A 236,405-nucleotide genomic window follows, 5' to 3' on the forward strand; every position below is an offset into this window, starting at 1 on the left:
GAGAGCGAGCCCCCCGGCGGTGGCGGGGCCCGGGACCCGGGTGGAGGGGAGGTGGGGCGGGCGGGGCGGGGCGAGCCAGGCCCCGCCTCCTGCGTCACGACCTCCCCGAGGGCGTCACCCCCCGCCCCGCGCCCCAGGTAGCGGCGGCCGCGGAGTCCGCGGCGGCCCGCGGGCCGGGGCGGGGGCGGGGCGGGGGGCGTTCCCGGGCCCCCGCCCCGTGCGGCCCGCCGCCCGTGATGATGTCACAATCGCGGCGGGCCCCGGCGTTCCCGGGTCGGCTTCGGGCGCAGATCCGAGCGGGCAGCGGGCTCCTGAGTCATGGACTTCCCTTGGCCCCTCCTCTACCACTCCCACCGCCGCGCCGGGCCCCCCCGCAGGGGCTAGCGCTCGCGCGGCGGCTCCGAGGGGGTGGGGCTGCTGGGAATGGCTGTGCCCCCTTCGGCTCCTCTGCCGTGCTCGCCCTTTTACCTGAGGCGGCAGGCGCCGTGCCCGCAGTGCTCATGGGGCATGGAGGAGAAGGCGGCGGCCGGCGCGGGCTGCCGGGAGCCGCCGGGCGCCCCGAGGGCCGCCGCCGTCCCTTGCTTCGGCATATCCGTGGACCAGGACGACATCCTCCCGGGCGCCCTGCGCCTCATCCAGGAGCTGCGGCCACATTGGAAGCCCGAGCAAGTTCGGACTAAGGTAGCCGAGCGGGCGCGGGGCCGGGCTGGGGCCCTGTCGGGGATGCGTGGACGTCTGTCCGTGCATCCTTCCGGGTGGCGCTTCCAGGGGCGCGCGGCTGCTGCGCAGGGCAGGGTTGCAATGGTGGTCCGGGCATGTATTTTGCTCCGTCTGTTCTGGTCCCTAAGCAGAGCCAGGCTCCCACCTCCCTCGGTCCCCACGCACACACACCCCCCCCCCCTCCTCCCGGGGCTCGCGGGCTGCCGGAGGTCCACCTGCCCACCGTCAGCTTGCTGCGCGCGAGGGCCCCACCCCCTGTCGCCGCGCGCGGGTGCCCCTCGCTGCCCAGAGGAACGCGCGCGGCCGGCACTGAAACCTGAGGAGGCAGGAACTTTTAAGGGACACCCCCCCCACATCCCCCCACCCCCCCACCCCACACAAACACACATCCCTGCCCCTTCTCCACCCGGCGGTGGGAGCAAAGTCTCCAGGTTCTGAGCGGTTCCTGCCGGTCCCTGGAGCCACCGTGCAGAATCCGGCTAGCCCGGAGCCCCCAGCGCCCCAGGCTCCGGCTCAGCACCCCCACACAGGGCGCCTCCCCACCCCCAGCTGGGCACATTCTCAGGGACACAGATGTGGGCAGAGCCTCCCACTGAGGAGCCTCAGGCAGACTCCCCAGCTGATCTGCATCCTCTGAAGAGTCTTCACCTGCCCACCCTCCCTCAGGCCCTCTGGGAGCCGCCTGTGGAGGGAGGAAGGCGTCCTGAGCGGGGCACCTGCAGCCAGTGCTGGAGGGGCAGGTCTTCCGGATGGGGAAAGGCCAGGATCCCAGACCAGCTGCAGAGGCTGACACCTCTTGGGGGAAGGGATGGGTGGGTAGCATTTTCAAAATAAAAGGCCCACTTGGGTTGTAAGACCCACAAGCCACCAGGTACGTCCCAGGTGAATTCCAGCACAGATTGAACAGGCTACCAGCCAGTCCCTCTTCTCCCTGCGCCTCACTTTCCCCAGCTAGAATTGGTTCACGTGTCCTCTAAAGCCCCATAAATTCCATGGTTCATTCCTTCTTGTCACCCTACCCCGAGAGTCTGTTCTCCCCAGCCCACGGCCTACCGTCTCTCCTGGTTTGGAGCTCAGAGGCCCCAAGGAGCTCTGACCACCAAAGCCCTGGGGTGGGTGTGGGTGCCAACTTCAGTACCTCCCGTGCCTCCGCTGCTGGATGGGGTGAGAGCAGCAGACAGCCCTCCGCCTGGCAGAGAGGCAGCCGGGTCGGAATGTACTCATCCCGGGCAGCTCCCGACCCTCCCTGGCCACATTCTGGTCCACAGAGGTTTCTTTCAGGGATGGGGGAGTAAATAGGGGGAGGGGGCTTCTACCCACCAAGGAGTGTGGGAGTTCCTCCACTGCCAAATCCCATCCACTAGAGGCAGACCCAGGAGAAGTGAGGCGGCCTGGGTTTTCTTTTTTGGTTTTGTGCTCGAACTCTTAAGTGTACCCCAAGCACCGAGGACAGAGTAAAGCATCAGGAACAGAAGGAACAATGCTGAGCTCTTGCTTAAGTGAGAGGGCTGAAGGATGGGGGCTTCTGTGCAGCTGTGCTCGGCATTCACATCATTCAAATGAGCACCTGGGCTGGGGAGCCTTGGGGCAAGCGCAGAGACCCTGCCCCATGCACCCTTGCGCTCCCCTCTCCCCCTGCTAGCGCTTCACCGATGGCATCACCAACAAGCTGGTGGCCTGCTACGTGGAGGAGGACATGGGGGACTGTGTGCTGGTCCGGGTGTACGGGGAGCGGACGGAGCTGCTGGTGGACCGGGAGAATGAGGTCAGGAACTTCCAGCTGCTGCGAGCACATGGCTGCGCCCCCAAACTCTACTGCACCTTCCAGAACGGGCTGTGCTACGAGTACATGCGGGGCATGGCCCTGGGGCCCGAGCACATCCGGGAGCCTCGGCTCTTCAGGTGAGAAGGTTGCCCCCGTGTACCCTTCATTTCTACTATTCCTCGCGCCTTGGGCTTTGAAATCCTTGGCCAGCTTCCTTGGTGTGGAGGGGAGTCCGTGATTGAGTCATAAGGTCTGTGAACTTCCTGAAACTGCAGAATGTGTGCGCGTTTTTGTGCATTGCTCTGCAGAGAGGGGCGGTAGCTTTGCATGGATTTTCGCGGGTGACTGCTTCTTGGGGGCGGCAAGTGAGAATTTGGTGAACCTGGTTCCCTAAGCGCAGCAGGGCTCTGCTTCCTGACCTCATGCCTCAGCTCTCTGCCCACCCCGTGTCTGACCTGGAAACATCTTGGAGCCTTGGAAATGAAATCTGAGCCAAATCCCCAGAGCGCCCAGGGTTTCCTGCCCCTCCCCTCCTGCCAGGGGCTCAGGCATGCTAGGAGAATGGGCCGTATCCAGGGTGAGCCTGGTTTAGCAGCCCAGAGAGACACCATCCCTCCCCTGTCTGAGCTTCTACCGGGTTCCCTGACAGAGCGGGAACGCAGGTTTGGGAAGCTGCCGAGGTTTCCTTACAGAGGTTCACAAGAACCCTTGACCCCCTGGGAGCCTCTCCCATTAAATGCCTGGATGTGCAGGACCCAGGAAATGGACTTAACCTTCAAGGCCCGTGGATGCCTCTGTAGGGTCTGGAAGGGGAGAGAACCAAGGAGGAGCCCATAGTGCCTTTTCTCTCCTCTAACCATTCTGGGCAGGGATGTGAGGCATCCCTGTGCCTCACAGGGGGGCATCCTCCCCCCTGTGCCACACCCGCGTGCAGAGTGCTCAGACTACGGCAAGGTCCCAGGCAGGGTGAGGTTGACTCCTGATACTGGGGACAGCAGCACATCACAGAGGTCTGCCTGGGATCTCTGAGATTAGTCCCATCCCACCCAAAGGGAAGGAGCCTTCCAAATACCAAGGGGGAAACAATAAAAACCCACCTAGGGACCAGACCAAGAAGTTTCTTTGCTTCCTCACCTTGTTACCCAGTTAACCCCAAGTAAGCGCACCTGGCCCTATTTGCGGAGAACCCCTGGCAGGCCCTCAAGGGACTTAGAAGGGACTCTGAGATGCCTTCCCCTCCAGTGCTCACTGCCTCTGGGGCTGGTCAGGCCCTGGGCTATTTACATCCCGGTGTATGTTTTAAATTTTTTTTTTTCAACGTTTTTTATTTATTTTTGGGACAGAGAGAGACAGAGCATGAACGGGGGAGGGGCAGAGAGAGAGGGAGACACAGAATCGGAAACAGGCTCCAGGCTCCGAGCCATCAGCCCAGAGCCTGACGCGGGTCTCGAACTCCCGGACCGCGAGATCGTGACCTGGCTGAAGTCGGACGCTTAACCGACTGCGCCACCCAGGCGCCCCGTACATCCCGGTGTATGTTTTATCTATATGTGTACGTGTCTGTCTGTCTGTAGGTAGGGGGACATACAGACCTGCACAGTGGTCTTCTCAGGCTCCGGCTGAGCACCCAGCCTGAAGATAGGAGGTCAGAGCAGGGTGAGGGCCTGGGGAATCCTGGCCTGGCTTCTCCCACCCTATCCTCCCAGCTCTCCTTCAGTCTTGTGTCCTCACCAGATCACTCCCAGTCTCGGGCCACCTCTGTGAGTCTGGTGCCGTGACTCATTCTCTCATGGAGACAAAGATCACTGTAGGGAAGATTGAAGGTGGATTTAGGTTCGGTAACAATCTTACATTTGGGAGAGAGCCAGAAATTGGGATAGGTGTAGGAGGTAGGCTCTTCCTTGATGATTTTCCAATCTTTCTAGAGTGAAGGTGGGTATCTGAGGAAGAGGCAAAGAGGGAAAGGCCTTTGGGAGCCACTTCCCCATGTTCTCCTGAACCCCCACCTCCTAACCTCTGCCTGCTGGGGCTTTGCAGCATAAAAATGCTGAGTGTTGAGGTTACTCTCATTGCTTCTCCAGACAACAGCCCTATTGATATTCAAGGAAAGGCTCTGTTCAGGCTCTAGTCGGAATCTTCCTTTGGGAAGGGAAGGCTAGGGTCTCAGGTCTGTTTCCCTGCCTTGCCTAAACCCTGGCCGGCTCCCTCCTGCCCCAGGGCCTCTAGCCTCTGAAAGCACAGCCTTCATCTCTCACCCACCCGGTGGCTGCCACGCCCCCTGCCCCCTCCACCCTTTAGGAGGTGGGAGCCTTGGGGGCTTCCGGAGGAGCCCCTAGACTGCCCTGTTATCCTGTTGGGTGATGGCCTGCCCCTTCCCAGGACCTGGCAAGGGGAGGGGTGCCCCTGGAATAGCTCAGTAACAAGGTTTCAAACAGCCAATGCCTTTGTTGTCTTTCCCAGTGATTATTATTCGAGCAACAGGCAGAGGCGAAGGAAGCTTGAATGTTGGAGGCTTGGCAGCCGGGTGGGGGGTGGGGCTCCAGAAGGGAGAGCTGGCAGAGGACTGGGGGAGCCCAGCTGGGATGCAGGGCCTCAGACGCTGGGGTCCTTATCAAGGCCCTCCCTCTCTGACCGGTCAGTCTTCCATCCACCCCCACCCTCTCCCAGCAGCCTTCCCCACCGCCCCCTCCTTCTTTCCCGGGACCTTGGATAATGTCCACAGGAGAACTTGAAAATAGAACGCTGGTTTGTTTTGCGTCCTTGGCACCCGGCCGCCAGCATCAACTCCCTGCCGCAGAGGAAGGGGCTGCCCTGGGCCGGCCTGCTCCCCTCCCCACCTTGGCCAGGCTGATAAGAGGCAGCCATTTCTTCCCTGCCTGGCATCACCACCCCCTGATCCCTCGGTGCCCTGCATTCACCTCCCCCCCCCCCCCACCAGGGCATGGATCAGAGTCCAAGGAGGGAGGAGGGCCAGTCCCCCCATCCCCAGGTGACCCCTCTGTCCCCAGGGGTTGCTGTGGGTACGTGACCCTGGGGGGGTGGGCAGGGTCATTGACCTGTGGCCAACGGCCCACTGTTTTGTCTTCCTGCTCCCTGAGGCAGCCCCAGCTCTGGTTCTGGAAAGGGTGCTGCCGGGCCAAAGGCCTTATCTCCTTTTCATGCCTTCTGCCCAGACTTGCCTTCTGCGGGAGCAAAAGCCCCTAAAAGATCTGTGATAGTTCCATACTCGGCCCTCTGGCTAGCCCCACCATGGACCCTGGAGGCCCCCTTCTGGTCAGGAGGGGCTGAGCTGGGATGGGCTTGCCCCATGCTGATACTGTACCCCTCCTGTTTTCTGCTGCAGGCTAATCGCCTTAGAAATGGCAAAGATTCACACCATCCACGCCAACGGCAGCCTGCCCAAGCCCACCCTCTGGCACAAGATGCACAATTATTTCACCCTCGTGAAGAACGAGATCAACCCCAGGTACAAAGAGCTGGGAGGGTTCGAGGCTGCTTCTGTCTCTGCCGCCTTAATGCAATCCCGCCTCCGTTCTTTAGGCTCCATCTGACCCCACCAGGAGGTTGAGGGGCTTCAGTCCTGACTGCTCTGTCTGTCTCCAAGCAGAGCTGAGCCGACTGACCAGATCTCAGGAACTCAGATCCCCAGCTTTACACCTAAGTGTTCATTTCTCCTTGAGTCTTCGGGTTGCGGTAGAGACCGGGGTTAGGGACTGTCTTCCCCTTTACTTAAAAGGAAACTGAGGCTCAGAGCTTTACCCAGTGTCAGGCTCGTCCCAGGCAGGGTTCTGTTTCCCAGCCCAGGGCCCTTTCTACCTAAGCAGACTCCTGAGCAACCAGTAGGGAGATCCCAGCCTCTGAGAACGGGGTGAGGCTGAGTTCATGATCAGTCAGAAGAACTCAGCTCATCAGTTGACAAGCCCTTGGGACATCAAGACTCCTGCTACTTGCCTGGATGCCTCTTGTCCCCATGTGCCTCTGGGGACCCTGCTTCCCACCTTATTCAAACTGACAGCTTGTAGTGTCTTCCCTGCTCTTTCCAAGGAAGGGGTGCTCCACTCATCCCCAACATTGCCTTTCCCCAGCTAAGACAGGGTTCCCAGACAGCAAGGGAGGCTCTCTGGCCAGCAACTTGGGAGTCCTTTTAGCCTCCAGGTACCTGGCTCCCCAACATACCCTCGAGTGCTGGAGTAGGCATGGGGAGTTGGAGAGAAGAGTGTCTCCCCTGCCCCCTCCAGGAAAAGGCAGTAGTGAGTCTCTGATCCCTCCATGTTCCCTGCTGGGTTGAACATCACCCTTGTTCCAGAGGTTCATGGGAGTAGGGTACAGAAGAGGTTTGGGGGGAAGGTATCTCCTTCCCTCCTCTAAGATGACAGGACAATAATTAACTCGATCCCGATCATGTGTCACACACACACACACACACACACACGCACGATTTTATCTGGATCCTCCCATTTAATGATTATCAAGCACTGCTTTAGGACTATTTGTTCAGGATGGCCCACATTCAGACCTTCTATGCCAAATGTTATCTCTGGGACAAGAGTCGCCTACCCCCTTAGGACTGAAACAGCACATGGAGAGCAGGATCCTGGGGTGTCTAAGTCAACAGGACCCTCTGGTCACATAACCCACCACTTTCATCTGACAGATGGAAAAACTGAGGTCTGGAGAAGGGGATGGGGCTTGTCCAAGGTCAGTGGCAGCTCAAGGGCTAGAGTCCAGTTGGGTGCTCGGGCATGACCCTTGCCACCTCAGCTTCCTTTGACTGTACTGTCACCGTGTAACCTTCAGGGGTGACCTTGTTCGGAGCAGAGTGGTCCCTGGAGAAAAACTGACCAACTACCTTTGCTCTTGTCGTACCTTTGACCTCGGGCAAATCAAGTTATTTAACTTCTCAGAGCCTCTTTTGGGGATGGTGCCTGCCCTAAACTGCCTGACCTATCCCACACGCGTGGTACTGAGCAGTGACCTGGACAAGACAGAGCTCTTGAGCTCCAGTCACAGGGTAATAACCCAGGTTTAGTCCTGCATTTCCCAAACGTTGACTGGGATTTTAAAACAACGAAAACCATGGCTGTGATATTGGCCCTGCCCTCAAGGAGCTTAGGAACCTTAGGAAGGAGCAAGGGTACATAGGACCTGCCTGTGCATAGCTACCAAAGAAGGCCGGGTGTATAATGCGTGCGGGGGTGGGAGAACCAGGGCAAGTTTTCTCGGCAGAGGTAGCGGGCAGAGCTGGGAAGGGAGGCCACTCGGGCTGGAGGAGATGGAGAAATATGCTTGGCTCATGGGTGACGAGTGGCTGAGGGTGGTTGGAGCAGGCCTTCAGGAGGGATCGGGAAGGGCTACGGGAGGTGGGGCTGCAGAGGTGGGTTGGAGCTAGACTGGAAGGGCCCTTCCATGCCAGGTTCAGGAGCCAGGATTTCATTTAGCAGCGGGAAGTCATTGAGCCAGGGACCACGACTGTGGTTTAGGAAGAAAGCCCTCCTGCGTTGTAAAGGACAGCATCAGGTGGGATTTGGGGAAGCGGGGATAGGGACTTGAGGGGGGCGGCCAGCTCGGGGAGTGTTGAAATTGAATGGGCAAGATCTGGAACTAGGGCTCCCCACGTTTGAGCATAGCATTCCCCTGGGCGCTTGCTAAACGTAGGTTCCCGGCCCTGGCTGACCTTGGTGATTGACTGGGAGGTCTTGCGTTAGACCCTAGAATTCTGCCTTTGCCAGGTTCCTCGGGTGATTCTGAGGCGGGGGATCAAGGAACCACATTTTTAGGAACATTGCCCTGGGGCAGCTTCATGGGGGGGAGGGGGGGATGGAAAATGGGGGGTGAGTCAGAGACTTGGAATAGATTTGATAGCCTTGGTATTTGGTTGGGCATAGAGGTGTCTGGGGTGGCTGGGACAATGGGGGCGGCAATCATTGCTTTGGGGGCATCAGGAGGAGATTTGGATGGGCTGAGTGCTATCAGGGCAAAGGTGATGGGCCAGGAAGCTCCAGCATATAGCCTACTGTGGGTACGTTTCCCCCCCACTGGATCCTGAAAGCTGAGGACACTTGGCAGGGAGCAGTTTTTTCATCAGGAGGAACCCCCAGGCTTCCCTGGGGGCCCTGCAGCCCCTGCGTCCCCCTCCTGCTGCCTCTAGGGGACAGTCTGCCTGAGGTGTGATGGTTTCTGTGATGCTCTGGTCATTACTGTTCTGCCAACCACGCAGCCTTGAAACAGTCTAGTGGTGTCCGGGCTAAAGGTAGCAAGGCTGGGGGAGTTTCAAGTTCTCAGGGGAGGGAAGCGGGGTGGCCAAGGGAGGCTGCCCAGGGAGATAGGAGGCCTGGATTGTTCCCACAGTAACCATCTGCGTGGCCTTGGGGTGGGTAAGGTGGGGGTCAGGCAGAGGTCAGAGCCTGGGCAGCAGGTATCTTAGATGTCAAAGATGTTTTTCAGGCTGAGACCTGGCCAAACCAAAGAAAGCCTCCTAATTCTTATCTTTAGATGGTCTTGGACCAAGGGAAAAAAAATCTTAAAAGGTATCTTCTTAAGGAGAGCCAAGATTGAAACGCATCTTATGCAGACCAGTCAACACAGATAAACTCCAGTGAGGATAAAGGAAGGCCTCCCCCAGATCACCCCCCATTAACAGATTCTTCTGGCCTTTGCCGGGCCTTTGCAGAGCCTCTGACGGGGGCACCGAGGCCCTCACGGTTAGGAGGTTCGACTTGACTTTGGATCCATGGACAGGCTGGGGATTGCCTCTCTTAGGTGAGGAGGAAGAGGGTTCAGCTGTGCAAGAGACTTCTGGAAGCTGGAGAGCCTCTGTCTTTCCATGAGCCTCAGTTTCCCCATAGAGTTGGCCTAGAGGCCTAAGATCCTCTTTAGTTTTGACCTTCTTGAAGCCTGCCATTTGTCCTTCTCCATGGGGACGGGGGGATGCCTGCTAAACACTCTTTGCCATGTTTCAGCCTCTGGACCGGGTGAGGGAGTGACGGGGCCTCCTTTGGGAGGATCAGGAGGACATATCCCATTCTCCTCCTCCTGCACATACTCTGGCCGCTCTGGATGAGAAAGCAAACAGGAGATACATGGAGATAGAACAGGAGATAAAACCCCAGCCTCCTCTCTTCCACCCACTGGTGGTTCTGGGGTTTCAAGGGCTGTGCTAACTATTTGGTTTTTCAGTGTGCACAGACCTGTGTGCTTCCTGGGGACCAAAGTTCAGAGCATCCCAGCACGGTGCGCCCTCACCAGTGAGGGCATGGCCTCTGTTACCAGCCCTGATCGACCCACTGGTTCACTTCTCCACGCGTGTTTCCTTCCGCAGTGGTGCGTCATGTGCTGCGGGTCGGGGCAGGGCACAGAGGAGGGGTGCCCTCCATCATCTCTGTTCCCGCCCTCAAGTTGCCCACGAATGCACAGTGTGGCCTGGGTCGAGGAAGCGCACGCTCGTACTTCCAGGCGGAAGGGACGAGTCACTGGGGAGCTACAGAGCGAGTGCTGGGTTGAAAGGCCCTAATGTTCCCTTGGTCTTATGGGAGTGAGCCCAAGACGCAGTTCGTTTGCTTTCTTAAGTGGGCCTGAGTGGTCTCTCTCTGAGCTGAGTAGCTAGGCTTTATGAGCTCTCTGGTCCTTTCCCCCTGTGACACCAGCCGCGGGAGAGGGAGGGGGACATACCAGGGCATACCTCTGCCTCCTCGAATGCCAGTGGGCCAGCCCCTCCACAGGGCCCTGTGACGCCTCCACAGACTGTCTAGTTTTAGGGAGCTACACCTTCCTCTAGGAATCTTCTAGCACGCTAAGACAGGCCTGTTTGCAGCTCTCCCCTCTGCCCTTGTTGTCTTAGTCTGGAATCATTGAATGCGGACGCTCATTCTCCCCTCCTGTCCTCTCTCTCTGCCTCCCTCCTTACCTTCCTATCCCTTCCACAAAGTAGCAGGGATGCCGTGGGCTCAGGCACTTCTATGCTTTGCGAAATGTTCTTATGCCCATGTTTTAATAAGCTTCTTAGGGTAACTACAGGAAGTCAGGCGATCAGGAAGCCCTAGTGCCATTTTACAGATGACAAAAGTGAGGGTCTGAAGGGTGAGCCATTTGTCCAGGGCCCCTCTGCGGTAAATGGTAGTGGTAAGGCCAGCGCTCAGGGCTCTTGAGGCCAAGTACCTACCTGTCTCCTATCAGCCCTCCCCTCACCGGCCACCTTTCTTACCACTGCCCAGCCTTTCTGCAGATGTCCCCAAGGTGGAGGTGTTGGAACGGGAGCTGGCCTGGCTGAAGGAGCACCTGTCCCAGTTGGATTCCCCTGTGGTGTTTTGTCACAATGACCTGCTCTGCAAGAACATCATCTATGACAGCACCAAAGGTACAGTTCTCTGGGTCTGTTTGGACAGCAGCAGGGCTCAGGCTGATCGAGCAGCTGCCTTCGAGGTTCTGTTCCTCAGACTGGCACTTGGACAAGCAAAAGGAGACCTTCTAGTTTAGATCTTAGGGTGATCTAAGAAAAGGGGGCGCCTGGATGGCTCTGTCGGTTAAGCATCTGACTTCGGCTCAGGTCATTGTCTTGTGGTTCGTGGGTTTGAGCCCCGCATCGGGCTCTCTGCTGTTAGCGAAGAGCCCACTTGGGATCCTCTGTCCCCGCCTCTCTCTACCCCTCCCCCACATGTGCTCTTTCTCCCTCAAAAATAAATGTTTAAAAAAAAAAGGAAAACAAATGTCCTCTTAGAAACCTCTGCCAAAAAAGAACTCAAAATCCTGGTTTGCAGAGGTCCTCAGTGTTAGGACACCTGAGCTATTCCTTCTGACCACATTTTGGGGTTCCAAGGACCTCTTGGATGGCCCAAGCCTTCATGGAGCCAGAACTTTCCTGTGTTCCTAATGAGAGCTCCACCCCTAGGAAGTACTTACCTTTATTTCTGGCCCTTAGCCATGCTGAGGACAGATGCCTTTAGATGAGCAGAGCGTGAGGGTCCCCCTGTGTGAGAGGGACAGCCAGAGGTAGGGGGAGGGCAGATGGACAAAGAAACAGCTTAGAAGATTACCGCCGAGGAGGGTGTGTTAGGCCGGGTTGCTGCAGAGGCCAGCGAGAGTCAGTGGGTGCATTCCAGAGGCCCGTGGAAACGTGCCCTGGCCCTGTTTCCCTGTCTCCTGGGACCAACTTTTATTGCCTCTCTTCTACCTTGTAGGCCATGTACGGTTCATTGACTATGAATACGCCGGCTACAACTACCAAGCTTTTGACATTGGCAACCATTTCAATGAGTTTGCAGGTAAGAAGGGTATTAATTACCATTTGGTCTTTGTCCAAGTTGCCTTCCTTATGAAGGAAGGCCAGGTCCAGGGTGAGCATGAGGGGGGGGGGGTTGTGTACTTGCTGGGTGGAGGCTTAACAGCCCCTGTCCTCCCAAATCTCACAACTCGTCTGGGGGAGGCACAGCCTGCCTGGAGGGAGCTCCAGATCTCATGGTGGGGGCCGGACCCACATACACAGAGCAGACCCCTGCCAGCCCATATGGCAGTTTGGTACAAATCAGGAAAATGTGCCCTCTGTGGGATCCCTGAGGATACTTGGCTTGGCGTGTGAGTTAGAAAAAAACCCCGGGGCACGTTGCTGGCTCAGTCAGTGGAGCGCGTGGCTCTGGATTTCGGGGTTGTGAGTTTGAGCCCCACATCGGGTGTAGAGGATTACTTAAAAATTTTTTTTTTAATCTTAAAAAAAACCACAAAAATAACTCCTTCCTCTGGGCAGACACAGCCCATGCCAGCTGGGCCAGCACAGGACAACCATAGTCTCTGCTTGCCTCCCTGCCCAAGCTTCCTGTTGCACAATTGTGAATAAGGATCCCGCTTGTGGATAAGGAGCAGAATAAGCTAGTGGCCTGATGAGAATAATCTAGGTGGAACTAGTTAAAAGTATACACTCTGCCACTTGACTGTCCAAGTTCAAATCCTAGCTTTGTTGCTTGCCCGCTGTGTGGTCCTTGGGCAGGTTACTTACCTTCTCTGTGCCTCTGTAAGGTGGAGCTATTATTAGTGCCTACTTCGTAGCATCAGTGTGAGATACACACACGAGTGTAGCACATACTAAGCATCATATTGGCATCGGCTGCTGATGTCAGGCAGGGAGGCCTTCCGGCGGCGAGGGGAGACCGGCGCAGGAATGGAGGCCGGGGGCGGGGGGTGTTTCGTAGGGGTGGCCGATTGTTCAGTAAAGGCACAGTGTGTACAATCGCATCATTTGTGTAAAGGGAGCGGGGTAGGTTTTGCCAGCTTGAGGGCTTAATTGTTAAACAGTTTGGGGCTAAAGAGGCAACTCGTGGATGGAGCTTGGGCCCTGGGGCTGGAGGGACATCACCAGGCTGACAGTGTGGGATGCATGGTGTGCTCAGCCCCTGTGGCTTAAGACAGGTGAGGCACACCCAGGCCATCTGTAAAGCTGCCACCTGGCCCAGCCTCAGCCACTCCCGGGCCCAATCCTGGCCCACCGTGCCCCTTCCATAGCCTCAGGTGACCAGGTCTGTCAAGCTCTGATTGCACCTGAGGCTGTGACTCCCTGGGGTGGCCACCAGCTGCATCTGGGAACCCAAGGGACCAGGGGGCCTCAGCTGGGCAGAGGAGCTACGCTGTGGGGTGTGGCACAGAGCAGAGGCTGGCACCGGCAGGGCCCTGGGCCTGTGAGTGTTCGGTTGCCAGACCCACTGGCCTTTCCAGAAGGGCGATCTCTTAAGCATTTTAAGCCCTCCTCACCCACCACACAGAGCAAAGTCCAGCTGGAATTTCTCCAAAGGGACAGATTGCATCCTGCTCCCAAGTTGAGAATGAAGGAGGCAGATCCTAGCATGGGGGAAGGAGGAGGGCGGGGAAGGAGACTGGGAGCCAGGCGGGGAGCTCCTGGGCTCTTGGGAGCAGGGAGACCCAGTACTGAAAGTAGGAGAGAAGAGTTGCAACCCTGAATTCACCTCTAACTGGCTCTGTGACCCGGCGCAGGTTTCTTCTCTCTGGGCCTTAGTTTCTACAACCGTGCAAGGAGCTTCTTTTCCAGCCATACTCTCGGGGCCCCAGAGACTGTGTTTCTCCAGGAATAGGAGAGAAGCTTGGGAAAGACAAGAAGGAAAGGAGAGGAAGAGACCATGGGGAAGGCGGCCGGGTCCTGGTCCTGTCTTAAACGAACCGCTGCTTTCTGTCCCAGCTCTGAAGCCAAGGCCTCTGCCACCGTGCCCAGGATATGGCTGGTGCGGATCGGGCTGGCAGCTTGAGGACTCAAGGAAGGGCAGGACCGGAAGGAATCGAAGCCATCTGGTTCCAAGTCCGGATGCATTTCCGAATCCTCTGGAGATTTGGAGGGGGGGGTGGGTGGGTAGAGATGCCTGGGAATCTGTTTCTACCAAGCTCTCTAGGTGATGTTTGTAGGTGGCCAGCTCAGCACTGGTGTAGGAAGCAGCGTCTGAGACGCCCAAAAGGAAGGGGCCTAGGCCAGTGGGAGGGGAGGTCTCGTGCAAGGTTAGTTAGCAACAGACCGAAGATGAGGATGCAGACGCGGTGCTGTGACCGAGCACCTCCTGTGGGCCCTAGTTCTGTAAAGGGCACCGGGTACAGTGATGCTGTCTTGGGTGGGGGTGGGGATGGGGGGGGGGGGTTCCCCGGCCCACCCAAGACGGTGTCTCTGTGCTTTCCTCCAGCCCACGGAAAGCTGCTCACATTAGCCAAGTTCGGTGGTCGAGAGGCTGTCTTCCTGGGCACAGCCCCTCGGGGCAAAGCACATGGAAGTGCTGAGGGGAGCAGGGAACATCTGAGCTGGAGGACCCCCCCCAGGTGGGCCCATCCCCCAGCAACCGCCTGCGGCACCTTCCCCATCAGGTGTGAATGAGGTCGATTACTGCCGGTACCCTGGGCGGGACACCCAGCTGCAGTGGCTGAGCTACTACCTACAGGCTCAAAAGGGGATGGCCGTGACCCCCAGGGAGGTGGAGAGGCTCTATGTGCAAGTCAACAAGTTTGCCCTGGTGAGTGCCTGAGCCCGGAAGAGGGCAGGGGAGGGCAGGGGAGGGCAGGGGAGGGAGGGGCCCACCCGCGGTTCCCACCCGGTCACAGCCTGTGGCGGAGGAAGCAGAGCCCGGGGTTAGGTGTGAGGTCCTGGGGCCCCAGCATATGATCCCGAACCCCACCTAGACGCCCTCTTGGGCATCCCCATCTTACCGAGATGCCCTGTCCCCCGCTTTTCCCTACCCCATCAGGTCTTTCTCTTCTTCCTAAGGAAAGACTTCCAAGAAAGATCCCAGCTTCCTATTTCAGCAGTTCTCTCTTTTCTTTCATGCTGCAGTTAAATGCTTGTGGTTTTTTTTTTTTTTTTTTCTTTGCCTTTGGAGAAGATAAGGAATGTCAGTTCTAATCCTCCTTGTTAACTACCTCTGCTGACTCAGAACTCTGTGTAAGCCTCTCCCGTCAGGCTCTTCCTGCTCACACGGTACTGAGCTGATGTTGAGTGGCATTTATCCAGGGTACCAGGTCTCCGTGGCGTGTGTCCAGGGGATTGCCAGCTAGGCTTAGTAATGCCAGCCATTGCATAAGCAAGAAGACAAGCCCACTGCTCCGGGTTTCCTAATACCTCAGGGGAGCTTAAGTAGAATCTTACCTGTCATTTTGGATTGCCTCCTGTTTCCCTCGTTGGCACAAAACTGATTCTCCATCAGGTTCTTCCTCTGAACTCTTCCACTTATGCCTTTCTCTTGCTACCATTTTTTAGTAATCATTTGTACTTGGTAATTGGTCTGTACCCACGGAAGGTCCTGCAAAGCGGAGGGAGGGGCTATATAGCCAACCCCAGAGGACATGGGGTGGGGGTAGGGGGCCCTGGCCTGGGATAGTAATGTCACTGCTGTGGCCTGGCCCCGAGGGTGCTTCTGGCCCTGGGGAGAGCAGTTGAATGCTTAGTCAAAGCCCAGACACAGGACCTTCTTGCTCACACATCACTCCTTTTCCAACCCAACCCACCTCCTGACAGAAGAGGGAAAGGGGTGAAGGACAGTTAAGGGGGTCTTTCCTGATGATCACGGGACTGAGCCTGTGATCTGGTGCAGGGGTTCATTTCATCCTGGATACCTTGGCCTTGAAGACCCCAGGAGACTCCCGCGGGCAGGGGAGAAGCCAGGGATGGCGTTGTCCAGGCTGGGGGACAAGCGAGGGCCCTGGAAGCACCACCCTGCCGACCCCTTCCTGGAGCAGTAGAATCGACTCCACCTTTTTCCCAAGGGTGCGAAGCCCCCAAACGCTGTCCAGTGACCTGACCTCCAAGATTTTCCCCTGACCTGTGCTGGGGAGACCCCATCGTGTCTCCGCCAGCAGCCTACTTCCGTGTCTCCCAGAGTGACTTTCCTCTAGCTGCGTGGGGTCCGTTACAGCAGTGGGTGACTGCCCTGCTGACTGACTCTGGTCTGTTTCCAGGCGTCTCACTTCTTCTGGGCACTCTGGGCCCTCATCCAGAACCAGTTCTCCACCATCGACTTTGACTTCCTCAGGTGAGTGCAGGGGCCAAGTTGGGGCGGCAGAGAGTGGGGGGGAAAGGAAAAGCTTGAGCCGAGGGCGTGGGGGCAGAGAACAGGCCAGAGAGAGCATCCAAAGTCCCGTCCTCTGGTCTGCTAACTTGCTCCCATTCCAGCCAGCCCGTAGCCGGTGAGGTCACCACTCTAGGGGAAACACATGAGCCGAGAGTACCACTCTGAAAGTGGAAGTTCTCGAACCCTCCCCTCGTGCCTGGTGGGAGACTGCTTTTCCTACTACATCCTACGACCTCTTCTACTGCCCCTGCTCTCCTGCCAGCGCTCGTAGCCACGGGGCCTGCTGCTGAATGGAACTGTCCATTCCGTAACGGAGGGGACAGAGTTCCAGAGAGTGGAGGTGGCTCAGTGAGGTCACTCAGGGTTTAGCGCTTACTGTGTGGGCTGTTGGACCTCCTTCCGTGATGTATTAGGGTCTGTACTGAAACCATACTTGGATCTTGACCGCTGGCTCTACCCTGTAAGGTACAGATGTCCCTAAGGACCGGGAGTCCTTTTTGTCCTCCATTCTGGTCCAGTCTTCTTGCCCTTTCCTCCCCCCACCTGGCTTCACAGGGTTCACAACAATTAGAGAAATGCAAAGCACAGCCACCGTGAGCTGTCACCTCACGCCCGTCAGGACAGCTGCTATCAAACAGAAAACCAGTGTTGGTGAGAACGCAGAAAATTGGAACCCTTGGGCCCTTCTGGGGGGAACGTAAAACCGTGCAGCTGCTGGAGAAAACCATGCTGTGCTTCCTTAAAACGTTAAAAATAGAGTTCCTGTGCAATCCAGCGTTCTCACCGCTGGGTACGTGGCCAGAATGGAAAGCAGGGTGTCAAAGAGATACCTGCACGCCCATGTTGATAGCATTATTCACAACAGCCAGGAGGCAGCCGTGGCTGGCTGAGTAGATAAACAAAATGTGGTATGCACCGACGATGGAATATTGCTCAGCCTCTTAAAGACAGGAAATCATGTCACGTGCTACAACGTATGACCTTTGAGGACATGGTACTAAGTGAAACAAGCCAGTCCCCAAAAGATCAATACCGTAGGATTCCACTTTCATGAAATAACTAAATTAGTTATTTAATAATAACTTAGGGGGCGCTCAGTCACTAGAGCCTGTGACTCTTGATCTCAGCGTTGTGTGTTCGAGCCCCAACTGTGCGGTGGAGTTTGCTTGAAATTTAAAAAAGAAACGGAGTGGAGGGGTGGTTGCCAGGGGCTGGGAGGAGGGGGATATGGGAAGTTGCTGCTTCATGGGTACAGCGTTTCAGTTTTGCAAAACGAGAAAGTCCCAGAGATCTGTTGCATAACAATATAAATGTACTTAACACTGCTGAACTCTTAAAAAAAAATTGGGGAAGAGCGGCTCCAGTCTAAGAAGAAAAATAAAATAGTTGAAGTAAAAAAAAAACCAAAACATCCGTCTGCCCTGGGGTTGAGCTGGTGAGACTTCCTTGTGGTGTGAGCGCCCCCAGTGGGGCCCGGTGGCTTTTCTTCTCACTCCAGGCTCCCTCTGGTCTCCTGGCAGGTACGCAGTGATCCGATTCCACCAGTACTTCAAGGTGAAGCCCCAGGTGTCAGCCTTGGAGATGCCAAAGTGACCAGCTTCCCCATCTCTCCCCTACCCATGCCTGGCAGGACCTGTGCTCCAGGGTTCACTTCTGCCCTGGGGTCCGCGCCCTCGGACAAGGTGGGAGAGGGGACAGGTGGGTGTCCAGGGCGAAGGCTCCGCCCCTGCCCCTGCCCCCAGTGGAAGCTGCTGGAGACCACATTCTTTTGTTGGGAGGGGCTGAGACGCCCCGGCTCTGGGGGGGTCCCCTTCACCTTGCCAGATTGGGGGGTGGTGGGGTGGGGAGATTGGGGAAGTGCCTGTAGTCGGCGGGGGGCCTGGACCACAACCACCCCTTGGGAAGCCCAGTATTCACGGCCTCGGGCCATGCTGGAATCTGGGCTGCCTTAGATGTGTCTTTGACCTTCCTGGCTTAGGGGAAAGGGGAAGGTGGGAGGGCTCCTTTCTACCTCCAGTGCCCTGAGCCTCCAGCCCATCTCCCCCTGCATGCCCCACGTGGGAGGTGCTGAACCCAAACCAGCATCATGCCATCTCTGACAGATGGATGTACATAGCTTGGGGGGATGGTCTAGAACTGGGTTTGACGGCTCCCCCCCAAGCCGCCTCATCTGAGATCCCTCCCTTTCTCCAAGCCAGATCCAGTCAAACAGCCCCTTCCCAGACCTCAGCCCCAGGACCTGTGCTCCCCTCCCTCACCCTTTTTGCTCCGTTGCTTGTGTTCGGTCCCTCTGCCACCCACCAGGAGGGAAGGCAAGGGAGGGGTGATGTCCTGGGGCTCCACAGCCCGGCTTTGCTTCGTGCTTGGCCCCAGGGGGTGTAGCAATGGGTGGGGTGGCCAACAGCAGCCAGCAGACTCCTGCCTTGTGCCCTCCAGGCCCTCGTTTCCAAGATTTGTCTACCTTCTGTCCTAAAGTTGACCCAAGGTCTTCCCACTAGGAAATTAGTGGGCGCTAAGGGGCAGGGGCCGGGGGACCTCCAGGGCTCGCCCGGGCACACGAGGGCCTGGGTCGGAGGGGTCGTGAAGGTGCTGAGCTCATGGCCCCAGCTTCTCAACGGCCGCCACCTCCTTTCTGCCCTCACGGCCTCCTGGCTCTGGCCCAAAAAGTGACTCATTTGTAAATTCTCATGGTTTTCTGCATTAAAATGGCCATTTCTGGACCACTCTGGTGTCTGAGTGCCTATGGTGAGGATCTGATGTATAGGGTATGACTAGTTCTCCTGCAGTGGGGGTTGGGGGGTGCTGCAACCTGCTTCTTCATGGTCTTTCCACCCCGGTCTCCGTGCGCCTGGCTCGCCGAGGCCTGGCCTGCTGGTTTCCCTGCTCTTCTGCCTTTGACCGTCTGGCTAGAAGTTGACCCCAGGAGGGTGCTGCTACCGGGGAGCTAGGCTGTGGCTTCCTGGCAGGGGGTGAAGCAGTGAGACCCTGAAGGGGGAGCACTCGAGACTCCCTCCCGGGCCACCGCTGGCTCCTAGCTGTTGAGGGGGAAGGGTGCTGTCCTGCTGGCTAGCCCGCAAGGATGATTTCTGGACCCGAGGTGTCGCTTTCTCACAAGGCCGGAGGGGCGGGAGAGAAGCTCCGAGGTGAGCGGGGCTGCCCCCTCTGAGCAGCCCAGGTTGCTATGGCTGCACTCCTTCCGCGGCCCCCCAGAAGGTACCCGGTGCCCTTAAGAGTGGCAACAGCAGTGGCCGCCTGCCAGGTAGACTCTGGCTGTTTGGTTTTTGCCGACAAAAGTACCGGATGTCATGGCAACCGCTGGAGCGGAGCTGGCCCCAGCAGCTGGGGCCTTCAAGGTCACGGTGATCCAGTATGGCCGGGGCCCCCAGGCACAGCCGTCCCAAGCCCAGGAAGGGTAGTCACGGAGGACGCGGGGAAGGATGTGCCCCGGCCTGGGGACCGTGCCAGGGCTGGGCAGGTAGGGCCCCTGAGGGGTACCGCGGGGTCAGGTGCTCATGCACGGGGCCTTCTCGTGAACTAAATGGCAGTGCCCACCCTCCTTGTTCCTCTCAGAGCCACCTGTGGAGCTGAGGGCAGAAATAACCACTGTGAAGGCAGCTTCGTTCCCAGCCTCCTGGGGCCTTGATGTCACAGCGTTGGAGACGGTTTGCAGTGGTGAGCAGGAGCTGGCTGGGACAGGGCCCCCCGGGTACCATCCTGTGCCCCTACAGCCCTGGCCACCAGCTGCACCAAAGGACTTAAGCTGGCAGGTACCATCTCACTGCCTTGGAGAAAACATCCTCGTTGCTCCAGTTCTCCAGGGGAGTGGGCAGGTGGGGGGAGGGGGGAGCTCAGGACACCCCTCCCCCTCAAAGCCTGGAGTCCTGTCCTTTCACTGCCACCCCGGACTAACCAGCACCCCTGCCCCCTGGTTCCAAGGGCCAGGCTGTGGCAACTCCGGGGGGAGGGCAGGGCTCCACTCCCTCAGACCTTCCTTAGGGTCTAGCAGGAGCTCGGACCCTCGGCCTTTGTAGGAGACAGAGCAGAGCAGAGGCTCACGCCCCAGCCTCCCTGGTCCTGACCAGCATCTTCTATTCCCGGCCTACCTGACCCTGTGGTGCCTCTCGGGGAGACAGGGCTCCAACCAGAGGTCTTCGTGGAGGGCTCTGTCCATCCTAAGAGGATGTGGGGCATGTGAATCCAGCAGCTGGAAAGGAGGGCAGGATAAAGGATCCTATAGTAGGAGGAGGACAGTATTGGCCTCAGTCTCCCCTAAGGCCACAGAGGACTTGGGAAGAGGGAAGGGAGACGAACTCAGGACTGGCAGGCAGGGTGTGAGGGTGAGCCAGGCTGGGAGTGTCCTGACGGACTGCCCTGATTTGGTTGGGAACACAGTATGCGGGGTGGTGTGGACCAGAGGGTGGGAGGCCAGGACAGAGGAAGTTAAGATGAGCAATTCTCCCCCCTGACCGCTAGAGGGCAGGCGCCACAGTCAGCCACGCTCCTCTTCCGGAGGACCATCTGTGTCTTTCCCTGGGTGGCCAGCGAGGCTGGAGAGGACAGGGGGTTGTGAGGACAAGGAGAGGAGACCCAAAGCTCCAGGAAGGTAGGCTGGGAAAAACCAGCAAAGGCCAGTAGCCAGGACCCTCCCTAGATCAAAAGGCCAGGACTTCATTCCTTGATGGAATCAACCACATCTAACTTCTACCACCTCCCTGGTTGTGAACACACAACCTCTCTTAATCCAACCCAAATCTAACTTCCATTGGAATTGCCCTTCAGCTTTGCTGCTCCATTCCACCTTAAGGGGATTAATTTTTGACCCTATCAATCATTATCAATATGCACTCTGAAAGTTGGTTATCAGCCCTTTGAAGTCCAATGGACTGTCCTCTTAGATACATGTTTGAAATCCTCCTTCAAAACCTGAGGTCGCAGAGCCCTGAAGCACACCACTAGCTCCCTTGCTTCATTAATCAGTATCCTGGGGGCCTCCTACATGGGAGAAGGCTCATGTGGATGGCCCGAGCCCAGGATGAGGGCCCACAGCTTTCATGAGATTTTCAAAGGGCTCCTTCTCCACAAGGGGACAAGAATTGTGGGTAAAGCTTAGCCTCGGTGTCTTCAGATGAGCATGATGAAGCCCAGAGGGGACACTGGACCCTCTGCCAAGGCCACGTGGCTACTTCTAGAGAGAACCCAAGTTTCCCTGACTCCCTACAGTGCTCTCGCTACTGCCTTTTTTAGGATCTGGGTGGGCAATCTGTGGAGGGTCTGGCTTACCTCCTTGAGGCAGGGGCAGTGTCTTCGCAGTGCAGGCTCTGTGGGTGGTGGCAGTCACTCCAGAGGCTTGGTCTGGTCTTCCCTGGCCTCCCAGGTCCCAGGCCCAAAGCTCCCCAGTGTTGCCACAAGGGGGCAGTGGTGGCTGGGCTGGCGGCACATGTAGAAATTCTGGACCTGGGCCAGCCTCCCTCCCTCCCCCGCACAAGGGCCAGATTCTGAAATGGTCTGTCTTTATTATGCCAACAGAAAACAAAAAAATCCCCCAAGTGTAAACAGGAGAAATGTGCTGGTTAAGTTACTCATCATTATCTTATTATTAACAAAATAAAGCACTATCTATGTTTACAGTCATAAAAAAAGAAACAGCCTGGAGAGAAGTTGGGCTGGAGGGAAGCGGGGGGCAGGGAGAAGATGGGGGGCAGGCCCAGAATCCACATCTGCCCCTGTGGGATTTGGGGTTCCCTTCCCACCCTGATCCAAGGGCTGTTCTAGATCTTTGGAGTCGGGTGCCAGCGGGATGTGATTTTCTTAGGGAAATGACCTGTCCCAAGTGAGCAGGAGGAGCTGAGGCGAGGTCCCCAGTGTTAGTAGGGGAGAGGAGAAGGCTGGTGGAGAGGCAGTCTTCCCCTCGCTGACCCCTTCCAAGGAGGAGGAGCCCCCCTCCCAGTCCCTACTCACCAGCTGCCACGGGGGGGAGCCCTACTCCATCAATCCTCCTGTCCCCAACTCCTGGCACTCAGGTTGGGACCAGGGACTGGGGCACCAAGACAGAGGCCCTTGAAGGCTGAACACATTCCCACATTGCTCGGAGCTAAAAATGGCTCTGTGGGAACCAACCCTAGGGCAGAGTCGGGGAGGGAGTGAAGGGACGGTCAGGAGAGGTCAGGGCCGCTGGTGGGCCCAGGGGCTGACCAGGGGCCTTACGGAAACCCAGGCTGACCAGCGATGTCAAAAGGGGCAGAGGCCGAGGCCAAGAAAGGGACAGAGACAGAAGAACAGCCCTGCAGAGAAACAAGGACAGGAACACAAGGACACACAGAACCTGAGACACCCAGACTGACAAAGAGGTAGCAATTTGGGGACAATGAAGCACAGGAAGAGGCCCCCAGAGAAGCAAGAGGTGGCATCGAGAGAGACACCCACAGGAACTCAGCAACGGTGCCTGGCACACAGCAGGCACTCAATAAATACCTTGTGCAATGAATGAGCGGATGGAAATACGCACACGAGCATGTGCACACACCTACATATACACACGCACACACACTTCCAGCAGCCAGAGGCACAACAGGCTGGGCAGGAGATATAGACAGCGAGGGACAGCCAGACCTTTCTGCAGAAAGTGATCCTATGATAGAGGAGCGATCTGGTGGCGAGGGGGGGGTGGGGCGCGTGAGGAGCGGCATGGGAGGGAGGGGGTTGGTCCTACAGGGGCTGGTCCAGCCAAGACAAGAATGGAAACCAAGCACGTGGCCCCAGGGGGACAGGTCTGGAGCTGCCATACCCCTGGGGAAGGGAGGGTCACACAGTGTCCGCTGGCCACGAGCCCCAAGGGCCACGGCGCTCGGCCCATCGCCACTCTACAGGTCCTGCCCACCTCGGCCAGCAGCTCCTCGGGTGCGGCCACAGGGGAGGTGGTGGGGCATCTCCCCTCAGGAGGCTATCTACACGTGCACAGCTGTGCCCGTCTCCCGGGCATGTCCAAGTACCAACGTAGTCCAGGCCGGCTGGCTGTGCCCATCGGCTTGGGGCCGGGATCAGTCTGTAAGCACCACCAGCTCCCCGTCGCTCTTCTCCTCGCCCTCCGAGTCCTCGTCCTCGCTGTACCGGTACATCTCGCCGTCAGCCACCGAGTGCCTGTCTTCCGCGGCCTCACCCTCCTCCCTGAGGCTGCAAGTGTTGACGATGACAGGCATGTTGGGGTCCAGGCTCCGGGGCACATAGTGCTCCACCAGGGGTTGAGCCAGGGGCACGCCTGCCACCCGAGGGTACAGGACATCGGAGGAGCTCATCTGCAGCTGGCCGGCCTGGGGGCTGCGGGGGCAGAGAAGCAGCACGCGGGCAGATGGACCCCCACTTTGTGCCCCCGATCCAGCTCCCCTCCAGCCTGCTTCAGGGCATGCCCTCCCCCCCACCAAGACCCTTACGGCTCTGAGACACGCACACAGCCACCTGGCTTGCTTGCTGACGGCCAAGTTCATTGTCCGCAACAGCGGACACATGCTTACACATGCAGGCCCAGGAACCTGAGCGTGTTCAACAGCTATTCCTGGAGGTTCCTGTGTGAATCCAGTTTTCAGAGGTTCTATATTTCAATGCCCCGGGGCAGGGGCAGGGGCAGGGGCAGGGGCGGGGGTGGGGGGAGGAGCCCCGTTTAAAAGACTCCATGCAGGTGCTTGCTTTTGTCAAGTCGGGAATCCTCTGTATAATAAGCACCTTCATTCTTAGTATCCTTGAGGTTTTTTTTTATTGAGTTTGTGATTCACAGGCACGCTTCTCCAGGTACACGTGGCCAGTCTCCCACAGTCAGTCACAATCCTATACCCTGAGCCACCGGGCCACCCCTGTGGCCACACACGCAGGCCCAGGCAGACACAGATAACGCCCACACACATCGATGCTCCAAGCCGACAGCACCGCTGGAGTCACACTCAAAGGCATGCACGCCACACACTAGTGGCCACTCACAAGAGCAGCAGGGGCACGGGCACACGCATAGGGGGTCAGCCGCCTACGGAGGGCCTACTCACGGGGTCACGTAGCTCTGGCGGGCATCCTGGCGCCGGGTCCTCATCAGGGCTTTGTATTCGCCCACCCGCAGCCGCTTGCCCTCCACGATGCAGGTGCGCTTGGGCCGAGGCTTGTACTTATAGTCCGGGTACTTTTCCAGGTGCTGCCGGCTCAGCCTCGCCTGCTCCTCGTAGTAGGGCTGCTTCTCCTGGTTGCTCATGGACTTCCAGCGGGAGCCTGGCCCGGCCCCCAAGGCAGGGGTGGGGGCAGGCGGTCAGTGCTGGGCTTGGCTGACCACCCCCAGCCCCCTGCATGCCCCAAGATTTTGGTCCCCAGATGGGTCGACTAGGTGATAGATGTGCAAGCATTTAGCAAGGACCCGGCCCAACATGGGTGCCCCTCGGATGTCCAGTTGAGCAAATGAATGAATGAAGCTGGCATGTATATGGGTGTCCATATACGGAGTAACCACATGCCAAACTACCCAGCAACTTCTGGGAGGCCTCTGGTCTGCGAGATTTGCATGAACAGAAGAGCAGCCAACCCCAGGCCCCCTGCTGAGGACAAACTACCTTGTGAACTCTTGGTTCACAAGAGACAGAAGAGCCTCAGTCTTGAAAACTGCCACCTTCTAGTCCCACCCCACCTGCCTCCTTGGCTTCCAATCAGGACACAGAATTTTTGAAAAAAAAAAATCTTTCTACTAGGGGCACCTGGGTGGCTCAGTCCCTTAAGCAACTTCAGCTCAGGGCATGATCTCATGCTTCATGGGTTCGAGCCCCGCGTCGGGCTCTCTGCTGACAGCTCAGAGCCTGGAGCCCGTTTCAGATTCTGTGTCTCCCTCCCTCCCTCCCTCTCTGCCCCTCCCCCATTTGTGCTCTCTCTCGAAAATAAACATTTTTAAAAAATTAAAAAACTTTCGGGGCGCCTGGGTGGCGCAGTCGGTTAAGCGTCCGACTTCAGCCAGGTCACGATCTCGCGGTCCGTGAGTTCGAGCCCCACATCAGGCTATGGGCTGATGGCTCAGAACCTGGAGCCTGCTTCCGATTCTGTGACTCCCTCTCTCTCTGCCCCTCCCCCCTTCATGCTCTGTCTCTCTCTGTCCCAAAAATAAATAAATGTTGAAAAAAAAAAATTAAAAAAAAAAAATTAAAAAACTTTCTACTAGGACACTTGACTGGCTTAGGCAGAGCAGCATCCAACTTCTTTTTTTTTTTTTTTTTTAGGAGAATCCAACTCTTGATCTTGGGGTCATGAGTTCAAGCCCCGTGTTGGATGTACAGATTAAATATACAATATTAAAAAAAAAAAAAAAACAAAACACTTTTCTAGGGACAGCCCAAGAACACCAATCTTCCCGGTTTCCTGCCAGAGCCAGTGCTCCAAAGGTCCAGGCAAACAGAACAGCTTAGGGAGAGATCAGGGGCTAAAGAATATATACACATGTACCACACTCCTCGGTTCTTGGGGTGCAGAACAACCCTACAATGGTATGACACCCCAGGACCCAGGTGCCCCACGTCCTCCTGCCTGACCCCCACACCCCACCAGACTCCTCTGGAGCTCAGCGTGACGGGGACGGTCGCCCAGCAAGCCCCAGGTAAACCCAGCTGGCTCCTGCCCCCAGGTCTTGCTGGCATGGCCCCTGGAGCCCCGAGAGCCCCTACCCACTGGCCCTTACCAAGGATCTTGCTGATGCTGGAGTTGTGCATGTCCGGGAAGGCTTGGAGGATCTTCCTTCGCTCATCTTTGGCCCACACCATGAAGGCATTCATGGGCCTCTTGATGTGGCTGCTGTTCCGGGACTCAGGAAAGTGGCGGGAGCCTGGGGGACAGGGGTGGAGTCAGCCAGGCAGCGCAGCCCCTCTGGGGTAGGGCTGGCAGAGACCTCCCTTACTTGACCACTTGGGGGTGACGGGGAGGCTCCCACGCAGCCAGGGACACTGGAAGCAAGACCTCAGCAGAGGTCCAGCCAGGGACCCAGAGACTGACAAGGGACAGACACAGGAGGGGACCTCAGAGACAGACTATGGGAGAAAAGGCACTGGGGAGAGACACAACCTGACCCACCCTGGCCCCTGTAGGAAGCAGACGTGGGCCCTCCCGCCCATCAGCCCGACGGCTTGGGCCCTCACCATCCATGTCGCAGCCTAACATGGCTTCTTCGAGGGGGTGCACACAACTCTCCTCCAGCCGCTCCTTAGCCGGGGACGTGTCCAGGCTGATGAGGTCCTGGGGTTGACAGACGAAATCTGTACATCGGCCCCTCTGCATCACCCCACAGCCATCCCTCTAGTAGACTCAGACCGAGTCTTCAACCCCAGCCCCCAACCTTCCCTGCGCCCTGCCCCAGTGCAGGGGGGCCCCCCCATACCTTGCGGAAGGGGGTATTGGGGGAGCTCTCTAAGGTCCCACTGTGGCCATGCAGCAGCTGTCGAGCATCCTGAATGGCTTTGGTGACAGCGTCCCCTTCACCAAGGAAGCCTATGGGAAAGGGGGGGGGAGGAGGAGGAGAAAGGGGGGGCGGGGGAGCAGAGGGGGTCAGCCGGGTTCACACCAGGTCACTCCGAGTTATTCACGGGGTTGGTGCTGCCTGTTGCCCCTCCCGGACAGCTACCCTGCACATGCCCAAGGGGGCGCTGTTTACACTGACTGTGGTGCACTGGGCCAGGACACTAGAACATAGAATCGCACTCCCTGAAATTGTGCAACTCAGTGGCCTAGAGCCCTGAGGTGGGGGTGCCCAGCCAGATGTGGGGTCGGGGAGAGGAAGCAGGGGATCTTCTGAGACAGTGGAGAAACTAAAAGAGGCCAAAGACAGCAGGTCTCACCCCTTGTTTTACAGAAACTGTAACCCGCAGAAGGGAAGGACATGCCCAAGGTCGTATCACGCACCCCTGGCAGAAAGCTTACCCAATGGCAGACTGGGCGGGCTGGACTGTAGGTCCCGTGTGGGGGCCCCATGGCTGGGGGGGCGGGGTCCACAGTTCATCTTCAGGCTGGGGGAGCTGGAAGCATTGGGCAGCTCGGGGGCCTTGGGCTTGGCTGTGAGGTTCAGGGGCTGGGAGGGCTCCTGCGGGAGACCCAGAGACCAGAGGCTGAGACAACCCCCACGGAGGCACAAGAGGGGACACGTGGCCACAGACAGAAAGATAAACCTACCCGGAACAGACAAGGGTGCGGCAGGAAAGGAAGAGACAGCGGGAACAGGTGAAGGGGAGCACGGCCACCACCCCCCCCCCCAACCCCGGTCACAGGCAAGGGAGGCAGCCGAGGGCCGGGGTGCTGGGCGGTACCTGCAGGGGGTGATGGGCAGCCACAGCCCCGGGCCTCTTCACCACCGGGGCGGGGGGGCTGTGTAGCAACTGCAGGGGGTATTCCGCTACGGAAAAGGCGGCAAGGAGAAAAGTCCTGGATGAGCACAGAACAGCAGACGCCCTGCTTGACGAGGTCCCAGCAGCAGCAGCAGGCAGGCAGAGGCCTGAAGCTGGCCCAGCTTGCTTCCAGCCCAGGCCTTCCCCAGCCCCCAAGTGCTGCTGGAGGCCTCCTATGCCCTCATCCCCCCACCCCCTGCCCTGCACACTGATCGGCATCTCCACCCTTTTCTTGCCCTTCCCAACCCAACGGTGACCCGAGGGCAGGTACACACCGGCTCGTTCTACGGACGCTTGTGTTTCGTACCTACTACGTGCAGGGTACAAAGGCAGCTCCCCGGGTGTGATCCCGCTCAGGCACGAGCTCACAATAATCCCTAGTGTGTGGCGTAGAACCGGCACTCAGGACATCACCCCATTTTACGGATAAGACACGGAGACCAGGAGACGTTATGTGGGTTGCCCACACGGCTCAGAAGCGGGAGCCCTGACATTTGAACCCAGCCTATCCCTTCCCCCTGACACGGCACCCTCTCCGTTCTACCTGGCCTACCACACTCGTCCTCAACCCAGCCCAGCACCAAGGGGCGGACAGGTGGAGAGAGAGCTGTATACACCGATCGCTAACCACATGGCCGGTGGCGTCAAGGGCTGCAGGGGTAGCATGCCAGAGAACTTTGTTCTGGCTGGGATGGCTGGAGCAGGCTTCTTTTCTTGGCGGGGGGGGGGGGGGGGGGGGGGGGCAGCAAGAGGGGGGCTGGTGGCTGCAGGCAGACAGGCAGGCGGAGGGGGAGAAGTGGGTGTGTGAGAGCCAAGAAGTGGGAAAGGAGACGGGCCCGTGATGGCCGAGCCTGGCATTTGCAGGCTCCGTGCCGTAGGCAATGTGGCACCATCCAGGGCTTGTGAGCGAGGGAGAGGCGTTATTCACTCGGCTTGGGGAAGGGGCATCTGGAAGCCTGTGGCCCTCTGCTTAACGGGGACTCTGGAGCCAGCAAGGCAGGTGGCAGGCTGGCCAGTTCAAGTCGTCCACGGCGCATTTCCTGCCTTCCTTGTCCAGAAAGCAGGGAGTCGGAGGCACCGTCACACGTCACAACCCCCAGGCCCTGCCCTCCTCACTCCTGCGGCTCTGTTCCCCTTGAATTTGTGCTGCTGGCGTGCTCCCCCCTCCCCAAGTGGCAACTTCCTTGAAGTTGGGGCCTGACTTTTTCAGTCCTTTGTGTTCCCCCTCCCCCACCCCCACCCTAGAGTGTCTAGTAGAGAGCAAGGTGGGAGCAGAGCCAGTGGTGCTGACCCATGACCTGTGGCCCATGACAGGAATTCACCTGCCTCCTCTCGCACACGGAACAGGGAGGGTAGACCGGATGGGCTCGGCCTCAAAGCTGTCCCCACTCCTGGGGCAACTGCGGGCAACCTCCCCGCCCTGTCCTGTGACCTTTCAACAAGGTGTCCGTGATCATGGTCAACGGATTCCATCTCTGCCTCTGTCCCACCACCTCAGCGGCCCCCTGCCGGCCCAGGCTCCAACTCCCTGTCGCCCCCAGTCAGCGTGACAAGACACCTCAGCCCAAGCGCTCAAGCACGTCTGCATTCTACAAAATAAATTCCAAACGCCAGGCTCGGCCCCAACTGCTCCTGCCAGCCTGTCCCATCACCCTGTCACACGCTCCCCTCCACTCCAACCCCCGCAGCTGTAGCTGCTGACCTCAGGCTCCAGGGCTCAGGTCCCGGCTTCACCCCCCCAGTCCACCTCCAGGGACCCAATCGGGCACCTCCTCTACAGAAAGCCTTCCCAGACTCCCTGCTTACCGATATCCTTTCTCCCTCCCCAGACTGTAAAAACTCCTTGAGCTCCAACTCCATTCTTAGCACCCCCATAGCCACCTGTCAACGACAGGGCATCGGACGTGTGGCTGGTGCCCAGTCTGTGTTCGCTGGATTTCAGTGGCGGGAAATCGTGTTCAAGAGATTAATACCCCGGTCCAGGAAACGCACCAGAGCTGGGGACTAGATGGGCTACATCCGCTTATATCTGGAAAGCGCTTCATCATTTTCGAGTGCAATTTCTTTTTCGATTCGCCCAGCGAGGTTCAGGAAGAAGGGATTCAGCTTCCACTGGCCCAGAAAGGCCACGTTGCAAAGTAACGCACAAGAGTGGTCCTGAGCTCCTTCCCTGACCTCAAGACAGCCTCAGCTAATGGCTCAACCCCCGCCTTCACTCACCTGGTTTGCAGGGGATGGGCTGTATGGGCAAGGCCAGCTGGGAATCGGGGGTGACAGGTAGAGGTTGGTGACTTGGGGGGAAGGCCGGGATCATGACGTAAGGCATGTTGACCTGCTGAGGGCAAAGAAACCCTGTGTGAGTCCCTGGGGGCCCAAACAGCTCAGCCCAGAACACAGAGGATGAACCCAGACGCGAGAGGTACAGCGACCGGTGCAGGGCGAGTCTTCAAAAGGCTCCATTTGACCCCACATCACCTCCTTCCACCTGCCCTCCACCCCAGATAGGGAAGGAGATACTCTGGCCCCTCCCTTAAAGTAGGAGAAGACAACTGGGGTTCCAGGCTCGAGCAGAAAGGAGCCCCCTCCTTAGGGCCACGTCTGATTCTGCTTAATCCCCCCCTCTTCCCCCCCGCCATCACTCCCTGTCCCTGGCAGGCATCTCCAGGCTGTTGTCACCCCCTCAGCCTCTGGCCCTCCCCCCCTTTTTACCTGGATCTGTTGCTGGAGGAGGTTGATCTTATGTTGTTGCTGAATCAGCTGCTGCTGCTGCTTGGCGATCTGGTGGCAGGAAAGAGCAGCGGGCACAGACATTAGGGACATCAGCCCTGTCCCGGAGCCGGCCGCGCCCGGCCTTCCATGACGTCCACACCAGGACAAACCGCACACTGGGCGGGGCAGGCAGCAGGACAGTCTACCTTAGGAGCAGGTTCTCTTCCCCCAGAGCCCAAGGGTGGAGGTTGGGCAGGAAGTAGCCAGCCGCTCAGACTCAGGGCCCCGCGGGCCCCTTCCACTCCCAGGCCCCCACCGAGGCTTATGAACCGCCGGAAGCGGGACTACTACGGCCCTGGCCGCCGGCCCCTCCACGACCTGCCCCTAGCATGTTCCCCTCTAGGCCTTGACAGACCCCCTCCCCTAGCAAGAAAGACACTAAGCCGGGCGCACCTGCTCCTGCTGCTGCCGGGCCAGCTCCATCTGCTGCTGCTGCTTCTCGAACAGCATGGCAGCCATGTTCTTCTGCTCTGAATGGGCCGTCAGGAGCTGGTCCCTCAGGGTAGACAGCTGGTGGATCATGACCAGGAGCTGGAGCTCTTTCTCTGCCAGGCTCTCCTGGGTCCCTGCGCCACAGTGAAACGGCCACCAGTGAGAATGTCCGTCTGTCCATCTGTCCACCTATGCACCCATCTGACACTTATTGGGCAATTGCTATTTCCCAGGCCCCTGTTAGGGGCTGAGCGACAGATGATGGAGACTGATCCTTGCCCCAGAGGGGCGGCTGGCTTGCTGTCTGACAAGCAGCTACCCTAGAAGTTCCCCACCATCCACCGCTGCCTCCAGCCCCTGGAAACGCTGGTGGGGTGGCAGGGTGAGGTGGGGGGGCGGGTATGGAGGGATCTCTGTCCCGGATCACTTCTTGGATGTCCTCAAGTGCCCAGGGGCACAGCGTCGGCGTGGAGAACTAGCCCACAGGAGGGGCCCAGTGGGACATGCTCAGGCCTTGGAGCAAGACAGATCTGGGTTCAAATTTTTTTTTTTTAATGTTTATTTTCGAGAGAGACAGAGACAGAATGCGAGTGGGTTAGGGGCAGAGAGAGAAGAGACACAGAATCAGAAGCAGGCTCCAGGCTCTGAGCTGTCAGCACAGAGCCTGACGCGGAGCTTGAACCCACAAACTGTGAGATCATGACCTGAGCCGAAGTCGGACGCTCAACCGACCGAGCCACCCAGGCACCCCCAAATCCTTATTTCAATCTATCCTGTCTGGGAGTTGCTGGACAAATAACCAACTTCTCTGCACTTCGTTGTTGTTGTTGTTTTTTCAATCTACAAATGAGCACAAGAATGGCCACTTCCCAGGGGTGCTACCAGGGTTAAGAAGATAATGAACGTAAAGCAGAGTCCAGAATCTGGCAGGTGGCCATCCACCCTCGAGTGCCAGTGCTCCCCTGCTCTCCACCTCAGCTCGTGTCGGGCACAGCTGTGCCAGGCTGCAGACCATTCGCCTCGGAATCACTCAGGGAGCCTTTGAAAAATACACACGCCCAGGCCTGCAGCCCCTGGGGTTCTCACTCAGCAGGTGGGGTGGAGCCCGGGCACTGGTTTGGTTTGAAAGGCTCTCCCCTGTCAGGAGAGAGCGACCACACCGGAAAAACAGCTACGCTCACAAACCAAACAGGCGCCCTTGAATTCATACAGCAAAGTCCCGGTGGCCTAGAATCAATTTTCGGCAGTAAAAGGGAACATCCAGCTCATTCTATATAGTTAGACCTGGGAATTGGCAGGGACGTGCCTGAGGTCACAAGGGTCCCCGGGAAGAGCCCAGATCCATACTCACAGAATGGGATTCCCACCAGGCCTCTCTTGCACGGGAATGAGCCAGACCAAATGCTCAGTCCCCAGGTGACGGAAGGTGCTGGACCCCGGGGCCGGGCAGGAGCCCGAGGGGCACAGGGCAGGTAGGAGGGGACCAAGAGCTTCCAAAACCACCCTACCGGCCCAGACCGCACTGCCAGGCTGGGAGAAGGGAAAGGGGGTCAGACCTCCTCCCCCACCTGCCCACCCGGGCCTTCACCTTTCACATCTTTGGCTTCCACAGAGCTCCTTCCCAGAAACCTCTCCTTCCAGTCACTGGACAGCAGCTTCTCGATGGCTGGCACGACTAGAAGACACCAGGGGGTGAGGCGTAGCACTCCTAACACCTCCCGCCCCAGGCCCGCCTCCAGCCAGGGCAGACATCTTACCTTCTTTTAAATTTTGGTTGAAGTCCAGCTTCTCCTGGCTTCCAGAAGCAGCCTCAGAACCTCCCGGTCTCTTGGGTTCCAGACACCCAATGCTCTCCGGGGAGCTGCAGTCCTGCAGAACACAAGGAATGTCACCGCCACCCTCACGAGAAGAGGGCAGACTGCAGGGGGGATCTGGGCCCCCAGGGATGTGATGTGCACCCTGAGAAATCCATGTGTACCCGTTCTCCCCACCTCCCCAGGTAGGGCCCTCCCTCCCCACCTTCCCTACCTTTGCTCGGTCTTTGCTGCATTTAGCGAAAGAACAAAAGGTTTGAAGACAAGATACCCGGATCTCGGTCCAGGCTCAGTGACTCACGAGGCGCTTGATCCCACATGAGACTCTGAACTTCTCTGAACCTGACTCACTTCCCTCTTCCGAAAATGGAGATATTAATACCTCCCCTATCAGGATTGTTGCTGGGGTCAAGGAAGTTAATGCACACGAATGAGGTTCGCTGCTTCAGGGTCAAGTGCCAAGCTAGCTATCAATCACTACTCTCTTGCATTCGCCCACATCTGCAGCTGGGTGCGTTACTTCTGGGACCCCCGCCTCACCCCTCCTTAGGGCACCACTCCCTCTCCTTACCCGAGTCCTCTCCATTCTTTAAGGCCTAACTCAAGGCCCTACTCCTCCAGGAAGTCTTCCTCTATCACTACCCCTCGCCCCTCCCCAAGCCCCTCCAGGCTAGTTCCCTCCCCAGAGCCCTAAAATTTTCATTTTCATTCATTTGGTTTTTTAAATTACATATTCCCCCTTTTTACATCTCTTGCATGGAATCGGGATTTTTAAGAACTCCGAGAATCCTTATTGCCCATGTGGCCCACCACGCCTCCATTTTGAGGATGAGGAATTGAGCGACTTCTCTCAGGCTTGGGTAATAAGGCTGATTTTCTCAAATCATATGCTGGATTACCTGTCTCCCCCACTAGTCCTCAGAGATAAGGATTGGTCACACATGGGGGAGTAGTTAGGATCCGGTGAGCACGCACAAGATTTGAACCCATGTACCGCTGAGACAGGTGGCGTGACTGAACTTGGCAGTCCCTCTCCACCCGCCTAAGCCTCCCCCACCCAGAGATAGAGGTTTCTGCTTCCTGTCTGCCCCGAGAGGGGAGGGGGTGCCTGCCCAGCCTCAAGGAGAGGTGTGTGGGCTATGGAGGCAAAGTGGGCACACTGGCCCAGGAGCCCCAGGGAAAGTGCTGGGCACCTGGGCTGGAGCTTGGGAGTCAGCACCATCCTGGGGAGCCCGGGCTGGGTCTCCCGGCTGGGGTTCAGCGGCGGCGGCTGAGGCCTGGAGGGCCTCGTGGCAGAGCTCCCTCTTCCCTTCTGACTTGACGGTGCAGTTCACCATGGTGCCAACGCCATCCAGGGCCAGCTGGGCAGAGCCAGGGCTCCTCATGGACATCCTGGGGGGGGGGGGAGGAACAGCATGAAACGGGTGGTGGTGGATACAGCGGCTCCATCATCGCAAAACGCAAACTTCCCTTTGGAACCCCCAGTGAAAAATTAGAAAAGATGCTTCTGCCCCGCACTTTTTCTTCAACAGGAAGGTCTACGGCCAACTGGGCCCAACTTTCAGCAGTCCCTGCCTGGTGCAGTGTTGGGGCTAGTTGGTGGAATGAATGGTCCACCTAAAGAGGGCAGAGATGGTCAACTCGCGGTTTCTGAGCCCATTAAGCCAAAACTGTGTGTGTGTGTGTGTGTGTGTGTAATTAGGTACCAAAACTTAAAAATCATGAGACATCACATGAAATCTGAAATCTGGATTTGAACTTCCCTTGAAATTTGTCCGGGACAATCATTGGCTAGGATTAAGTAGCAGAAGAGCAGGTGCTCCCTAAGGACAAGCCGATTTTCCTTAGTCCCTACCACTCCCCACTACCCCCTGAAAGGGGAACCAAGCATCAACTACCCTACATATACACACATTCTTTTTTTTCCCACATAGTAGAGGCAAGACAAGAGCAAACTGTTTTTCATATCCATGTATCCACCAAAAGTGGGAAAATAACAGGCTGAGAGATGTAGAGCTTGAAGAAAAATATTTTCCTAGATCTACCTGGAGTCCCTCATGTACAGTTGGCAATTCTTGGTGTAAGCAGACTATGCTCCCATCACTGCCTCCCCTGCTGTCACCACTGCCTGGACACCTGGGGGATCAAAGGATCCTGGGGAGCGACTGCTGGTGGTCATTCCACACTCAGAGCCAAAGGAGCAGATGTCTACAGTTCACTTGCTCCCTAAAGTCACTGTGACAAGACCAGTGGGGACACCCAGCAGGAGGCTCCAGGTACCCACAGGCTACTCAACTGGCGGCTAAGTGACCTTGGGCAAACTACTGAACCTCTCCACACCCGTTTCCTCATCTGCAAAATGGGCATTCATGAGGACTACGAATTGTTACAATTTACTTGTCTCTAGGGAGCACCCCTTTGTGAAACCACCTAGTTGAAATGCAGTCCCTACAAGGGGGCCACAGGCTACGCATGGCCTGGGGGCTTGTTTGGAAGCTAGTCGTGGGTCACCCACAAATCAGAAACTCTGTGGGTGGAGCAGGAATCTGTTTTTAACAAACCCTACAGGTGACGCTGATACCCACTAGTTTGAGAAGCATCGTCAAATAAAAATTTTAACCGAACACCTGTGCAAAATTTTTAGGAGGGGGCGTGTAAGACCAAAATCAGATCTCGTAAAACTTCTAAAACTGAGTTGCAGGTGTAATATGTAATATTGTATATTCCATCAACTCCATACAACAAAATGTTTCTTGTAACGAGTGACCCAAGAGCCCACGGACAGGATTTTACATGAAACAGCTGAACGCACATGACAGGTGAAGATGTATTTGATTTGAGGCCATCCAGACCAGACTCTCTTGCCACTGGGTACCCTGGGGACTGGCACGGGACCCAGGACCGGGCACTGCAGGGTGAGGACGGAGGGGCGGACCCCACCCGAAGAACGCTGACCCCGGGAGAAAAGACACGACCCCAGCCGAGCTCGCCCGAGGGCTTTCAGGGCCCGGCCCCAAGGTCCCCTCTCACCACGCAGGGGCCTGGACAGCGTCCAGGAAGCAGGCGGCTCGGCCCATCCGGGCACAGGGAGGGGCGGCGAGCCAGGCCCCAAGCAGGGGGGGGGGGGGGCCGTGGGGGCGGGGCGGGCGGGGAGGGGGTATTATCCCGAAGCTGAGGGCAGCAATTACATAACAAACAAACCCCGGGCTCAAGCTGTGAATTAATCAAACCGCTGAAAATAAAACCTTCCTCTCAGGAACTTCAGACAAAAGAAATGAAAACAACCAGGCTGGCTGGAAAATAAAAGGCAGCCGCGCTGAAAGGGGGACAAAAGGAAACCAGACAATAGGGTGTTGGACAAAGGCAATAAAGCCAAAGGAAGTGTGACAGGCGAACAATGCGGGCCTGTGGGCTTGTGATCCCCGGCCGCTCCGCGCCACCTCGTCCCACACCCACCACCGCTCCGCCGGGCGTGGGCGGGCCACCGGGTCGCCTCCGCGCTCCCCACTCGGGTCCTAAGAGGTTTTCGCCTCCATTCGGTCCCAACTTCCTGGCCTTCCAGCTCCTACCTCGAAGCCTTTCTCCCACTGCAGCCCAGAGACCCCAGCGGCACAGCAGGGCGCAGGTTAGACGGGCGGCCGGAAGGCCCCCCCCCCCCCACCGCAAGATGCTGCCCCGTACATTCCTCCCCCGCCCCACCTCTGGCGGAAGGTGAAGCCAGAGGAGGTGATTAACAGTCCTAATTAACTCTCGGACTGCCCTGCCCACTCCCAGAGCCACTCACCACATGCGGCCACCGAGCCTGTAACGCGGCCAGATCCCATGCGCACGGGCTGAGTGTCAACGACACCCCGCTTTCGAAGGGTTAGCATGGAAAGCGGAATGCAACCCAGCTCATTAATAAACGGTTATTGATTATATGTTGACACTGCAATGTTTTGGATGCACGGAGTCAGAAGTACTGTTTTCACTGGCTTCTTTTTACACTTCTTAACGTGGATGCTGGAGCATTTCAAGTTAGGCAGGAGGCTCACACCATGTTTCTGGCGGACAGTGCCGCACGAGGACATCTCCCTGTGAGCGCTGATGGCCTTTTACCCACACTTAACCCCGAGGAGTACCTCCAGCGGGGGCTGTGGAGGATCTTTATATTGGGGAGCTTGCCTCCTCCTGGGGCTCCCGATGGCTCATCCTGGCCTCTGGCAAAGCCGCGGTACGCGCAAAGAAAAGGACTCCTGGTGACCAGCCAAGCCGCTCACCAGGGCGTTGGTGCCCACCAGACAGCCCTGCCAGACCCTGCTGCCCAGACAAGGGCCCTTCCGTTTCCACAGGCGCCTGCCTCAACGTCGGGCACTGGCTCTCGGTTGGTCCCTCTGGACCAACGTTTGTTGACGGAGAAGCAACAGCTCAGACCTGATGGGCTCCTCCCAGGGTCTCACATTCTGGGGGAGAGGGTCCTGGGGCAGCTCCTTCCTTCCTTCCCTCCCTCCCAAGTTCCCAGAGCACAGGCCTGTTCAAAGGGGCTGTGGGCAGCCCCTTTCCCTGCCCACAGAGACGAGACTCCCCCTGAAGAGGGTCAGTGCCAGGCTCTGAACCCCAAACCATCCCGCTCTCTTTTCCCTGAGTGCAGAGCAAACGTTGCAGGTGATAAACTAAAGAGCGAAAGGAGAACCAGGTGGAGGGTACGGAGTCCACGTGCAGTCAGTCCCTGCTCTGCCACTTCGCAGCTGAGGGTCCCTGCACAGGTGCCCCCACCTCTGCAGGCTCTGTTGTAGAACAAAGGTACCCGGGGGTCAGCAGGTGGTCAATGGTACAGAGTTTGGAAAACTCAGGCCTTTGGGTTCTCCAACGTGAGTTCAAATTCCTGCTGTGCCTCCAGCTGACTTGTGTGACCTTAGGCACGTTCATTAACTCGGAGCTTGTCTCCTCATCCATATAATGGGTATAATAATCCCCAGCTCACAAGTGCCTGAGAAGATTAAATAAGGGGGTGAGTATCCATTAGGTTGTCCTATAGCCCAGGATGGGCTAGACTCAGGTGGTTAAGAGAAAAGTTACCTGGGGTCAGACGGACCTGGGTACAATCTGAAATCCAACTCTACCCAATTAATTGCCGTGCAATCTTGAGCAAGTGACTTAACCTCTCTGAATTCATTTCCTCCTCCGTAAAATGAGAAGAAAACCCAGCATGAAGGGATGAGCCTTCTATAATATGTGCCTGTTTTACATTCTTATGACACCCTAAACTTGGCCTTCAGGACACTTATCACAGTTGGTAATGATACCTTTACATGCTTATTTCAGACTGCCCAGTAGCCTGGGAACGCACCCCACCCACCCCAGGACACTGTGGAAACATACCTGGTTTTGCTCACCACTGTAGCCCCAGAGTCTAGCACAATGCCTGGAGCATAGTAGGTGCTCAACAAATATTCACACAACGAGCGGAGTATACAGCTCAGCAAAATAGCCACAAGGCAGACCTGGACACATAACGAGCGACAGCTACGACAAATCTTCCTCCACTTATGACGGGGTTATGTCCCAACAAATCCATCGGAAGTTGAAAAGATCGTTAGGTCAAAAATGCATTTACCCCACCTAACCTACCGAACATCTTGGGCTTAGCCTAGCCCGCCTTAAACGTGAACACCTGCTTTCGCCTACAGTTGGGCAAAATCATCTACACAAAGCCTACTGTAGAATAGCGTTGACGAGCTCATGTAATTTACTGAATACCGCACCAAAAGGGAAAAAACAGGCACAGAATCGTTAGAAGTGTATCTGGTGGCTACCTGGGAGCTGCCACTGGCCAGCATCACGACTCTGCATCATAGCGTATAATCGCCAGCCTGGGAAAAGATCAAAATTCAAAGTATCGTTTCTACTGAATGCGTATGGCTTTCTGACCCTCATAAAGTTGAAAACTCCTAAGCTGAGCCATCATCAGTCAGACCATCTATGTTATCATCATCGGGTAGAAGCTGCCTACACATCACCCAGCCTCCAGCTAGCCTCAGCTGCCTCCCCCTCACATCTAAGCTCCTACAGGCTAGCGAACTAAATCCCCCCGGCACCAAAGCAAACCCCTTTCCTTTGCTCTTACCTTGGGACAGGTAAGAAACACTTTCCACCCCTTTTGGATCTAAAGACCCTATTGGGGGAAGCCTGGGCGGGTCAGTCGATTGAGCGTCAGACTCTTGATTTTGGCTCAGGTCATGGTCCCAGAGTTGTGGGATTGGGCCCTGCATCGGATTCCTCGCCGAGTGTCGAACCTGCTTGAGATTCTCTCTCTCTCTCCCTCTCTCTCCCCTGCTCGCACTCTCCGAAATAAAAAACAAATAAATAAAGACCCTATTGGGAGTCTTAAGTCTCTTCTTTTCCAGACTTAAAACCCCTTCGATTTGTTTACCCCTTCTTCAAAAAGCACGCGCCACGTTTCCATTACACACGTGGTTTCTCAGGAGACTTGAAGGTCAGCAGCTACACCTGCCCCTCTCCCCAGAGGTCTAAAAGCCAAAGGACCCTCGGCTCCCGCGAGCTATGAGTTGCTGGGCTCCCCCAGGTCCCGGTCAGAGGTCACAGGTCCACAGTACGTACACTCCCGTCGGCCTCCCACCCAGGAAGTGCTCCTGTGAACCCGGTCTCCACCCCCTCTTGCCCAGCCTGACTCGTATTTTATACATGGAGAAACCGAGGCCCAGCTCACGTGGCTTGTTTCGGCAGTACCGCTTCTGGGCTAGAGGCAGGGTGTAGGGACACGGAACCAGCTGGGATACAGATCAGCACCCCTGCTCTCCCCACCCTTCCCTTCTAGGGCATCCACTCCCCAGGCCCCCTGCAGCCTTCCTCCTGGGCCTTCTCTCACCTGAGTATCTGTAAGAGGTCAAGGCCTCTGGGGGAGAGGGCTCAGGCCATCCTCACCCCTGATGGGCCAGAGCCTTGAGTCTGTGAGCCGGCGGCAGAGAGGCCCCAGGCCAGAGCCCAGCGCCCTGCAGGAGGCATAGAGAGACGCCTGCACTCCAGAGGGCCAGCCGCTCAGAACAAGGCTCTTATAGGACAAAGCTGACTGCAGGTGCCGGTCCTCTCTCTTTTCTCCTCCCCACAACCAACCCTCTCTTGGGCCCTCCAACCCCCACCCACGGGCGCACGCGCACGAGCCCCTTTCTACCCAAAACAAATCACCAGCCGCTTCCTCTCCTGGATCAGCCAACGACTGGCCCAGCTGGATTGGAATCAAAGAAGTTTGCACCCTCAGCCCTTCCTCCCTCTACAACGACAGCCCCCTCCCCGCAAAAAATATCTAGATGCAGATAAAGATAGAGATCCAGTCATCGGAGCATGACGGGTGACTCAGACCCAGGGGTACAGGAAGACGGCCTGAGCAGACAGGCAGACCCCCCAAGGAGAGCCATGACTACACTTCCCCAGCGGGCACACGCCAATCCTGCAGGCCCCCCACTCCAAGCTCAATGAGCCCACTCCAAGGGGCACCGCCAGGGAGAGATCCACTCGGCAGGGGTGGGGCAGGGCCTGAGTCCCAGGGGAATGTCACTTCCTCTCAAAGCCCCAGAGAGCTGAGAGCCTCAGGCAGCCCTAAACAATAGCCCGAGGCGTGGGTGCCCAGAACGGTGCCCCGGTGCCACATCCTGCCATTCTTCTCCCAGGCCGCACCCTGCCACCCTTCCTGGCTACGCCCGATCCTATCTCTGATGTTTACTCAGAGCTGGGAGCTGGGCTGGCTACAAGGGTGGGGAAAAGCTTTCCTGAGAGGGCCCCCTCACCGTCTCCAGCCTCTGCGGGCCCCAGGGGTACCGGGTCCAGGGCGTGCGCCGCTCTCTGGTCTAGCACAGCTCAGGAGAGGGTCACAGACAATACCCCCAGTCCCTGGGCTGTTCTGGGCAGGCCAAAGTGGTATTCACCTGACAGAGCAGCCGATACCAACCGATGGAAACTTCTGAGTTCCCGAGCTCCTGTCCTCCAGCCTATGAGAGCCGGCAGGCTCCCCCAGAAGCCCAGATCCAGCCTGAGTTTCATGACTGCCGGTTTGAGTTGAACCCGGGGCACAGAGGACTGAAGGAGCCAGGGAGAGACCATAGCGGTGATGGTCCCATCCATGGCTCCATCTGGTTGTCCTAGGTCTCTGAGGCACCTGAGTCTTTTTCCAGCCCAGGATGAGAGTCCAGGAAAAGACAGGAGGGGGCAGGGGGGCAGCTTGGAAGTTCTGGTGAGGTTCCAGTGGGATGCATGCCTGGGTAAAACTGAGAAGTAAACAGTGTTTCCTGGAGTCCCTTCTCTGGGGGCCCTCCTGCCTTTGTGACTGGATCTGTCTCCAGCCCACCGAAAAGTGCTAGGGGGCCCCTGCAGTCCTGCTCTTGTCTCCCGGCGACCAGGTCTAGGCCTATGTCCCAGACAGGGGAATGTGTCTGGTCTTCTGCACCAGCCATGCCCAGCCCAGGGCTGGCACACCGCAGAAATGGTGCAGCCGGGGCTGACTGGCTTGGCAAAGGCCTCCCTTTGGGGATAGCCCCGAACATTAACCAAAGGAAGGAGAGGCTAAAGAGCATTCAAGGGCACAGCACTCACTCCAGCTGCAGGCACTGAGTGAGGAGCTCACCGCGCATTTCCCTGTCCTCCCCAAGGCCCGGCAGAGCAGGTGTCTGAACGCAGGCCTCAGTGATGCCCAAAGCGACATCTTTTCCTATCGGCCAACACGCCGTCGCTCTCCCTCTACCCCAGATAACAGAATCCGGTCCAGCACAGACAGACTGGCCACTGTCTTCAACGCTCAGAGGATTCTAGTTGTTTTTGACTTGAGTCACGGCCAAGGAAGAATTAGTCAAAAGAAATCAAGGCTGCTTTGAGAATCTGGAGAAAAGACTCGACCTCTCAAGACCTGAGTTTCTTCATGTGAAAGTGGAGATCCCAATACCTACTTTGTGATTAGAAGGCAGCATATACTCAGAGAACCTGGCACAGAACATATGTTCAGCGGGAGGAGGAAGAGACCTAAAGCAAGGAGTGTCTGTCCCCCCCCCCTCCTTGGCTTCCCTCCCCAGCATGCCTGGCAGGTCCCCAGGCTCCCCTGTCCCCACCTCTCCGGGAGGCAGGAGTACAGGGGTGACCCTCCAGCACTGCTGGGAAGTGTCCTGACACAGAAAAAAGAAAATGATCTTTGGGGAGCCTGGGTGGCTTAGTCCGTTAAGCATCCGACTCTTGATTTCAGCTCAGGTCGTGGCTCATGAGTTCATCTAATGGTTCATGAGTTCGAGCCCCACATCAGGCTCTGCACTGATAGAGGGCAGCCTACTTGGGATTCTCTCTCTCTCTCTCTGCCCCTCCCCTGCTTGTTCTTTCTCTTTCTCTCTCTCTCTCAAAATAAATAAACATTAAACAACAAAAAACCAAAAACAAAAGAAAGAAAGAAAAGAAAATGGTCTTTTTTGCCAACCAGACCTGTGTCTGAAGCCTGGCCCCTCCTCATACTGCTAGCTGTGTGACCACAGGAAGTTTCTGTTTCTCCATCTCTAAACTGGAACGAATAATAACTATCTCATAGAATTATTCAGGGGACCCCATGCGATGTTTGCAAAAAAGCAAGAAAAACCAACCAAGCAAAAAAAAAAAAAACCCAAGTTTGCACCCTGAGCGCCCCCATCACTCTTTGGGGAAGGCTTCCCCACCCCCGCGTGGTCAGACAGAAGACCCACAGGGCAATGGGGCACGTCACCCTCTTCCTTCTCTATCTGCTCCCAGCAGGCCTCCCTCCCTTTGGCCCTGTCTCCGCACCCCGCTCGGGCGGTCTGAATGTTCCGGCGGTGTCCCCAGCTACCCCGGAATCTCCCCTGGCCTGAGTCAGGCACCCAGGCGCCACAGAGTGAGGACAGGCCGAAAGAACCCGGATTTGCCAAGGAAACCCCACGTAGTCGGGGCCACTGCTTATCTGGCCACGCCACTGCACCTTCCCTTCCCCGGCTGATGACACAAAAGCTCTGCGGCACTCAGGAGCTCCCGCCTTTCCTCCGGAGCCCACGCAGATCAAGTGTTGTTCTGTTAACCCCTGCAGTCCCCTGCCACCCCCAGGAGGGGACAGGGGCGAGTAGGAACAGCCCGAAATACCCACGGTTACCCACCAGGCTGGGCGAAGCGTCGGCTTGGTCAGCAATTCCTCCCAGCGGTGCCAGGGTGGGCTGGGTAGCCCTTGGCTCTTGCTTTTGGCGTCAAGTCTAAGCCACGTGGGCCAGCGCGCAGTTGGTTCAAACCCCGCGCGCCCCTCCCTAGGGGCATGGGTAGGCCAAGCATTCAACTCTCCTGGGACTAGTGACCAACAGCCGGTGGGTGGCGTCGAGGCCTTCCAGGACAGGCCCGGCACCTGCACACAGCTGTGCTGAACCCCCGCAACGGGCATCCACATCAGAATCTGAAGTTGGGGGGTGAGGGAGCCGATGAGTGGCTGGGGGAGGGGGGGGGGCGGGGGGGTCACCCAGTTCCATACTGTTCCGCGTGGGAACCCAATGAATGCCTGACACCCTCTTTACACCTCAGTTTCTTCATCGGTAAAGGGGGCCAAAGAGACCCCACTCTCACGGTTGTTGGGGAATTAATGAGTAGTGAACATCACTACTGGCTCAGTCGGAAGAGCACGCGACTCTGGATCTCACAGCCGTTAAGTTTGCGCCCCACGTTGGGTGTAGAGATTACTTTAAAAGCTAAATCTTAAAAAAAAAAATTATTTTTTAAAGCTGGGGTGCCTGGGTGGCTCAGGCAGTTAAGCGTCCGACTCTTGGTTTCGGCTCAGGTCACGATCTCGCAGTTCGTGAGTTTGAGCCCCACATCAGGCTCTGTGCTGACAGCTCAGAGCCTGGAGCCTGCTTCAGATTATGTGTCTTCCTTTCTCTCTGCCCCTCCTCTGCTCACACTCTGTCTCTCTCTCTAAATAAATAAATAAATAAACATTAAAATTTTTTTTTTAATTTTTTAAAGTTTATTTATTTTGAGAGAAAGAGAGGGAGAGAGCATGCATGAGAGAGGAGGGGCAGAGAGACAGAAGGAGAGAGAATCCCAAGCAGGCTCGGCATGATCAGCAAAGAGCCCCACACAGGGCTCAAACTCACAAACCAAGAGATCATGACCTGAGCCGAAACCAAGAGTCAGACGCTTAAGCAACCAACTAAGCCAGCCGGGTGCCCCTAAAAATTAATGCTTTTTTATAGACTTTTTTTTTTTTTTTCAACGTTTATTTATTTTTGGGACAGAGAGAGACAGAGCATGAACGGGGAAGGGGCAGAGAGAGAGGGAGACACAGAATCGGAAACAGGCTCCAGGCTCTGAGCCATCAGCCCAGAGCCTGACGCGGGGCTCGAACTCCCGGACTGCGAGATCGTGACCTGGCTGAAGTCGGACGCTCAACCGACTGCGCCACCCAGGCGCCCCTAGACTTTTTTTTTAATGTTTATTTATTTTTGAGAGAGAGAGAGGAAGCACAGAAAAGGGACAGAGAGAGAGAGGGAGAGAGAGAATCCAAAGCAAGCTCCAGGCTCTGAGCTGTCAGCACAGAGCCTGACTCGGGGGCTCAAACCCACGAACCGTGAGATCAAGACCTGAGCCGAAGTTGGAGGCTTAACCGACTGAGCCACCCAGCCGCCCCCAAATTAAAGCTTTTTAAAAAAAATAATAAGTAGTGTACAAGAAATACTCAGCAGAATGCTGGGCGCAAAGGAGACGGGCACTTCATCTTGTTGAGGTTGAATGAATGAATGAATGAATGTGCCCCCAGGGAACCTCCGCTAACCCGAGTGCTCAGCCCAAACCAGCACAGGTTCCAGTCACCCTCCTTAAAGTCACTTCAAACATCAGCCTCCACACATGTCTACGCCCACAGCCCCCTCTCGACGTGGGCACCTCCACATGCATCCTGGGATTGGATCCCCGAGGGCTCAGGAAAAAGCACCTGATTCTCTTCCCTCTTCCTGCCTCAGCCGCTCACTGCAGGGGCAGGTGACTGGGACGGGTAGTTGGTGCAAGAGAGAGGATTCGGCAAATGCCAGTCACCAAGAAAGAGGGCCACCAGGCAGTGTCGACAGGAAGAGAGCCTGGAACCCAGAAGGCCAGCATGCGAGTAATCAGCAAATCCACTTTGGCCTCATTCTCTCCTCCCTGGGATGTACCTCCCCTGCAAGGAGCCACAAGAGAGAACGGAGAAAGACAGCGAGAGAAGGTCTGGGGGTTTCCCGAGCAATTCAAGCATCTAGCTCCCCAGCTTGGGCAGACAGTGGAGGAACCAGGTGACCAGCAGCACTGAGGTCATGGGGGCGGGGCCCCTGGGCTGGACCTGGGCACCCTGGCCTCACCGTTAGGCACCGGCTCAGGTCTGCGGCTTCCCCCGTTGCCTCCCCTTCCCCCGTCGTCTCCCCTTCCCCCATCCCACGGCTTCTGGGTGGGATGCCACCTGTGCCTTGTGTAAGCCTAATCACCACCATCTCCCCCAAGACAAGCTCACTCATCGGAAACCCCAATTCAGCGGCTCTTGCTCAAGCAGCATTCATTCTGCAGGCGAACAAAGTGTTCCGTTCTTTTTCTCCGCAAAGGCCGTGTTTCCTCCCCCATTATCTACCCCATCGGCGGCCAAGCCTGCCACAGAAGCAAGATTTCTTCTTTCTTTTTGTTTTTTTCGTGGTCTCCTTTATTTATGGGTGGCTGTTTTTTCTTGGCTTTGGCTCCTTTTCAGAAGGGCGGGGAAGCAAGGGGAGGAGAGCAGCATGATAGGGAATCTCTGATTTCACCCCAAATGCTCATCAAACGCCCCCCCCACCCCGTGCAGCCGCCTGCACCCCAGTCTGCCTGCATCACCAGTACCCTTTGGAAACGGAAGCAGGACCACTTCAACGGAAGAGTCATACCGGCAAAGCGGTAGATGAGGCGATTCTGGAAGGACCCTGATATCTGGAGCTCACAATGCTAATAATAAGATAGTAAGGGGGACAGTCAAAATAACGGACTAGTGATGGGCACTGACCAATTAGATGGGACTCATGGGACAATCAGATGAGGTGGCAGATGCTGACCACAAACAACTGGTTGACACGCTGGTGTGTATCAGCTGAAGACCCCCTCTGATCGTAGCTACCGTTAACTGAGCATTTACTATGCGCCAGGCACCTTTCACATATTAATTTATTTAGGTTTCATAATAATCAGAGGTAGATGGTATTATTACCTCCATCTTAGGTGGAGAAACCGAGGCCTAGAGGTGATTTTGAGCCCAGCAGCCAAGTATCAGAACCCAGCTCTCAAACACCAGGAACGGAGCACACAATATGCTAAGTGTCACGTTTAGGGATGAGCTCTTTTAATTCTTTCAACAGTCCTGGGAATAGTCGCACCACTTGCAGAGATAAAGCGACCCAAAGCCAGCGTCCCTACACGGTATCTTCCGGGTGCATGAGAGGCAGCATTCCGGAAGGCACAGGGCTGCTTTAGCCCCTGACCTCCCTTCCGGTTACAGCTTCTTTGTTTTCTGGCCTTCTTTCCATGCCACCTGTCCCCACGCCTCCACACCTGCTGCCTTAGCTTCCCACCCATGCCGTGCTCAACGGCATCGCGCAGAACTGACTGCTTCATAGTCCCTTGCAACACACATGCCTAATGAATGGTTGCCCTCATTCTTATTTTCTTATCATCCTTTTTCCTGAATACAAAGGATATGTGCTCATTGTAGAAAATCTGCAAAATTTAGGGTAACCGAGAAATTTGAAAGTCACCCATTTCCCACCAATCTGGAGGTGGCCACTGAACAGAATTTGGCAGATTTCCATCAAATCTTTTTTTCTATGCAGTATTCTCTTCCCCTGTTGAGCTCATAAGCAAGTTTTAGACTACTTTTCCCCTCACTTAATAGTCTGTCATGGGGCGCCTGGATGGCTCAGTCGGTTAAGCATCCAACTCTAGATTTTGGCTCAGGTTATGATCGCGTGGTTCGTGGGTAAGAGTCCACATCAGGCTGTGCGCGAACAGTGGGGAGCCTGCTTAGGATTCTCTGTCTCCCTTTCTCTCTGCCCCTCCCCGAATTGTGCACGCGCTCTCTCTCTCTCTCTCAAAATAAATACACTTAAAAAATAAAAAACAATCTATCAGGGGGAGTCTTCATGTTCCTAAAACATCAGAAATTACTGAAAAAAAATTTTTTTTAATTCTTTACAAAGTCGACTGTAATGTTTGCACATCCTCCCCTCTATGACTGCATCACAATTTCTTTTTAACCAAAGCACAGGGTTGAAATGGTTCCACTCTTGAAATTTTCTGTGACTTAAACCTCTCCGCCCTCAAAGTCACGCACTCCCTGGACACCTCTGGTGGGTCACGGCCATTCGGCTCCCGTGACAAATGGGAAGGAGAGCACCCTGACAATCTGAGGATGGACAGGGCAAGGCAGCGGAAGGACGTCACCTGCCCCCTCCTGATAGGCTGGGGACAGAGTAGCAAACGGAGTACAAGATGGAGGGTGGAAAGATGGGGGCCCGGAAGCTCGGGCCCAGGGTCTGACGGCTTTGACTTTGGGGAAGGCCTGCCGCAGCATTTCTCAGGGCCTTGACTTCCCCGAAAAAGATGGCGAACTACCATGAGATACCACTTCACACCCATTATGATGGATTATTTTTCTATTTTTTTTTAATGTTTATTTATTTTTGAGAGAGACAGAGAGAGAGCGCGTGCGAGCAGGGAAGGGCCAGAGAGAGAGAGGGAATGAGACGGGAATCCCAAGCAGGCTCTGCATTGTCAGCGCAGAGCCCGACGTGGGGCTCGAACTCACAAGTTGCGAGATCATGACTTGAGCCAAAACCAAGAGTCAGACGCTCAACTGACTGAGCCACCCAGGCGCCCCAATGGATTGTTTTTTTTTGTTTTTTTTTTTTTTTTAAAGAAGTATTGGCAAGAATGTGGGCAGTTGTTGATGGGGACGTAAAATGGTGCGGCCGCTGTGGAAAACAATATGGCAGATCCCCCCCACCCTCCAATTAAACATAACCATAGCCATCCAGCAATTTCACTTCTGGAATATACCCAAAAGATACACCCAAAAGATTTGAAAGCAGGGTCTATGAAGAAATATTGTACACCCACGCTCATCACAGCATTATTCACAACATCCAAAAGGTGGAAAAACAACCCAAGTGTCTACGGAAGGATGAACAGACGAAATGTGGTGTGTGTGTGTGTGTGTATAATATATATATATAATAAAACAGACTGTTATCAGCCTTAAAAGGAAGGTAATTCTGACACCCGCTACAATGTGGATGAGCCTTGAAAACATTATGCTAAGGGAAATAAGCTAGACACAAAAGGACTAATATTTGGTTCTGCTTATATGAGGTAGGAGTAGTTAAATTCATAGAGACGGAAAGTAGAATAGAGGTTACCAAGGGCAAGGAGAGGGGGAAGGGGGAGTTGTTCACTGGGTACAAATTTCAGTTCAGGACGACGCAAAATTCTGGAGATGGTTGGTGATGATGCTACACAACGTGAAACGTACTCGCTGCTCCCGAACTGTACAATCAGAAACGGTTAAAATAATGGGGCGCCTGGCTGGCTCAGTCGGTTGAGCATCCCGCTTGGGCTCAGGTCATGATCTCACAGTCTGTGAGTGTGAGCCCCGTGTAGGGCTCTGTGCTGACAGCTCAGAGCCTGGAGCCTCCTTCAGATTCTGTGTCTCCCTCTCTCTCTGCCCCTCCCCCTGCTTGTGCTCTGTGTGTCTCTCTCTAAAAAATAAACAAACATTAAAAAAAAAAAAAGACGGAGACCATGAAGCTGCTAATAATTTATTTACACTTTCATGGCACCTTTAATCTTGCAGATGGGCAGAGGCAAGAGCATAAACACGGCCTCATAGACTGGGGACCAATGTCAGACGGGCATCAGGGAGAGCGGCAGGCTGGAGACTGGCTACCTTTGGAGAACCCCATGCTCACAAAGCCATAATTAACATCACTAATTGAAGTGTCTAGAAAAGGCCAGAGCCAGACAGTGCCAGACCTGCCCCACCAGCTAGAAGGCTGTCCCCTCCATGCTTCCCTCGCCTCTAGGAACAATTAAAGGCTTCCACCTGCCATGCAGAGACAGGTGTATTTGGGATTCCTCAGCAGGGAGGGAAAGGGATCTGGGGGCAGGAAGAGGGGGAGAGAAGAAGAGATTAGGTTCCCTTACAGTCGGTTCCTTGGCCTTCCTGGAACTCCTTCTCTCCGATGTCCTTCTGAGGGTGGCCGTTTCAAGGAAAGCACTGGGCTGACACCTAGTTTCCAGAACAGATCTGCCCCAACTTGCTGTGCACACCGGGGCCAGGCATCCTACTGCTCTGGGCCTCTCTCAAGGTCCGTGAGGAGAGTACATAGCGACAGTGGTCCAAATGGAAGCTCTAAACCAGAGGGTCTGAGCTAACAGAGGCAGGGGACAGGGTGGGGGATGGGACAGACGGGCCTGGGAGAGAAGGGAAACGATCAGGGGCTCATCCACTTATTCCACAGATGCTGGCTTCCAAGGGCCACCCGAATTGTCCTTTTCCTCCTCGATGAATGGCAGACTGGGACCAAAGTCCCATCCAGCCCTAAGATTCATTTGCTATTCTATCAGCGGTGCCTTTACTCGTAAAGGTTGCCCCAGTTTCCACTTAAGCAAGAACACATCACAGGGTCCCAGTATCTCTAAGAGCTGCCTGTGCTCTGTGGCCAGGCTGACGGCGGTCTACCACAAGGGACCCTTAAGCACTTTCTATGGAAACCAAAAGGCCACTGGCATCTTTGTCCATCTTTGTCCAAAGAGGGTGGGAGAGGAGCTTCTCCTCCCTGCCCCTGCCTCCCCAAGCCCTCCCTCTGCCCCCACTGGACCATTAGAGCCACTCTGTTTCCCTTCCCCCACAGCCTGCTGCCCTGACCCGGGAGATAGGGGTGGAGGTGGGGGGTCAACGCTGGGGTCACTGCAGGCGCCTAGCTCAAAACCAGCTCTGGCGCTTAGAGAATTTAACCCTCTCCCTGCCAGCGCATGACTATCCACCCTAACAGAACTACCTGAATGGAGGGAAAAATAATTGCAGAGGGGGTCCACACAGGCCCGGGTGAGAATTCTGAATGTGCTCTGGAAACAGCACTGGATTTGAAGCAGAAGTTCTGAGTTTGAGCCCCAAGCTCTGAAACAAACTCAGTATGCAGTCCTGAGCAAGCCCTAATTCTCAGCCTCAGTTTTCTTATCTGTACATTGGGGGTCAAAATACCAGATTGCTAGGAGCCTCAGCACAGTGATTTTTTAAAAATGTCAAAGCACTTCATATGCTTGATGGTTTATAAAGCTCCATACAAGGGAAAGGGATCTGGATGCCTTTAATTCACTGTGGGGCCCAGGAGGCATCACCCGACCTCCAAGGTCTCCGATCTTCCATTTGCACAGGCAGTGAATTATTACTTCTCCCAGAGATAAAATTTTAAGGGGGAAAGGGCTCCAAGGTCTTTGGATGCCGTGGAAACACAAGAGCCACCAAGCCCCTGGTTTCCACCTTCAGGCTGCCGCCCAAATCGGCAGAAAGATCGCCACGGTACCTACTGAGTGATCACAACAAGCTGAGCACTTCACAGATATTTTCAGCAGCAACAAGACCCATTTTACAGATGAGGCACCTGAAGCCAAGGGATGGAGGCAGAATCCTATTTCAGATCTGCTTGACTCCAAGTCCAAAACCAGAGCACAAGGGACCTGGAGAAGAGGCTGCTTCCCACAGGCCAGCCAAGCCCGATGAACCCTCTCCACCGGGAGGGCTGGGTGCCGAGGGGCAGCCTCCACTTCCTGCCGGGTCCTCGCTGACAGCTCCTGAGCTGCCCGGAGTCCAAAGGTTGGTTAAAGGCTGTTTATTACCATGAATCGTTACAACTCACTGGCAGCTGGGTTTTGCGAACGTGCTGGTTTCATGCCTCAAAGCACTCCCAACTGCATGTGAATTTCATAGGTTTTTACAACAATCTATCCTACCCCCGCCCCCACCCTTAGTGACCAGTTTAAGGGACGACACTGGGCAAAGGACAAAGATGTTCAGGGCCGGACGGTCATTTCTGTCACACCCGGCAACGCCCCGTCTGCACAAGTGCGTGACAAACAAGTTCATTCGCTTTCCTGGGCTGCTCCCCAGCACCGGCATGGCGGGGTCCGCACACGGGGGCCCACGCCCCGCCCCTGCTCCAAGCTTCTGGAACACTTGGGGCAGCCACTCTCACCCCTGCTTCTTGGAGTGAATGGGTCACGCTGGTAACAGAATGACCGCAGCAACACGAACTGCAGCAAACACCTGGATAAGATTCCCGCCCGCCCGACGCTGCTCTGAACACTTTCCACGTAATCAGTCCTTTTAACTGAATCCTTCTAACACACAAGCAATCCTTCCAACATGGCAGCATTTTACAGTTGAGGGCTTTGCAGCGAGCGCCTCTGCCTGTGGCATGTGAAGAAGGAAAACTCTGGAAGGCTGAGGGAGGTGTCAGAGCCAACACCCCATCTCCCCCCCCCACCCCCTCCCCGCCCCTCTGGAGAGGTGCTCCTCTCCCTTTCCCAGATCCCAGAGGCCAAGACCCAAGGGAGACCCGAGGGAGGGCTGTCGGCACATCCAGGCAGGCCGGGAAAGCCGCACCTCTCCCACCGCAGCACAAGCCCCAACAAGCACCGCCTCAGTGGCTACCATATGAGTAGCAGCTTCCACTCACCAGAACCTTCTCCAAACTGGCCCTGTACCAAGCCAGGTACAGAACCAAACTGGCCCTGTAATATGTACATCACTTCATGGAATCCTTTTCACCTTGTGAAGTAGGTATTTTATTCTCTTCCCACTTTGTAGGTGAGAAAACCAGGCTCTAAGAACATTCTAGTATTTTACCGGAAATCACACAGCTCTGAAGCAGCAGAGCCAGCCCTCAAACCTGGGTCTTTCTGACTCCCCCGTGCACCCAGCCTTCCAACCGAAGGCTGTGGAGGTGGAAAATGGCTCCATCAGTCCTGGCCCCCCGGCCAACTCGGCTGAACCGCATTGCTCCTGTGGCGTAGCTCTGTTGCCTAGGGTTCTGCCTCCCCTCCCCGGACAGATGTCAGCCTCCCTGTGGGCACAGTCTGGTCTCCTCCCCGCCCCCACCTCACCGGATTCCCTCACATCATGAGGGCTTGGTAACACTTATCCATTCCCCGAGTATCATATTTGTTCAAAAATACATCACACCCGGGGGCGCCTGGGTGGCTCAGTCGGTTAAGCGGCCGACTCGACTGTGGCTCAGGTCAAGATCTCACGGTTTGTGGCATGGAGCCCCCTGTCAGGCTCAGGGCTGACAGCGAGGAGCCTGCTTGGAATTCTCTCTCTCCCTCTCTCTCTCTGTCCCTCCCCCACTCTCTAAATAAATATAAATAAATAAACACTTAAAAAAAAAAGGCATCTAGAGATTAATAATTCTCAATCCTGTACAACGTAAATTTGCCCATTTGTCAAGAAATGGCACCTGCTGGCTTTCCCAGGAAAGTTGGCCATCCGTACTTACTTGGGCCCTGGCAGGACCAAAGCCGAGGGCCGCATGGGTCCGGGCAGACAGGGAAGTGCAATATCCCTCCCCCCTCACTCCTCCAGGACTGCCAGCCCCACACCCTGGGAGCCCACTAGCCCTGGCAGGGAAGCGAAAGTTGTCTCGATTACCAGATGGTTCAGCATGATGTGAGGCAGCAAAAATGTCTTTGAATGGAAAGGAAAAGAACAGGGTTCTGTTGGAATTTTTCATAGAACAATGAGAGAAGTTTCAGTCTGAATGAATGAGCTAGCCATTCTAAAAGTTCTCTGAAAACATTCTCTGGTTCCCCATTGACCTGCTCTGACCTTGGTGGTCTTTTCCTAACTGCAATCTAAGCTAATGCCCCTTTCTTCTACTGTGCAAGGCTCAGGGCTGGTAGCTCAGCCACCATTGCTCCTTAAAGCCTTCTGGCACAGAGGTGCCCCACTAACAGTCATCTTAGCAGGACCCAGGGGTGGCTAATGAACCCCAAGCCCGGTAGCGGACCCAGAGTACGAGCTCTATACACACTTACTGAACGTAACTACAAGAAATCGGATCTTGTAATTCATCCTTTCATGAACCCCTGGAAAGAGCCTTGAGCTAGCTGAGGAAGAGGATGTCAACTCAGAGAACACAGGACAAGTAACCCATCTGGGGACTGAGTGGCCGTCAGCTGTGTGAGGAAAATAATAATAGTCCAAATCTCACAGCTAGAAACCAGGCCCGTTCTCTCACCGACCAACACCCCTTTCCCCCAACACCCCCCATGCACACATTCTCAGCCCCGGCTCTTTCCACAGTTCCACAGAAGCTTCGATCCTTCCAGCAAATCTGCCCTTGATCCAACCGCCCAAGGGCACCAACCAAGCACCCGGTTGGGATGCAGGTAACTCACTTGAGTGGTTTGCTCTCTCCAAAGCGGCCTGGGCTCCTCCCAGCCATGAGGCAGAGGTGAGGGCATCCGGCACCACTGTCCCTGACTCTAAGAAGCTCCCCGCCACTGCAGGGTTCTCTGCCCTTTGGCACCAGGGACGCCTGGAGGACGCTGACCCTTTGAAGAACGGCCAATGCGGCTATTTCTCGTCAAAGCCAGTTGGGAGGAGACTGAGGAGAAGTCAATGAAGTCGACTTACGTGAGTGGACGCAGGAAGGGGACTTGCTTCCAGGAATAGGGACCGGTGATGAGTCCAGGGGGTCGTGGAGGCCAGCCCGGGGGAGAAGGCACCACGGGCACTGTTCCTGCCCTCTGCATCATCTTCCAGGACCCCCCACAACAACCTGCACCACAAAGCCCAGGCACCCACAGAGCTCTATCTGTGGGCCGATCTCGTGGTCACCAAGCTCAATTCCATCCGCTCAGCACTTTTGCAGAAAGGGGGTTGTTGTGCTTGTGCGCCACTTTTTCCACAGGAGCGGCCATTTTGCCCGCTCGCCCTCTTCCGGGATCTGCTCACACACTCTTCTTCCCTTGTAGGTGTCTTCCCAGATCTGCTCTCTTGAGAAACTCTACGGTGGCTCTGTTCCGAGCATCACAGCCCTGACCCCACTTCACAGGGAGAAATCTGGAGCCCAAGGCCCGGTGAGCATGCACGAGGGAGGGAAGCCCACTCACCCCAGGTACAAGAGCCATTAGGGATCACATGGGGATGCCGTGCCATCCAGAAGGGCTTCTCCCCACACGGGGCTGGGCTCAAGTTGGCCCCATGCTGAAGTTATTCCCTAGCACAGGCCAGGACACCACACAGTCCATCATAAATTGCTGACCTGCTCCCCTTTCCTGTTTAGCCCCCGCCGTGGCCCCCAAGAGTCTTCCCCCAAGAAGACTGGAGAACAGAATGTGCTTGGCTAGAGACCTGGGCGTCTTAAGTTGCTAATAACAGATTCTCAATCTGAAAAACAAAATAATAGAAGGCTTGGCCCTTCCTTTCTGCTCCTCTCATCCTCAACACTGCTTCCTGCAAGGCCAAGAAGAGAAAGAAATGCCTCCTTTGGCCACAGAGTGGGAAATCAACTCCTCCCCTCCCCAGGACTCCCAAGGGATCAGTCTCCCCACCCCCCCCCCCCCAGCCTTGCCCCTCACAGGCACAAAAGCCAGGCCCAGAGGAGGCTCTTCTGTGAATGTCTTTGTTTCCTTGTGTCCCCGCATCTCTAACTTCACTTTATCCTTAGATTCGCTGAGCATCTGCTAAGTGCCAAGCACTGTGCACCAGGTGGGATGTTACCCCAATCCCCATTCACAGATGACAGGTGGCCGCCAGGGAGCAGTGGGGGCGTGGGTGGTGCTAAAGAACAGTGGTGCTGCGGCTGGCCCAGCCCTCTTGGGCTCACACCCATAGCCGGACTCTGTTCCCAGTCACCTACCCTGTGCAAGAGCTATCTGGGGGGAAATGGGACAGGAGTGGGGAGGCAAAGAGAGGAGTCAAAGCCAGAAGCCGCCATCTTTGGAAAGAACAATAGTAAAAGACAAATCTGAATGTTCCCAGGGATAGATTATAAAAATTGTGTTCAGGGTATAGGTTATGTGCAAATTGCATGTAAATATGTACGTGGCCCTTGGACAAACCCACTTGTCACTGTTGCTCTCTCTGCCCTGCTCTTACTCAAGCAGTCTGCAAGCCACCTAGAAAGCTACCTGACCACCTCACCGGGACATTCTAGAGCTTTGCCCCTCAGCCCGGCTTCTCTCTTTAGCCTCCCCTCACCTTGCAACCACCTGAGAAAACAGGCGTGCAGAGGATTTAGAGACAACGGGGCTGTGCCCACACCGGGCACAGTCAAGCTGGCAGGTGAGGGAGGAAAGGGGGAGAAGGGCGGCCTCAGCCAAGGTGAACATCCTTCCCGATCTAGTCTCGGGATGGGCTCCATGGGACTGTCAGGAGACCCCTTGGGCTCCAGTTGTCAACGCCTCAACCCTTCCCATCACCAATTGCTCAAAACCAGTGGCAGGAGGCCAGAGGGTTCTGCGGCCAGATCCCAGAGTGGGTTTCCACTTGGTCTGCACGGGGTCAGACATGCCACACAGACCAGCCTTGTCCCTGCCGGCATGGGACTAGGAAGCCCCGCCACTCGGAGGCGTCTCCGTCTCTGAATCTCAGAGTCCTCATCCACAAAATGAGGGGTCAGATACCCTCTGCCCTCCCCGACTCACAGGGTTTCTCAGGCACCCGAAGACAAGCCGCCCGGAAAGAGGCACACGGTGGAGACGGCAGATGCCGGACTGTGACAAAGTGTCTGACTCCACATCTGGATTTGAAACTGCAGCAAACATTACCAGGGTGGCCGTCATTGCCCTCATCGGACTCTACGGTCACAGCATCACAGCATTCTCGTCTTCTCCTAGGAGGGGTCAAAACCATCCTTGCCAAATTGCAGATGGGGAAAGTGAGGCCCCAAGAGATGAAGGGACAAGCCTGAGGGCACGGAGGCTGGACCAGGGCCTCGGCCCCAGCTGCCCACTGACCCTCAAACACCAGCACAGCAGTCCGAGGAAGATGTTAGCGGCTCCTGGAGGGTTTCACCCCAGGGGTTTCCCGTAGGAAGGAAAGGCAGGACAAGGTCCCCAGTGCCTGATGCGCAGGGAGCGACAGCTGGGCTGGGCACGCCGGCTACAATTCTGGGGTCAGCCAGTCCCCCCTTCAGTCTGGCAGGTCTAGACGGTGCCCCAGGAAGGCCACCGCTGGTCCTTCGGATCCTGGGCCTCCCGGCCTGACTGACCTGCCCAGGAAAGGGGCAGCCTGGCCATTTCCAACTTGACAATGATGGGAAGAAGGCAGACCACCATTTCCATGAGACAGATAACAGAAACCAAGTTCCAAAAAGGCTTATGACATGGACAAGACAGAGAATAATCCCGACAGTTCCCTCTACTGTGCAATTGCTGTGCATCAGCCCATGGCACACCTTTTTCTAGAATCCTCACAATAAGTTGCCACAGGGGAGACCCCATGGCCCCATTATATGGATAAGAAAAACGCAGCTCAAAGAAACTAGGCAAGGGGCACCTGCGTGGCTCAGTCAGTTAAGTGTCTGACTTCAGCTCAGGTCACCATCTCGCAGTTCGTGGGTTCGAGCCCCACATCTGGTTCTATGTTAACAGCTCAGAGCCTGGAGCCTGCTTTGGATTCTGTGCCTCCCTCTCTCTGCCCCTCAGACCACTCACGCTCTGCCTCTGTCTCTCAAAAATGAATAAATGTTAAAAAAAAAAAAAGAAAAAGAAAAAGAAATTAGGCAAAATGCCCAATATTGAGACTCAAAATCCAAAAGCTGCAAATCCAGAAGTTTCTGACCATACAGCTCTAGGGTGTTTTCATTGAATTATCCTTCTCCTAAAATGAAGACTATTCCAGAGTGAGACTGAGTTATTCATAATGTATCGGTGTGGAGAGGAGGAAGAAGAAAGGTACAAAATGATGACCAAAATTGGCACCCAACCCTGGAGCAAGCTAGGGATGAGCCTGAACTTCACCGGCCATGCAGGCCCTTTTTTCAGTCTGACCCAGGCCACCCCCGACCCACCCCAGCCATCCTCACCATCCTGTAATGCAGGCGTGTACTTTCACACGCCACGGGGCTCTGGCTCTGCCCCTGCCTAGAATGCCCTTCATACATTCTTGACCAGAAAACTCCTACACCTCACTCAAAGCCCAGCTCAAATGCTGTCCTTTCTTTAAAAACCATTCCTGGGTTATTTATCCAAGGGATACAGGTGTGCTGTTTCAAAGGGACACATGCACCCCATGTTTATAGCAGCACTATCCACAATAGCCAAAGTATGGAAAGAGCCCAAATGTTCGTCGGTGGATGAACGGATAAAGAAGATGTGGTATAGATATGCAGTGGAGTATTACTCGGCAATCAAAAAGGATGAAACCTTGCCATTTGCAACGACGTGGATGGAACTGGAGGGTATCATGCTAAGTGAAATTAGTCAGTCAGAGAAAGACAAACATCGTATGACTTCATTCATAGGAGGACTTTAAGAGACAAAACAGATGAACATAAGGGAAGGGACGCAAAAATGATATAAAAACAGGGAGGGGGACAAAACATAAGAGACTCTTAAATATGGAGAACAAACTGAGGATTGCTGGAGGGGGTTGTGGGAGGGGCGATGGGCTAAATGGGTCAGGAGCACTGAGGAATCTACTCCTGAAATCATTGTTACACTATATGCTAAGTAATTTGGATGTAAGTTTAAAAAATTTAAAAAATTAAAAATCATTCCCGGGGCGCCTGAGTGGCTCAATCGGTTAACCATCCGACTTCAGCTAAGGTCATGATCTCACAGTTCGTGAGTTCAAGCTCCCCGTCGGGGCTGTGCTGACAGCTCAGAGCCTGGAACCTGCTTCGGATTCTGTGTCTCCCTCTCTCTCTCTGCCCCTCCTCCACTCGCACTCTGTCTCTCTCTCAAAAATAATAAATAAACATTAAAAAAAAAAATCATTCCCTAATAACCCTAGAAAAGTTGATGGCGCCTCCAGGGCATCCCAGAGTCTTTGGAGATCCCTGGTCTCTACTCCTTGACTGGACTGCAATTATGTATTCAGGTTCCGGCTAGCTCCGAGCCCCGGGGACAGGGACAGTAATAGCCTTCTCTAATACAACCCTTACTATTCAAGATACCACACCGAGCACCTCTTCACATGTAACAGTCACAGCAGCCCCTATTATCACTCCCACGTTACAGATGGGGAAACTGAGACTCAGACAGACAGGTTAAGCTACTTACCCAAGACCACACAGGCAGTCTGGCTCCAGAGTCTGCCTGCCCAGGCTGGTACTGTCTTGCCTCCCCATCCCCAATGCAGTGCCTGGCACATGCTAGGTGTTCAGTAAAGGTTTGTGGCATAAAAGGGTAGAAAAGGAGGAAGGTATTGCCTCACCCCGGCTACCTCCGGCTCCAAATACCACCTGAAATTCCTCGGCCCCGGATATCCCTACTTCTGGTCCCACCTTCTGACATCCAGCGCAGCTTTCTTCCCCCAACCTCCAGGTGCTTTTCCTATCTCCCATCCATTTCTTCCTTGAGTGTCCCAGCAGGGGTGAGGGGTCCTGCTGTCTTTCCAGTGGGAAACTGAGACCCACAGAGGCCTCATGGCCAGCGGATCTGTTCAGAGGCAAGTCTCCTGCCCATGGGGCTGGCGCCGCGTTCGGACTGGTTTTACCTCTGCCTCCGGCAAGAAAAAACAAGCAAGTTGCAGGGGCAGTGTGGAGGTCAGCGCCTGCCCTTTCCTCGCTGCCAGCACCCCCTGGCTGACCTGACCACTGGTCTCTGGCTGGGCCTGAGAGCCGAGGAGGGGGGCTGCTCCCCGGGGCTAGGGAGGAGGAGACAAGAGGCCCTTTGTGTCTGCAGAGCTCCTGAGACACCTGTTCTCCCTCCTGCCTGCCTGTGGCCTCCCTCCCTCCTGGCCGGGCTGTGTGCGGCCTTGTTTATCCTACAGCCCTGGCAGCCAGGCCCAGCCTGCTCCCAGCGTGGGGCTCCGGCAGCCCCTGCCAGCACCTGCCTGGTCCTGGCAGCCCCGGGGGCTGCGGGCCAAGCACAATCACCCTGCTGTTGACACAGTTGTTGATTTTCAGGAGGGCAGGGAGGGACGGGAGAGAAGGAGAGAAGCGGCGAAGGCATTTAACGCCAGCCTGGCTAATTTGCAGTTGGTCCCAGCAATCCTCTCCCGCCCCAGCGGCCTGGGAGAGAGTTTGGCTTCCAGTCCCCGGCCACCTGGGCCACACACCCGAGTCCCGCCTAAACCCGCAGCGTCACACCACGGGCAGCCCCCCACACACAACTCAGCCCCCGCCACACACACACAACTCGGAGCAGAACAAGGCCTCTGGGCTCCAGGAGCCTCTAGCCACCCTGTCTTCAAATGCCTAGCACTCCTCCTCCCTCCAAAGTCCTGATGCCACCTCGGGCCCTGGTAAGGGACAGGACCAGCTGCCATGCCCTTGGGGCGCCAGGTAGGGCCCCTGGTTGACCAGAAGGGATCTGTCCTTACAACCTTCTCTTCTCTCTGAGTTGTTCTTGCCAAGCGATCTCCTCCTCACCCTCTAGGTCTCTAGGTTTCCTCTTACAGGGAGCCTTCCCTGATTGCCCAACTCTGATGGCAGTGCCCTCCTGGGTGCCCCTGTAGCACTCCGCCCTGCACCTCCCGACCCCCGCTTTGTCAGTCAGTATCTGACAATGACTTCCTTCTCTTTCCCTTCCTCACTAAGTAGAACAGGGCCGTGCTGGTCTCCTAGCCCCAGCGTAGTAGGGCACAGCCGTGAGGCAGGCACTCCCCGCGGACCCGCTGAGTGGCTGCGTGAACGGAGCAGGCCCCCACAGGCCCGAACATCCACTACACCTCCACCCCAAGTTCCCTCTCTGACAGTCACCTCCTGGATTAATAAGGCCCTGTGGCCGGTTAAAAGGCTTCGAGAATTACCCACCAGCCCATGAACTTAGATTGGTAAATCTGCTTAGCCAGTTATCTCCTCAGAGATCAAAGAACAAGATATTGAAGGACAGGGGTTGGTGAGTTTTGAGCATGAGACAGGGAGACAGGAGGGCAAGGACTCAAGGAAGATCCTATGGGTCGGAGGCCAGCAAAAGGGTCCAGTAGAGGTTGCTGTCGGGCCAGACAGGAACTCCCCTCTCCTCGCATGCGCCCCCCTCTTCAGTCTTCCCTGCCCCTTCCCTCCTGGGGCTCCCACATCCATCCAGCCTTGACTCCGGAATCAGGAGGTGCCTCGATGCTATGGCCACCTGGCTTCTACGGCCAACGGTCCCAACAGGACTCGGGCTCTGCGAGGAGGGTGGTAGCTACACAGACCCTCACTAAACCGCCCCCCCCACGCACACCCCCGCTCACAACTGACCCTCCCCTCAATTCTGGTTCCCCAAACTCCAAGTCAATCAGTGCCCAGAAAGGGGTACCAAAGAGCCAAATCACCTCCAAACTTGGGGTGTCATGATGAGGAGGATGGAGCTGAGGCCAGGCAGAGCTGCCAGGAGAGACGTGAACTTACATTCCGGAAACCACGGGTCCCCGACGTTCTGCCCAGTTCCAGTAAGGCCATCATGTACCTCAGAGCCCCATTCACCCAGACTTGTACACTTATCACAACTTACACGGCAGTCAAGCTCATCCCTTGACGTCCTCAGATACCAAAGAGAAAGTTCTCCTGCTACCCACACCTCTTTTCCGGGCAAGATGTGACACAGATCCCCTTCCTCTGTTCTTTGACCTGTTTCCTGGCTAGGGCACCTTCACCCCAACTAAGAGAGGCCTCCCCCTCTCTGCCCCACCAGCTCCAGCTAGGGGTCCCCATGATTCCACCACTAACTCTTTGCCTCCATACTCTGCTCTTTCTCCAGCCCCTCATCCTGGCCAGACTCCCAGACACCCTCCACTCCCGGGGAGAGGGTATGGCTGCGGTTCCAGGCTCACAAGGACATAGCAGGAGGCAACTGAATTTACAGAGAGGAAAGCAGGGAAGGAGGGTCACTACCCGCTGCCCTGCCCCTCCCCAGGAAGAATGGGACTGAAACCCCAATCCTTTTGGGGTTTGTCAGGAACCTGAGGCCCTGGAGAATACTGAAGGTCACAGAGGAGGGACAAGAGGAGGGCCTCCCTCTGGCTCTCCTTGGCCTCACAGTCCATTCTCTCCTTTCCTTCTTGAGGCTGGTCTCCCTGGGGCTCTCAGAGGCACTTCCTGGTCTCCCAGAGGCCAGAGGGGCTAACCAGGGTCTAGAATGCAGCACCCCTACCCGGGTTGCCTACGCACGCACGCATACACGCACACGCTCGCGTGCCCTGGCCAACCAGCCAGGAAAAGGGGGAGCCAGGTCAGCCAGAGAAGCAGCAGGGGCTGGAGGGGCCACTCCCTCTGTTTTCAACAGCTCCCTATTCATTCTCCACTCCCCTCGCCCCACCTGCCTCTGAGAACCCAGTCATACCTGCACCCAGGCCTCCTTCCAGCCCCTCCCCACTAACCTTTTATTCTCCCTTCCTTCCCCACCGCACCCACCCCTCCGGGGACAGGCCTGGCATCGAAGCCTCACCAGGATAAAGGAATGACTTCAGCTCCTTCAACAGGGCTGGGGGCGGTTTCTAGAACTTCACACCCCGCAGTCAGAAAACTCCCCTCTTTCTCCCCTCTGAGGAGGGCACAGGGCCTGCCTGGCTCAGCCTGTGCGGGCCAGGCAAGAGTTAACTCTTTTGAGTCAGTGTGAGGGCAGCTTAAGGCAAGATTTACTCCCTTTGCTGACTCCTGCCAGGTGCCAGGGCCAACAGGAGGGCATGGGCCGGGGTGCATGGGCCCACTCGCCTGTCATCCTGAAAGGGTACCACCGGTCCAGGCTTCAGGCTGCTTCCCACTTCCCACTATCACCCCTCCCGCCAGGAACCCGTGTGTCTTCCAGAGAAGAAACACTGACTACTTTTCTGTTACAGCGCGTGGCAGGTTCTGGATATATTTTAAATCCTTCTCACTCTGATTACAAAGGTAACGCACGTTGTGGGACTACTTTCGGAAACTACAGAAACACAGAAATAAGAATAAAAATGTGAGCCATAATTAAAAAAAAAAGAAGTCAGCAAAGGGTAGAGGTCTAGCTCCTAGAGCTGGGATGGGTCCCCCTTGGCCCGCTAGCCCCCTACCCTCTGAATGGCCAACCTGCCCTCTCCCCACCCTGGGGGGATCCTTCAAATGGCGGGACCTGAGCTCCCTGGAATCGAATCGGCAGCGGGGTGCCTCCAGCGTGCCAAGGAGCAGGACCCAGCCCCAAGGTTCCCCGCTCCCTTGGAGGGGGGATGGGAGAAGGCCTGGACCAAGGCCCTCTGGGAACTAGTTTTCACCCCATCCTGTTCCACAGGCTGCACATTCCATTCTGATTCAAGCAGGGGGCGGTGACTGGGGGAGGTAAGGCCGAGGGGAGAAGAACAGTCTGGCCTCCTCTGGGGCGGATCCCCCAGGGAGCTCCAGGCCTGGCGGGGAGGGGGGGGAGGGCCTTCTTGTTCTCTCCTCAAACCAAAACACTGAAACCCTACCTTCGACATGTCCCCAGAAGATACAGGGGACAATGTGGGGGGAACACTAAACCTCTCCCCACTCCCAGCCTGGCCACAATCCTCTGGGATGCTTAAATGTTAGAGTACTGGGGGGGGGGGGGGGGGGGGGGAGTCCGAAGACTGTGTGTGTCCAGGGGACTGAACGCAGGTTTGACAGGGTGTGTCAGGCTTCCCACAGAGACCGAAAGGGCCTGGGTAGAGGATGCTATTTAGGAAAAAACGTGGAAGCCGGAGACACTGTCCGCACCTCTTCCTCTACCAGCCCATACACACCTCTCCCCCCGAAAACACACTCCTGACTGGACACGGCAACCTTTGGGCACACCTCTCAGCCCCGGCTGCTTGCTCTCCTGGCTCACTCCCACGCGCACACTTAGTGCTGGGATGCTGAGCCACACACGCGGCACATCCCGGGCCATGCCCAGGTCTTGGATTTGCCTGCGGATGACCTTGGGAGGAGGTGAGGTAGGGGAACCCCAGACACTTCCTCCTCACCACACGGCCTCTTGGAGGTCTGACCACTGTCAGTGTTCCATGTCTGGGTCCTTCTAGATCCCCCCCCCGCCACAGCACCTAGTGGGTCAGAGGGGAAGGGAGGCAGGGGCCACAGGGCCCCTGGCTCCTCATAAATGAGGCAGGTCCCAGGAGCAGAGGGTCCTCTTAAATAAAAGAGGGGCAGGAGAGCTAAGAACATGTCTGGAGTAGCAGGTGGTAACCTCGAGGTTCTATGCTGTGGGCCACACAGGGGAGACAATAACCTTTTCCTAGGGGAGCCCCAAGGGCCTTCACCACCCTCAGGCTTGGGCAGGAATGACCTCAGGGGTCTCTGGCTAGGTCCAAGAGATAGAACAGGCACTCAGGCCCAAATGGACACCCTACTCCACTGCACCCACGCTCAGGAAGAAACCACGAAGTTACTGCTGCTCAGAAAGAGTATTTGAATTTTGGAAAGAAACAGAGTCACCCGACCAGAGAAGCAAGCAGAGGTCGGAGGCAGCCTTGCTGAACTGGCCTGTAACAAATCTCCTAATCGAGGCTTCCCAAGGAGCTGGAAGGGGGACTCCAAGGAAGAGGCAGCCAAAATGGAGGTGACCCCAAGCAAAGACCCCATCCAGGGCATGCCTTCCTGCTTGGGAGCAGGGAGACCGGGAGATGACAGGAAAGGTGAAAGCAATCTTCCACGGGCCTTGTGACAGCCTTCCTGGCTGACATAGCCAGGTTCCAGAAACGGGACTAGCAAAGGGTGAGGACTTCAGCGAGTTTGGACAGGAGCGAGGCCTCTTAAGCAAACACTGAGCACAAAAATAATTCCCATTCAAAGCACGACTTACTGTGGGCCTGGCTGGGCCTTCCCAGCACAGAGCCCTTTTCAAAGGCTCCCCTTTACCTCTGAATGTGGCTGGGGGGAGGGGCGCACAGGCATGGTGGCATTTGAATTCCACTCTTTCCCAGAGGCTTCCTGGCAACCTACAGGGAGCTGCCCAATAAAGGCCAGTCTCAAAGCACCCCCAGAGAGGAGTAAACCCGTGTAGAATGTCAGCTCCTCAAGGGCAGGAATGTTAGATCCTCTGGAGGAACAGGCCTCTCAAGCAAACATGTGTCGGGCAACAGCACACCCCAGGTCCATGCCATTCATGCAGTGCCACCAAAGGCTTAACCACAGGTGAGCCTCCCGAGCTGTCAGAGGTAAGCACTGTTGCTGTTATTGTCCCAGTTCACAGATGGGAGAACAGAGGCTCAGAGGCGTGCAGTGATGAACATCTCACCCAGCTCTAAATCTTTCCCGGGCACATCACGTGGCCCTAAATCTGCCCATGATGGGAGGAGCAGCATGTTCAGCACGGGGCTCTCCCCACTAAGGAACGACGGGGTAAGGATGAGGCTGGAATGTGAGACGCTTCTCCAGCCAAGGCAGCATTGGAAATCGCCCTTCACCGCCACTGACCCCAACACTCCTGATCACGACATCTGAGCTGGGGGATAGAATGCCCTCTCTGGGCAAGAGGAAAGAATAGTTAGTGAGACCTGCTGTCTCCACCCCCAGACCCATCTCCCCTTGGCCCACCCTTCCTCAATCCACCCCCCCCACACACACACACCTCGATTCCGATCCAGCCTCCTAGTTAGCCTCTTCCATTCCGGCTCCCCTCCAAACTATCCTCTATTAGCAGCCGGAGCGACCTCTCTCTTTTACATTTTTTCCCACTTACAAGAGTAATTCATGGCCATTGTAGAAGATTGGAAGAATCAACAGAAGATGACGGAAATAAAAATCACCCATTGTTCCGCATCTGGAATTAGCTCTGTAAACATCTCGAGGCAGCCTTTGAATCTTTTTATGTATGTGTGCAGGATGTGCATGTGTATACGTACAATTATCTGCGCAGAAGTAGTTTTGTTCTACAGAGCTTTATATAGGTTTTCTTACACTTTTGATGATATACATTTTCCAAATTATCAGCTACTCTTTTTTACCTATGCTTCTTGGGGTTTGGTTTGTATGGTATAGTTGATCGGTGTCCTACACTCCGAGAGGACAAAAAGATCAAGAGCCAAATCACCATCTTTCCTCCATCTCATCCCACCCCTCGGCCCTCATTTCCCTCCCCTGGGGCGACTCTGATTACCTGTGTCTTGTTATACTCAATAAGCTGTTAAAATCATAAATCAGATCGTGTCACTCCCCGACTTAAAACTCTCCAATGTCTTCCCATCGCCCTGGCCATAAAATCCGGGCGCCTCTGTGACCAGGATCTTTTCTTCCTCTGAGTTCTCCTCCTCCAGCCACATTGCTGTTGCAAAACCTGATCTGGCCTCAGGGATTTTTCATTTGCTGTTCCCTCAGCCTGGAATCCTTCCTTCAGGTCTTTGAGCCCGCTGGCTCCTTATCCCTCAGGGCTCCGCTGAGCCAGCCTCCCCTGAGCCAGCCTCCCCCCAGGGCGGCTTTCACTGGCTTCCAATCCTGGGCCACCCTTGCCTTTCTCCTCGCAGGCAGACATACTCTAGCACATGACCCTGTTGTATTTCTTCCAAGCCACATAGGGTCTAATGTTGTCTTGGTTACTTATTTCAAGTTATTTATTGCCTGCTTCCCCCCACCAGAAAGAAGACTCCGTGAGGACAGGCACACTACCTGTCTTGTTCACCCCTAAAGCCACGCTGCCTAGCACAGGGCCTGGCACATCACAGGTTTTCAACAAATTTCTGTTGAAGGAATGAATGGGGGCTACTGAGGTACTGACTCTCATCACTGAAAACCAGCCCACCAGCAGGCTCTCCAAGCACCAACCTGGCCACCACCCCCCATGCCCGGGGTGGGGGCTAGGGTATCAGAGAAAGTAAAGAGGAGCCCATTGTCCGAGGTGGCATCCACCCGCCCTTCCCTCCCGTCACCCAGCTCATCCCTTACTGGTGCTGTGCATTCGCAGAGTCCAGAATCAGACAAGGAGCCTGTGACCAACCCAAAGTGCTAGAAAATACTCTAACTGCAAGTGCAAAGTTGAAGATGAAACTTCGCCTCCGATCCCCCCAGGCAGCTGGGATATTCCAGGTTCCCAAGTGAGCCCCAGCAGCAGGTGACCCAGACGCTGCCCCGGGGAGCAGAGCTCCCCCAGGGAGCAGAGCTCCCCCAGGAACAGCCTAGCCCAATCCCACCTGACTACCCCTCCCACCCCGCCCCTCCCCCACCCCTCCCTGGGGCCCCAGACACCTGGGCTCCTCTCTCCAGAAATTCACCCAGCTCCAGAGACACAAATGCACATCCAATCCTGTGCCAGCAGCCAAAGCCAGGATACTCAGGGGACACCCTTGTGGAGCCGCTTCCTTCCTGGGGCCTGATTTCCATGGAGAGAAGACTGCAGGTGGGCCAAGATTAATTTTTTAGAATGAGGAAAAGGAGGGAATAAACTGCTTTTCACAAACACTGTGAAATAATTGGGGGGGGGGGGCATGAGGGGAGATGATAATAGACTTAAGACCAAACTAGACAAGGACTAGGAAGAATCAGAGAAGTAAAGAAGTGGGAGGCTTCTTCCCTTCCAGAAGTGGACAGCTGTTATAATTGATTACAGGAGCACAATCTCAAAATGCCCTTCTGGTTTCTTTACAAGGTCAGTTAAGTAATAATGGCAACAATAGCTAACATTTCTCCAGCACTTACTACTTGCCAGGTACTGTTCTAGGAGATTCAGACGAACAAACTGAGGCACAGAGCAGGAAGATTAAATTGCTCAAGATCAAGTCGCCAGTGGCAGGATCTAAGATCTAGCACCTAACTCCAGAGCCCCTGACTCAACCACTGAGCTATATGTGGCCCCGTGGAGGGGGGAGGGCTATCCTTTTGGAGTTCATGCCTTCCAAACCAATACCGCTTAGTTGATTGTTAGAGGCCAGTTTCAAAGATGTGTGCATAATTCTGCCCATTCTGCAGAGGGGAAATTCTGTAAAAGTTAAAGGACTCGCCTGAGCTCATGCTGCCCGTAGGAGAGGAATTCAAACCAAAGTGTGCTCAACCCAGCATCTGGAGCACCACTTCCTAAGGGAGCACTCTGGAAACCCGGATCTCGAAACTCCGCCCAGAACCGCAGCATCTCCCCTGGCTTTGGCCAGGCCCCTTCGCCAGCGCCGAGGCGCCCTGCCCGGAAATTCCCACAGAGTCACAGCGAACTTCCCAGGAAAACTCCTCGGCTTCCTCCTAGCCCCTGTCACGGAGGTGGCAGCCAAGAGCGCCGCTGGAGTCCTTGCAGCTGCCGTCGGCCCTCCCGGGGAGGGAGCAGCCGCTCGTGCGCTCGGGGTCCTCCCGGAAAGGTCCAGGGCTGAAGTTCAAAATTCACTTCCCGCCCAGGCCCGGCTCGCGGCCCCGCCCGGGACTCTCCGACAGCCCCCACGTCTATCGCCCTCCCCAGCCCTAGAAGTCATGGAGCTCCTCCAGCCTGCAAGGCCAGGCGGGCGGCTGGGAAAATCCCGCGGGCGATTCCTGCGCGTCCGGGGACTCGCAGCAGCCGGCGCGCGCGCACACACGCGCGTACACACACACACGTGTGTGTGGGCGCGCCCGCTAGTGTGTGCGTGTGTCACAGCCGCCGGCGCGCACGTGTGTGTGTGTGTGTGTGTGTGTGTGTGTGTGTGTGTGTGTTTACGTACGGAACGCGCGGGGTGGGAAAACAATGGCGAGCCGCTGGGAACAGAGCGACGGGCCCCCTCCCCACATCCCCGCCTCCCTCCCCCCAGGCAAGATTCGTTTTGCGGGGAAATCAGGATGCGGAGATTCACCTCCGACAGCAAAGGCGGGAGGTGGGGGGTGGGAAGAAGGAGGCTAGGGTGGGAGGTGGGAAGGGGTGAAACAGGAGCGGCCGGAGCAGAAAACAAACAGGATGCAGCGCCCGGCGGGTCCGCTGGGGTGCGAACCTGAGGGGTGGGAAGGACTGCGTGGCCGGCCCCACGCACCGCACCAACCAGGGCGGGGGTGGATCTGCCTCTGGGCGCCCGCACCCGAGCCCCACGCGGGGCGCGCACAGGTCGCCTCAGCTTCCCTCTGGGAAATCCTTGAACTGGGCGCCTAGACAGGCTGGTGAGAAAGCCCCAGTGCCCGTGCCCCCGGCCGGTCGGCGAGGTGGCGGGGGGGGGCGGGCACCCCAAGGCTGGCTAAGCGTGGTGCGCACGGTCCCCCTCCCACGCAGCCCCCCCCCCCCACGGTCTTACCAGGCTGCCCCCCACCCCCACCCCCTGCACAGGGACCCGGGTCTGCTCGAGAGGAGCCGCCACTGGCCGGCGTTGTTGGGGGTAGGTGGGGGTCCGTTCCTTCTCGAAAAACTTTGCAAAAGATGGAAACTCGCAGAGACGAGAGCCGGCGTGTGCCCAGAAACGCGGGGGCGCGAGTGTCAAACTTCGGAGGCCTGGGGAGAGGGGCGCAGCGGCGTGCTGCGGGCGCGGAGGGGGCGCACTTACTACTCGGCCAGGCGCCGGGCTCGGGGCTCCGCGCTCCTGCTCCTCCTCCGAACGGGTCCTCGCGGCTGGCAGCCTGGGCTTCCCGCTCACATGCCCCGGCGACGCAGCTGACCGGCGCGCGGGGCTGGGGCGGCCGGGCTGGGAGGAGGCACGCCCCCCGCCGTGGGCCGGGGAGTCGCTCCGGACTCGTGGCCACCCTGGGTCCGCGCCCCACCGCGGGCCGCCGTCCCGGGCGGAGAGCTCGGTTCCGGCCGGGCGGCGCCCTCCGCCGAGCCAGGCCTCTCTCTGCACTCTGCCCTCTGCCCTCTGCCCTCTGCTCGCGGCCGTCTCCCTGCCTTCCGCGGTCCTGCTCCCTGACTCGCCGGGACGCTGCGCCGGCCCGCCCGCCCGGCTCTCCGACTCTCCCGCTCTGCGCCCGGGCTCGGTCCCGAACCAGGGCCTCTCGGCGGCTCGCCGCTGGGCCCGGGCTCAGACCTGGGCTCGCCGCTCCCGGGCCGGGGTTCCAGGACCCGCCACTTGCACAGTTCAGTTCAAGCCGGGACCGGGAGCTGGGCGCTCGCAGCTCGCTGCTGCGAGGCGACTCCACAGCCTCAGAGGAGAAAGAGGGAGGGAGACAGAGAGCGGGCAGGGGGAGGAGGAAGGAGGAAGGGTGGGGAGATGGAGAAGGAGGGAGGGACAGAGAGTTCCCTCCTCCTCCCTGCAGCCAGGTCCATCCAGGCATCCGCAGCTGGAAACCTCTGTCGGAAAGGGAGGAGCGGCGGGGGTGGGTGAGAAAAGAAAGAGGTGGGTTCCGCCCCCTCCCACTGCTCAGGTATGAGGGTCGCTGACCAAGAATCTTCGCTCCTGAGAGCAAGACCCAAGAAGTTGTCCATCCAACTCCCGGCCCCCCTCACCCTCCGGCCAGCCAGGATTTAGGGTTTCAGACCCTGTTTCTGAACCTCCCTTGGGACCCTCATCCCACCTGCGGCTACACTGTTTCCTAATGCCTCAGACCATTCTCTAGTCCTGGCACTCTCACAAGTTTCTCTCTCTCTCTCTCTCTCTCTCTCTCTCTCTCTCTCTCTCTCTCTTCCCCCCCCCCCCCGAGCTGTTTTGTATAAAGGAGTATTTATATTTATATATTTTGTATAAAGGAGTATATATAAAGGAGTAATTCAAAGTATTTATTAAATACCTACAATATGCCTGGCCCAGAAGGGTGCTGGGGACACCAGGATGAATGAGAGGGTGCCCTGTCCTTTCTGGATTCCCATTTTGTGAAGGAGACAGATGAGTGAACGTGGAATTACAGAGAAGTGGGAGAGGGCCAAGATCAGACCAGCGCAGGGGGCCTGGGGACCACCAAGGGCACTCAGGTGGGGGGGACAAGCGTCAGAGTCTTCTTGGGGAGGTGTTCTCCGAACTGGGGCTCAGAAAGTAGAGCAGGTGAAAGGGGTAGCAATCACGAAACCGCAGAGAACGTGCTGGCCAGCGGCTTTTCAGCAGGTGCTGGTCAGCCAGGTTCATAAGGCCTTCTGAGGGCTTTGGATCTCATCATTTCCCGCAGCCTTCCTTACCTAACTCCCTTTATTCACCTTTTAGGTCTCAGCCCAGATATCAGTTCTTCCAGAAGGATGTCTTGACAGCCCAATCTGGGTCAGGCGCCCCATCTAAGTATGGGCGCCAGAAGCCCCACCCCCCACCCCAGGTTGTAGATCGTGTGGTCATTGTTCATGTGTGTGGCTCCCCCCACCGGACTGCCAACTCCCTAAGAGCGGAGATGTCTGGCTGGCTCACTGTTACACCCCTGGTGCCTAGTGAGGGCTTGGCAAAGAGCCGGACCTTGATAAAAAGCTGTTGATCAATTGGTTGATGGAAGGGAATGGGAAGTCACTGAGGGATTCTGAGGAGGGCCTCTAATGAGATCAGTCTAGCTGGAGGCAGGGAGGCCGGTGACCAGACAGTGGCAGTGACCAGGGTAAAAAAGTCACAGGCCTGAGGTAAGCTAGGGATAGGGAGGATGGAAAGAAGGGAGTGGGGGGATGGAGGTGGAACAGGTCAAAGTATGGATGACTGGATGAAGCCATTTCGGAAACCAGGAGTCACCCAAGTGCCACCAGTCCTTCCTCTTCCCAGCCAGCATGCTTGTGTTTTCCATATACCTGGTTGTTTTCCTCTGGCCCCTTATGCGTGTCAACGGGCACCTTCATTGTGGGTCCCTCCCCTGTCCTTTGCCACAGCAGAGTGAGAGAGGAAGACAGAGAGATGGGCTATGGGCTCTCCTCTTTCCAACAGCCCCCATCCACTGTATCTGGCGACCACCCTTCCCCATCACAGCCGCCACATTGAAATTTCTTTTTTTTGGTTTTTGTCTTACTTTCTGTTAATTTTTAGTACATCACTAAATCTTTTTTTCACTTGTCAAAGAAGTGTATTTTTTCTTTTTTCTTTTTAAAAATTTTTAATTTAAAAAAAGTTTAAAAAAAAATCTTTTTTGTTTTTGTTTTTGGTAATCTCTGCACCCAACATGGGGTTGGAACTCATGACCTGAGATCAAGAGTTGCACGCTCTAGGGGCGCCTGGGTGGCTTGGTCGGTTAAGCATCCGACTTCAGCTCAGGTCATGATCTCACGGTCCGTGAGTTCGAGCCCCGCGTCGGGCTCTGTGCTGACAGCTCGGAGCCTGGAGCCTGTTTCAGATTCTGTGTCTCCTTCTCTGTCTGCCCCTCCCTTGTTCATGCTCTGTCTCTCTCTGTCTCAAAAATAAATAAATGTTAAAAAAAAAAAAATTAAAAAAAAAAAAAAAAGAGTTGCACGCTCTTCTGATGGAGCCCGCCAGGTGCCCCTGAAATATTTTTAAGTATCCGCCTACTACATCTTACACACAGTAAGATAATATACATATATAATTCTGTTTTCATATACAGTATCTGTTTGTACCTTATCCCAGTTCTATGAGGTTGGTATTATTATTTCCCCCCCCCTTTTTTTAAAGTTTATTTATTTGAGAGAGAAAGAGAGAGAGAGAATCCCAAGCAGACTCTGTGCTGTCAGCAAAGAACCCAACTCGGGGCTCAAACTCATGAACCGTGAGATCATGACCTGAGCGGAAACCGAGAGTTGCGTGCTTAACTGACTGAGGCACTCAGGTGCCCCATCATTTTAGAGGTAAGAAGAATGAAGCTCAAGGTCATGGCCAGTCAGTGATGGGAGGAAGTTGTTTGAAGATTCTAGGTCTTTCTATATTACTACCTCATTTCCTGGGAACACCCATCAAAATGACACTATTTGACCTAGCTGACCACTCCCTCCTTGAAACACTCACTTCATGACTCTACACCCCCTAAATTTCTTCTGACCTTACTGGTTGCCCTTTCTCGCCCTCCCTTATCTATATTCCTTCCTCCTCCTCATCTCCGCATCAGTGTTTCCCATTGACTCCCTTCTGTATCTCATTTTCCTCTCTACCTTCTCTCCATAGGTGAAATGTCATGTTTCCATAGCTTTAAATACCAGCTATGTACTGATGAGTCTCCCAATTTTTTATGTAAATCTCCAAGACGCCTTAGTGCACCTCAAACTCCTGTATCTGACCAGCCACTTGACGTTTCTACCCAAGGATCTCACAGACATCCTAACCCTAACATGTTCCAAAGTGGACCTCTAACCATCACCCGCAAGCCTATGTATATACCCTGTAAAATTTTTCCCATCTCAGGAAATGGTACCACCCTGAGGTTTGAGCCGAAAATCTAGGAGTCATCCTTGATTCTTTCTTTCCATCCACCCAAATTAGTGACTGCTGTTGATCTGTCTCCACAAATATGTCCCAGTCCTCTCCTTCTCTGTCTTCCCTGTCCCCACCCGGGCCCAGATCGTCCTCATCTCTCAGCTAGACCACCAAAGCCTCACTGCTTCGGAGAACTGAGACCACCTGCAGTCACATAATTTCACGAAGGCTGCTTACATCGACATGACTTTAATATTTGTTCCAGACATTTCTTGCCCAGGAAGATAAGGCCGTAAACCGGTAAATAATTTTATTATTTGCTCCAGGAACTTCCTGAAAATCAATTTATCTGAACAATAGACTGCTCAAACCCCCTTCTCGGGACAATAGTTTGCTTAACCTGGCAAACCACTAGCTTATCAAACAATTGTTTATTTTGCAAGACCCTCCCCTCGCCGTATCCTCCAATCCTGAACTGTTATCTTACAAACTTTGCCCAATCCCAATCAGATCTCTATATTGAAAGATCTGCCTTTACCCAGACTTCAAGCCCTATAAATATCTCTTTACCTGGAAAGCACTTCCCCAAACACTGCTCTTCCCAGAGCAACCTCCCTTTCATCCTCTGGTCTCAACACAAATGTTCCTCTCTTTATCTTCCCTTCCCCACCTCCTCCCACCCCGCCAAGATCATCCTCCACACTTTATTCTCCTGCTCACGGCCCATTTGCCTCCTTCATAGCACTCACCACGCTTGGTACTTAATTTATCTGTTTTCTGCTTCCGTGTGGCTTTCTTTTTTCCTGTTTCCCTTCTAGACTGTGGGCTCTGTGAGGGAAGAACCTCGTCTGCTCTATTTTCCATTTAATTTCCAGAGCCCCTTGTAGATGCTCAAAAAATAATTGCAGAAGGAATGACTTTGGCTGCAGCCAGTGTGATCTCCAATCCACTTCATGTAGCTGCCAAGCCCTCCTGAGACGCCTGCGGTGGGGGCTGTGGAGCCCAGGGGTGCCGGGGTTCCCCACTGCTCCCTTTAACCTCCAAGGTTAGAGACAAAGGGGCCAATGCAAATGCCCATGGGAGAAAGATTAAGGGGATTAAATTCACGGAATGGTGTGAATTGCTTTCCTCAGTGTTACAGGAACAGGTGAGGGGGAGAAAGCTCCAGAGAGAAAGTGAGCTGAGGAGCTGGAAGAAGGAAAGAGCCGCGAATTGCCTCAAGGTCTCTCCTGCTTTCCCCCGGCCGTGGCACCTAACATTCTCCATTTTCTCCGTGAAGAGGAGGATGCTTGTCAGCTGGGTCAGCTCAGGGTAGGCCCAGCCTAGTGGAGCTTGTCTGAGCACCAACTCTTCATCCTACGGAGGAAGTGCTTTTCTTTTTTTTCTTTTCCTTTCCTTTCCTTTTCTTTTCTTTTCTTTTCTTTTTTTTCTTTCTTTTCTTTTCTTTTCTTTTCCTTTCTTTTCTTTTCTTTTTTTCCCCCAGTTTATTTATTTTGGGGCGCCTGGGTGGCTCCGTCGGTTAAGCGTCCGACTTCAGTTCAGCTCATGATCTCACAGCTCATGGGTCCACGTTGGGCTCTGTGCTGATGGCTCTGAGCCGCCCGGAGCCTGCTTCGTATTCTGTTGGCTCCCTCTCTCTCTGCCCCTTCCCCACTCATGCTCTGTCTCTGTCTCTCTCAAAAATAAATAAGCATTAAGTTCATTTGGAGGTGGGGGAGGGACAGAGAGAGAAGGAGAGAGAGAGAGAGAGAGAGAGAGAGAGAGAGAGAGAGAGAGAGAATCCCAAGCAGGCTCCACACTCAGAGGGTTGCAGGGCTTGAACCCTTGAACAGCGAGATCAAGACCTCAGCCAAAACCAAGTTCACGCTTAACGGACTGACCCTCCCAGGCGCCCTGAGGAAGTGCTTTTCTGGAGATACCTATAGCCAGACTTGCCAGGCAGAAGCTCTGAGATCTGATGGCCTTTGTGGGTGCTCCAGGAGCCATCTTTCAGAGTCAGGCACTCCCTTCAGGCTGAGCTTAGTGGGACTCTACTCAGTTCTACTTGAATTTCCCCCGAGAGTCCCACGTGGATATGGAAGCAATCCAAGGTGATAACAGGTGGATTCACAGAATGTGAATCATTTGCCTAGCAGAATCTGAAAATATAAAATCTGGAAGGAATCAGCCTTCCAGGACCACCTTCTCCATCTCCCCTTTTTGTGCACAGAAAGAAGAGGTATCTTGCCCAAGGCTGGCACTTAACACACATGATCTCCTTTAAGCTATCAACAGCTCTGTGAAGATGGGGACTGTTCCATTCTACAGAGGAGGAAAATGACACCCCAAGATGGGAAGGAAAGTTTCCAAGAACTGCACAGTGAAGACTGGGAAGGGCCAACATTTGAACCCAGGTTTTCTGGCTCTCAAAGCCAGGCTTTTTCTGCTATACCATCCTGTTTTGCTTCTTATGGGGTTTTGTGGTCCTTAGAATCTGAACCATATAAATTAGCACTGGAATATTATTCAACAGCCTAGATTTTGGCCCAGGCCCTAGGACTAGAAACAGCTCTCTCCTCTTACGTGACAGTTGGCTCCCTGTCCCCCAAATGGAGGACTGTCTCCAAGGACAGGGGACTGACCAACACACTTGTGTGCACACACACAGGGACCTCACTCAGTGTGCATGCTCCCCTAATGCCAGTGACTTGAGTCCTTTTTACACACACATATACACACACACACACACACTCTCTCTCTCTCTCTCTCTTCCAAAACTTCTCCACTCCATTCTTCCCACGTTTAGCTACCATGAGGAATTGAGCTTGGGGAAGAGGGATGAAGTAACACTTCTCACCTCCAGAGCTAGCAAACATTCTCTCCCAGTAAATTTAACTATTAGTAGTCCAAATACTGGGGGCAAAAATCAGGCCCCATGTCTTACTGATCGATTTGGAATGGGTGCAAAGGCAGGGCTACCTCCCGTGGGGGGTGTCCACACACAGGCTCACACACAGTTGGTCACCGCACAATGGCTGTTGTCTTCTCTCCTCCTCTGGCTCACTCCTGTTCCTTCCCAACAGGGCGGGGGCTTGGGCCCCACCTGAACCGGCAGCTGATTGAGGGAGAGAGGGAAAGAAATGAAGAGGGTATTCCCTTCCCAGGAGCCCGGGGGAATTTAGGAAATCCTGGGGTTGCCTCCTCATTCTCCTCCACCCGCCCCCCCCCCACCGGTTTATAGTGCCCCACCCCCATCACCTAACTTTTTTTAACCCTCTTTCCTGTCTCGAGGAGACCTAGATCCCCATCCTGGGAGGGACTGGCAACAATTAACAAAGGCACCATGGAGTAAAGACAATTAACAATCCAGAAAAGAGGGGAAAGAGAGGCTTTGTTCTGGTCACCATGGCAACGGAGGGGGGGGAGGGAGGAAGGAGGAGGAGGAGGAGGAGGAGGAGGAGAGGCCATCCAGAGAGGCTGATACTTTCACTTTCCTTTCATCCCTCCCCTGTCCCGCCCCCTTGGGTTTCTGCCAGGGAGACAGGGGATCTTGAAGAACACAGGACTGGGACAGGCCCAGTCTGCAGGCTGGAGATTCAAGGTGGGTGACTGTAAGGTTCACGCCCTAGCTAAGAACTCACTCTGGCTAGAGAGAGCGCCTCTGGGCCTGAAGCAAAGGCATCCTCCCCTTCCTTCTTTTCTGAAGGGCTTATCTTGTGCCAAGAACTGTAAGCGAGTCTCTGCTTTGGACAGCCTGTGGTCAAAAAGAGCTTGAGTGGCTGGGGCTTCCTTCCTGATCAGAGTCAGGGGGTAGGGCTGCCTCCGAGACTTGCAGGGCCCACTGCAACATGTTAGGTAGCGCCCCTGTTGCAAAGTTATTAAGAATTCAGGATGGTGGTAACAGAGCATTAAATCAAGTGCAGGGCCCTCCTGAGCACGGGGCCCTATGCAACTGCACAGGGTGAATACCCATGAAGCTGGGCCTGGGCTCTGTGCGCCTGCCCAGTGTGCATGAATGTGTATGTGTGCGTGTGCAACAGGGAGAGAGAGAATGCTTTGGGGCAAATCTTTCCTTCCTGGATTTCTGTTTCCTCAACTATTAACGAGGATATTGAACTAGGTGATCTTTGGCTTGCCTGTTCCATGGGTCTGTGTTTTCTCTTCTCCAGGATAAGAGGAGGATTTTTCAGGCTTCTCTCTACTGCACACGGTTCTGAACTCTACCTCGGAGCAAGAGAGAAACCAAGTATAGAAAACTCATCCCCAAGTGCTCTGGGGTCCAGCTCTCCCAGGCTTCCCTGTTTGGAAAAGGCAGAAGACAATGAAATATAAGCTCCAAAACCCCACTAGAGATCATGCTGTTGGCTTAGGGGGAATTGGAAATCACCCTCCATCTCGCGAGTGCTTCTAGCCAGAGCAGAAGCTTCTTGGCAGGAGAAGCCAGGCGCACCAGCCCCGCCTCATGGATGGGCCTCTCCATTAGCCATAGGAGACTGCCTGCCAGGATATTTCTTGCTCCCAGCAACCCTAACATCATGAGAGAAAATAGGCTATGGACTCCAGAACCTTATCTTTCTAGGACTCAGCCTTATCGCCCTGTGGGTCCAAGTGAAAGGAAGAATATTAGTCAGAAACTAAAATCAAGGAGAAAAAAAAATCCGTTCTGTCAGAGGCCCTAAACCAAGCAAGAGGTCAAAGGTCCTGCTCTCTGCCTGGAGGGTATCCTGTCAGGCACTCCTTGCATGGATGCTATTATGGGCTGAACTGTGTCTCCAAATTCATCTTTCCAAGCCCCCAGTACCTCAGAAGGTGACTCTACTTGGAGACAGGGTCTTTGCAGAGGTAACTGAGTTAAAATGAGGTCATTAGGGTGGGTTGTAAATCCACAGGACTGGTGTCCTTATAAGAAGACATCTCTACACAGACACGCAGGGAGAAGATGGCCGTCTACAAGCCACGGAGAGAGGCCTGGGACAGATCCTTCCCTCGTGGCCCTCCGAAGAAACCACCCCTCACAGACTGCTAGCCTTCAGAACTGTGAGCAGATACATTTCTGCTGCGCGAGCCCCCCAGTCCATGGTGCTTTGTAAGGGTAGCAAATTAACATGGATGCTTAAAGGTTGGGAGGTCTGCACAACCTTGAGGCTGCCTGGACTCAGAGTGTGTCTGTGAAAGGGGGGTAGGCTTTTGTACTAGCATGGTTGCATTATTTTAATTTGAAACAAAATTGATCTATTACTCTCTTCCCCCATAGCCTAGTCTTTTAAATTTTTTATTTCTTTTGGTATTGCTTTAACACATTTTATTGTTTTAATCCCTTTAGTCTTTTATTTTTCTGGTTTTAATGATTTTACTTATCTCTGTCATTTTTAATCTCTTTTTCGTCTTTGTTCTAGCCATTTCATACAATTTGCTTTTATCTCATCTTATCTTCTAGATTTATTGTTATTGTATTATCTTTTTATTCTCCATCTTTTATTTCTAACCTTTGCCTTATCGTGTCTTTGTTCTATCTTTTCATTTCTTTTTAGTTTGTTTGGTTTATTTTTAGTTCATATTATCACTTTGCCCGCTGCCTTTTTTTTTTTTTTTTTTACCGTTTTTACCATCTTTTTATTTCTTCTTAGTTTACTTTATCTTTTTATTGACTGGTGTATTATCTTCCATATTTTACTGTTTTCAATTCTCTCAGCTTATTAAATGCGGAGGCTGGAAACACAGCCCTCAGGGGACAGCTGCCAGGCTAACCCGGACCCCAAGCTGAGGAGGCTAGATGTTCTGGCTCCTCGAGCCCGCCCAGCAACTCCCAACAGATGCCCCATTTGCTCCAAAGTGGGCCCCTCCTATCTCTAAGAATCAATCTGTGTAACATGGGAGATCTTGGGATAAAATTCTCTCGGGAAGATACCAGGTTTGCTTACAATAATAACACATTTGAGTTATGGAGGAGCCCAGCTTTCTCCTATCACACGCCATCAAACTGCTCTCTGTGGACTCAGTCACCTAAAGTTCACCATCAGTAGACATCAGAGCAAGCGTCTAAAGAAACCACACCACTTGTCAGGGTGGATCTGGTGGGTAGGAAATTTCACTTTGTGAAAATCTCTCAACAGACCTCCTCAGGTTGCATTTTAACAAGAAACCAAGTGGTCTCGACTCATGTAACAAAAGTCCTGGGGGAAAGGCACAATGAAGGGTCTCTGAATTCTTCCGTCTAGCTGTCTTTCATTCATTCATTTATTTAATGTCTGTATTGAGAAGCTACTCTGTGCCAGGAATTAGGCTAAGAAATGAGGATCAAGTGAAGAGCAAAGAGAGCTAGGGCCCTTGCTCTCTTACAGTTTATAGTCTGGTAAAAAGATATGATATTTACCTGGCTCTGACCGATCTGACCTGCCTTCCTTGCAGACAAGATTATAGGAGGTTGTTATGGCCAAGACTGCCAGTCGTTCCCCCAGTGTGTTTTTCCCTTCTAGAATAATACAAGTTTAGGCTGAGAAAAATGACTACCAATCAAAAGACTGCATTTCCCAGGCTCCCTTGCCATGAAATACAGCCAGGCACCTGGGTTCTGCCCAATAGAACCTAGGCAGAAGTGAAACCTACAACATGCTGGTTCTGCCTCATAGGACCTAAGCAGAATGGTATATGCAACTTCCTGGTCATATCCTTAACAATAAAGTGTATTTCCATTCTCTCTTTCTCCCTTCTGCCGGCTGGAATGTGGGTATGGGGACAGGAGTTCTTGCAGTTGTGGGATAGCCTAGAAGGCCATGAGATGAATGAAGGGCATTGAAAAAGGAGTTTGGGGGTGCCTGGGTGGCTCAGTCGATTAAGCGGCCAACTCTTGATTTCAGCTCAGGTCATGATCTCACTGTTGGTGGGTTTGAGTCCCCCATCTCGCATAATGCTGACAGTGCAGAGCCTCCTTGGGATTCTCTCTGCCCTTTCCCCACTCACACGTGCTCGCTCTCTTTCAAAATAAGTAAATAAACTTAAAAAAAAAAAAAAAGGAAAAAGGAGTATGGGTCTCTAATACCACGGAGCCCCTATACCGTTCTGTACTGCCTATTCTTGGACAATTACAGGAGAGACTAATAAATTGCTATCTGGTATAAGCCACGGTGACATTGACCTTTGTTATGGCAGCTGAATCAGCTCTCTTTAGCATGTAGGTCTCCCCCAAAACTTTCTCTGGTTTTGACTCAAGCATGGAATCATATCTTTCCGAGAACTTTTAGAGAAGAATTATATACCAGCTGGGTTACTCCTTTAAGGCAAGAGAGAGAGAGAGCCCTTCCTTGTCACCAGAGTGCACAAGGGTGGGCACCGTCACTTTGTGGCTGAACTCTGCATTTTGTGGCTGGACTCTGACTCTATACAAGCCTCCTTGCTGTGTTCTGTTCTCTTGAGTCTCAGAAAAGTAAACTAGGTCTTAGTACTTGTTCCCACTTTAAATATCTTTTTCATGACAACCTATATGCAAAGAGGGGAGAATATTCTCTTAGAAACACTCCTTCATCAGTGCAATCTACACCAATGACCAGAGTGACCCTACCCCTCCTCCAACAGTGTGATTCTTTCCAAATATTCTACTATTGGCTTAGCACTCCAAGTTGGCCCTCTAGATGTTTACTTCCATATTCCCCAGTCACATTTTCAGTAACTTCTTCAGCTGTCGGAGTTCCCTTCCATCAGCCCTGCCCCTCTGCAGACCGACAGCGTCTTGAACGCCTGTAGGTTTCTCTACCACTGAACACCCTGTAGAATGCTAACACCGTGAATTCAGTCTTGCTTCTACTCAGTCAGGTGGCAGTCGCCCTTTAAATGAGTGTGTTCAGGGGCGCCTGGGTGGCGCGGTCGGTTAAGCGTCCGACTTCAGCCAGGTCAGGATCTCGCGCTCCGTGAGTTCGAGCCCCGCGTCAGGCTCTGGGCTGATGGCTCAGAGCCTGGAGCCTGTTTCCGATTCTGTGTCTCCCTCTCTCTCTGCCCCTCCCCCGTTCATGCTCTGTCTCTCTCTGTCCCAAAAATAAATAAACGTTGAAAAAAAAAAATATATAAAAAAAAATAAATGAGTGTGTTCAAGGGACGCCTGGGTGGCTCAGTCGGTTAAGCGTCTGACTTCAGCTCAGGTCATGATCTCGAGGTCTGTGGGTTTGAGTCCCACATTGGGCTCTGTGCTGACAGTGCAGAGCCTGGAGCCTACTTCAGATTCTGTCTCCCTCTCTCTCTGCCCCTCCCCCACTCATGCTCTGTCTTTTTCTCTGTCAAAAATAAATAAAAATTAAAAGAAAAAAATTAAATTAGTCTGTTCAGGCCACTATGACAAGATGTCACAGGGTAGGTGTCTTAAATAACAGAAATTCATTTTTCACAGCTCTAGAGGCTGGGATTCCAAGATCAAAGTGCCAGCTATTTGGGTTCCTGATGACAAGTCTCTTCCTATCTTACAGATGGCCGCCTTCTGCCTGTCTCTTCACTTGGTGAGGAGACAGCTCTCATCTCTCTTCCTCTTCTTATAAGAACTAATCCCATCATGGGGGCCCCTCCCTCATGATCTCATCTAAATCTACTTCACTACCAATGGCCCCATCTCCAAACACCACCACATTGGCGGTTTGGGCTTCAAGGTATGAATTTGGGGGAAATACAAACATTCAGTCCATAATATCATCCCCACTCCCTTCTGTCTTATTAACTGCTGCATCAGTCCCTAGAATAAATAAAGTCATAATTCTGCATAATTCTAAACTGCCAAAGGATAATGATTATATCCTTCTAGAAGATTCCTTGAAATTGCCTCCTGTATCTAAGGTATTTCTCCCAGTATGGGGCTGGATACAGTTCTCAGTAAAACTATTACATCTTATTTGAGGATGTAATAGTATAATATCTATAAAGAGGGTTAGATTCTACAAAATACTTTAACTTCTGAGCAGTAGGCCCTTTAACTTGTTGGGATGAGCCCTGGGCGTTGTATGGAAACCAACGTGTCAATAAATTATGTTAAAAAAAAAGAAGAAGCAAGCCCTTTAAAGTTCCATGTGTAAGGGCAGCTGGCTGGCTCAGTCGGTGGTGCATGTGACCCTTGATCTTGGGATTGTGAGTTTGAGCCCCACATTGGGAGTAGAGATTACTTAAAAATAAAATCTTAAGAAAGAAAGAAAGAAAGAAAGAAAGAAAGAAAGAGTGGCAAAGGTGACTTGGCCATTTCAATCTTAGTGTCACTAAGCTTCCAGATTGTTAATATTTAAAATTTTTTTTTGACGTTTATTTATTTTTGAGACAGAGAGAGACAGAGCATGAACGGGGGAGGGTCAGAGAGAGGGAGACACAGAATCTGAAGCAGGCTCCAGGCTCCGAGCTGTCAGCACAGGGCCCGACGCGGGGCTCGAACTCACGGACCGCAAGATCATGACCTGAGCCGAAGTCGGCCACTTAACCGACTGAGCCACCCAGGCGCCCCCAGATTGTTAATATTTTAGTCAGCATATGAGGGTACCTGTGGTAGTAAGTCTCTAAAATGGCCCCAAATTGTCCCCACTTTTTGGTGTGCATGTCTTTGCCCTAACGTAATTTCCTCTGAGTGTGGGCTAGACTTAGTGACACTTTTTTTTTTTTTTTTTTTTTAGTTTATTTTTTAGTAATCTCTACACCCACTGTGGGGCTCAAACTTACAACCCTAAGATCAAGAGTCTTATGCTCTTCTGGCTGAGCCATCCAGGTACCCCTGGACTCAATGACACTTCTAATGGACAGAATAAGGCAAAGGTGTGTGATTTGGAGACCAGCTCATAAAAGGCAGAGTGGCATCTGGATTATTCTTTCCTGGGGGCAGACACCCACACGTCAAGCGGCGTCTATGGAAAGGCCCACATGGTGAGGCCTCCTGCCCGCAGCCAGCAAGCTTGGAAAGGGAGCCTCGAGCCCTCGTCAAATCTTTAGAGACTGTAGCCCCCAGCCGCTTTCATGAAAGACCTGCTGTCAGACCTGGAGCCAGAAACACTCAGCTAAGCCACGGCCGGATTCCTGACCCTCAGAAACTGTGTGAGATGATAAATGCTTATTGTTTTAAGTTGCTAAGTTTCAGGGTAATTTGTTATGCAGCAATAGGTAAGCAGATAATAGAGAAGGACGTCAGTATCAGTAAGATCACTCTACACCTTCTAAATATATTTACCTTCTATGGATGGGATCAGCCATCTGCAAAAAAGAAAATTAGTGAGTGGGAATCTGAGAGAACACTTATTCTCTAGAAAACAGGATTGAATCATCTGCATAATCTGTGTTCTCCCAAACCTCTTAGCATGATGCTGGACACAAAGTTGGCTAATTGATTAACTGATGGCTTCTCATCAAAACTTGCCTTGCTTTCTATTTGCTTTATTTATTTCAGTTTTTAAATGTTTATTTCTTTGAGAGAGCGAGACAGAGACAGAATGTGAGCAGGGAAGGGGCAGAGAGAGAGAGAGAGGGAGACACAGACTCCGAAGCAGGCTCCAGGCTCGGAGCTGTCAGCACAGAGCCCGACGCGGGGCTCGAACCCACGAACCGTGAGATCACGCCCTGAGCCGAAGTCGGACGCTTAACCGACTGAGCCACCCAGGTGTCCCTCTATTTGCTTCATTGAAACAAATATTTAGTAGATTCACAGAGCTCTTTCTGGAGTGAAGAGGAGTTACTTTGCTTGCTCAATCCATTTTCAAAGTCTTTTCTCAATTCTGCCCTGACCAACCTCCACCCTCATCTTCACACCAGTGATTAGACTTTGTCATTCTTTCCTCGGTGCATTCATGGCACCCTACGAACACCTCCGTTATGTATCGGTCCTGCACTGTACTTGTCTGATTACTTGCTATCTCCCTCACTAGGCTGGGAGATTTTTGAAGACAGAGACTATGACTTATTCATCTTCTTAGAACAGAACACCGTGTCTGGCCCATAGTGTAAGTTCAACGATTATGCCTTACATGAATGAATAAGACCATATTAATGAAGAAAGAATAAGTAAATTAATAAATGAGCCGGCCTTGAAAGAAAACTAAGTGGCCTGAGGAAAAACTTGTCCCCCTTGGATTTCTGTTTGCCTATAAAATGAAAGGGTTGGACAAAATTACTTCGAAGACCCTTTTCCCTTCGGACCCTCCATGATCTATGATTGAAGGTGGGTGTAGGAACCTATGCCCTTCTATAACCTTCAAAAGGCAATGTTAGGAAGAAAATAATAAAGATAAGACTAGAAATCAGTGAAATAGGAAACAGACCAACAATGAAGAAAATCAATGAAAGCCAAGACTGGTTCTCCAAAAAGATCAATAAAATTGATAAACCTCTAGCTACATTGATTAACAACCAAAGAGTAAAGATACAAATTACCAATATCAAGAATGAAAGGGAGGGAGCATCACTTCAGATCCTACAGACATTAAAAAGATAAGAAAGGGGTATTATAAACAATTGTATACAATAAATTTGGCAACTACCTGAAATGGACAAATTACTTGAAAACCACCTGTTAGAAAAACTGGCCCAAGAAAAAATAGAAAATTTCAATAGCTCTTTATCTATTAAAGATGTGAATTCATAAGTTAAAAAAAAATTGGCAAAATTCTATCAATCATTTAAAGATGAAATAATAGGGGTGGAGGAGAGGGGAAAGTGGGTGATGGCAAGGAGGAGGGCACTTGTTGAGATGAGCACTAGGTGTTGTATGTAAGCCAACTTGACAATAAATGATATTCATAAAAAGTAAATAAAGTCATAAACTCAGGAAAAAAATAAAGATGAAATAATACCGACTATATATTAATTGTTTCAGAACACAGAGGAGGGAGGAATATTTCCCAACTCATTTTATGAGTCCAGCGTTACCCAGATGCCACAGCCAGAGATATTACAAGGAAAAAAACCTACAGATTAATAACCCTCCTGAACAACAGACACAATGCCTTAACAAAATTTTTGCAAGTAGAACCCACTAATATACAAAGTGGCATAATCCACGAATCCAGGGCATACAGTCAGTAAAGGAAGAAATAAAATGGTCTTTATTCATGGCTAAAATGATATGAATGCAGAAAACTCTAGGTAATTTACAACAACAACAACAACAACAACACCTACGATAGCTAATAAATCAGTTGGGCAAAGCTGCAGAATACAAGATCAATATACTAAAAAAAAAAAAAATTACTCGTATTTGTATATACTTAGAACAAACTATTGGAAAATTAAAAGGTGTCATTTATAGTAGCATCAACAAATATGAAATACTTAGAGATAAATTTAATAAAAGATATGTAAGACACTTACATGGAAAACTATAACATATTGATCAGAGCACTTAAAGATCTTAAATGAATGAAGAGATATGCCATGTTCATGGATATGAAGACTCAATATTGTTAAAATGTTAAGTTTCCTAAAATTGATTTACAGATTCAGTGTAATCCCAATCATAATAACTGCTATAGACTGAAAGTTTGTGTCCCCCCTCCTACCCCCAAGTTCATATGCTGAAACCCTATTCCCAGTGTGATAATATTAGGAAATGGGGCCTTTGGAGGGTGATTAGGTCATGGAGACAGAGCCCTCACAAATAGGATTAGTACCCTTATTAAAAAAAAAAAAAAAAAGGTCCCCAGAGAGATTTCCTTACACCTTCTTCCCTGTGAGGACACAATGAGAAGACAGTCAGCTATGAACCAGGAAGCAGGCTCTTACCAGACACCGAATCTACCAGTCCCTTGATCTTGGACTTCCCGGCATCCAGAAGTGTGAGAAGTACATTTCCGTTGTTTAAGTCAATGGTAAGCCTAGAATTCTGTGACAGCAGCCCCAACAGAATAAGACAACTTTTTGTAATATTTGCAGAAATTGACAAGCTTTCTCTAAAATTTATGTGGAGGGGCACCTGGGTGGCTGAGTCAGTTAAGCATCCAACTCTTGATTTCAGCTCTGGTCCTGATCTCATGGTTCATGAGATCGAGCCCTGCACGGGGCTCTGCGCTAACAGCACAGAGCCCACTTGGGATTCTGTCTCTCTCCCTCTCTCTCTGCCCCACCCCTCCTCTCTCTGTCTCTCTCTCTCAAAATAAATTAATATTTTTTAATTAAAAAATAAAATTTCTGTAGAAATTCAAAGGCCCTAGAATAGCCAAAGCAATCTTGAAAAAGAGGAGCAAGGTAGGCGTTATTTTATTTATCTTTATTTCTTCAAGGCCTATAAATATATGTATATATTTATATTTATTTATATTTACATTTATTTCTTCAAGGCCTACTATAAAGCTGTAGTAGTCAAGTCAGTGTGGCATCGGTATAAAGACAGACATATACACGCGTGACACAAAATAGTCCAGAAATAGGCCTACACGTGTTTTGTCAATTGATTGTCGACAAGCGTGCCACAGTAACTTAAAGAAGAAAGGATATCTTTTGAACAAATGATGCTGGAAGAACTGTAGAGTCTTATGGAAAAAAATATACCTTGACCCCAACCTCACAACACATGCCAAATAAACTAGAAATGGATCATAGACCTAAACAGAACAGCTAAGATGATAAAATTCTAAAAGAAAACACAGGAGAAAATCTTTGTGACCTTGGGATAAGAAAGATGTCTAAGGACACCAGGAAAGAAACGATAAAATTGACTCCACTGAAATTAGAAATTTCTGCTCTTCAAAGGACGCTTTTGGAAAACAAAAAAAAGGAAGTCACCAGTCATAACCTGTGTATTTACAAACATGTATCTTACAAAAGACTTATATTCAGAATACATAAAGATATATTAAGAATATATAATTTTAAAAAAATATTTTATTTTTAGGTAATCTCCACATCCAGTGGGGGGCTTGAACCCACAACCCTGAGATCAAGAGTCGCACGCTCTAGACTAAACCAGCCAGGTGCTCCCAGAATATATAATTAAAGTATAATGTATATATTCTTACAATTCGATAATAAGAAGACAAACAACTGAATACAGTTTTTTAAATGGACAAAGGTTGTGAACAATCCCTTCACCAAGAAAATATATCAATGGCCAACAGCCACATTCAACAGCATTAGTTATCAACGAAATGCAAATTAAATACACAGTGAGATGTTACTACGCTCCTATTGGAATGGCTAAAAGGAAAAAAGATGGACAATACAAGTGTGAGCAAGGGTGCAGAGGAACCAGAACTCCCCTGTAATGTTGGTGGGTGTGTAAAAGGCTACACCCACTTTGGAAAATAGTTTGGCAATTTCTTATAAAGTTAACATACACCTACATATAACCTAATAATTCCCCTACTAAATAGAACAGCCAAGAGAAATGAAAATATATATCCATATGGGGTGCCTGGATGGCTCAGTCAGTTAAGCGTCCAACTCTTTATCTCCCAGATCGTGGGTTCGAGCCCCACCTCCAGCTCTGCACTGACAGTGAGGAGCCTGCTTGGGATTCTCTCTCTCTGCCCCTCCCCTGCATGTGCGCACTCTCTCTCTCTCTCAAAATAAATAAATAAAGCTAAAGAAAAGAAAATTTATATCCACAAAGACTTTTACACTAATGTCGTCAGAAGTTGTATTCATAACAGTCCCAAACTGGATATAACCCGAATGTCTATTAATATGTGAATGGATCAACAAAATGTGCTAAAGCTGAGTAGACTACTACTCAGCAATGACAGGAAACAAACTACTTCTACATGGAACAACTGGGTGAAGCCTGATACAAAAGGGTCCAAACTCTATGGTTCTGTTTCTATGAAAATCTTGAACTTGCAAAAGTATTCTATAGTGACAGAAACCACAGCAGTAGCTGGAGGGAGGTTGGCTGCAAAGAGGCACAGGGGAACTTGCTGGGGGTGGTGAAACTGTTCTTTACCTTGATTGTGGTGGTGATTACATAGGTTTAAATATTTGTAAAACCTTATTGAACTGTACCCTTAGGAATGTTGTATTTCATTTTAAGTAAGTTATATCCCAATGAAGTTAATTTAAAAAGATGGGGCACTGGGGTGGCTCAGTCGGTTAAGCGTCTGACTCTTGATTTCGGCTCAGGTCATGATCTCGCAGTTCGTGAGTTCGAGCCCCCGTGTCGGGCTCTGCAATGACAGTGTGGGGGCTGCTTGGGGTTCTCGGTCCCCCTCTGTCCCTACCCCTCCCTCACTCACACTCTCTCATTCTCTCTCTCTCTCTCTCAAAATAAATAAATAAACTTGAAAGAAAGAAAGAAAGAAAGAAAGAAAGAAAGAAAGAAAGAAAGAAAAGAAAACCAAAAGGCAACATTGCTGTGTTCCACGTTAGAAGCCAGTCTCCGTCTCCATCTTCCCACCCCTCCAACATATTTCCAACATACCCCAAAGCCATCCTACAGCAGAGGCTCCGCGCTCTGAAAAGCTGCTTTCCCAGCGTGTCCTTCCCACCTGCCACCCCCAGCCAAGACCTTTCTTCATCAGCCTCCACAATCCAGAGCCTTCCGTACCTGCTACCAGCTGGCTGCGAGGATGAGCTGTCGATGCTCCCTCAGGTAAGGGCTTTGGGCCAAAGCCCAGCAGCCTGCGCAGACTGCGTTCAGCGGATGCAGAGTTGGCTCTCAACTAAACACATCAGCCTCACCGGCTCTTGCTGGGTCTTGGCAAGGGCAAGAGACTACACACAGAGCTGCTGGCACCTTTGCCTTCCGACCTCAACACTTCTTCTCCCGTGGACCCCCAGGGGCAGGCTCTCCGGGCTGCCCATGAAGTTTCACAGACCTGACCTAGGCTTCTTGGTCTTGTCCCCACCGCGAGTTTCATCTTCCTTTCAGATCCTACCCCACCTGTCCCAGGTCCCTTCCTCTCCCTAAGACATCATTCCTAAACAGAGCTGTTTAAAAGAAAGAAATCCAAATTGGCCGTGACTGTGGCATAGGCCCCACTGAGGACCCATTAGACTCCCTTGAGAAAGAACACCCTGGGCTGGTCAGCATTCCTCTCCACCAGACAAACGCCTGCAAAGCCGGATGGCCTTGGTCACATTATTGATGGGCCCTATTCTGTGCTACCACTCAGCCCCTCCCTGGGGATATATACAAGAACACTTTGGGGACACAGGGAACAATCCTAGCCAAACAGAGAGAGAAAGGGGTGCCGGGAGGGCTGAGAAGCTTGGTTAGGGCTCCAGCCTGCATGTGTTTCCAGGGTCTTCTTTGTACCCCTGATCCGGGGAGAGGCTGAGGTATGGAATCCAAATGGTCATCGGGGACCACAGGCCTGCTGGCCAGGGACTGGGAGGTTTGGGAGCCATGGGGAGCTAAGGCTCTTTGGCCCCCGACCCCTTGCCCTCCTACTTTTGGACGGCAGAGAGGATGTAATTACCCTGGTCATGGGAATGGCTGGACCCGGCCGTCTTGGACACAATGGCTTGGCCAGAGCACGTGGGCGAGCCCAGGAGACTGGCTCGGGTCTGCAGCTTCCTGGGAGGAAGTGAGGCATTGTTTCGGGGGTTGTGTGGGCCCGCTGGAACTCCACACAATGCAGGGAACGGGGCGGGGGGGGGGGGGGTGCCAGGTCCAGCCCACCGACAATCGGGAACTTGTTTATTGCCTTAATGACCCCATGGTGGATCCACCTGGAAACAGACCTGCTAATGAGCGGAGACAGAGCTGGCACAACCCCAAGGGAAGCCTGTCGGGCCAGCTCCCCTGGAGGTGCTAAGGGTGTGTGGTCTGAGACTGGGAGAGCTGGGAAGTACGGCCTGGGATCCGTCTGGGAAAACCACAGCGAGATCTTATGCCTCTCCATCCGCATCTGCCTGCTCTGCGGGGTCAGAAGACAACAGAGTGGGGGAAGGGGCCACGAGGTTGAGAACCAAAGGCAGGATGGAGCTTCCCATTGCAGCCTCTGCTCCAAACTGCTGGTGACCTTGACCAAGCTGTCAAAGCTTTCTGGGCCTCAGTGTCCCCATCTTTCAGGAAGGGATACCAAAATCATTCCTGCCATCTCCCCACTTTCCCAGGGTGTTGAGAGGATAAGGTAAGATCAGACACAGCAACTGCTTTGAACTTCTTGGAAGAAAAACCCTTTCAGACATCAAGGCTTTACACTGTTTGCTTCTTTCCCCTGTGGCTGGAACCTGGGAGCTTGGGGAGATGTACTGTCTGGGATTTGGTTTTCCTAGACTGTTTGTCAGACACCTGCCAGGGACTGAGACGGAACTAAAATCTGCCCCCGCATCAAGGACATCTGGGAGCCAAAGGTGGGCAGCATAGCAAGGGGCAATGGTATGCTGGGGCCAGCTCATGCCCGTTCACGAAGGCCAGGTGCTGAATGTTCAGGAATGTTAAATCCATTGGTAACTTGCAATCAGCCACTGTAGCAGTTTTTACACCATAAAAATTAGTTGTCTCTACACATCAGGACCTTTTTTTCTTGAGAGCTAGTTTTCCAGCCAGAGTCTGCAGACGGCTCACTCAGAATTGCGGCGCCCCCACTAAAACCCCCACCCAGGTCTCGCCAAGCGGGTGTGGCTTCTTTGCTCTCCGGACACAGACCCCCAGGGACTGGAGACCTGCGTAGTTAAGAAAATGGCCCCGGTGCAAGTGCAGGCAGCAGCGGGGCAGGGGTGACCAGTGAGATGGAGGTCACTGGACTCCAGGGCTACAGCTAGGACAGTCGTCTCTTCCGTACCAGATTGAGATCGCAAACCAAAGCTCCGTTTGGGTGCTGAGGCCCGCTGCCAGTCTGGGTGTTTCTTTGCTCTAGTTCCAACACAGCAGGGGTGGGGATGGAGGGCTGTGGTTAGGGGACCACATGAGTTGAACGTATCAGGCATTTATGAGGATACTCATAGGAGCATAACTCAGAGATCTCATCAATTACTTGAGGAGTTGCTTGTTTCTTTGCTTGTGTTTTGGGGGGCTTATTTTTAGTCCAAGAAGTTTCTTCCCAGGCTGAAGAGGGGTGATGACCATAGATCCTGCTGACGGCCTCTGACACGGCAGGCCGTGGAGGCTGAGGGGACAGCTGGGAACCTGCAAGCCAGGATACCCGGGCTCTCGTTCTAGCTCTGCCATTTGGTCTAGGGCAAATCACTCGGGTCTCTGTGGGCCCCCATTTCCTCGCCTGTATTCTGTCGTCATCAGTAGGCCCTCTGGGAGGGACCCCAGCTCCACGTTCTCTGACGCTGAGTTCATCTTTGCTGACCTTTGGTTTCTCTTTTCAACGTCTCCACTCTAACCAGGTGGCACATTAGCTCGGGGGAATAGTCTTGTGCCATAGGATGTGCCATAGGATGTCTTTCAGTTCAGGCATTTGCTCCAGAGTCTGGGAGGTCCTGGGTCTAAATCTTGGCTCTGGCCTCTCGCTAGCTGTGTGACCTTAGGGCAGATTCTTCTCTGATCCTATCACCTCATCTGAGAGATAAGAGTCATCAGAGAGGCTTCCACTGGGATTTATTGAGGGAATCCAATAGGGTAATTCACGTAAACTCTGGCCACACACCCTGGCACACAGTGGGCGTGGAATAATGGTAGCCGTGCTCACGCTGAGCGGGTACTGCTCTCTAGAGCAAGACACTGGCAAGCCCAGGAGGGGCCTGCCGCTTAAAAGAGGTAGGAAACCTTGAATCCCCTGTCGGGGTATCGATGCATCACCCTGTAGTCTTACCAGGGGATTTCAACCCAGCAAGTGAAAGTCACAACCTCCCAGAGGAGACCCCCACATTGTCATAAGGAAATGCATAATTGATCTGAGGTGGAGAGGCAGGGCACTCTTTGACTTGTCCCCAGCCCTCTTGTTTATGACACAGCTCATCTCTGCCCTTCCTCATCGCTCCGGACAAATGAGGTCATGCGGGTGAGCAAAATGAAATCAGTAAAAATGTTTTAGAGTATGCTATAAGATGTATTATTATCACAAATAGTAATATAATTAATCTCCATGGCCCAGGACAGCCCTGGGAGATTTACTGGTGGGTAAAAGAATTTTCTTTTTCCCATTCTTTTCCAGGGAGGATTTTTTGTTTTCCAGCAGGAGCCTCCGTGCCTTGGGGACAGAGTGGAGCGGAATGTCCAGTGTAGTTCACAGTCCTGCCTTCCACCCTCCCACTCGTCCCTCCACTGGGAAATCTAAATATATTTCTAGGGAACCTCATTCCTCCCGCCCTGGTTTCCTTTCCAGGGCATGCCTGGGAAAGCTCTCAGAACTTGGGAGTAAAGGCTGCTGTAGGGACGTGCCTGAGCGCTTCTCCTCTCTGACCCTGGGCTTTGGTCCCCAGGAGGGCTGATCACAGTCCGGAGGCCCAGGGGCTGAGATGGCCCAGAGAGACAAAAGGTGTGGCAGTGACAAGGAGGGTGAGAAATGCAGTAAGGTCAGTGGTGGGGTGGGGTTGGGGGCCCCCACAGAGAGACGGGGAGTAAACAGCCCAGCCACTGTCCCCAGGTCCACCTGGCTGAGGCTGAAGGCAGGGCTCCGGGGCTCTGGGGCGGGTCAGCTTCGGCTCCGGCCAGCCTGGGGTGGGGCAGCAGTGACAAGGCTCCTCGACAACAGGATAAATAATCTTCAGCTGCAACAATAAAGATCAATTATGACCTAATCGCCCAGCCCAGTTCCAAAGGCCCGGGGGGTGGGTCTCTTTCGGCCTGTCCCTCCAGGTTTAATTACCTGAAGAGTCTTTGGACTTTGGGAGACCCAAAAGCCAAAGAAGATCTGCAATAATTAAGCCAGGGAATGGCCTTCACCAAAGAAGTGTCTGTGGGCATGGGGCAGCGGGCAGAGGGCATGGTAGGTCCCCCCTGGGTGCAGGTGTGTGGGGCGGGCGTGGGGTGGGGACGGAGAACAGAAGCAGAGGAAGGGAGGCAGTGAGGCAGAGAGCTCCGAGGTCAGGAAGGAAACCCGAGTGAGCCTGAGAGGCATTCTCCGCCCCGTGAGGCAGGAACACGGGGAAGCCGCCCTCTGAGGACCCCTCTCACCCGGGAGTCCCCTCCGGTGTTCATGGCACATTTGCACATGCTGGAATGGTTGGCAGTATCCTTGAAGGGACTGAAACGGCTCAGAACAACACTAACCAAGCCAGCGTGGTTGTCGCACTCACCGCTGCAGTACACAAAGACGCGGGGTCCAAGAAAGCACCTGCCCTTGTCTCCCACTCGCCCTGACTTGTCAGCCCTGGGGTACAGCTGTCTCTCTCTGACACCAGCCTGGCAAAGCTCTGCCTGGCAAAGCTCTACCTGGCATTATGGCTGTACCCTGCTTGGTACCAGCTGACACAATGTGCCCAGCTCCACATGCCGCATGATACACATCACCGATGGGATCTGCATCTCTCTTCCACCGTGTTGGCCCCTGGATTCTTGACCAGCCCCTTCGGCATCACAGCTCCTGAGAGGACAATGGAAGCCACCATTCTACAGATGGGGCATGTGAGTGTTCGTTTTCTATCCAGAGGTGGCTCTTTGGACTCCCGTGTGCTTTCTAAATGAATTTCCACATTGTTTTTTTTTGCTAGTTGGGTGTACCTTTTTGGGGGGGGGGGGCGTATACCTTTTGTTTTGGTTTTTAACTAGGCTTCATGCCAGCGTGGAGCCCAGGGTGAGGCTTAAACTCACAACCCTGAGATCAAGACCTGAGCCGAGAGCCAAGAGTCGGAAGCTCGAGCGACTGAGCCACCCAGGTACCCCGGGTATGCCTTTATTAATGACGGTTTTACATGTGTCCCCGCATCCTATCACCGCCATGACGGAGGCTCACCCTGGGTTAAGTTGTGTGCCCAAGCAGCCCGCTGGGAAGAGAAGACAGAAGACAAGCTGCCTGTGAGCATGAGACCCATCCCCCACTCTCGCACGGAGGTGCTGCTGTGTTTTAAAATCACCTTGGTGGATTTATATATTAGTGTTCTTTTCTATTTTAAAAGCGCTTTCCCATTGTGCTTTGGCTCACTGGGGCAATGCTGTTCTCCTGGTTGCGCCGATAGGCTTTTCAATCAAAACCAAACAACAAATCCACATGCTTCTATTTTTTTATAGATCTCTGCTTTTTCAGGAAAATAAATATTTGTTGAATTGAAGTAGAAAAATTTTTGAGAAAGATGTTTTTGTACCTAGTGTATCTTGCTGTTGTTGTTGTTAAATAAGTGCTTTCGGTGACAGGGCTTTTGTTCTGAGAAAGAGCTTTTTACGGTGGGGGTAGGAGGGTGTTGTGCGTCCGGGGCGGGGGGGGGGGGGGGGGGGATGTGTTGGGAGTTTCAAAGGAGAGTCTCGAGCCAGCAGTGGCCCCCCTCTTCTTTCTCTTCTCCTCCCCTTTGTTTCTGCCTCCTAATTCACATATTCCCTCCTGTTGCCAATGTGATCCCACCCCCCAAACCCGCCACAACTTGGCCTTCCAGCCGCTATATGGTAGGGGAACAAGGCAGACAGTAATGCAGCTTGCTAGTGTGCATGACGGACTAACGAGGGGGAGCAGAGGTCCCGGTACATTGGAAGCCCCACAGAACCCATTTGCTCCAGTGTCCCACCTTGAGACGAACAGAAATTTGTTCTGGGGTTCAAGTGCTTGACAGCTAAGGTCCCTCCTTCCATCCCAAGCCTATTTCCAGGTGCCCGCAATTCACCAGGCTCTCTCAAAGATCAATTCACACATTGGGTTTTACTTAGGAGCAAACACTAATGTGTACGGGGTACAGGATGAATCCCACCCCTTCCTCAGCTAGTAGGGAGCAAGGCCCTAGGGACAAGGACACCGTGTGGCTACAGGCCAGTCCCAGCCACCTGTCACAGGGCCTCCCTCTCTTGTGACTCATCTCGCTGAGGGCCACAGGGCCAGCGCTCTGCTAGATCTTTGGAGATGCAATGGTGAAGAAGCACAGTCCGGGCCCCCCAGAGTCCAGCATCTGGCGGGGCATAGACACTTAGACGATCGGTCACACCAATGGATGGCAAATGTTATGGCGGGAGAAACTCTGGATCCTTAAAAGATGTATGGGTTTTCACCAAAAGCAGAAGAAGGGAAAGGCATCCAGGAAAAAGAACAATGTGTGAAATAGGATGACTGAAAAGAAACTTCAAGTAGTTTGGTAAGACAGGAGGGACAGCTGTAGAGAAGTGACGGCAGGAAATGAGAGCTCTTTGGGCTCATTTATTTATGCCAAGCACGGTTTTAGATGCCGAGCAAGAGACAAGCTCCCTCTCTCATGGAACTTCTATTCTAGTGGGAGAGACAGATAACAAAAACCAAACAAACATAACAGAGTGAGAAATGCTAAGCAGAGAATTACTGCAGGAGTCCTAGGGGCACTCCTTTGGGTTGGGCAGCCAGGAGAAACTTTCTGGAGAGAGCTGGATAAGAAAGTTGGCTCTATGAAAATCAGGCATCCCAGGCAGAGGAAACAGCTACCAGAGAGGCCTCACTCAACGGAGCTGCTTAAGGACATTTGAACAGTGGGATTGCTTCAAGAGATCATACCTCTTAAAGCATACCTCTCCAGCCCCTTGAAACAGATATCACTACATAACAAATTACCCCAAAAGTTAGTAACACAAAACAATGAATATATCTCACGAGGTTTCTGAGGCTCAGGATTCTGGAGGCAGCTTGGTTGGGTGTTTCTGTCTCAGGGTCTCTCTTCCTCACCAGGTGGGCTTCCCTATGGGGTTACTCACAACACAACAGCTTGTCCCCACAGTGAGTAATCTGAAAGATGGAGTCAGACAGAAACAGAGAGACAACATACCCCAAATAACGGCCACAGTCTTTGATGAGCTACCTCAGAAGTTGTGTAGCATCACTTTTGCCATGTGCTACTGGTGCAGTGTGCAAGGGACTTTGCAAAATTGTGATTGTTGGGACTTGTGAACAATGGGGGCCATCTTGGAAGATGGCCGCCTCTGCCCTCTGGCCCTTAATGTTTGCACCCCTCTGGCATGCAAAATATACTCTTCCCCTGCCCCCCTCCCCACAAAAACCCAAAGTCTCCCCTCACTCCAGCACGAGCTGTATCTATCTCATCATCTACATCAAGTCCAGGTGCAGATAAGACTCCTCAGGTGTAGTTTCTTAAACAGGTTCCCATGAAAGTTTCCTGTTGACCAGTTAAACAAAGAGATGAGTTATCTGCTCCCACCATACCCTGTATACAAGGTAGGAGGGGCATAAGATAGCTGCTATGTACATTCCTGTTCAAAAGGGAAAAAGTGGTCCATAGCAATTCTGAAATCCAACCAGGCTTTGGTTGGATTTCATATGGGCTAAATCCATATGGACTAATCCTTCATGGCTTCTGGCTCTCCCCTCTGAACTCTTGTTCTGACCTCTGTGTCATCCCTCCCTTTTCATGAAAGTTAGCCTGTGTCTGCAGATGAGTGGTTTTCTCTTGCCAGTAGATTTTCGGGAGTACTAAAGGCATCTTTTCGTTTTGCATCATCTCGATTGTGCATGAAAATACTTAGGAAAAAAAAAAAAAATCAGCCCAGAGCCCAGACTACAAAATTGGTAGTAACAGTAGCAATTATTATTATCTTACAGTTCATTTATTTATTTTGAGAGACACAGAGCACAAGGAGTGGAGGGGCAGAAAGAGAAAGACAGACTTCCAAGCATCAGTGCAGAGCCTGACATGGGGCTCGATCTCACCAAGGGGCTCAATCTCACGGTGAGATTACGACCTGAGTCGAAATCAAGAGCCAGATGCCCAATTGCCCAACTGACTGCACTGTCCAGGTGCCCCATGGTGGCAATTCTTATTAAAAGGAGGTGTGAAAGGTAGAACAATGGCCCCTAAGGATGTTCGAGTCCTAATCCCTGGAAACTATGACTAAGTTACCTATGTGGCAAAAGGGACTTTGCAGATGTGACTAAAGTAAGGACCTTGAGGTGGGGAGATAATCTTGGATTATCCAGGTGGATAATATAATCATAATGATTCTTAAAAATTTTTTTTTTCAACGTTTATTTATTTTTGGGACAGAGAGAGACAGAGCATGAACGGGGAGGGGCAGAGAGAGAGGGAGACACAGAATCGGAAACAGGCTCCAGGCTCTGAGCCATCAGCCCAGAGCCCGACGCGGGGCTCGAACTCACGGACCGCAAGATCGTGACCTGGCTGATCGGACGCTTAACCGACTGCGCCACCCAGGCGCCCCAAATCATAATGATTCTTAGAAGTGAAAGAAGGAGGGGTCACCAGGGTGGCTCAGTTGGTAGAATGTGTGACTCTTGATCTTGGGGTTGAGGGTTTGAGCCCCACGTTGGATGTAGAGATTACATAAATGCATACATACATACATAATACATAAATAAAAATTTTAAAAAGGTAAAGAAAGAAGGAGGCACGACCTTTCCAGAAGAAAATGGAAGGACACTGCAGAGCTTGGAGGGACATAATTGTTGGCCACAAGAGGCCATAAGCCAAGGAATGCAGGTGGCCTTGGGAGGCTGGAAAAGACAAGGGCATGGACTTTTCCCTAGAGCTTCTAGAAGGCATGCAGCCCTGCCAACACCTTGGTTGTAGCCTAGCAAGAGCCATTTTGGATTTCTGGTCTCCAGAAGTATAAGATAATACATGTGTGATGTTATAAGCCACTTGGTTTGTGGTAATTTGTTATAGCAGCAATGGGAAGGTAACAGAGGGGGCAATGGTGCCATGGAAGATAGGAAGGGGTAGGAACAGACTGGGGGAAAAGATTTATGTTAGGGACATGTTAAGTTTATAGAGCCCGGGTGCAGATGTGTAAGGACTAGCTGCGTATTTGAGGCTGGGGCCCAGGAGCAGGTGTGGGCTGAGCAAAGAGACCAGGGTTTCAGGAGATATGGAAGCCACAGAAATGAATGATGTGAGTGAGAAGAGGTGAAGAATGGAGGATGCCTGGAGGGCAGGCCAAGGAGGAAAAGCAGAGGAGCCCTTGAAGGAGGGAGAGAAGGAGCACTTAGCAAGGATTAACTAGGAGATTAGCATCCCCTTCCAAGGTGGTAAAGAGATAACAACGCAGCAAAGACTCCAGTTTCCTTTTGCTTATTCTCTGGGGTCTGCTCTTTATTTTCCGCGTGTCTGAATCAGGAGAGTTGGTCTGGAAAACCTCATGGGACGGGGTCTTGTAGCTCCCAGGATCCCAGGGAAGAAGGATGGGGGAGCAGCAGAAAAAGCATGCCTCTGCGGTGGCCCTACCATCATCCTGGGAGTGAGGCCCAAGACCTGGCCCGTGTCTCAGAACACTTCAAGATCTTCAGGGAACAGAGCGGCAGAGGGACCATCAGAGCAATGCTGTCTTTTTTTACTTTTTTGCTACTCCACCCAGGGGCCTAGTTTTTCCTGAATGGAGCGAACAATCCAGGGCGCTTCCTTTGGAGGCCAGATGAGGCCCACATGGGGCCACGTGCACAGAACTAGGTCTAGGTCGTGCTGGAGAAGGAGAGACGTCCTTCTGGATATTTCCTTTCCTAAGTGGAGGGCCCTGACGACGTATCTCCCGTTTGACTGGAAAGGCTAAAGGGCTCCTTGAAGCCTCCTTGCTTCGAAAATATCCATAAGCATGTTTATCACTTAGGAAGGCTTTTCAATGACAAGAAACAGAAAAGCCAACTGACAAGGGCTTACATGAATTGGGATTTATTTTCCTTCCATAACAGGAAGTCTGGAGGTTGTCAGTAGCTGGCATTGGTTTAGGGCACCATAATATTGGGGGTAACATCTTACGTTTTTCTTCACCTTTCACTCATAGTCACACTGTGGATGCCATAGCTCCAGGCATCTCATCCTCATTCCAGGTAGACAACAGGGGGAAGGGATGGTGCCAGATGCATCTGTTCCATTTATTAAAAAAACAAAAACAAAAAAAATCAAGGGTTTCCTAAAAGCCAAGCAGGGTTTTGCTTATGTCTAACCGGCCAGGCCATTGTCAAGAATCACCTAGGGCTAGAGAAGACAAAGAATGGTTTAGTTTTTCCAGTCTCTAGAGTGGAGACTGCTACGGAAAAGAGGTTTGGAATGGGTGGGGGTAAGCCACTGTATAACTAACGGGATGCTTGTTGTCTCTCCTTAAAGGAGATGTTGGGTTCCATTTGAGCGCAGCTGGGGTATAAGGGATGCCACGCACGCCACCACCAGGCCGACCCCAGGTGACCAGGCACTTGGCACCACAGGCCGCAGCCCACTCACACCTCCCTCTCGGGGGGGTTTCTGTCCCATAGGGCCACACCATTGAAGGAGAAAGAGAAGACGGTGTCTGTCTTAACTTTTAAGCCATAAAACCTAGGGCTGTTATTTTTGAGGCCACGGATAAGTGTTCAGTTAACTCAAAGAAGAAGAAGTCCAACCATTGGGGATGGTGACTAGTTCTCACCTTTCAACCAGCTGCTAGGCCTTGGTGAGGCAGCTGGCACCCCGGCTGGCTGGGGCGGGGGAAGGGTGCGGGGGGTGGGTACATGAGGATCCCCTCGAAGCCAGCTCTGCCCCTTTCCTTCTGCCTTCACCCTGGGGGCTTGTATTCACCCGGTCCCGCCTGTTTATCCTTAGTTTGGGCGGCCCTCCCATCTCTCTCACCTGCAGATGGACCATGTCTGAAGCTGTGTTGACACCCACCCCCTCCCTGCCCACCCACGTACTGCCCACCCCACTGCGGCAGGCTGGTGGGGAGATCCACCTTCCTAACCGCAGCCCCGCGCCAGGCGCACACATGATCCTGCGAACATTCCCCAGAGCGATGGAAGCTATTAGATGTGGTGGGAGGGTGTGGAGGGGAAGGCTCTGCCCACTCCCTCTGGGAGAGGATCAGGATTTGGGAAAAATCCAGAAGGACCTTCAGGCATGACTCATACTTAGTGCTCAGTGGGTGTCTGCCCACAGGAACAAGAAGGTAGGCACCCCCCCCCACCATTGTCAAGCGCGCCTGGGGGGAGGGGGGTCGGTCTCCTGCTGCTTCTGCTGTGCTAAAGCGAGCTCCTTGGCTCATGCTTTGGAAGCTGGACCTTCGCAGAAACAGCACCCAGCCTGCCTGGGGGTGGAGCCAGAGCAGGAGCTGTGTCCAGCAAGGTCACCGCATCTCCTAGTGATTAATGGACAAGGGTCGCTCACATCGACCCCATTTCCTGAATCCAAACAGCCCAGGAATGGGGGAGGGGTGCAGGGCAGCAGAAGGCTGATACAGGAAGAACTTCCAAAGTTCTGCCTTAGACCCTCTGCTGTGCTGGTAAGGGTGTAGGCAGAGGGGGAAAGCGACCCTCTTGGGAGCTGTGGGTAGGAATACAAATTGGCTTAGCATTTGGCCTTACCTACCTGATTTTAAACGTGCCCGCGTGATATGTATGCTACAGAGAATATTTACACACACACAGTAGCTGAACGAGGTTACTCTGAATCTGGAGCATGATTTGGGGTTGTTGAGGGATGTACACTTTTTACTTCCTGAACCTGGGGGAGAATTCTGGCCTGGGGGCTCCTGAGTTGAACAGGTAGAAGTTTTTGGGTTTTTGTTTTTGTTCTTGTTTTTTTTTTTTTTTTTTTTTTTTTGAGAGAGAGTGTGAGATTGAGGGGGAGGAGCAGAGAGAGAGAGGGAGACAGAGAATCCCGAACAGGCTCCAAGCTGTCAGTGCAGAGCCCCACACCGGGCTCGATCTCACAACCATGAGATCATGACCTGAACCGAAATCAAGAGTCGGACGCTTAAACGGCTGAGCCAACTAGGCCCCCCCACAGGTAGAAGTTTTTAAGAGTCCGGAGGGTCACAGGGGACAAGATGCAACTGGCAAGGGGACTTGGGGGCACAGTCAGAGAGGGCAGTGTCCAGCCTTTTCTGCTTGGGCTGCCTCAGGGCTCTCCCCTGAGCCTGAGCCCCAGCACCCAGTTTATTAAGGTGAAGAAATAGCAAACAGGAAGAGAAAAAAAGTATATAGCCGCCCATAAAAAAAGATAAAGTAACTTAAAAGAAATAAAAAGATAATTAAAATGATATAAAAAGCAGTATGCAGTTAACTGAGGGAAGGAACTAAAATAGCCCCCAGCTCGGCCCCCAGCTCTCCCGCAGCTGTACCGCCCTGGGGTTGCTGAGCACAGACACTACCCCTCGAGGGCCCCCGGTGTCCCAACTGCACTGACCTGGGAGGCCGGCAGGGGTGGTCTCCCCATCTGCTGCTCTGAGCTGGGGGGCAGCGCACGGGCTGCTCCCTAAATGCTCACGGCAGAACTGGAATCTGGTGGGACCCTTCAGACAAAAGCGGGAAGGCTTGGGACCCTGGGAGGACCACCGGGATGTGGGGAAACGGGACTGTCATGGAGCTACAGACCCTGAGCCCCTCACAGCCCCATTCTCGCCCGTTTCCTGCTTCTCAGGCCTGCCTTTCTTTCCTCAAAGAAGGGGGTGTCCAAGCTTTCTTCCAGGGAGTCCTTGGGGCCCCAAAGCCCTCTCTCTCTTTTTTTTTAATGTTAACATTTATTCATTTTTTGATAGAGAGAGACAGAGCATGAGTGGGGGAGGGGCAGAGACAGAGAAGGAGACACAGAATCCGAAGCAAGCTCCAGGCTCTGAACTGACAGCACAGAGCCCAACGCGGGGCTCGAACTCACGGACCGTGAGATCGTGACCTGAGCTGAAGTCAGACGCTTAACCGACTGAGCCACCCAGGCGCCCCGCCAAAGCCCTCTCAAGCCCACCTCTCCCTGGTCTCTCTGGGAGTCTTCCCCTTCCCAGGGCAACTGACAGAACGTGTACCCCTTTAGGACACAAGGGATAGTCTAGGACTTGGCCTAGCTCTGAGGAGAGGGCTTGACCAGCCCCTCTCCGTGTGCAGTATGTTGCCCAAAGTCAGGGTTCTGGCGAAATCCCATGAGGAGACCTCAACCTTCCCCACTAAGGTTATGTCAATCTGGCTGTCAAAGGCCTCTCTGCTAGGTGGGGGAGAACAGAATGCCTGGCCCTCCTTCTGGCAGCTTCCTCTCTGTGGCCCCTGAAGCAACAGCGAGAACAGGGCCTCATCCTCACTCCTCTGCCTGACTTGCAAGAACAACGCCTTCTCCTTCCATATAGAAAAGAAGCCTCTGCAGCGAGTGGAAAGCTTAAACACCCATTGCTGCATCCTCGCCGTGGAATATTCTTGAGTGTGTGAAAGGATGAGCGGTATCTGCATGTGGGGACGGGGAAGGGTGTCTGTGCCAGGTTATTGACGCCGAGGGTCTGGTCTCCCAGAACAAAGAAACACTTAACCGGAAATAAATCTCTACCACTGAGCACAGCCTTCTGCTTTGAGACTGGGTGTTTTCCCAGGCTTCAAAAGCCCCGGGACCAATTCTTGGTTAAGGCTCGAGCTTAAATTTTGAGGGCTCCCCACCACCTCCCCCACCACCCAGAAATCTCCTCGGGGAAAGAAACGCTCCCAAGTACAGAGCAATCTGGCTCTGAGGGAGGGGCGGGGTTAAATGCTGTCTTGCTCCCCCAAACCGCAGGGGTCTTTCCTCAGTCACTACAAAATAGCACGATAACAATAAAAACGAGAAGATGAGATAAGAGGAACATAATATAAAATTATAAAGAACAAAATAGAGATAAGGAATCATCAAGATAAGTAACACAGAAGTAGAGGACCAGCAGATTAAGAGGATAAAAGAAAGAAATGAGCTTTAAAATGATACAAAACATATAATCAACAATTTACAAGATTAGGGGCTGAAGTTCTAAAAACAAAGGTTTACACTGGTCAGATGGGACGAGCGATCAGGGAACTATAGAGGCCAGCAGTACACAGGGTTCTTCTCTGTCTCATCCAGGGTCAGGATTTGAGCCCGATTTAGCCGACTCCGACATCCCTTCTGGACCACGTCTCGCCTCTGAAACGTTGTTGGACCTTTGTTTCTGACTTTTGCCGAAACTCGTAACATGGTCTTCAACTCATCTTTCTGCCAGGGGTTCCCGAAGCAAATTTTATTGGGAACTAGTATACCAAAGTTCCACAATGCCAAGTTCTGAGTTCCGGAACTCCAAAAGCCCTGAACATCAAAAACGTCATCTTTTATTTGGAGGCATAACCCAATGTGGCCGGAACCCATTTGGTGGCAAAACCTGACCTGAACTGAAGTGAAGCTATTCCTAGGATGAGTGTTCATCCATTTCCTTTCAGAAACATCCATGTGTCTGGATACAGGGCACTTCCATACACCCAGCACTGGGAGTTGTGTGATATGGAGTGTTTGTGCCTTACATCTTTTTTTTTTAACCATCTTTCTAAAATTCTAAAACCCATCTGGCCTCAAGGTTTCAGATAAGAGATTGTGGACCTGGGGTGCCTGGGTGGCTCAGTCCGGTAGGCGTCTGACTCTTGATTTTGGCTCAGTCATGATCTCACAGTTTATGAGTTTGAGCCCCACACTTACAGTGCAGAGCCTGCTTGGGATTCTCTGTCTCCCTCTCTCTGCCCCTCCCTTGTTGCTCACTCTCTCTCTCAAAATAAATAAATAAACTTAAAAAAGAGAGAGAGAGAGATTGTGGACTTGAATGAAAATTTTCCACTAGATACAAGAATGGATATGCACAAGTATATATATATATATATATATATATATATATATATATATATGGTGGAATATTATACAGCAATGACAATGACTGATCCACACTATGTGCAGCATAACGTGGAGAGAAAGAAGCCAGACACAGAAGCATCTGTGTTGGAAGGCTCACGACCACATTATTTTTGTGTGTCCATCTCTTAAATTCTATTTATATAAAGTTCAAAGACAAGAAAGCTACTCAGGTAGGATTCTCTCATCAAATATAGGCCAGTACCCTGATTGCCGCTCCCCCTTCAGGGCCTCGGCTGACCCCCTGTGCTCACAGCCCTGTCACCGGCTCAGGGCCAGTCTGCTGTGCTCCCTCCCTTTCCACCTTCCTCTCTCGGCCTTTGTCTCCAGCCCCTCATTGCTTTCCCTGGGTGGAGTGCTCATGGGATGGTGGCAATCTTGTCTTTTCATGCTTTTGTCCCAACTCCATTTGGGGGTCCCTCTCCACCCTCTTCCCCGGCCATTCACATCAGTGTTTTATCTTCCTTCATTCCCTCTCCTCCTTGGCTGACGGGGCTGCTGATCCCCACGCGGTCTGCTCTCTTCCTGTCCTTGTGTCTCCACCGTCTGATCCTGGGGATCAGCTGGCTCTGGGCTTTTGTTTGGGCCGCAGGGCTTTCTCTCTGCCTCTGCCTCTCTGTCCCACCACCCTCCCTTCCTTCCCCCTCGTCTCGATGTCCTTTGTGGGACATGTACTTTTATCTCCCTTTGATTTGCTCTCTCCTCTTTGTAGAAGAATGAAAGTCTCGGCTAATTGTAGCGGGAGGGCAGTGACGCCCCTTTCCCCTCCCGGCGTCTTCCCCACCAGGCCGAGCAGGAAGGGAAATGAGGGCAATTCAGACTCCCACCTGCTCCCCGAGTCAGCTCGGGTCTCTCTCCCCCATGGGCTCTTCTTCCCCAGCTTTCTCAAGGGGAGACGGCACGTGCTGGAGCCCCTCACCACCGCCTCCACCAAGTCTCCCTAGACCATCGCTGGGCCATGTCTGTCTTCACCGCGTACTGGTGTGTGTCAGCCATCACGGAAGGTGCTCGGAGCCGAGCGGTGAACAAGACAGTTGGGCGGTCTCTGAGTTCACAAGTCCTCGCAATAAAGCGGGCCAGGAGTCTGATAGGGCAGTTTCTTTAATGTCTCCAAACAGAGGACCTGAACTCAGCATGGGGGCAGGGACTGTCTCTGAGGAACTGGCGTCTGGATAACTTGCAGGAGCTAGTCAGGTGGGAGACGGAAGGTAAACAGGTCCTGAACAGACAGAACATTTGTCTCATGGAGAGACGACACGATGTGAAATTCCCTGCATGAATTTGCGGGGCATAAACTGCCGGGGACCCGTGATGAAGTCTTGCAAGGAGCCTGGAGTTTATTCTGAGGATGTGGGCAAGTCATGGGAGTGTTTTCGATGGGGATGTGACGGATCCTGTTTGTGTTCGGGGTGGGGTGGAGAACAGAGCACGACTGGAGGGAGGGTGAGGAGGTTATTCAGTCTCTATTGCCGCCATAATAGATTCCCACAAATTTAGTGGCTTAAAACAACACAACTGTATTTTGTGATAGTTCTGGAGGTCAGAGGTCCAAAGTCGGACTCGTGGGCTAAAGCTAAGATTTCGGCAGAGCTGGAACCTTCCGGAGGTTCAAGTAGAAAATCACTTTCCTTGTCTTTTTCCAACTTCCAGAGGCCACTTGCATTCTTGCAGATCATAGCCCCTTCTGCCACCTTCAAGGGCCATCTTGCAAATCTTCCATTGTCACATTCTCTCCCTCATCTGACCTTCCTGCCTGTTATATGGAACTTTGTGATTATATCAGGCCAACCTGGATAATTCAGGATAATCTTCCCATCTCAAGAGCCTTAATTTGGCTACATCTGCAAAGTCCCTTATGCCATAGATGGTGGCATGTTCACGGGTTCTGGGAAGTAGGATGTGGACATCTTTGGGGGCCTAGCACCGGAGGCTATTGTGGTATTTCAGGAAGGACACAATGATAGCTTAAACTGAGTAGTAGCAGTAGAGATACCAAGGGGATAGATCTGAGATAACTTTAGGAAGTAGACTAACTGTCGACTGATTGGAGATGGGAGACGAGGGAGAGGGATGAGCAGGGAGCCCTTCTAGCACTCAGGCTACAACAACTGACCAAATGGCAATGCTGTTTACCAGACAGAGGACACAAGACAATACCGTGTTCAATACAGGGAGTACAATAAATACAGGAAGAGATGAGTTTGACCTACCTCTGAGGCATCCAAGAAGAAATGCCCAGAAGGCAGCTGGGCATTTATCTTCTTCCGGAGCCCAGAAGAAGGGTCTGCGAGGGCCACAGAAGTTAGAAAAAAAGAGTCAACAAATTATGGCCAGCAGACTGTTGTACAAATAAAAGTATTACCAGAACACAGCCAGGCTCATTCACATCCGCATTGTCTGTGGGTGCTTTTGCACTACAGAAGCAAAGCTGAATATTTGCAATACAGAACGTTTGGCCTACTAAGCCATACGGCCCTTTCACAAAACGTATGCCAACACTTGGGTTGGAGAATCACCAGCCCAAAGGTGGTACATAGGAGTGTAGGGTGACCCAGGGCAAATATGTGGAGGGAGAAGCCCAGAGGCCCAAGAAACCCAGCATTCAAGAAACAGGAATAATACAAAGAACAAAGGAATAATACAAAGATAGACATTGAGAGCTAGTGGCCAGAGACATAGGGAGACAACCAGGAGAGCTAAAGCTACAGAAGACAAAAAAATATGTGGCAGCTTTAAAATATTGGGGCGCCTGGGTGGCGCGGTCGGTTAAGCCTCCGACTTCAGCCAGGTCACGATCTCGCGGTCCGTGAGTTCGAGCCCCGCGTCAGGCTCTGGGCTGATGGCTCGGAGCCTGGAGCCTGTTTCCGATTCTGTGTCTCCCTCTCTCTCTGCCCCTCCCCCGTTCATGCTCTGTCTCTCTCTGTCCCAAAAATAAATAAATAAAAACGTTGAAAGAAAAAATTTAAAATATGTCCACAAGCTCTCTGATACTGAAGGGGATCAGAATATGCCACCCCAAAATATGCCACTTTGGCATAAGGGCTATTTTGAGCTGAAGACAACTGAGAAACAGCAAACACCAAAAAAAAAAAAAAAAAAACAAAAAACCCAAAACAAAACAAAAAAACAACAAAACAAAAACCACCCCAAAACAAACAAACAAACAAAAACCTCTCTGCCCTCCCCAACTATTTGCCTAGAAGCAGGCTTAGGTTCTTAATCACCAGAGACTCTTATCAGCCCAGAGACAGCACAGAGAGGAATCTACATAACAAACCTCACTGAAATAACCCTTATCTTCCATTAGCTTTCCCTATATATTTTCCTTCCCATGGTTTGCCACTCTCAGAAGCCTAAAACCCTTTTCCTGTGGCTTGCCATTTCTCTACAAATTTATTGGTTTTTGTTAAGATGCTACAAGCCTAAATTCTAACCACCCTTCTGAATGACTCTTCACTGTTCACTCTTTCTCCCTCATGTATGAGCTCTACACCGTGCTAATAAACTCTATTTGTTTTTCTCGTGTTAATCTGTCTTTTGTCAGTCTCATTTGCAGGGCCCCAGGTAATGAATCTAAGAGGGTAGAGGGAAAAGGTTTTTTCCTCGTCTACAGTACTCCTCAATTCTCCTACCCTTGATGGTGGGCTAGCCTGAATGACTCTATTCTCAGAAATGGAATCAAGCAAAGTGGTAATGTGTAAATTTAGTCATAAAAGGTCATATTTTAGGTCATAAAAGGACTATACATTCCTCCACTTTCTGAAAATAATAAAGGAAGGAAGTTATGCCATATTGTGGGGACACACAAACAGCCTACAGAGACATCCACATGATGAGTGGTTGAGGCTTGCAGCTGAGAACCAGAGAGGAACTTCGGCCACCTGCCAAAAGCCATCTGAATGAGCCATTTTGGTAAATCCCCAGCACTACGCAAGCCTTCAGATGACCACAGCTTGGCCAGCGTCCCAACTGCAACTACATGAGAGCCTCTGGACAAATCCACCCAGCTCAGATGCTCTGGAATTCTTGACCTACAGAAACCCTGAGATCATAAATATTTGTTGTCTCAGGTGACTAAAGTTTTGATGTAATTTGTTATACGACAGGTATAACTAATACAACAAGGAAATAAGTGTTTCAAGGAAAGCGTGATCAATGGCCATGCAGCTTAGAAGTCGAATGGAATTTAGCAGAGTGTGTCCATGGTTACCTTCTGGGGTGTGCTGAGTCCTGTGGGACTGTTCCAGAGTTGATGAAGTCTAACAAAACTTTTGTAGGAGCTCCTTGGCCAGGATGAGGACAACTGAAGCTGGCCATCATTTGTTTTCTCACATATGAAATGCTGGAGAGGAAGAAAAGAAAGGGGCATGTGGGGCTTCTCTAGAATCAGTCCTCCGTTTTTAGACAATTTTGGCCCATACCAGTGTGAAGTTGGAAAAGCCTTATTTTTTTTTTTTTAATGTTTATTTATTCATTTTGAAAGAGAGAGAGAGCAATCAGGGGAAGGGCAGAGAGAGAATCCCAAGCAGTTTCCATGCTGCCAGCATAGAGCCTGAGGTGGGGCTCGACCCCATGAACCAAACCATGAGATCATGACCTGAGCTGAAATCAAGAGTTGGACATTCAACCGACTGAGCCACCCAGGTGCCCCAAGAGCCTTATGTGTTTTTTTTTTTAATTTAATTTTTTAAAATTTATATCCAAATTAGTTAGCATATAATACAACGATTTCAGATTCCTTAGTGCCCCTTACCCATTTAGCCCATCCCCCCCCACACCCCCTCCAGTAACTCTCTGTTCTCCATATTTATGAGTCTTATGTTTGTCGCTCTCCCTGTTTTTATATTATTTTTGCTTCCCTTGCCTTATGTTCATCTGTTTTGTCTCTTAAAGTCCTCATATGAGTGAACTCATATGATGTTTGTCTTTCTCTAATTTCACTTAGCATAATACCCTCCAGTTCCATCCACAGAGTTGCAAATGGCAAGATTTCATTCTTTTTGATTGCCGAGTAATACTCATTGTATATATATACACCACTTCTTCTTTATCCATTCATCTCGATGGACATTGGGCTCTTTTCATACTTTGGCTACTGTTGATAGTGCTGCTGTAAACATGGGGGTGCATGTGTCCCTTAGAAACAGCACACCTGTATCCCGTGGATAAATGCCTAGTAGTGCAATTGCTGGGTCGTAGGGTAGTTCTATTTTTAGTTTTTTGAGGAACCTCCATACTGTTTTCCAGAGTGGCTGCACCAGCTTGCATTCCCAAGGAGGCTTATGTTTTTAGAAAGGCACTAATTACAAGTCCTTCCTGGGCCCTTGGCCAGAAGGCTTATGGAGAAAATCAAATAAATGAATATTCTCTGCTACTTCTCTGAATTCCTCTGAAGTCAGGACATCTGTTGATGCCTTTCTTATATTTAGTAAGTGATCAAAAGTGATTCGTGTGCTTCAGTCCATAATCACCTGACCACACAACTCTTGAGGGGGAAAACGTCCCAGGAATCTGACTTCAGTTTCCACTTCTCACCTAAAACTCATCTCTCAAAAATATCACAGAACCATGTGCCAGATCGACCAACCCTTTCTTGGTTGCATACTTTTTGACATAGATCAGCTAGTTTGGTGAGAGAATGAAGCTGTATACAATGAATTAACTTCTTTGCTGTGGTTTTTTTTTTTTTTTTTATTCTCAACCTAGGTATATTTTATTAAGCCATCTTTTTTTTTTTTTCTTATGCATTCTCAAGACTGGCCTTTTCTATGCATGTATGTTTCATCTTATTTATTTATTTATTTATTTATTTTATTTTTTATTTTTTTTTTAAGAAAAAAAATTTTTTTTTCAACGTTTATTTATTTTTGGGACAGAGAGAGACAGAGCATGAACGGGCGAGGGGCAGAGAGAGAGGGAGACACAGAATCGGAAACAGGCTCCAGGCTCCGAGCCATCAGCCCAGAGCCCGACGCGGGGCTCGAACTCACGGACCGCGAGATCGTGACCTGGCTGAAGTCGGACGCTTAACCGACTGCGCCACCCAGGCGCCCCTTTATTTTTTATTTTTTAAAATTTATATCCAAATTGGTTAACACATAGTGCAACAATGATTTCAGGAGGAGATTCCATAATGCCCCTTGCCCATTTAGCCCATCCCCCCTCCCACAACCCCTCCAGGAACCCTCAGTTTGTTCTCCATATTTAAGAGTCTCTTATGTTTTGTCCCCCTCCCTGTTTTTATATTATTTTTGCTCCCCTTGCCTTATGTGCATCTGGTTTGTCTCTTAAAATCCTCAGATGAGTGAAGTCATATGATGTTTGTCTTTCTCTAATTTCGCTTAGCATAATACCCTCCAGTTCCATCCACAGAGTCGGAAATGGCAAGATTTCATTCTTTTTTGATTGCCGAGTAATACTCTATTGTATATATATATATATATATATATATATATACCACATCTTCTTTATCCATTCATCCATCGATGGACATGTGGGCTCTTTCCACACTTTGGCTGTTGTTGATAGTGCTGCTATAAACACGGGGGTGCATGTGTCCTTTCGAAACAGCACACTGGTTCCCGTGGATAAATGCCTAGTAGTGCAACTGCTGGGTACTAGTTATGTACCATTTTGGGGCAGAATTGAGAAAACAGTAACTCAGATAACTTCCGGTGTTGTGCGGCTCAGAGGAGGAACCCTCGTTGAGAAAGACACTCACAAGCATGTGTTGGATTTCAGGGTTGCTTCAGCTTGAAGAATTCTGGCTAACTCAGCATGAGGCCACTGAGCTCCTGAATAGGCTGCTCCATATTTAGACACTTACTATGGTGGCTTGTTTACTTGTTTCTTATGTTTTATTCACTTGTATCATTTTAGCTTTTGGTCCCTTTAATCATTCAGTCTTCGATTTGAAGTGATTTGGCACAATTCAATTGTTCGTAATGTGCTTTGTCTTTTCTTACTATTTTATACCTCTTTTTTTTTTTTCATTTAAAGTGCTCGTTCTCAATGATTGTTTTTTTTTTAATTTTTTGTTTTAACATTGATTTATTATTGAGAGACAGAGAGACAGAGCATGAGCAGGGGAGGGGCAGAGAGAGGAGGAGACACAGAATCCGAAGCAGGCTCCAGGCTGTCGGCACAGAGCCCGACACGGGGCCTGAACTCACAAGCCGTGAGATCATGACCTGAGCTGAAGTCAGACGCTCAACCGACTGAGCCACCCAGGCGCCCCCCAATGATTTTTTTTGTTACTCTTTATCACTTTCAGTTTTATGGTTGCCCTCTTTTTATCTCATATTTTATTACAGTTTCAATTTTCTGTTTATTTTTATTTTTCTCTATCTCTTTAATAATTGCTTAAAAATTTTTTTTTAATGTTTATTTATTTTTGAGAGAGAGAGACAGAGACAGAGTGTGAGTGGGGGGAAGAGCAGACACAGAGGGAGACACAGAACCCAAAGCAGGCTCCAGGCTCTGAGCTGTCACCACAGAGCCCGACACCGGGCTTGACCCCATGAACTGTGAGATCATGACCTGAGCTGAAGTCGGATGCTTAACTGACTGAGCCACCCAGGTGCTCCATCTTTATTAACTGCTTTTTAAAAAATAATTTCTTTTCTGTTAGTTACTAATTGGGAGTCATAAGCACACCCCTAGGGTGAGCCATGCTATATGTGATCCATACCAGAAGCTAAGGAGAACAGAGGATTCTTCCTTCTAGGTCACCTTTCTAGGTCCCTTTAAGGATACCACATTCCCTTCCTGTTTCAAAAAGTTGTAACCTGATTGATATGGGAGACCCAGCATCCAGAAGATCCCCCAAGATCAAGTGCAATGGCTGCTGACATTTCCATCCCCCAGAGTACATGTCCCTATAATCAATCCTCTGTGCTTAAGTGAGGTGGGACCCAAGCATAGGCTGGATTTCACTTTCAAGTTTAGGTTATGTTATCTGACAAAGGTGAAGGGATTCTGCCTATGTATTTAAGGTTCCGGATCAGCTGATGACTTTGAGTTCATCAAAAGGGAGATTATTCTGGATGGGCATGACCTAATTAAGTGAGCCCCCCACCCCCCACCCCGCCTTTTTTTAGTTTATTTATTTATTTTGAGACCAGGTGTGCATGTGGGGGAAGGGGAGAGAGAGAGAGAATCCCAAGCAGACCCCCGTCAGCAGGGAGCCTGCTGGGCGGCTCAAACCCATAAACCTTGAGATCACGCCCTGAGCCGAGGTTGGGCGTTTGACCGAGACACCCAGGTGCCCTTAAGCGAGCCATTAAAAGATACAGGGCCTGTCCTAGAGTCAGAGATTGGATGTATGAAACTGATTCCACTGCCGGCCTTGAGGAGGTCGGCTGCTCTGTTTCTTGTTTGTTTCTTGTGGCCATAACTTTTCTTTTTTCACTTTTTTAGTGACATCTGATGTTCACTGAAATTTTACAGTGTGCCAGCATCAGTCCAAGTTTTTTTTCACTGACCTATATATGAGTATAGTTGACACACGATGTCACATTGGTTCCAGCTGTACGACATCGTGGTTCCCCAACTGCACGCGTTACACTGGGCTCATCACGAGTGCAGCTACCATCTGTCACCATACAAGGCTAGTGCAGTGTCATTCCCTGTGCTGGACCTTTCAGCCCAGTGGGCTTACTCATTCTATAACTGGAAGCCTGTACCTCCCCACTCCCCTCCTCCCATGTTGCCCATCTCCCCTACTCCCCTCTGCAACCACCAGTTTGCTCTGTGCGCTCACGGGGTAGGCTACTATGTTCAAGTGGCCTGTGAAGGCCACACGGCAAAGGGCCTGAGACCTAGCTGCTGACAGGAGTCCCCCGCTAACACCTAGCAAGGACACGGGGACGCCAGTCCTACAAGTGCAAGGAAGTGGACTCGGCCAACAACCCAAGTGAACTTGGAAATGGGCCTTTCTGCCGGCGAGCCTCCACATGAAAACAAACCAGCTGACCCTTTGATTTCTGTGTTGTGGCCCCATGAGCAGAGGATCTAAAACATGCCAGACTCCTGACCCGTGGAAGCTGTACCATAGCAACTGTGTGTTGTCTTAAGCCACTAGGCGTGTGGTCATTTGTTCCACGTGGGTAAAACCTAATGTGTCACGTGATATCACACTGATAACCTTCCCCAACTGCTGAGATGGAGCAGTTTGTTCCCATCGTAACGTCAAGGTTCTCGCTGAGGAGGTACAGCCTATCATCTCTATCCTCCTCTAAACCCTGTGGACACTGAGCAAACTCTCTGCACTCACCACCACCTATCAGGAAGGGGAGCTACAGTCGCTTAAGCGCCTGACTCTGGCTCAGGTCGTGATCTCGCGATTTGTGAGTTCGAGCCCACTGTCGGGCTCCGTGCTGAGAGCTCAGAGCCTGGAACCTGCTTTGGAATCTCTGTCTCCCCCTCTCTCTCTGCCCCTCCCTCACTCACCCTCTGTCACTCTCTCAAAAATAAATAAAACATTTTTAAAAAAGGGGGGGGGAGCTACGTGCCAAGTTCCATTTGCAGAAGGATTTTTAACATAAAAATGGTTAAGGTTAACAAATAAAAGTATGGTGTCTTCAGCCTTCCAACAAGACTCCTTGGAAGGAAGGAAGGTAGAAGAACCCCTACTTTGTGTCACAATTATATCTTCCAAAAATGGGTCAAACAACATTGCCCATCCCATGTGATCTCATAAAGTGGCTTTGACACTCCTCCCGTTGAGAAGTGAGTCTACGCCCCCTTCCTTTGACACTGGGCAGACGTAGGACAGTAGTAACACGGTGACTTCCAAGCTAAGTCACCAGAACATTCATCCTGGAAGTTTTCAGCCACCATGGAAGCAGTCTGATTACCCTGAGGCCACCTGACATCAGCCCAAGCAGGAGACCACATGGAAAGGCACTGTGACTACATGAAGAGAGTGAGGTGCTTCACCAGCCCCAAACTCTTCAGATCCCCTACTTTTCCGGCTCTAGCCAGTTGACTACAACCATAGGAAAGATCCCAAGCCACAAATGCCCAACAACTGGGAAAAATAAGCCCACTGACCCAATCAAAGGAGGGAGGCAGAGACTCAGAGCACATTGAAGCGAGGCTTTAATTGATGTTTTTGCAAGAGCGGGTGTCTGATGGACAGACACACTCGGAGAAGTTACAGCAGACAATTTATCTCCTAGTGTGCAAATCTCTCCCCGGCTCCTCATTGGCTAAGTGCTACAGAGGCAAGTCCCTCCCTGGTTTCTCATTGGCTTAGTACTACAGAGGTTACAGCCTTATCGGGAAGTCGCCTATGCCCATAAGGCAAAAAGGGAGTCTGATGGGAACAAACATACATTCCCTGAGGTGACGCAGAAACTTTCAGTCCCTCCTCCCTTTCTTCTACGACACAAGCTCATTGCAAAGCCCACGAAAATAAGCCCGCGTAAAGGAGAGGGGAAGAAGAATAACCAGGAAGTGAAGTGTCTAAAGGTTTGGGATTCCACTGTCGGGGTGGGGGGTTTGTACATATTTCCAGCAGGTTGTAAATGTACTGTTAGCTGGACAGTACCGCTTTTCTTTAGTATTTCTGAAAATGAATCATTTCCCTTACTTCTCACACCAACCCCTTGCAAATTCCTGACCCACAGAAACAGCGAGAGAGAGAGCGAAGCTATGGCTGATGCTTTACGTCATTAAATTTCAGGGTGATTTGTTACTTTGTTAGGCAGCAACAGATAACCGGGACATTTTAGTTTCAAGTCCTTCCTTAGGTCAATCTGCCCCCTGCACAGTTCTGAGTCTTGACTGGCCTCCCTTCTACTCTTACCTACCCTGCCCCCATAACCCTGGGCAGAATTATGAAAGGTCCCCTTGGTGTGTCAGTTGCCTCCATCCCCTTCCTTTGTCTTGAGATTGAGGAGAATTTGCCTAAAATTGGGATTATCCTCTAGTCTTGAGTCACCTGTGTTTTTGCTGGATTAACCAAGACACAAGAAGACCACATTTAAAAGTTATGCTCGCCATGGGGCACAGAAGGCATAAAAACAGGACACTGACCTCAAGGAATTTACAATCTATTTAGTGTTTTTTAAAAGTCAAACAGGAGCGCCTGGGTGGCTCAGTCGGTTGAGCGTCCGACTTGGGCTTGAGTCATGATCTCATGGTCTGTGGGTTAGAGCCCCACGTCAGGCTCTGTGCTGACAGCTCGGAGTCTGGAACCTGCTTCGGATTCTGTATCTCCCTCTCTCTCTGCCCCTCCCCCGCTCATGCTCTGTCTCTCTCTCTCTCTCTCTCTCTCTCTCTCTCTCTCTGCCAAAAATAAATAAACATTAAAAACAACGATGCAGTCTCTGTTGAGAAAACCTCCGGGGCACTATGTTGCTCAAAGTAGAATGATCATTTCATTTGTTACCCAAATCTAACAGTTTTGAAAGTGAAAGGGAACACTATTGCTAATCACCTTGGGAAACCAGGCATAAACTGGCACTATCCTGGGCAAACCAGAACATGTGGTCCTCAGAGCCACAGGAACGTACTTCGGGAGAGCCATGAGAGCTCTTACTCATTGTCAAACGATAACTTTGGTTGAACCCAACCTCTTCTCCCACTCTGCACCTGTTCCCAGCAGCTGAACATGGCTGGGAACCATACACAGCTATGCTGACTGCTCAGCTCTGAACCCATGCCCATTTATCACACGTGACTCTTGGTGCTCCATAGCAAACATGCCATGTTTCCCGCTCTCCTGGACAACGCTTTCACCTCTCTCTCTCCTTCCTCCCAAACTCCAACGCGTCCTCCTTCATCCTCGCTTCCACCTCTCCGCTCCTGTGCCCATACGCTCTGCCTCCTCCGTGCTGTGTGGATACGCTGTCTGTGCTCCAGGATGAGGAAAACCCCTCTGCTCATACACTAGGTCTCATCTACTCTCACCCACTCAGGATTCTGCGCCCACAGTTCTCCTCTGTCTCTCCTGTTTCATCAGTGTTTCCCTTAGGAGGAACATGCCGCTATATATCCTGTTTTGATGTTTTTAAGGTTTACTTATTTATTTTTGAGAGAGAGAGAGAGCGAGCAGGGGAGGGGCAGAGAGAGGGAGGGAGGGAGAATCTCAGGCAAGCTCCATGCTGTCAGGCTGTCAGCATGGGGTCCGATTCAGGGCTCGATCTCACAAACCGTGAGATGAAATCAAGAGTCCCGTGTTTAACCAACTGAGCCACCCAGGTGCCACTCTCTCCCGTCTTTAAAAAACCCTCTCTTGCCTTTCTGGCAGTGATGTCCTGCCCCCAAGAACATACCCCTCACAAAGGACCTCCTGCGCCCATCCCCAGAAGAGGAGAAGAAGAAGCACAAGAAGTGCCTGGTCCAGAGCCCCAACTCCTCCTTCATGGACATGAAGTACGCAGCGTGCTACAAAATCACCACTGTCTTCAGCCACGCACAAACGGTGGTTTTGTGTGTGGGCTGCTCCACCGTCCTGTGCCAACTGAAAGGAGGAAGAGCAAGGCTTACACAAGGATGCTCCTTCAGACAGGAGCGGCAATAAAAGTACCCTAAATCCACATGAGTGGGAAACTATCCCAATAAACTGATTTTGGACACAAAATAAATAATAATAATAATAATAATAATAATAATTAATAATAATAAAGTCAAAACCCTCTCTTGATTCCATTTTCCCCTCCAGTTATGACCCCAACTCATTCCCTCCCTTCACACAAGATTATTTGAAAGAATACTCAGTCTCCGATTTATCTCCTTTCGTACGACCTTCAGTCCACCCCCGTGAGGGTTTTGCCTCCACCACTCCACCAAAACCGTTCTGGCCATGTAGCAAATGAGCTCCACATGCCACATCAGGGGACGGTTCTCATCCTGTCAGCAGCATCTGACAAAGAGCATCTTCTAAGACTTCCTCGAAAGACGTTTTCCCTTGGCTCATAGGGCACTACGCTTACCTGGCCTGATTCCCGCCTTTCTGGCCACTCTTTCATAGTCTTCTTTGCTACACCCCCATCCTAAACGTTGGGGTGCTCTGAGATACTCAGTTTTCTATCCGTATTCACTCCTTTGGGGATTTTATTCAGCCTCACAGCTTTCAGTCCTATCTTTCTCTGGTGATTCTTCAACTCGTACCTCTAACCTTGATTACCCAATCGTCCGTCCAACATCTCCACCTGGATGTCTAACAGGCATTTCAAATTTAACGTGTCCAAAATTGAATGCCTGTGTTCGCCTTAATGCTGCCCCTTCTTCGGTCTTACCAAACATAGATAGATGGCAACTCCATTCTTCCAGCTACACGAACAAAAAACTTTAGTGTTGGGGCGCCTGGGTGGCGCAGTCGGTTAAGCGTCCGACTTCAGCCAGGTCACGATCTCGCGGTCCGTGAGTTCGAGCCCCACGTCGGGCTCTGGGCTGATGGCTCAGAGCCTGGAGCTGGTTTCTGATTCTGTGTCTCCCTCTCTCTCTGCCCCTCCCCCATTCATGCTCTGTCTCTCTCTGTCCCAAAATAAATAAAAAACATTGAAAAAAAAAACAAAAAAAACCTTTAGTGTTATCTTTGACTCCTCTTCCTCTTATGCCCCACAGCCAACCCACGAGCAAGTCCGGAGTATTCTACCTTCCAAATGTTTCCAGATTCAGACCACCATCATCTCTCACCTCCTAACCATCGCCTCTTGCCACTATCTCTCACCTCCCAACTTACCTTCCTGCTCCTGCTCTTGCTTCCCTCTCGTCTTGTCTATTCTCATCCGTCAAATCCTAAGTCAGATCATGTCACTTCTCTCCTCAAAAGTCGTATTTCACTCCGGGTGAAGAGGAAAGCATTCCCCTTCCCTGTCACCTCTTTGACCTCTTCTCTTCCTTTCCCTCTCGTTCACTCCGCTGTAGCTCGTTGAGCCCTGCTGTCCTTCCAACACACCAGGCCTGTGTTTTTGTTCATGCTCTTTCGCCCACATAGGACGACCTTCCCCCAGATATCCTTATGGCTACCTCCCTCATTTCCTTCGAGGGTTAATCCAAAGGTCATTTTCTTTCTTTTTTTTTTTTTTTTTTTTTAAATTTTTTTTTTCAACGTTTATTTATTTTTGCGACAGAGAGAGACAGAGCATGAACAGGGGAGGGGCAGAGAGAGAGGGAGACACAGAATCGGAAACAGGCTCCAGGCTCTGAGCCATCAGCCCAGAGGCCGACGCGGGGCTCGAACTCACGGACCGCGAGATCGTGACCTGGCTGAAGTCGGACGCTTAACCGACTGCGCCACCCAGGCGCCCCAAAGGTCATTTTCTTAATGAAGACTTCCTTGGTCACTATCAGAGTCAGCATCCAAAATGTCCCCTAATGATTGTCTCTTGATCCCCATACTCCTATGTTTTCCCGTCATCCCTTCCCATATCGTACTAGAGCTCGTTTGTGTGGCAGCAGAAGGGATGATATGCCACTTCTGAGGTTAGGTTATAAAAGCCTGCAACTTGCACCTTGGGCATGCCATCTCTTTTTCTCGAGTCATTCTCTCTAGGTAAAGCGAGCTGCCATGTCATGAGCAGTCCTACGGAGACAGGCGAGGAACTGAGGTCTCTTGCCAAGAGCCGTGTAGGTTGAGCACGGAAACTGATAGCCCATGCCTTGACTGTGATTTCATGAAAGACCCTGAGCCAGAATCACTGCTTAAGCTCCTCTTGTCCTTCTTACCCTCAGAAGCTGTGTGAGACAGTAAATGTTTATTGTCTTTGGCTGTAGAGTTTGGAGATAATTTGTTATACAGCAATAAATGATATTGACAACATGTCCAAACCCAGCCCCTGAGATATTATATCGACTTTCCTGTTTTATTTTTTTTTCTTCTTAGCATTGATTACTATCTAGGATCTCTCTCTCTTTTTTATTTTTTTTTTAATTTTTTTTTCAACGTTTATTTATTTTTGGGACAGAGAGAGACAGAGCATGAACAGGGGAGGGGCAGAGAGAGGGAGACATAGAATCGGAAACAGGCTCCAGGCTCTGAGCCATCAGCCCAGAGCCTGACGCGGGGCTCGAACTCACGGACCGCGAGATCGTGACCTGGCTGAAGTCGGACGCTTAACCGACTGCGCCACCCAGGCGCCCCACTCTCTCTCTTTTTTAATGTTTTTATTTATTTTTTCAGAGAGAGGGTGCAAGTGGGGAAGGGGCAGAGGGAGAGGGGGACAGAGGACGCAGAAGTGGGCTCTGTGCTGACAGGCTGACAGTAGCTAGCCTGACATGGGGCTTGAACTCACAAACCATGAAATCATGACCTGAGCTGAAGTCGGACACTCAACCAACTGAGCCATCCAGGTGCCCCAGCATCCATTATTATCTAACATATGATATATATTTTTTTATTTACCTTGTGTTCGTCCCTCTCTTCAGCTAGGATGTAAACCGGCAGGGATTTTTGCCCCTTCTGTTCACTGCCAAACTCCAGCGCCTACAACAAAGTCTGGCACGTAGTAGGCACCCAACAAATTTTTGTCAAACGAATGCATAAAAGAATGAATGGATGGGGCGCCTGGGTGGCGCAGTCGGTTAAGCGTCCGACTTCAGCCAGGTCACGATCTCGCGGTCCGTGAGTTCGAGCCCTGCGTCGGGCTCTGGGCTGATGGCTCAGAGCCTGGAGCCTGTTTCCGATTCTGTGTCTCCCTCTCTCTCTGCCCCTCCCCCGTTCATGCTCTGTCTCTCTCTGTCCCAAAAGTAAACGTTGGAAAAAAAAAAAAATTTAAAAGAATGAATGGATCTGACATCAGCTTTTAGTCTTAAATTCTCCTACATAAATTCAGTTATAATCCTAATCATTTACCCACAGTTTTCCCAGTATTATTTTTAGTACCCAAACCTGTATGGCCAGTTGTGCCGTAACACAACACATGCTACTAAAAATAACCACACTATACAAATGCCGTGCAATGAAAACCAGGGGCTTAAGGGAAAAGTGAGGTTAGAAGGCACAATACCCAAACACTCTGTTAGTAACAACAATGAAAGACAGGGGCCTGATAAAATGGTAGTACAGTTTATACATGTTAAATAGTTGAGAAATACGTAAACGCCACAATAAATATAGCATTATACCTCAACGCAGATTTGAATTTTGCATATGGAAGTGGATGTTGGAAGGGGCACAAACTTCTGGGTTACTGTGAAGTGTTAAAGGGGGGTTATCTGAGATTGGAAAGAAAATGATAACACCAGATACCAAAGGGTATGGTTTGTAACACCGTGAACTTAGGTGGGGGCAGACATTTGAGGTGTGTGCTTGTCTACATTTTATGTATTCCCACCCTGCTTGGTTCAGCTGGGTGCGTTTTTCTCTGCCTAATGTTTTCCAGGGCAAAATCAAGCATAAGCAAATGCAAGAATCACATCATGTTCAAATTGCTCCCTAATATATGAATCAGATTGGAACAAATTCATGTTTTCAAAACAAGCCTGACAGCAGAACCGACTGTATCTTTGTTTATAACATTGTCTAAGGTCATTCTTTCTCCTTTTTGCCTGGCCGATTCTGCCTTCACTTCAAGGTTTATTTTCCCTTGCCTCTGTTATTACCTGTATTGACTTTATCATCTTTGAACATTCTCAGGCTTCCTTCTCAATTCTATCTTATTGCTATCTTGATATCTTATCAGTTCACTCTACACTTGATTGTGTCTCTCTCTCCAGCTAGCTATAAACTACTTGAGGGCAGGGGTAGCCTCCAACTCACTGTGTCCGTTTGCTCATCTTCCAGTACTCATCCTAGGACTGCGTCTTGCATACAATGGACGTTGGAAAACTCTGTTGGTTTGATCTCAAGGCAGGACTACATGAGGCCTTTTCCATCTCATAGCTTGATACCTACTGAAAGCAGTACAGTCACTTCCGGAGAAAACTCAAACCAAGATTGAGTATGAGAAACCAAAGCCTAAGATCAAAGATGAATGTGTTAAGTCGGTACCGAATCCCATGAAAGGGGCAGTGTTCAATGACTACCGCTTGGCTGGTTTGATCAGGGATTTAATCCTAGAATGCCTGAGTCTTCAACAGAATTTTGAAGAAAAGAAAGGTAATTTTGACTCCGAATTTAAAATGTCTTACCTAGAAGGAAAGGAGTCCTTGATACTGGATACCTAAATTAATACCTCCCGAAAAATGAAGGATGGGTTGAGATTACATTTCTCTCCAAAGACAGCAGGCAAGGCCCCAGAATGGGTGATGAGGGTGATCTAAGTATCAAAGATTAAGCCTTGGGGAAGGGAGTGGGGTGACTTTGGTGCTTCACTGACGGGGCACAGACTTAAGAAGCAAAAATGGGTCAGGCCACATCATTGCTCATTCTAGAGGCATCATTCAGATGGCAGTTTCTGGGAACGTTCTTTCTTTTCTTTTCTTTTTTAGTTTATTCAAGTAGTCTCTACATCCAATGTGTGGTTCGAACTCACAACTCTGAGATCAAGAGTCCACATGCTTTTCTGACGGAGGCAGCCAGGCACCCCTCTGCGAACTTTCTCTATGCCAACTGGAAATGAGTCTTTCAAAGGGAGACTGACAATCCACCTGCATCCAAGTATGCCTCAGGATAGGGGAGGATATGAGGACATGGAGTGGTACAGATAGTGCATAATGCTAGAACTCATTCTAGGGGTCCAAGTAGGGTATATGGCCCAAACAATCAAAACCCTGCATTATTAACTCAAAATTAAGATCTCAAGCTTACAGTTATTTATATGTGCCTTACCCATTCATCAGCAGAAGCTGAAATCTCTCCTTCACCTCTACAACTCAGAAGGCTCTTTCTCAGGGGGTCAACCTCCCCTCGTCTTTCTTAAGGAGCCCAGGGGCCCTTGCGTTTCCCTCAAGTGGAGGAGGAAAACTGTTTTCCCTCTACCCATATTAGGTTTATTGTAGGGGCCCTGTAAATTAGGCTGGTAGAAGACAGATTAACAAAACAAAAACGGAAGTTTATTAACATGTGCATTGAGCATACGCACAGGAGTACCCAATGATGAGTAATTCAAAGAGGTGGTTAGGACTTGGGTTTATACAGCAGCTTAAAAATAAATTTTTAGGGAAGTGCCGAGAGAAAGGAAAAGGACTTTGAGTTGCTAAGGCAGCAGTTGGTGGGAAGGTCAATATGTGAGAGAACTAATGGCTGATAAAGTTTCAGTAAAGTTTGTTAAATAGGTTGCTCTGGTGCCATCTCTGGGCTGATAAGGGTCTAGAGTTGTCTCCAGTCATTGACCTCTGTTCTTCCTGGTAGAGCAGCGAGGGGGGGACACCTTTACAAATTTATGTCCTGCTTTTAGGCAAACAAGGGGAAGTCGGAGCTTTTCTCGTGTCTGCTTCTTCTCACTTGCCTTCAGCTCAATGTAATCCTTTGCCAACATGCCATATTTTAGGGTAGCATATTCTGCTACCTACCTTCATTAACATTCTGTGAGTAGGCTCCCCAAGTCCCCAGCCTAGCTCATGTCTGCAATAACTTAATTTCTACTTTATTGAACTTCCTTGGGAACTCTGAGCCATTGCCCAGCACTAGCTGCCTGGATCCAATAGGATTATTCTCAGATTCTGGGAAACAGTGCCACCCTTTGTGCCCACACCTTGTATTGGCCAGGGGACCTTCCCATATATCAGGGGCAGCTGGTGGAGGACAATTAGGTCACGTCAGGAGGCACACATGAACATGCCAGAGGGGTGGGACAGCACGTAAGGCTCTCGTTGTCCCAAGTCTTGTCCAATGGCTGTGCCATGTGGATCAGGAGAGCTAAGAACATGGCTGCTGCTGTGGCTACTATGGCTTGCTGGGTGCTGAAAAAACACAATAATGCCTCTGTCCCTGTCCTCTGTTGCCAGAACTCGGAACTAATTACAAATATACTCAATGGTAGTCCATCCCAAACCTTAATATTTTTTCTCTCCTCTGCCCTCCCCTAACCTGGGGAGTGCAGGTGGAGGATAATCTGAGATAAATGGCCTGGGAGGAGTCAGGAGGAAACTTCTGAAAAGCTGATTTTCCAGTTTGGCTGGCCAGTAGGTTGCCAGCCACAGACACCCTACCCTCCTCCCAGACACTGCCCACAGATCAGAAATTACACCGCTGTTCATTTCACTGAAGGGAATTTGACAGGTTTGATAACGAAAGACAGTCAAATCAACCCTGCAATGGTTTATAAATATGTACAGATTGGTTGAATACTTGGGAGTCATGATGATCTTAGAAGATGATGAAATTGAACATATTAGGATGAAAACAGCCACGTGAATGATGCTTTTTATAAGTAAGCTCCAACAAAGGTATTTTTGGTTTTTTCCTAACCTCTGGGAAACAATTTTATAATTGTAATTGTAAAATGTTGCCTCTTCATTTATAACATTCCCCCCTACAACTGGGAAGATGTCTCAACAACAGTACCAAAACCTTTCAGTCCGAGAAAAGAGTCTTGAATTGGTATAACCATGATGGTGTTGAGTGCCCATTTCTACCTGGGAATCGCTTGGCGTTCTAGGGCAGGCAGCAGCTCCCTGGTTTGCACCAAGGACATCAGAAGAATAATGAGATTCTGTGTCCTGGGCTCTGAGGCCCTTCCAGAGCCCTTCAGTCCACCCTGTGGAGGCCTAGAGACCTCTCCTCGTCTCCTATCATTAGAGATTGTGTTAGTCAGCTCAGGTTACCATAACAAAGACTGGGTTAGCTTGGGCTTCCATAACAAAATACCATAGACGGGGTGGCTTAAATACTAGAAATTTATTTCTCACAGTTCTGGAGGCTGGGATGTTCCAGATCAAGGTCCAACAGTGTCAGTTTCTGGTAAGAGCTCTCTTCCTGCATTATAGATGGCTGCCTTCCCATTGTTTCCTCACACCATGGGGAGAAAGAGAGTTCTGGTGTCTCCTCTTACAGGGCACTAAACCTGTGAGGGCCTCCCGTTATGACCTCATTTAACCTTGATTACTTCCCTACTCCAAATACAGTTGCATTGGGAGCTGGGGCTTCAGCATATTAATTTGGGCAGTGGACACAATTTGGTCCATAGCATTCCATGCTTGCTCCCCACCAAATTCATGGCTTATTGCATGCAAAATATATTGATTCTATACCAATGAGCCCAAAAGTCTTACCTCACTCTAGTATTAACCCTGAAGTCTAAAGTCTCATCTAAATATCATCTAAATCAGGTATACATGTTTGAGGTATATTCATCCTGAGACAAAATTCCTCTTCAGCTGTGAACCTGTGACATCAGACAAATTATGTACTTCCAAAATACAATGAGGGACAGGCATAGGCATTATAAGTAGGAGAAATTCGGGGCACCTGGGTGGCTTAGTCAGTTGAGCGTCTGACTTCAGCTCAGGCCATGATCTCACAGTCTGTGAGTTCGAGCCCCACATCGGGCTCTGTGCTGACAGCTTGGAGCCTGGAGCCTGCTTCGGATTCTGTGTCTCTCTCTCTCTCTCCCCCTCCCCTGCTCATGCTCTGTCTCTCTCTGTCTCAAAAATAAATAAAAACATTAAAAAAAATTTTTTTAAATAAATAATTGGGAGAAATCCAAAGGAAGGAATGGGTGATAAGTCCTAAGCAAGTCCAAAACCTAGCAAGCCAAATTCCATTAGATCTTAACTTGAGAATAATCTTCTTTGGGTCAATGCCGTGCCTTCTGGACTCCCACACCCAAGGCTTTAGTCAGAAGCTCTCTGGCCTGTTGAAACCAATGCAATGGACCCACCTTTTGAAACCAAGAAAGCAGCCCTGATAATCTCAATTATTTGAGGGGTTGTTTTTCCCTTTTCTTAAAGAATATCACACATTTGATAAATATCTCTCTGGTCCTGTTCTGTAGTATCTAAAAAGTCCAACAGCTTTCCTTCATTTTGTTTTCTCTGTCCTCCTTAGTTCACACTGGCAGTGTCTTTGCTAGTATAATCACATCTCTATGCCTGGCTTCTGCTGAAGTGGCTGATTAAGTCCATGAGTTACAACTAGGATCTCACTCTCTCCCTTTAAGTTTATTTATTTTGAGAGAGAGAGAGAGAGAGAGAGCATAAGCAGGTGAGGGGCAGAGAGAAGGAGATACAGAATCCCAAGCAGGCTCTACACTGATGGTGCAGAGCCTGATGCAGAGCTTGAACTCATAAAACGTGAGATCATGATCTCAGCCAAGATCAAGAGCCAAACTCTTAACCAACTGAGCCACCCAGGTGCCCCCATCTAAGATCTCTTTATCAAATGGCTGTTTAGCCACACCCTTAGTGTTCTCTTCAGATCAAGTTTTCTCATTTTTTTTTTTTTTTACAGTATGGATAGGCTGATAATTTTCCCAATCTTCAAGTTCTGGTTCCTTTTTGCCTAATAATTCCTTCTTCAATCCATCTTTCTCCTTTCACATTTTACTACAAGAGTCAACCATTTGGAATGAACCAAGCCATTCCTTCAATACTATGCTTGGAAATCCTCTCAGTTAAATATCCAATTTCATTGCTTGAAAGTTCCATCTTCCACAAAACACTAGAACATAGTTCAGCCAAATTCTTTCCACTTTATAACAAAGATCACTTTTCTTCCAGTTTATAGTAACGTGTTCCTCATTTCCATCTGAGACCTCACCAGAATCGCCCTTGACATCCATATTTCGAGCATGCATGTCAAAAATCTGCCAGCCTCTACCCAGTTCCCATTTCTAAAGCCACTTCCACATATTTAGGTATTTGTTAGAGAAGCACTCCCACTTCTAGGGTTCTCGAGAGAAACAGAACCATATTTTAAAGACATTTATCGTAAGGAATTGGCTCACATGATTATAAGTCCCAAGAGCAAGTCAGCAAGCTAGAGACCCAGGAGAGCTGATGATGTAGTACCAATCCAAGTCTCAAGGCCTGAGGACTGGGAGAGCCAATGCTGTAAGTTTCAGTCCAAAAGCTAGGAAGCTTGAGACCCAAGAAGAGCTGATGTTTCAGTTAGACTCCAAAGACAGAAGACCAATGTCTCAGCTCATCAGTTCGGCAGGCAAAATTCCCTCTTACCCAGCCTTTTTTGTTCTGTTTGGGTCTTCAGATGATTGGATGAGGCTCACCCACATTAAGGAAAGCAAACTTCTTTACTCAGTCTACCAACTCAAATATTAATCTCATTCAGAAACACTATCACAGACACATCCAGATTCATGTTTGACCTAATGTCTGGGTGTCCTTGTCCCAGTCAAGTTGACCCATAAATTACCCATCACAGTGATCATCCAGGGAGGTTATAACAGGCGATTTAAACCTTTCTCTCAACAAGCTTTGAATGAGCATATGCTAAGTACAAGGTCCCACTCTTAAGTTCTTTGAATGTCAGTTTAATTCTGTTCAGTATTATTTGGTTCCAATTGTGGCACAGACTGTTACCACAGATGGTGAGCTTGCTTCTACAGAGATCTTGTAGATGCCCACTGAATGGCCTGGTTTAGCTCATACATTCTAGGCTATGGATAGCAATACTGTCAAGACATGGGCAGGAGTGTGGGGAGGCAGAAAAGAAGAAGCTATTGTAGATCAGTACTTCTCAAGGAGTATATGAATTACTTGGGAGCTTGTTAAAATGCAAATTCTGGGGGCACCTGGGTGGCTTAGTTAGTAGAGCATCCAAACTCTTGATTTTGGCTCAGATCATTGATCTCCTCATTTGTGGGTTTGAGCCCCACGTGGGGCTCTGTGCTGACAGTGTGGGGCCTGCTTGGGATTCTCTCCCTCCTTCTCTCTCTGTCCCTCCTCCATGTGTGAGCTCTCTCTCTCTCTCTCTCTCATTCTCTCAAAATAAATTAAAAAACTAAAAAAAAAAATTCAGATTCTGATTCAGTAGCTTTGAGGTAGAACCTGGAGATTTTGCATTTCTAACAAATTCCCAAGTGATGTTAATGCTGCTGGCCCAGGGACCACACTTTGAGTAGCAAGGTGCTAGATGATCTGTAAGTTCCCTTCAGAGCCTTTAAATTTGGTCCAATTCAGCAAGTGTTCATTGAGAACCAATTAATTATGTGCCATGATACCACGAGGGGGCCGATCAAGGCATGAAATGTGCTTCCGTCCTTTAACGAGCTAATTGAGGAAGGTGGACAAAAGCCACAAGTCCCATAAGTTCAGCAATGGCTCAACCTTCTGGGTCAACCTCTGAGTGTCTAGTTTCTTAGGAAGGCATTCTCCTTGAAATTTTTATAACAGTGCTTTCCCAAGAAGTTTGGTCTCAATTTTTTTTTTTTTTTTTTTTGTAGAAGCCAGAGCCCTGAAGTGCAGTAGTTCAGCTGCCTAAAAAATTAACCTGAACAGAAAAATAAGAACAACAAAAAATCAGTTAGATGAAAAAGTATAAGGTTCTTCTTAAGCCCATGGGGGCAGCTGTAGTGGGTTACAATCCTGAGAAAATGAAGAGTGAAACAGGGTTGTGTACAAGGAGGCCTGAGAAAGGACACCGGTGGCCAAATAGTCCAGGATCAGAGCTCTTCTAGGACAGAACACGGGGGAGATACTTAATGGGGAAGGGCTACCACTGTAGATTGGGGTGTGCCCTCATGGGAATGGCCGTCGGGCCTGTACAAGGGTCCGTGCTACTCAATAGTCTCTTCCCAAACTAGGACTAGTGACCCTGATCTTTAGGTTCAACCTGGAGCAGCAGACATAGGGCGGGGGGATGTTGGGAGCTGATCGAGGAACTGCTAATACTATATACGTAGATGGAAGAAAGCAATGGCTCTTGGGAGGTAGGGCAAAGAACACTTGCTGGCACAAAGTAAGAAAGGGGCAGAAGGCTGGCTAGGACCCCTTTTGGCCTTGGCTATTAAATGAAGAGCCACCCACAACAGGGAAACACTTGCTGAGCAGGCCTTTTTACAGTGAATAGCTTGGGCTAGTCTTGTGACCATTGGTGAAGACAGAATCCACTTCCCTGAACAATCCTCCTCATACACCCTAGTTCTGTAGCCCCTACTTGCCCAGTCCTAACTTCTTTTTCCCCTCCATGGAGGTCCTAGTAAGGTTGAGGGCAACTAGAAGGCCTGATTGAGACCTTCCCTGCCTTGGTCCACTTGGTCCCCTTCCAACACACACACACACACACACACACACACACACACACACACCCCTAACCAGCCCAGTGACTTGAGCTCAGAATGGCTGGAGCTGGTGGGGGTTGGAAAAGGGGGAAGGGGGAGGGAAGGAAGAGGAGAATCAAACAGAAACCTTCTCATCTTTCTATCAGCAGCCATGCAAGGAATATTGTTCAGCATGGCACAAAAGCGGCACTGAAAATAGCTGCAGCCAGAGCAGGGCTGCCAAACACTGCCTGAGATAACGTCTACTTGGAGACACTGGTGTCTTTGTGGGGCTGTCAGTGTCCCTATTGTTCCTGAGCCTATTGCCTGGGGAATATTGTTCCCAGCTTTTGTCTCCCCCGGTTCACTTTTGTTTGCCTTTACTTACCATTTCATTCCTCGCTCCCTTTGTGCTCTCCCATCCCCTCCTTTGTCTCTCCCTCTCTAAGCCTGCCTGTGGCTGTGGATTGGTGCCCAGGGAGACAATAGGCCCTACCCCCTCTCGACCTATGGTCCCACCCTGAACCTCATACAACCACAGCTCCGTTCCTTCTCTCCCTCTCCCAAGAGCACCCGAGAAGTCCCAAAGGTGGGACAGCCCTGAGGGAGGGTGAGGTCCAAGGTACCACTCCCTTCCTGGTAACAGCAAGAAAGGGCCCAAGGAATATTTGGACTGCACGGGAAGTCTGAAATGCCTGAAGTGTGTTTCTGCCTCTTTCTAGATCTCCTTTTTTTTTTTTTTTTTTTAAATAGGTTTTCTGTCCTGTCAAAGGAATAAGGACAGCTCACGCTCCACATCCCCCAAACCCTCTTTCAAGTGCCCAGCATGCACTTCTCTGACCAGGGCACTCGGTTTTCTTCTCCCTCCCTCTCAGCCTGGCGGATCAAAGCGACTTCTGTTTATTTGCACATTCAAATCCAGACTGCCTCCAGTAACCCGATCCAGTCAGGCGCCAGGATGGTGCAAGAAAAGCCCGCCTGCACCCCCTCCCCCATCTAACAGCCCTTTTGGCAGAAGTGGACAAGGAATGGGACAGGGGTCTCCTGGGGTCAGAGTTGGGAGTGGAAGAGGAGCTGTGCAGTGAGAAAAAAACCAGACCGGCCAATCCCTTTAGAATGATCTCTGGTCCTCTCACCTTGATGGCAGGGGGAAACTAAGGCATCAAAAGAGGTTTAGAAACTACAGGAATCAAGCCCTGAGCTTGTCTGCCCACTCCCAGCATATTCAGGTGTCCAACTGCTGTCCTGTGGAGAGATTCCTTCTTAGTTCTGGCCCGGAGAAGGCAGGCCCAGGTAGGACTTAGAGGCTGGGGCTGACTTTGGGTTTCAGGAGCAGTTAATAGAAAGTGCTTTTTCCTCCTACCTCCCCCAACTTCCTGCCTCTAGACAGATGGGGACAGTGATTGGAGAGTCGAGGAAGCTTTTACTTTGGCCGAGAAGGCTGGGAGCAGGGATGTAGCCTGAAGCCAAGGAGGAGGCTCTACCGCACATTGTTCTAGTTCCAAGGACAATGGGAATAGTCTCCAGAGAGTCTTTGTTTCAAAAGCTGGAAATTGGGTAGGGGATTTCCGGAAAGTTTGACTGGAAGCCAAGCTTGGCTGCGAAGTGAGGAGACAGGAGTAGGAGGAAGAGGAGGAGGAAGGGGAAAAGGAAGGGGAGGGGGCAGTCTGGGGTTAGGGGAAACTACCACTAGGCCCTGAGGAAAAATTTGCCCTCCTGGTTTCACTGCTCTCAATCCCAGACTGCTGGCTTTAAAAAAATTTTTTTAAATGTTTATTTATTTTTGAGAGAAAGAGAGAGCGCAAGCGAAGGAGGGGCAGAAAGAGGGGGAGACGCAGAATTCGGAGCAGGCTCCAGGCTCTGAGCTGTCAGCACAGAAGAGCCCGATGTGGGGCTTGAACTCACAGACTGCGAGATCACGACCTGAGCCAAAGTCGGTCGCCCAACCGCTTAACCCAGGCGCCCCTCAGACTGCTCATTTTGTTCTGATTCTTGCTCCGCCCTTCTTACCTACCCCCCTTTCCTGCCAAAATTAGCCCCAGATTCTTTTTTTTTTTTTTAATTTTTTTTTTCAACGTTTATTTATTTTGGGACAGAGAGAGACAGAGCATGAACGGGGGAGGGGCAGAGAGAGAGGGAGACACAGAATCAGAAACAGGCTCCAGGCTCTAAGCCATCAGCCCAGAGCCCGACGCGGGGCTCGAACTCACAGACCGCGAGATCGCGACCTGGCTGAAGTCGGACGCTTAACCGACTGCGCCACCCAGGTGCCCCTAGCCCCAGATTCTTAACACTCCTAAGCATAAATAGAAGCCAAAATAATTTGTTCCCGCATTGAGTGTAACAATTGAGTCTGACCCACCTTTGCAACCCTAGCCCATAGCCCCAAGCCCAGAACAACATACAAGCTCAGGAAATATGTGAATAATAAATGAAGAAGTGTTGACTCCTCACCCCCAGAAACTCACATTGACTATCACTGGACCTCCAGGAGAGTAGGCATGGGATTGAAAGTTTAAGGTGAGAAAAATCTAAAGATGAGGGGTAGTGAGGATTTGGGGATAGACCGGGCACATGGATGGCACAGAGGGCAAGGTGTAGTTATTGGACAAAAAGGGCACAGCAACGCAAAATGATATTTAGCCCCCAGAACGAAATCCCCTGGCCCAAGTGTCTTTTCTCTTCCAGTTCACCCTATCTTGTCTAGATACCTAGTCTGTATCTTTCAGAAATACAGATGGGATCACATCTTTCCTCTGTGTAAAACCATTTGGCGGCTTCCCCCCCGCCTCCAGGCACCTGTGAGTCATGGAAATTGGAACCCTTCAAAGACAGGGGCATGGTGAGCGTTCCTAGTACCCACCACAGGTAACTGGCACCTAGCCAGCACTAAAGCTGCTCAGGGAACACAGAATTCAATTAACTGGCAATTGTGTGAGTTAATTTTGCCAATTCTACAGTGCTCCCTGGATGGTATTTCAGGGTTGGTATAGTCGATGATCTTGACGCTTAATGTTTTATCCATTTTATAGCTATTGACTTGATCTTTGAAAATAGCCAGGGGCCATAAAAATCAAAACATGTATATTTATTTTAAATATGGAGTCATATTGCATCTAACTAGAATATAACGGAGAATCAGGAAGCAAGCTAATGTACATTGTAGAGCAACCAAAAGTGATGGCATAAAGGCAATGTATTCAATTTATCTGAGACAACAAAATCTTCTTCTTGCAGCTAGGAATGGCCAGTGAAATATAAACGGAAGAGGTACAGTGTGTGAAAACTTCTAAAGGGCAGTTGACTCAGGTGGGGAGTATGTAATACGTGTTTGCCCTTCTCATCTCACTCTTTGTCTTGGTTGGAATGTGGTTGTGATGGTTGGAGATCTGGCAACAATCTTGAGACCACGAAGGGACACTGAGTTTGAAAGCTTGAAGGTTAAGGAAGGCCAAACAGACAAATAAAAAGTGCTTGGGTCTCTGACGACCAACGAGCTACCATACTAGCCTCGAACCGCTTATGAAGGTTAACCTACCAAGTTTGATTACATGGAGTAAAAAAATTTTTATTACATTAAGCCATTTAATATGAGTCTTTATTATTAGGAGTCAGACATAATTCCCATTAATACAGTAGCATGATTTATAGCAATAAAGAAATAAACGTCTATACCATTTCTTTCCGTTGCCGAACGGGTAGAAAAAAGAAAAGGAGTCAGAAGATATCTCCCACTGTGTACTAGAGCGCATGAATAATCCTGTGGATTTTCAAAGTGGAGTTGCAAGCTGAGTTTGGAGGCAGGAGCTAGAGAGAACACAATTGCTCTGCACAAGAAAGCAGGAGGAATAAATCTGAGGTAGCTGAGGAGCAGGTAAGAGGTCAAGCAACATGCAGAAGATTGTTATGGATGCATATATGGACACTAGAATGAAGTGGAATCTGATAGCCTGAAAGAAGAGAAGAGGGAGTTGGAAACCCTAAAAAAGGACACAGAACTAAAAAAAAAAAAAAAACACAGAAGTTTATTAATGATTCCTAGGGTAAGTCCAAATAGTTCTGTAAGCTGCATCAGATGCCTGAGGGGCACCAGGCTTTTGCAGCATTATACAAAAATGGACAACTCAAAGTGACAAGTACATCTCGTCAAAGCAAGTCCTCTCCATTTAGTAATGCAGGAGCCAATTTCTGGGTCAAGACAGCAGGTGGAGCAGACGCTGAAGCCTCCTCCTTCTCTGAATACATAAAATGCGGGAGAAAATAGATTTAAAAACTCATAGCCACACTTGAAAACAAGAAGGAGAAACATTAAAAGCTACCAAAGAGGGAAAACAGATTATGTACCAAGAAACAAGAATCAGATTGATATCAGACTTTCTCTTATGTAACAACAGATGCCAAAAGATAAGGGAATAAAATCTCCAAAATGGTGAAATAAAATAATGGTAAATGTAAAATTCTATGCCCAGCGAGACTAGTATTCCAGAGTAAGGGTAAAATAAAGACATCTTCAGGCATGCAAGGACTCAGAGATTTTAGTAATCACAGACTTACACTGAAAGAACTGTTTCAACAAGAAAAGTGAATCAAGACACAATGTGGGATGCAAAGTTCAACAGAAGATCTTACATATATCCCTGTGTAATAAAAGGGAAGTACATAAGTAAGTGATGCTATGGTAACAAACAACAGACTCAACCCCCAAAAGCTTATCATCACAAAGGTGTGTTTCTTGCTTATGTCAGCTCAGTTGTGGGTTGGCCAATATTCTGCTCTATATGTCTTCTTATTCTTGGATTTAAGTGGATGCAAAAACTTCTATTGGGAAGAAGCTGTTTTCCTCGCAGAAGGAAAAGAAAAGTGGAAAGCCATGGCTCTTGAAGCATCAGTTAGGAAGTAGCAAATAGTCTTGACTCACAAAACATGTCAGGTGGCTAAGCCTGCCGTCAATGGGATGTGTCCTGAAAATCACATGGCAATGGGAGGGGATATGTAGAATTATTAAAGGGATGGTTAGAACTTGGAACTCATCTCAACATGTTAGCATCTCAACAAAGAACAATAAAATTGTAGAGAAGTGACAAGATAAAGGAAAATGAATTTAAGCTTTTAGGGGGTGGCAAACTGGAAAGGTGAATATAGGGGAGTAAAATAGTAGAAGATAATGGTTTTTATCAGTAAGTTTTGTTTGCAGACCCATGTCAGTGCTGACTTTCCTTCTTCTTCATGGCCATAGAACTCCCCCAGAAAACTTCTCTTTATAGCAATCCTCATTGCCCAGAAGTTTCTGCCTTCAGTTAGATAGGGAAGGCTATGAGAAGGCTTCTTTCTAGAACTATTGATGAGTTTGCCTGAAGCTCTAAATCATTCTTATGCCAAAATGGCATATTTTGGGATGGCATATTCTAATCCTTTACAGGAGCATTTACTCATATCATTGGTAGTACCCCCCCCCCCCCAAGATCTAATGTGGTTTAGAAAAACCAAAATGGATGAGATGATAGAACTTCGGGGCTCAAAGAAATAAAACTTATGCACATGTCCCAAGGAATCCAGATATCTGGTGCTTCATTGTGTGTGACTATGTCTCTGAGTGCCATATAACTAAATAATTAAATATAAAACCTCATTTTATTTACTTTTTTATTATTATTTTTTTTTAATGTTTATTTTTGAAGGAGAGAGAGAGAGACAGTGTGAGTGGGGGAGGAGCAGAGAGAGAGAGAGAGAGAGAGAGAGGGGGGGGGGGGCACAGAATCTGAAGCAGGCTCCAGGCTCTGAGCTGTCAGCACAGAGCCCAATGCAGGGCTAGAACCCACAAACCATGAGATCATGACCTGAGCCGAAGTCGGATGCTTAACCGACTGAGCCACCCAGGCGCCCCTAAAACCTCATTTAAAAAAACGAAAAGGCACAAAATACTGAGCACATAAAAATACTGGACAATGAATCATAAAGAAATGTGCTTTCCAACAACTCAAGGTTTTTTTAGTTATCAGAAAAAAAACTGTGAAAGATTTTGAAATGGATCAAAAAATTGCTGGATGTCTTCAATGGAAATCTATGCATTGTATACAGTGCACCATTCTAAATTACCTGGTTCTATGGGGATTTTCACTTTCCATCATCTTTGAGCTATTTTACAATACTGTAAGTTGTAGATAACATAGCAATGCAAATAATTCTGTTTTATACACCTGCAAAATGAATCCCGTATACTCAGGAAAAAGAAAACTGATTTCTTTCCCTTCACACTCTTCACCAAACAACAACTAGTTTTGCAACTATTTGTAGATTGATTTTATGACTACATATATGTATTGTCTTTGAATTCTCTTTTGAACTGGTTGAAACATCTTACTTATTCCCTCATTAATTAATGAGTCAAATATCTTTGATGTGTTCATTTTATTTTATTTATTTATTTAACGTTTTTTATTTATTTTTGGGACAGAGAGAGACAGAGCATGAACGGGGGAGGGGCAGAGAGAGAGGGAGACACAGAATCGGAAACAGGCTCCAGGCTCCGAGCCATCAGCCCAGAGCCCGATGCGGGGCTCGAACTCCCGGACCGCGAGATCGTGACCTGGCTGAAGTCGGACGCTTAACCGACTGCGCCACCCAGGCGCCCCGATGTGTTCATTTTATATCTGTATGGGCATCATATCATGATCTTTTTTTTTCTAATTACATGTTCACACGAATATTCCACAAAACTTCAGTGGAACACTTACTGGCTATCAGCCTCTGATGCCATACGTTCTTGCAAACATATGTTATAAGACAATACTTTGAATACATGATTTTTTCCTGACTCATATCTTGTTTGACCCAAATATGTTCTGGGACAGTGGGACCACTGTCTTTTGTAGGATTGTGGATGGAAACCCAGGAGACAAGGCATGCTGGAGGAGAAGGAGGAGGCAGACGTGTAGAGGGCCCACAGCTTTGGTTCCTGGCTGCTGCCTGCTTCCTGACTCTTTCAGCAACTTTTGATTTCTAAAAATTATCCAGAATTTTTCCAATAAATTCCCTTTTTTGATTTACCTCATATGAGCAGACAACTTTAATCAAAAGGAAGTGACGTCAAGAAGGAGAGTATAGGGGCACCTGGGTGGCTCAGTTGGTTAAGTGTTTATTTAACTCTTGATCTTGGTTCAGGTCACGATCTCATGGTTCATGGATAAAGCCCCATGACAGGCTTGGGATTCTCTTTCTCTTTCTCTCTCTGCCCCTCCCTGATTCGTGCTGTCTCTTTCACTCTTTCAAAATAAAGAAATTAACTTAAAAACAAAAATAGAGGGGTGCCTGTGTGGCTCAATTGGTTGAGCGTCCGACTTTGGCTCAGGTCATGATCTCACGGTTCATGAGTTCGAGCCCCGTGTCAGGCTCTGTGCTGACAGCTCAGAGCCTGGAGCCTGCTTCATATTCTGGGTCTCCCCCCGCCCCCGCCCTCTCCTGCTCATGCTGTCTCTCAAAAATAAATAAACATTAAAAATTTTTAAAAATATTCCTAGACATATTATTAAAAAAACAAAACCAAAAAAATAAAAAAAGAAGGAGGGCATAAAACCATTATCCTGGGGGCGCCTCGGTGGCGCAGTCGGTTAAGCGTCCGACTTCAGCCAGGTCACGATCTCGCGGTCCGGGAGTTCGAGCCCCGCGTCGGGCTCTGGGCTGATGGCTCAGAGCCTGGAGCCTGTTTCCGATTCTGTGTCTCCCTCTCTCTCTGCCCCTCCCCCGTTCATGCTCTGTCTCTCTCTGTCCCAAAAATAAATAAACGTTGAAAAAAAAAAAAAATTAAAAAAAAAAAAAAAAAAAAAACCATTTCCCTGGTTAAATCCAAGTCTCTGTCTATCCTGTCTAGAGAAAAACACCCAGCCTCACTGACCTGTTCTCACTTTAAGTTTGTGATGGTCATTCTCTGAGTTTTCATGCTGTCCAGCATTCATCCTTTATCTCCCTCCTCTGCTCCTTCTCCCGGTCTCTCTTCTGTCCTCATACCCCTGCCCATACCTCCTCCCACATCCTCACCCTGGCAATAAACCTGGCTTTCTCCTCACTGAGAAGACTGAAACTGTTATAAGAAAACTACAGATTCTCACGACTCCCACCCAAACAGCTTCCAGGGTGCCATGACGTCCTTGTTTCCTTTCAACCTCACATACTCCTCCTTCCCCATCACCTTTGCCAGACACTCTCTTCTAGACCACTCCGTCTGTGTTATCCAACACATCAGCAGCTCGCCTCGGGTGGCCATAGCATACTAGAAATGTGGCGAGCCTGAACTGAAATGTGTTCAACACATACAAGGTTTCGAAGACTTACGAGGAAAAAAGGAATATAAAATATTTCATTAATGTTTATAGCGATTGCATGTTGAAATGATAACACTTTGGATATCTTAGGTTAAATAAAATGTTGTTTCAAATTAATTTCACCTATTTCTTTTTTGTCTCTTTTTTTTTAATGTGGCTATAACTTAAAATTAATGTGGCTCACATGATATTCCCTTTTTGTTTAAGTTTATTTTTGAGAGAGAGAGAGAGAGAGAGAGAGAGAGAGAGAGAGAGACAGAGCATGAACGGGGGAGGGGCAGAGAGAGAGGGAGACACAGAATTGGAAACAGGCTCCAGGCTCTGAGCCATCAGCCCAGAGCCTGACGCGGGGCTCGAACCCACTGACCGCGAGATCGTGACCTGGCTGAAGTCGGAGGCTTAACCGACTGCGCCACCCAGGCGCCCCAAGATTTTATTTTTTTTAAGTTTATTTATCTTTGGCTGTCAGCACAGAGTCTGATGCAAGGATCAAACTCACAAATCATGAGATCGTAACCTGAGCCGAAGTCATGTGTTTAACTGACTAACCCATCCAGGCACCCCTAAAGATTTTATTTTTTAGCAATCTCTACACCCAACATGGGGTTCGAACTTACAACTCCGAGGTTGAATCGCAGGGTCCACCAACTGAGCCAGTCAGGCATTCCATCGTTTATTCTTTCTCTACTCTCACTCTCTCATTCAGTTTTACAACTTTAAATACTTTATACAAGCCAGCAACTCACAGACCTGTGTATTCAACTGTCTGCTCACATTCCCCACTTAGAAGTCTGATACACATCTCAAGCTCCCTCCACCCCTGGCCTTCCCCATCTCAGTGGATGGCAATTCTATTGTTCAGGAGAAAATCTTGGACTCATCTTTACTCTTTTCTTTCAAATGACATAGCCATTTCTTCCTGTGGGCTTATATTCAAAGTATATCAGGAATCTATTTTTCACTATAATGGGGTTCAGGACATGCTATCCTAAAATATGATCCTTGGCATACTGAATATTTCAAGCTGAAGGAGTCTAAGGAAACGGCAGAAGGAGGAAGATTATTGACCTTCCCCCTGCCCTCTTGCTTTTAGCAGGTCATAAGACCCTCATGTGAGAGGTGCCCTCCCTATAACCAGAGGAAAAGAATAACCCCATCTCCAACCAAATTAACAAGCCTTGCTGTTTCCCCCACTTTACTATTTTTAGTTCATACTCTTTCTCCTATTGTATCTTTCCATGACTTTCCACCGCATCAAACCTAGCACTAAAAACACTCGGGTTTAACCATTTTGGGGGTGTCTTCATTTCCTTATGAAGGGTCTTGTGTCACGTAAAATAAATATGTATGCTTTTCTCCTGTTAATCTTTATCAGTTTAATTTTCAGACTCAACCAGGGACCTCGAGAAAGTCAAGGAAAACGTTTCCTCCCCTCCAACTATATTCCCTTCTACCACTATTACCTCTGGCCTGGATTACTGGCACAGGAAGGAACAGGTCTCCCTACTGGATGCTAATAGGTCTCTTAGCTTCTACCTCTGTGTTGGTAGAGTCTGTTCTCAACAGTGTCTGAGGAATCCTTTCAAACGTTAAATCAGTGCTCCTCTGTTAAAAGTCCTGCCATGGTACTCAGAGCAAAAACCAAAGTCTTCACAACGGCTAAAGGCCCTACTTGTTCTGACCCCCCATCACATCTCTGGCTTTATCTCCTACTACTCCCGTTCACCCTCCTCCAGCCACACGGCTATTCGTAAGATGCCAGGCAGGTTCCTGCCTTAAGACCTTAGAACTAGTTGCTTCCTCTGCCCGGAATGCCCGGCTCTTAGATATTCACATGACTGAATATATAATTCCCTGCCTTCGACTGTTGTTCGGATGTCAGATGCTAAAGGTTCCTTCTCTGTTTAAGACTGCAGTCTCTACCTCCCCTTTTCCTTACTCCCATTTACTTTTACTTTTCTCCAAAGTACTTACTTATCACGTTGCAATAGCCTATACAATTTGCCTATTTATTACATTTAATGTGATCCCACCCACCATCCATACCACTAGGGTGGAAGCTCCTCTACGGCAAGGAACTTGTCCTCCTGTGTTTCCTAATGCGTTCCGCTCACAACAGTGGCACATAGTAGACACTCGATACATATATGTGGAATGAATGTTAAGCTAATCAGAGTAGGCTGATACAATGAGACAAATTCCAGTTCAGGGTGGCCAAGCTGGAAGCTTGGAAAGAAAAGCAAAACCACAGATCAGATTCTGAAATTCAGATCGATACATCAATAACTCGCCAGGCCCCAAAGCAGCCAACCAAATGCACAGACTGGGAGAGGATGATACACTCGCTTGGGAAAGAGTGGAATCTTGAGAATCTCACTAGGAATATAGGGAAAACATTGAGAATTCCTGGAACCCTGACCCTGCCCTGCAAATAGCCTCTTTTCATGCATATCTTTGCTGAAAGAGGGCTGCCATTCCAAGACTGAAGATGGAATGTAGTTGGGGAGCATGGGCAACATTCTTCGGGAGATTAGAGAAGATAGGTTCATTGCGACTCCTTTCTACCTCTTTGTTTTGGGTCTATGCCTGGAGGCTAAGGCCATTAAAGCAGAAAACAATTGGGGATGCGAAGAAATGGAAGACCAGCAGTCCTGGCCCAGGCCTGATTTTTCAGTTCAATAAGGATGGAGGTTGACAAGGCAAGACTCAGCAATGTTATGGACATTCCTTCATCCATAAACAAATATTTATTGAGTTCCTTTCATGTATCAGACACATTCTTGGCCTTGAGGAAACAGTGGTGATTAATATAAGGTCTCTGTTTTCATGGAGCTTATGTTCTGGTCGGGGAAATAGAAAATAATGAAATGAAAAACAACTAAGATAATTTCAGATCATGGTACTGGGTAGGCACTAAGAAGAAAATAAAAATGGAAATGTGGTGGGGACTGGGCTGCGTTAGACAGGGCGGTCAGTAAAGACCTCTCAGAGAAGGTAAGATTTAAAAAATTGTTTTTAATGTTTTATTTTATATTTGAGAGTGAGTGAGAGAGAGTAGAGGAGGAGCAGAGAGCCGGAGACAGAACCTGAAGCAGGCACCAGGCTCTGAGCTGTCAGTACAGAGCTCGACCTGGGGGCTTGAACTCACAGTGAGTTCATGACCTGAGCCCAAGTCGGACGCGAAACCAAAGGAGCCACCCAGGGGCCCCAAGAAGGTAAGATTTTATCTGAGAGCTGCATGATAAAAGGAGTCAGTCATGCAAAGAACATTCAGGTAGACAGAAGAGCAAGCACCGACCGAGGCCCTGGGTTGGAAAGGATGAGCAGAGGAAGCCTGTGTGACTCAAGCGTAGTGAGAGTGAGTAGAAAAGGAATAGAAGATGAAGCTGAAAAGATACGGGGGCGCCTGGGTGACTCAGTCGGTTGAGCGACTGATTGGGCTCAGGTCATGATCTCACGGTTTGTGAGTTCGAGCCCCTTGTTAGGCTGGCTCTGTGCTGACAGCTCAGAGCCTGGAGCCTGCTTCCGATTCTGTGTCTCCCCCATCTCTCTGTTCCTCCCCTGCTCATTCTCTGTCTCTCTCTGTCTCCCAAAGATAAATAAACGTTAAAAAAAGTTAAAAGAAAAGAAAAGATACGGATGAGGTCAGACCGTGCAGTGAACAGACACCAACAGTTATAAAGGAGTGAATATCATATTCTGATTTTAATTTTATGAATACTACTATAAACTGTAGAGATAATTTAAAAAACTAGCTCAATAGTTCAGGTGAAAGATTATCACAGCTTAAACAACTGCAGTGATGACTGTGATAGAAATAAAAAGACATCAATGGATTCAAGAGATATTAGATATTCTGGAGTATAAAGAACAAAATGCACTGGACAATTAACCAAAGTAATTTCTATTTGACAGAGAAAAGTAGGAGGTGGATAATTACGTACTATCGGTCACACAGCAGCATTTATACACTTCTCGACCCAAAGATAAAGTCTTTCTGTAGCATATAAAAACAAGGAGCGTATGAACTTAAATTATACTTAGTAATCATTATTTCAGTATTTTATCTTGGAAATGATCTGGATGTCTAATGAATATCCATTAAGTAACTCAATTTACTGTTCAAGGTTTTAATTTCCTGAAGATCTTGAAAACTAACTTCAAATTAATTATTGCTAAAAGAAAGTTTGTTAGGATAATTATTCTATTTAGTTAAACACAAACTTACACTTTTGGTAATCTTAAACATTAAGTAGAAGTAATGCTAGCTTATTGGATCAGTAAACCAATTAAGTTTAAGAACATATCTAAGTAGAATAAAAATGCACACTAATATTTTACTTAATGTCTGTAACTCGGAGAAAGAAAGGTATTTTTATTAAACCAAAATTATTAAACTAGTTTTGTTTGTCAGAGATTTATTTCAATTATGTTAGCCTGAATTCTTAAAATGGTTTAGTTTCTATAAAAATGCCCTTTTTTCTCACATTGAAAGTATTAGAGGCTCAGGATGCCTGGCTCAGTGAGTACAGTATTTCACTCTTGACCTCCTGGTTGTAAGTTTGAGTGAGTCCTATGCTGGGTGTAGAGAGTACTTGAAAATAAAATCTTAAAAAAATTCAAAAAAGTATTACTTTCTGGGAATTTTTTTAATGCTTCATTTATGCAAGTGCGTATTGATCTCTAAGCCAATCAAAATGGCACTCCTCTAACAGATTTTATCATCTAATTTGGTAATACCATCTGAAGGTAGGGAAACATTACACATTCACACAATGAGAGGTGAAGAGTTTCCTGAATTATGGTCATATAAACATATGTACACGCTGAAAGACAAAGTTTAAACTTTCAACTGTGGGTCAAGGGTAACTAAGAAGTGGGTCACACAGCTACAAAGTGGTTGAGCCAGGACTCCCAAAGGATTAAGCGGTCAAATTGAGCACTTGAAGTAGTTGTGCGTTACAGTAATGGAAGAAAACAGTGAAGAGACAATAAAGATTTCCCCTTAGGAAAAGACAATGAAGGAAACTTCCACAACAGCTTCAGACATGGGTCACCAGTCAAGCATATGCCAGGTCCTGCTGGACAGGGATACTGAGGTGAAAGTATCATCTACAATCTCAGTGGTATTAGGTCAAGTATTTGTTTCCTTGATTCGAAATTGGGTTTGAGTTTCCTGGTCAAATAATTAAATGGCCACAAATTCTGTTCTCTGAGAGACTACACTTTCTCCCATTCTCTGCAGACCATGCTTGGTGACCTGCTACCTATACATATTAGTAGCTTTTGGATGGTAGTGTCCAGCCAATGGCTCCAAAACTGCAAAAACAATACCTCCTTCTTCCAAGAACCACTTTTGACCAACTATTCTCAAAGCTAGTCAAACTTCAGGCTGACTTCTTAGGCTAGGCTAAATCTCGACAAAATCTCCACGTTTCTTCCTCAAGACAGAACATCCTTTCGGAATGGTTCTCATGCTGCAGCACTGTGAAGGATGTCTTGTGCTTCATTCAGTGTTTTGATTAATCTTCTTCCAGTTTCTGGTGCTGGGACTGGGACCCTCTGCTACTCAGCCTGATCAATAAAGTAGAAACTTTTGCTATCTCCCCTCCCGGGAGTCTCAGTGACTGCACAGCTGAGTATGTCCTGCTCCTGATAAATGCATCACTCTCTTCTCTTAAGCATCACCTCTCTCTCTTTTTTAAAAAAAATTTTTAAATGTTTATTTATTTTTAGAGAGAGACAGAGTGCGAGCAGGGGAGGGGCAGAGAGGGAGGGAGACACAGAACCCGAAGCAGGCTCCAGGCTCCGAGCTGTCAGCACGGAGCCCAATGCGGGGCTCGAACCCACAAACTGTGAGATCATGACCTGAGCCGAAGTTGGACACTTAACCGACTGAGCCACCCAGCACCCCGAGCATCACCTCTTTATTGTCCTTGATATAAGCTTCTAGATTTGAATTGTTTTGCATCATTCAGGGCTCTTACAGACAAGGTATGACTGGGATTCTCTGGGCTGATTATTGTCTCTTGTTTGTTTGTTCTCATCATTTGAATATGGGCAATCAGTTATTCAGCGAACTTCCAGGTCATTGTCCTACTTCTTACGTGTACAGACATTATAGTGCCAATAGCACCAAATTAGTTCCCTTAAAGACTTTTAGAAAAAGGCTAATAAAAATCCAGAGTACCTAAAAGTCTAGTACCTAAGAATCCAGACTCTTCTGACCAACTCCAGACAGGCCTCTCTTTTGATCACCTTCCTGTACCTTTACCCCCTTCTCTTTGCTCTGCCTTTCGCTATCTTCCTTCTGTACCATCCCTGAGACCCCCTCTCTTTCCTTGACTGCTCTTTTCTAAACACATTCCTCTCACTGACAGTATCTCCTCATGCTGGCTCATAATAAAGTATGACTGAAAATCATTCCCCATATCAGTGGATTTACACACCTAAACCTTGGCCAAAGTCAAATTTACATCAAATCTAGTTAAAGACTGGACTAACTGGGGCGCCTGGGTGGCTCAGTTGGTTAAGCGTCCAACTTTGGCTCAGGTCATGATCTCACGGTTCGTGAGTTTGAGTCCCACGTCGGGCTCTGTGCTGACAGCTCAGAGCCTACAGCCTGCTTCGAAATCTGTGTGTCCTTCTCTCTCACTCTCTGCCCTTCCCCTGCTCATGCTCTGTCTCTGTCTCTCTCTCTCAAAAATAAACATAAAAAAAAAAAAGACTGGACTAACTTTCACCAAAAAAAAAAAAAAAAAAAAAAAAAAAAAATTAAAATTCACCAAACATTTTAGGATTATTCAAAAAAAATTTATAGTCTGGTTAAACCATATTGTTCTGGAACCTAGAGATGAAAAAGTTGGATAGAAAATGCAGGCTGGACTCACAACCGAATTATGTTAAATACTATACACATCAAAATTTAAGCATAGATGGATATTTACACATATAAAAATAAGATAAAATATCTTAGTGACTTTCCATGAAGTTTTTCCTGTAAAAGGGTAAAGTAAAAAAATGGTCAAAAGTCAAGTGTGTAAACAGAAAGAGAATAAATCCATCCTAATTTCAGAAACCACTTAACCATCACCTTCCAGGAACATTGTAGTCCTGATAAGCCTAATGATATCACAGCTGCCTTATGTAATTTCTTTGTTGATGGCAGAAGCTAAGGAGGCAAATTTAGTTTAAAAAACAGAAGATGGGGGCACCTGGCTGACTCAGTTGGTAAGGCATATGACTATCTCAGGGTCGTGAGTTCAAGCCCCACACGGGGGGTACAGTTTAGTTAAAGAAGAAGAAGAAGAAGAAGAAGAAGAAGAAGAAGAAGAAGAAGAAGAAGAAGAAGAAGAAGAAAGCATCACCCTTCTCTAAATGACAAGATCTTTTAGACCCCTATGAAGATACTTTGACTTGAGAAAAAAAAATATATGTATACACATCAAATTAATAGCTCTTTAGATTAAGTAACTAGATAGAACTAGAACAAGGACACCTTTATGTTTGGTCCAGACAAAGACACCTGTCGATATTGCAAGGAAAGGGGGCAGTGGAAGGACAACTGCTCTGCTTTAGCCTGGAAGATAGGATCTAAAGGACAAAGGACAGAGTTTGGCTGACAAAATGGCATCTCTCTATTGAGTAGCTGCTCTGGTCTGCCCACAATTGCCCATTTTTTAAAAATATTTATTTATTTATTTATTTATTTATTTATTTATTTATTTATTTTGAGAGAGAGGGAGCATGCATGAGTGGGAGAAAGGCAGAGAGAAAGGGAGAGAGAGAAAGTCCCAAGCAGGCTCTGTGATGTCAGCACAAAGCCCTATGAGGGGCTCGAACCCATGAACCATGAGATCATGACCTGAGCTGAAATCAAGAGTCAGTCCCTTAATGCACTGAGCCACCCAGGTGCCGCCCCCCCCCCCGACTTTTTTTTAGAGAGAAAGCATGAATGGGGAAGGGGCAGAGGGAGAGGGAGAAAGAGAATCCCTGCCCGCAATTGCCCTTAACACAAAAGAGAGAGAGATTTCCATGTAGCTGCAAAACCAGAATGTTTTATTTCTACCATAAACCCTACAACTTTTCTATAATTCCCTTCCTTGGAGTAACAAAAAGTTTTCAGTGGTAGGAAACTCAAATACACCTTAGACTGTGGCCAATAACTTTACGATGGCAAAGATTAATTATCAACTGCCTGATGCCTCCTCTACTAACATGTCAGACCTTGAACCAAGCCCTGATAGCCTCCAGGCCAAAGATAATTCAAGTGTGGAACACATAAAGAAGGCTGAATTCTTAAAGGTTTCAATTGATCCAGCTACGTTCTTCCAAAATTAACCCAAAACCTACTACAAAAATAAGGATATTAGAGGTCTTTAGAACATAATATTCTATATACCTCCAGAAAAGGCACATTATTCTTTGTAGCAGTTCTTGTTTTATCCCCATTCTGCCCACCTAAAAGGCCAATAGGCTCATGGCCAATATGTACAAGATATAATAGCCACTAACAAGATATAATAGCCACTAACAAAATTGTGCTTCCTCATTTCCCGATAATCCTCAACCGCAAGTCCATTTTATCCTCAATCCAAGACAGCTTCTTACTCCACAGTGGTAAATCTGTATGTCAAATTCTTACAACACTTAACAACCAAACACTGTATTTATTTGTATTCATTTGGGAAAACCAACAAAACACATGAACAATTATACCCCAAGGACTTATGCCCTCTTATTTTTTCCAAATACTTGACCATAACCTGAGAGAGATCCAATTTTCCTAGGAATCCGTTCTTACACAACATGATGAACTTCTCCCAAAGGAGAGCCTTGTAAAATTGATTCCCTCCATCTGCAGACAGTGTGGATGTACAGGGGACACAATGTCTCCAAGAATAAACTCCAATTTGATCAGATCCAAGAGCATTATTTAGGCCATACATCACACAGAGTGAAAAGTCTCTTTCTCCTCATGTATCAGAAGTTATTTGGGACTTGCCCTCACCCAATACCAAATGATAATGTCAAAGATTTCTCAGTCTCATGGGATACTATAGAAAATGGATTTCTAATTTTTCAGAATTGGCTTTTCCTTTTTATATTCTTATGATAAGAGCAGAAATACCTGAGCTCTTACCCTGAACAGTCTGTAGAGACTGCATTCTGTAACTTAAAAAACTTCTCAAAATCTTTCTATCTTTGGGGGCACCTGGTTGGTTCAGTCAGTAGAGCATGTGACTCTTGATCACACAGTTGTGAGTTCAAGCCCCACATTAGGCATAAAGTTTAGTTTAAAAAATAAATAAACAAGGGTGGCTGGGTGGCTCAGTTGGCTGAGTGTCTGACTCTTAATTTTGGCTTGGGTCATGATCCCGGGGTTGTGGGACCGAACCCCATGTTGGGCTTTGCACTGAGCACGGAGCCTGCTTGGGATTCTCTCTCTCTCTCCCCCCTCCTCCCCACCCCGGCCCTCTCCCCTGCTTGTGTGCACTCTCTCTCTCAAATATAAATAAATAAATAAATAAATAAATAAATAAATAAATAAATAAAGTGTACAATTCATTGTAGAGGTATCTCCGTGTGGTTTTAATTTATATTTCCTCAATGACTATAGTGATGTTAAGCATCTTTTCATGTGTTTATTAGCTACTTGTGTATCTTCTTTGGAAAAATGTCTATTCAGATTCTTTAAAAAAAAATTTAGGGAGAGAGAAAGAGCACATGAGCTGGAGAGAAGGGCAGAGGGAATGAGAGAGATTCTTAATCGGGCTCCATGTTGATGTGGGGCTCTATCCCATGACCCTGGGACCATGACCTGAACCAAAACCAGGAGTCAGATGCTCAGCTGAATGGGTCACCCAGGTGCCCCACCATTTTTTTTAAGTAAGCTCTATGCCCTATGTGAGGCTTTAACTCATGACCCCAAGATGAAGAGTCACATGCTCTACTGACTAAGCCAGCTAGGTGCCCCAATCCTTTGCCATTTTTGTAAAGATTTTTTTTTTTAATGTTTATTTTTGAGAGAGAGTGCGAGCGTGGGAGGGGCAGGGAGAGAGGGAGACACAGAATCAGAAGTAGGCTCCAGGCTCTGAGCTGTCAGACAGAACCTGACATGGGCTCGAACCCATGACCTGAACCGAAGTTGGACACCTAACTGACTGAGCCACCCAGGCGCCCCTGCCATTTTTTTAAAATGTTTACTTTTGAGAGAGACAGAGACAGAGACAGAACATGAGCGGGGGGAGGGGAAGAGAGAGAGGGAGACACAGAATCTGAAGCAAGCTCCAGGCTCTGAGCTGTCAGCACAGAGCCCGATGTGGGTCTCAAATTCATGAATGGTGAGATCATGACATGAGCTGAAGTCAGACGCTTAATAGACTGAGCCACCCAGGCTCCCCAATCTTTGCCATTTTTATTTTTTTTTATTTTGTTTATTTATTTTTCCCTTTACCATTTTTAATTGGGTTATTTGTCTTTTATTAGTGAGGTATAAAAGTTCTTTATATATTCTAGATACAGGTCCTTCATCAGATATATGAGTTGCAAATATTTTCTCACATTCCATGCTTTACCTTTTCATTTCCTTGATGATATTCTCTGAAGCACAAAAGGTTCTAATTTGATGAATTCCAATTATCTATTTTTTCCTTTGTCACTTATATTATTTCCTTTGTCACTAATAACCCATTGTCTAATCCAATGTCAAGATTTATCTATGTTTTCTTCCAAGAATTTTATAATTTTGTTCTCAGATTTGGCTATGATCCCTCTATTTAGTTAATTTTTGTATATGGTGTGAGGTAAGGGTCCAAATTCATTCTTCTGCATGTAGCTATCTAGTCGTCCCAACACCATTATAATGGAAGTGCCTGAAAATCTTTTGATTGCTGAGGCATCCACATCAAAAGACATCCATTTTGAATAAGCATATTGCCAGCTGTATGCCAAAGTTACTAGCAAAACAACCAGACAAGGAATTAGACTGCCTCCACCCATCAAGTTCCCTCTTCCAGAAAGCTCTGGGTAACCAAGATAACTGACCATTTGAGTGACCTTGCTTCCCCTCTCCCATACTTAATTCCCGTTCTTTAAATTAACCAATAAAGATCAAACCTACAAAACCCTAGACACCCCACCCTTGGTACCTAATAATGACAGAAGCCCAGATCCTCTCTCTCTCTACCTGCAACCTGTGTGCCCCTTGAGCATGCTATGTACCCTGTAGGACCTGTGAATAATAATTCTTGTTCCCCAAAGTTCCCTGATAGTTTTTGCTAAAGTGGTACCTACAATCATAAGAATGCCAAGGGCCATTTAAGCCACACATTGGTCCAGTGGGAGCCACACATTGGTCCCCCCTTCTGTGGGGACTTGCTTTGAGTAATATGGGTTCAGACAAGTGTTTTAGGCATTCCTAGCCAATCACATCAATCTCAATAGGCTAAGACTGACAGAGAGCATTTGTTGAAGACATTATTCTTTTTCCACTGAATGATCTTGGTACGTTTATTACAAACCAATTGGTGGGGTGTATGGGTATCTCGGTTAAGCATTGACTCTTTTTTTTTTTTTTTTAATTTTTTTTTCAATGTTTATTTATTTTTGGGACAGAGAGAGACAGAGCATGAACAGGGGAGGGGCAGAGAGAGAGGGGGACACAGAATCGGAAACAGGCTCCAGGCTCTGAGCCATCAGCCCAGAGCCTAACGCGGGGCTCGAACTCACGGACCGTGAGATCGTGACCTGGCAGAAGTCGGACACTTAACCGACTGCGCCACCCAGGCGCCCCAAGCATTGACTCTTGATTTTTGGTCAGGTCATGATCTCATGGTTCATGAATTCAAGCCCTGTGTTGGGCTCCACACTCACAGTACGGAGCCTGCTTGTGATTCTCTCTCCCCCCTCTCTCTCTGCCCCCACCCTCAGAATAAAGAAATAACTTAGTTGGTTGTAAATGTATGGACTTATTTCTGGATTCTCAATTCTATTCCACTGATCAATATGTGTACCACAGCCTTAATAACTTAAGCTTGGTAGCAAGTTTTGAAATTGTGAAGTGGTCTTCTAACTTCGTTCTTCTTTTTCAAGATTGATTTGGCTATTTTAGTCCTTTAGTCCTTTGTATTTCCTTTAGGACCACCTTGTGAATGTCTGCACAAAAGGTGGTTGGGGTTTTGATAGGAATTGCATTCAATCTATAGATCAATTTGGGTAGTATTGCCATCTAACAATATTAAATGTCCAGTCTATTGACAAGGAATATCTTTCCATTTACTTAAGTCTTCTCTAATTTCTTTCATTGATGTTTTGTAGTTTTCAGTGTACAAGTCAGACATTCTTTGTTATTCTTTGTATTTTATTCTTTTCGATGCTATTGTAAATGGAAGTGTTTCCTTAATTTTGTTTTTGGATTTTTCACTGCTGGAGTAAAAATACAACTGATTTTTCTATATTGACCTTGTATCAACACACAATTTTGTGGAACTTTTCTTTATTAGTTTGAATAGGTGTGTGTGTGTGTGTGTGTGTGTGTGAATTTCTTAGTATTTTCTTTTTAAAATTTTTTTCAAGCTTTTATTTAAATTCCAGTTTGTTAACATAAAGTGCAATGTTAGTTTCAGGTGTAGAATTTAGTGATTTATCACTTATATACAATACCCAGTGCTCATCACAAGTGCCCTTCCTAATACCCATCACCAATTTAACCCATCCCCCATCCACCTCCCTCTAGTAACCCTCAGTTTGTTTTTATAGTTAAGAAGTATTTTCTATATATAAAATAATATCATCTTTGAATAGAGATAGTTTTACTTTGTAATACAGATGCCATTTATTTATTTATTTATGCCTAATTGTCTTGGCTAGATCCTCTTATATGTCAAATAGTAGTAACTCTACTATTTGTAGAGTGGTGGTCAGAGAAGACATCATGTCTTGTTTATGATTCATTAGGTATTCATCAGTGTGTTATTTAATTTGTCCATATATAGGAGTTTCCTAAATTTCCTTCTATTATTAATTTTTAGTTTCATTCCATTGTGGTTGGATAGTATATTTTGTATGATTTCAATACTTTTCAGTTTAATGAGGCTGGGTTTATACTTTAACATATAGTCTATTCTAGAGAATGTTTCATGTGCTCTTGAGAAGAATGTGTATGCTATTGTTGTTGGGTAGAGTGTTTTATAGTGTGTTGTATCTAGTTGCTTTATAGTTTTGTTCAAGTCTTCAATTTCCTTGTTGATCTTTTGCCTAGCTGTTCTATCCATTATTGAAAGTGGGGTATTAAAATTTCTATTATTGCTGAATTGTGAATATCTCCATTCAATTTTGTAAATTAAAAAAAATGTATTTATTTTTTGAGAGAGAGAGAGGCCCCAGGAAGGGGCAGAGAGAGAGGAGAGAGAGAGAATCCTAAGCAGTCTCCATGCTGTCAATGCAGAGCCCAATGCAGGGCTTGGATCTCATGAATAGTGAGATCATGACCTGAACTGGACATTAAGAGTTGGACACTTAACTGACTGAGTCACCCAGGCACCCTTCTTTTGCTTTATGTATTTTGAGTCTTGATTGTTATGTACCTATATTTATAGTTATTATGTATTCCTGATGGATTAACTATCTTACCATTATAAAATGTCCTTTTAAATCTCCAGTAACAGTTGGGTTTTTGTTTTTGTTTTTTTTCCCCTAAAATCTGTTTTGTCTGGTGTTAGCATAGTTACTCTAGTTATCTTTCAGTTACCATGGTATATCTCTTCCATCCTTTTAAGTTTAACCTCTGTGTGTCTTGGAATCTTGAATATATCTCTCGTAGACAGGTTATAGTTGCATCATTTCTCTTTTTAACACCTCCTGCCAATATATCCTTTTCATGGGAGTATTAAGTCCATGTATATTTAGTGTAGTAATTGATGAGGGAGCATTTATGTCTGCCTTTTTGCCCAAAGGACTCCCTTTACTATTTCTTTTTTCTTTAATTTTTTTTTCTTAAGTGTGTTTATTTATTTTGAGAGGGGGGAGGGGCACCAAGGGGGAGAGAGAATCTCAAGCAGGCTCCATGCTGTCAGCACAGTACCTGACACAGGGCTTAAGCTGAAATCAAGAGATGGGACACTTAACCTACTTAAGTGTCCCCCTTTAGTATTTCTTATAAAGCAGGTATGCTAGTGACAAATTATATCACTTTTTGTTTACATGGGAATGTCTTAATTTCTGCAGTTTTTTTGAAGGATAGTTGTGCTGGATATAGAATTCTTGGTTGACAACAGCACTTTGACTATGTCATCCCACTTCTTTCTGGTGAGAAACCAGTTGTCACTTATTGAAGATCTCTTGTATATGAGTAGTCACATTTCTCTTGCTGCTTTCAAAATTCTCTCTCTTTGTCTTTGATAGGTTTTCTATGACATACCAAAGTGTGAATGATATTTAGTTTATCTTGAGAATTCATTGAGCTTTTTGCGTGTGCCAACTAATGTTTTCCATCAATTTGTGGCTGTTATTTCTTTGAATATTCTTTCTGCCCATTTTCCCTCTTCTCTCTTTCTGAGACTTTAGTTGTGCTCATGTTGGTTCACTTGATGGCATTCCACAGGTCTCTGAGGCTCAGTTCATTTTCTTCATTCTTTTTTATTTCAATTTTTCAGAATGGAAAATCTCAATTGACCTTTCTCTATGTTCTCTGATTCTTTCTTTTGTCTGTTGAAATCTATGTTGAGTCCATCTAGTGAGACACAGTTTTCAGTTTCTTTACACATCTCATAATGTTTTGTTGAAACTGGACATTTTAAATCAAGCATTGTGGCAACTTTGTAAATCGGATACTCACTCCCTCCTCAGGATTTGGTTAGTGAGTTTCCTGGACTAACTCTTTCAAGTGTGTATTCTTTATTATATGAAATCTCTGTTCAGTTAGCTTAGTAGTCAGCTAATGATTGGACAGAGATTTCCTCAAATATCCTAAATTAATCAGTCTCCCAGGTTTTGTTAAATGACTCTTTATGTGTATTGGGATATGGTTTCAGTGATTTGTCAGGCAGTTTACACCTCTTATTAGCCTTCGCTTGCTTGATCAAAGCCTTAAAGTCAGTCAGGAGTGAGACATTACAGTCTTCTCAGGCCTTTCTTGGGTGTGCACATTCCATGCATGTGGCCTTATAAATTCCCAGGACTGTGTCAGATCTTCACAAATCTCTCTGTGGACATCTTAATTCTCCAACTTCTCCTTTTAAGATTTTTCATCTGCCTATTTTTAGCCCAAACTGTTAACAACACCTCTGGCAGCAATGTTAAACAATTGCCACTGATTGTTTTTTACAAATGCCCTGTGGATAGGACTATTCTTAGATTGAGATCCTACTCTGGTCAAACAAAGACAAGCTCTGAAAATGGCACTTTTCAATGAGCTGCCAGACAATTCAAATAATGACAATTCTCTGGGACTGGGAATTTTGGGGAACTCTAAATCCATGCTCCCCCTCCAATAGCTACTAGTTTGCTGTTTTTCACAGCTACTGTAGTTGTGAGGTTATTCACTTTAAATGGTACTTTGGGGGCATCTGGGTGGCTCAGTCAGTTGAGCATCCAACTTCACTCAGGTCATGATCTCGCGGTCCGTGAGTTCAAGCCCCATGTCGGGCTCTGTGCTGACAGCTCAGAGCCTGGAGCCTGCTTCTGCTTCTGTGTCTCCCTCTCTCTCTGCCCCTAACCCACTCACATTCTGTCTCTGTCTCTCTCAAAAATAAATAAACATTAAGAAAAAATTTTTTAAAAAAATTTATTTTTAAATAATCTCTACCCCCAAAGTGGGGCTCAAACTCACAACCCCAAGATCAAGAGTCCCATGCTCTACCAACTAAGCCAGACAGGCACCCCATCAATTTTCTTAAAAAAAAATTTTTTTAATTAAATAATTTTAAAAGTGCTTTTATATTCACCCACATATTTATCATTTCCAGTGCTCTTCATTTTTTTGGTGTAGATTCAGCTTTCCATTTGATCATATTCTCCTTCTTCCTGATGGCATCCTTTAACATTCTTGTAGTTCAGGTGTGCTTGTGTGAGTTTCTTCAGATTTTGTAAGCTGAAAACATCTTTATTGGGCCATTGTTTTGTAAATTTTTCTCTGGGTACAGTATTCTAAGTTGATAATTTTTTCTTTCAGTAGTTTAAATATATTGTTTTACTCTCTTCTGACTTGCATTATTTCCAACAAGAAATTTGCTGCATTATCTTTATAGTCTGTAAATAAGGTGCCTTTTTAAAAACATTGCTGTTTTTAAGATTTAAGATTTTCTCCTTATCAGTAGTTTTAAGCAATTTGGTTGTGATGTATTTTTGTTTCTGTATCTTGGGATTGAGGCTGTTGACATTCTGGGATCTGTGGATTTATAGTTTTCATCAACTTGGAAAGTTTTTATCTCTTAGTCTTTCAAATATTTCTTTTGCTGAACACTTCCCTCCTTCAGGGACTGTGCATTTTAGGCCACTTGAAGTTGTCCCACATCTCACTATGTTCTGCTTATATTTTTCAGTATTCTTTTTCCCTTTTTGTGTTTCATTTTGTACAGTTTCCATTGCTATACCTTCCACTTCTCTAATCATCTTTCTGTTGTGTCTAACCTGCCAAAAATTCTGTTATCAACTGAATTGTGTCCCTCTCAGACTTCATATGTTGAAGCCCCAACCCCCAATGTTACTTTATTTAGAGATAGGGCCTTTAAGGAAGTAATTAAGGTTAAATGAAGCCATAAGGGTGGGGCTCTAACCGAATAGGACTGATGTCCTTATCAGAGGAAGAGAAACCATAAGTGCATGCATACAGAGAAAAGGTCATGTGAGGACACAGCAAGAAGGTGGCCATCTATAAGCCAAAGGAAGAGCCCTTATCAGAAGCAAACTCTGCTGGAAACTTAATCTTGAACATTAGCTTCCAAAATATGAGAAAAGAAACATCTGTCGTTTAAGCCATCCAGCCTGTGGTTCTGTTATGGAGTTCCTAACACACTAATACAAATGCCACCCAGTATATTTTTCATCTCTAAAAGTTCTATGTGGAGGCATCTGGCTAGCTCAGTTGGTAAAACATGCAACTCTTAATCTCGGGGTCATGAATTCAAGCCCCACTTTGGGTGTAGAGCTTACTTAAAATAATAGTAATTATAATAATAATAATAACAAAGTTCTATGTGAATTAAAAAAATATCTTCCATATCTTTCAACATGCTCATAATTTCCTGTAATTTTTTGAAATTATGGAATATGTGCCTATCATTTTGTCATTTCTGAATCTATTTTTTTAATGTTTATTTTTGAGAGAGAGAACGAGTGAGAGAGGGAGGGGCAGAGAGAGAGGGAGGGAGAGGATCTGATGTAGGCTCTGTGCTGATAGCAGAGAGCCCAATGCGGGGCTTGAACTCACAAAATGTGAGATCATGACCTGAGCTGAAGCAGGTTGCTTAACCAAAGGAGCCACCCAGGTGTCCCTCTGAATCTATTTCTATCATTTGATTTTTCTCATTATTGGTTGTATTTTCCTGTATATTTGCTGCCTAATAATTTTTTTAGAAGTTTTTATTTATTTATTTGGACAGAGAGAGAGAGAGAGAGAAAGCAGGAGAGGGGAAGGGGCAGAGAGAGAGAGGGGGGAGAGAGACAGAGACAGAGACAGAGAGAGAGAGAATCCCAAGCAGGCCCTGCGCTGACAGTGCAGGGCTCAAACTCATGAACCGTGAAATCATGACCTGAGCCAAAGTCAGGAGTTGAACACTTAAACAACTGAGTTACCCAGATGCCTCTGCCTAATAGTTTTTAAAAAAAATTTTATAATGTTTATTTATTTTTGAGGAAGAGAGAGAGAGAAATAGAGTGTGAGCAGGGGAGGGGCAGAGAGAGAGGGAGGCACAGTATTTGAAGCAGGCTCCATGCTCTGAGCTGTCAGCACAGAGCCTGACGTGGGGCTCAAACTCCCGGACTGCCAGATCATGACCTGAGCTGAAGTTGGACGCTTAACTGACTGAGCCCACCCAGGTGCCCTGTCTGCCTCATAATTTTTTATTGGATGACAGACATTGTGAATTTTACATTCTTGGGTGATTTTTTATGTTGGTAATCTTTCAGAGTTTATTATGTTTATTCGGGGATGCTGTTAAATTACTTGCAAACAGTTTGGTCCTTTCAAGGGTTGCTTTTCAGCTTTGTTAGGTAAAATCAGAGCTGTCTTTATTCTAGGGTCATATTGGCCCCACTACTGAGGCAATCCTCAGAATTTGACCCTAGCCCTATGTATTACAAGGCTGCTCCATTCTGATTGTTGGAAATATGAACTATTTTCAAACCGGTATATTTTCTGGGAATTATTCTACATCTTCTACCTAGTGGTTCTTTCACTGGTCTATGGCAGTTTTCTCACACCCATGTGTTGATGAATATTCAACTGAAGACTAAAGGGAAATCCTCCCTATATCTCTGCAGCTTTCTCCTCTCCAATACTTTGCCTTGTAAATTATAGATGCCCAGAGCCTGGGCTCTGTTTCTGTTCAGTGTACTGAAATCCAGAAAATACCAGCTATGTGGTTAGGTGATTCATTTTCTTTTCCTCTTCTCCCTGGGACCACTCTTCTGTATTGTCTCATGTCCACTTTAGGGAAAAAAAATTTCTTTTCAGTTTATTTATTGATTTTGAGAGAGACAGCATGAGTGGAGAGGGGTGGAAAGAGGGAGAATCCCAAGTAGGTTCCACACTCTGTGCTGAGCTAGAGGTGGAGCTCGATCTCACGACTGTGAGATCATGACCTGAGCCAAAATCAAGAGTCAGAGGCTTAACCGACTGAGCCACCCAGGTACCCAAAAACATTTTTTAAACTGAAGTATCATTGGGGCACCTGGGCGGTTCAGTTGGTTAAGCCTCTGACTCTTGGTTTCGGCTCAGGTCATGATCTCACAGTTCGTGAGTTCAAGCCCCACATCGGGCTCTGCTCTGACAGCATGGAGCCTGCCTGGGATTCTCTTTCTCTCTCTCTCTCTCTCTCTCTCTCTCTCTCTCTCTCTCCCCCTCTCCCTCTCCCTCTCCCTCTCCCTCTCCCTCTCTCTCTCTGCCCCTCCTCTGCTCTTTCCGTCTCTCAAAATAAATAAACTTAAAAAAATTAAAAAAAAATTGAAGTATCATTGACACAAAATATTAACTGGCTTCAGGTGTACAACATAGTGATTCAACAAGTCTATAGGTTATGCTATGCTTACCACAAGTTTAGTTACCATCTGTCACCATACAACACTATTACAATATCATTGACTACATTCCTATGTTTTACCTTTTGTCCCCACAACTTACGCATTCCATAACTGGAAACTTTTACCTCTCACTCTCCTTCACCTATTTTGCCCATCCCTTCTGGCAACCTCCAGTTTGTTCTCTATATTTATGCGTCTTTTTCTGCTTTTTTTTTTTTTTTTATTTGTATCTATATTTTTTGTAGGCCCCATGCACAATGTTGGTCTTGAACTCACAACCCTGGCATCAAGAATTGGATGCCCTGGGGGCGCCTGGGTGGCTCAGTCAGTTAAGCATCTGACTTTGGCTCAGGTCATGATCTTGTGGTTTGTGGGCCCACAGTGGGCTCTCTGCTGGCAGCTTGGAGCCTGGAGCCTGCTTTGGATTCTGTGTCTCTCTCTGCCCCTGTCCTGCTTGCACTCTGTCTCTGTCTCTCAAAAATGAATAAACATTAAAAAAAAAAAAAAAAGAATTGGATGCCCTGGGGCACCTGGGTGGTTCAGTCCGTTAAATGTCCAACTTCTGCTCAGGTCATCATAATCTCATGGTTTGTGAGTTCGAGCCCATCCAAACTGCTGCTGTCAGTACAGAGCCCACTTTGGATCCTCTATCCCCTTCTGTCTCTGCCCCTCCCCTGCTCACTCTTTCTCTCAAAAATAAACATTAAAAAAAGAAGAAAAAGAAGAATTGCATGCTCTACTGACTGAGCCAGACTGGTGTCCCTTTTAAAAAAAAGATTTTATTTTTAAGTAATCTCTATGACCAATGTGGGACTTGAACTTACAACCTTGAGGTTGACAGTTGTTCGCTCTATTGACTGAACCAGTCACATAACTCTTGTCTGTGTTTTTAGTAATTTGAGGTGGTGGGGTAAATCTGATCCCCACTATTTCCATGTTCAGAGGTGGAAGTCTCCTTAAAAGTGTTTAAGTACTTGGTTCTTCCGGCTGAACAGATACAAACAGCAATACAGTATACATGGGTGACTAGCGTGATAATCTTGAGATGTCAGCACCATGAAAATTTCTTTGGATTATATTATATTTTAAAGAAAATAGGGGTGCCTGGGTGGCTCAGTCAGTTAGCATCTGACTCTTGGTTTCTGCTTAGGTCATGATCTCATGGCTTCATGGGTTCAAGCCCCACAGCACAGAGCCTGCTTGGGATTCTCTTTCCTCGCTCTCTCTACCCCTCTCTCACTGGTGTTGTCTCTGTCTCTCTCAAGATAAATAAATACACTTAAAAAAAAATAAAAGAAACTTGAGCAAATCTGGTAAGGTGTATTGTAGGCTTCTAGGTCAAAGCAATTACCATCGGGTGATCCTTACAAACTGATATAGATTAAAAAAAAAATCTTTTGCAAGATTAGTATGTGTATAACAGCTATTTTGATTTGTTCCAGGCAATATACCATTTCTGGAACAATAGCTGTAAATGGAATCACTATCTGATAAATTTCATGACCCACAGTCATTCTCTAAGATCACAAGTTAAAAAGGTGAGTTGAATGATATTTTAGATATCAACACCCCTGCACATAGCAAGCTAGGAAGAAAGGATCAAAAAATACAAAAAAACCTTTAATATTATGTTGGCCATTTTCTGATCATAATGAGATACAATTAGAAATCAATAATAAAGGGGCACCTGGGTGGCTCAGCCGGTTGGGCGGCGGACTGTGGCTCAGGTCATGATCTCGCGGTGTGTGAGTTCGAGCCCTGCGTCGGGCTCTGTGCTGGCAGCTCAGAGCCTGGAGCCTGCTTCCGATTCTGTGCCTCCCTCTCTCTCTGCTCCTTCCCTGCTTGGTCTCTGTCTCTCTCTCTCAAAAATAATAAACATTAACAAAAATATTTTTTAATATTAAAAAAAAGAAATCAAAATAAAAACATAACTTTTAAATGCACACGTTTGGAAAACTTAAAATACATCTCTATGGATTTCTATGGAAAGTACAAGATATATAGTTGAAGTAAATAATTCAAGACACTGACTATTGTATAATATCTGATTAATAACATGATTACTATATATGCAACCATATATTACATTTGTGCATATATATTTGCAGGTATTTATAAAAAATCATTTGGAAATATATTCCCCAAATTTAACACTGGCCACATGTATTGGGTATTTAAACCATGTGGAAGGGGGACACCTGGGTGGCTCAGTTGGTTAAGTGTCTGACTTCGGCTCAGGTCATTATCTCTCAGTCCGTGAGTTCGAGCCCTGCGTCAGGCTCTGTGCTGACAGCTTGGAGCCTGGAGCCTACTTCGCATTCTGTGTCTCCCTCTGTCTCTGACCCTCCCCCGTTCATGCTGTCTCTCTGTCTCAAAAACAAAAAAATAAACATTAAAAAAAATTTAAACCATGTGGATGGGATCAGTAGTAGGATGTAAAGTTCACTGAATACCATTTCATATTTTTCATCTTTGATTTCTATGAAAATATTAACTAACCAAAAATTAAGTGCTTAAAATTATTTATAAAATACATTTTAACAAATCATGAGCCAAAGAAGAAAATATAATGAAGGCTTAGAATATATTTAGAATTCCCATGACAATAAAATACTTACATTTCAAAATCTATAAGTGGCTGAAATGGTACCAAGAGGAACATTAATAGCCTTTTTTTTTTTAATGTTTATTTCTGAGACAGAGAGAGACAGAGCATGAGTGGGGGAGGAGCAGACAGAGAGGGAGACACAGAATCTGGAGCAGGCTCTAGGCTCTGAGCTGTCAGCACAGCCTGATGCGGGGCTCAGACTCACAAACCATTAGATCGTGACCTGAGCCGAAGTTGGTCGCTCAACCAACTGAGCCACCCAGGCGTCCCAAATATTAATAGTCTTAAATGCATTGAGTAGAGCAGGAGATAGATGGAGGTTAAAGTGGGAAGAATTCCCTTTTAAAAATGAGAAATAAAATATAGTGAAAATTCAAGGAAATGTTTTAATTGAATCCTATTTCTGACTACATAATGAAATTATATAGAGTTAATTTGGATAAATCTTCTGTTTCAATTAAAATTCTGAATAAAATATTATTTTGTAAAAAATCTTTTAGGGTGTTACTAGGCTAGCATAAAAGAAATCTCCAAATTCCCATTATGAGTTACAGGAGGAGTTCTGGACAAAAATGAACTATTGGGATCTCACCAAAATAAAAAGCTTCTGCACAGTGAAGGAAACAATCAGCAAAACTAAAAGGCAACCAGCGGAATGGGGGAAGATATTTGCAAATGACATATCAGATAAAGGTTAGTATCCAAAATCTATAAAGAACTTATCAAAGTCAACACCCCAAAAAACAAATAATCCAGTGAAGAAATGGGCAAAACACATGACACTTCTCCAAAGACCTCCAGATGGCCAACCAACGCATGAACAAATGCCCACCATCACTCGTCATCAGGGAAATACAAATCAAAACCACAATGAGGGGCGCCTGGGTGGCTCAGTCGGTTGAGCGTCCGACTTCGTCTCAGGTCATGATCTCGTGGTGTGTGAGTTCGAGCCCTGCGTCGGGCTCTGTGCTGGCAGCTCAGAGCCTGGAGCCTGCTTCCGATTCTGTGTCTCCCTCTCTCTTTGCCCCTCCCCTGCTCATGCTCTGTCTCTCTCTGTCTCAAAAATTAATAAAAACATTAAAAAAAAAAACCCACAATGAGATACCACCTCACACCTGTCAGAATGGCTAACATTAGCAACTCAGGCAACAACAGATGTTGGTGAGGATGCGGAGAAAGAGGATCTCTTTTGCACTGGTGGTGGGAATCCAAACTGGCGAGGCCACTCTGGAAAACAGTATAGAGTTTCCTCAAAAAATTAAAAATAGAACGACCCAGCAATTGCACTACTAGGTATTTACCCAAGGGATACAGGTGTGCTGTTTCGAAGGGACACATGCACCCCAATGTTCATAGCAGCGCTATCGACAATAGCCAAAGTATGGAAAGAGCCCAAATGCCCATCAACAGATGAATGGATAAAGAATATGTGGTATGTGAATGAAATCTTGCCATTTGCAACTCCGTGGATGGAACTGGAAGGTATTACGCTAAGCGAAATTAGTCAGTCAGAGAAAGACAAATATACTAAACAGATGAACACAAGGGGAGGGAAGCAAAAATTATACAAAAATAGGGAGGGGGACAAAACATAAGAGACTCTTAAATTTAGAGAACAGAGGGTTGATGGAGGGGTCGTGGGATGGGGGATTGGCTAAATGGTTAAGGGGCATTAAGGAATCTACTCCTGAAATCATTGTTGAACTATATGCTAACTAACTTGGATGTAAATTAAATAATAAATAAATTAGTTAAAACAACAACAACAACAGCAACAAACAAGAAGCATTCTGGCAGTTCAATGCTCTAGTATCCACTCTGAGGTTTTTTGACCAACGCTGAAGCCTTGTCCTCTATTTTAATGGCTACAAGGATCACAGAATCTACTAAGTGCAGAATTTAACTGGAGGTGGCTATTAATATTTAGGACCCAAAGAAGAGTACCCTCAGTGTAAGAATAAACAAAAAATCAAATCCTGTCATAAAAACAAAATCATGTGACAAGGAAACATACCTGGCTTAACTTTAGTATTGGACAGAATGAAAAGAAAGTCTCCCCGGATAATTTACAATAAACCATGTAAGGTAGCCAGTATCTAAGATGGCCCCAGTGATTTCTGCCTTCCTGTATTCACATTCTTATATGTAGTCACTTCCTACATTGAATAGGGCTTATTTATATAGCTAATAGGATACTGCAGAAATGTCTTTGTGTGATTTCCATGGCTAGATCACAGAAGATATTGAGGCTTCTAGTTTTCTCTCTCTTGGAATATGCATTCTAGGAGAAATCAGCTGCTATGTCACAAAGACTCTTAAACGGTCCTATGAAGAGGCAAGGAACAGAGACTTCCTCCTAGCAACCAGCACTAACTTGTCAGGCCTTTGAGTGAGCCATCTTCAAAGTATATCCTCCAATTCCAGGGAAGCTAAGGCTTTAGATGTCTGCAGTCTTTGCTGACATCTTAAAAGCAGCCTCAAGTGAGACCCTGACCTAGAACCACCCATGTAAGGTACTCCCAGAGTCTACAAAGACCACATAAAGATAATAAATGCTTATTGCTTTCAGCTACTAAGTTATGTAATTTGTTATGCAATAGATAACTAATACACCAGTCCTCACGAGGTTTTTGGTCAGAATTTCTGTTGCCTGTGTGGTTAGAAAAATTTTAAGTAGAAATTTGACAACCAGCAGAAACAAACTTTCTTAGGAAGAGCTTATTTTCAATCCAGGCCTCAAAGAATTACTGAGAGTAAATTTCAAGGAAAATAGTAGTTCACACTGAGAAATACAAAATACCTAGAAGGAAAAGATACCTTGAGTGAGAGCCAGAAAAACAATAAACAGCAGAAGCAGAAATGTAAAAACTCCATAATGAATTTTTATCAATGAAAGAATCTAAAATGATTATGTTTAATATGCTTCAAGAAATAAAAGCAGGAAGGATGCCTGGGTGTCACAGTCGGTTAAGTGTCTTACTCTTGATCTTGGCTCAGGGTCGTGATCTCATAGTTTGTGAAGTTCGAGCCCTGCATTGGGCTCTGTGCTGATGGCATGGGGCCTGCATGGGATTCTGTCTCTCCTCTCTCTCCCAGCTTGTGCTCTCTCTCTCTCAAAATAAATAAATAAACTTAAAAAAATTTTAAAAAGAAATAAAAGCAGGAAATAAATAAACTATGAGCAGGAAATGAGAAACCATAATGAATGAAAATGAATGCACTGAAAAATGAACCCAAAGACTTTTGCCAGTATGCTGTCCATGGATTCAGACAGAAAATATGAATGAAAGGTTGAGAGAAATGGAAGACAGAATGAAAAAGTCTAACAGATAGCTTAGTGGAGTTCCAGAAGGAGAGAATAGAGAGAGTAGGGGTGAAACAATATTTGAAGATAAAATGATTGGAATTTTTCAGGGTTGTTGAGACAGACCAATCTTCAGATCCAGAAGCCCCCCCCCCAAATTCAGGGAGAAGAAATAAAATGAAATTCAACAGAAACCTATCACAATGTAACTGCAAATCAGAAAAGAATAAACGATCTTAAAAAGCAGAGTAAGGTTAAAGAAAGCATAACAAAAGAAATAACACAAGTAAAAAAATTAATGGAAGAAATAAAATGACAATGTAGATGATCTATAAAGACAAAGCAGGTATTAAAACAGACAAGCTTACAAGATTGATAGATAACTAACATATGGGTAATATCAGGAATGTAAATTCTCTTATAATTAAGTCTTTAAATATTATAGGAAACTATTATGAACTTTATGTCAATGAATTAGTAAACTTAAATGAAATAGACAGTGTACTAGGATATATTTGACTTCATGTAAGAGAATACCTGATTAACAGTTGTTTGAGCAGTAAGACATTTAATTAAAATATAGATGGGTCTGGGGTAGACAGCCTAATGCTTTTTACATAGGCTTGAACTATTTCCATATCCTTTTTTAAAAGAAAAATGTTTATATGCAGAAAAGTACACAAATCAAGTATATATCTCAATAGAATTTTTTCACAAAGTAAACACTCCAAGTAACCAGCAGCAAGATCAAAACATGAAGCATTACCATAAAACAGAAGCCTCCTTGTGGCAGGCAGTAATAATTTAAAGCTTAACCCTCACAAATTCTTTTAGTCCATATAGATTGAGCTGGCTTGTATTTTAAAAGCACAAACATTCTTCTGCCCACCAAGTATTAAAAGGCTACAAACTGAAATGTTTGTTTGCCCCCAGAGTTCACCTTCTTGCCTCAGCTATGCCTGCTAACTATGTTCTCTAAATCCACCGGTGTGTGCTGAGGTTTCCGAGAGGTCCACACGTGGAGGCCAATGTCATAGTTAAAGTTCTGGGATGCACCAGTAGTGTATACCCTGAGACCACCTGAGGCCCATGCAGCAGCTTTGCCAAGGGGTGTGTTGTCTTGCCAGGGACCACATCTTTGCTTAAGGTCTAATGTGTGTAGCTTTGCTCTGTAAAAGTATAAGCTGCAATATCCTGACATAAGCTGTAGTCACCTGCCAAGGTCAAAATATGAGGTGGCTTAAGACTTAAAGCCTCTTGCAGAAGTTAAAAGCTAGAGCTACGCAACTGTAAAAACCCACCTGGCTTAAAATAACCTCTTAAATTGCCCAAGTCTAAACCTACTAAGTATACTCCAAAGTCTGAAGCTCAAAGCTACATACCCTACTTCATCAAAAACCTTTTTCTGTATATATGTTGTCATCCAGAATTTAACTCCCTACTTATTTACCAGTGTTCACACCCAACACTTCAGATGTTGGGGTGTTTGAGGTTACACATCTAAAATGCCGGTGGGTTTACTCCAGGGGGAAGGCCTGCCCGTACATCTCTTAAGGCATGGAAGACAATAATCAGAAGATTCTACTCTTTTTTTTTTTTTTTTTTTTAATATTTATTTCTGAGAGAGAAAGACAGGGCAGAAGTTGGGGAGGGGCAGAGAGACAGAGACACAGAATCTAAAGCAGGCTCCAGGCTCCAAGCTGTCAGCACAGAGCCTGACGCCGGGCTCGAATCCATGAACCGCAAGATCCTGACCTGAGCCAAAGTCGGTTGCTTAACCAACAGAGCCACCCAGGTGCCCTAGAAGATTCTACTCTTTATAGGCAAAGCAGCTTCCTAGATGAAGGCATTAAGCTACCTATGCCCATTTCCTCAAACTTATCTCTTAGGTAACTCCCACTCCTCCACGGGAAGCTAAGAATGAAGGAAAAGAGAGAGGCCAGGAAAATTATCCTAGTGAACCTCTCCTCACTGTGAAGGAAATACCAAGTGATGGAGAAATGTATTCTCCCCAAACCAATTGGTTCAAAGCATCAGAAAACCATGCACAGGAAAGAAGAAGATCTCATCTTAGCATGCCAAAATTTCTCTAGGAGAATGTGTACCAGACCCAGGGAAGGGAGTCAGGATTTATGCATACAACTTGCCAAAAAGCTAGAGCTTTGACAAGGTGCTCAGAAAATCTAAAAGCAAGCAGTAATGGAGCCAAGGAAAATCCACACTTCCTACTCTGAAAATAAGTAGGTCTTTATTAGGATATAAGAAATCATGTTCTCGGGGCACCTGGGTGGCTCAGTTGGTTAAGCATCTGATTTCAGCTCAGGTCATATCTTATGGTTCACGGGTTTGAGCCCCTCTGTGCTGACAGCTCAGAATCTGGAGCTTGCCTTGGTTCTGTGACTCCATCTCTCTGCCCCTCCCCCTGCTCATGCTCTGTCTCTCTCTCAAAAATGAATAAACATTAAAAAAAAAAGCCATGTTCTCTACAAAAAAGGAACAAAAAGTCATAAAGAGGAAACAAAGGAGATGAAAGGACAGTGCATGAAACACAAAAGCCACAAGAGAGATGAAAAGAGAGTTGGGTAAGATATGGGAGAACTACAGGAAATCTACACTTTAATATACAACAAAAAAGATGCAAAGAACTTAGTATTATAGACAATGGAATAAATGATGTAGAGAACAAATATGAGAAAGTTCCCTAAAATGTGGAGGAAAAGGAGAAAGGGTCAAATAATAAAAGAAAAGATGATAGCAATAGAGGACAAAGAATAGATATATTGACTGATTTTTAGTAAGCACTGTACCCAACATGGGGCTTTAACTGATGACCTTGGTGGGACAGCTGGGTGGCTCAGTCAGTTAAGCATCTGACTTTGGCTCAGGTCACAATCTCACGGTTCCTGAGTTTGAGCCTCACATCAGGCCCTGCACTGATGGCAGGGACCTTGCTTTGGATCTTCTCTCTCTCTCTCTCTCTCTGCCCCTCCTCCACTTACACTCCCTCTTTCTTAAAAATAAACATTTGTAAAAAACAAAAACAAAACAATAACGAAGTCATGACTCCAGGATCAAGAGTCATATGGTCTACAGACTGAGCTAGCCAGTCACCCTGACAAAGGACAGATTTGAAGCAAGAATTACTGTTGTTCTTGGGGTGCCTGGCTGGCTCAGTTGGTGGGGTGGGCAACTTTTGATCTTGGGGTTGTGAGTTTGAGCTCCATGATGGGTGTAGAGATTACTTAAAATAAAATCTTTTTAAAAAAAAGAAGAAAAAAAAAAAAAGAATTACTGCTGCTCCTAAGGGAGGAAAAATGAAAAAGAAGTCAAAATTGAAAGGTTTTGGAGCTAGAAAAAAACCTAAGTATTAAGATTAAAGAGGATCATGTTGAATGAAAATGAACAAATAGATGTATATAGACATGCTCTGGCAAAAATTTTTTTAATTACAAAAAAAAAAAATTGCTACAACCTAAAGAGAATAAATAGGTTAGCTATAAAGAAAAATAATTATGTTTGATTTTGATTTTTTCTGGAATACTAAATATAATGGAACAATAGCTACAGAATTTTTAGGGGGAAATTATCTGACATAGCCATAGGTCAGCAAAAAGCATGTACTAAACAGATATTTTCAAAGTGTAGTCCTTGGACTCCTTGGGGTCTTAGAAATCTTTTCAGGGTATCTATAAGATCAAAGCTATTTTTGTAATAATACTAAGACATTATTTGCCCTTTTCACTTTGTTAATATTTGCACTGTTGATGCAAAAGCAAAAGTGGGTAAGACTGCTGCCAGCTTAGGACAAATTAGGGCCTTGGTACCAACTGTAGTAGTAATTATGTTCTTCACCACCACATACTCCCAAGTGTCCTTGTTGAAACAATAAAAAATACTAATTTTACTAAATCTGGAATCTTAAGTGTACATTTTTTTAATATTCTGTGCAGCAAACAGGAAGTATACATATTGCACTTCTGCTGTTTCGTGAAGTATGATGGTTGTCTCGAGGAAATGCATTTGTGGAATTGGGTCACAGGCTGAACTAGCTACTTTTTTCATGCACCACCATTTTTACTTGAAAGAAGGACTGATAGACAATCCATTGTTATCGAGACTTAGGTACTGGCAGAAATTTTCTTGAAAATGAACAAAATGACCTTATTTCTTCAAAGAAAACAATTGACAATATCTGTTGCCATTAAGAACATTTGAAGGGTGTCTGGGTGGCTCAGCTGGTTGAGCGTCTGTCTGACTCTTGATTTCAGCAAATGTCATGATGTCCAGCTTGGGAGATCCAGCCCCAGATTGGGCTCCCCACTGGGCATGGAGCCTGCTTAAGATTCTCTCACTCTCTCTCTTTCTCACTCTCTCTCTCACAGGCCGTCTGAGTGACTCAGTGGGTTAAGTGTCCAACTTCAGCTCAGGTCATGATCTCATGGTTCATGAGATTGAGCCCTATATTGGGCTCTCTGCTGTCAGCACAGAGCCCGGTTTGGATCCTCTGTCCCCCTCTCTCTGTGCCTCTCTCTTTCTCTCTCAGAAATAAATATAAGGGGCACCTGGGTGGCTTGGTTGAGGGTTCAACTTAGGCTCAGGTCATGCTCTTGTGATCCTTGCGTCAGAGCCTAGAGCCTGCTTCAGATTCTGTGTCTTCCTCTCTCTCTCTCTGCCCCTCCCCCACTCACACCCTGTCTCTCTCTCTCAAAAGTAAATATTTAAAAAATTAAAAAAAAAAAGATTTTCTCTCTCTCTCTCTCTGCCCCTTCCCCCTGAGCTCTTTCTCTCTCTCAAAAAAAAAAAAAAAAAAATTTTTTTTGAGATTTCAAATGAAAATTAAAATATTACAAAAGTTGTATTTGCTACTCAGATACCTAATACTTAAAGATTTTTCTGATAAGATCAGTGGTAATGTGAATGAAAGTGATTTTTAAAAATATTGATTAACAATATATGTTAACATTTGGAAGACGGGCATAACTCAGTGAGTCAATAATTTTCAAATGATCAAATGCATGATGATACAAAATTATGCCTGGGTAAAAAATCCATTGAAAGTAAAAGATAGATCAATAGATTCTAATTTAACAGAGTATGAATATTCACTGATACGTTTTGAGTTCCACATTGCAATTAATCTTTAGGAAACTACTATTTGCTGAATTCTGGTATCAAAGAAGAATATCCAGAATTATCTGAAAAGATTATTAAAATACCCCCCCAATACTTTTCCCTTTTACAATTATATATCGGTATGAAGCCAGATTTCCTTCATGTATTCCAACTAAAACAACAGATCAAGACAGACTGAATGCAGAAATGTATGAGCTTCTATTAAGCCAGACATTAAACATATTTGCAAAACAGTATTTTATAACCAACCAAATGAATGTTTCTGAGGGAAGACAAAAGTATTCTTAGATATGTAAGGGCTCAGTAAATAGACCTACCTGCCCTTTTTAAAAGAAATTGAGGATTTACTTTTGCCATTCAAGATGTGAATAATTATGACAAGAATGGAGAAATTGGTGATAAAAGGATTGTTTTGTGAATTATAAATTGTCTCCAAATTATATGTACTATTGTTAGAAGGGAGCAGTCCTTCAAAACGGGGAAGGGATGTTAGACAACCCAAAAACTAGGAATCAGTGCATCACCTTATGGAAGTCCTTCTGTTTAGAATACCCACCTTCTAATGTGCTCATCTAAATCCCATTTATATTTCTTTTTTTTTTTTTTTTTTAATTTTTTTTTTTTCAACGTTTATTTATTTTTGGGACAGAGAGAGACAGAGCATGAACGGGGGAGGGGCAGAGAGAGAGAGGGAGACACAGAATCGGAAACAGGCTCCAGGCTCCGAGCCATCAGCCCAGAGCCGGACGCGGGGCTCAAACTCACGGACCGCGAGATCGTGACCTGGCTGAAGTCGGACGCTTAACCGACTGCGCCACCCAGGCGCCCCATATATTTCAAGATAAAGCTCAGATCCTGCATAGAATCAGAGAAGCTCAGTACTGGAAAGGAGCAAGAGAGAGGAAAATAATTTATATTGAGATCTGTTATTATGTACCTGTCTGGATGTTCAAAATTCATTCACATTTAATCCTTACAGAAAATAGAGACTACGTTTTGCTACCCCATTTTATAGACTTTAGAAATCAAAGTTCAGAGAGATTAAACCACTTGCCCATCATCATCCAACTAGCTAGAGGTAGAATTTGGCCACACACCCAGATCTTTTTCGCTTTGAAGTTCATCCATTTGCATTTCACTACACTATCTTAAAGTTCATCTAATCTAAAAAAAGCCCTGTCCGATCTGGTGTTTAAATCCTCATTAAGACATCCCCAAGAATGGTTAACAGCCCAATCCCCTCCAGGGGCAAAGAATTCCACGTATTTTAATGCTGTTCATTATATCCATTGACTCCATTAAAAAAGTTTCTTCTGAATATTAAGCTGACATAATTCTTCTCAAACCCTTACCCTGAAATCCTAATAATACCCTTTGGAGTTATGCATAATGAGCTAGTGGGAGAGACTGTTAGTGGGATATCAATTCTTTTCTCGATTTAAATGTTTGTTTGTTTTATTTATTTATTTATTTATTTATTTATTTATTTAAAGTACCTCCCATGCCCAATGTGGGCTTGAACTCATGACCCTGAGATCAAGAGTCACATGCTCTACTGACTGAGTCAGCCAGGTGCCCCTCTTCTTCATTTACATAGGTATAGAATTTTTTGCCTCAGCACAGAGGCAGATGTATCATGAAACTAATAAAACTGAAGCTTCAGGGCGCCTCACCTGACAGTTGTTGGGAGTTGTGGAGTGTTCTCTAGATGGAGAGGGGAACAGATTGAAATGAGGAAGCATTTCTGATGAATTGGCTAAAGAGATCTCAGAAGAAAGGGATCTGAAACTCCAAAGCTCCAATAATTTATCGTAATTTATTTTCTCACACTTAACAAATGTTTTTGTACCTATTTTTTTTTTAATTTTTTTAACGTGTATTTATTTTTGAGACAGAGAGAGACAGAGCATGAACAGGGGAGGGGCAGAGAGAGAGGGAGACAGAATCGGAAGCAGGCTCCAGGCTCTGAGCCATCAGCCCAGAGCCGGACGCGGGGCTCGAACTCACGGACCGTGAGATCGTGACCTGAGCCGAGGTCGGAGGCCCAACGAACTGAGCCACCCAGGCGCCCCTGTACCTAATTTTTATACTGGAAACTTGGTATTATTTTCCTTAAAGAGAATTCCAAAATTTGTATTCAGCCTCACAAAATCTAGACCGAGCCTTGGTTTGAACCATAGCAGTCTTGTTACATATATTTTCAATACTGTATTCATATCCGGGTAATTACATGAGAGAAATTAATTCCTATCTTGTTTAACCCATTGTTATTTTGGATCTCAATCACAATGGCCAGACCAATTTCATGGTAAAAACGGTTTAGGTTTTATTCTGCCATGGGCATACAAGACCACCACCACTCTACTACCAGCACCAGAGTCAACCGTCCCAGGCCAGGTCAGGCCAAGAATTCCTTGCCTGTGATTTCTGAACTGGGACTGTAAAAAGTCAGTCTCCTGGTTACCTGCACTTCAAGCTGTGGAGTATAGCATCACCCAGCAATTGCGTGTGTCTCTTTACAATTGAGTTTCATTGCTTCCTCTTCCATAGGGAAGAGGTCAGTATGCACTAAGAGAACACAGGGGAAAGGGAAGTAAGGATAAGTGTTATTGACATGAAGTCCTTTCCGTTATTCCTTCAGCCCAACTGCATTTTTGCCCTTCTTACAGTTTGGTTCATCAATTCTTCCTTGACCAGGAGAATTATACCAATATCCTTCCAATAAATTCCTGGTTTTATGCAAGCCAGTTAAGTTGGGTTTCTGTCTCTTGTAACCAAGAGGCCCGTCTATTGAAACTCATTATGGGGGCACTTTGGCTGGCTCAGTCCATAGAGCATATGACTCTTGATCTCAGGGTCATGAGTTCAAGCCCCATGTTGGGCATGGAGCCTATTTGAAAATAAATAAATAAAATAAAACTCATTATGCACTCCCATAAGGTATATACGAAGCGAGCCACGAAAAGGGCCCAGGAACTCCCAGCCTCTACCTTTTTATGTGTACAATTTGCCTGTGGCTCTATATTTCCTGAGCACCTAAATTCATAAATCCAACTGCCTAACTGACAGGATATCTCAAAGGCACCTCAAACTCATCATCATCTTTCCTCTCAAACCTCCGCCTTCAGGGCACTGCCTTCAGGGTTTTACACTTTCCTGTGTAAAATGATAACTCCTATGTAAAATACTCAAAATGGAGAGCTATGGAAGTCCCTCACCCACAGGCTCCACTGCCTTCCCCGGCAGAAGAGCTACCAGACACAGCACGAAGAGATAATCCTTACATAGCTAGGAGCTTAAAACAAATGGGGGTAGAAATAGAGGTCATAGTTTTGTAGTGATATGTGTCAAGGACCATACTGACTTAATTTTACAGGGGATGACTTTAGTAGGGCCCAAACTTACTTAACAAATCAATGGTTGGGTCTCTGCCGCCACTCTGGTAAGAAAGTGTGATCCTGCCTGTCCCTTGCTTCTTCATCTTGTTCTTTCCTCATCAAAAATCTCACACAGGAATATCTGATTGGTGAGCCTACTTTCAGGCCTGTGCCTTAGCTACAAGAGTCACGGAGACAGACTGAAGCCAGCTCCTACACTTCAGTGAGGTGGGACTCATAGTGCCAGCAGAAAAAACAAAAACAAAAACAAAAAACCCCCAAAAAACAACCCACAAGGGAAGAGTGATCAAAAGATGCTAGAAACCTCAAAGCATGGTGTCCCCTCATCATGGCTTAACCCAGTCAGCTTGTGGCATTCCCCTGGCCATTGAGGTTGCTTTGCAATAGGCATCTGGCCCATTTCACACCAATGGGGAGATTTCCAACAGTTGTTGTAAGAGAAGATCTGTCATTTTATTTTATTTATTTTATTTTTTTTTTTCAACGTTTATTTATTTTTGGGACAGAGAGAGACAGAGCATGAACGGGGGAGGGGCAGAGAGAGAGGGAGACACAGAATTGGAAACAGGCTCCAGGCTCTGAGCCATCAGCCCAGAGCCCGACGCGGGGCTCGAACTCACGGACCGCGAGATCGTGACCTGGCTGAAGTCGGACGCTTAACCGACTGCGCCACCCAGGCGCCCCAGAAGATCTGTCATTTTAAAGGTGTATTGGAAGCCAGCTGTTTTTCTGGACAATATAGTTTATGGGCGAGGCTTGGAATTAACTGCGGCAATGCTGACATTATGAGAAAAGCTATGTCCTTGATACAGCTAGCACAGAAGGATGCAGAGTGGAGATATGGGAAGACAGTGAGAAGATGAATTTCACCAACCCCAAAGACTGCACATTATACCTCTGGATCTTGTAATTATGTGAGCCAATAAATCACCTTTGTCATTTCAGCCTGTCTGAGGTTTTTCTTGTGTCTAAAAAGATGTATATCTGACAAAGGGCTAATACCCATAATATATGAACAACTCTCAAAACTCAACAATAAAATAGCTAATAACCCAATTAAGAAAATGGGCAAAAGAGGGGCTCCTGGATGGCTCAGTCGGTTGAGTGTCTGACTCTTGGTTTCGGCTCAGGTCGTGATCTCATGGTTCGTGAGTTCTAGCCCCACGCTGGGCTCTGTGCTGACAGTGCAGAGCCTGCTGGGATTCTTTCTCTCTCTCCCTCTCTCTCTGCCCCTCCCCCACCCCTCTCTCTCTCTCTCTCTCTCTCTCTCTCTCTCTCTCTCTCTCAAAATAAATAAATAAACTTACAAAAAAAAGGAAATGGGCAAAAGATTTGAAGAGATACTTCACAAGGGAAAATATTCAGGTGACAAATAAGCATGAGAAAAGACCATCAACACCATTTATCAGGAGCAAATTCAAACCACAATGAGAAATCACTACACATCCATTAGAATGGCTAAAATAGCAATCCCTATCAAAACAATACCAGCAGTCTTCACAGAGCTAGAACAAACAATCCTAAACTTTGTATGGAACCAGAAAAGACCCGGAATAGTCAAAGCAATCCTGAAAAAGAAAACCAAAGCAGGAGGCATCACCGTCCCGGACTTCAAGCTGTATTACAAAGCTGTAATCATCAAGACAGTATGGTACTGGCACAAGAACAGACACTCAGATCAATGGTACAGAAGAGAGAACCCAGAAATGGACCCACAGACGTATGACCAACGAATCTTTGACAAAGCAGGAAAGAATATCCAATGGAATGAAGACAGTCTCTTCAGCAAATGGTGCTGGGAAAACTGGACAGCGACATGCAGAAAAATGAACTTGTACCACTTTCTTACATCATACACAAAAATAAACTCACAATGGATGAAACACCTAAACGTAAGACAAGAAGCCATCAAAATCCTAGATAAAGCAAGCAAAAACCTCTTTGACCTCGGCTGCAGCAACTTCTTACTCAACACACCTCTGGAGGCAAGGGAAACAAAAGCAAAAATGAACTCCTGGGGCCTCATCAAAATAAAAAGCTTCTGCACAGCAAAGGAAACAATCAGCAAAACTAAAAGGCAACCAACGGAATGGAAGAAGACATTTGCAAATGACATCAGATAAAGGGTTAGTATCCAAAATCTATAAAGAACTTATCAAACTCAACACCCAGAAAACAAATAATCCAGTGAAGAAATGGGCAAAAGACATGAATATACACTTCTCCAAAGACATCCAGATGGCCAACCAACACATGAACAAATGCCCAACATCACTCATCATCAAAGAAATACAAATCAAAACCACAATGAGATACCACCTCACACCTGTCAGAATGGCTAACATTATCAACTCAGACAACCACAGATGTTGGCAAGGATGTGGAGAAAGAGGATCTCTTTTGCACTGCTGGTGGGAATGCAAACTGGTGAAGCCACTCCGGAAAACAGTATGGAGGTTCCTCAAAAAATTAAAAATAGAACTACCCTATGACCCAGCAATTGCACTACTAGGATTTATCCAAGGGATACAGGTGTGCTGCTTCAAAGGAGCACATGCACCCCAATGTTTATAGCAGCTCTACTGACAATAGCCGAAGTATGGAAAGAGCTCAAATGTCCATCAACGGATGAATGGATACAGAAGATGTGGTATATATATATAATGGAGTATTACTCGGCAATCAAAAAGAATGAAATCTTGCCATGTGCAACTCTGGATGGAACTGGAGGGTATTATGCTACGCAAAATCAGTCAGTCAGAGAAAGACAAATATCATATGACTACACTCTTATGAGGAATTTAAGGTACTAAACAGATGAACACAAGGGAAGCGAAGCAAAAATTACACAAGAACAGGGAGGGGGATGAAACATAAGAGACTCTTAAATACAGAGAACAAACAGAGGGTTGCTGGAGGGGTTGTGGGAGGGGGGATGGGCTAAATGGGTAAGAGCCATTAAGGAATCTACTCCTGAAATCATTGTTGAACTATATGCTAACTAACTTGGACATAAATTAAAAAATAAATAAATTATATAAATAAGTAAATAAACATTAAAAAAAAGAATGGCTATAATAAAAAATCTGGGAATATTAAGTGTTGGCACAGATGCATAGCAAATGGAATTCTCACACAATGCCAGTGGGAATGCAAAATGGAGCAACCACTTTGGAAAACAATTTGACAGTTTTGTTTTGTTTTCTTATTAAAGACTATATTTTTAGAGCAGTTTTAGGTTCACAGACAGCTTCTTTTAAAGTCGAACATACAGTTACCATATGATCTAGCAATCTCCCTTGTAGGTATTTATCTAAGAGAGATGGAAATCTATATTCACACAAAAACTTGTACATAAATGTTTTTGGTGGCTTTATTCATAAGAACTAAAAACTGGAAACAGCCCGAATGTCCTTCAGTGGGTGGAAGGATAAACAAACTATGGTACCTCTGTGGAATGGAATACCACTCAGCAATAAACACTACAACACATGCAACAACATGGACGGATCTCAAGTGCATTGTGGTAAGTGAAAGAAGTCACATGTGAAAGGCTACATATGCATGATTCCACTTATATGACATTCTGGAAAAGACAAAGTTATAGAGATATAAGACAGATCAGTGGTTGTCAGGGCCTGGGAGAGGGTGGGGGTAGAGGGCAGATGGACCACCAAAGGGCGGCAGGAAGGAATTTGTGGGAAGGGGCAGATGAAACTTCTATAATCTTAATGGTGGCGGTGTTTACGTAACTACGCATGTGTCAAAACTCACAGACATATATGCACTCACAAAAGTGAATTTTATTATATGTAAATTTTTTTTAAGTGAATAAAAACAAAGTTCTGTGCCTACAATCTTTTGGATGAAACAGAGTTTGAACCCTCCGGGAAATTTTAGAGCAATTGGTAACATGAAAGTGACTGCTCTGAGAAACAGTCTAATATAAGGGGTACACCTCTAGATATATATCAAAAATAGACAAGCACAGGGACGTCTGGGTGGCTCAGTTGGTTGGGCATCCAACTTCAGCTCAGGTCATGATCTCACAGATGATGAGTTTGAACCCCACATCGGGCTCTCTGCTGTCAGAGAAAAGCCCGCTTGGGAATCCTGTCTCCCTCTCTCTCTGCTCCTCCCCTGCTTGTGCTCTCTCTCAAAAATAAACAAACATTAGGGGCACCTGCGTGGCTCAGTCAGTCAAGCATCCGACTTCAGCTTAGGTCATGATCTCACCGCTAGTGAGTTTAAGCCCCGCATCGGCCTCTGTGCGGACAGCTCAGAGCTTGGAGCCTGCTTCGGATTCTGTGATTCCCTCTCTTTCTGCAACCTCCCCTGCTCATGCTCTGTCTCTCTCTGTCTCTCAAAAAATAAAAAAAAATGTCAAAATATTTTTTTCTTAAATAAACATTTTTTAAAAAGACAAGTACAAATGCATGCAACTTCAAAAACTGATACATACAGGTATTCGAATAAAAATAGCAAAGTAGGGGCGCCTGGGTGGCGCAGTCGGTTAAGCGTCCGACTTCAGCCAGGTCACGATCTCGCGGTCCGTGAGTTCGAGCCCCGCGTCGGGCTCTGGGCCGATGGCTCAGAGCCTGGAGCCTGTTTCCGATTCTGTGTCTCCCTCTCTCTCTGCCCCTCCCCCGTTCATGCTCTGTCTCTCTCTGTCCCAAAAATAAATAAAAAACGTTGAAAAAAAAAATTAAAAAAAAAAAAATAGCAAAGTAAAGTTAATGGGAGAAAGCTTCCTGGAAAGGCTAAGCAGAGTAATGTTATAAGGGTGAAATCATGCAAGGATCTGAAAGCATTTTGGAAAGCATTAAGACTTATGAAAGTGTACATTTCATAATTTTCTTTGCATCCCCTACAAGGCCTAGCATAACATTGTACATATTGCTGATGTTTCATAAATGGTTTTTGTTTATTCTTGTTATTACATATGATCCATAAATAAAATAAATTGTTCAAAGGAGTGGCAAGGCATTCAAGTCAAAAGGGAGTGTCCGGAAGAAGTTTCTGTTAGTTCCAAAGCGGGTCAGATCCCAAGGACTTTCCCCTTGTTATGGGCAAAGTTCAGGGGGGCTCACCTCGTAAAGTCTTAATCCAGGACAACTGAGGTCCTGCTTTTGTCTCCAGCATGGTTTGCAGTTTGAGTAACTGGTATCAATCTTACGCTCCCTGTTCTACACAAAGATGTAGGTTCGCCAGCTATAAAAACACAATCTCCCAGCTGCTCACGGTGGGCAAACTTCCCGCAGCAGGCCCCTCCACTTGCCTTCCTCTCCTGCTTGACGTGCTGTGCTCAGGGCTCTGCAGAAACCGGTGTTGATGGTATCTCTTTTCCCAGATCTGCAAGGGCCCTCTTTCAGCTGCAGATCAGTGACATGACAATTAACCTTCAAAGTAGCCTGATCCCAGGTACGGGGCGCATGGCAACAACCACCTCCGGAAAGTTAGCATCTTACAAGCCCACTAGTACCCCACAAATCCGGTATTGCTCTGATTTGCCAAAGTGGAAGAAAACTGCTTACCTAACTGTTGTTACTCATCCTGCCAGGGCTGTGAAAGCCGTTGACCTCTCCCCGTCAAGGGGGTCCCTTTCGCACAAGTCTAGAGAGTGTAAAGAATTAATTTTATTCAAACATCCTATTCCCTCTCTTTAGCACACCTCCTACGGAACATTCCTCCTGGACACCAAACTCTGAACTGTTTTTTGTCAAGTTCTCCTTCATTTTCAACTCTACCATCTGCTAGTTTTTCATGAAAACATCTTAGTCCTATGTCACTATTGTTTTGGTTTTAGTTTTCTGGTACTGCAGGTTGGATCTTCTCAAGTACACCTATCTCAAGTTTTAATGTCACAAAAGACAGACGCTGGCTCTGATCTCATACCGTGAAACCTAGGAGGAACACGCGATTTTTTTCGTTAAGTTTATTATTATTATTTTTTAGCAATCTCTACACCCAGCGTGGGGTTGGAACTCATGACCCCGAGATCAAGAGCTGCATGCTCTTCCGACTGAGCCAGCCAGGGGCTCTAGCACGTGATTTTTATTTTTATTTATTTATTGTTTTAACGTTCTTTTTTTTCAGTTTGTTTGCTTGTTTTGAGAGAGAGTGAGCAGGGGAGGGGCAGAGAGAAAGGGAGAGAGAGAGAATCCCAAGTAGGCTCTGCACTGCCAGCACACAGCCTGATGTGGGGCTCGAACCCACAAAGTGGGAGATCAGGACCTGAGCCGAAACCCTCAGTCGGATGCTTCACTGACTGAGCCCCCCAGGGGCTCCCTAACACATTATTTTAAAAATAAAAAACATATTACACAGATGACCTAATGCAAAGATCTAATTAAGGTCTAATGCAAAACGTTCACACCTCCGGGCTCTTCCTCTAGCTCCTCTAAAAAGGGATTCCGTGAGTCACCAAGTTTAGGGATTGAAAGGCATCCATTCCCTTCCAAAAGGTTTTCTGGGTATGTTTTTAAAATGCAACAAGTGTGGGGTGCCTGGGTGGCTCAGCTGGTTGGGTGTCCGGCTTCGGCTCGGGTCATGATCTCACGGTTCGTGAGTTCGAACCCCGCGTCGAGCTCGGTGCTGACAGCTCAGAGCCTGGAGCCTGCTTCGGATTCTGTGTCTCTCCCCTCTCTGCCACTCCCCTGCTCGAGCTCTGCCTCTCAATAATAAGTAAACGTTAAAAAAAAAAAAAACTTAAAAAAAATGCAACAAGGGAAAAGACCTGCCTTCATCTCTTTTCCCTATTTCACATGCTCAGAAGCACAAGGGTTCCAAACCAATGATTTACAAATAAGAAGTCATTTCACAAATATTTATAATATACATACATATATTATGTATATATAATGTATATTTTTAAAGTTTATTTATTTATTTTGAGAGAGAAACTGTGAGCTTGAGCAGGAGTGGAGTGAAAAGAGGGAGAGAGAAAGAATCCCAAGTCGACTCCACATTGTCAGTGTGCAGCCCTATGTGAGGCTCAAACTCATGAACCATGAGATCGTGACCTGAGCTGAAATCAAGACTGAGCCACCCAGGCACCCCTATTATATATTTTAACTTAAAAATGTTTTTCATGTTCAATACCAAAATGCAGACCCTGCACCCTGCAACCTTATCCACTGCCCCCCCATACACTCAGCATGTTCTCATCTTCCCCTACCCTTCTCGTGGTGAACACACAATGCCTAAGTCCCCTTAACTCTTCCTTTGCCCCCAGCTCTAACACAGCTCAGATGCCCTGTTAGTTTCATCTTTCTAGTTGTGGCCAGATCTGGGAGACTATTTCTCAAAGGTAGGAAGTACCCTGGAAGTTTGGAAAATTTTCCCTACCTGACCCACAGAAGAGAAGTTTGGAAAAGCCTTCAAAGCCACTCGTGGGCTGTTAAGTTCACGCATCTTCAACAAAAGCAGCCACCCAGAGGACTGTCTCCCAGTGGAACTCAATCACAAACCACAGAATGGCTCCTATGCCAGGAGGGACCAAGTCTCGTGAAGTGGAATCGTCCAGCCAAACAGCTTTTCCCCAGGGTCGTGGGAGAAAGTCTCTGAGGAGGAGGCTCTGGAACCAAAGAGGGGAAGATGGAAAGCAGCACCTGGGTTAGCCAGATGCAGAGAGAACAAGTAAGCCATCCCTGAGTGGAGCCTGGAGACACTCCTCGCAACTGGGGGATGCATAAATTAACACCTGAACCGGCCATCAGTTCACACTAACAAGACAAATCAAGGCAGTAAGGTAAGCCAGAGCTCAGGTGATGTGTTTAAAGTGATAGGGACAGGATGGGGCGCCTGGGTGGCGCAGTCGGTTGAGCGTCCGACTTCAGCCAGGTCACGGTCTCGCGGTCCGTGGGTTCGAGCCCCGCGTCGGGCTCTGGGCTGATGGCTCAGAGCCTGGAGCCTGTTTCCGATTCTGTGTCTCCCTCTCTCTCTCTGCCCCTCCCCTGTTCATGCTCTGTCTCTCTCTGTCCCAAAAATAAATAAACGTTGAAAAAAAAAATTAAAAAAAAAAAAAAAGTGATAGGGACAGGAACGGCCGGGAACCTGGTTCTATCACTATTGTTTTAACATTCTTGGGGCAAGGCGCGATGAAGGTCTCTGGGCCTTTAAATCTTCCAGATGGCAGAAATTTCTCAAGCATATAGATGCAGGACATAAGTGTTCTAGGTTTAAAATTCTTGGTCCCATGTGCCTGTGAGAAGTAAGTTATTCTAACATCATAGGACGCTTTGCCAGTCAGCTAGGTTTTATATATATTCTCTTATTTAATCCTCATAATAACACTGTGAGATGGCTGTTTTTTTTTCCATTTTAGAGGAGACTACGGCTTACAGAAAGTAAAGCTTATAGAGAAGTAGTTAACCCCACGCAGGTCTTTAAACACTCCATCTGTTATTCTCTGCATTGCCCAGTGGTTTTCAAACTTTGTTTTTCAAGGCCTTTAACAATTCCATGGATTGTTTGTGGGTTTTTTTTTTTAAGTTTATTTATTTTGAGAGGGAGAGAGAGGGAGAGTGCGTGTGTGTGTGTGTGTGTGCACACGTGTGCATGCGGGAGGCAGGGGGCCAGAGGCAGAGAGAGAGGGAGAGAGAGAATCCCAAGCAGGCATAGCACTGTCAGCACAGAGCCTGCTGCGGGGCTCGATCCTACGAACCACAAGATCGTGTGACCTGAGCTGAAAGCAAGAGTTGGATGCTTAACCAACTGAGCCACTTAGGCACCCCTATTTGTGGGGTTTTATGGACATTCTTATAGCAAGTCAAAAAACTTCAGACCACTGCTCAGTAATGCCTGACTTTGGTATCACCCTTTGATTTGAAATACATTTGGTTCCCTCGGTAACCCTCAGAAGGTTAGGCCTTACTTTCCCCTGATGCTGCAATGATTAAAACAGATAAGTAGTTCACAGATAGGGTCTGGGTGCCTTGAAAGAAAGCCTCACTTCTGTAAGAATCCCAGCCTTGCAGGGCTGGGGTGAGAGAAGTGGGCAGAGCCAAAGGAAGTCTGTTACTGATGCTCTGTGCCATTGAGTGATAATGCAACGTTCATCTTCCTGTTGGATACTTTGAAGTGCTTTCCCAGTTATGAATGAAATTCTCTCAGATTGTTTGTTTAAAATCCCCTTAAACAATGAGCTTTTAAACGAGTTACAGTGGCTTTCTGTATCAGCAGTCCAACACATTTCCACAGTGACCGCTCCGACAGACTGTCATGTATATTCCTTGATTTTGTGGTCCCCCCCCCCCATCTGAACTGTCTTCTTGTCTTTGAGGAATCCCCTACCGTTCGAACTTGAGTAAAAAGCAAGGCTAGTATCCCACTTTAAAAGTAGAGGGAGCATATACTTCCTTTCCCAGCACCTCTTGTAGTTAGGGAGCAGGCATGTGATCTGAACTCGGTCAATTGGTTGTGCCCACCTGGAACGTTGGCTCAGGCAATAGTAATGCAGAGAATGAAGCACGGAAGCAGAATTTATTCTAGCAACAGCAATATCTAGGCCAGGGGTAGCATGCAGTGTCCAGTGCTGGCAGTGACAAAGGCTTCATCGGACTGGCTCTGGGGTAGGATTTTGACAGTGGTTATGGCTCTCTTCTTCCTCTTCATTTACGCCCATGTTTAGAGCTTGAGTTACCAGGAGGGCCCATGAATATCCAACTCCTTCTGGTTGTTCAGGCCCAAACTCTGGAGACTCTCTGAGTCTTTTTTGTAACCCTATGTCTAATCCATGAGGAAATTCTGAAAGTGGCCTTCTCCTCCACTGGTACTCACTGGTGGTACTCACCATGACCCCTCACTAGATTACTGCAATAGCCTCTTTTTTGTTTTAAGTTTATTTCTTTTGAGAGAGAGAGAGAGAGAGAGGAGAGAGAGAGAGAGAAAGCATGCGTGAGGGAGGGGCAGAGAGGGAGAGAGACAGAGAGTCCTGCTCAGCTTGAACCCACGAACCACGAGATCATGACCTGCCCCAAAACCAAGAGTCGGACCCCCAACTGACTGAGCCACCCAGGGGCCCCACTGCAAGAGCCTCTTAACTTATCTCCCTAGTTTCACCTTTGTTCCCATGCAGTCCTTCATGTCTTTACACAGTAGTCGGTGGTTTTTGTTTTTGTTTTTTTAAATAATTTTTGTCGTATATTTCATTATCAATGATTGTGGAGATCATTCTTTTTTAAAAATGTTTATTTATTTTAGACAGAGAGAGTGTGAGGAAGGGAGGAGTGGAGAGACAGGGGGCCAGAGGATCCTAAGCAGGCTCTGCGCTGACAGCAGTGAGCCCAATGTGGGGCTCGAACTCACAAACCATGAGATCATGACCTTAGGCAAAGTCAGATGCTCAACCAACTGAGCCACCCAGGTGCCCCGATAATTTTATTTATTTATTTATTTTGAGACACACAGAGAGAAAACCAGCGGGGGAGGAGCAGAGAGACAGTGGGACAGAGAATCCCAAGCAGTCTCCGTGCTGACAGCAGAGAGCCCGATGTGGGGCTTGAACTCACAAACCAAGAGATTATGCCCTGAGCCAAAGTCAGACGCTTAACTGACTGAGCCACTCAGGTGCCAGTGCTCTTTAAAAACTGTAAGTCAGATCCTGTCACTTCTGCTCAGAACCATCCCAGAGATTCTCATCTTACTCAGAATCCAAAATACTTATGAAGGTCTACAGGATTGGCCCCTTGCTTGCTGCCTTTCTAACCTCATTTCCTATCACTTCCTCACTTGTTCTCCTCTGGCCACACTCGCCTCCCTGCTAGTCTTCTAGATGCTGAGCACACTCTTGGAACGCTCTTCCCCAAGACGCCCATCTGACTTGCTTCGTCACTCCAGTCAGGCCTCCACAAATGTTACTTTATTAAACGGGCTGCCTTAACCCCATCCTGTCTACGCACTCCTTTCCTCTTCATTTCTCTTCTCTAACATCTGACTCAGTCCTCTTTATTTTTCTTCTTTAGCATCCAAAATACAATATATTTGTGAGTTTGTTTATTGTCTATCTCCCCTACTACAGGGAATTTGTTTATTTGCTGCTGTATCCCCAAGGCCTAGAAGTCTGTCCAGCACAGAGTAAGCACTCAATAAATATACATTAAGTAGACTTGTTGATCAAATAAATCAGGCATAGTTGACTTCTATTTCTTACAATGTAAACTCCTAAGAGCCTATTCTGATAGACACAGTGTAGGCCCCAGTACACTGGGGATCAAATTTGTCTCTCCTTTAGTGACTTTGAGCAAAGTCACTTAACACCCGGGGACTTAATTTCTATGTTGCCCCTCTTTGCTCTAAGATAATTTTACAATTTTTTGAAAAAGTCAAACTTCAGGGGCGCCTGGGTGGCTCAGTTGGTTGAGCATCTGACTCTTGTTCGGGTCAGGTCATGATATGGCGGTGTGTGAGATCGAGCCCCACGTCCGGCTCTGGACTGACAGTGCGGAGCCTGCTTGGGATTCTCTCTCTCCCTCTCTCTCTGCCCCTCCTCAGTTCATGCTCTCTCTCTCTTTCTCAAAATAAATAAATAAACTTTAAAAAAAAATAAAAATAATCCTAAAAACTAGTAAATTGAAAAAAAAGTGCCAAATCTCAAAGCAAAAATAGAATAGGTATTTTTCCAAACTACATCATTCTTTAGCTTTTACAATTAGCATTTATATCGTCTTCAAAATGAGCCATCTCTCCCCAAAGTTTTATTATACTCAGATAATTCTTCTGTGGCCAATGCTATTTATCACCACTGCCACCAATATTGTTCCCATAATCATCATGAAATAAAAGCAGCAGGCTAAAAGAGAATTTCAGAGGAGGGGAAAGCTCACCATGAATTATGTTGAGAAGTGAATCGGGCTGGAGCTAGATTTGAATGAAGGATAGATTTAGGTGAGGGGTGGGGGGGAAGGTGGTCTGCAGTCCCTTTATACACGTAAGAGCAGAGTGCTACAGGCACATGATGAGGAGGTGAAATAATCAAGAGTAAGAAAGGCCAGTCTAGCAGGGATACCCACAAGCTATGCACTGGCTTCTCTTGATTTCTAAGAAGAGATTTAGACACCACAGTTTAAAGTTTTGTCTTAGGACTTGCTCCAAATTGTCCTCATGGCTTCATCCACGACCCATCCTGCTTCCTCCATTTGCTTGTATCCAAAGACTGCAATAAACATCTTTTTTAAAAAGCTCCTTTGCGGGGCGCCTGGGTGGCGCAGTCGGTTAAGCGTCCGACTTCAGCCAGGTCAGGATCTCGCGGTCCGTGAGTTCGAGCCCCACGTCAGGCTCTGGGCTGATGGCTCGGAGCCTGGAGCCTGTTTCCGATTCTGTGTCTCCCTCTCTCTGCCCCTCCCCTGTTCATGCTCTGTCTCTCTCTGTCCCCCCCAAAAAAAAAAAAAAAAAGTTGAAAAAAAAATAAAAAGCTCCTTTGCTTATTCACTAACTCCTACAAAATTGCAGGCCTTTTTCTCATGAATTTGTACCAAACCAGATGGTTCCCTTCCTGTACTAACTATATATTTTAATGTATATACTGGACTTTCTGATTATTCCTGTAAATTTTTGTCTTTTAGCCTATTAATTAGAATTTGAAATCCTAACTCTCCAAACCAATATAGTAGGTTATAGGTACTACAGTTTATGTCACCTGAAAATTTCAAAATTATTTCTCATGGGTCTTTATCCAAGTTGTTGAATAAAATGTTGAATGAGATAAGGCCTGGGACTTCAGTGATCTCTCTCCAAGTTGAAATTGATCTTATCAGTACTTGGATTTAACTTTTGAAATCCACAATAAAGAAATTCACTCGACTGTTTTGCAGGGAAGAGGTTGTAGTTTAGTAAATAGAGCAATGGACTGAGATTCCTATGAACATGATTCTGAAACAGACTTTGCCCCTGACAAGTCAACGAACTTCTCTTGAACTTATTCAGAAAATGAGAGGGCTCCATTTCCAAAATTCAAGGATTCTGTCATCCAGTTCATACTTCTCCATGAAAAGAGACAATATTGTACCACCTCTTTAGGTGCCCAATTTCTTCTCAAAGACAGGGCAATAATATTTCTCTTTGGCCTAATTAATAGTATTTCAGCAAAGGTGAGTCTTATAAGATGCTTAGGTCTAATTTCAATTAGTCTAATGTCAAGTAGTCTAATTTCAATTCATTCCACAAACGTTTGCTGAATGCATACTGTGTCAGGATTATACTAAGGGGCTTCTAAAACAAATCACCAACAACAGAAAACAAAGTTAGTTAGAAATAGATCCTGCATTCCCAGATTTTGGATTTGTGCAGCACTATGGAAGTATGTCTCAGACTCCTTTCCACTGACACCAACCATTGCAGTCTCCATAGCATCAGTGTTGATGCATTTCATTGAAGACTAGTGTCTTGTCCCTGAGTTCTCTGATATTCTCTCATTCCCTCAGAGGCCATATACGACTCCCATTTTCTTCATTCTATTTTTCCAGTGTTTGCTCTAGGACCTTTAGGAAAATGTGAATTGTATCAATCAGGATTTGATCAAGGAAGCAGATCACTATGAGTAAAATAGAGTAAAGGATTTATTATGGGGATCGGGTCTTTTGCAATCATGGGAGCTAGTTAAGCAGTCTGTGTAAGTCTGTTGCTTCTACATCTGGCGTTGGCCCTGCAGTCAGCAAGGCCAGCAGCTGCAAAAGGAAGATAGATACAATGTGGGAGAGACAGAGGACAAAGTGGAACCCATGAGGACAAATGAGCTGTGTGTGTCTCTTTCTCACTTCTTCTACTCTAAATGCTATAGGGGATCCATATGGTAGGTTGGTGTTCCTCAGCATACAGGACATGAACATGGCCCAGAATTTGGAGAAGATGAAGGAGGAGATCCAGTGGGATATGGCTCCTGCCCCAAACCAACAAAATGAACCAGCAGACAACTGACAACATGTAACCTACGTAACTGCACCTGCCCTACACTGACCTTTAGAGCACAAAATTGGCTACTGCTTTACTCTCACCTTCAAAATCTCATGCAAATCTCTCTTGTGACAATTCTAACTAGGAAGCGTACAGGGAAGGATATGAGGAGGAATATAGTTCTACCTTAGCTACCATCGACACAGTACAAAGCTGTCATCAGAATCAATACACAACTGGACAGTCCTTCCAAACATTTCCTCCCTTACTCTTCAGAGCCTTTTAAAGATTCATTCCTGTGTTCTCTGCTACTGTACTTGTTTCTATCACCAGGCTAGGAAAACAAAAACAAAAAACTACAGGAAAAAATTATTATTTAAAACCCTAACATAAACTTCTAAAACTTTACATTAAGACATAAAATAAAACTAACTAAATAAAAATATACTATGTTCAACATTAAAAAGTTAGTAAGAGAGGTGCCTGGGTAGCTGAGTTGGTTAAGCATCCTACTTCAGCTCAGGTCATGGTCTCACAGTTTGTGGATTCAAGTCTCAGGCTGGCCTCTGTGCTGACAGCTCGGAGCCTGGAGCCTGCTTCAGATTCTGTGTCTCTCTCTCTGTCTCTCCCCGCTCATGCTCTGTCTCTCCTAAAAAATAAATAAACATTAAAAATAATTTTTTAAAAAAGTTAATAAGATAGGCAGTTAGGCCCCAATTAATCTCAAAATTCAATCAAATTCCATGCACAATCCCAGTAGACTTATTTTGTAGAACCTATGCTTCGCATGAAAGATGAAAGGGCCAGGCACCTGGCTAGCTCAGTCCCTGGAACGTGCGACTCTTGATCTCAGGGTTGTGAATTAGAGCCCCATATTGAGCGTAGAGATTACTTAAAAATAAAATATTAAAAAAAAAAAAAAAAAGATTAAAGGGCCAACAATAGCCAGGATAGTTATTAAAAAAACAAGGTAAGACTTACTCTACCAGGACCAATAATAGGTGGTTGCCAGAGGAGGGGGTGGAGGAATGGGCAAAATGAGTGAAGGGGTCAAATGGTAAAAAATTCCACCTATATAACAAATGTCAGGGGGATGTAAAAAAAAAAAAAAAAAGACCTACAATAAAGACATAATATTGAACACCAGGGTAATAGTATAGGGATTGTCAAGGCTGCCAGTGAACCAGAATAGAGAGCTAAATGCAGATAAATACAAATATGATCAAGGTGACATTGCAAATTTTGTAGGAAAAAAAGGGATTACTGAAAAAATAATATTAGAATAATTACTAATTCATAATTAAAAAAATTATGAGATCCCTATTTTATATCATGTACAAAAAAGAAAACTCTAGGGGCACCTGGGTGGCTCAGGTGGTTAACTGTTCAACTTTGGCTCAGGTCATGATGTCATGGTTTGTGGATTCGAGCCCTGCATCAGGCTCCCTGCTGTCAGCACAGAGCCTGCTTCAGGTTCTCTGTCCTTTTCTCTCTCTGCTTCTCCCCAGCTTGTGCTCTCTCTCTCTCAAAAATATATAAACATTAACAACAACAACAACAAAAAAGTAAAAATCTAGACAAAGACCTAAATGCAAAAAACAAAACTGAAACATTTTTAGGAGAATATTGGAGAATTTTTTTTATGACATTGTATATAAACGTTAAGGAAAAAACTGGTAGATCATGCAACTCTTGATCTTGGGGTCATGAGTTCAAGTCCCATGGTGGGCCTAGAGCTTACTTAAAAAAAAAAAAAAAAAAGGTTAGTATTATAACTTAAAACTTTTGTAAAACAAGAGACCATAGAAAAGTGAAAAACAAGCCACAGGCTAAGAGAATATGACTGCAATAAATATTACCTACAAGGAGTTAATATTTAGAATATATAAAAAAAATGCTACACCACAATAAGAAAGTAAAAAACAACTTAATAGAAAAATGGGCAAAAGATATGAATAAGCAATTTGCAGAAGAGAAAACTCAAGTAGCCAATAAACATAAGAAACTCAATTTCTCTACTAATAAGAGAAATGCAAATTAAAATAGATTTTTTACTCATATTCATCAGACCAAAAAACATTTTGAAGTCTACAAAAACCAGTATTGGTTAGAATGTGAAGAACCAGGAACTTACACACTGCTAGTGAAAGGTAAATTGGTACAACTATTTTGGAAAATGATTTGGCAATAACTAGTAAAGTTTAAGATGCACATAACACATGACCCAACAACTCTAGTTGAGTAGAAATATTCTAGTCTAGGGGTGCATGGGTGGCTCAGTCATTTGAGCCTCTGACTCTTAATTTTGGCTCAGGTTATGATCTTACAGTTCATGAAATTGAGCCATGTGTCAGGCTCAATGTTGACAGGGCAGAGCCTTCTTGGGATTCTCTCTCTCCTTCTCCCTCTGCCCCTGCCACTTACTCTGTTTCTCTCTCTCTCTCAAAATAAATAAACAAACATTATTCTCTCAAATAAATAAACATTAAAAAGACACTCTAGTCTAGAGAACTCTTACATGTGTGTACAAGGAGAACTATACAAGAATATTCATTACGGCACTAATGTAACACTGAAAATTGGCAACAATCTAAATGTCCATCAAAAGGTAGCTAGAAAATATAAACTGAGGCATATTTGATACTTGATCCTATAAAAATATTTGATGGTTAAAATGACTCCACTATAATTACATATACTACCATGGATAAATATAAAAAATAATCTGGGGCGCCTGGGTGGCGCAGTCGGTTAAGCGTCCGACTTCAGCCAGGTCACGATCTCGCGCTCCGTGAGTTCGAGCCCCGCGTCGGGCTCTGGGCTGATGGCTCGGAGCCTGGAGCCTGTTTCCGATTCTGTGTCTCCCTCTCTCTCTGCCCCTCCCCCGTTCATGCTCTGTCTCTCTCTGTCCCAAAGATAAATAAAAAACGTTGAAAAAAAAAATATATATATATATATAAAAAATAATCTTGAAAGGGAAAGGCAATTTGCAGAATAATATAATATTCTATGATATATATTATAATAATAATATAAAGTTTAAAAACAGGCAAAACACTAGCATATATTATATTATACAGTAAATATAAAAAACACACAAAAATGATTACATTAACATAATGAACACCACTGGGAAGAAAGAGATTTTATCATAAAGGGTACAAAGTGGATTCAACTACATATGTAATGTTCAACTTCTCTTTTTTTTTTTTTTTAATTTTTTTTTTTTAACCTTTATTTATTTTTGAGACAGAGAGAGACACAGCATGAATGGGGGAGGGGCAGAGAGAGAGGGAGACACAGAATCGGAAGCAGGCTCCAGGCTCTGAGCCATCAGCCCAGAGCCTGACGCGGGGCTCGAACTCGCGGACCGCGAGATCGTGACCTGAGCTGAAGTCGGACGCTCAACCGACTGAGCCACCCAGGCGCCCCAATGTTCAACTTCTCAAATAAAAATTCTGAGGAGTGCCTGGGTGGCTCAGTTGGTTGGGCATCCGGCCCTTGATTTTGGCTCAGGTTATGATCCCAGGTTTGTGGGATAGAGCCCTGTGTTGGGTTCTGCACTCTGAGTGTGGAGCCTGCATGAGGTTCTCTCTCTTTCTCTCTCTCTCCATCTCCCTCGGGCCCTCTCCCCAGCTTATGCTCGCTCCCTCTCTAAAAGAAAAAAAAAAAATCTGAAGCAACAAATGTTAAGAAGTGACAAGTTGGGTTATGGATATATTGTGTGTGTGTGTGTTTTTTTAAGATTTTATTTTTAAGTACTCTCTACATCCAATGTGGGGTTCCAACTTACTACCCTGAGATCAAGAGTCTCATGCTCTCCTGACTGAGCTAGCCAGGTGCCCCTGTTTCCTTCACTTCTAAGTTCCTGCCCTTCCATTCCCACTGCCAATGCCTGATCCTCAGACTATTTTTGGCTAAAAGCCCTGAATTTTCTTGACTTTCTCATAAACTTTTAGATTTTTCTTGGCATTCCTAAAAGGTAAGGACAGTTTTCTTTCCCACACTTTGTAGATGGAGAGATTAAAGCCCATAAAAATGAAGGGACTTTAGCCAAAGTTACACAGGGTATGTAGGAAAATAGCTAGGATTGAAATAGAATTTTTCTGATTCTTCTTCTTTTTTTTTTTTTTTTTTTAGTTTATTTGTTTCTGAGACACACACACACACACACACACACACACAGAGAGAGAGAGAGAGAGAGAGAGAGAGAGAGAGAGAGTGAATCCCAAGCAGGCTCAACTCACGTGGGGCTCAAACTCACAAACCATGAAATCATGACCTGAGCTGAAATCAAGAGTCAGATGCTTAACCAACTGAGCCACCCGGGTGCGCCTAGAATTCTCCTGATTCTTGACCTTCTATTACAAACATTCTGTCATAATATTAAAAACAAAAACAAAAACAAAACCAAGTAAACTAACAAGATCAATTAAAAGCACATACCTCAGGACTTCCTGAAAGACGGCAAAGAGTAACTGTGCCCCAGACTCCAAGCTTTCCCTGCTCTCCAAATTTCTAAAAAACGAATCATTGAAATAAGGAGAAACATCAGTATCAACAGTAAGATTTAAGGAATTAAACTCAAGGCAGCGGAAATACGTAGAAAAGTAATACAGGGCCTGTAGAAATAACAATACTATATTAGCTCGCAGTTAACCCAATCAATGAAATGGATAAACCATAAGAAACCACAAAAATACACTCGGGAGGAGGTGAAAGCTAATCCCTAAAGAAGATAAATGCAAGGGAATGTCTAGTCCAGAGGATCCTTGTATGTATTTGCTATGCAACACCTTGTCAGGATTATCACACTACCAAGTGAGATCATTCTGTAAAACACTAAAAAACAAAATGGACTCAGCAGGGTAAAGTAGCAACAGTGAAATGCAAAGTAATTTAGAGAAATGTATTAGGAAAGAAAAAATATAAATATATTTTAAAAGAACATGAAAGAGGAAAGGCAGAACCAACCTTTGAAAGATAGAAATCTCAAAGAATGCAGAAAAACAGGCACATATGTAATCAATAAAAGTATAAAAGAATATTTTTTCACCCAAATAAAGAACTGAGACTGGACACAAAGAGAGCTCAGAGAGGAAATGAAAATTAACCAGCAGAGTCCAAGATCATGGCTTATGGGAAAAGAAACTAAATTACTGTAAAAAAAAGAATTCTAAGCCTTCCAACCTGAAAAAAAAGCAGGCTCTATTCAAGTTAGAGCAGCTTTATATTTTGCCATTAAAATGAAACCAAAGGAATCACTGAAAAAACACACTTCATTCAAACATAAGTTTCATTAGTAAACAAATGGGCCAGGAAACCAACATTAGTTTGGCAAAATAGGAGACATATGGAGGCATATATCTTTTCATATTTGATATCTTCAAGAACACCAAGGCCTCTGGAAGCTACTGTTTCAAGAAAAGTGATTTTGAAGAAAAGTGGTATGTTACATGCCAACTTGGCTAGGATAACCCCCAGTTATTCACTCAAATACTACATTAGGTATTACTGGGAAGGTATTTTGTAGATGTGTCTACAGTTCATAATCAGTTAACTTTAAGTAAAAGAGATTACTTAGATTATCTGGCTGGGCCTGATTCCATCAGTTGAAATCTCTTGAGAGCAAAGCTTGGAAGAAATTCCACCTGTGAATTAAAGCCTTGGCTTGCCAGAGAGTTCCAGCGTGGCCTCTCTGATGACCTACCTTATGGATTTCAGACTTTTCTAGCCAGCCCTCACAACTGCAAAAGCCAATTCCTTGTAATAAATCTATTAATATATATCTCCTACTGGCCCTCTTTCTCTGGTGGCAATTTGACACAGAGACGTTAGCTACAGTTGTTGGTAAGTCTTCTTCACTGATATAATATTAGAAAAAGGGTATGGAAGAGAGACTGATTTCCTAAATTATAAAGACTCACAGCAAATTAATTAAGAATGAGAAGAAAAAAAAAAAGAATGAGAAAGTATGAGAAAGTCAAAAGGTAAAGAAGCCAAATGGTTGGGGTGCCTGGGTTGAGCATTTGACTCTTGATTTTGGCTCAGCTCACAGTCCCAGGGGCTGGGGATCAAGCCCTGCATCAGGTACTGCACTGGGTGTGGAGTCTGCTTGGGGTTCTCTCTCTCTCATTTAAAAAAAAAAAAAAAAAAGGGAATGCAAACTGGTGCAGCCACTCTGGAAAACAGTATGGAGGTTCCTCAAAAAACTAAAAATAGAACTACCCTACGACCCAGCAATTGCACTACTAGGCATTTATCCAAGGGATACAGGTGTGCTGTTTCGAAGGGACACATGCACCCCCATGTTTATAGCAGCACTATCAACAGTAGCAAAGTATGGAAAGAGCCCAAATGTCCATCGATGGATGAATGGATAAAGAAGATGTGGTATATATATGCAGTGGAGTATTACACGGCAATCAAAAAGAATGAAATCTTGCCATTTGCAACTATGTGGATGGAACTGGAAGGTATTATGCTAAGTGAAAGTGGTCAGTCAGAGAAAGACAAAAATCATATGACTTCACTCATGAGGACTTTAAGAGACAAAACAGATGAACATAAGGGAAGGGAAACAAAAATCATATAAAAACAGGGAGGGGGACGAAACATAAGAGACTCTTACAAATGGAGAACAAACAGAGGTTTACTGGAGGGGGTGTGGGAGGGGGGGATGGGCTAAATGGGGAAGGGGCACTAAGGAATCTACTCCTGAAATCATTGTTGCACTATATGCTAACTAATTCGGATGTAAATTTTAAAAAATTAAAAATTAAAGAAGGAGGAGGAGGAGGAGGAGAAGGAGAAGAAGGCGGCAAATGCTTATTTTACAATATGATAGCCAGAGTTATATTTTACTAGATACCTATAAACAGGCAAATAGAGAGTTAAGAATGTTTTTGGACTCCAGATATTTACTGGTGGAGTTAAAAATTGGGTGTTTGTGGTAGCCAGCTTCCAAGATAGCTCCCGATCTCCCTGCCTCCTGTATTTACGTCCTTGTGCTGTCCCTTCCCACGGTACCAGGATTGGTCTGTGTGACCAACAGTATACAACAAAAGTGACAGTTATCATTTGGAAGGTTAGGTGATAAAAGATATTAGAGCTTCCACCTTGATCCTTCTCGCTCTCTTGGACCATTTGCTCTGGGGGAAGCCATCTGCTAGATCCCGAATAATCCTGTGGAGAGGCCACGTGGGAAGGAGCAAGGCCTCCAGCTAATAGCCACCAATGAACTATGGTCTTTGAGCACAGCTATCCGAGTGAGCTTAGAAGCAAACTTCCCAGCATCCAATCAAGTCTTCAGAGGACTGAAGCATCAGGTGACTTGTAGACTGTAATCTCAAGCACACCCTATTCAGACCTGCCCAGCTAAACCCCTCCTAGATTCCTGACTTTCAGAAACTGGGTGAGATAATAACTGTTTGTTGTTTTAGCTATTAAGTTTCCCTGTCAGATTGACTTAAAAGGCAAAAGGAAACAAAGTAAAACTCATAGAAGAGGCAGAATTGAAGAAGCAAGAATAAAAGTTAGGAAGCATAAATAGAAAGTAAAATAAACCAAGAATAACAATTAAAATTATCCTAAATAGTAGAAATTTTGCTATTAGAAGGGAAAAAAGCATAAATTATTTAAAAATCAATGAAATAATATATTACTAACATAGATACGTAGAGGCCAAGAGGCCTGGGAAAGCTAAACATCAAAGAATGGGCAAAAATAAACTACACTGACAAAAAAGGAAAGCAGCGATAGCAATATTAATATCAGATGAAACAGAATTTAGGGCAAAAAAGCACTTAAGGCAGGTGGTTACTGCATATGATAAAAGGTAGTCAATAATGAATAAAATAATAAAGAATTTATATGGACCAACATGACAGCTAATTATATCATGTAGATTAATACCCATGTCATGTGAAAATTATAAAAATACAATTACAATGGAAAATTTTAATTCTTCAATATCAATGACAGATTAAGGCTATAATATATGTAAAGCTATAAAGGATCGGGGGGCGTGGGTGACTCAGTCGGTTAAGGGTTTGACTTCAGCTCAGGTCAGGATCCTGTGGCTCTGCACTGACAGCTTAGAGCCTGGACCCTGCTTCAGATTCTGTATCTCCCTCTTTCTCTAACCCCTCCCCATTTGCACTCTGTTTCTCTCTCTCTCAAAAATAAATAAATATTAAAAAAAAAAAAAAAGAGCTGGAAAGGATCTAAACACTATAATTCATAATGAAGAACATTATTGCAGATTTTATATTCTACAAATAATGGCTATATATGTTCACATATAGAAATTGAACATATTAGATTATTGAGAAAAGTCTCATTAAAGACAACAAAATATTTAATAGGCTATATGTTTTTATCTGTAGTTAAACATTAACTGCCTTCATGTTTTCTTATAAAGAGTCCCCAGTCATCTGTAAAATAAAGTTTCCACAAATAAGAACTTGGGCAAAAAGAAAGAGAAATGTAAACAGACTGCTTTTGCAGGCCATAAAAGTATACGGCAAATGTCAGCAATTATGATTAGTTACTTCTTTTAAAAATAATAATAAAAATATCAACCTATCTAAATCTTTGTGGGAAAGTCAAAGCAGTATTTGGAGGAAAATGTATAGTTTCAAATATCATATTTTTTTTTTTCAACGTTTATTTATTTTTGGGACAGAGAGAGACAGAGCATGAACGGGGGAGGAGCAGAGAGAGAGGGAGACACAGAATCGGAAACAGGCTCCAGGCTCTGAGCCATCAGCCCAGAGCCCGACGCGGGGCTCGAACTCATGGACCGCGAGATCGTGACCTGGCTGAAGTCGGACGCTTAACCGACTGCACCACCCAGGCGCCCCTCAAATATCATATTTTTTAAGACAGCAAAGAGATTGGATATAAAAGCAACAAAATCCCCAAAAGTAAAGAATGGGGCTGGTTAAAACCAAAATAAAGTTAATTGGAAGTAAAAGCAATTTGATTTTGTAAACACTATGAAATAGACAAGGCTCCAGCACATGTAATCAAGAAGAGAGAAAAACAGGGGTGCCTGGGTGGCTCAGCTCAGGTCATGATCTCACGGTTCATGAGTTCAAGCCCTGCATCAGGCACTGTGCTGACAGCTTAGAGCCTGGAGCCTGCTTCAGATTCTGTTATCTCCCTGTCTCTCTGTTCCTCCCCCACTCATGCTCTATCTCTCTCTGTCTCAAAAATAAATAAACATTTGAAAAGTTTTTTTTAAAAAGGCAATGTAACTTAAAAAAAGAGAGAGAAAAATAGACACAAATTGTTAGAAATAAGGAGGTAAGTAATATATGAACATGGTAAAATTTTCCCTGTCCTAAAGAAAAACCCTGTCTTTTACTATAGTTCTCTCCCTCTCCTTTTGAAAGACCCTCTCAAAAACAAATGATGTCTTTGGAAATATTGTATGTTTTCTGATGATAAGAGTAAAACAAGACTTACATTTCTGTTAGTATAGTAGATTACACACAAGAAGACGGTCCCACCTGCTAGAAGCAACGAAAATTAGTGGGTTTTTTCGAAAATTGAAGTACAGTCAACACACACACAATGTTACATTGGTTTCAGGAGTACGACATAGTGATTTAACGAGTCTATACCTTGTGCTACGCTCACCACAAGTACAGCTACCATCTGAAATTACTGGATTTTTAAAAAGTCTCCAATGTACTCAGAAGCTGACAAGAAATGAAAGATTACTTAATTTTATTACCTTTATTCTAAGGCATTATTGGTTGAAAGAGATACCACTGCTTTACTCACTACTAAAAAAGGGATACAAGCCATCAAACTATAACATAATGCTTTCTTATAATTAATAAGTTTTATAATCAGTAAGTTTTGTACTTACTGAAAGAGATATTTAATTTTTTAAAGTTTAGTTATTTATTTTGAGAGGGAGAGAGTGTGTGCGAGCTGAAGAGGGGCAGCGAGCGAGGGAGAGAGAAAGAGACTAAGCTGACAAGAGCAGAGCCCAATGCAGGGCTCGAACTCATGAACAGAAAGAGATATTTTAGGCTTAGTCATCTATTTTAAGTATAAATTACTCTTAGGTATTTATAAACAGCAAAATATAAGTGAAAAAATCATTTGCCTAAAACTTCCTCATTTAATCTTCCTCTTCCACACAACGCTCTGTGCCATCAAGAACACAAGTGATTTATTATTTCATAAAATAATCCTTAAAAAAATGAAAACCAGGTGGCACTGGACTCTCCAGCCTGACTTTGCAGTTATGTAGCACCAACCAACTTCTGACTCATGTTTCAGGAATGCTGCTGAATGTGTCTGATTCACTCTAAGAACAGTTCCCCTCCATAGACATTTGATTCCTAGGAGTTAAAAGAATGCTCCACCATCCGCCTCAAGATTTTCTTCCAAGCCACTGGTGGTTATTCTGCAAGATTTGATGCTTCGCTTTTGATATTCATACACACATAAACAATACATCTATGTTATGCCTGACCTTGGCTGCCAGTCAATCCAGGATGCCATCAGTTTAAGAGCTATATAGATTTCAGAGATGTTAAAATGTGTGTGTGTGTGGGGGGGGGGGGGGTGGGGGGGGATGGTGGTGGTATATTTTGGCCAATAAAATAAGATAAATTATAGTAGGGATGAAGACATGAAAGAAATCTACCCAAACTGGAAAAGCTTATAGTTCACTTTTAATAGAACTTTGTCCCCTGTGAATTAAAAACAAAAGCCCAGGACTGCCTAAAATAGGGACTCTAAAAGGAGATTCTCCTCCCACCTCCCATAAGGCTGAATCCTCAAAGTGTTACACTCTCAGATTGAAGCCAATTAGAATTCATCTATTCCCTGCCCAACTATCACCACCAGAGGTCTACAACAAAAACTGCTCAAAACTTGGTGCTGGGTCAGGAAGAGGAGGAGATTATCTCCCCCAAGAATCTGTAACCAAGAGCTACTCCAGTGCAGGTTTGTAGCCCAACACATACAACCTAGATACCTGAAAAGAGTCTTAAGCCAAAAATTAGGTTTAATAGTAGTAGTACAATGATGCCCTCACGTGCCCAAAAGAAGCAAAAGCAAATCTCCTGGAAGGAACTCCTCTTCATCCCAGGCCTTAAAGATTTCCCAAAGGAGAAAGAAATGTTTTTAAATCAGTTCACAGTCAAACAACAATATAATGAAACAAACACAAGTCACAAAACAACCAGGAAAGAAAGCACCATGAGCAAGAGCCAGCAGGAAAGACAGGAAAATCAGAACTGCAAAGACATCAGATATTAGAATTATCAGGCACCAAATAGGAAAAACCAACATATCTAAAAGAAACCAAGAACTAAAAAAAGTAATAATTAAAACTAAAAATGTTCTGGGCCACCTAGCTGGCTTAGCTGGTAGAGAGTGTGACTCTTAATCTCGGGTTGGGGGTTCGAGCCCCATGTTGGTATAGAGATCACTTAAAAATAAAATCTGTAACAAATTACAAAAATTGTTTTCTGAATAGGTCTAATAGCTTTTCAGACACAGACAAAAATAATGAACTAGAAGATAAACCTGAAAAAATCGTACGGAACAAAGAAAAAAAAGATGGTAAATATGCAAAAGGTAATGAAGGATACAGTGTAAGGGTCTAACATATGACTATTCAAAATAGTCAAGGAGGATATTAAGGAAATGGAGTAGAGGAAATAATTGAAGAAATAATGGCTAACAATGTTTTAGAACTAAAGAAAGAATTCAATTCACAGATGCAAGAAATCCAATGAATTCCAAGCAGAATGAGTAAAAAAGTTATACCCAGACCTACGACAGGGAAATGACAGAACAACAGTAAAAAACAAAAAGAAATAAACAAAACTACATTTGAGGCAGCCGCTAAAAAAAGAGAGATTAGCTTTGAATACGTCACAATTAGAATGACAGATGGCTTATCAATAGTAACAATGGAAGCTAGAAGTTAATGAAGTAGTATTTCTAAAGTGTTTAATGCACTGAACAAAGCAACTGTTACTTTTCGGGGGCGCCTGGGTGGTTCAGTTGGTTAAGCATCTGACTCTTGATTTCGGCTCAGGTCATGATCTCACTGTTCATGCGCTCGAGCCCTGCATCAGGCTCTGCACTAACTGCTTGGGATTCTTTCTCTCCCCCTCTCTCTGCCCCTCCCCAGCATGCACGCACACACTCTCTCTCTCAAAATAAATAAACTTTAAAAAAAAGTAACTTACTAAAATTCTGTGGCCTGTGGAAATATCTTTAAAAACAAAGGCTAGGGGTGCCTGGGTGGCTCAGTCAGTCGAGCATCTGACTTTAGCTCAGGTCATGATCTCACAGTTCATGAGTTTGAGCCCCGTGTTGGGCTCTCTGCAGTCAATGCAGAATCCACTTCAGACCCTCTGTTCCCCCGTCTCTCTCTGCACCGTCCCTGCTTGCGCTCGCTCTCTTTCAAAAATAAGCATTTTTTAAAAAGCCACAAAGGTTAAATAAAAACATTTTTCAGACAAAGAGTTTGCCACCACAGATCTTCATTACAGGAAATTCTAGAGTGTGCACTTTAGACAGAAAGAAAGTGATCACAGATGGTCTAAAATGAAAGACAATAATGGAAGAACAAAGTGGCAAATACGTAGGTTAATCCAAACAAACACTGCCACAGGGAAATACAGTGACAATGCCTTCCAAAATGACGAAAAACGAGGTAGAGCCTTTAAGGAGATAGTGAGGATGGGATCATAAGGTGAGGGCTCTAATCCAATAGAACTAGTATCCTTATAAAAAGAGGATAAGACACCAGACAGCTCTTTCCTTGCACACACAGAAGAAAGGGCATGTGAGGATATAAGAAGGCAGCCTCCTGAAAGCCAGGAAGAGAGCTATTGCCAGAAATAGAATCTGGTAGCATCTTGATCTGGGATATCTAGACTCTGCAACTGTGAGAAAATAAATTTGTTGTTTAAGCCATCCAGTTTGCGGTATTTTGTTATGACAGCCCAAACAGCCTGATACTCTTACTTTTTCAGACATCCTTATATCTAGGAGTGAAAATGACACTTGGTTGTGGCTAATAAAGCATATAAAGAAATCTTTGGGTATAAACTCTTGAGAATGCTTTTCATCTTTCATTTTTTTTATTATTGTTTTAAATGTATGCTAGGACCTTTTTTTTTCCCCTTCCAATGTTTATTTATTTTGAGAGAGAGCGCACATGCATGCATAAGCGGGGGAAGGGCAGAGAGAGAGAGGGAGAGAGAATCCCAAGCAGGCTCCACTGCTGCCAGCACAGAGCCCCAGGCAGGGCTCAACCACATAAACCAAACTGTGAGATCACGACCTGAGCTGAAATCAAGAGTCAGACGCTCAACTGGCTGAGCCAGCCAGGCTCCCCTGAGAATGCTTTTTTAAAAAGGACAGACCCAGAAGGTATGCTCCTTCAGACTCCCTCCATTTTCCTAGCAGGCCAGCATTCCTTTCTTGTGATCACAAGGGGATAGGCACAAGGATAATGCCCTGCGTGACAAGGGAAGCAGCAGGAAAGATGAAGGCAGCCTGGGTATCTGAATGGCATCATCATGTATCTCTCATCAGTATCTATTCAATACTGGTAAGTGCTATATACCAATGAATGGCCGATAACTGGACTACCTATCTCAGATTTCTTGTTGTGGGATAAATAAATTTATATTTGTTTAAGCTACTGCGACTTGGTTTTTGTGTTCCTTGCACATTTCCAGAAAATATCATATTCTCAAATGATAAACCCAAGGAGAAAAGACAGGAAAAGAAATTATAAGGATGCGAAGCAATGACAAAACTGAAACACTGGCTTTACTGTTTCCTTTCCCTCCCTCCCCCCCCTTTCAAAGAGTGGGCACTGAAGGTGAGTTAAGTTTTTAAAAACATTCTTTGCATGTTAAATAGTGATGAACATAAATGGAATAATATATAAGCAAAATTCACATGAATTTTTAAAGTAAAACATTTAAAGGGGTGCCTGGCTGGCTCAGTTGATAGAGCACATGACTTTTGAACTCAGGGCTGTGAGTTCAAGCCTTACGTTGGATGTAGAGACTTACTTAAAAATTTTTTTATAATTTTATTTTATTTATTTATTTTTTTAACATTCATTCATTTTTGAGAGTGAGAGAGACAGAGCATGAGTGGGGGAGGGGCAGAGAGAGAGGGAGACACAGAATCTGAAGCAGGCTCCAGGGTCTAAGCTGTCAGCACAGAGCCCGACATGGGGCTCAAACTCACAGACCGTGAGATCATGACCTGAGCTGAAGTTGGACGTTTAACGGACTGAGCCACCCAGGCGCCCCTTAAAATTTTTTTTTAAAAACCATGAAGGGGTGCCTCCATTAGTGAAGATCAATGAGCGTCCAACTCTTGATTTCAGCTCAGGTCACAATCCCAGGGTCATGGAATCGAGCCCCGCCTCAGGCTCCATGCTAAGCATTGAGCCTGCTTGGGATTCTCTCTCTCTCTCTCTCTCTCTCTCTCTCTCTCTCTCTCTCTCCCTGCTTGGGATTCTCTCTCTCTCTCTGCCCCTCTCCCCCACTCACATGCTCTCTCTCTGAAAATAAAAAATTAAATTAAATTAAAATTACAAAAAAAACAACACGAAGATAAAGCTTAAGCTTCAGGCCTTCTCACATATACAGGCCCTTCCAAGGTCCTAGGAGGGACCCAAGCAATCTTTACATGATCAAATATATTTTTAATTTGCAAAAATCAAGGTTAAGATTATTGTCTCTTTCCACTTAGATTTTCCCTTTATCACATATCCCCTTGTATCAGGTCACAGATATTTTTGGATGTGGCTAAGAAGTTGAGCCGGGGGTATACTTTAGTTAGGTGAGATACTGTATGCAGTTGAGTTGCTTTTGCGCACAGTTAAATTATTGCTAACCCTCCCAGTGAAGGAACGCATCCAGGAACACTCCTAAAACCTACCATGCCAATACACCTGGCATAGACACAGGAAGGTACATGTTAAAGGTCACATAAAATTGTCAATAGAGGATTCCAGTCTCATGAAGACTAATTGAAAGCAAAGATACTCCTGTCAGAAACATACTGACAATGCAACATATGCAATATCAAATGTACCATAGATTTTTTTTCCCTCTTTTTTGATGGGAATGACTTGTGGTATAAAGCTTAATATAACATTTCCATTGCAATTTGAAGAGATATTTTGAAATATTTTAATAAAGTGAAAAATGTTAGCTTCCTAATTTGGATTTATACAAAGATGAATTTTGTCATCTTTAAATTTATACATTAAAAAATCAAAGGAAAATTCAGATTAGGAAATAAAAGCAATAAAGAGCAGCTATGGAATCAGCAAATTTGTATTTTTTAATTAAGAAGTGAATTATAACGGAACATTTTTATATCATATCAAAATTATTAATTTTTTTAAATGTTTATTTTTGAGAGAGACACAGAGTACAAGTGGGGGAGGGGCAGAGAGAGAGGGAGACACAGAATCTGAAGCAGGCTCCGGGCTCTGAGCTGTCAGCACAGAGCCTGACGCAGGGCTCGAACTCACAAACCGTGAGATCATGACCTGAACGGAATTCACGAGTTGGACGCTTAACCAACTGAGCCACCCAGGCACCCCTAGAGTAAAGATTTAAATCAAAACCGGCCAAGGGAAGAGATGCACAGGGCAGACTCAAGGAGGAGGTTACATGCAGAGCTTCTACTCATCTGTCCCCATGGAATCCTATATGGTGTTACTTCCTTCTTGTCACAATGTGTGACCATATACACACAATACTGCCAACCAGAGAAGCTTAGCTTATTAACCTTTGGTGTCCAGAATTTTTATTAAGGCTTGATTTTATTAAGGCTTAGCTCACCTGGCTAATTCTTAATTTTCATTCCCTCCCAAGGTTGAGATAATGCCTTTAGTCATCAATTCTTCTGGAAGTTGGAACTAATATGGTATGGCCCACAGCCATAAACCACATAACCACATAAACCACAGTGTTAAACTTTTTTTTTGTTGTTCTAAGCCCCCAGCTAACAAAGACATTCCCATCAGGCAGGACATTCCTGTCGATCAGATCCCAGAAATCACCTTCTGGTATCAAAGGGCAGAAGCTAGACATCTCTTTGGGTAATTCTTCATTACACAATCCGTAGTATAAAAAACTGTATTTCAACTCAAGAGCCAGTATTCTATTTAATGGATAAAAGCTAGAGCTATTCCCTTCAAAACTAAAATAACAAACAAGAATAATCTTTTAAAAAATTAATTATTTAAATGCCTTTGAAATTTCTAGCCAAAGATTAAGAATTTGAAAAAAGAAATGATGTTTGTTTCTAGTGATGGTAGTCTAGATTATTTGAATTGATCCCCATTGCCCTCGGGGTTGCCAGATGTAGCAAAGAAACAAGATGCCCAGTTAAATGTGAATTTCAGATATATTTATACTGAAAAAATATTGTTTATCTGAAATCCAAATTAAATTGCTGCCCTCTAATTTTATTTGGCAACCCCAACCCCTCCCACTAAAAACAACCCAAAATGTTGTACACATACAAAACATATCCATACGCAGCTGCATACACATCTACACATACAACCTTCACAAAGGCATCCAAGAGGTGACAGGATAAAAAGGAATTACATGTTGGGAATGCAAGCTGGTGCAGCCACTCTGGAAAACAGTAGGGAGGTTCCTCAAAAAACTAAAAATAGAACTACCCTACGACCCAGCAATTGCACTACTAGGTATTTATCCAAGGGATACAGCGATGCTGTTTCGAAGGGACACATGCACCCCCATGTTTATAGCAGCACTATCGACAATAGCCAAAGTATGGAAAGAGCCCAAATGTCCGTCGGTGGATGAACGGATAAAGAAGATGTGGTATATATATGCAGTGGAGTATTACTTGGCAATCAAAAAGAATGCAATCTTGCCCTTTGCGACTACGTGGATGGAACTGGAGGCTATTATGCTAAGTGAAATTAGTCAGAGAAAGACAAAAATCATATGACTTCACTCATATGAGGGCTTTAAGAGACAAAACAGATGAACATAAGGGAAGGGAAGCAAAAATAATATAAAAACCGGGAGGGGGACAAAACAGAAGAGACTCATAAATATGGAGAACAAACTGAGGGTTACTGGAGGGGTTGTGGGAGGGGGGAAGGGCTAAACGGGTAAGCGGCATTAAGGAATCTACTTCTGAAATCATTGTTTCACTATATGCTAACTAATTTGGATGTTAATTTAAAAAAATTAAAATTTAAATTGAAAAAAGGAATTACATGTGGTGGCTTTGTATTGTGTAAATGAAGAGTATAACTTATTAATATACTCAGAGATAAGAAAATGTTACAAATTGATATGAGAGGCAAAGCATTTTCTCATAAAGGCACACAGAATCACAGAAAGCTTTAGTTCTACAATTACAGCTATAGGTCAAAGTAAACAGAACACAAAATATCATCAGTCCTGATCTCAAAGAGATATTTTCCAGTGTTCACAAAGTATCTTCTTAATTGATATGACCTCACTAATAGGAACGCATTCAAAAAGAAAAATGAGTAACAAGCCATAGTCTCCCATCCATTAGCTAATGAAATACCATGCTGATATTGATGACCAAAATTTCAGGCCATAACATCAGATCCCCACTTGTTGCTATCACCAATTGAAAATAGTTTATCAACTATGTTGCAAGTCAGAACTAGAACCAACTTTGGTCAAGAACCAGAAACAAAAAGAAAAACACAGGGCCAGGAATAAAAAGAGAGATCAAAAATAAATAGTTCTATTTCCTTTGGGATTTATTCTCAGGGTACATGTGTGCATATACACAGACACACACAGACACACTTGAAAAAAGAAAAGAAGACAAAGGTATGTAAGGGCTTAAATATTCCATGAGATGCACTTCTAGCAGCACTCCTTAACTGACTCTGGTATAAGTGTCCACTTGGGCATCTCAGTGGAACCCTATCAAAGTAAAATATTCAAAAAGTTGAAAATATGGCTTTCATACAAATAATAAAATAAAGCCATGTCAAAAACTTATTAACTAGTTAATGATGCGCCCAGGATAGTAAAACTGGTTCCGAGAGTATTGGAGGAGTTGTGTATTTATGTAGATATTTTATTTTTAAAAAGACTGCTAGATTAAGATTGCTAGGTTACATACTAAAACTGGTAAATGAGTTTCAGGACAATAAAACCACAGCCTTTTTCTACTGAATAGAAACCTACACGTTAACATGGAGCTCCACAGTTTGGGCTCTACAGATGGTAAACAGTAACATCAGATACAGGTACAGTAATCCTAAAGAAGTCCATAAACCTTGAGGGGTGCCTGGGTGGCTCAGCTGGTTAAGCGTCTAACTCTTGATTTCAGCTCAGGTCATGATCTCATGATTCTGTTCGTGAGATAGAGCCCCTCACTGGGCTCTGTGCTGATAGTACAGAGCCTGCCTGGGATTCTCATTCCCTCTCTCTCTGCCCTTTCCCAGCACATGTGCACTCTCTCTCTCTCAAAATAAATAAACATAAAAAAAGAAAAAATGAAGTCCATAAACTTTGGATGGGTCTGTTAAACAATGCTCTGGGAACACACTGAAGAGGCAAGGCCCTCCTTTCTTTGACTTATTTCCAAGTCTTTGGGTTTTTTGTTTAGATGCATGTTCTCAGCTGAGGAAAACTGCCAAATCCAGAGTACTCTTTATGTGTCTCTGTCCTGTTGGATATTTTACCCTGAGAATTCCAACCACCTTGGCCTGCCAGTAACCGAATTTCCTCTCTTTGATACAGGGCAATGTCCAGATTATACCTGGGGTCCCCCTCCCTGCAACCTGGCAACTATATTCAGGCAGTAAGCTGGGCCAACTAGTAGGGCCGTATTTGTTTCCCAATAACCAAACATTGCTGTATAGTTGTCTGATGCCTAATGTCTTGAAAACCACTGTTTCATATATTTAGTCTTGTTTTTCAGTTGTTGCAGGTAAGAGGGAAAATCCATTTCCTATTTCTCTATCTTGGCTCATTATTTCTTTCTCTTGCCTCACTGCACTGGTAGAACATTCAGTACTATATTGAACAGAAGAGGTGCCAGCAGAGGCCAGAGGTGAGAGCATTGCCTTCTTTCTGATTGTACAGGGAAAGCAGTCTTTCAACATTAAACATGATGTTTGGTGTAGGCTTTTCATAAATGATGATTCCTAGTTTGTTGGGAGTTTATCAAGAATGGATGTTATAAGTCTGTCAATGTTTTTTGTGCAAGTGTTGAGAAGATAATGTTTTTTTCTTTGACAGTCCGTTAGTGTGGACAATTATACTAATTGGTTTCCTAGAGTAAGGGAGTGTTCCATCGTCTTCAATTTTCTAAGGGACTTTGTGAGGAATGGGTTTTTTTCCTTCCTTAAATATATGGCAGAATTCACTAGAAATGCCATCTGGGCCTGGTGTTTTCTTTGTGGGGTTTCTAATTATAACTTCAAACTCTAATAGTTACACAGATAATGAAGAAACTTATTTCTCACTTTTTATCATTTAAAAATAAGATATAATTGACATATAACATTATAGTAAAAACTTCATGATTTGATAATTGTATATATTGTGAAATAATCACCATAACAAGTCTAGTTGACTCATCCTACTTTTTTATTTTTTAAGTTTATTTATTTTGAGAGAGAAAGAGCATGTGCATGAGCGGGGGAGAGAGAGAAAGGGAGAGAGAGAGAGAGAAAGGGAGAGAGAGAGAGAAAGGGAGAGAGAGAGAGAGAAAGGGAGAGAGAGAAAGGGAGAGAGAGAAAGGGAGAGAGAGAAAGGGAGAGAGAGAGAGAGAGAGAGAGAGAGAGAGAGAGAGAGAGAGAATCCCAAGCAGGTTTTGCACTGCAGAGCTGGATGCGGGGCTCAATCCCACGAACTGTGAGATAATGATCTGAGCAGAAATCAAGAACCAACACAACTGACTGAGCCACCCAGGTGCCCCCTATTTCTTCTTGAGTGAGCTTTGGTAGGTTTCTCTATAGAGGTATTTGTCCCTTTCATTTAAATTATTAAATTTATTGTCCACAATATTCTAATACATATCTATAATTAAGTCATTTCTCATTCCTGATATTAGTAATTTTTGCCATTTCTCATTCCTGATATTAGTAATTCTTGCCATTTCTTTTTTCCTATCAGTCTAGCTAAAGGTTTACCAATTTAACTGATCTCCACACTTCTATTTCCTTTCTTCTGCTTACTTTGAGTTTCATTTATTCTTTATTCTCTAGTTTAAGGTGGAAGCTTATGTCATTGATTTGAGATCTTTCTTCTTTTCAAACACAGGTAGTGGAGATAGCTCAGGGACAGAGCATTTGACTGCAAACACGGGCATTTACATTATAAATTGTCATTTAAATTTTGTTTTAGCTGTATTCTCCAAATTCTGATATATTGTTTTCACTTTGCACTTTAAAAAATAAGTTGTAATTTCCCTTTAGGTTTCTTTGTTGATTGATGAGCTGTGTAGAAATGTGTTATTTAGTTCCCATATATTTGGAGGTTTCCCAGAAACTGTTCTATTACCAATTTCTAAATGTCAAATTTAATTTAAAATTTTATTTTGTCAAAGAACATATTTTGCATGATTTTGAATCCTTTTAAATGTATTGATACTTGCCCGGTTGTCCAGAATATGACCTATCTCGATAAAGTTCCCTTGTGCACTTGAAAAAAGTATTTTCTGCTGTTGTTGAGTACTATATAAATGTCAAGTACATTAAATCGATTGATAGTATAGTTCAAAATTTTTATATCATTGTTTTCTTTTTCAGAAAATTGAGATGTAATTGACATATATTAGTTTCAGGTGTATTACTTTTCTACATTTTATTATTGAGAGGTACTGAAATTTTGACTGTAATTGTGAAAATTGTCAGTTTCTTCTCACAATTTTGTCAGTTTTTGCTTCATGTATTTTGAAGCTGTTAGGCACATAAATACACAAGATTGTTATGACCTCTTATAGAGTTGACCCTCTGCCCTTTACGAAATGATCATCTTTTCCCCGGTAATGGCTTTGTTCTGAAATCTACCTCATCTGTTATTTATACAGCCTCTCCAGCCTTCTTTTTTTTTTTTTTTTTTTTTTTCAGCCTTCTTTATAGTAGACGTAACAGGGCTTCTTTTTTCATCCTTTTACACTTAACCTATTTAAGTCTTATTAAAGTGGTTTTCTTATAAGCAGCATATAATTGAATCTTGCTTTTTTATCTCATCTGATATTAATTAAGGTATTTGGAAAATTTTCATGAAGTATGATTATTGATATGATTGGCCTTAAATGTACCATCTTGCCATGTCTTCAATTTGTCCCAGCCCTTCTTTGTTCCCTCTTTTGTCTTCTTTTAGACTGAGAACTTTTTATGATTCTATTATATCTTCTGTTGGCTTATCAGTTTTTTCATTTCTGTAACTGCCTTAGGCCTTTCAAATACACCAATCTTTAAATTATTACATTCTACATTCAAGTAATATACAACTTTATGCACAGGGTAAGAATCTTACACCAGTGATTCCCTTTACCCCTTCCTGGCCTTTGTCCTACTGTTCTGTTTTTACATCTATTAAAAACCTCATGATTAATTTACTACTTTTTCCTTTAAGCAGTATTTTTTTTAATGTTTATTTTTGAGAGAGAGAGAGAGAGAGAGGGAGGAAGGAAGGGAGGGAGCGTGCACACCTGTATGAGTGGAGGACACAGAGAGAGAGAGGGAGAGAATCTTAAACAGGTTCCATGCTCAGTGCAGAGCCTGATGCAGGATTCGATCTCATGACTGTGAGCTCATGGACACTTCACCAACTAAGCCATTCATGCACCCCAGTAATTATCTTTTAAAGAAAACTTTTACTCATCATTCTTTTGTGTGGCCCCAGATTTCTATTTGTTATCCTTCCCCTTATCCCTTAAGTACCTTCTTTAACACTTCTAGTAGTACAAGTCTTGTGGTGAATCCCTTGAACTTTTCCATATGTGAAGCAGCCTTTATTTCACCAGTGTTTTTGAAGGATATGTTTGCTGGGTATAGAATCTGAGTTTGTTTTCTTTTTTTTGAGCACTTTTTATTTCGAAAATATTTTTTAAATGTTTATTTTTCAGAGGGGGGTGCAAAGAGAGAGGGAGACACAGAATCTGAAGCAGGCTTCAGGCTCTGAGCTGTCAGCACAGAGCTCTATGCAAGGCTTGAACTCATGAACCACAAGATCATGACCTGAGCCGAAGTTGGATGCTTAACTGACTGAGCCACCCAGGTGCCCCTTTTCTTTCAGCACTTTCGAGACGTTACTCCACTGTCTTCATACTTCTACCGTATCTGATGAGAAACATGCTGTCATCCTTATCTTTGTTTCTCTTTCTGTGATGTGTCTTCATCTGACTGCTTTTAATACTTTCTCTTTATCTCTGGCTTGAGGAAATTGAGTAAAGGTGCTTTGGTTTAGTTCCCTTCATGTTTCGTGTGTTTGGCACACATTGAGATTCTTGGATCTGTGGGCTTATAGTTGTCATCAAATTTAGAAAAATTTCAGCCATTATTTCTCAATTTGAGAAGACCTTAAGTTTACATCTCAGGTGGATCCTTGGCACAGAGACCGCCCATAACAATGAAAACAAAACAACATAAAACCCAAACCATCAAAATAACTTTAAAAACAATAATCCCTGGGGAAGGGAAGAAACTGATTTCTAGAGATAACATTATTAGATTTAAATATGCAGTTGTCAACAAAAAAATCACAAAGCACACACAGAAAAACCAGTAAATCATGGCCCATTCAAGGGAAAAAACTAAGTCAAAAGAAACTATCCTAGAAGAAGACCTAATAACAGATCTACTAGCCAGACGCTGAAGCAATATTAACAATGCTCAAAGAACTAAATAAAGATGTGGAGAAAGACAAGAAAATGATGTATGAACAAAGCAGTAGGAAACCTAAAAAGAAACCAAAAAGAAATTATGGAGCTAAAAATATAACTGAAAGGAAAAATTCACTAGAGGGATTCAAAGGCAGATTTGAGTAGGCAGAACAAAGAATTAAAAAACTTGGAGATAGGACAATGGAAACTACTGAGTCTGAGGACCAGAAAGAAAAAAGAATGAATAAAAACAGAACCTGAGGGACCTGTGGGACACTACTAAGTGGACCAACATATACATTGTGGGAATCCCAGAAGGAGAAGAAAGGGGCAGAGAGACTATCTGAAGAAGTAATGGCTGAAAGGTTACCAAATTGATGAAAGACATGAAAATAAATACCCAAGAAGCTCAACAAATTCCAATAAAGATGAAGTCACAGAGATCAACCCCGAGATACATTATAATCAAACGTTCAAAAGCTAAAGAGAATCTTGAAAGCAACAAGAGGAAAGTGAATTGTCACATACAAGGGATCCTCAATAAGAAAAGGAGCAGAGGGGCACCTGGGTGGCTCAGTTGGTTAAGTGTCCTACTCTTGATCTCAGCTCAGCTCAGGGTGTGAGTTCAAGCCCTGTGTTGGGTTCCATGCTGAGTGTGAAGCCTATTTTATTATTATTATTTTTTTTAATTTATTTATTTTTGAGACAGAGAGAGACAAAGCATGAACAGGGGAGGGTCAGAGAGAGAGGGAGACACAGAATCTGAAACAGGCTCCAGGCTCTGAGCTGTCAGCACAGAGCCTGATGCGGGGCTCAAACTCACAGACTGCAAGATCATAACCTGAGCTGAAGTCGGCCGCTTTACCGACGGAGCCACCCAGGTGCCCCAAGCCTATTTTAAAAAAAGAAAGAAAAAAGGAGAGTCCTCAGAAACTTTGGAAGCCTGATGGTAGTGGGCTGACATATTCAAAGTGTTAAAAGAAAAAAAACCTGCCAACCAAAACTCCTATATCTGACAAAACTATCCTTCAAGAGTGAGGGAGAAATTAAGACATTTCTAGATAAACAAAAGCTAAGAGAGTTCTTATCACTAGGCCTATCCTGAAAGATATGCTCAAGGGTGAAATGAAGAAACACTAGGCAGTAACTCAAATCCATATGAAAAAATACAGATCTCAATAAAAATACATGGAAAATTATGGAAGCTAGTATTATTTTTTTTATTATTTTTTTTTTAATGTTTATTTTTGAGACAGAGAGAGACAGAGCATGAATGGGGGAGGGTCACAGAGAGGGAGACACAGAATCAGAAGCAGGCTCCAGGCTCCAAGCTGTCAGCACAGAGCCCGATGTGGGGCTTGAACTCACGGACCGTGAGATCATGACCTGAGCTGAAGTCAGATGCTTAAACAACTAAGCCACCCAGGTGCCCCAGAAGCTAGTATTATTTTGACAAGTTTGTAACTCCACTTTGTTTTCTACATGATCTAAGAGACTAATATATATATATATATATATATATATATATATATATATATATATACATATATATGTATATATATATATATTTTTAATATGAAGTTTATTGTCAAATTGGTTTCCATACAACACCCAGTGCTCATCCCAAAAGGTGCCCTCCTCAATACCCATCACCCACCCTCCCCTCCCTCCCACCCCCCATCAACCCTCAGTTTGTTCTGTTTTTAAGAGAGAGACTAATATATTTTTAAAAAATTATTAGTCCAAACACTAGTATTTTTGTAATTTTGATTTATAAATCGATATGTTGTTTTCTATATAATTTAAGAGACTAATGCATTTATTTATTTATTTATTTATTTATTTATTTTTAATGTTTATGTATTTTTTTTTTATTTTTTAAAAAAAATTTTTTTTTCAACATTTATTTATTTTTGGGACAGAGAGAGACAGAGCATGAACGGGGGAGGGGCAGAGAGAGAGGGAGACACAGAATCGGAAACAGGCTCCAGGCTCTGAGCCATCAGCCCAGAGCCTGACGCGGGGCTCGAACTCACGGACCGCGAGATCGTGACCTGGCTGAAGTCGGACGCTTAACCGACTGCGCCACCCAGGCGCCCCAATGTTTATTTATTTTTGACAGAGAGAGAGAGACAGAGCATGAGCAAGGGAGGGGCAGAGAGACAGGAAGACACAGAATCCGAAGCAGCCTCCAGGCTCTGAGCTGTCAGCACAAAGCCTGACGTGGGGCTTGAACTCATGGACTGTGAGATCATGACCTGAGCTGAAGTCAGATGCTCAACCGACTGAGCCACCCAGGCACCCCAAGAGACTAATGCATTTAAAAGAATTACTAGTTTATGTCTGGGAGCACACAGTGTATAAAGATTCAATTTTGTGATATTAACAATTGAAACGGGTGTGGACAAAGTTGTAAAGGAGCAGAGTTTTTGTATGTTATTGAAATTAAGTTAGTTAAATTCAAATTAGAATGTTGCAACAATAGGATATTCAGTGTAATCCCCATGGTAACCACAAAAAAAAAACCCCACAGAATATGCACAAAAGAAAATGAGAAAAGAATTTAAACACTTCACTACAAAAAAATCAACTAAATACAAATGACAGTAATGCAGGCAATGTGAGACAAAAAAAAAGCTATAATGCCTACAGAAAAACAAACAGCAAAATGACAGAAATCCCTATCAGTAATTAAATGTAAATGGATTAAACTCTCCAATTAAAAAACAAAGATCAGCAGTACATATAAAAGCACATGATCCAAAATATATCTACCAGAGACTCACTTTAGATCCAAAAACACAAATAGATTGAATATAAAAGGATGGAAATAGATAGCCCATGCAAGTAATAATAAAAAGAGAGAAAGGGTAGGTATACTAATATCAGAGAAATGGACATTAAATGAAAAAAGTTTACAGGAGACAAAAAAAATTATTACACACATTAATAAAAGTATAACACAGCAAGTAGATATAACAATTATAAATATTTAGGCACCTAATAACATACCAGCAAAATACATGAAGCAAAAACAGAAGTAAAGGAAAAAGCAGACAGCTCTACAATAACAGTTTGGAGACTTCAATACCCTACCCTCAGTAATGGACAGAACAACCAGACAGAAGATACATAAGGAAACAGTATTTAAACAACACAATAACTAGATCTAACACATATATACAGAACACACTACCCAACAAGAGCACACATATTCTTCTTAGGTGCACAACATATTTTCTTTCACACACAGGATAGTCAGAAATCAACAACAGAAGTAAAATTGGAAAATTCACAAATCTGTAGAAATTAACATAATCTTTTTTAAAAAATTTCTTTAATTTTTTATATATTTCTTAATGTTTATTTTTGAGAGAAAGGGAGCACAAGCGGGGGAGAGGCAGAGGGAGGGGGACAGGGGATACGAAGGGGCTCTGTGCAGACAGCAGCAAGCACAATGTGGGGCTCAAACTCATGAACTGCAAGACCACCACCTAAGCCTAAATTGGATGCTCAACCCACTGAGCCACCCACGTGCCCCTAAACAATATAATCTTAAACAACAATGGCTCAAAGACAAAAGCACAAGGGAAATTAGACAACACAGATGAATGAAAACAAAAACACAACATGCCAAAGCTTGTGGGATGAAGTGAAAGCAGTGTTAAGAAGGAAATTTACAAGTATAAATGTTTATAATAAAAAAACTCTCAGGGAGCCTGGGTGGCTCAGTCGGTCAAGCGTCCAACTTCTGCTCAGGTCATGTTCTCAGGGTTTGTGAGTTCAAGACCTGCTGCTGTCAGTACAGACCCACTTCAAATCCTCTGTTCCCCTGTCTCTGTGCCCCTCCTCTGCTTATGCTCTAAAATAAATAAACATTAAAAAAAATCTTAAAAACAATTTTAAAATCTCAAATCAACAATCTAACGTTATAATTAAGGAACAAGAAAAGAAGGAACTAAACCCAAAGCTAGCAGAAGGAAGGAAATAATAAAGATTAGAGCAGAGATAAATGAAAAGAGTACAGAAAAATGAGAAAATCAGCAAAACCAAAAGTTCTCTTTAAAGATCAACAAAATGGATAAACCTTTAGTTATATGGATTAACAACAAAAGAGAAAAGACACAAATTATAAAAACAGAAATGGAGGGGCGCCTGGGTGGCTCAGTCGGTTAAGTGTCTGACTCGGTTTCAGCTCAGGTCATGATCTCACAGTTCGTGAGTTCAAGCCCCACAACTGGCTCTGTGCTGATGGTGCAGAGCCTGCTTGGGACTCTCTCTCTCCATCTCTCTCTGCCCCTCCCACACTCTCTCTCTCAAAATAAATAAACTTAAAAAAAAACAAACAAAAAAACAGAAATGGAGACATTACTATTGATTCTACAGAAATGAACCACTATAATAAATTGGATAACCTGAATGAAATGTACAAATTCCTAGAAATACAAACCCACCAAGATTAAACCATGAAGAAATAGAAAATCTTAATAGACCTATAACTGGTAAGGAGACTGAATCAGTAATTTAAAAAACCTCCCAATAAAGAAAACTCCTGAACCTAATGGTTTCATTGGTAAATTCAATCAGATATTTAAAGAACTAACACCAATCCTTCTCAAACATTTTCAGAAAAAAATTAGAAGGGTAGGAAACATTTCCTAACTCATTCTAAGGCCAGCATTATTCTGATACCAAAGCTAGACAAAGATACTAGAGACTATAGACCACTATCCCTTATGAATACCAATGCAAAAATACTCAATAAAATACCAGCAAACAAAATTCAGCAGCATACTAAAAAGGATTCTACATCATGACCAAGTGGGGTTTATTTCTAGAATGCAAGGGTGGTTTAATATACAAAAACCAATCGATATAATACACCACATAACAATATGAAGGTAAAAAAAAAAAACAAAAAAACAACCAAATGATCATCTCAGGGGCGCCTGGGTGGCTTAGTCAGTTAAGCATCCAGTTTTGGCTCAGGTCATGATCTCGCAGTTCAGGAGTTCGAGGCCCACATCAGGCTCTGTGCTAATAGCTCAGAGCCTGGAGTCTGCTTCAGATTCTGTTTCTCCCTCTTTCTCTCTGCCCTTCCCTCACTCTCTCTCAAAAACAAACATTTAAAGAAAATTCAAATGATCATATCAATTCATATAGAAAAATCATTTGACAAAATTCAACACCCTTTCCTTATAAAAACATTCAACAAACTAGGAAGAGAAGGAAATCACCTCAACATAATAAAAGCCATACTAAAAAAACAAAACAAAACAACCCACAGCAAACATCATACTCAATAGTGAAAGACTGAAAGCTCTTTTCCTCCTAAGATCAGATACGAGACAAAGATATCTACTTTCTTCACTTTTATGTTACTTACATAGTACTTGGCAGTTCTAACCAGAGCAATTAGTCAAGAAAGTGTAAAAGGCATCCAAATTGGAAAGAAAAAAGTAAAATTATCTCTGTTCACAGATAGGATATTTCATGTAGAAAACTCTAAAGAGGGCGCCTGGGTGGCGCAGTCGGTTAAGCGTCCGACTTCAGCCAGGTCACGATCTCGCGCTCCGTGAGTTCGAGCCCCGCGTCGGGCTCTGGGCTGATGGCTCAGAGCCTGGAGCCTGTTTCCCATTCTGTGTCTCCCTCTCTCTCTGCCCCTCGCCCGTTCATGCTCTGTCTCTCTCTGTCCCAAAAACAAATAAATGTTGAAAAAAAAAAAATTAAAAAAAAAAAAAGGTTAAAAAAAAAAAAGAAAACTCTAAAGAGTCTACAAAAAAATCTTTTACAACTAATATTTTAATTCAGCAAAGTAGCAGGATACAAAGTCAGGATACAAACACACAAAAATCAGTTGTATTTTCATACATAATAATAAACAATCTGAAAGAAAATTACAAAAACGGTTGCATTTACAATAGCGTCAAAAAGCATAAAATACTTATAAATCAACCTATCCAAGGAGGTGAAATACTTTTATACAATGAAAACTACAACTGATTAGAGAATTAAAAAAATTTTTTTTTAATTTTTTTTTTTTTTTTAATGTTTATTTATTTTTGGGACAGAGAGAGACAGAGCATGAATGGGGGAGGGGCAGAGAGAGAGGGAGACACAGAATCGGAAACAGGCTCCAGGCTCCGAGCCATCAGCCCAGAGCCCGACGCGGGGCTCGAACTCACGGACCGCGAGATCGTGACCTGGCTGAAGTCGGACGCTTAACCGACTGCGCCACCCAGGCGCCCCAAAAAAAAAAAAAAATTTTTTTTAATGTTTATTTATTTCTGAGACAGAGAGAGACAAAGCATGAGTGGGTGAGGGGCAGAGAGAGGGGGGACACAGAATCCGAAGCAGGCTCAGGCTCCGAGCTGTCAGCACACAGCCCGATGCGGGGCTCGAACTGACAAACTGTGAGATCATGACCCGAGCTGAAGTCGGTCGCTCAACTGACTGAGCCACCCAGGCGCCCCCTGATTAGTGAAATTAAGACATAAATAAATGGAAACATATCCCATGTTCATTGCTTGGAAGACTTAAGATTGTTAAGATGTCAATACTATATAATGTGATTTACAGATTCAATGTAACTCCTGTCAACAACCTGATGGTATTTTTTGCAGAAACAAACAAAAAACCCATTCTAAAATTCATATGAAATCTTGAAGGACTCTGAATAGCCAAAACAGCTTAGAAAAGGAAGAAGAAAACTAGAAGACTCACACTGCCTAATTTCAAAATTTACCACAAAGCTCAAAACTGTGGTACTGGCATAAAGACAGATATACAGGGGCACCTGGGTGGCTCAGTCAGTTGGGCGTCCAGCTTCAGCTCAGGTCATGATCTTGCAGCCTGTGGGTTCAAGTCCCGCATCAGGCTCTGTGAGCCTGCTTTGGATTCTCTCTCTCTCTCTCTCTGCCCCTCCCATGCTTGCACTCCATCTCTCTCTCTCTCTCTCTCTCAAAAAAAAAAAAAGAAAATTAAAAAAGATTTAAAAAAAAGACATATATAAACCAATGAGATAGAATAAAGAGCCGCCAAATAAACCCTCACATATATTATCAAATGATTTTTGACGAAGGTGTCCTTTTAATGGAGAAAGGGCAGTCTTTTTTTTTTTTTTTTTTTTTTTAAATTTTTTTCAACGTTTATTTATTTTTAGGACAGAGAGAGACAGAGCATGAACGGGCGAGGGGCAGAGAGAGAGGGAGACACAGAATCAGAAACAGGCTCCAGGCTCTGAGCCATCAGCCCAGAGCCCGACGCGGGGCTCGAACTCACGGAGCGCGAGATCGTGACCTGGCTGAAGTCGGACGCTTAACCGACTGCGCCACCCAGGCGCCCCAGTCTTTTTTTTTTTTTAATGTATGTATGTATTTTGAGAGAGAGAGCATGCAAGCTGGGGAGGGGCAGAGAGCGAGAGAGGGAGAGAGAATCCCAACCAGGCTCCACGCTATCAGCACCGAGCCCTACATGGAGCTCAGTCTCATAAACTGCGAGATCATGACCTGATCAGAGACCAAGAGTCTGATGCTTAACCGACTGAGCCACCCAGGAGTCCCTAAAGGACAGTCTTTTCAACAAATGGTGCTGGGAAAACTGGATATTCACATAAAAGAATGAAGTTGGAAAAACTAACTCACGATGGATTGAAGACTTAAATGTAAGACCTAAAACTATAAAACACTTAAAAGAAAACATAGGACTCAAACTGCATGATACTGGATTTGGCAATATTATCTTGGATATGACACCAAAGGCACAGGCAAGAAAAGAAAAAAAAGTGAACATCACGAAAATTTTAAAATTTTAGGCACTGAAAGACAGTATCCAGGGTAAGAAGACAATCCACAGAATGAGAGAAAATATTTGCAAATCATGTATCTGATAAGGGATTAATATTCAGAATATACAGAGAACTCTTTGGAAGTCAACAACAACAAAAAACAATGTAATTAAAAAATGGGCAAAGGACTTGAATAGACATTTTTCTAAAGACATACAAATGACCAATAAGCACATGAAAAGATGCTGAGTGTCTCTAATCATTATCAGAGAAATGCAAGTCAACATTTTAAGATACTACCTCCCATCAATTAGGATGGCTACTATCAAAAAACACAAAATAACAGGGCGCCTGGGGAGTCCAGTCAGTTAAGCATCTGAGTTCAGCTCAGGTCATGATCTCATGGTTCGGGAGTTCAAACCCCACACTGGGCTCTCTGCTGTCAGTGCACAGCCTGCTTAGGATCCTCTGTCCCCCATCCTCCCGCCCCTCCCCTGCTTGTGCTCATGCACACACACACTCTCCCTCTCTCTCTCCCAAAAACAAACATTAAAAACAAAACAAGTGGCTCAGTCAGTTAAGTGTTTGACTGTTAATGTTGGTTCAGGTCTTGATCTCAGGGTCGTGAGTTTAAGTCCTGTGTTGGGCTCTGCACTGGGCACGAAGCCTACTTAAAACAAAACAAACAAACAAACAACAAAAAAAAAACAATTACCAAAAAATCAAGATAAGAGACGTTGGTGAAGGCATGGAAAAAGTGGAAACCCTTGTACACTGTTGGTAAGAATGTAAAATGGTACAGCTGCTGTGGAAAACAGTATGGTGGTTCCTCAAAAAATCAAAAATTGAGGGGCACCTGACTGGCTCAGTCAGAAGAGCATGCAACTCTTGATCTTGGGGTTGTGAATTTGAGACCTACATTGGGTGTAGACATTACTAAAAATAAAAAAAAATAATAATAAACTTAAAAAAATTAAAAATAGAATTACCATGTAACTCAGTAATTCCACTTCTGGGTATATGCTCAAAAGAACTGAAAATAGGGTCTTGAGATATTTGTACATCCATGTTCAGAACATTATTCACAACAGATAAAACACCCAAGTGCCTACTGACAGATGAATGAACAAGCAAAATGTGGTATAATACATACAATGGAATATTCAGCCTCAAAAAGGAAGGAAATTTTAACATGGATCAACCTCGAGGACATTACCCTAATCGAAATAAGCCAGTCAGAAAAAGACAAATACGGATGAATCCACTTATATGAGATACTTAACGTAGTCAAAATCAGAGACAAAAAGTAGAACTATGATTGCCAGGGGCTGGGGGATGGAAGGGGATGGGGGGAATGAATTATTGTTCAATGGGTATAGTTTTACTTTAACATGATGAAAAGTTATGTAGATGATGATGACTGTACAACATTATAAACGTACTTAATATCACCAAATTGTACACTTAAAAAAAAAAATGGTTAGGAGCGCCTGGCTGGCTCAGTTGGTAGAGCATGTGACTCTAGATCTCAGGGTGGTGAGCTTGAGCCCCACACTGAGGGTAGAGATTACTTTAAAAAATAAAAATAAAAAAATTTTTAGTAAAAAAATTAAAGGAGGGGTGCCTGGATGGCTCAGTCGGTTGAGTGTCTGATGGGCTCAGGTCATGATCTCGGGGTTCATGGGTTCAAGTCCCATGTTGGGCTTTGTGCTACAGTGTGGAGCCTCTTCGAATTCTCTCTCTCTCTCTCTCTCTCTCTCTCCTCTCCCCTGCTTGCACTCTCTCTCTCAAAAATAAACATTAAAAAGAAAAATAAATAAATAAATAAATAAATAAATAAATAAATAAATAAATAAATAAATAAATAAAGGGCCTGGGTGGCTCAGTCAGTTGAGCATCGACTTTTCATTTAGGCTCAGGTCATGATCCCAGGGTCATAGGATCAAGCCCAAATTCAGGCTTAGTGCTGAGTGTGGAGCCTGCTTGGGATTCTCTCCCTTTGACCCTCTCCCCTGCTCACGCATGCTCACTCTCTCTCTCTCAAATAAAAAATAGAATAAAAATAGTTAATATGGTACATTTTATGCTATATGTATTAAACCACAATAAAAATTTAAAAAAAAATCTGGGGGTGCCTGCCTGGCTCACTCAGGGGAGTGTGAGACTCTTGATCTCAGGGTCATGAGTTTGAGCCCCATGTTGAATGAAATTACTTAAATAAATAATTTTTTAAAAAAATCTAGAGGTTAAACTTAAGCACTAATCTCTGGAGAAAGAGTAAGTATAAATCCATAACCAAAGTTTTGAAAATTTCCTTGCCATAGCCAGTCTCTCAACAAACCTAAAACCAATTTGACTCACCTTCTTTTCTTTAGGCAAAGTTGTAAGATCTTCCCCCACAAAGTATCTATGTTCCAAATGTCCTCCTCTTCCTTACTTTAACAACATATAATAAGAACTACAAAAATGCGGATAGTTTCAAAATATAGAAGCCCACTCATGGAAATATATCCTTATGAGAGACAAAAGAGATAACCATGTTCACTGTGGCATAACTTATTAAGGTGAAAAATATGAAACTACATTAAGAAAATACTTCATAAATTATGATTTGTTAAATTAATGGAACATTATGCACAAAGCCTAAAGTAAAGGACAGCAGGAAATGGCTATTATAGGAAGCAAGATTATGGGTGATATTTTAGAACCCCCAAATGTCATAAGAAACTGTTTTTAACAATAGAATCTGGAAAAAAGGAACACTCTAGAGTTGAAGCAAGGTATAAAGACTGTAGCAGAAAGTATTTCTTCTTCTTTAGCTGTCTGAAGGAAATTAACAATAAGAGGGGAAAAGGAAATGCCCTTATTGACCTTTCCTCCAGCCTTTCCTGCTAATTCCCTGACACGAAACCCTCGCCAACACTTTAAAAGGCAGTCTATACAGAAATGGAATCAGCACTCAGGTTTCCTCTAAGAGGACATAGGAAGGTTATGTATGGAAAGATATCAAGTAAAAGCCAAGAAAAGATTTGTTCAGTACAAAGCTCACACCTCTTTCAGAAAGAATAACCTGGAAAATTATTTCCAATTCAAGTTTACATTATGTTTTTAAAAATTCCTAAAAAAGATGGGACTTCTCGATAGTCACAGAATGAGTCTTGATAACTGACATTAATAATGTGCTATAAGATTTATAACACATCTAAAAGTGTGACAAAAAGAGCACAAAAGAGGGAGCAACTGGAGGTATAAGGTTCTTATGCCATACATGAAGCAATAAGATAGTTCTGATGATAATCTATAAGAAATTAAAGATGTATATTGTAATCAATAGGGAATCATATACATGACACTGATATAAGTAATGGGTTGTGTTATTGCAGAAAAGCCTGGTATCTGAGGAAGTAAACTTTTTTATTTTCTTTATCCTAAAGGGGGATATTATCTATCTTCCAAGGTAGTTTGCTAAATAAACATCTGTGTAAAGATAGTCAGAAACAAAGGACAGTCAGTACCTTGCTTGTAAGACATACAGAAATGCAAGAGACTTATGAAGAATTGCCTCCCACCAGATGGCAGATTTAAACAAACCATACGAATAATTGCTATAAAGGTAAGTGATTTAAACACCCAAATTAAAAAGCAGAGATTGTCATATTGGACCTCAACTATATGGTATCTATAATAAACCTACTTTGCTCAGTAATGGAGAATGAGTAGACAAATAATAATGACATAAAAGACTTGAACAACACTAACAAATCTGACCTGATAATTTATAGAATATTTTCCCCAACAACAGCAATACATTCTTTTTTTTTTTTTTTAAGTAAGCTCCACACTCAACAAGGGGCTTAAACTCTTGACCCTGAGATCAAGAGTTGCGTGCTCTACCAAGAGAGCCAGCCAAGCACCCCAGCAATACACACATTCTTTAAGTGGATGTGGAATAGTCACCAAGATAGATCATGTTGTGGGCTATCAAAGAAACCTAACAAGTTGAAAATAACTGAAATCATATAAATTATCTGAACCTAGGGGACACGTGGACAATCCCCAAGTATTTGGAAATTAACACACTTCTATTTTTTTTTTTTAATTTTTTTTTTTTTCAACGTTTATTTATTTTTGGGATAGAGAGAGACAGAGCATGAACGGGGGAGGGGCAGAGAGAGAGGGAGACACAGAATGGGAAACAGGCTCCAGGCTCTGAGCCATCAGCCCAGAGCCTGACGCGGGGCTCGAACTCACGGACCGCGAGATCGTGACCTGGCTGAAGTCGGACGCTTAACCGACTGCGCCACCCAGGCGCCCCAACACACTTCTATTTTTAAAATTTGTTTTAATGTTTTAAAAAATTTTTTAAATGTTTTATTTATTTTTGAAAGAAAGAGCGCAAGCAGGGGAGGGGCACAGAGAGGGAAACACAGAATCTGAAGCACGCTCCAGACTCTGAGCTTTCAGCACAAACCCAGACATGGGGCTCAAACTCACGAACCCTGAGATCATGACCTGAGCTGAAATCGGACACTCAACTGACTGAGCCCGTTTTTATTTATTTCTGAGAGAAAGAGACAGAGTGTGAGTGGGGGGATTGGCAGAGAAAGAGAGGGAGACACAGAATCTGAAGCAGGGCTCTGAACTGTCAGCACAGAGCCTGATGTGGGGTTCAGACTCATGAAACATGAGATCATGACCTGAGCCGAAGTTGGACGCCCAACCAAATGAGCCACCTAGGCGTCCCAGAAATTAATACACTTCTAAGTAACTCACGTATCAAAGAGCAATTAAAAAAGGATACTGAAAATATTTTGAGCTTAACAAAAATCAAAACGCAACATTACTGAAATTTCTAACACATGGCAAAATGCTTACATTAAAAAACAGGAAATGTTTTGAATCAATAATCTAAGCTTCAACCTTAAAAACTATATAAAGATCAGGGGTGCCTGCGTGGCTCAGTCGGTTAAGTGTCTGACTTCGGCTCAGGTCATGATCTCACGGTTTGTGGGTTCCAGCCCCGCATCGGGCTCTGTGTTGACAGCTCGGAGCCTGGAGCCTGCTTTGGATTCCGTGTCTCCCTCTCTCTCTGCCCCTCCCCTGTTCACGCTCTTTCTCTGTCTCTCAAAAATAAATAAATGTAAAAAAAAGTTAAAAAAAAAAAAACTATATAAAGATCAAACTAAACTCAAAGCAAGCCGATGGAAGAAAATAACAGGAGAAATTGAAAATAATAAAACATTAGAGAAAAATTAATGAAAAGCTGGTTGAGAAGTTCAATAAATGATACATTTCTAACCAGACTAAGGAAAAAAGTAGAGAAGCGACAAATTACCAATATTAGGAATGAGAGAGAAGGCATCTCTACAGATCCTACAGGCATTAGAAGAATAAGGAAATATGTACAACTTTAAGCCAATAAATTTGATAGCTTACATGAAATGGGAAAAATAGTTAAAAAAAACAAACAAAACAGAACTCCCAAAGCTCACTCAATAAATGTAGATAACTTGAATAATCCTAGATCTATTTAAGTAATTGAATTAGGAGTAAAAACAACACAAGCTACCACAACAAGCTACAGAGATAGGTGAACTTGAGGGATAGTAAGTTAACAGTAATAAAGAGAAGTATTCTTACAGGGGAATCCTGAGAGATAAGGTTGGTCTAAAAATAAGCACTGAAAGGCTAGTTACCAACTTCTATCATACAATGTCTTTTTCACATTGTGCTCCAGACCATTCTCTGCATTTTTTTAAGTAAACTCTACCCCCAACATGGGCCTTGAACTCATGACCCTAAGATCAAGAGTTGCATGCTCTACCAAATGAACCAGCCAAGTACCCCATACCTTCTGCATTTTTTATGTCACTTGCTCATTAGTATTTATATATGCCTCATAGTATTTTCTCTCTTGGATTTATGTGTAATACAGTGCCCTTAGTAAGTGTGTAAATTCCTTAAGATAGATATGATAAAGATTTCCAAAAAAAAAAAAGATTTCCAAACTGGGGGATAAAGTATAGAAACCTTCCAGATCAAAGGGCTTCACAGGTGAAAACATACCAAACATTTAAGAAAGGAAATAGGTCATCAATCCTATAAAACTCTTACAGAAAATAAAAGATGAAGGAACACTTCCTTATATGAAACTACTACACTGATATTAAAACCAGACAAAGGGCATCTGGACGGCTCACTCGGTTAAGTGTCTGACTCTTGATTTCAGCTCAGGTCACCATGATCTTACAGTTTGTGAGATGGAGCCCGGCACTGGGGTTTCACCCCATGTGCTCTCTCTCAAAATCAATAACCTTAAAAAAAACAAACAAAAAAAAAAGACAACAACATTGTCAAGAGAGCTACAGATCAACATCCCTAATGACCATATTAAATAAGTGAATTTAGCAATATATAAAATAGATAACAAACCATGACTAAACAGTGTTTATTTCAGAAATGCAAGGTCAGTTTATCACTGAAAATCAATTAATGCAATTTACCTTATCAGGCTTCAATAGAAAAACCGTATGATCATCTCAGTAGAGAAAAAGTCTAAGCAAATTAGACTTGTACAAAACCTTGTATGTATGTACAAAAACCTTGTAACTATATCACACTTAGTAGTATGTTTTTTCCCTAGGATCCCCCTAATATCAGGAACAAGACAAAGATGTCTCCTTTCACCACTCCATTAGAGTGGTCCTGGCCACTGAAATAAGGCAAGAAAAAGAAATAAAAGGCTTCATCTGGAAAGGAAGAAATAAAACTATTTTTATTTGCATTTTTAAAATTTCTTGCATCTTCATTTTCTGCAGACAAAATGATCATCTATATAAAAGTTGCAATGACCCTGGGATCACAACCTGAGCCGAAATCAAGCACTGGACTCTCAACTGAGACACCTAGTCACCCCTGGCAAAGAATTCTTAGACACAAAAAGTATGTACCATAAAAGAAAAATTTGATGAAATGAAAACTTGAAAATTGAAAAAAAAAAAAAAAAAAAGGAAATTCTGTGTTGTTTAAAAACACTGTACAGGGGCGCCTGGGTGGCGCAGTCGGTTAGGCGTCCGACTTCAGCCAGGTCACGATCTTGTGGTCCGTGAGTTCGAGCCCTGCGTCAGGCTCTGGGCTGATGGCTCAGAGCCTGGAGCCTGTTTCCGATTCTGTGTCTTCCTCTCTCTCTGCCCCTCCCCCGTTCATGCTCTGTCTCTCTCTGTCCCAAAAATAAAAAATAAACGTTGAAAAAAAAATAAATAAATAAAAACACTGTACAGAAATGAAAGACAAGCCACAGACTGGGAGAAAAGTATTCACAAAAGACCTATCTGGTAAGGATTTTTTTTAAAATGCAGAAAGACATAAAGAACTCTCCCAACAACAAAGAAAAAAACGACAACCCAATTACTGTTATTATTTTTTAATGCTTATTTATTTTTGAGAGAGAGAGAGCACAGCAGGGGAGGAGCAGAGACAGAGAGGGAGACACAGAATCTGAAACAGGATCCAGGCTCTGAGCTGTCAGCACACAGCCCAACGCAGGGCTTGAACTCACAAAGTGTGAGATCCAAAGTTGGGACACTTAACCAACTGAGGCACCCATGCACCACATCCCAATTTTTAAAATGGGCCTACACATGAACTTTATAGGAATCAATGCAGAAATGCCAAAAAACTGAAAATAACCCCCAACTCCACTAAGTAGTTTACAGATAAACAAACTGTGGTATATCCATACAATGGAATACTACTCAGCAATAAAAAGGAACAGAATACTGATTCATGGAACATGAATGAAACTCAAAAGCATATTCCATGAAAAAAGCCACACATAAATGGTTACACACTGTAAAATTCCATTTGTAGGACATTCTGAGGGAAACAAAACTTTAAGGTCAGAAATCAGACCATTAGTTACCAGGAGCTAGGGTGAGTTGAGGTAGATTGACTATGAAGGGGCCCGGGCAACATTTTGTATCATGGAAATACTTTTTGACTGTTGGTGGTTACAGGGCTGTATACATTTGTCAAATGTCATCAAAGTATATAGGTATTAACGTGTGATTTTAGTATCTGTAAATTATACCTCCATAAACTTGACTGAAAAAGCAAAAACAAAAAATTCCCCAAATTTTTATATCTTGGGTTTATGTGGAATGAGTTTACCTCTTATCCACACATATTCCTCAATGAATCTTTTAAACTATAAAGTATCGTCATCTGGAACTAGACAAGTAATAGTTCTTGTGCATTCCTGAGACCTGAAATGGCATATGTATTATCTTATTAAATCATTCCACCACCACCATGAAACTGAGGTTGAGAGGCTTGGGTAATTCTAAAGTTGTGATTGTGGACCCCCAAGATCTTTGGATCTTTTTGAGTGTATTTCACTGCTTCCCTAAATCTCCAAGGTAAGGACACCCTTTTATATCCTTCACTGTTTAGCAAAGAACACCCAAAGAAAGTAGACACTGGTGAAAAACGAGAAACACCTTCCAAACTGAGTATCTTATAGTATAGGATCTAAAAAAGGCTGTTTTGGGCAAAACACTCTCCTCACTCTACCTACCTTCTCTCTGGTTTAGCAACAAAGTCCACCAGGAAGAGGCATTCATTTGTTTATTTTCCCCACGTCTCCTCTGCAATTTCCCAGCCCAGCAAAACATCTCTAACTCAGCATGGCCCTAGGGATGAGGCTAATCTGTTAATACTCCAGAGACAGCAGTTTCTATGGACATGGAATGATGATCCAGGATCATCTTTCTCAGGAATTATTTTCATAACTAGGGAAGGAAATAAAGTCTGCTGTTTAACAGAATAAAACCAGTCACATCACTTCATTTGTATTCCCGCATATAGTCCAAGATCATCACTTCAATTGCCAACTCAACTATGGCATTTAAAAATTCTTCACTGAACAACTGATCCCCTTCCAAATACAGGTGGCCCTGTTCTGACATTGTTCTCATTCACAATGCTTCAGTTTTACCTAACAGAAAATCAACCAGGAAATTTATTCTCTCACATAACAAGTTTGGTGTTAGGCAAGTTCCAGAGCTGATTAATTCAGTGGCTCAAAAGTCATCAAAGACCAAGTTTTTTTTCCGTTGTTCTACTCTGACATCCTTAGGATGCTGGCAATTACGACTTCATAGTCATCTCACAATAAGCCTGTGAATTTCATTCAAACTGTTGCTTGAATTTCAAACTGTTGCTTGATGGTTGTTTAGAATGAAGAAAACAATTTTCTCATTTGTACTGTGGAAGGCAATTTAGAAGTACCTACAGAATTATTTTTAATATGCATATCCTTTGATCTTATAATTCCACTTCTAAGAATTCAACTCAGGAATATGTAAATGGACAGAAACTCTTTTTAACAGCAAAAATCTGGAAGCAGCCTAAAATAGCCACTAATACAGGTGATTACTTAACCTGAGAGACCCATACAATAGAGTACAACTGTTTAACATGGAAATATATCCACGTTTTGTTGATAAGGGTCAAGCTGCAGGGAGTATGCATATAGAAGTAAAACTACCTATGACATCAAAAGCACAGGCAACAAAATCTTAAAAAATAAGCTAGATTCCATCAAAATTATCTGTGCATCGAAAGACAAAAGAGTGAAGACAACCCACAGAATGGGTGAAAATATTTTTTTATTTTTAACGTTTATTTTTGAGAGAGCGAGCGAGCACGAGAGGGTGAGGGGAAGAGAGGGAGACACAGAATCGAAAACAGGCTCTAGGCTCTGAGCTGTCAGCAGAGTCTGAGGTGGGGCTCAAACTCACGGATTGTGAGATCACAACCTGAGCTGAAGTCCAGTGCTTAACTATCATATTTGTGAAGTGTGTATCTGATACGGGGTTAATATCCAGAATATGTAAAGGACTCCTTCAGCTCAACAACAAAAAAATAATCTGTTTAAAAATGGGCCCAGGACTTAACAGTAGACATTTCTCTGAAGATATACAAATGACCAATAAACATATGAAGAAATGATCACGAACCATTAAGGAAATGCAAATCAAAACCACAATATCACCTCACAACCATTAAGACATTTACTATCAAAAGTAGAAAATAGGGTTTGCCAAGGATGTAAAGAAACAGGAGCCCTTGTGCCCTACTGATCAGAATGTAAAACGGTGTAGCTGCTGTGGAAAACAATATGATGATGATTCCTCAAAAAGACCTTGGGTACATACTCTCAAAAAAATTGAAAGCAGGGTCTTAAAGAGATCTTTGTACACCCATGTTTACTGCAATAGTTAAGATGGTTCCTCGAAAACTTTCTAGGTATATCTCAACAGAACTGATAACAGGACCTTGAAGAACAGTATTATTCACAATAGCGAAAAGGTGAAAGTAACTTAAATGTCTACTGACAGTTCAACGCATAAACAGAACATGGTGTGTAAACATACAGTATTATTCGGCCTTAAAGAGAAGAAAGAAATTAGGACACATTCTGTAACATGGGTGAACCATGAGAACATTACGCTAAATGAAATAAGTCAGTTGTAAAACAAGTATTATTATGACTCCATATATATGAGGTATCTAGGAGTCAAACTCCTGGAAACAGAAAAGAATGATGTTTGCCAGGGGCTAGGAGGGCCAAGGGATGGGAAGTTGTTGACAGGGTAGTTTCACTCTTGCAAGATAAAGTTCTAGGGAATGTTTGCACATTGTAATGTACTTAACGTTACTGAGCTGCACAATTTTACCAAAATTAAAAAAACTTTTAGTGACGCCTGGGTGGCTCAGTTTTAGTTGGATGTCTGGCTCTTGATTTCAGCTCAGGGCATGATCTCACAGTTCTTGGGACCTGAGCCCCATGTTGGACACCATGCTGCCAGCAGAACCTGCTTGGGATTTTCTTTCTCCCTTTCTGTCCATCCCCCCAAATAAATAAACTTAAAAAAAAAAAAAAAAGTTTTTAAATACAAATACCAAATTGAGAAAAAACCCAAATTGTACATATTTGCAGAGTTTAGAGGGATAAACCCCTAACTCCTAATAGTAGTTATGTATCGAGAATACTGATGGGAAAAGGAAGGACTTTTGTTATTTACTTCCTATCTTTCTATTCTACTGGCATTTTAATTATAAACATGCTCTATGCTAGGATTTTTAAATTCAATTTTTTAAAAAAGTGTTTTGGATATAACTTAAAATTAAACTCTAGGTACAATAGACTTAAGTTCTAGCCCACTTTAAAAGTTTTACCAAACACATCTCCTCACAAAAAGCATGGCCTGAGTAGGTTATTATGGTTAGCTCTAAAAGGAAGAATTAAGGACAACCTCCTGTGTCATCCAGTTAATAGGCGATGTGCCTATTAGGCTTACCCCAGGAATTGTCCATGACACTGCCTAGCCAATAATGCCTAAAACTAGATTAGACAAAGATCCACTCTCTCATCTTGAAACTGACAAATTTGACACAATAGCTGGTGCCTGCAAATACAAAATCCTAGGGTTTTCAAACTATTCTTATCGCGTTCTCTCCCTACCTAGACTAATAAAACACCAGGCCTGCACCAGCACTTAACTTTTTCAGAGCCTTATTTTCCTCCCACCCCCACTTCAAGAATGTTACAAGAGAGTTAGTGGGTGGTTAGCAAGACCCCCTCAGAAACCAACAGCCATTCCAGAAAAATAATTGCTCACATACCAAGGGCTGCCAACAAGAGCAGCTTCCCAGCAGCATGTTTTAATAACCTTAATGAAGCAGAGAGCAACGCCTCCTATAATACAAATTCGGGTTGGAAAAAAGATCTACAGATTGTGGAAAAGTACAACTTAAAAAGCAAACACCACAGGCTCCAGTAAGGCAGGAAAGCAAGCAGAGATTTCTAAATACAGAGCTCAATTGTAAGAGTTCACTGTACCTTATTTCTATCATCGTTTGCTCTGTCAAAAATAGAACTTTCCAGGTCTTGATCCATTCAGAATAAGCCACAGCAGGCACAGCTTTGCTTACACAGGGCAGCCAGGTCAGAAAGGCCACACAGGGAAATGGAAAAGCAGCCAGCAGGTTTTCTTAGGGATTATACTGCTCCGGCTTTTATCCTTCTTCCTAGCTATTTTGGTGCCAAGAAAGCTGCAGGGAGGTCTTTGCTCTGCTCTGAAAAAGCTTTTACTAGAAAGGCTGAAGCAGTCCCAGGGCTGCAACTCCCTCTGCTGCCCAAGGATTTCTTTGCACGCTGTAGCAGGTTCAATGCATTTCAAACTCAACTATGTTAAAAGAGCTAAAGTAAAGTAGCCCTTTACTTCAAAATGTGACCAAAAAGGCACAGGTTCAAACAGGAGAGGAACAACTAGAATGCCAACTTCTAAGCTGGACAAATTTCTACACTTGCCTACAAACCTCCTCTATCTCGAAAAGATTTCTTTTGCTCAGTTTAAAGCAAAGTTCGCCATCTCCCTCACAGGCACTTGGAAAAGCAGGAACTAGTCTTGCTCCTTCTTCACTAACCTTTAATAATGCCCACTACAAGAATTTAAGGTAGGCCTTATTCATCTTTCAAGATCCAATTTAAATAGCACTTAGTGTGTGGCACTGAAGCTATTTGTTTGCCAGTCTGTTTCACTGCATTTATTCAACCTTTTGCCCGTGTAACAGTGGATGCTCAATAATCACTGAACAGAATTCTAACTAGAACCACCCTGGGGTCATTTTTCACTTATTTAAGTAATCCCTATTACTTAAATAGGGATTGAAGTGTGTCATGACCCTGAGATCTAGAGTCACATGTTCTACCGACTAAGCCAGCCTGGCGCCCCTAACTAGAACCGCCCTGAGAAACTGGGGGAGGAAAGATCTATCCACATAATTCAGTTGGGAACTAAGAAATTACTGAGGGAGGCACCAAAATCTTTAGAGAGAAGGGGAAGAGATACGTGTTGCTCCAACGAACATACGATTATTATGCCTACCAACTTACCAGCACTGCTTGTGGTCTTTTTCAGGTTACCAATCTCACAAAGTGTCCCTCCTGTTAACTTTTTTTTTTAAGTTTATTTATTTATTTTGAGGAAAAGAGAGAGATCTCAAGCAGGCTCATGCTGTCAGCACTGAGTCCGACGTGGAGCTTGATGCCACAAACCATGAGATCATGGCCTGAGCAAAAGCCCTGAAACCAAGAGTAGGATGCTTAATCAACTGAGCCACCCAGGCACCCCTCCCTCCTGTTAACTCTTAACAGAGCTCATTTTATTTATTTATTAAGTTTATTTATTGAGAGAGAGAAAGAGAGCACAAGTGGGGCAGAGACAGAGAATCCCAAGCAAGCTCCACACTGCCAGCGCGGAGCCCAACACAGGGCTGAAACCCACGAGCTGCGAGATCATGACCTGAGCTAAAGTCGGAAACCTACCCGACTGAACCACCCAGGTGCCCCAACAGATCTCATTTTAAATGTACGTTTAGGGCACTTTACTCTTTGCTTATACCCAAATACTTCTCACATTCTGATCTCAGTAATACAAGAATTCACAAAGACCTCAGAGAGTGACTCGGAGAGTGCTAATAAGCAAATACTGAAACTATTATAGCACCTCCAACCTACTGTGGTTAGGAATTCTAGTGTTCCAGCATCTAGAACTAGAACTGATAATGAAGACATGTATTAGTTTAAAAACCTTTATTTCTGCAAACCCTCCTCTTCTCCATGACCCAATATCAGAAGCTTACCTGTCAGGTAGAATTCCTACTCTTTGCCTTAAGAATCTACAGATCCAGGCCCTATAAAAAACAAATGCCCAGGGGCAGCTGCCGCCCTTCAGAAAACTTAGGGGCCACTGTGTAAAAGGTCTCTAACACTGGATAGAAAGAAACAATGTAAATGTTTAAATAAAAACAATCCCACAGCATTTATTGTCATCTGGTAATAACATAAAGGTAATCAAAACAATAGGAACAAATGTTTTAGAACTATACTCCCAACAAAGGACCTCTAAAAAAACAAACTACATGGCCTTCTCAAGAATTTCTCACTTCATTGATCATTTCTAGTTGGAGACACTTTGGAGCAGGGTAATATTATCTCCTTTTAGCATGATCCGACCTGCAACAGAAAATTAAAAAAAAAAAAAAAAAAGCTATTAATAGCCACTCAGACAAGTGTGCAACACCTTTTAGCCTCAGAATTTCAGATCACACTTGAGCAATTTTGAAATGCTTTCTTCCTTGAGAAGGTATGTGAAAAATTTCAAATATCCACATATTGAAAAGCTCTGCATATGAGAGTGTATGAGCTTTTCCAACAATAAACTAATGAATGTAGAGAAATATTATTTTACGAAACCTCCGATTTCTACAGACTAAGTCAACTGACTAGGTCTACCCCAACATATCCCACTGCTCTGAGTTTGTAGAAGTTGAAGAACGAGGGGTGTTCCAAGTTTAAAACATTTGACAGCATCCGATACCATTCTTGTTTTCAATAAATTAAAGAGTCTATACTACAATAAATAAAATTCTTCAAATTTATCCACCATTTCCTAAACTTATTTGAGCAGGGAATACTTTTTTCCTGAGAAATAGCTATAAATTTCTTCAGTGTTGAGTAAAATCATTTTGAGAAATACTAATCAACCCCAATTGTGATTGATTTTTAAGTTTCTCAGACTTCTACAACAGGCAATATTAATCTATTCTATAGGATAAATACTATCACAGGAATTCAACACCCTCCAAATAATTTATATATACTGATGTCAATAAAGCTAGCTTACCCTTCCTGGCAAGACATGTTTAAATTCGAAAATCCAGACTTTCACAAAAATAGCCTAAACAGAAAGAAGCATAGCAAAACACCATACCACTTCTCAGATTCTACCTTCCACATATGTCCTACAGGCTCAAGAGAATCCTCAGGGTCCGGAAAAAAGAGACACCTGAAGGCCACCACTGATTAAGGTACTAGTGAGCTGTGAACTAGGCATTAAACAATTAAAAACAAAGTACCTAAATAACTTCAAATGAACAGGATTTTGAAAGAAATGACTGCTTGTCTTGAAGTCGTGATTCCTAAAGACCCTTCATTAACTGGGTTCAGGACCTGCATTCATTATTCAAATATTTTTTTGTTTCTATTGTATGACAGGCACTGAATCAGGCACTAGGCCTATTAGGGAGCAAAAAAGAGGGGACTTATGGAGCACGCGGCCCAGTGAGAGAGACATTAATCGAACAATCCCACTAATGAGTGTTTTACTATAAACTCAGCACAGCCTGTCTCCCCCGCCCCCATCCTCACCCCAGTAAGACAAAAAGAAAACCTGATATCTGACATTTGATTGGAGTCCTAAACACATAGGAAACCACATATACAAAGATTTATGGTGGAACAAGTATGCAGGTTCAAACAGCTGAGAGAGCACACGTGTGGATGAAGCTCAGAAAATGAAGCAGTGATACAAAACGAGCAGAGAGAGAAAAGATCATGAAGAACTTTGCAGAATACATTAAAGATTTTCTTATCCCACTAGCAACAGGAAGTCACGGAAGGTTTCACGCAGAGGGATGACAAGGTCAAATTGGTGCTTTTCAAAGATAACTGCAGCCTGCAGAGCAAAGTGGAGGGGGCTGAGGCAGTTGCAAAGAAATCAACCAGTAAACTGAATGGGGGTTGGTGCCATTCAGTAAGGCAGGAACACTAAAATAGGTCTAAAAGAGTGTACAGGGAGTGGGAAGCGAGTTTGATTTCTGACATGCTCACTTTGAAGAGCCTTTGAGACATCCAGGTAGACATGGTGAATAGGCTCAGAGAGGCCTACTGCTACAGAGGTGAATCTGAGGTCAATATAGAGATGGCAACTGAAGGCATAGTCTACAAGGGCCTGGGTAAATAACACCAAATGACAGGAGGGCCTAGAACCCAGCCTTGAGCAACTCAAAACATTTAATGGCGGGGTCTGAAAGGATGAATATACAAAAGTCTGAAAAGGAGTAACTAGAAATGAAAAATAAAACCGAGTACAGTATCACGGAGCCAAAGGAACAAAGCGTTTTAAGGTGGGAGTGGCCCACGGCGCCAAACGCTGTTCAGAGTTCTATAAAATGAGAACTAGTATTGACGACTCGATTTGACACCGTTAGTCTTTGGTGACCTTCATGAGAGGGGTCTGAGTGGAGAAACAAAAGCAGAAATGGAGTGGGGTAAGCAGCAAGTGGCTGAGGAGGATTTCAAAAGCATATACTCCTCCACACAGTGAATTCTCAACTGCACACTAAATTTAAACATGAATAGAGTTACAACTCGTTCAATTCTGCAAGCGAATAAATATTTCTCTAAGTCCAAAAGGCCAGCTATTCTTACCCAGTTGTTTTCTTGACTTTGTTTTAGAATGAATCTCTTCTGCATCATCTAATACGAGGTTCATGTACTCATCAAAACCCTAGAAAGATAAGCCAACCGAATGTCATCTTCAAGTAAAATCACACGCACGCCATTTCAGATGACTACACCAACCTCAATATAGAAATGCCAACTAACTTCAGAAATTCACCTTTCTACTGATCTTTCAGCTGAAACACCATCTCCCTCCTAAGCCTTTTTTTAAATAACAAAAGAAAGGCAGACTGTACTCCAAATTACCTTTAGAGCCTTTTGGACTTAAGATCTGATTAGCTGCACCTAAGAGCCACTGTCCCTGTCTTTTACAACCTGTCCCATACAGAATTGTGTGTGAACTTGCACTGGCACCACTCCTCCCGTGTTCCTCACAAAACACTATCACCACTACCCAGAACGTTTGTTTTTCTACTAGTAATCACAGAAGGGGAGATTACTGACGGAATCTACAATGTCTAAAGGGAATACCAAAGTGTCCTAATATACTACTTTTCAGCCATGTTTTATCTTTCTTTACGATTTTAGCGTATGTGCTGCTGAAGCAAGCACTGTTTTGTCTTTCTTTAAAACATTATTTAGCGTACGCTGCCATCCTGAAAGTCCTATTGAACTAACCCCACCCAGGTATATTCAGGTTATCACCTAAGACAGAACTAATGCACCACTGATTTTCACCCCACTGTAATTTCATTTCTTTCGTCCCGTCCTTCAAATACTAACACTGTTGTTCAAATAATTTTTAAAGATTAATTGTCCCTCTCTTATGAATGACCCAAGCCCTATTAAGTACAACAGTGAGACAAGGACAGTGGCCCTGAAGAACCTTCCTTGGGTTGGGTCACTGTCTTTTTGTACACTGTCCTGGCTGGGCATTTTTGCAAAATCGTTTTCTATGAACACCGACTGAGAGAAAACATCCTGGTTACTCACAATGATACAGCCCTCTATCCGCATGTTCACTTGCTCATAAAGCCACACCTGAATCCGAGATCTCTGAAATAATCGTAAAAATAGGCATGTTAAAAAAACAAGCAAAACAAGCACTCTGGTCAAACAATACAGAAATCTGGCTCCTAAAGAAAACCTTCAAAAATAAAAGCCAAGAATTTAACTACTCAAATCATATGTAAGAATTAGTAACCAAGATTAGTTACTTGCCAAGCAACAGTCTCAATAAATGCTATATTGGGACCAAGTTAATAATTTTCCTGTGATGCTAGGACTCAATTGTATTTCTTACAGCTTCTCGTCTCGATACATATTGAGTGCTAATTGACAGTATAGCATAAAGCAGCAATTCCCAAATCATCAGGGCTTCTTTCTTATGTGCAATAGCAAAATCCAGCTTCAAAACAGCTTTCTCTAGGTTCCCAGGTTTCCACATCTCACATTTAACAACCAGGGGAAGGACCCTCAAGCCTGGTGATTAAAAATTACAATAGCCTGGGGGCACCTGGGTGGCTTACTGGGTTAAGCACCCCCGCTTTTGACCTCAGCTCAGGTCTTGATCTCAGGGTCAGGAGTTTAAGCCCCACTTTGGGCTCTGCGCTGGGCATGAAGCCTGCTTAGAAAAAAAAAAAAAAGTTACAATGGCTTGGGGTGTCTGGCTGGCTCAGTTGGGTGAAGCATGTGACTCTTGATCGTGGGGTCATGGGTTTGAGCCCCACGTTGGGTGGAGATTACTCAAAAAAAAATTATCATGGCTTGAAATTAGTCTGTCTGCAACTGTGTTACACATACTACAACGGTCAGAGCAATAGAAAATGCATTTTCTTTCCAAAATAACTTAAATACTCGGCCCTACTACCTCACAATGTGAATTGCTAAAAATTCCCCAAAAGGAAAGCTGCCTGCCACTATATCCTCTGAAGGTATCCCTCCTCTCTTCCTTTTCGGGCATCTTTTTTATATCTCAGTTTTCTCCCAAGTGCTAAACACACCACCTTATTATGTGGCTTAAAGTCGACAGGATTTCTTTCCTTCAGTGTTTCACCCCAGAGGAAAGGACAGGGGAAACGTTCCAATAATGAGTACCAACAAAAGCACCCAAATACCAGTCATGCCTGCCAAGAACTGCTTTTTGAAGTACTTTTGGTCTTGCAAAAGTAATGACACTATTCTTTCACTGCTTGGAGTGGGCATTTCATTACATCCCGGAGCCCCTTCCCCGCAAATACTCCTCCAATCTCCGGTTTCACCTACTTTTTTTTTTTCCTTAAGGAAACGCCAGCCCCACGGTGGGGCTGGAACACTCCACTCCCAAGATCAAGAGTCGCACATTCGACCGACCGAGCCAGCCAGGCGCCCGTTTCATCTATTTTTAACTCTAGAACACGTTGATTAGGCAGGATGATGCAAACAAGCCAAATAAATTCACCTTTTACTTTAAAAAAAAATGACAGAACAACAAAGCACAAACAACTTACGTACATTTTGCAAGTATCTGAAGATGAGGTTCTGCACCAGGGGTTAAGGAAAAAAAAAAAATACAGGCAGAGGATAGACCGTGCTCCCCGAAACGGGTCAATCCCACCCCCATCTCGCCTTTGTTTTCTGAACACGAGGTCTGGTGTCCAGGCAACGGCCGGAGCCCAGCCAGGCACTCTTTAGGGGCTCCCGAACGTTCCGAAGGAATCCCTCCCACTCCTTTGCTCTCCAGGGGCTTCTTGGCGCCGACATCTTCCTCCTCCCTGAGCCTGAGGACTCCCACCTCCACTCAGTACCTAACTAAAGCCGTCTTCCTTCGCTCATCCGCGCCACTCCTGCACTGCCCACTGCAGGGGACTGCCCAAGCCCACCTCTCACCGGGTCTTCAACTACCCCGCGCTTTCTCCCGGCCTCGGTCGCCCCGGGTGCTCATGGGATGCGGGTCCGCACTCCGCTCCCTCAGGCCTGCTCTCGGTCTGCTCTTTCGCCCCCCCGTTTTCTGGCCCGAACCTCCCAGTCCTGACATCCTACGTAGGATACGATGGGCTGCACCATCACCTTCTGCACTTTTTGGCCCTGGCCGCGGTACGCCATGGTGGAAGCTGACAAAGACCGCACGCTAGCTCTGAGAGCAACTTCCGGCAAAAGAGGCGGAAGCGGAAGTGTGTGGCGCGCGCGAGGCGACCGGGGCGGCTCCTGGGAAATGCCTCTCTAGCCGTGGAGGTTGCTTTTCTCGGTGCTCCATAGCCCCTGCGGGGAGGCCCTCCGGAGGCGGCCGCACCTTGGACCGTGAGTCGGTCCTATAGCGCCTCCTGGAGGGAGCCGGGAGGAGGCGCCGAGCGGCCTCGCCTGTACGGCGGCCGCGGCGGAAAGCGGTGCAGACGCTGGCGCCTGGCGCCGGAGCGGCTCCATTTTCTATGTGGGCTTTAGGAGCCGAGTGGTTACCCTGAGTACCTCTAGGGTCTAGGGCTTTTTCTGAGGCCTATTTCCTTGAAATTTAGGCATGAGGGGCCGCATCGTGATGGAGAGGGTAGGGCGGCAAGAAGCCCAACTCGGAGGACCGCCCCCCTGACACTAGCCAGGCCCCGCCCCGCCTGACACTAGCAGCCACAGATGATCTGAAACCCGGAGACCCCCCTCCACCCACACCCACACACACCTGCCACTAGCAGCCACAGATGATCTGAATGCAAAAATCAGGCCCTGTGGTTCGCTCTGATCCCACTCTCGTCCCCTTTGTTTTCTGAACACTGTAAGTAAGGGGTTACTGCAAGGTGGCCGCAGGGCCCGGCTGGCGGGGAAGCCCTGAAACCTGAGGACTAGGCCCAAATAAGGGTAAGTTCCTCAGCCTTGCCCTGTCTCGGCGGTGGCGTCACCAGGATGGAGATGAAAATGTCCTTCCTCGCCGGGTTGAAGATGCAGTGAAGCGGTGCCTTGTGTGTGTGCTCAGCAAGGCCTCCGTGTTGAAACACACTGTCGCCCCGGGGACAGGGCTGGAAGGAGAGGAGCTGGAGTTTGTAAGGTTTTGTCAGGGGCTTGTGGCCTGGCAGAAATGTTATTTGATCGGGATACCCATTTCACAGATGAAGAAACTGAAGCTCAGAGTTGCGGGGACTCCTCTAAGGGGACACCCCTTAGGCAAGTGGCAGAATCATAACTTGCCTGAGATCTTCTGCTGAGTACAATATCGATGCTTGTCCTTATAAAATGTTGTGATTAAAGGATGTGAAAATGAGCTTTACACTATAAAGAGCTGGAAAACGCACAAGATAATTATTTGTTTTAAAAAAAAGGTGTCCCACCCAATCCCAGTAGAGGGTTAGATCGTCCACAGAGTAAACAGGAGATTTGTTGAATTCAAAGATAGCATGGGTGGAATAGACTATCATACCTGTCTCATCTCAGAAAACAAAGATGCTTAACTACTTTTGCAACTTTCCGGCTCTGACGTCATGATGCCTAGGCTTTTGGAGATCGATCCCTATAACCTATTATCTGATCACATAGTTCGTGAGAAGCGATTTAAAAAAAAAAAAAAGTTTGCTTGGGCGCCTGGTGGCTCAGTTTGTTGAGAGTCCCACTTCAGCTCAGGTCACATCAGGGTCACTGCTTCAGTGGGGAGCCAGCTTTGGAGCCTCTGCCCCTCCCCTGCTCGCGCTTCCTCACTGTCTCTCTCCCTCTCTCTCTCACAAAAATAAACATTAAAAAAAAAGTAAAAATGATTTTGCTTTTTTACATTTAAATTTTTGAACCATCTAGAATGTATCCCAGTATATCCTGGAACTGATACAACTTTGTAATATCTAGATGGCTACCCAGTTTTCCATTACTATTACAAAAAAATAACCCATTGTTCCCCATTTAATTTAAAATGCCACATTTAGGGGCACCTCAGTGGCTCAGTTGGTTGAGCGTCGGACTCTTGATTTCTGCTCAGGTCATGATCCCACCAGGGGCCTGTGATCAAAGCCCAAGTCAGGCTCTGCACTTGGGATTCTTTTTCACCCTCTGCCCCTCTCCCCCACTTGCACTCTGTATACCTCTCAAAATAAATAAATAAACATTAGAAATAAGGGGCGCCTGGGTGGCTCAGTCGGTTGAGCGTCCGACTTCAGCTCAGGTCACGATCTCGCGTCCGTGAGTTCGAGCCCCGCGTCGGGCTCTGGGCTGATGGCTCAGAGCCTGGAGCCTGCTTCAGATTCTGTGTCTCCCTCTCTCTCTGCCCCTCCCCCGTTCATGCTCTGTCTCTCTCTGTCTCAAAAATAAACGTTAAAAAAAAAAAAATTAAAAAAAAAAGAAAGAAAAAATGCCACGTTTATAATATACCAAGTGTGTGTGTGTGTGTGTGTGTGTAGTTTATATTTTGCTCAATTGATCTTTGTGTCTATTTATGGGCCAGTGTCACTGTTGCAAGTATTGTATGATGTTTATTTGCTAGGACTAAAAGTCAGTAGAACTTTGTTAGCTATTCTTGTTTGTTTCTTATAAACTTTAGAATTAGCTTATCTGATTAAAAGAATCCTTTTACAATAAACTTGAGAACAACTTAGAATCAGTTTTTTAAAACTAAGTACCTGATGGCTATTCGTTTAAATTTTCCTTTTGAGTTTTTGAGAATTTTCCAGTAAACTTTTTAGTTCCTTTTTGCTAGCTTATCTGGTGTAATCATAGATATTTCCTCTTTCTTGTAGTTAACAATTGCCTTTTCCTTGCTTGTATGCTCTAGCAGGGTTTTAGAAGAAAAAGTGATAGATTCAATTACATGAAAATTACATGAAGTTTTGGGTGACTAAAAAGCCACCATAATAAGCAAAGTCAAAAGATCTGGGAAAAGTATGTTTGCACCACATCAAACTAATGGCTAGTTTTATTAGTATATAAAGAACTTTTTAAAAATGCTCCTCTGGTTCTCTATTGCTGTGAAAGATTTCAAATAGTACCTTAAAACAACAAGTATTGTTACATTTCATGATTTTGTGAGTTAAGAATTTGGGCATTGCTCAGCTGGGCAACTTTTTTGCTTCAGAAGACAGACATATTCAAGGGCTTGGCGTGTGTATTTGGAAAGCTGGCCTCACTTGGGTCCCCCTCCATGTCTGTGTAGCCTTGGGGCCTCATACATGGTCTCTCTAGCAGACTAGATGCTTTCTTTGCTTTTCTTTTCTTTTCTTTCCTTTTCTTTTTTTAAATAAAGTTTATTTGGGACGCCTGGGTGGCTCAGTCAGTTAAGCGTCTGACTTTGGCTCAGGTCATGATCTCACAGTCTGTGAGCTCGAGCCCCATGTCGGGCTCTGTGCTGACAGCTCAGAGCCTGGAGCCTGCTTTGGATTCTGTGTCTCCCTCTCTCTCTGCCCCTTCCCTGCTCATGCTCTGTCTCTCTCGGTCTCAAAAATAAATAAACATTTAAAAAAATTTAAATAAAGTTTATTTATTGATTTTGAGAGAGGGAGAGAGAGACAGCATGAGTGGGGGAGGGACAGAGGGAGAGAGAACCCCAAGCAGGCTTCATGCTCAGTGCAGAGCCCGACAAGGGCTCACAGTCTCAAAAACTGTGAGATCACGAACTAAGCCAAAATCAAGTCAGATGCCTAACCAACTAAGCCACCCAGGCACCCCTAGCAGAGTAGGATGCTTTCTCACATGAGGATTCAGGCCTCTAAAAAAACCAAGGCTGAAGCCAACAGTATCTTTTAAAGGCCAGACCCGGAACGAGTTTATGGTCCACACCCCCAGTCAGGTTCAAGGGCTGGAAAAATAGAACCCACTTCTGTTAAAGGCTAAAGAATTTGCAGCCCCAATCTGACCCAAAGATCCAAAATACAAATTGGCAGAAGTGAACAATTAGTTTATAGTAAAGGAAATACAGATGATCTTCCCACATATGAAAAGATGCCCAACTTCACTCATTGTGAGATATGCACACTAATTTCCCCTGAGAAGCATAGACAAAGATCAAAGAGTGGTGGTAATGGCAATCATTAAGCTGCACTATTAGGTATTTAATCCTATAGATAAACTTACATGTGTGAGATAATGTAACCACAGCAGCATCATGTCTATCAACAGGGAGTATCTCAATCACTGCATATTCATATAGTATGATACTATGCAACTGTAATTAAGATCAAAGAAGCTCCTTGTGTCCTGATATGAAATGGTACCCCATATACAGTAAAGAGAAAAATCAGGCTATGGTATATCTGAGATTTATTTCAAAATAATTCTACGGGGGCTCCTGGGTGGCTCAGTTGGTTCGGCGTCTGACTCTCGGTTTCGGC

The 236,405-nt window shown here is 46.5% G+C and overlaps 3 protein-coding genes, 3 long non-coding RNA genes and 1 pseudogene across 17 annotated transcripts; 4 read left to right on the forward strand and 3 right to left on the reverse strand.

Annotated features, from left to right (window-relative positions):
- The first annotated feature begins 280 nt into the window (after positions 1–280).
- On the forward strand, positions 281–17,853 carry ETNK2 (ethanolamine kinase 2). The gene is made up of 8 exons (XM_086693891.1): positions 281–681; positions 2,363–2,622; positions 5,829–5,951; positions 10,696–10,838; positions 11,659–11,742; positions 14,330–14,475; positions 15,914–15,987; positions 17,547–17,853. Exons 1-8 carry the CDS (start codon positions 424–426, stop codon positions 17,617–17,619), a joined length of 1,161 nt encoding a protein of 386 aa, XP_086550017.1. The 5' UTR covers positions 281–423; the 3' UTR covers positions 17,620–17,853.
- A 3,666-nt stretch (positions 17,854–21,519) lies between these two features.
- Positions 21,520–68,588, reverse strand: SOX13 (SRY-box transcription factor 13). 5 transcript variants are annotated; one of them, XM_086693889.1, is made up of 15 exons: positions 53,131–53,988; positions 49,772–49,784; positions 33,619–33,817; positions 32,369–32,480; positions 32,200–32,286; positions 30,573–30,745; positions 30,120–30,188; positions 29,631–29,745; positions 27,333–27,418; positions 26,950–27,109; positions 26,411–26,520; positions 26,172–26,268; positions 25,718–25,861; positions 24,057–24,273; positions 21,520–23,340 (listed from the first exon to the last, which is right to left on the reverse strand). In XM_086693889.1, exons 1-15 carry the CDS (start codon positions 53,240–53,242, stop codon positions 23,064–23,066), a joined length of 1,971 nt encoding a protein of 656 aa, XP_086550015.1. In that variant the 5' UTR covers positions 53,243–53,988; the 3' UTR covers positions 21,520–23,063. The 5 variants fall into 5 exon arrangements, with proteins under 5 accessions (XP_086550015.1, XP_086550014.1, XP_086550011.1 ...); XM_086693888.1 differs by lacking the exons at positions 49,772–49,784; positions 53,131–53,988 and adding an exon at positions 67,983–68,588 and having other exon boundaries at positions 29,631–29,742; XM_086693885.1 differs by lacking the exons at positions 49,772–49,784; positions 53,131–53,988 and adding an exon at positions 67,983–68,588.
- Positions 68,589–74,905: 6,317 nt separating this feature from the next.
- On the forward strand, positions 74,906–78,364 carry LOC147572520 (uncharacterized). The gene is made up of 2 exons (XR_015245792.1): positions 74,906–75,270; positions 75,839–78,364. It is a non-coding gene; the product is annotated as an uncharacterized LOC147572520 (long non-coding RNA).
- A 12,170-nt stretch (positions 78,365–90,534) lies between these two features.
- On the reverse strand, positions 90,535–232,314 carry SNRPE (small nuclear ribonucleoprotein polypeptide E). Of its 8 annotated transcripts, none has more exons than XR_015246188.1 (11): positions 232,168–232,314; positions 231,631–231,657; positions 230,131–230,193; positions 229,165–229,243; positions 186,587–186,658; positions 106,411–106,542; positions 104,411–104,484; positions 94,620–94,718; positions 94,199–94,330; positions 91,873–92,023; positions 90,535–91,208 (listed from the first exon to the last, which is right to left on the reverse strand). XR_015246188.1 is itself a non-coding variant. In XM_086694124.1 (6 exons), exons 1-5 carry the CDS (start codon positions 232,219–232,221, stop codon positions 186,588–186,590), a joined length of 294 nt encoding a protein of 97 aa, XP_086550250.1. In that variant the 5' UTR covers positions 232,222–232,314; the 3' UTR covers positions 130,258–130,485; position 186,587. The 8 variants fall into 8 exon arrangements, 2 of the variants coding, with proteins under 2 accessions (XP_086550250.1, XP_025776845.1); XR_015246190.1 differs by having other exon boundaries at positions 232,186–232,276; XR_015246187.1 differs by lacking the exon at positions 229,165–229,243 and adding an exon at positions 224,731–226,908 and having other exon boundaries at positions 232,186–232,274.
- LOC147572521 (uncharacterized) lies at positions 91,928–92,708 on the forward strand. Its single transcript, XR_015246192.1, has 2 exons — positions 91,928–92,064; positions 92,209–92,708. It is a non-coding gene; the product is annotated as an uncharacterized LOC147572521 (long non-coding RNA).
- Positions 114,488–114,830, forward strand: LOC147572522 (small ribosomal subunit protein eS27-like pseudogene; annotated as a pseudogene).
- On the reverse strand, positions 164,487–167,122 carry LOC147572523 (uncharacterized). The gene is made up of 3 exons (XR_015246450.1): positions 166,930–167,122; positions 165,671–166,701; positions 164,487–165,424 (listed from the first exon to the last, which is right to left on the reverse strand). It is a non-coding gene; the product is annotated as an uncharacterized LOC147572523 (long non-coding RNA).
- Positions 232,315–236,405: the final 4,091 nt, after the last annotated feature.

Source organism: Puma concolor, chromosome E4, assembly GCF_028749965.1.
Source record: "Puma concolor isolate L17-30 chromosome E4, mPumCon1.1.hap2, whole genome shotgun sequence".
In the NCBI taxonomy this organism is placed as follows: Eukaryota; Metazoa; Chordata; class Mammalia; order Carnivora; family Felidae; genus Puma; species Puma concolor.

Bases quoted from the DNA above. Each gene is read 5' to 3' on its own strand.
- ETNK2 (XM_086693891.1), top strand. From the start codon at position 424: ATGGCTGTGCCCCCTTCGGCTCCTCTGCCGTGCTCGCCCTTTTACCTG. The intron at 5,952-10,695 runs GTACAAAGAGCT...ACCACTGCCCAG, and splicing joins AAGAACGAGATCAACCCCAG to CCTTTCTGCAGATGTCCCCA. The intron at 14,476-15,913 runs GTGAGTGCCTGA...GTCTGTTTCCAG, and splicing joins AAGTCAACAAGTTTGCCCTG to GCGTCTCACTTCTTCTGGGC.
- SOX13 (XM_086693889.1), bottom strand. From the start codon at position 53,242: ATGATGCAGAGGGCAGGAACAGTGCCCGTGGTGCCTTCTCCCCCGGGC. The intron at 32,287-32,368 runs GTAAGATGTCTG...GGTGTCTTCTAG, and splicing joins CAACCAAAATTTAAAAGAAG to TCGTGCCAGCCATCGAGAAG. The intron at 30,746-32,199 runs GTGAAGGCCCGG...ACTGTGGCGCAG, and splicing joins GGAAGCCAAAGATGTGAAAG to GGACCCAGGAGAGCCTGGCA.
- SNRPE (XM_086694124.1), bottom strand. From the start codon at position 232,221: ATGGCGTACCGCGGCCAGGGCCAAAAAGTGCAGAAGGTGATGGTGCAG. The intron at 231,658-232,167 runs GTATCCTACGTA...CCCCTGGTGCAG, and splicing joins AGGTGATGGTGCAGCCCATC to AACCTCATCTTCAGATACTT. The intron at 229,244-230,130 runs GTGAGTAACCAG...TTATCTTTCTAG, and splicing joins GGATAGAGGGCTGTATCATT to GGTTTTGATGAGTACATGAA.